This window comes from Pituophis catenifer, unplaced genomic scaffold (assembly GCF_029215685.1).
Source record: "Pituophis catenifer annectens isolate HBS135680 unplaced genomic scaffold, rPitCat1.0.hap2 SCAF_2, whole genome shotgun sequence".
Lineage (NCBI taxonomy): Eukaryota > Metazoa > Chordata > Lepidosauria > Squamata > Colubridae > Pituophis > Pituophis catenifer.
In genome coordinates, this window is record NW_027256882.1 from 65,198,342 (window position 1) to 65,486,699 (window position 288,358).

General features: G+C 39.2%; 1 protein-coding gene across 2 annotated transcripts; it reads right to left on the minus strand.

Annotated features, from left to right (window-relative positions):
- Positions 1 to 11,898: 11,898 nt before the first annotated feature.
- SRGAP3 (SLIT-ROBO Rho GTPase activating protein 3) lies at positions 11,899 to 235,049 on the minus strand. 2 transcript variants are annotated; one of them, XM_070933588.1, is made up of 22 exons: positions 234,983 to 235,049; positions 120,319 to 120,514; positions 103,255 to 103,417; positions 85,722 to 85,784; positions 79,312 to 79,497; positions 71,789 to 71,917; positions 65,291 to 65,512; positions 64,459 to 64,560; positions 62,413 to 62,610; positions 59,890 to 59,974; positions 50,236 to 50,263; positions 44,541 to 44,571; positions 43,901 to 43,961; positions 42,281 to 42,358; positions 40,467 to 40,601; positions 35,952 to 36,057; positions 35,483 to 35,710; positions 30,609 to 30,688; positions 27,416 to 27,596; positions 22,362 to 22,511; positions 20,478 to 20,805; positions 11,899 to 12,346 (listed from the first exon to the last, which is right to left on the minus strand). In XM_070933588.1, exons 1-22 carry the CDS (start codon positions 235,047 to 235,049, stop codon positions 11,930 to 11,932), a joined length of 3,234 nt encoding a protein of 1,077 aa, XP_070789689.1. In that variant the 3' UTR covers positions 11,899 to 11,929. The 2 variants fall into 2 exon arrangements, with proteins under 2 accessions (XP_070789689.1, XP_070789688.1); XM_070933587.1 differs by lacking the exon at positions 44,541 to 44,571 and adding an exon at positions 46,659 to 46,761.
- Positions 235,050 to 288,358: the final 53,309 nt, after the last annotated feature.

Consider the following 288,358-nt stretch of genomic DNA (forward strand, 5'->3'; position numbering starts at 1 on the left):
GCTACCGGCTCTGCCGAACTGGACAGAACCGGGAGGAACCCACCACTGAAGTAACGGCTTTCTTTTGCTAATTGTAAGATTGGACCTTCTTACCATTAATCATTAATCTTCCCTTCTTACCACACCATTATATCAAGCCATTACCTATAATGCTTTGAAAGAACAAGTATGTGCCTATCACTATTTTTTTTCTCTAAAAGTACATTACTGTGCTTATTATACGGATGTGAGTCCCTCCTTGTGAGGTGGGGTCATGGGGTTCAGATGGGCTTGTTGCTTATGTACCTGGCTCCCTGCCGCATGGCAACAGCCCTACCTGAGCTACTCAACGTGATAGCCACGGTGGCAGTAGATACGCCCAGGCTTTTAGTCATGGGTGATTTCAACTTGCCATCTGTTGGTGAAACGTCTGAGGTGGCTCGGGAGTTCATGGCTTCCATGACGGCCATGGACCTGACCCAGTTAGTTCATGGCCCTACTCACAGGGGAGGTCACACTCTGGACCTGATTTTTGTCTCTGGCCAGTGGTTGAGTGGTCTTGTTATTGGGGATATAGACATGGAACCCTTGTCATGGACAGACCACTCACTCCTTCGCCTGGATCTTTGAACCGCTGCCCCCCACCGCAGGGAGGCGGATCCAATTAGATGGATCTGCCCCAGGCGCCTGATGGATCCTGTGAGGTTCCAGATGGAGCTTGGGCCTTTCCTGAGGATCTAGCACATGACTCGGCCGAGGACTTGGTAGCCGCCTGGGATTGGGCGGCTGGTGGGGCCTTGGACTGAGTCGTGCCTTTGCGGCCTCTGACCCGGTGCCGATCCCGAGTGGCTCCTTGGTTCACTGAGGAGCTGAGGGAAATGAAGCGCCGGAAAAGATGCCTGGAGAGTGGTTGGAGGGCCAGTCTCGCTGAATCTGATCGAACACTGGTAAGGTCGCATATTAAGGCCTACCTAGTGGCAATAAAGACGGCAAAGATTAATTACTTTTCCGCCTCTATTGCGTCATCAGGGAATCGTCCGGCCGCCCTGTTTAGGGTGACCCACTCCCTGCTCCATCCGGGAGTGCGGGAGGATCCCTTGGAAGGCAGGGCGGAGGATTTTGGACAATACCTGTATGACAAAATCGCTCAGATCCGGGGGGATTTGGACTCTGACTGGGTAGATCAGGGCAGGGTGACGAGGAATAGTCTTGAGAATGTTATCTGGGAGGAGTTTGACGCTGTGACTCCCAATGATGTGGACAGGATTTTGGGGAGACTTAGTATGGCCACATGTTTACTGGACCCGTGTCCCTCCTGGTTGGTACTGGCTTCCCGGGAGGTTACACGAGGCTGGCTCCAGGGTGTTATCAATGCTTCGCTGAGTGAGGGCCACTTCCCCGCTGCCTTGAAAGAGGCGGTGATGAGGCCTCTCCTCAAGAAGCCGTCCCTGGATCCAGCAATATTGGCCAACTACTGTCCTGTCTCCAACCTTCGCTTCATGGCGAAGGTTGTTGAGAGTGTGGTCGCGTGTGTTGAGAGAATTGTTCCCACAATTCCTGGAGGAAACATCTTATCTAGATCCGTTCCAGTCAGGTTTCAGGTCTGGGCACAGCACGGAAACGGCATTGGTCGCATTGGTAGATGATCTCTGGAGGGCTCGGGACAGGAGTTGCTCCTCTGTTCTGGTCCTGTTAGATCTCTCAGTGGCTTTTGATACCATCGACCATGGTATCATGCTGCACCGGCTGGAAGAGTTGGGGGTGGGAGGCACCGGGTTGTGGTGGTTTTCCTTCTTTCTCTCCGACCGGTCACAGTTTGTGTTGGCAGGGGGAAAGAGGTCGACCTCGAGGCCTCTCATCTGTGGAGTGCCGCAGGGATCAGTCCTCTCACCCCTTCTGTTCAACATTTATGTGAAGCCGCTGGGCGAGATCATCCGTGGCTTCGGGGTGAGATACCACCAATACGCTGATGACACCCAGCTGTACATCTCCACCCCAGGCCACCCCAATGATGCCCTTGAAGTGATGATCCAGTGCCTGGAGGCTGTACAGATCTGGATGGGGAGGAACAAGCTCAAGCTCAACCCTTCCAAGACTGAGTGGCTGTGGCTCCCGGCATCCCGATATAGTAAGTTGACTCCATCACTGACTATTGGGGGCGAGACTTTGGCCCCCACAGAAAGGGCTCGCAATTTGGGAGTCCTCCTGGATATGCAGCTGTCCTTGGAGGAACATCTGACAGCTGTAACCAGGGGGACCTTTTGTCAGGTTCGCCTGATTCGCCAGTTGCGGCCCTTTCTTGATCGGGATTCCCTGTGCACAGTCACTCATGCCTTTGTCACCTCTTGCCTTGACTACTGCAACGCTCTCTACATGGGGCTCCCCTTGAAGAGCACCCGGAGGCTCCAAGTGGTCCAGAATGCAGCAGCGCGGGTAGTGACGGGAGCAGCATGGCGCTCCCATGTAACACCGCTCCTGCCCGAGCTGCACTGGCTTCCGGTGGTCTTCCGGGTGCACTTCAAGGTGTTGGTTATCACCTTTAAAGCGCTCCATGGCATCGGGCCTAGCTATCTTCGAGACCGCCTGCTGCTACTGACGACCTCCCATCGTCCCGTGCGCTCCCACAGAAAGGGCCTCCTCAGGGTGCCATCAGCCAATCAATGTAGGCTGGTGACCCCCAGGGGGAGGGCCTTCTCTGTGAGGGCACCTACCCTCTGGAATCAGTTGCCCCCAGAGATAAGGAGAATCCAAGACCTTAGTGCCTTCCGCCGTGCCCTTAAAACCCACTTTTTCCAGCAAGCCGGGCTGGCTTAAGAGGAAATTTTAAATGTTTTAATTGGTTTGTATTTTTAATTTTGGGCCTAATTTATATATATTTTAATTGTTTTTTTAATATTTATTTCATGTTTTTTAATTCTGGCTGTACACCGCCCTGAGTCCTCAGGGAGAAGGGCGGTATATAAATTTAAAAATAAAATAAAATAAATAAATAAAATAAATACTACTGTTTACATTCCATATGACACCAATATTGATTTTTTATAATGCAGAAAGCAGCTTTGTATTTATGCAATTGTAAAGCAGCCTATCTCTTTTTAGTTTTCAAATGGGGGGAAAATGGTATTCAATAGATTATAATTGCAGATACAAAACATCAAGGAGAAGCTAAGCTCATATATGTTAAATAAATTTAAAATGCCTGCTGCAAACTAGATATCATCAAATTCAATAGGAGTAACTCATTTCATGATTTATGATTAAAATTACACATCTGTGATTACTTATCTGGGAGTAAGTGTTGTTAAATTGAGTCAGTTTTCTGAGAAAGCATCTAAGACTGGATAACCTTATAATGCATAGATGTTCTCCCAAGCATTCAAATAAATTGATATATTTGCCATACTTATATGATTCTCAGTCCATTATTCTGAAATGTTCTGAAATCCAACAGGATGAAATATGTCCTAATTATTTTAAATAATGATCAAGTGCGGCAGCCAATTTCAATTTTCATTTATTCATTTAATACACTACTAAATGAATGAAATGTATTTAAAATGACTATAGGGGGTGGTTGTTTTGTGATTGACTTCTTTTAGACACTTCGTGTTTCAGTAAATATCATTTATAGTTCTTTCAGGCTTTGGTGCTCCATTGTTCAGATAACATTGCTGTGACACAATTTTGTTCAGATCTGAGGGGGGGAAATAGCTAGATTGACATCTCTAATTCAAGTACCGTATTTTTCGAAGTGTAAGATGCACCGGAGTATAAGACGCACCTTAGTTTTTGGGGTGGAAAATAAGAAAAAAGCTGATTGGCAGGTGGATCAGCCTCCCGGAATACTCCCAATCAGCTGTCTCCAGAGGTGAATTTTAGCAATAGGTTCCTTGGTTGTGAGTTCTGTGCCTTGCTTTTTTTTTTTTTTTTTTTGCTTTTTTTTTTCTGCCTCTGAAACTTCTGAAATTCCGTTTCAGAAAAAAACTTTTTTTCCTGCCTCTGAAAGCCTCCGAAACAGAGCTTCAGAAAAAAAGCCTCTGAAGCTCTATTTGGGGGCTTCTTTTCTGAAGCTTCATTTCTGATGCTTTTTTCAGCCTCTGAAACCTCCGTTTGAGAAGCTGGGCGAGGTTACATTTGGAGTGTAAGACGCACCCAGATTTTCACCCTCTTTTTTTGGGGAAAAAGGTGCGTCTTATACTCCGAAAAATACGGTACGTTGTTAAATGTGAAAAACTGAAATAGGCAATATATATATATATATATATATATATGTTTTTCTTCTAGCCAGGTTTTCCCTACGTAACCAAGGTTTATATATATGTTCACACACACACACACACACACACACACACACACACACACACACACACACACATATATATATATATATATATATATATATATATATATATATATATATATATATATATATATAATGTATGATGTTTGGTTACGAAGGGCTGCTGCATAAGCCCATGAAAAGTTGCAGCTATTTTAAAGATTTGCAACAGTTGTTACGTTTTGGCCCTGTATACTCTTCAGTACATTTTAAAATTAACTGAAATACTGCTAGCAATGTGAAAGCATTACTGACATCCTATAATAACAGTACATTATTCAGACATTTCATAACTAATCCATGGGATTACCACAGCAGGGATGAACTGTTGGATCCTGTCCCATAGATCTCCACATTTTATTTATTTATTTATTTATTTGTTGGGACTTGTATGCCGCCCTATCTCCACAGGACTCAGGGCGGCTCACAACAATTAAAACAGAACAGACAAACCATTAAAACAGAAGTCCAAGTTAAAATTTAGAAATTCAATAAAACCCAGATTAAAACCCCCATCAGTCCAAGGCGGCCAGGTGAAATAGCCAAGTTTTTAGCCCACGGCGGCGAAGGTCTTACTGAAATAGTTTCCCTTGGGACTGAGAACTGTAGTCTTCCAAAAGCCAAACTATGTAGGAAACCTCCATGATTCGTGCATGTTTCGAACACTAAACCTCCTGTGAAATCCTTGGTACTTTTTGAATTTATTTTCTTGCAGATGTTTCATTACCTAACTAGGTAACGTCACCAGTGTTTGTAAATATGAGATTTCCCCCCTCCCCATTTATATACAGTACTAAATATACAGGGGGTATATTTTTTTTCTTTGGTAGTTTCTTGATTAGAATATTGTTTTCTGCTTGTTTGTCTGGTATTAATCCTTGCTTATCTGGGTGTTGGCTGCTAAAGAAAATGCATCCTGATTTTTATTCGTTCTTTTTTTTACTGCCTCTTTTGAATGGTGTTTAAATACTGTTTACCCTTGTGTGTTTATTGATTTGTCTGAATGCCAAGTTTCCAGGAATTCCCTAAGCTTTTCCAGGAATTTAGTATAGGATGCTCAGTTTTCCAGTTGAAATTATAATTGAATCTGTACATGTGTTGTGAGTTTAAGGAATTTTAATTGTGTCTTCTGTCCGCTACTTGGAATTCGTGGATGCACACTGCTAGTCTTTTGCCTGTCTGTCCTACATAATGGCTGTTAAGAATACAACATTCAGTACAACATAAGGTACAACACACAGTACAACATACAGTATAAGAACTGTTCATCCCTGAGCTGCATATATTCTCTTCTATTTAAACCTCCTGTTTCAGAAAGTACTAAGAATGAGATAAGGCCAATGAAGCCTTCTGCGCTCTCCCTTCACACGACAGTAATCATACAACATGAAGGTGGAAAATACTTACTCAAAAACATTCAGAAGTGATGCAAACCAAACATTTAAAAATAAACAACCATATCCTGAGCACTGTGCTCTGTCCATACAATAAGCACTGCAGTGTTTTCCTCAAATATACAGTAGACCGAGACTTTTCACCAGAATTGAGTCTAGAATTGCAGCCATAAGTCTTTGCAGTTGTAAATTAAGGCACCACATGACTGGATTCTATTTTGCAACTATTTTTGCAATGTTTATAGAGCAAGTCACTGAGAACCACGTGGTCATTGAGCAAATCCAACATAGCCAATGGGTGTTTTTGGCCAGAAAACAGTAAAAAAAAAAAAGGTGAAAATCATGGTCAAGACTGTGTGATACTGCAATCAGTCATAAATGTGAGCCAGTTGCCAAGCACCAGAAATGCAATCATGTGACCATAGGGGTGTGTCTGCGTGTACGTGTGTGCGTGCACCGCGAAGCAGTTGTACTTTGAAGGATGTGTCGAAAATAACTTTTTTGAATTCCGCTGTAACTTTGAAGGTTTGATAAGCAAACAGTTGTAAATCCAGGATTACCCATAGTACTGCTGATGGCTACAATTTTTATGAGCAGTTCATTTTTAAAAGGGACCATATTACAAATGGGTCTATGGAGATTTTCAGTAATTGAGGTCATGGTTGTCCCAAATGTGCTTTTTCAGGAGGCAACTGGACTTTGCTTTTTCTTTTGAAGACGTTTCGCTTCTCATCCAAGAAGCTTCTTCAGTTCTGAAGCTGAAGAAACTTCTTGGGTGAGAAGTGAAACGTCTTCAAAAGAAAAAAACAAAGTCCAGTTGCCTCCTGAAAAAAGCACCTTTGGGACAACCATATTACATGTTTATCCAAGCCATGAGTGAAGCATCAAAATGAATGAACAATATTCTGCTGTATAGGTCTTCTACGCAACCCAAGTTAAGGAAAAAAAACTTTCTTAAAATTTCTAAAATGATATTCTATCTGAGGCTTATTTTAAGGCCATTTAAGAGGGAAAAAAGGCAGGGATTGAACAACATTTGCTGAAATAAGGGTCTTGAATTCAAAACCCTGCTGGATGGATTGATCAACATGAGTTTCAAACATGTAACTTCTACAGTCAAATGCACGGCAGTAGGTCACATAAAAGCTAGGCTAGGCAATAATAGCCTTACTTTTATGGCACTTTAGAAGTTGAGGCTCCAGAATATAACAGAATTTGACAAACTCAACAGCTTTGAAGATGACACTTAGTGGAAAAGTCATCATCCTATTTCTAAATAGATTTCTGTTAAAAGTTTGTTTTAAAACTAGTTATAGAGAAATAAAATATTGAGGTGGCTAGCTACTCCTCAGAATTCATGCCTCATCCATTTTCCCATTTGCCTTACTTTTTCCAATATCATTACAGTATTACTTTTCATGTTATTCATCAAAGCTTCCATTCCTTCTCAGCTATAAATATTGATTCTGGGATTTATTTCTGGAAGAATATGAGAAATAGGCATAACCACTGCTTCAATTATTTAAGTTATTAAAAATGTAGATTCTTGGGTGTTCCTGAAGTTGGATGTCAATTTTATTCATTTTTATCTGCTTTACATCTACCCAAGTATTTGCATTTTGAAAAATAAATACATGTGCTACAGAATGAACTATTGATTATTAAATCATGACCGGAATAATATTTTGAGAAAAGGTAAACTGTTTATTCAACAGGATGAGTCTGTACCCAACCAGTGTTTTGATCTACATGGCATTATAGCATACATAACATAGGATCCAATCAGATACTCTAACTGAATGGACTTTTTTTTTAAATCATACATTACAGAGACAATATTCATAAGAGGGACAACAATCATTATATAGGGCAGCCAACCAGCAGTTTCCTAGAGTTTTCTGGCAACAACAAGAAGCAGCCACTCAGAAGCAAACTGGATTCAGGAGGCCTATCGCCATACTATGAAAAATGCAGCACTGATAATATAGTCCAAAATATCAGATTTTCCAAAAAAAATGGGGAATTGTTTAGTCTAAAAAAAGAAAAGTGCACAGTCCTTATATTATTAAAGAATCTTTAACATTTACATAGTTTGCTTATGACAGTTTCTGTACATCAATAATATAAGGGCAGATGGAATTGCTTCTAAGTCAGCACCATAACATATTTCACTTGGCTGAACAAAAAAGAGTGACTTCACAAGTTATAAGATAAAAGAACAGGCTAGGAGAAGAAATAAGTCATTTCCCTCATTGTAAGCTAAAGTAACTCCAATTAAGCATGACATACATTTATGGGAAGAGTCAGTTACTTTGCCTTGGCGGACAGAATCAAGTCCATCACTCCTAGTTCTTACTTAAAAATGTGTGGTCTTACATTTTCTTCATACAATTTCTATAAATTATACAAATCCCATCTTCTCTTCCTCAGAATGGGACAACTCACCACACAGCCAACTCACCATGGCCAACTCGCTGTGGGACAATTTAACAATTCAAATTATTTAAAATAATTTTTAAAATGTTTTTTAACTTTTTTAAAATTAACATTTCATTTTGTCCCTCTTTTTGCATCCTTTCTTTAATGATTTTATTCCATCATTTCTTTGATATTAGTGTAACTCTTGTCGCATGGTAAGTTGTCCCTGATAAGTTGGCCATGGGAAGTTGGCCGTGGTGAGTTGGCCATGGTGAGTTGGTTGTGGTGAATTGTCATAGACCCTCTTTTCCTAGCTTCCTATATAATGTCCGGGTTTGGTTAAATGTCAGCCAACAGGAATATTCTCATTATTTATCATTAAGTACAGAGATAGTGTCATTATTTAGCTACAGGGATATTCTCAACAGAAGTAGCATCTTTATTTAGCATTTTCATTAAATAGCATTGGGGAGGACTAAATAATTGGTCAATAAAAGAAACGTTATTTTTCCCCTTTAAAAGTGAGTTAACATGTGTTCCCCCTCCCCTTTCTCTTACACACTTACACACCAACACATTTCCTTCCCATTTGTACTTGTATGCATTTTACATTCTCCCTTAAAATCTTTGCTGGGTTGGGTCAAGCCATGCCCAAATGTGTCTGAAAACATAGAGATGAATCTATCAAGAATTTCCCTTGTGCATGACAATCAGGAAACAGCACTTCTACACAACAAAATATGTTTAAAAGAGAAATTGCTGCCAGCTGAAGCCTATGCAACAGGGACACAAGAATTTCCTATCAGGAAGTGTGATTACTTCATCAGCTTCATTCCAAGTCTTGTTGTTTAAAACTACAAAGAGTTGGACAAAGGACGCTTTCACAATTCCTAATAGTCAACACCAATTTGACAAGACAGAATAGTTTTTTTTCTTAAAAATTAAAGACAATCCTTGTTCTTATAAAAAAACGGAAGAAACTGTACAAGAGATATTTTGATATGTCCATCTCCCAAGCACATTTAATCCAAAGATTTGTTCTGGTGCTCAAAAGGCACTTAAAGATTTTTTTAAAAAAACAACTACTAACAACCAATATAAAATAGAAACAAAAATAATTTAATAAAAGGTATAACGTATCTTATCTTTAAGGAAAAAAGTAAACCTTCAGATAATTCTTCGGCTCTCATCATTTTCAAAAATATGTGTAACATGCACAAATGTAATCAAAGCATCTCTTCTCCATAAAGCAAAGTAAGAAAAAAATATTACTGGCAATGAAAATAGAACAGTTTGCCAAATGGCTCTCTCTTCCCTACCTGTCCCACTTTGCAATATCCAACCTATGCAAAAACTACATTTGTTGGTTCATTACTACCACAAATGGAATATTTGTTGTCATAATAAACTAGGGCAGAGGCCCCCAACCTTTTGGGCACCAGGGATCGGTTCCGTGGAAACAGGTTTTTCTGTGGACCGGACAAGGCATGGTTTTGTGTGCTGCCTGCATCCCGCAGATGGGGCTTCATTTGTTTGTGTGGCCCATTTTCTGGCAGGCCACGGACCAGTGCCAATCCACAGACTGGGGTTGGGGACCCCTGAACTAGAGGGTGTTCATATGCTAAGGAAGGTTCAGGGACATGTAGGTGATTTGGGAGGGGAGATTAAAAGAATGTCATAAATGAAAAACTAGCACGGTTAACTAATCATGGCATTAAAAATGCCTACTACGTTAGCAGACATATAGATAAACACCATTTATCATTATATTATTATATTGAGGAACAATATTAGAATAACTACATACATTCCTTTCACACTATATATGAGAAGGTCAAAATTCCTTCAGGACTGGAGGTTGTTCTCATTTTTACTGATGCATTTCTAATATACTGAATTATCTATTAAGTGCAAGGATCTGGAGTCACAGGGCCGCAATTAAAATTTAGCATGAAGAAGAAACATTACAGCTCAGCGGATATTTTTCATACTGGAAGCAAGTACAGCAATATATAAACAGGCTAGAACAGGCAAGGTTTCATGAAATGAAGCATGTTCACAGATGAGATACAGAAAATGAGACTCACACAATGTCATGTATGTTCACATCATGGATGAAAAGGTTATTTCATAGAATATGTCCCTCTTCTATGCAATTTCTGAAAACAGATGGTATTAGGAATCAGAGGATAAATACAAATATATTTTCCTCCTTTGGCAACACAGATTGCAATGCTTACAAATTAAATTTTGGCTGAAAGCGTACTATGAGTTAAAAGTACAGCAAGGCAAATTTAAGGTCACTAATTACCCAGAAGTCACTAAAATTGACCTCTAATGAGAAATGGAAAACATTTACTTTCGTTTCAAAAGGTGGCCATTGCAAAATAAATTCAAAAGATATCAAGCAGTGGAACATGCAGATTTAACCGAATGTGCAGTTTCAGTAAGATTTATCCATGTTAAAAATATAAGTGTACTGATTGAAAGTAAACAAAATTATCCTCGTTGAAGGGCTGGTATTAGAGACATCTGATCATAAATGCTGATTTTAAAAAAGTTCAGTGAAAAGAAAAGAAAAAAAGGCAAGCATGCAAATTGCTGGAATTCTTGGTGGTGGTGGTTTTGTTTTGCTTTTTTTCTTTTTGTCTATATTAAAGTATAGAGACCAATTTTATTTCTGTAAGCCCCAAATCACTGTATATTGTTACATAGTACAGTAGAGAAAGTGCAAATTGTCATCTTATCAGTTCAGATATATGCCCAGCTCAATCAAGTATGGATCATGCTGTTCATGCATGGGGATACGGTCCAGAAACCCCCTTATATACTGCTAAGGAAGTTTAAAGAAATATAATTTTATTAAAACCCTCCTTTCCTTGCCTGTTTTAATCCAGATTAAAACAGATTTTTTTCCCCAGAGGAATCATTAGCAAAGGGAGATGAGAGAATAAAATATTTCAACCACTATATAAGGTAGCCTATTTATTTATTGTTATCAACCAAAGGTTACTTCAAAGTTCTCTTCTGTTTTGAAAACAGTGGGAGTTGAGTTTCTTTTGTACACATGTAATAATACTGTGCTACAACATGAAGTACATACAAAACATCCTAGATTTCCCTTTTATATAAGGGGAAATTGTACCACTTTTTACTGTTTGCATCCACATCTGGCGTACTTCTTCAACCAGAAAATGACAAGTTTCCATATTCCAATGAAGCAGTCTTTAAGAGATGAATTTGAAGACAAAAATCCACCCATCTATGAGAACCGAATTGATCATCATCACCAAACAAATTCAGTATTTCCAGGACAACTAGTGTTCCTTTTCATTTGTAACTCTAAAGCCAAACCGCACCGATACGAAAATTCAGTTCACAAACTGATCAATAGTCTATTGCTTGATGTATAGTTGCCGTGTAATTTACACACACAGGCAAAAACACACTCTAGCAGATATCTAAGGGTGAGGTAAGTCTATTAAATTGTTACTGGGCTACATAAAGTTTCATATATATTTCTAGACAGACTTGAATATTCCAGTGGTAATTACATAAGATGACAATGGGTAGTACCAAATATTTTCAGCAATGTTGTTATATATGTAAATCCTTAAACCACTTCTACAATCCCAAATATCGTCTTTTTTTTTTTTTTTTTTTTTACAAGAGTCACATTTTCCCTGTCTTTTCTTCTAAGGATATCATTTGTACAATCATACTGCTTCCTTCTCAAAAGAAATGAAGATCAGAATGATCCATCATTTTCCCAAAGAATTCTCCTTGGTGAGAGCGATAGCTACATTGTGCCAGATTTATCTGAAGAACTGTTAGGGAAGAGCTTCTCTGTGGGTGTCACCGCAGGACTCCCCATTCCTGAGCTGCTACTGCTACTTGATCGATGTTGGACAACAGGTCTGATGGGACGCATTGGTGGGGGCCTCAGCTGAGCTCCTGCAAGTCGGGCTGAGAGAGCAGGTTTAAATGTCGTCATCATTTCAGTGGTTGAGCTGCTGCTCCGCCTCATAGCTGCATCAGGGTCTCTGATCATGATGGTATGAAGGGGACTGGCAGGTTCAGAATTGACCGAACCAATTTGTGGGTTCTTCATTGGTTCAAGAGTGTCCAGGACAACATCGGGGGCTTGTTTCACAGTATTTTGCCTTTCGAGCTCACGCAGTTCATTCAGGGCTGTGCTCATGGTCTTTTCAATGTCCTGTAAACACAGAAATACAAACAGAATGTGACCATTCCTTGAATTAGATGATGATCTGGTTTCTTTTCTTATTTACTTGAGGCAGAAGGTTTGATACAGCTAACCTTGAGTGGAACAACGACTCATGAAATAATTTGCATGAAATTGAGGACAGTAATCAAGTTTCTGCTTGCCCGTAAACTACAGCATATACATTTCATACTCATACAATGAGTGTGCAACCCTCCTCCAGGCTGGTTCTCCAGCTATGAATTGTAAGAGCTGAAGCCCAAGAAACTTGAAGGGCAAAGGCTGGAAAGAGTTCACTACACTGAGACACATTGAGAATGTGAAAATATATTTTTGGATCCCATTCTGTAGATAACTCTCAAAATTTCTAAATAAAAATATATACTGCTCAAAAAAATAAAGGGAAGACATCCCTTTACATACAGTAGTTTATACATTGCTCAAATAACTAAAGGGAACACAAAACTACTGTATGTAACAAACAAAGTATTTAATAAAGCTATTTCATTCATTCAGATCTCGGATGTCTTCTGCTTGTGTTCCCTTTATTTTTTTGAGCAGTGTATTTTAGATATAATCCAATTAAAAACATTTTAAAAAAAGATCACAGTAGAATTGATAAACAAGTAGATGCAATATCAAGGGAACATGGTTAGTATACCTGGAGGCTGCATTTCTGATTTCAAATGGATATGAGCTGTTTCAACTATAACTTAATTTCCACAATGCAATTCCACTTCTTTCAGTTTTGGTATGGCAGAATATCAGATCAGCTATTCTGTTTAAAACTGAGATGGAAGCACCACCTTTCTTATCTAATTAATATTTTTATCTCCTGGTGTATCCTCTTTGGATGGAAGGGGTTTAGCTTGCTGTGTATTTGCATCTTACATGAATCTCTTCTATTTAATTATTTATTATTTTATCAAATTTATATAGCCACTCATGTCACACAAGGTGATTTTCTGGGTGACAAACAATAAAACCAACAATTAAAGCAGAATATAAAAATGAATTAAAACAATTAAATAATTAACATAAAGGTCTGGTTTGGCTCTGCAACCAAACAAGACAAACACAGACTTCAACGGATAATTAGAACTGCAGAAAGAACAATGGCTACCACCTGCCTTCCATTGAGGATCTGTATACTGCACAAGTCAAAAAGAGGGCTGTGAAGTTATCTACAGACCCCTCACATCCTGGATATAAATTGTTTCACCTTCTACCCTCAAAACGATGCTATATAGCACTGCTCTATACCAGAACAACTAGACACAAGGACAGTTTTTTCCCGAATGCCATCACTCTGCTTAACAACTAATTCCCACAATACTGTCAAATAATTTACTAAGACTGTATTACTATTATTCTTCTCTTCCTTACTAGTATCTATCTCTTCCCACTTATTACTATAACCATGTTGCTTGTATCTTTCAATTTATATTGTTTTTATTTGTTTCCTAGTATGATTTGATAGCTTATTAGTAACCTTGATTATCACCTCCTCTCCTTTCGCCGCAAACTGAAGACGTGGCTCTTCTGTCAAATAACTTGATCTGCTAGAGGTTGCACAAACTGTAATAATTTTAAATATGGTTTTTAAGGGGTTTTTAACTTATCACTAGGTGTTGTATCTTTTTATTCTTGATGAATGTATTTTATTCTCCTTATGTACATTGAGAGCATATATACCAAAGACAAATTCCTTGCGTGTCCAATCACATTTGGCCAATAAAAATTCTATTCCTCTGGAATGATTTGCCCACCGAGCTCAGGATAGCCCCGGACCTCCTCTCCTTTCGCCGCGAACTGAAGACGTGGCTCTTCCGTCAAATAATTTGATCTGCTAGGGATTGCACAAACTGTAATAATTTTAAATATGGTTTTTAAGGGGTTTTCAACTTATTTTGTTATTTTGTGATTTGTATTATTGATTGTTGTTGTAAGCTGCCCTGAGTCCTTCGGGATAATGGTGGCATATAAATCACAATAATAAATAAATAAATATTCTATTCTATTCTAAAAAAATAAAAACAAGGTTGTAAGATGCCATACAGCATCAGTCCATCTGCCACCAGGAAATCCCCTGGCTACTCATTCTGAGGGTTTTCCAGAAGACATACTGGTTGGGCTGACCTCATCTTGGGGAGTGGGAGGATGGATGTTCTAGAGGGCAGAAAAGGCTTGTCTCCTGGATCCTGTCATGTGGAACTTCTCAGCAGACAAGGCCTGCAACATGCCTCTCCTGGTAGAAGTACCAGGTAGAAGAAATTGGGGAGAGGTGTTCCCTACCATTGGAGCCTAATAACTGCCACTAAGAGGAGAAGAGGACAGGGGAGTGAAACATTGACAAAAGAAATGAGAGTGAAGAAGACATAAATAAATGAACAAGATAAAAACATGATAAATCTTTGCTAGGGTACCTTTCTGAAGCATGTGGATATGGCTACAGCAATCTATGCATTAATCATGTCCTATTTCAATGCCTACAAAGTACCCTAATTGGTTGCTGCCCTTGAAGAATAATAGGGGCTGCCCTTGTAGAGTGTCCAAAAACCACAGCTGGTCCAAATTATTGGGAGCCAGATTGCTTTCTTGTGTACATTTTATGAGCTACAGTATACCAATTTTAAATCAACTGCCCTGGCTGCTAATTAGTTTCATTTATGAGTGATTTCCCCCTCCCGGTTCCTGCTGTGCTGCTTCATCATGGGAGGGGGCAGCTGTTCCTGGGAGGGATGAATGAAGAATGCAGAGAGTGAATGCCAAGAGTGCATATTCCCAGCAGGGTTGTCCATGGCACAAAGGTCACCCCAGCTGCCCAGCTAAAGCAAGCAGGAACCTCTATTGGGTAGCTGCAATATAGAAAGATGTCAAGAGGCAGATTATCACTTCAGTGACAATGGCAAAGGCATCAATTCCCACTGCGCAGGAGAAGATAATGGGAAACCACTCCTGTAGTTTTACCAAGAAAACCACATGGATAGAAAATGTAAAATTACTGACAATATACTGCCAGATGATGCTACTGAGGAAAAAGATCTTTCAGAGTACTAATGGTGTTTAGGACATGGCAATGGCAAATTGTTCTAAAAAAGCTTGGGAAGAAAATTGCAGGGTTTTCTATCCAGGCAGTCCCCAGGAGTCAAAACTGACTTGAAGGCACAACAACAACAACAAATATTAATGTAGAAATAGGGATGAGTAGATTAGCATGGTCTGTGTTCCTGATAGGGTGATTTGTCAGACAACAGGAATACTGCAATCTACATCCTACTCTAGAAATGAATGAAATACCCTTGAATGCACATTCCAAAGAATACCAGAATTTCATGCAAATGAATCAATGGATGTTTTTCTGGCAACTAGGAAAAATATTACTTTGTCATGCCTGCAATATCCTTAGCACTCAGCTAGCACACAGCTTCTGAGCCATTTTGTAGACCACAAATCGAATAATAGATGATGGATGGATAGATGGATGGATGGATGATGGATGGATGGATGGGTAGATATACGATAGATAGATAGATAGACAGACAGACAGACAGACAGACAGACATATAATATATATTTATATTTAAAGAAAGTTTGTGTGTTTGTTTTCCAAGCTTTTGAAAAACAATATATTTAACAATATACAGTATATATCTTGTTAAAAAGACAGGCTTAGCTTTGACAGATGAACTTTGACAGCAGCTGATGAATAATGGATTGCATCACATTCAGCAGATAAAACACACTTATAGTGCCTCTTAAAAGAACTCAGACCTGAATTGTGAATAACACTGTTTACTAAGAAAACTCCACTGTGCTTAGATATATTGATGGCAATAGCTTTTTGTTATGTGATTCTTTCGTCTGTCCTCATTCTTGCCATATTTCGTTTCAGTACATGATCCCTAAATTCTAACATTGTGGATTTGTCCGACCCCATATTTGATTTTGTACACTCTGATTCCTCTTATCTATCTTCAATTTATTCTAAAGAGACCCAAACATTTTACTTTGCTTGTAAGAGACTTTTTTTTAACCCTACTAATTGTTCTGGCTAGACTTTATAATTAAACTACTGAAGTGATAGATTGCTTCTACCTTTTACGATCAATAATAAAGGAACAAGCAGTCAAGAAATATGGCATAGACTAACACTTGGTAGAGCAACAATGAAGAGCTTGGAATAGACATTACAATGCCACGATGGATTTATAACTATGAAAACTGGGATAGTGCAAGCCACTGTATTCCCTGTGACACTCTAGGCCATGATGGTGAATCTATGGCACGCCTGTCTGTCTTCTGGGTTTCTGGTGTGCATGCATGCACGACAATCACCTGTCCTTCATATGCGCGGCAGTGTTGAAAACCGGTGTGCGCATGCGCGCCAGCCAGCTGATTGTTGTGTGTGCATGCGGGCCAGAACCTGGAAGTTTGCACACACAGTAGTGCCTAAAACTGGCCTTGCGCATGCATGCTGGACAGCTGATCGTTGGGGCACATATGCGCTAGAACCCGGAAGTTCGGCTTTTCCGGAGCACAGCCCTACGAGCATGCGTGCGATGTTTCCACATGACTTTTTTGGCACTCGGTGATGAAAAATTTCACCATCACTGCTCCAGGAAAATGAAAAGTGGACTTTGAAAAAGCAGGATAAGGCGAATATTGATGCTTTTGAACCTCACTGTTGAAAAAGACTCCAAAGGGTATTATGGACAGCCAAGGAAACAAACAAATGCATTGAACAATTCCTCTTGAGGCAAAAATGGCCAGGCTCAAATTACCATACTTTGGACACATTATGCAAAGACCTATGTAGCTCTCTGAAGATAATGAAAGGAAAGAGAAGCGGATAACGACAAGCAGCAAGATAGAGAGATGCAGTTATAGCAGAAAAGAATGCACTGTTGGATCAAGTTAGGAGCAGGTAGCCATGGAGGAAATGTATCTCTCTACGAGGTCGCTTAAAGAGTCAACACCAACTAGTTAGCACACAATCAATCAATCAGTCTGGTCATTCTTTTCTACAATTTTCCAGTTCTATAGTTCACTTCTTGAAACCAAAATGGAACTCCAAATGCAATGTATCATACCTTTCTATAATGACATTACAGATTGGCAGTTTTATTTTTAGTCCCCTTTTGAACTGTTCCTGCCATGGAACTGGTATTTTTGCCCTGTGCTTTTTTCGTTTAACAGCAGTTGCATACTAGGCTGACATTTACACCTACCTCAAATATCCCTTTCCTGAATAGTCTTTACTAAACCAGAACCCACAAATACATGTGATATTTAACTTTGTGTATGTCACCATGAATCACTATTCTTCTTTCTGTAATATTCATTAGAACAAAATACTCAGATACATTTTGTATAAGTTTGGGAAAGGTCATTGATGGGAATGACATTTTAGAACAGTTTTATGACTCCATCTCTATGTATGCTTGCGGAGAATGAAATGCTATCAACCTTAGCAGAATTTGTTTTCAAGACTATGCATGATTCTGCACTCTAGAATAGTTGAATTCAGTGAAATACTATATGAGATTTAGAATATCAGGTTGTGCTCCAACATTTAATATCAGTGAGAAATGATTAAATTTAACCAGGCTAGTCTAATTCCAATCGTCCTTAGCCTTTTGGCCTCCAAAGAATTGTGAATCAAAAGATAACAGGTTGGGGTTCATTAGGATGATCTGAAATTTGACTGTTCTCCAGGAATTGTTATGCATTTATACAGAAATGCATATGGTAGTTCTTTTTTCATATTTCTTTTCAATTATATTTTTGTTTGTTTTTCCTCTATTGTTCACAATTTTTTACTAATTGTGAAGAATTGTTACTCTGCTCCTTTTCTTTAACGTTATACTGCTTGTCCTCTCCAATGTATATTTTTAGTACTTTTTTCCCCTGCTAATTAATAAGAAGCTCTTTATGTCACGTTTTATAACAAAGACAAGAAGTTAGAAGAATCATCCCTTTCACTACCTGCTACAGAATTTTGAAACATTCGATTTTTAATTGCTTCTCAGCTTGCTTCCCTGCCAACTTTAGAAGAAGCAGCCTACACAAACAGTTACCAATTTTTGTACAGAGCTTTGGACAGAGTCCTAGTCATAGGCATGAAATGCTTACTGCTGTGTAAATTAAATGAGGGGGGAGGGGAAGCTCCCTTTCCTCTATAAAAAGAAAATGGCAGTACTAAAACTAAATCCAGTGATCTACAAATCACCAGTGGCTTTATTTAAAAATGGAACACCGCTATCCATTAGGTTTTCTGTAATGGGAAGTGTCATAGTACTAAGCAAAAAAGCTAGGAAGTGACAGGATAATCACTCAATCAACAACCTACACAGAAAAAGTCGAAAGATGTCAGCCTGAAAATCAACAGGTCCGCTAACCTTTGAGCAACCCATGCAGCTAAAAGAAAAGAGATGCTCAGCTGAACCTGCACATATACAGCCATTTATTTTATGTTCAGCCCATAAATTCTATCTACTAAAAGGCTTACTTGCCATTTCAGTTTTTTAAAAACCCTCAGCAAAGATTATTTCTCTCTGCCATTTTTTCCACCCTTGATATAAATCAACAATCTTCTGATATACCGTATGAGGAAAAATATTTGAGCTGGAAAACCTTTTCACCATGACAGATCTGCACAGCCTGTTGCTTGAGTCTTTTTCACATATGTGATGAATAAATAGAGAATGTCCTTTGTATTTAGCTCAGTTCCAGGTGGCTTTGTAGAGATATTATACTTCGTTCAGAGAGGTTTTTTTTTCAACTTCTTAGTCTAACCCAGGGGTGTTAAACTCAAGGCCCGTGGGCTGGATTCGGCCCGTGCGGTGCTTAGATCTTGTCCTTGGGGACACCCTGGAAACAGCAAAGGACCGACTCACGATGCCTCTGCCAGCAAAATTGGAGCTCAGGAGGGCTGCATGCATGTCACCCCCCACCTCGAGCTCTGTTTGTCAGGGTGCTAATTAATCCCATTCTGCTTTTGGGTAATCGTACCTTGATTTAGAGACATGGATCGAGACTTTTCCCTTGAAGCATACTTAAGAAAATAAACCCGAAGATATATTTTTGTAAGAAAAACTAATTTATTTGTTATAAAGAAAATAAAACATCTCACTAATCTAAATAGTTACATTTTGGCAACATTCCTGCCGGCCACCTCTCTGCAGCCGGACCTCTTGGCAGGAGAACAAAGAAAGTGAAGGAATGTGGACATGCGCAGTTAGCTTAAAGATAAGAAACTTGGCAAGCTACGGTAAGTCTGAATGTCCAAAAATATGAGCTCATCTGGTAAATACAAAAACGCAGTGACACTGTTTTCACTGGCAGAGGGCTTCAGGAGGCTGTTGCAGACAAAAACAGAGCCCGGGAGAACTGCACACGCATGGACTGCAGGACATCAAGCTGGCCATGCCCAACCTGGCCACATCCACTCAGCCCCCCTGGTCAAACACAACCCTGATGCAGCCCTCAATGAAATCGAGTTGGACACCCCTGGTCTAACCTATAGAAGTGGCATTTTGTGATCCAAATGAGGGATCAAATCAGTCCATCCAAATATTAACCAGGTCCAATCCTGTTTGATCCAGCAAGCTTCAGTTGGATGCTACGACATAATCTTCACACACATACATACACATGGACTAACCCAAGGGCTCACAGTTGTACCACAAAATCGATTTTCATCAGGACTGCAAAAACAAAGTTTGAGCATATATTCTGTTCTTTAAAACTCTCCCTATCCCTCTAAAAAAGATCTGTTGATTAGCAGTGTTCTGGGGATGCAGAAAAACAGTGAGAGCATGTATTAGAGAGATTACTCTTAACCAGGAGTATATTCTTAACTTCCTCTGAAGGCAGCAATTTCACTACGCATATGAAAATAGTAATTTTTTTTAATGGTTCTATTATGAAAGACAGGAATGTACCATAAGTAAAAAAACTATTGATGTTGGAAAATTCTTGATGCACATTATTTGAGTTCAGAAACTACTAACCCTTAAACCAAGCCATTTATAGATTTATTTTTTAAAAATACATTGCTAAATACCTGATGTATTTAACATTTCTATAATATGTAATTTCTACATAGCTCTCCTCTTACCTCTGCCAGTGCTTCAGCTTCTAGTGATTTCTGATCGCCAAGACTACTATGCCGAGTTGAGCTACAAGTAGACCTCAGTTGATGGCTATCACTCAATGTCTTTCTGTCTGGATAATTGATACTGCCAGCACTTCCAAACGTTGCCATCCTACGTTTTTCTGGGCTTTCGATCCTACCTCTGTTCAATGGCAGCAAGTGAGGACTGCTAGGACAAGCTGCTGCTCGAGGAGGAGTATCTATTCCTGGACCAAAACCTCTTGGGGGGCTATGGGTGTCACCACCACTTCGACGGCGAGGGATTGCTGCTCCATCAGATCTTAACCGCACCCTGGAAAATAAGACCAACATGCTTGCGAAATCATTGCTTCATATTTCCAAATTCAGCTGGACTGATAACTAAATGTTCATAGAGCTGTTTTAAAGAGGGGAATGTAGTGACTGCCTTAAAATGTCAAGTTGAAGAATCAAATCTCTTAACCTTTCCTATATGGGCTAGCGCAGGGCTCTCCCTTATGTTGTTTAACATCTGGATATTTGAAACTGCTGGGCTATCTTCTATTAGTTTAAGGTAATGGATCATCAATAAATAAGTAATGCATATTTCTTATTCTGACCTGTGATGGATTTTTTTTACTCACTATCTAGGCTGTTAGGGAACGGATGGAATGAAAGAAGTTTAGACTGATTTCCATGAAAACAAGACTGTTTGACCAGAAATCATCTGGCTCATTATCAGCTGCATGTTAGTTCCAGAGGAAGTCACATATCTTCTGAAGGAACAAACCTGTGATCTGGGAATTCTGTCTTCATGGCTGCTGCTTGTTCCTACAGATAAAGTGCATGATCAGAGATGCCTTCACTCCACTCTGTCTGGAGTGACGGTACTACTATTTTTTGGAACAGAGATCCCTGGTAACTTAAGTCTTGCCCTTGTTACTTCCAGGCTGGATTCCTGCAATAATCTCTAAGGGTGGTTGCCTCTGAAGATAACTCGGAATTTCAGCTAGTATAAATAATAGGATAGCTAATGACTGCAAGAGGTGGGAGCTATTTTAACAGAATTACACCAGTATTGTGGACACTGCATTGGTAGCCTATTTTTTTTCCAGGTTTATTTCAAAGCCCTGGTTACGACCTACAAATGCCTGCAGAGATTGGTAAAAACTACCTTTGAGACAGGCAGTTCTGAGAAGAATCCATGCTTTTATGACCTTCCATGATCAAATCAGGATGACATGCTTCACATTCCTGCCCCTGAAGAAGTTACAATTATGAGGGTGAAGAAGAAGCAAGTCTTTTCAATGGCTGCTATAGTGATATACAATGGCTCGAACCAGTGGTGGTATTCAGCTGGTTCTATCTGGTTCAGGCGAATCAGTAGCAGCGGCTGTGGGAGGCTCCACCCACCCGCCCGGACATCATCACGTCCCGTTTTTGACGCTCTGCGTATGGGTAGAGGTAGCACATGAGCTCACATTTGCAAACCAGTAGCGAAGGTAAGTGAATACCACCTCTGGCTTGAACCCTGTGGCTCACTTCTAGCCTTTACAAAACAATGGATACTATCATTCTTCACTACATTTTTTGAGTTTAATATTTTTGCGGATACGAATAATTTTAACAATTTCCCCTTATCGTAATTTTAAAAATTATTTTTGTTGCTTACACTATAATAAGCAACCTAAAGTCTACTGGTTTATAGTGGACACAGTGAAATAAATCAATATGCATACTTCTTCCAGTTTAAACTTGGCATTAATTGTACAAGTCAGCTCACAACTTTTCTACAATCTACGTATTCAGATTGTTTTGCCTGTAGCCAGAAGAGAATGGGGAAGAGATAATTGCATCCAAAGGAGAATAAAATATTGGGGTTTTTTTTACCGTCCCATTACTCCTCCAAATCCATAGTCTGGAATATGATCTGTTGGAGACTGTATGTCATTCTTTGATGAGGCTTTATCATCCAGCAGAGGTCCACTGCTTGCTTCACTATCTGCCTTCTGACTAAGGCTGTCGGAAAAGGCATCATCCCTGTGAATGACAAAAAACTCTGTTAGGCTGAGCTTAATGCTTCATACTTAGGAGGGAAAAACTTGTTCATTAATTTGAGCCAGCGGGTGGGTAAAATAGCAATGGATTTGCTGGGGTTAACCTGTACGATAAACAGTTAGAGGAACTAGGTATGTGTAGCCTAACAAAGAGGAGGTGTCCTGAGTCAGTAAAACACACGAGTGCTCCCAAAAACCTGTTTTATTGCAACAGCTGTGAATTCTGTTTATTCACAAATGAGTCCCAAATAGTTGTAAAGAGTCCTTCGGGATAAGGCTGATAATCACCCACCTTTATCTACCTTGACATGCTGCCAAAGACCTAATTGGCAAAGCCACACCGAGTCCAGAATCAAAGAGAGCTTCAGACTTTAAACTGCACAGAATTAACAACGTTGCTTCCTGCAAAGGCCCACATGCCTTTGCTCTTCTTTTAAGACTTATGAGAGGGGCCAATCATCTCCAAGCCCTACTCCCAAGTCGTCCCTTTTGTTTTAACTGTTCTTGCCTCTTGGCAGCTCTGCGCATGCGCGCACTGGGAACAGGCACCCCCTGTTCCTCTGCCTCACTGAGGTCTGACTCTGGAGGCTCCGGAGGCAGCACGTACCTCCCAGATGGCCCTTTCTCTGCCTCTGACACAGAGCCCTTGTCCGAGTCTTCCCCAGATTCCAGGACTGGCCCATGTTCCTCCCCAGCCTCCTCACTGTCCAACTCTGCTGCCAGCTCCGCAGGCTGCTGGTAGACCACAACAGAAGGAGTAGGAGTGAAGGGCTGTCACAGAGAAGACAGGATCAACTTATTCTCCAAAGCCCCAGAAGGCAGGACAAAAAGGAATGGGTGGAACTCATTAAAAGAGAGATCCAACCTGGAAGGAAGAAGAAATTTCCTAACAGTGAAAACAATTTATAAATGGACAGCTTGCGTCCCAGAGTTGTGGGTGCTCCATCACGGGAGGTTTTGAAGAATAAAATGTAGAGCCATTGTACAGGAAGGTATAAGGGCTCCTGCCTTGAGTAGGGGGTTGGACTAGAAGACTTCCAAGATCCCTTCCAGTCCTATGATTCTAGTTGATTATTTAGGGGCATTGTATATCAGGATATCAGAAAAGCTTGGGTTTCTACCCTGTTGGTTGCTCATCTTTGAAAACTTTACATAAATCCCCTGTACACAATATACAGGCCTAAACATACTTTCTTTTTTCATCTCATGCATAAGTCTTCTCTTTTCTTATGGCTGGATGCCAATAAAGTTTACACACTGTGTCCTGTAGGATCGGAGCATACCAACGCAGAGCTACCTGACCTACTCTAATTTTACATCTGCTCATTACAAAGGAAGTTTGATGTAGCAGTTGAAGTATCAGACTAAAAACCAGGAGACAGTGAGTTCTAGTCCTGCCTTAGACAGAAAGCCAGCTGGGGGTCCTTGGATCATTCACTTTTTCTCAGCCCTAGAAAGGAGGCAGTGGGAAGCCACTTCTGAAAAACTCTGCCAAAAAAACAAGTACTTGTCCAGACAATCTTGATAACTGAAGATGTTTGAACAAAAAAAAGGAGGAGGAGGAGGAGGAGGAGGAGGAGGAGGAGGAGGAGGAGGAGGAGGAGGAGGAGGAGAGGAAGAGGAAGAGGAAGAGGAAGAGGAAGAAGAAGAAGAAGAAGAAGAAGAAGAAGAAGAAGAAGAAGGAGAAGGAGAAGGAGAAGGAGAAGGAGAAGGAGAAGGAGAAGGAGAAGGAGAAGGAGAAGGAGAAGGAGAAGGAGAAGGAGAAGAAGAAGAAGAAGAAGAAGAAGAAGAAGAAGAAGAAGAAGAAGAAGAAGAAGAAGAAGAAGAAGAAGAAGAAGAAGAAGAAGAAGAAGAAGAAGAAGAAGAAGAAGAAGAAGAAGAAGAAGAAGAAGATGATGATCTTTGGTATAGCTATTTTTTTTCTCACTGGGTAACAATCAATATTTAGCACACATCCCTAACTTATTGAGAAGAATATGTCAAAAAGATAGGTGAACAGTAGCAGCCACTACCAGAATCTAATGAATTGGATTTAGAAAAAGAAAAGTCTTGGACAGTCTGAATTTTTAAGGAAAAATCTTCCTTAGCTCTTTCAAAGAAAAGGCTTCCACCGCTGTCATCACACATATATTTTTCATATTTCAGTGAATGTTTTTTCTTTTTTTAAAAAAGGATTCAATTGACTGCATCACACTGACAACACTGTTTCAAATGTCAACATGGTTAGCTGTCAACAATGGAATTAGTCATCACCAATGTGTCCACAGAGATCATCTATATCACAACCATTTGGTGAGGGGAGGTCTAATGGGAATCAAGGGATGAAATGCATGATGAAATGATGTTGCAATGACGCATGTAAAAAATGCTGGGGGTTGTGTTCTGACATCCTAAGACACAGTTTGTCATTTCTCATCTTCACAATTAGCAGTAGATGCCTAGGATCTGTACAAAAATGGGGTGAGGGGGGAGAAAATAACACAGAGCCTTCATGCTTCATTGAATTTCAACTCCCTTGAGACCCCAGCCAACCTAGCTTCCAAAACGGGAGATTTGTTTTAGAACTTCTTGTTACATAATTAGAATTCTTGCCTGTAAAATTAGAAGAAATTCTGAAGAGCAGAGATTATATTTTGTCCTGAAGACAAGTTATGTTTTACAGATAGAACAGAAATTTCTATTCCTAAACCTCATTTCATTACCACTTGAGTATATAGTCCTCTCTGGTTATTCTAGGTATCAGAATATATCATATTTGATGTCACTGGACCACAGTAATAATATAGAAAAATCTAGAAAAGACCTGGGCTTTACATTAAGTTCTAATTCTATCACCTGGGCATAACAATGTCCATGAAGATTTTGGAAACTAAAACCACCCATTCTGATGCAAATAAAAAACTTTAAAAGGTGGTCTAGAATTCTTTTCAGTTCTACATTGAGTAAGACAATCTAACTCCAAGATTGGTTTTAATTTTGAGAACCCCTTCCACGGTTATTATATTACATTTACATTATAAATCACTATGTACTACAGATATCTGCATTCTTGATTATACCCCTAGTGCCTAGATTCAATTAAGACTTCAAGAATTGTGGACTTCTTCTGCATATGCATTATCACATAATGTATTATCACATAAAACTGGAGCATTCTTGCAGGAATGGATTATAAATATATGTTATTTTTCAACTGTTAGTTTCCGGTGGTTGAGGGGATTACATGAGGGCAAGAAAAAGACTTAAAGCAATATGGTCATTTTTTTCCGCACTCTTCCGTTGTAGTATAATTCTCAGTGCTTTTTTTCCCCTTTGTTTTTATTATGATTATGGTGACCTTACAATTATACTATTAATAGTGTTGATAATACATACATATTTATTCTACTGATTAGCTGGATGCATTAATATAATGCAGTAAGAGTTGTTCTCCAGTGAGAACATTATCTTTACCTCTAATTAATCTTTCTTTCTTTCTTTCTTTTTTTCATTCTTTCTTTCTTTCTTTCTCTCTTTTCATTCATTCATTCATTCATTCATTCATTCATTCATTCATTCATTCATTCTTGATGAATGCTAAGGGCAAGAGGGATGCCTCCAGGTCTGCACTAGCTTAAGGCAGCTCTTTTTCTCTTAAAAAAAAAAAATTATAATACATTTCCTCAAATCTTGGCTTTACCCACTCCAATTAGTCCCTTTTTCCTCCTTCTGTCTGTTAGAAAAAGCAGAAATAACAATATTTTCCTTTATTACTAGAGACAGTAACAACAGTAAAAAAAAATACACATTAAATTAAAACATTAAAGGGAAACTATTAATTTATTAATCAATATAGCTGCTCAGTCTCACTTGTTGAGATGGGCAGTTATACAAAATGAATAAATACATGAAAATTGGCTACATCCATTTACCTTTGGAATGCTGCTGAAAGAAATCACGGTACAGCCTTCAGGTTGAATAAATTCTCTAATTTTACTTCCCATATCATTTTTTTTACAGACAAAGGTACAGGAAAGTAACCGTCGTTAAGATAATGCAGGCCTTGCTACTTCAAGGGAGGGTACTAGCTATTCAGAGTAGATGGCATTTAAATGGAAAGCATCTAAAAATTAATTCTATAATTTTTAAAAGTATTGTAGCTACAAAACAGATGCGGAAGTATACTGTAGGGTAATTGTTTTCTCTAAGACTTTTTAAATTCTATTTTCTGAGTTGGTTGATTTGTACTATAAACCACTTGAAGTACATTGATGCTGACACTAATTACTTTTATAACTTGCATGTATATTTGTCCCACTGTGTTTGTTTTTTTCAGATAAACCATCAAATCATTTTAAATACCCTTTTAACAAAACACAACGTAGTGTATACTTTTGTTGCTTCTGCTGCTAGTCCTGATCTTTTATATTTGCATATCTATACTGCATACTGCTAAAATTCTCAGGTCTGTTTGATTGAAACCTTCAATTGAGTGAAACTGGAAAGTATATAAGGCAACAGTTATTGAACCAAGGTAACTCAATGGGCTAATTTACAGACTCCTGTCGGAATGAAATTTGGGAAAGTTGTGGCCGCTTCAGCATACCATGCCTTCCCGGAAACCTGGAGGTTGTATGGCGTAAGGGGAGATGGGACAGCCAAATACCCAGTCTCTTTGCCACCTCCATCTGGCATCTGCACTCAGTTGAGTGGCGGTTGGCTGCTTTAGAACTGAAGCCATAAATGATATACCAATTTCCCATTTTCCTTAGAAGACCAAAACTGTACTTCATATAGCTAAATGTCTATTTAGCCTCTTGAAAAAGCACCTTTGTACTTCGTATAGTCTTATCTTTTTTACTGAATACAAATACAAACTACTATATTATTTTTAAAAAAATTACTTACATGTCTTGAACCACAATATATTGATGTGGTATGAGGCCATCTACTCCATTATGGCGTCCTTCCCACCAGTCTTCAGATGCCCGATGGTACAAGAGAAGGGAAGCTCCTTTTTTGAAGGATAATTCACGTGGGGATCGTCCAGTATAGTCAAACTTGGCAATAGCTTCAATCTGTTCCACTTCTATAAAGTTGGGCAAACAGCAGTAGAAGAAAGATCAAATTACAGAGAGTTGATTAAAATTCACTATAGTTTGTTTAATGCAGTAATGTATTCCTGGAACAGCATGAATGTTTCTTATCTAAAGATATTTCTTTGAAGGCTATTTTTCCTACTTTCCCTAGGAAACAGAATATTGTCACCTTAATGTTAAGGTACTACATTGTAATTTAAGTGCAAGTGGGAAAGAAGGGAGGGGGTAGTAGCTGACAGCTGGGATAAGATTCCCTACATTTTGCTAAATTGAGGGGGGGAATCTTAGAGTCCCAGGAAATATGAAGTTAGCTTAAATCCCTCAGGAGACAAAGTGGTGAGTTGACCTCAACTTGGTGGCACACAATCAAATCAATCATCACTTCTGATGAAATTCTAATAAAACCTGTTTATCTGAGGCAAAAATGGGAGAAGCATACATATCCTGAGGAAGATTTGTCTTTCAAACTATCTCTTTTTAAAAGCTATAATTTATTTCCAGCCAAAAGTAGCTTAAAAATAAAAATACCCAGGTTTATGAGTTTAACTCTATTGATCCCATTAGACCTAGCCTCCAAAATGTATTTCTATAGTCTGAAGAAATTTATACAGGACTATCTAACACTAGCAATAAACAGTTCTGCATACTATCAAGCATCATCTTTTTAATAAACTCCTGGCTGTCTACCACTCAAACCAGAATGTGGAATAATATGAACCTTAATCAGATCCAGCAGAACAATTTTAATGTTCTTGACTGCTTAAAGGCAGAAAGCAACAGACATCTTATGAAACAGATTTCATATGTTATCATCTTGGTACAGCAATACTGTGAAACAGCCCTCAGTCTAAATTAGCTGGGGCTCTACATTTTCTGCTAAAATGCTCCTTAACATCAGCTCGACATTATATGGGAATTGTAACCCTGAATGTATGAAGAGCAACATTTGGGGTATCTTACACCATCTGCCTTTGTATGGTTCGAATGAAGCAACTTTTAGTAGCAATATATAGTCTCAAGATGACTTCCAAAAATAGCCATACAATCTAGATAAAATATCTAACTCCCCACCAGTACACAGGACCAGATATGTGGAATTAGACTCCAAGAGGTTATATAAATTCTTAAAATAAAACAGCTCTTCCTCTCCATGCTTGGGTTATGGTTAATCACCCAGAAACTCCAATCAAAACTATTAACATAACCATTCAGGCATAAAATTGCCTAAATGGAAGCTTGCTTGCTTCAACTTTTTCAGTCAAGAAAGGCTGTTTGTCACCCACACTGAAAAATGAAGGTTGACATCACCCTGCTCCTTTCAAACATTCATCTTCAATTAGCTGATTTATCCTTTACTCCTCTTATGCCCTTAGTTCCAATAAACAATTATGTCAATTTTCCCATAACCTGTACTGGTAAGGTACTGGATTTGGATATTTGCATCACTAAAGAGAAAGAATTAATGGAACTAAAAGCCGTAAAAACAAATGAAACAGAGGCATGCTAAGTTCAAGTAAAATACAGGGTTCTATAACAAGGTTTCCTAAATGGTAAAATAAGCCAACGTTTGTTTCTAGGCATATTACTTTATACTGATGTCCAAATCAACTTGGGGGGGGGGGGAATGTGATCAAATAGCTATATTATGTGTGCAGATACAGAAAAAAATGTGTTCTGAAACTTAGCATTCAAAAGTAAATGGACATTTAGATATAAATATAACATGGAATGAAGGAATAGAATAGAATTCCTCAGGTTTTTGTCATTTAATCCTGTATAAATTTTTCAATTTAAAATAATTTTTGTGAGACAGGGAAAGATGTGTCAATTTTTTTTAAAAAAAAATCCTGTGCTGTCTCAAAGTCTGCCAAATCTCATAAAATTCCCCAAGACCATAAGTCTGGGGAATGTCACCACGTTAGTATTATGCACACAACTCTTATGATAATAATCTCCAATACCTTTATACAATAGTTCAAATAAATCCAGGAAACAAAGAAATAGACTGTACAGTTAAGGTATGTTTGACTGAGAAATCTTATAGTTTTCACTTGACAACAAAGCCAAGTGGAAAATCTGACAAGGGTCATCAGTTTCAAAACGCTGTCAGTTATATCTTTCCCCACACTTAAAAATTGCTTTTTATTTTTTTTCTTCCCGGGAAACATATTGTAAACTGGAAATCTAAGAACAGGTAGATTTCAACTTACAACCACAATTAAGCTCAAAGTTTATGTTGCTAAGTGAGAAATTTTTTACATGAATTTTGCCCCCTTTTACAACTTCTCTTGTCACATTTGTTAAGTGAATTACTGCAGTTGTTAAATTAGTAACACGGTTGTTGAGTGAATCTGGTTTCCCCACTGACTTTGCTTGTCAGAAAGTTGCAAAAGGTGAACACACGACCTCAGTACACTGCAACCATCATAAATGTGAGTCAGTTGTGTCAAATATCTGAACGAAAATCATGTGACCATGGGGATGCTGCAATGGTCGTGAGTGTGAAAAATGGTCATAAGTCACTTTTTTCAGTGCTGCTGTAACTTCAAACGGTCACTAAATGAACTATTGCAAATCGAGGACTTACAAACATCGATGTCCTTGATGCACAAGACTTTTTTTCAAAGAACATTTTTCCATTTCTTTTTCTTACCATAAAAATGGAGCTACGTAAAATAACCATCAAATTGGAGGCATCACTTTCACATCAAATAGAATTTTAACGTATTAAACAGGCTGTCAGAATAACTTCCATATTGCCTTGGAATTCAATCGTGACAACAGTGGGAAAATCCCATCCTTACTTCAATTACACATATTTCAAGGAATTTTATTAGTACCTATTGGCAGTGTCAAACATAAAGAGACATCCTCTCCTGCAAACAGCCATATGTTAATCTAGGGAAACTTGGTTAGTTATTAAATGCACATTAGCATTTCACAATGTAAACGCTGGTAGATTTTTGTAGACACAATTGTCCATGGCTTGTTTCTACCCTCACCGTCATCACTGGTGTGTGGCTCTGTGCCATTGTCATGATCTCCTTCATCAATAGTGCCCGGTTCACTGTGTGGGCTGTCACTGAAATCAAAAGTGGAATAAATAAATGCACTGAGGTTTTTAAAATGGGGATAAAAGGAAAAAGATATGTGGACTCCTTACTAACAAGTAAAGGCAGGAAACTTCAATTTGCTCTCAACAATTTCAGAATTGCAAAACTGGAACATCTCAGATTTAATTTAAAAAAAAAAAACTGTAGTACAGGTCTGCATACCCATGAGAATGTTTTCATTTTAAATATATATACTCAAAAGAATATCTTGGATGAACATGAATCCTGCTAGAATTAGTTTGCAATACCATTTTACCTTCAACAAATCTACTACTGCATTTCTGCTTCCACTGTATCTGCATTGTTGAATATCTTGCTGTTAACTGCTCCTCCTATCATTCTTTCTCCACATAGTAAGAGAAGCCCAATTAAGCTTCTTAATTGTTACAATTCATTGTAACAACATAGCAACAACTTTGGTGGCCAAATATAATGCCATCTTGCCCATTATGCTTCACTCGAGAAATGACCCAAACATTGGCATAGTTGGGCGAGTTCTGAAAATGCCAAACAGTCCTAAGCCACTGTTTAAGCCAGAGGTCTTCAAACTTGGCAGCTTTAAGACTTAAGTCTTAAAGCTGCCAAGTTTGAGGACCCCTGGTTTAAGCTGTCATGACTTAACTGCCATGGAGGAAAAATATTTTCACTTTTTTCCCCCCAACTGTGGCGAGCTGAATGCCTTGTTGGAAAAATATACAGTTCTTTCTCAGAAATAAGCACAGGCATGAGAGTTGAGTGATGTCTGACAGTAGTGGCACCTGACGGCAGCATCTATACAATGAGAGTTTTGATCATGAAGAAAAGGGCTGTTGCAACGTACTCCAGTGCAAAGTGATTGGTAAGAGCCCTTCATTAAACAGTTGTGGATAGTAAAGGACAGGCATCTGTTTACTTGTTCTGCTCCAAGTGAATTAAAGAGCTTCCCTCATCTTGCGGTAGGAACTGGGCCTGGTTCCTATGAAATGGAATAACTCGCCATGGCCATCTCCCCACAGCTATTTTACCAACCCACCATGGCCATCTTGCCAAGGGAAAATTCTGTGCAGGATAACTCAACACAATAAATGTTATCTGCCACTGTTTCCTCAACATTATTTCCAAATGGAAATAATATCAAAGAAACAGTGGTGGACAGTATTTATTGTTTTGAGTTATCCCGCATGGAATTGTCCAGGGCAAGTTGTCTCATGGCAAGTTGGCCAGTGGCAAGATGACTATGGCGAGATGGCCATGGCAGGTTGACCATGGTGAAATGACCATGGCAAGTTGGCCGTTGCAAGTTGTCCTAGACCCTGGTTTCTATTGTCTTGTATTTTATGCAGTGATTAAAAAGAGTTCTTTAAAGGTATCAAAGCTAATTCAAACAAAAGTCTAAAATAATTTTGGTGGAACTTGTTTATTCTTTATTTACATATTTCTGTCTCATGGCAATATGCCTAATATATTTGTTCAAGGAATGAAAATTAGGATTGAAGGCCTAATCCTACATCCCTTCCATTATCCAGAACTGAAGTGCCAACTATGTAGCAGAAGACTGGTTATCGATTAATGGGCCCATGCCAAGAAACTGACATAGCTATTGCCTGCTAGCCACATTCCCACCTTAGCAGGATGGGAACATCTGTTTTGTGTTTGAGAAGAAATTTTAAGATGACATAATAGGAAACAGAGTCTTTGTAGACTTGTCCCATTTTATATAACAGATCTAATGGAAACAGACATTCATTGATCTGTTCCTTAGATTTTAGTCTGTAACAAAAGCCCATTAAGAATGCACTGGTGCCTGGAAAGTAGGAGCTAGACAGCATGAGATAAACTGTCATTGCTATCATCACCATCTGCTCCTGCTGTTATTTGTTCCCATTCCTGCTAACAATTGTTTTAAGAAAAGGCTACTTTGTTCTTTTTCACACAAAGTTTTACTGCCATCCTAAGTGGCTTCTGTCACCAGTCAGGATTGTCCTTCTTTTCAAGAGCAGCCATCTTAAGTTATCTGTTGCTGTAGAAACCAGAAGGGAGGAGTCCAGGGTGGAAGTCAACTTCTGGAGCAAAGTGTCCTAGATAGTTGCCCCAGATAATGGGGCAAAGGCCATGTAGATCAAGGGGTGTCAAATTTAATTTCATTGAGGGCCGCATCAGGGTTATGTTTAACCTTGGGGGGAGGGGGGAGGGGCATGGCCAGCTCGACGTCACTCTTGTCGGGGGCACCTGTGGTGGCCCGAGCGCTCTGCCAGCAAAAATGGGCTCCCAAGCTCCATTTTTGGCTGACGGCCTCCTGCAACCCTCTGCCAGTAAAAACGGAACTCAGGAGGGCCACATGAAGCCCTCTCAAGCTCCATTTTCGCTACCAAAGGCACCACAGGCCAGTCCTTCACTGTTTCCAGGGTGGCCCCGCAGGCCAGAACTAAGCACCCCATGGACTGGATCCGGCCCCCGGGCCTTGAGTTTGACATCCCTGATGTAGATGATTACATGAAAAACTGCTGGAAACCTATTGAATCTGAAACAGTTGGCAGCTACATGTAAAGTTTCCTTCAAGTCATAGTCAACTCCTTATGCTTTCATGGACACATTTACATGAATTTTATTATCAACCATATGGAAATGGTGAGGATTTTTCAGAATGGATGGCCATGATTTAGTTTTCTGGTGTCCTGATTAATTAGGATACCAAAAAACTAGAGTACAGTGATTCAGCCAAAAGTCTCATCACTGCTTGATTGACGTGAGTTATGAAAACCTATACTAGAATATGAGCATGGTTTACCATTTCCTCCTTTCAGGATGTTTTATTAAGTTTCTGAGATTTCTCTACAGTTATACAGAGCTATGTAGGGAAGTAAAATAAGTAATAAAAGGTAAAGGTAAAGGAACATTTGTTAAAAAGAGGATATATTTATATGTTGTATGGGATGTGTTTGTCATAATGTGTAGTAATAAAACAATAAAACTTTTTTTTAAGGTAAAGGTAAAGGAGTCCCTGTGGATTTTTACTTTGCTAGTCTTTGCCGACTATAGGGGGAGATGCTCATCTCTGTTTCAAGGCCACTGAGCCAGCACTGTCAGAAGACATTTCCAGAATCATGTGCCCAGTATGATGTCATAGAGCATTGTTACCTTCCCATGATGTGGTACCTTTTTATCTACTTGCATTTGTGTGCTTTCAAACTGCTAATTTGGCAGGAGCTTGGACAAGGACAGGAACACACCCCGTTGCATGGAGCTTGGATTTTAAACCTGAGCTACTGGCTTTCTAGCTGACAAGCCCAGCATCTTAATCACTGAGCCACCGTGCCACTCAAAATAAGGAAAAATGGGATTTAGGCTAGGAGTGTTGGTCTTAGCTGAATTATCGTTTGAAACATTTTCAGTTATTTTTCAGGTTTACCCCACCCCCCACCCCCAAGATTGCTTCATTCATATAGACTTACCTGGGAGCAAGTCCCACTGAACTCAACTGGGCTTATTTCTGAGTAGACATGTATAGGATTTAATTGTTAGCTTTTGGGAATAATTATCAGTTTAGTGTAATTGCTAAGCCCATCAAGACAATGAACTGTTAAACAAGAGTAAACTGTAAAATAAACAAAAATGCTTTTAAGAACCTTCACTGTTTGCTCTAATGCGAGCAATGACTTCATGATAAACCCAATAATTAAAATCTAACCCATCCCTTGGCAACCTGGTGTATTCTATAAGTTTTGGACTTCAACTCCCATAAACTGCAACCAGTAAGAGTTGTGGCAGCTATAATCAACAGAGACTAAAGAAAAACCTAATCTCACCTAAGGGCAAAGTATCATATAGTCAGGAAACAATATTTAAATAGTAACTTTTGTTCAAAATAATGTAAAGTTGATGGAAAAGATGACTTCAGCTACTGGATATAAGAGGATTACATTTATTCTATCTAAACTAGAGTTAGGAAACACATGGCTGACCTATTACTCCCAGCAACCATGTCCAAGCCTCACCAGAGTGTGGAGACAAGAAGAAAATGTGGTTTTTAGCCTGAAAAGTCTTGTCATTTGTATCGAAACAAATCTTACTAATGCATCAAAATATGCCCCAAATGAGTAAAATGTGTGCTAAAAGTAACAACTCTTGATAGATATTTCGATTTATATATTTCGATCTCTGTATTTCTTCATGGAATCAGTACTACATGTACTAAAAAGCAAAATCATTGAAACAAAAAAAGTGGCAAGAGATTGGTAGTTTCTTCAAAAAAATAAGATAGAACTCCACATTTGGAGAACATAAACTAATATCAATTGATTGAGAACAAGGGCAGTAGGAGGTAATAGACCCAACCCATGCCCTGATTATGGGCCATTAAAAAGAATTTGGGTTTTCCCTATGGAAAGAAGAATGTTGGATTGAGTGAAATTGGTTCCAAACCATCTCTATTTATATTCTGAAAAGACCTGAAAATGAATTAGGCTCCAACTTCCATTGGGTTCCTACATTCCATTAGCACAACATTATTTGAAATCTTCCTGGGTAACTCAGAGATTTAGAAACAAAAATAATTATTTTTGTTTATAATTATAGTTATACTATAATAATTATACTATAACTATAATAATTATAGTTCATACATGCACAACAATCCATTCCAGTCTGGGCAGAGAAATAACCCTGTAACAATCTTACTATTTAAATTAAAAACACCTGAAATAAGCACCCCACAATTTAACAAGAAGAAATTCCTAATCTTTTTAAGATGCTAAAGGCACATATTTCATTTCTAAGTTTCTTACCAGTACTCTTCCCCACCAGTCATGCATTTTTCATAAACAGGTCCTTCCAGTTCCCTGAGGGTAGGGAAGATGGCCTCATGATTGATTATGATGGTTTTGATGACCTCATTGACATGAGCCTGGCAGGACACTGGATCCTGTCCATCTGGGATATGCATCAAAGTTGGTCCAAAGCAGATGGCTAGATTGTAGGGATCCATCATGTTCTCATCACTGTATTGTGACAAGCTGAAAATACAAGTAACCCACAGCTACATCATGCTTCAAGTAATACACACATAGTGCTCTACAGTCATTTCCTCTAGCTGGGCAAAAAGCAACAATTACAAGTAATGATGGTCAAGGGACACGCCTCCCTTTTGCCCAGTGCTAGGTTTGAGGAAAAAAGAGAACGCTGAAAGGGAAGAGTATTGACCAGGGAAGGCTATTACAGCTCCATTCAAAGTAAATAGTTAAAGAAAATACTCACTGGTTAAGGAAAGCAAAGAGGTATCTCATTACAATGATGACAGCTCGTGGCAAGGTGATAATGATTTGCTGGATCTGGTGCACTCTTTCGACAGGGTTTTCAATTTCTGTAACATAAAAATGAAACGTGTGTTCAGATTCAACCTCTCATTTATTTATTTATAAGCACATGCATCCCAACATTTGTCTACTTATTGCACCCTGGACTTGAAGCAGTTCACAGTAACAAAAATGGTAACAGAACAAGTCAAACAGTTGACTGGGTTTCTTATAGACATAGTCAAAGACAAACAACTTGGAAGTCAACCTCCCAAAACAATCTGCTATTCTGCAGGACAGGCACTTCCTTCCCTTTGCACACATCAAGTTGCCCTTTCTCAAACAAGTAGGAAATATTTGAAAACTGTCAAATAAGACATAGTAATCCAAGAGCAGAACTGAGAAGAGATGTTGTGTACATTCACTACATTATTAGGTGGCAAAATTAGCATTAGAACTGACCAAAGGAAGTTTGGATCCAAGACCAACAATTCCTCCTCAAAGCAAACAAACTGATTGGACAGACTGTGGGGGTGGTGGTACTTCTTCTGTTGGTCACTACAGGTAGTCCTTGACTTACAACTGATTGCTTAGTGACCAAGCTATGACAGACCTTCCCTATAACACTACATATATCCTGGATTTGAAGTCACAATGCTCCCCCTTAGGTCACATAATTGTAGAGGCTCTGCTTGATTTTATGGCCATATGCAGCATCCCAAGTCATATGTTTGTGATTTATAACTTTTTTTGGTCAGAAATTGCCATTTACTTCCTGTTTCTGGCAAAAAATACCCATTGTGGACAATGGATATACTTAATGGCTGTGATGTTTACTTAACCACTGCTGCAAAAAAACCTCATAAAATCAGATGCAGCCACACGGTGACCTGCTTAACAGCCAACATGACTTATGACGATAATTCTGAGCTCAATTATGGTCGTAAGTCAAAACTACTAGAGACTAGATATAATTTACAAACTAATGTTGCTTCAGAGGTTATTTAAGATTTGTGGTGCCGCAGTGATTAGAATGAAGTATTGCAGGCTAATTCTGCTGACTGCCAGCAGTTCAGTAGTTCAGTAGTCTCACCGGCTCAAGGTTGATTCAGCCTTCCATCCTTCCAAGGTTGGTAAAATGAGGACCCAGATTGTTGGGGGCAATATATTGATTCTGTAAACCGCTTAGAGATGGCTGTAAAGCACTGTGAAGCAGTATATAAGCCTAAGTGCTATTGCTATGTATATGTTATGACAAAAATTGGCTTAAAAGCACCTGTTCTGAGGGAATTGCACCTGCCAGATACAAAATAAATTGGTTCAACAATTGTTGTTTACAACCAGCTTTTAGATCTTGAGGTTTTGGTTTATTTTAAAGCAGTGTTTCCCAACACTCTGCAACTATAAGATGTATGGACTTCAATCTCAGAATTCCTCAGTCAGACTTTTAAAAAAAAACAATGCATTTATTCCTCTCTCTCTTAATTTATTTACTTGTTTGTAAACAAGGGTTTGGGAATAGTATACCATTTCTTCAAGATTTGTGTATAAATTCTCCTAATAGGATTTAGCAAGACAGGATGCAAGGCCTAGATAGCTCTGTCACCTATACACAGAAATTTTAGTAGTGTGGTATGGAATTTTTAGAAGCAGGACCGGAGCTTTTTTAAAAATTTTATTTAATCAGCAGAACTACAAAAATGGCACACAGCATAGAAATAAATCAAAGCATCTGCATAATTTCAAGATGTATTTTTGTGGAATTAGAACATGAGGTGATTTGGTTTTCCTTCCCATCCCAATTTTTGGAATATTTCTTTTTTCCCCCCTTTGTAATATGCATGAATAAATCATAAGTATCTCCAGAGGAACTTGCAAAAATCCAGAACATATGACAAGAATTGTAATGAATAAAAGCCATCCAGTCATTTAATCACAGCAGGTAGGTTTTCACTGCTGGAAGTGATTGGTGAAATGACTTATGAGATTGCCTCGTGAGACAATGAATATATACTGAAGTTTCAGTAGCCTTATTGTTAGCTTCTGCAGAGTATATCTAAAACTGAACTCAATAATAGCTGTCATGTCTTTATATACTGCTTACGTTCAGTGAAGCAGAATGCCACAAATAATTGCTAGCTGCAGTAGGATAACAGTTGATCAGTCATCTCTATTTAAATTGTGTGCTTATAAATTTCTTTTGTCTCTCTAATAATTCTGCAGAAATTGCCTGTTGCATCTTGCCAGAAGGCTAATATTCTCCAGATTTATTTTATAGTATTGCCCTTGTGATTACTGTATTTTTAAATATAATATTGCTTTCAGATTCTTTAATTCTGCACTGGATGGAATGCCCAGTTGATTCGACACAACCATGGACATCTTAACCATAGAAAGGAGACCATTACTTCAATGCTGCATCACACGGCCATCCACAACCAAAGGCATCTATTAGGTCACCAAGGAACATTGTTGACAAAGTAAATGATCTAGCACAGGGGTGTCAAACTGGCTGCCCGTGGGCCAGATGTGTCATGCACAGGCCATGCCCATCCCAGCTCCACAAAGGGGGGAAACCAGGGGTGAAAAGCTCCCAGATTGGGCCGGATCGCCCAGTCCACTAGCGATCTTGGCCAGTGGTTCAGTGATCCAGTAGCGATGGTGGAGCAAAGCTCCGCCCACCCACCCAGTTTTAACCAGGAAGTAATGTGCTTTTTACCTTCTGCGCATGTGGAGAAGATTTTGCGCATGCGCACATCTGGGCATGCATATGACGTGCATGCCGCATGTGCTTCCGAACCGGTAAGGAAGGTAAGCAGATTTCACCCCTGGGGAAACGTCACAAAACATCACGTGAAGGCAACATGATGCGGTGAGTTTGACACCCGTGATCTAGCAGATCAAAAAAATTCAACACCTGTTTGATGATCTTCTAAGTAATGAGTGCACTATACAGTGTACAACTGAAGAAAGGATTAAGAAGAGTATTTATTTATTTATTTATTTATTTTATTGAATTTCTATACCGCCCTACTCCCGAAGGACTCAGGGCGGTGCACAGCCATGAAATAAAACACATAGATATACAAAATTTAAAATCGAATAAAATGAATTAAATAAATTTGGCTGAATTAATACCCATAATGCAAAAATAATGAGCATTATCATTAAAAAAAATAATACTAGATAAAAACAGTGCAGGATTAAGATTCAGAAAGTGAGCAAGGTAAGAGAAATGTTCCTCTTTAATAAGGATGGATTCCCCAAACTACAAACAATGGAGTGTACAAAATAAATTGCAAGTAGGAGGACAGTTAAATGAGATTATAGATTAGTTCAAGTATGCTTTTTCCTAGAGATCTTACTGTTCAAAAATCATATTTTTTTCTGTATTAATAAAAAGTTTAAACAAAAGAAAAAATAAATTTAATATGAAAAAGGTCAAGTTCCATTTTATTTGTAAGTTTGTTTCCACAATATATATGAACAGAACAATCAGCAAGGTGTTCAGTAATATAAACAAGATGTTACAGGTATTACTTAAAAGCAATATGGAACACTACCATGCAATTAAATTGGTCCTTGAATATTTATTCATATTGCTGATATTGCTTACAAGAATGCAGTTTTTATAAAATTCCCACAATTTTTTTTTCTACTGAAAGGATATTTTAGCTTCTTGCTTATAATAAAGAAAAAAGGAAGGGGAGCTGCATTCTCAACCACACAATACATTATAAATTACATGGCAATACAGATATGCAAATACCCTGCAATATACATAACACAATATTCTGCCCAGTCGTTAGCTTACATTGGTAATAAAATTGGTTTTTTGTCATACCGCACATTACTCTTAGCCAAGTTTATAACCACTTTTTATGCAATAAACTATGGAAGCTTGGTTGGCAATAATGCAAAGCTATAAATCAGGGGTGTCAAACTCAAGGCCCAGGGGCTGGATCTGGCCCATGGGGTGCTTAGATTTGACCCACAGGGCCACTCTGGAAACAACAAAGGATTGGCCCGCGGTGCCTCTGCCAATGAAAACGGAGCTTGGGAGGGCCGCGGTGACCTTCCTGAGCTCCATTTTCGCTGGCAGAGAGTTGCAAGAGGCTGTCACAGTTAAAAAAGAGAGCTTGCAAGGGCCACAGGCGGCCCTCCTGAGCTCCATTTTTGCTGGCAGAGGTTGCAGGAGGCCGTCGCAGTCAAAAACGGAGCTCGAGAACCCATTTTTGCTGGCAAGCGCTCAGGCCACCACAGACGTCCCAGACACAAGTGACATCGAGCTGACCATACCCACCCTGGCCACGCCCACCCCAGCCCCCAAGGTCAAACACAAACCTGATGCAGCCCTCAATGAAATCGAGTTTGACACCCCTGCTATAAATCATGGTTTACTTCACATAAGCACCTTTACCACCACATGACAATAATATGCAAAAATCAAGAAACTGACTTATTATAAATTACTTACTTATAGTAGATATCAAATCCTGAAACCTTTCCTTAGGAAAGAGTGGATTTTCCAGTCCCCGGAAATACAATTTTAAGACCCCAGCAACAGAATTAATATCACGTTCATTTTGATCATCAGCAAGGGGATCTTCACCTGAGATAAAAGGTTTATTTATAACATTAGATTCCAATTCTAGATTATACAGAAAACACAACACACCATAGTAATAAAAAGTTGGTACAAAAATTAGGAATTTTTTCCTAATTCCCTGAATAACTCTTCCCTGTTGTTGTTCTTGTCAACATATTAGCATTGTAATCCTGCCGAACTCTAATGCTATAATATAGTATAATAATATGTACGTGCAAACATGTCACTTTATAGTCTTTCAGGATAAACAACATTATAGAAAGCATACACGAAAAAAGAAATCAGTATAAATAAGAAATGGAAAAAATTCCCACAAGCACCATTTATTATACTTTTCTTCTCCAACCTTGCAAATCATCTGTTTCTTCTGCATCCAGATACCAATGTCTTTTATCCTTTAAACCTCTCACCTTTTTCTTTTTGAGAACTCATCAACTATGCTCAATCATGATTTTCTCAATCTTCCTCATGTTTATTCATGTGTTTGCTGTGCAATTCCACTTTCATTCTTTTTCTTTATATGACTTACTTGATCTGTTGTGTGGATGTTTGGGTGGTGGTGGGGTGGGGAATTTGTGGTGGTGGGGGTGTGTGTTTGGGGATTGTTGTGTGTGTTGGACCTGGTCTTTGGGTGTTAAGTGAATTTTGTTGTATGGGTATACTGTGTATACACGTACAATGACAATAAAGTTATTATTATTAATCCCTTCAGTGTGTTTCTCTCATACTGGTCACTCACTCATCTTTTGTGTTGACTCCACATTCATTCAGCACCCATTCATTCTTGACCTTATGCTTTCTCGTTTCATTATGCACATAAGTATGCCATTCCACATTCAATTTAACCATATCTTATTTCTGTGTGATAAAAGAATCATGCCTTTCCAACCAAAATTTCTCCCTTGTCATAGACTTCATTGCCTCCAACAGACCCCTAACTTTTCTATCAACATTTGTATGTCTTAATGTTTCTCCAAAGATTTTTCCATCTTTAATTCAACTTTCTATCAAGGTACACAAAGTCATTTATTTTTCTAATGTTTCTACTTTGATTTTTCTATATTAAACTTCAGACTCATACTCTTATGACTCATACAAAAAAAATCTAATATTAATTGCAAAATATTTGGATTTTTAGCCAATGAGGTTGCATCATCTGCATGCAAAAATTCACAGACATTTGTATCTCCTAATATGATTTGTGATGTAATTCTGTGTTTAATAAAGAATGAGTAAAAATCATAACATTCTTTAGTTTTATGAAGCAGTATAGCAAAATCTTGCAACACATCCCAAATGTTTATATGTAACAATGCTATGTCCCAAGGTGCTTTTTCAAAAGACAGCTGGACTTTGTTTTTGCTTGAAGACTTTTCACTTCTCATCCAAGAAGCTTCTTCAGAACTGAAAAAGCTTCTCGCATGAGAAGCGAAATCTCTTCAAGCAAAAACAAAGCCTAGCTGCCCTTTGAAAAATCACCTTTTGGGGGCAATCATGACCTGGATGACTGATCTCCATAGACAACTATGGGATGGAGGAATCTCAAAAGAAATGGCTTATGTCTCTGATCACATATGGAGAAGAGAGAGACAGAATTCAGAATGTATATGTATTCTAATAAGTACATGTAAAATAAAACAGCAGCAAATCACTCTAACAAGAATGATCAACTAATTACATACCTCTTTCAAATGAGTTTTTGATATCATTGACTTCAACCTGAGATCCAGGAACTCTAAAAATACCCTGTTGTTGTAAACCTGAAGTGAAAAAATATATATTTTCAAAAGAAAGCTTAGTAAACTCTTTGGAATCATTCCCCATCATTTTAGTTACCTTCATATTTAGGTCTTCCAAATACATATTTTACTTATAGGATACCAATAACAGTCAGAGGTGGGGGTGGGGAAGCCTTTTTACTACACAAATAAGTTCATTGACCCAAATCTACTTATAGATCACCCTTTACCATTTTTATATGTAATCTTATTGCTAATATACTGTATCTATAAATAAATCATTGAATTCCCTGTAATCCTATGTATGCAATTTGTTTTGATATGTTCAAGCAGATAAGATAAACTCAGATGGTGGAGAAGGCTTAGGTGGTCAAACCTGATTTAGAATTATCTTGCCTTGACAGAAAGGAAACCAGAATGATTCTGCAAACTCTTGCATGGAAACAATTGACTATAACCCTGCCCATTCTACTACAGCTTCAGTACAACCTTTTGCTGATTTAGTCCTTGTTCATGGGGCGAAGGCAAAGAGGATTTATGGTGACAGACAAGAATTTAAGTAAGCCAAATATGGCCTAAAACAGTGGTGGTGAACCTATGACATGAGTGTCACAAGTGACATGCCATATCATTTTTGGTGACATGCCTAGAGGCTGCATGAAAATTTTGTGTACGCTTGTGTAGCCTCCAGACCACCTAGAAGTTGTGCAAGAGGACTTTGCTCTCATGCAGCCTTTGGAGCCTCTGAAAATTGTGCAAGAATGTTCTTGCATGATTTTTTGGGAAGCTCCAGAGGAAGCTGCACCATGTTCTCATGCAGCCTCTCAAAAGAGCAGAAAATTCTCATGGATTTTTGGAGGTTCCAGAGGCCATAACAAGAATGTGATGTGTTCTCACACAGCCTCTGGATCCTCCAAAGAGCAAAAGAATGGGGCATGCTTTCCTGTTCTTATGTGGCCGGCAAGGCCACATAAGAGTACTGTCTAAAGTTTCCAGATCTCTGAAGCTGCCTCAGATAAGACAAACTGTAACATATTTACAATTATGTAAGTATTTATTTATTAAATTTATATGCCACCCATATCACTATCCAAAGTGACTCTTTGTTATGAATTGTTTCTGGTTTTTTTGAGGGGGGAGGTGACATGTCAGCAGAGTGAAATTAGGCATTTTCTGAATTTTTGACACACAGAGTCTAAACGATTCATCATTACTGACCTAAAGCATGCTACTGCCTAGCTCATACTAGAACAAAATGAAAAAATGTCAGTCATCAGCAGTGGAGGGAGAAGGAATAGTTCACTAGATTTCAGTCAAAAGTGTCCAGGCAAATAATTTGGTCAATGAGCACAATTCCATATCCAACTATTTGTCATTCAGAAAGTATTTTGTTTTCTGGTTAAGACAAGCATTTATTAATTAAATATAACAATGGCTGAGTCCCATGTAATTAGTCAAATAAGCTGACATATCATTTTTGCATTTTAGTAGAGACACATTCTTGTGCTGGAAATCTTAAAAAAAAATCTTGAGGCCAATGTGGAGGGGAGCACTTCAACTTACCATATAAATTAATATAACGAATGCAACTTTCAACCACAAGTGGAATTGCCTGTCCCGAATCCTTGGGAAAGAAATAGCATTTTTTTAAAAAAACGAATATATCGATTTGAGTGTATTGATCTGATGAGAACAGTGGTTTCATGAAGCACACTCAAGCAAAATTGCAGGTTGAAAAATTAGCTCTGTTAGTTCAGTCACTGGGTTAGCAAGAAATTAAAATATGTAAGCTTTCAAACAGTAATCTGCACATCCTTTAAACTGTCCACTGTAAGAAAGTTAATTTGGCAATATTCCCAAGAAGCCGAAATCTTGATTATCAAATTGAGGCATCTGGATCAAAGTTATGAGCCAAACCAGACCTTGGCTAAGCTACACTAATGCTTTCCGTTTAGCATACTAAATCTTCCAACAATTTTTTGTCTTTCCACAAAACCAGTTTTAAAGAGCTCTGCAGATCCTTGTATATTTATTTGTATTAATGTGTTTGGGAAAGTTATCCTCTCTTGAACTTTGGCTTTTGTATCCATTCTTTTTTTTTCCTTCAAAGAAGGGATCTCTTAAATAGGTCCCTTGAACCACAGCAACTTCTTACAATAAATAACACATGTATTTTTCTAGATAGGGGGCCTCTAGTCAGTACCTGATTTCTTGTTCGAGCATTCCTTCTTCCTCTGATAAGCAAATAAAGCAGCAAAGTAGGGGAGAAAAGAATAGGTTAAGCAAGAATAAGAACAGTTAGGGTAAGCATATTTTCCAGAGGCTATGAAAGCTCAAATGCAATGGCAGCTTAGAAGGAACTACAGTAGTTCAGGCTCTGTCCAACACCCATAAAACTGCTTGGTATGCAATTACTCTGCTTAGGCAATGGACTCTCAGGCTCTTCTTGCTATTTTCCCTTTTCCCACATGGAGTTCTTCCTACACTTCCATCACCCAGTTCATTTTATTTACATAACTCTCTTGGCCAAACTTGAAATTCTTGTCTTTTGCATGCAGGGAAATACTCAGTTCAATGGCCATAGTTTGTTGCTTTAGTATTCTGTATTTCTTAAAATGCTTTTTTCCCCTTTTTCTGAGCTGTCTTGACTTCCTTGCATGTGAAAATGTTTTTACTTTTTGGTTTTGGTGTTAATTTCAATATTAAAAATGTTTAATGCTGTAGTTTTACCTCTTTTATTGTATGGGCTGCAGATTATCCAATTTTTTTAAAAGAAAAAGCTAGAGGTTATCCAAATTATTTTGAGTACTGGAGTACTCTGGAACGAGCTCCCCCCGGAGATACGGAGGATCCCGGATCTGCGCACTTTCCGCCGTGCTTTGAAGACACTCCTATTCCAGCAGGCCGGCCTGGCCTAATTTTTTCCCCTTCTTTTAAATTTTTAAACTCAAATTTTAATTCGTTTTAAATTATTGGGAGTTTTAAATTGTCTCGGGCAAAAATTATTTAATTGGGTTTTAATCATGTTTTAACTTTTGTATTTATGTGTTTTATTTCGTGCCTGTTCACCGCCCTGAGTCCTTCGGGAGTAGGGTGGTATACAAATTTAATAAAATGAAAATGAAATGAAATGAAAAAATGAGTACTATTTGCAGCTCCAAGATGTATTCCGAATGTGGCACTTTTGTTGGAAGCAGACCAGGCTGTGCCACTGTGGCAAGACTGAATTATAGTATTTAACCATCTGCTTTTTTTGACCAGAAAATCGATTCCCCTTCATTTTGTTTGATTCTTTCTGTTCAATTTAGTGGCTACTGGTTATAAGTAAATGGGTAAGATTGGGCCTCTTCCTGAATTGTGCAGTATTCCTAAATTTTAGCAAATCTAAGGAGACAATAAAGCAATTGAGACCAATAGGCTCAGTTATTGTGCTTTGTGAATTTAGATCCCTATCAGGTTCCCTCTCATCTCTAATCTCTGAAGTATTGGAAATTAAAAGCATTCTCAGTAGCATTATACTTCACTATATTTTTCTAAGCTTGCTAAATGAGATAAAAATTAGACGAAGGACCATTTCAGCAAAGGTTCCTGTGGCACCACTTTCCCAGCGCCAGATGAAGACTTACTTGTTAATGTAGATCTTTAAAAGAGTTTATATTTTATGATCTAATACTCTTGTTTTATAGGGAAGTTTTATTTATCACGTCATTTCTTAATCCATTACTGTTGTGGTTTAAATTTTACCTTTGCTCAAAGAGTTGCCTAGATAAGCTAATGAAGAGCAGATATACAAATTTGGTAAATACTGAATAAAATCCAGGAATTCATAAAAACGCCGCTTTTTATTTTAACTTTGATTTGCAGGAAATATTTTTCTAAGAGAGGAAATCACGCTACCATTTAAATTTCAGGATGTCTGTATAAACCCCAAGCTTCAAAGAAGCAGGGTAGTTCGGCATGTAGTAACAAGATGTGATAGGCTACAAATTAGCCTGCTGGCAGGAACAAAGGATGCTACTCTAACATTTTGTTCCAGAAAAATCTTTCTTATTACCTCATCCCTTCCCTTTGCATAAACAAAAGCACAGAACCCCAAGAGAAAAGTGTGCTCCTTGCTAGTTTGAGCGTGGCACCAGCAGACTTTGTTCCTGAGAGAAAGAGTGAGAGAGAGAGATAGCATACCAACCATTTTCATGGTGTGATGTGCAGTGCATGGGAAAGGCCAGGTCCAAGGAAAGGAAACAGGTCAGTGGTTAGAAAAGGAAAATGCTACCATTACATCCACAGTGTTCACAGACTCTTACTGTTAAACAGCCAATACCTTAATGAATGTTTCCATATTGCCGTTAAAGAGTTTATGATTATAGACTGAGAGAGGCCTAGGTCTCCTCATTTTCTGTGGTTTAGGGGGAAGACAGGGGGGCCTGGGAAAATGGAACAAAAGAAATCATAAAACATCAGTGTGAATACAATGGCAGGGAACGAGCTCCAAGACTGCAAACAGAGACCCACAGAAGCCTCTGTGAAGGTGAGTCCATTGCTTCCATGAACCTTGATATCCTTTTCAAAAGTACGTCATTTAAACACCGAAGACAGGAAGAGCTCCTCTGAATCTTAAGGATACAACGCCCAGCTTCCTTACTTTGGAGGAAGAGGTCTGGCAAATTGCTTACCTATTAGCAATAGTACTTACACTTATATAGTGCTTTTTCAGCCTTCTCTAAGCTGTTTACAGAGACAGCATATTGCCCCCAACAATCTGGGTCCTCATTTTACCCACCTTGGAAGGATGGAAGGCTGAGTCAACCTTGAGCCTGGTGAGATTCGATCTGCCAAACTGCTGGCAACCAGTGATCAGCAGAAGTAGCCTGCAATACTGCACTCTAACCACTGTGCCACTGTGGCTCTTTCCTAATATTGCTATTAGGAAACTACTATTTACAATGTAGTTCGCTTTAAGCGGGACAAAACAATATTTAAAATAAGATGGGAGATAAAGGCAAATCTTCTCTTCCCTGAAAAGATTCTAAAGTCTTATGCCACCAGGATCCTAGCTTTTTAAATTTTTACACAAACTTCATCCTTTCTCAATCCACTATTATCCTTCGCTACAAAGGACCGACCTAGTGCATTCTGACAAATTAAAAAGGTTTCTTAGAATTGCCTGTCCAAATTTTTTTTAAAAAAAAATCCATGTGCATACGATTAAAATGACTCTTTTTCTACAATTTGAACTGACCAACCACTTCATAATTCTGAATTCTCATACATTTAGTTAGAAAAAGAATTCCACATTTGAAGAAAGCTGGTTTCTAAAAGCTGTCTATTCTGCCATTATTAAAACAGTTCCAACTTTCTTTGCTAATCCTCCATAGTGCCTTAAACAATGAAGCTTTACTGTTTTTTTTTTAATCTTTCTAGTTCTTTTGCTGCATTGGGTGTCAGACTTCACAATCTATTGTTCTTTCTTTTTTCTTTATGACTGCAAACTGAGCTAAAAAGAACTGCATTTATATGGAGTTCTCGAGCCATTTGCTTGTATCTTCTTGCTTGGCAGAAAGCAGACACATCTTTGAATGAGTCTACAGGCTGGGCCAGAATGACCAGCTTTGAACAGCCCTTCAAGGCATGTGCTGTGCATATTAAGAGAAGGGGAAGCATGACAAACAGCAACAGACAAAATGATCTTACTATTCTCAAATCTTGGAGCAGGAGTGAACTTTTATAGCTTAAAAATTTGTTCCAAAGGAAACTAAGAAAGTACGCAAGATTTTAAAGCTAGCATATTCTTTTCTTATAGCATTTTTTCATATAAGAGAGTACTAGGGAGCCTTAGAGCATACTCAATTTCTTTGGGAAGAAATCATGCTGCATTTAAATTCCAGTGTGTTCAGATAAATCTCTCTTTGGATCCCATCTGTGGGTCAGAAATTATTATTCCTTCTCTATATTGATTTTATACCTCCTTTAAAGAATATAGTACTCAAGGCTCCCAAGTAAACACCAAATAAATGCTGGGTTGGTTTTTATTTGTTGATCTATTTCTCAGTATCTTCATGTAGCTGGTTGGCTCTGTGTGCTGGTGCTCTGTATTTTGCTTAGGGATTAGAGGCAGGTACCTTGACTCAACGTTTTGATTTTCTTAGTATAAAAGCACATTAAGAAATGTGCACACCACAGTCCCTGGGTCCATTTATATCAAGACATTAACTACCAGCATTTTTAGTGTCTGATAGAATATATTCTCCATGAATATTTGGAGTTTCAGTAGAAATGGTTCTGGTGAAGGGAAGCATAGGGAAGCAGTGCCTATGAGAAACTGAAACAAACTGAGATAACTGGGGTTTCCTCCCCTCCCCTCTATTATATTCAAATTATTTCACTTGATCCATTTGGTCTTCTCAACATCACCAGAAGAAACTAGCTGGAATTGTTTGGCCTTTTTAGACAACAGAGTTCTAGTTTAGGCAAAAACAAGATAGGTAAATTTGAATTCCCCTACATTTCAATCAAAATAACTGAGCTACTAGGAGGGTCTTTTGTATGTTTTCTGCCTACAGGAAATTAAATATCTTGAATTCATTATAAACTTAAAGAGTCTGTACATATTTCCTTGCACCTTCTTCTACTGTATATTTGTTACTATTATCCTCTCTCTCTCTTTTCTATTTTTCAGTGAGAAAATTTAAAATTAGTCCACCTGCTAGGTGTTTTTCTGTAGTTGAATGATTACTTCTTTATGCCCAAGTATTATGTAGATCAAAGAAATTTGGAAATCTTTCCTTTAGCTGAAAATATAAATGATCATTTCAGCTAATGATTCCCTATTATTGGTGTATTTGCATGAGGATGTGAGCTAATCAATCCCTAATTTAGCAGTAGCTATTACTATACAGCTACGAACGCATAAATCAGCTGTGGGTAGCTTACCTTCTATGAAACCCATTCAATTCTTCCATAACTGCTTTTTTATCACTCCAGCCAACTGCTTCTAAATTACCTTTCACTACTTAACTGAATCATAATTTGCTCTCCTACCAATTTCTGAGAGCAGCTCACTTTTGTCAATGTCTTTTGTCAATGGTGCTTTTTTTCCCTAAATTTCTCCCCCCCCCCATCCTTGCTCTCCTTTCTTATAGGAATTCAAAATTTATTCTTATTCCTAATGCCTATTTTTCACTCTCTTTATTAGAGAAAAGAATGATTCAGAAACCATCATATATCATGATCTGGAAATTAATCCCACATCTGGGGATTTAAATTTATTTTTAAATTTTATTTATTAAATGTAATTTACATGGCCTCCCATCTCACTCACTGTGACTGCAGGCAGCTTTAGGAATTTGTCCCAGACAAAGCATATATTAACTAGCAAAGGAAAGAGTCCCAGTTTGGCTAAATATGCTGGTCACTATTACAAGTAGATGAATAAACGCTGATACATCCAAGAAGCCTCTGCAGTACTCTCTGCTGACAGAGCCTTACCTGATTTCAGAGCCAGTCAGCTGAAAATTGCCACTGCAGCAAATACAAGAGGCTTTTTCATTGTCCTTCTAATTAATCTATTTGAGTAATGCAGCCAGAAGTAAGCCACTCACGCAGGGAGAGTGTTGCTATTTTCTCCCCCCTATAGCTCATGCCTGGAAGATTTTATAAATTTGAAGCAGATGGATTTAAAATAGTTCAGTCCTCCTTATAGAACAGGGGTGTCAAACTCGTGTCGTCATGGCAGCATCACATGATGTATCGCAACTTTTTTTTCTCTTTGCTAAACCGGGCATGGGCGTGGCCAGAGCATGACGCATCCGGCCCACAGGCCATGAGTTTGACAGCCCTGTTATAGAAGGAGTAGCAACCAATCACCAGAATAAAATAGAAAAACAAAGAGTTCCACTTACCTAGTTGTTCCACATTCAGCTCTTTCACCTGTGGAAGGGAGGAAACAAACTGAATGTTAATGGCAGCCTTACTATTTATTTATATATAGGAATACCTTGTTGGGGGGAGGGGAGGGAAATCAGTATAATCCTATAGCCCAGTGTTTTTGAAACTTGGCAAGTTTAAGGTGTGTGGACTTCAATTCCCAGAATTCACCAACCAGCATAGGAAGGCCACACATTTTAAAGTTGCCAAGTTTGGGGAAAACAAAAACAAACAAACAAAAAACCTGCAGGAGCCCATAGAATCCTAAAAGATAGTTCAACTAGGATTTTGCAGGATAAAAACTATGCCTAGATCAGCTTTTTGAAGGTCTTTTATAAAAAATCAATGGAATTTTAATTTTTGTATTTTCATTGCCTTATTTTAATAGTTAATGGCCTATTAACCTATTTTTTTATTCTTCTTATATACTATTGTAATGTCTTTCAGAAGGAAGAGTGCTCCCATCCTTACCATCCATATACATTCCAAAGAGTTTGAAATTTAAGAGCTTTCTAAGTTCCCCTCCCAACAGTTGATGTGGTGTTATGTGTAATTTTTTTCCCAGATTTCTTTTCAGGGTCAGCTTTTGTGCTATGCTAACTATATGGCAAACTGTTTTACCTTCTCTTTATTTATTTATTTTTAATAATGTCTAAGCAACAGGTGAGGGGTTTTTTGAGGAATTGCAGTGCATGGCAAGAGACATTTACCCTTTAAATGTCACATAGGCCTCCATGGCTACCAACCAAAGAAAAGTGTTTCTAATAGAAACATTTGTCTGTTGCTTCAAACTGTGCAAAGGAGTTATTTTTCAGAAAGCTGGAATTGGGGACCGGGGACCTCCCTTCCCTGTGCACTGTAATTGTCTTCCCAATGCCTCCAGCAGAAACAAATTAGAAGGCAAACTTGTATTGTGCTGCATGTTTACTATAATATGTAATTTGGCCACGAAATAGCATTTTCCTAAGAACAGATTGGGATGTTTCCTTCAGAATACAAGCCTATTTGGTTTAGTAGCGTATCCTCTAATGACACCAGCAATTCTAGAAAGATTAAGTGTAGATGCCAGAGACCTAATCTGGACTCTTTAAAGGCAGTCCTTGAGTTATGACAGTAATTGTGACCAGAATTTCCATCACTAAGCCATGCCACATGACATCATTGTTTAGTAACAGGAATCCCAGCAGTCCCAGTTGTGATTGGTAACCAAATTCCATTGGCCACTAGGTCAGGACCCACCCTGATCCAAGCCATTACCAGCTTGGTCCCTTCCAGCCCTAAGCTTTGGTAAAATAAAGACTACTTCCTTTGCTTCCTCTTCAATTTCCCCTGCTGCACCTGTCTCCTCTTTTCTCTCTCCCCCCCCCACTCCTCTGCCCTATTGGCTGCCCTGTCTCAGCTAGCTGCTCTCGCATCCAGGCGTCTGCTGCTGAGTAGTACAACCACAACCCTAACATCGCAGTCAGCCATTCTAAGATCCTTGTGCAAAGCCCTAGCTGGTGCTCCTGCCCTACGCTCTGCAGGCCTTTGCCTTTTCATCTGCTAGCCACACCAGGTCTCCTTACCGAGGCCAATGCATGTTTCTCCAAAGCACATACTGCCTCCTTGCAATGCTTAGGAAAGCTTTTACGGCCTTCCAAAGCCTCGTGAGAACAGCACTCACTATTTGGAGAATGGCACAAGCAGCCTCAAGAAGAAGGCCTGGCACAACCAGCAGCTGACTCGCATAGGGTCAAGCCAAGTACTAAACAACTGGAGGAAGACGACCATAAAGGTTAGCAGAACCTGTGAAACACAGGGTGGCAGTGGCTTTGCGCTATGGTATTTGGGTGGCTGGCCAAGACGCATGGCTTGTGGGGCCCTCCCTGCAGCATTGGGGGCTGGCTGACACTGCTAATGACCCCAGACCTCTACTTCAGCCCCAGTGCTCCTGCTGCTGTGCAAGGCAGTCCAAAGGGTAGAAGGGAGGGGGTGGAGATGCTGTAGGCAGGGGGGGGGTATTAAGTTGTGGGCTGCGGTAGGCAAGAACAGACAGCATAGATACAACAGCATTTAGTGATTCAACTGCTGAACTGCTGAACAACAGGCAAATTCCTGTAATTTATACTCTGGGCCCACAGGGCCTCAACCAATCATAATACTTGAAAAAGCCCGCCCAAATATGAATGTTCTCCCTCCAAAACAGTTCAAGTTAGGGTCATCTAAAGGTTAGTTTCATTTTAGCAGGGTTTAACACAACTATATGTATTCAGGGGGATTCCCAACAAAATAATTATTCAAAATAAATCTTTCCAGATCACAACCGTTTCAAGTGTTACAGGATCCAATCTGGGTCGGTCACTGGGATCAGAGGTTTTGTCTTGTGAGCTTTCAGACTCATCCTGGAGTCTATCTTCGGGGAACTTCTCTCTAGGCTAAAGAGAGAAGATGGGCTCCAGGAGTACGAGTCCAAAAGTTCAAAAGGCAAAAGCTCTCAGTGATCGACCCAGAATGGATCCTGCAACATTATCCTGAGACACGTATGTTCGCCTTCATTTGTGAGTTTGAAGTGTGTTTGTTCCATTCACATCTCTGCTTTTTTCCCCCCAAGAAACTCAGCAAGGCATATATCCTTATACCACTAAGATAGGCTATACTGAAAGCAAGTGAATTGGTTCAAAATGACCCAATGATCATCAGGGCACTTTGAAGCTTCTCTTTTTGGTTCCACTGAAGGTATAAGCAACTTTCACTGGATGGAGAGCCACAACTTGCTTCCCAAGTAGTTTTCAGATTCCAGCCTTGTTTGGTGAGACTTGTTTGGTTGTTGTTAATTTGGAGAAACGTATGTGTAAAAATGGGAGATGTCCACTACTTCAAACCTCCTGCTCCCATTCTCACCTTTAAAATCCCCACAAGCAGTCTGAGAAATGGTCCAAAATACAGCCAGCTTGTTATTAAATATTGAGACACTTTTTAACTATTTTCAGTGTTAGGATTAAAAGAAAGTTTGATTATCTGAAGAGGCTTCTTGTTCTCTTTTCCACCCTTAATTTTTTGGGGAAAATACTATAACATTAAGTTTCAATTATTCTGAGTAAAATATCACAAAATGACCTTAATTGGTGATGGACTGTATATGGGTGCTATAGACTTCTTGTTGTTTCATGGGCTGCTACTTCTAGTCTTAATCACTACATTGTACCATACTTAATCTTAACTACAGTACACTTAAACACAGTACACTGCACTACACTTCATCATTATATCTTAATCATTTACAAGGTAACGTTCCATCCAGCATTATGTAAAAGAATGTGATCTGACCTTAGGAAGGAAACAATGAAGCGTTAAGGGAGGAGCAAAGAGTTCTGATAAAGTGGAAAGTGTGAGAAAGAAACTGAGAATAACCCTGCCTTGATTTTATTTGGTATAACATTCTGATAAGCTTTCATCATTCCAACTGAAGAAGCTATCTCTAGCTCAGGGCTGGATTGTGGAGTTATAGGTACTTAGAAAACGCCAAGAACTCCATACTTCAAGATTCTGTTACTTAACCTTGCCTATCTTGAACAGAGCTGACATACTAAATATTACAGGACACATACTCTGGTTGTGTTTATTTTCTGGATGCTGTCTCTTTAATTTGTATGCTTATATTATATAAAATTTACACTTACACTGGAAGAGCAAAGACATTTTGATTAAATGATAGCCCAGGTGAAATGAGTAGGATTTACTTTAATGAGAAACTTTGTTCTGCAGAGACAACATAGTTCTTGTCAAGGCAAAATAGCACCATGAATTGCTTTAACAAGGTGCTTTGTCACTTTATAACCTCAACTGGCATTTCCAATAGCTGGAATGAGTACTGTATTTTTGCAGCAGCCTCTGCTTCTGGAAATTCTGGGCAAGGCTGCAAGATAACATAAAGCAAAGCTATCTCTGCTTTGATATGGTCTTTCAGGTAAAAAATTTCACCAAATTAAATTATCCAATCAAAGCTTTCCACAGCCTTATTAAATGAAAATAAAAATAAATAAATAAAGCAGATGAAGCATATGAATTCAGAAACTAGAAGGAAATATTTTAAAATGTATTAACTTAATTACAAAGAAGAAGAATTACTATTATAGAAATACCTTATTATTTAGACATTCATTTATTCATTATTTATGACTGTTAAAACTCAGGATATCTGTGTAATATAATAAGTAAAACCAGTTGTTAAAGGAAATCCAAACTTGTCAAGAATGTCATCGAACTACTGTAGAACATAAATAAGGGTCTATTGAAATATAATGAATACTACAATCTAATTCCTATTTACAACTTCACTCAATAATAGATTTTTTTATCTTATCTCCATCTTTCCATTAATGCAAACTTCTCAAGAGAGCAATGGCCTGAAATACCCATCAAGTGAGTCATTTCAGAAAAAAGTCAAATCCAGAATTACATCAAAGAACTTCATAAAGAAAAAGGCAGGGGGTTTAGAAATAGATAGCAAGCTTTCATGGCCATGCAGAACACATGCTAAAGGCTGGAACTGAAAATCAAAGCTTACAGTCAGCATAAAGAGAAATGGGCAAAACCTTGGATGCTTTTTAGTAAAGGAATAAACTTCCAGGAATGTAAATGTGTATTTTTAGAAATACATTAAACTGTTCATGATGAGGAAAGAAAATAAAGAGAAACTAATTCAAGAATGAATAGTCCACAATCAATTAAATATTGGATTAGTATGCAGAACTTGACTCATAAGGATGTGAAAAGACAAGTGCTTGCAGTTTTAATTGACACATCATGCTCTTAAGAACTGCTGTATCCTGCATTATCTAGTATTGTAATCTTAGCAGGTTATCAGTCTTGTCTAAATTATGGGAGAAACCCACATAGATCAAGATAAAACTAACTGTAGTCCTGCTTCTCATTTGTCAAATGCCTGACTTTAGAGAAGAACTCTCTCCAATTCCAAAGCAATGTACCATGTTTAATTACATCTAATGAAATCCTCACCATTGCTGCTATGAAATACAGGCTTAATCGCATGAAGCTAGACATGCAAGTAGCAATCCTTGATCTCTTAAGGCTGTACCTTTCTGGAAGATTACCAATTCAATGGCAAAGAATGAAATTTCAAAGATAGAACTGAAAGCATTAATAAACTGCTATTGTTGCCCATATTTGACTCTTTGAGATGGAGTTCAGCTTAAGGGAAAAAATCCAAGTAACAACAATCAAGCTCTAATTATGAGTTGAGACATAGAATTATATTAATATTGAAAGAGTCAAATATCTGTTAGGTTAAAACTAGCAATGCTTAATTAAAATTGTTTACACTAATAACATGTTAGAACAAAGACAGTTTTAAAACTAGAACAAGAGCAACTGTTCTAAATTTGAGGAATACTTTTTTTTGTAACAGCAAAATATGGCTGTAAATCATAATAATCATGTTGAGAATTTCTAAAATAAGAAATAGTCCCTAACAGTGATTTTTTAAAATATCTGATGAATCCCATTTTAGTTGTCCAATTTTTATTTACTTCGTACAAGACATAAATCATGCCCTGTCCTAAAAGCAACCATTTTCACAGAAATATTTTGAAGAGATCTTCAGCCAATATTAGATGTATCTGTGCAGGAGAAGAGTAGGCTGAGCAGGAAGGTGGAGTTAAACAAGTCATCAGTTTGGAATCATTTTGTTGCCACAAGAAACCAAAGTCCAACCCCTGATGAATTCCACTGACTCTTATCTAGCGCTAATATAGCTTTGACTGTTAGTTGACTAGATTCTTGTGTACAGGTAGCAATAACAAAGTCTTCTGTGCTTTCAACTCAATGAAAGCTCCTGGTTTTTTGTGTCTGACAATCCATGTGCTTTAAGAAATAATTACCTAATATTGAATAAGACATGAGTGGAAGCTTATGTGCTCTTACCAAAAGATAATGTAAGAACAACTTGAAAACTAAAAATGATTATAAATAGATTCCATATCTTTAACACGAGGCTGGATTAACTTAGTACAAGAATTAATACTCATTCTTTGAGGTTTAAAAACAAGATCCAGAGTCTATTTAGGCAACAGAATGCAACTTCCTGCTGAATTCAGGAATCCACAATACAGCATCACCAGCAGGTAGGCGTCCAGCCTTTGCTTTCACCTCTTTATAGGAAAGTGGTCCCTCTGGCAAACTGCTTTTCTCATTAGAAGTTTTTTCTTATCTGGAACTTGCCATCATATAATCAGACCAAAGGAAATATCAACTAGTACACAGTATATTTAAAACTGATTTAATAAATAGTAGTTTTGCTTTATGTGGTTCAAGAATACTGTAGATATACAGTAGATTGTGGGCTTGAGAAGTAAAAATATAATTAATTCTACAGAGAAATAGGTAATTAATTCTATACAGAGTTAATTCTATACAGAAGGACAATGACATATTTTGATCATGATGAGTAAGGCCATTTCAAAACAAAGGCCTTTGTTTTGTAACAACAAAGATCGTAACAGTTAAAGCAATTATGATCAGCAGTTCAAAATGCACATATTTAGGGAATGTAAATGTATTAAGAAAAATTGTTATGCATGGCAAGATTGAAAAAAAAAAACAGAAAAGAGGGAAGACAACAGATAATGTGGACAAATGGGATCAAATACATTAGTTTGAAAAAGTTATTACTGGGCTGGATTAAGATAGTGACCATTTGTTCATTGTGCCATCAGGACCTGTAGTCACCAGTACCTAACTATTCTTATGTCCTACATTCTGGGATGATATAATGGAGAACAAGTCATGATGCTGCTTCCAGAATAGGTAGTCAACGTACGACCACAATTAAGCCCTGTTTTTGTTATTGCAAACCAATTTGAACCTTATAATCAGGCTACACAGTATAAGATTATACCTGGAATATTAAGATAATTAAAATATTGTTATTAAGTTGATATTGGAGATGATGATGATGACGAGCACATAGTTGGTGCTCAATTTATGATTGTTCATTTAACAAAGGTTCAAAGTTACAATATATTCGGAAAACACAACTTGACCCTTCCTCAAAGTAATGACCCTCACACTTCCCCCAAGCTTCTGTGATCACAATTTGAGAGCTAGGCAACTACCTCGCATTTATGACACTTACAGCATCTTAAGCAGTGGTGGGATTCAGCCAGTTCGCACCACTTTGGGAGAACCGATTGTTAACTTTCTGAGCAGTTTGGCAAAGTGATTGTTGGAAGAAATCATTAGGGAAGAGAATCAGTTGTTAAATTACTTGAATCCCACCACTGATCTTAAGGTTATAAGATCATGATTTATAACCTTCCTAGTTGATTTCAGACAAGCAAAGTCAATGAGGAAAGCATGATTCATTAATGTAAACAAATGGTTGTAAAATTGGACTTGGTCACCTGATAACTCACTTAGCAACCAAAATTCCAGTCCCAATCAGTGAAACAACTTGCCTCCAAAAATTGTAAATGCTCCAACACTGGAAGTTTTGAAGAAGAGATTGGACAAACATTTGTCTAAAATGGTATAGTTTCCTGCCTAAGCAGAGGATTGGACTAGAAGACCTCCAAGATCCCTTCCAACTGTTGTTCTGTTATTAACACTACTAAGTGTCTGGTATTTAATAACGCTTAATATCAATCAGCCTTTATTTGTTTAAAGATCCCTTCCAACTCTGTCATTCTGTACCGCTTATAATTTAGGCAAGTTTATAAAGAAGCAGCTTTATAAACTGGGGGAAGGTAGGATTAGAACAATAAGGAATTAAAGATTGAAGGAAAAGAAATGGGGAAACAGCTGAAGGGATCACTTACAAACACATATGCCATATAACATTAAATCTAATTAATCCTTATTATTTGAATGAAGAAAACCAAAGCTACTAAATCCCCTCTCCTGATGATGAACCATTGATTTTTCTGGACAAATATATGCCTTCAATTTCTCCTATAATCAAATATTCCCTCAAAAGCCAACTCCTGTGGGAAAAAAGTGTAACTAGAGTGAAGCAAATTAGTTTTTCTGGAATATATGCAGAGATCAAAAAGGTCATTGTAGTTTCATAGTCAGTTTCACCAACTTGTCTAAAGATTTCCCCTTAAGCATAAATCTTCAGCGATGAAAGGGCCTCTGCATTAATTTTTCAACTCTCCTTGACAGCTTTCAAGCAGAGTGACAGAAGTAACCCACTTGCAAATAATACACCATTTTCAGTGCCAATGTACATATAACACTATTAAAACACTGAAACAGCTCAAAATTCTATACTTAGAACCATCCATTTTTACTGCCCTTCATTTTTACTGTTTGACTCCGGAAAATAACTACTGCTTTAGACTACTCTCCCCATGCATCAGTATATTATCCCTCCTGGTGCTGCTGTTGACTATTATTTTCAAAACTTTAAAACCTCCTTCAGTCTATTACTTTCAAAACTTTAAATATCCTTCAAAAAACATTGATACACTTTTTAAGCTCAGTGTTTGTATTTGACAAACTTTAGTTCCAGATAAAATGACTAATTGTTAAGAATATAGTGAATGTGTTTTAAGAGAATATATTACAAGACTTGGGTTTTTCCATCAGGCAAAAAATAAATAAATAACTTTTATCAATTTGCTAGGCAAAATCATGAATTACAGGGTCCGTTTCTACTCAGGGAAGGGTTGGACCATTAGAGCCTATCAATCAAAAGCAACTCATGGATATAATGGGGGGAGGAGGGATAACATGCTTTGACCTATAACAGCGATCCCCAACCTTTTCGGCTTGGCGGTTTGGCGAGGGTGGGGGGAAAGAATGGTTCCATGAGGGTGGCAGATGTGAGTGTAAATGTGCACAGCTCTATTTGCGCAAGTGGTGTGTGTGTGGCCCAGTTCTAAATGGGCGGTGGCCCGGTAGTGGGCCACAGCCTGGGGATTGGGGACCCCTGTTCTATAAGATTACTTATAGTTATTTGATAATACCCAGTTATCTAAACTAGGTAACAACCAGTATCAACATTCATTCATGAATATAGCCTATATTTTAAATATGCCGAAGTACTGGTACCAGCACAGACATGTTTGGTGGGCACATTTAGTCATGCATTTATATTATTAATAAGATTTTTATGTTACTCCATTCTGGACTAGTATCATCCCAATCCCTGGCCCTATATTTAACTACCAAAACAGTCTTGAGGTACAAACAAAACAGACGCAAGCTAGTTTTGTGTTGTGGAGGAGACAGGAGGGAGTCCCAGACTGTTCCCCTCCCTTCTTTCAATTCCCATTGCTTTCCCCCAATTATTGTGTGCTTGGCTGGTCTTATTTTCACCCTGCCCTTACCTGGTGCTCTCTTTCCCCAAATCCAGACCAACCATTCTGGGATACCCACCCTGGCAGGAATCAAGGGAAGAGGCATCATAGGATACTGGAATTGCTTTTAGTACCACATATTGACCCCTGGAATTGGAAAAGTCTGGGGAATAGTACAGTATGAGGAACAAAGAAAGAAAACGGGCTGTTTTGCATTTAACAAAAACCAGATAATACTTCTGGTTACAACAGCAGATGCAAGAGAAAGAACCAAAGCAGATGACCTTTAAGAAACCTATGATCTAGTAGTTAAACATGCCTGTAACTTACCTTCTCCTAGAGTCTGCTTCAGTAAGTCATGTTTAGCTTGCAGCTTAGTAATAAGGTTACTGCCATTCAAATACTCTTTAAATTTCTGAAGAAGAGAAGAAACAAATCCATACAACTATAAGCAAGATGGACAAAGAATTCTGATAGGAGATACTCTGAGCTAAAGATAGTCCTCAATTAACAACAGCAATTGAGACCAGAGTTGCCATCATTAAGCAACATGGTTGTGAATCATGACATCACATAATCATGCCTTAGCATAGGCAATTCCAGTTGTCCCATTTGCCACCGTTAAGCAAATCATCACAGTTCATTAAACAAGGATTTCAATATGGTTGCCATTTGCAACCTCCTTCAGGCTTCCCAATTGACTTTATTTGTCGGAAGCCAGCAATAAAGGTTGAAAATGAAAAACAAGTAACCAGAGAGTGATGCTGAGACAGCCAGAACTCCAAGGAGTCTGGTCATAAATACCACTCATTCAGCACATCACAAGTATGAATGGTCAGTGAAAGAATGGTTGTTAAACAAGGACTCTCTCTCTCTCTCCATACATGCATACATAATCATTTTCTTCTTGGTATTCTCAGTATTCTAATTAGGAAAGAAAAAGCACATTTCTAAGTCATAAGGAATCAGATTTTGGTTGCCCATAGGATTTTTTTAACGAAGCTTTCTAGCTCTCCCTCTCTGTAAAATGTAGGTAACAGGTAACACTCCTGTTTATATTCTAAAGTCAAAAACCTTTGTATTTACCCATGTAATTCTACAGGTGCTAGGAACAGAGGGAAAGCACGGGGTGTGGGAAGGAGAAAAGTTGTATTAGTTGAAGGAACAGAAATAAGGCGATTCAAAGAGCCTTGGTAGTACAGTGGTCTAAGGCACCCTGTTATTAAGCTGGTTATTAAGACCAGCTGCCTGCAATTACTGCAGGTTCGAATCTCGCCAAGGCTCAAGGTTGACTCAGCCTTCCATCCTTTCTAAGGTAGGTAAATTGAGGACCCAGTTGTGGGGGCAATAAGCTGACTTTGTATAAATAAACAAAAGGATGAAGGCTATTGCTGAGCACATTGTAAGCCGCCCTGAGTCTCCGGAGAAGGGCGGCATATAAATCAAAATTTTTTAAAAAATGAATACACACAGCACTAACTATACAATGCAAATTCCAGTAACCCCTTTAAATTAAGGAAATGATATTTGTTATGATGATATATTATGTATTAGTGAAAAGAATTCCATGGGTTGAATCTCACATTCTAATTAATAGATGGCAGATAAATTTAAGTGATCTCATTTCTAAGCTTTTTGCTGTGATATGTGGTAAACTACAAAATCCCAAATTACAAAGTTTGGCAAGAATTTTAGGTGAATAGCTCACGTCTGCTAAATATTATAGATTGTACTGTGTATATGTAGTATCATCAGATACAACTAATGTAAGGACTAAAATAAACTCTGCTTGGATGTTATTAAAGTTAAACTGCTGTCTCCACATTGCTCAAATGATAACAATTTCTTGCAGATAGTTGTACAATCTGTATGATTATACATAAAAGCATTACTGCATACAGCTCTATTGTATACTCATTGTCTTCTTTTAAGTCAAGGCTTTCCATTCTTAGAATGATAAGGCAGAAGGAAACCAACAAAACTATATGGGCTTCTAACTGACAGATAGTTGCCTTAGAGCAAGAATGTCTGCAGAAGAATGAAGTTACTTGAGTAATATTGATGGAGGAGGATCTTAACAGGTTTCAACCTGAGTTGTCACATTGTGCTATGAGGCTAGGGGAAAAGTTATCTGTGCTACTTAGCTGCCATAATCTATAGATATCTCCTGCTTTGCCTTCATAACCAGAGTAACAAGAATCAATCTTACACAGTTCTTCTTTATTTTAAAAAGATTTCCACCAGTGAAAATCAACAATTGTTATGAAAGGTTTCTAAAAAGATGTGAATCTTAGAACTTCCAATCCTAACTAGGGAAATTCTAGTACTATGGGGCCAGCAGAATTTACAAAGTTCTTCTCAGCTGACTTGAACAATGGAAGAAAGGTACTTTCACGAACGTGGTAGAATATATGAATAGCATCTAATTTAAAGGGATATGTTTAAGCAAAATTTGGACATTTGGAATTAAAGGTCCCAGGAGATAACTGTGGCAAACCACTTCCATACTGTGAAGAAAACAACATGGATATGTCCTGTAACTCACTGGAAATCAACCTTTACTGTATATGTTTTAAAAATCCTTTATTTTTAGGTAGGGACATATATATTACATCTTTACTTCAAAGCCTTGAGGACTATTGTTAAAAATCCTCCTTCAAACAAGGCACATGTAATTCTCAGAACTATTGTACATTAAAAGAATATTCATGCATACTTGAGAAGAGAAGGGTAATTTGATGTGCAAATGCCATAAAAATATAATATGGGCGTTCCAATCTTAATATGCAACTATAACTTTATGGGATGGATATTTCACTAATGTATTTTTAAAAGACAGAAATTGTTCCTCACAGTAAAGTAGAACATTTCAGTTTCTTGTTGGTTGGCTCTTCTCTTGGCAATGTTTATTTTACTCATGTAAGTCTCTGAAGCAGCTGATTTGATGGATTCAGTTGAGCGACTGTGCTGGAAAGCATCTGAGACATCAAAATCTTCCACGGTCAGCATGTCTTGCAGTGTCTGCATTGTGGCATCCAACGTTTTTCGCACCTGTGGAAAATGGATGTATAGAAAAGCAGAGTGAAAGATACAGTTCGGCACTATAAATGTATAACTTTTGTTACACTGACATTGTCTTTTTTAACAAATGCTTTCCAGAATTAGGCTCTTAGTTTAACAGGATGTTTTCGCTTACAAATGAAAAATATCTATGCATGACTCAGAGATAAGTACGTTACTGCATCTTAAGGTTTATGAGAAAAAGTATTATCTCTGCATGCCATTCAAAAAAGTCACAGCATCACGCAACCAGGAAGAAAAATCAAACAGAACTCTTAAGAAATTCTTTCAATCATAAAGATTTAAAAGTGAACTAGAAAGATGCCGTGTTTAACTTTGTGCCATGCAGAGGTTGTGTCATCTTCTCTACCCTTACAGAGTCACCGAAACATAAAATTTAATCAGAAGTGCCTGATCTTTTGCATATAATTGTATACCACTGGATTTATAACCCTAGAGACAGCCAGTCATAAAGAACTCCTTCATTAATGTTCACATTACATCAATGGAAAAGTTTCGTATCCATAAATTATTTCCTACATTACTTTTTGTTCTTGAAAATTCTCATCTGCTTCTTTTTTAGGATCAAATAAATTTCATTCAGTCATAATTCTCTCTGTCTTCTCCTTCTAGACTCATTTATATATTTGTTTTGCAATACAATCTTCATTAATTCTCTTGAAAAACACCTCAATATATAGTACATATTTCTTACTGGTGACTTTATTCTCGCAAATGTCCCTTGTCTTTCATCAATAGATTTGCAGGGGCGCTTCACAAGTCTATTTGAATGTTTCTAAATGTTTTGCATAGTCCTAATACCTATGACTAATTAAATTTGTAAAGCCTCTGAATTCACAAGGAGAAATTTCTTGAGTAACTACAGCCTCAAAGTAATCCACAATTATTTCTAGTTCAAACAATTAATAAAAAGCAACATGTGTAGCAATACGATTACCAGACCCTCTCGAAAACCATAGTAGATGAGTATTACTAGAATCATAGTAACGGAAATGGACATAACTCTAATGGCATACAAAATTTCGCAATGCTCAGCCACAGAACCCAATATTACCCTGACAAATATTGCATGGACAATGTTGCACGGAATCCCTGTTCCCAATCTTCCTAAGGTCAAGAGGGTATGAAAATGGTTTTACAAATATGAGTTAAATACTAAGTCATGTAATTCAATGGTTCAATTATTACTCTTTGGATCTGATAAGTAAGATACAGTTTTGCCTCCTGGGATTTTAATTCAATTTTTTTAAATCCAAGTAGGTGCAGACTTGGATATTCCTTTGCCTTGCACCATTTATATCTCTTATTGTAAACTGAGGGTCTCACATCTATTGTGAAGACATATCACCTTAACCATACAAGATTATCAGAGAAGGGGATAAGGCTTTGGCAGAGGGAGATAGCAATTCTTTTTAAAAACAGAAAAGAAAAATTAGTTTAATGAAACATAGCTTAAATCTAATATTAAAATATATTAATGAAAAATAGATCAAAAGCAGTTCATGAGAGAGTCAGGTCTAAACAAACAAATAACCATTTGTGCAGATATTCCAAAGTAGGAATAATGTGACAGTTATGCCTTGCGTGCTCATCAGCAGATTAATTGATGTATTTTTTACAAGTTCTTGACATTCTTGAAAGAAAGCACCCTATGATACATATTACAATAGTCACAGATTCTGGATCGAAAACTATATCTTAATCAAGAAGGTATTAACTATCCAAATGATTTTCAAAATCACTTCAAACAGAAGCATTAGCATAACTTGAGTGAATGGTGCTTGTTTACTTACAGTTAAAAACAATTACAGCTCTCACCTCTTCATTCTCTATTTTGAGCGTGGTTAGTCTAGACTGTAGCTGATGATATCGCATGAGCAACTCCGTCTGAACTGGCTGCTGGGCGCTTACTTGACATACCTGTAGAAAGAAAACATAAGCCTCTGCAAACTCAAGCTAAAGGAAAATATTTGCAGAAAAAAAATATCTTCAGTTAAAATGTTTTTTTTAACTAACAGAATAATTTCTTTTAGACTCACACAATGTAACTGAATCACGTATAAAATAATGACAGTAATGACCATTTATGCCAAATCCACTCTAATATTTCCAAATATTTAAGGATGTTGACTCGTTTTAGCGGAGATTACATAACTAGCATTCCAAAAGCAGGATCTGAATTAATCACCTATAAAAGGTCTAAATATTAACTGCTTTCTTACGCCTAAGATATAGCAAAAACCATCAGTTTTTCAATTTATTTCAATGGTGAAAAGAATTCTCAATGCACAGTGAACGATGAAAGTTCTAGTGTAATGTGTATCTAAAAAGTTCTAAGTGAAATGGAAAATAGCACTGATCTAAGCATACTGCGGAAATGTGGTCTTTGTTCTAAAACAGCTAGGGAATGATGGCCCATTGCTGGCTCAGGAATTCTGGGAGTTGAAGTCCACAAGTCATAAAAGGGCTATCATTCCCCACCCGTCCTTAAAAAAAAAAAGAATTCCATTAACTATAACACCATTTCAAAGCTAACAAATGAAACACAAATGCCATTGAAGCTAAGTTTATTCATTCTAATACACAAGAAGCATTACATCTGAAGGAAAGTTGCATTATGAAGCAACATGAACCATTTCTAATTACATACCTCATCCCCCATGTGAGGCTGGTAGTCAAACTTCAGTGGAGGACAGAAGACCTGGTTGCACATGTCCATAACTGTATGTTTGTCACTTCGTGCATCCAGGTTGTCTACAGCATTTTCAATTATGTCCAACCCCTCATGGCGTGAGGTTTCTAGATTGTATTCAGCAGAAAGATATGTTCTGAATGTCCGTGCTAGACTAGCATGGAATCCCAAGTCACAGCACTAAGGAAGAAAAAAACAACAAGCTTAAACAACAGCACGTACAAATTATTTCTAAGTAGAAATAAAAGTTTCTTCACTTGAAGAAATACTAAGTAGCTATGTGTTATTTATTTGTTTGTTTAAAAGAATATCCAATCTTTTGATTTAGGAGCTCAAAGCTCAACAAACTAGTGAGACAGGTTGGGCTGAAAGTGAGCAACTGGCCAAAAATCACCGAATGGGCTACTATGGCTAGGAGTCGAACTTTCATAGAACTTAGATTGACCTGAACACTACACTACAATGGCTTTTCACTCTACACTTCAATATATATTTATTGTATATTATATATATGGTTCTATGCTGGAAGAAAGGACAACAGCACTGGCTTCAGACTTATGATATAAATAGGATTAAAGATAAAAACTAACAAATGAATGGTAAGACATCTAAAGGTATCAGATCAACAATGCAATGTAAGTACTTTTGTAGACTAGAAATGGACAGGACTAATGTCCATTTTCTCATCTGACTGAATCTTCAATAAAATTCCAAAATTACTGCAGTAGAAATGAGAATTGATTTATCTGATCTTATGCTTCATTGCAACTCAAAAGTGCAAGAATTGGCATTTGATTAAGTATTTCTATCAACCAGAATGATCTATTGCAATTCTTCCGTAGCCAGCAACATCCAGAGTTCCAGAGACTATGATGGGAACTATGGTGGCCTTTGTAAAACACACAGTCAGCCATAACATTATTATAACTATATTTATTTATTCTTTCATTCATCCATCCATCCATCCATTCATTTTGCCCATAAGATAAGCAGCAGGAAACATGACAGTGTAACAAGAACTTCATTGCTATAATGTAAAATGTTTCCTAGGCATCACATGACCGGGTCTTCTGATATTTTACTCTGGGAAATAGAACAATTTTACAAACAAACAACAGGTAGTTTTATTAGAGAAATAAGGTTAGAAAAAATATATCCAGGTTTTTACAAACTTCTCCTGAGTTTAATAGATCTCTGGGCTTCAAAGGACTTTTCATTTGCATTCATGGATTAGTCTTCTCTCCCTCTTGTATGTTTGTAGAGGCCCCAACCCTTCATTTCCACCAAATTTAGCCTGCATTACCACAGTTGAAAATAGCGATAGCACCACTAACCACATACTTCCGATCTGAGAAGGCCTCAAGACCTGCAGTACCTAATTTAAAAGGTATCACTTTATAGCCAAGACCAAAGCAGACTAAATTTGCCACATCAAAAGACTCTTTCAGCCACACAAATGTCTGCCTTGAGTAATTTTCAAAGCCACAATCTAAATGCCAAATTTTTCCAATGAACGTGGGAGGCAGAAATGTAGCTGTTTATAAAGTGAAGAAAATAAGATGGTCATTTAGCTAGCAGTTGTCTTCTGAACCTTTAAATATTAAACTTGGGCACAAAAAGCTGATACACACCCCATGTTTTGAGTTTAATTAACCTTGTCACAATTTTTATTATATACCAACACAGGACCCATTTTGATAGTTTGAATTCATTGTTACTTTTATTTCAATTTTGGGTAACACAGGTAGTCCTCGACTTACAACAGTTTGTTTAGTGACCGTCCAAAGTTAAAATAGTGACTTATGACCATTTTTCACGCTTATGAAGCAGGGGTGGGTTCTAAAAATTTTTGCTACCGGTTCTGTGGGCGTGGCTTATTTTGTGGGCATGGCTTTAGAATATAAACAGGAGTGTGACAGTTATTTAGGATTTAGCAGAGGTACTGGTCTACCAGGTTTTTAACTGCTTGCAGAGCTGTACCGATCTACCCATTTATTTTTGCAGGCACTGATCTACTCATGTATTTTTGCAGGCACCGGTCTACTTATTTGTTTTCTTTTAACACTGATCAGCTGTAGGGCAGCCCTTTGAAGCCCCACGGCAAGAGTTTAAACAGTTTTTTTCCCTCTAGCCATCAGCTGGGACTCAGGAGGCAGCAATAGATTGGGGGTGGGGCCAAATAAAAGGTAAGAATAACGCGGGGAGTGGGGGGGCGGGAGGGGGCAGAACTGGTTCGGTGACATCATATTGTCACCGCTACCGGCTCGGTGGAACGGGGCGAAACCGGGAGGAACCCACCACTGTTATGAAGTATCCCCATGGTCACGTGATCAAAATTCGGATGCTTGGCAACTGACACATATTTATGACGGTTGCGCTGTCCCGGAGTCATGTGATCAACTTTTGCAACCTTCTGACAAGCAAAGTCCATGGGGAAGCCAGATTCACTTAACAACCGTGTTACTAATTTAACAACTGCAGTGATTCACTTAACAAATGGGACAAGGAAAGACATAAAATGGGCCAAAACTCACTTAACAAATTTCTCATTAGCAACATAAATTTTGGGCTCAATTGTGGTTGTAAGTTGAGGACTATCTGTAAGGACAGGGTGGGTTTCATGTTGTTTTCCCCACTGGTCTAAAACAGAGCTGAATATTACAATGCTCAAAAAACACTCAAAAAACATGTTGTTTTTTGAGACCTGCAACATTCAATCAATAGAAAAAAAAGAATAGCTCTGGACAACAATTTCCCCTAGGAAGGATTTTTCCTCTTGGCTTCATGCACATGTACAATTCTTTTCATCCGAAGTTCTGAGATGCACTGACTCTACAGAAAGAAAATAATTTCCCATGAACTTAGCTATTTATTTATCCATCCAACCTTTACCAATCTAATCTGCCAGGCTTTGACTTTATCTAAAGAACCCTGAAAGTAAAGGTGTCTTAAATAAACAATGTACAATGAAATACATTCTGTTGATGCACTGTTTCCATCTAGCGCACAGGATTAGGAAAGACTTCTCTGTAGGCTATTGTCAGAGTAGGTATGTGCAGGCTGATTCACCATTTCAATGGTGTACTGCTGGTTGTACCCAAAAAGTAATAGCAGGACCGGGAATAAATTAAAATCTAAGTGCCTTTTGTATCAAGCTTTGGATTCAGAGGCAAAAAAAAGGGTACTTTGCAGTGTGTCCAATCTCATAGCTCACTTCGATTATGGGTAGCACAAACTATAATTAAGCATGATGTCTGAATTGAGCTGATAAGTCACCTATCTCAGTGTGTGTGTGTGTGTGTGTGTGTGTGTGTGTGTGTGTGTGTGTGATTTGTATTGCTCACCAGTCTTCCAAGCTCTGCTTTTAAAGCCTGTTGTAATGTTAATAGGGGATATATCATACTGGCTATGGATTATGGGAATTAAAACCCAAGACATTACGGCAGCAGCGGGTAGGGGAAAAGCTAATCTACACCCTTCATTTGTAATTCAAAATATACATGATATGAAATTACAAGTAACTCCTTGCCTTTTAGGTGGGAGGGTGGGGGGCAAGGAGAAACTGAGTACTGAAAGTTTACGGAGATTTTCCCTTATTCCCTTATATATTCATTGTGACTTCTGGATGCATAGAGCATCTCTATTTTACACCCATTTTGTTTGTTTTTCTTATGATTCATGCAGATCTTTTTAGCTGAACCAGGTACTTTTGCTCATCATAGCCACTAAGACTATATTTATGTCTAATTTTACAAATGGAAAACAAACAATGGTAGGTGGGTCCTTTCTGTTTGCCTGACTAAGCAGCATGTTTATGTAGTGTGGAGAGGAACTCGTGAAAAATCGTTTTCCTTATAAATGTAAGAAAAGCTGACTTCTAAGCCTCTATTCTGATAGCAGCTTCAACCGTTCACAGTAGAAATGGGGCATAGTGATAGGTTCAAATGGATTATTATAACCCCATTGGTTTGTTAAAGTTCTGCATTTTAGAAGCAATATATTATTAATTCTTAATTTTTGTAAAGTAATGTTCATGTGGGTAATATTAAAAGATGACCCTCGCCTGCTGTGTAAGACATAACTCTCAATTGCTGTCTGAAGTAATCAGGCAACTCATTCTACTACAATATGCAGAGTCAAAAATGCTGAGATACGTAAGTTGATAATATAAGTAGTAGAAGTCCTTATTGACTACCTAAGGAAAGGGTCCCCAACCCCCGGTCTGTGGACGGACCCCAATCAGCGGGATGCTAGAAACCAGGCCGCACAAACCAGTGAAGCCCTATCTGTGGGATGCAGGCAGCACATGAAACTACACCCCTTCCGGTCCGCAGAAAAACCTCTCTCCACGGAACCAATCCCTGGTGCCGCTGACCTATGGTATGAAATATTTCTAATATTAACATATTGTATTATGTGTATAATGTAACTGTTGAACAACATTATGCACATTAAACATTATGTATAATGTTGTTCTGACACACATTTTTCATATGTGAGAAACAGGCTGAAGTCCCTTTTCTTCAGGAAAACTAAAATTAACGGCAATAGCACTTCAGAATTATATACCACTTCACAGTGCTTTTACAGCCCTCTCTAAGCAGTTTACAGAGTCAGCATATTGCCCCAACAATCTGGGCCCTCATTTTACCAACCTTGGAAGGATGGAAGGCTGATTAAGATGTATGCAAGATACACAAACTTAATACAGTAGAACCTCTGGTCACAAACACTTCTGACCATGACCAAATTCGATTCCAACTAAAAAAATCACAAAATTTTTGAATCTGGTCACAAACACATACTCGGGTGGTGATCAAACATGATCGCAGACCATTTCCCCTTCTGCGCCATTTTTTTTTTGTATGCACCAAACAAGAGTGATCTTGTGTGGCCACTGCATTAATTTTGGTTAGGTTCTGGTCACGACCAAATCGGGTTGTCACCAAAGTTATGGAACGAATTATAGTCGTGACCAGAGGTTCTACTATAACATTGTTTATGCAAGCAAACCACATATAATTATGTGGTTTGCTTAAACCACATTTATATAAGTATAAATTTACTTATAGTGAATCAAATATGTCTTGGGTTAGGCCCCTAAAGGACATTTCCACAGATAAGTACAGATAAGAAAAGACTTCTGCTGACTTCTGGACCCAGAATGTGAAGACCCAGCTCCTTTGAGAAATCCATAATATAAGGGAGGGAGGGAGGGAGGGAGGGAGGGAAGGAAGGAAGGAAGGAAACAGCAGTTGACCAGCAGTGAGGTGGACAGAGTCAATTAAAATGACAATTGGTATACTGCTAAGAAACTAAAGGGCTAGGGTGGGAACAGATCATCTTGGAGGATGTCAACGTATGTGGCTGATAAGAGTCATAAAAGACTTGATGATGCATAACATTCAATGTTACAATTAATATGATTTAGAGGAATAATTAAAGGAAATTAATTTTCAGCCATTTAAAACACTGCAAAGATTTGAGATTAAAGATCATTGTTTTATTACTTTTTAATGGCTTGTGTTTATCTAGAGTCCAATTTGTATTTCACCAGCAAGATGATAACCCTTGTTGCGAACTATAATTGGATTCAGTGCATGTTTAAAGTTGGCAGAAATCTTATTTGAAATGCCTGATCAAACCGAAGCATGAACGTGTATAGGGCTCTAATTCTGAGCTATCTGCAGACTTTCAATGAGCTACAAAATAAAGGGTTTTAGAGGCACAAAATCCAGAGGTCCCTACTCTCCAACAATCAATGAAAACAACTCGTATCTTATTTTTCACTGTGGATTTTAAGAATGTTTTGGTAGTTTTGTGGGCAGTTCACAAACTAAAGTTTGATCTACAAAGTTGAGAAATAGTACCTGGCATTAGGAGTAAATAGTTATCTTTCTTATCTGCTGTAAGTGTCTATCTTATCAGCCCTACTTTAAAACTTCTACTCTTTTATCTTTCTTCCAATACAAAACAATTATCACCACCAGTTTTGTTAGGACATTATTATCACTTCTCTCTGTCCTTGCCTGACAGCATTTATATGTGCTGAACTCAATCTTCATCTGCCTTGGCTTATATTGCTCTCTCCCTTCACTGTAATCAGTTGGGGGAAAAAAGTCATAATCAGTATAAAATATTTTAATAAATAAAATGTATAAATGAATGTAGAACAGTACAGCTCCAAGCTATATATGACCCCCTTTAAATTCATCAGTAGCTGAAAAACCCTGCATGTCTGAATATCTTTCTACTTCCATTGCTTTTAAGAAACCACTGGAAGGGGGAAAGCATCAAGATATGAATCCATAGACAAACAGATTCTGTATGCTGAATACATTAGCAATTGGTAATAAATTAAGACCGTATCACTGCATGTCCACAGTCTAGAATGCAACCATTTTCATTGGAAAGGTGAATGACATTGCTGTAAAAGAGAATCAATTTGGTACTCACATCAATTAGATCGGAAACATCATGGATGTAGTATTTACTGACTGCTGCATTTGTGGCTGCTAGGTTCAGCAGATAATCATTCCTAGCTTTAGTGCACTTGAGCTTGTTTTCAGAATATTTTGCTTGCCTCTGAAAAATGGAACATAAGATTCATATAAAATGTATTCAGTTTCCCAGTCCTCATATTTCTCTCCCGCCCCAAAAAAATTTTCAGGCTCTTAGAACATAAAAATATCCCATTAGATCAGACTGCAGCATATCTAGTCCAGCATTCTGTGGCCAACCACAGGTCAGAGGGAAGCCGCCAATCAAGGCGTGGGAATAACAACTCCTTTCTGCTGTGGTTTCTTGATGCCATGCCATCCCCAATCTTGAGGTTATATATAGCCATAATGACTGGTAGCCATTGATGGCTTTATGCTCTATGAATTTTTAAAGAGAAGCACTCTGTACTGATGTGTTAGTTACAATTTAAAGGGGGGGAAAACAACACAGGATAATTTACAACTGCTATTTCTTCTGAATATTTCCAGTAGAATTAACCACCTGACAGGCAGGTTTCAATTTTTGTACAATGTATATAATGTACAGCTTGAACATTTCTCACCACATCAAGAAATGTTTGGTAGTCCCGTCCCCCCATCAAGTAATATGAGGGTTCAAGCTGTTTTAGAATTCAAATATAGCCAAGACTTCTTTTCTGCAGCGTTCAGATACAGCATCCAGCATAGTACACCACTGCGTATATCATCTTCTTCTTTCTGAAGCCATATTCAAACATTCAATGAATAATCACCCATGTATGTGAATTGAAATTTATGTTAAATAGCCATATGGCAATGTAGGTTTTCTGCTTCAGATCTCCGGACCATAGTTCATAGCAAACATGGTACATGAAAACCAATCAGAGTAACTGAAAAACAGTCTTAGCGTAGAGCATGGCAGAGTCATCAAACAACAGCTTTGCTAACAACCAAATGCTAACTTTGTTTAATTCGTGTTGCTGAAAGTTGAGAAAGAAATATTTGTTAATTAAATCTGCAATGAGCAGCAAGTTTAAGATTAACAATGTCTCAGAATTCAGAAGCAGACAGGTAGACACAAAGATAAAAATTCCTTACCCAAATGGGTAATAAGATATTATAAATATCCTATACATTTAGTGCCACCCAATAGTATGTCTGAGTTCACACCTCATACCATATTATTGTTTGTTTTTAGGTAGTAAACCACTCATTTTGAAACCATGATTTGCTACCGCTCCTCCTAACTGCAACTAAGGCTTAGCATGATGTAGGCATTAAAGTGAAAAGACAACCACCAAAATATAAAGAAAAATAAAAAAAATAAACCATTATTAAGAATAAAATGAACAGGAATTAAACAATTAATGCAGATTGGAAGTGAACATATAGATAAAGAAAGAGAATGTTTAACCAGGAACGAATAAAAAAAGTAATAGCAACATGTTTCAGCAGCTATTCTCCTTTTGGCTGAGACAGTAAGTTGTAAAAATGTGAATTGCGGCATGCTAATTCTGCTAAGAAATCAGATTTATCCCCCAGTAAAAGCCACGTGATATCAATCGATTGAGCGTTTAAATCTCAACTCCTCAGATCCAGTTGGTCAGGATATGATTTTATTTCTGTAGCTGTGACACTTACATCCAAGAGATAGTAATTCCCATAATTAAAAAGTTGTACAACTATATTAATTTTAAATCATTACAGCACATTATTTCCGAAATGAGTTCATACTGTAGATCAATGATGGTTTTATATCCAGGAGGTTTGCAATCACTGATGTGAATGATGTTTTATATGATTTACTACTTACGTTCTGTCTCAAAAAATAAATTCTCCCAACCACTGCCTTATGAAGGCCTCACAGGCCTTCTAGAAACAGATAAAAATTCAGTTGTTTGAAAAGGGTTTTAGACCCAATATCCCCTTTATTGTAAGTGTTAGTTTACTTAAGTTAATATAAATACATTCGATTCTCATTGTTAAGCAATACACAATGCTTTTCCTAATGTGGTAAACAAAGCAGAAGTTCCAGTTTAGGTAACTGTCAATATACATATGTCTTTAAAGAATGTTCTAGCATCTTTTTTATTTTTTGTCATTGTAAAATGACATCCAAAAATGCTTTGGGAACTATTATAGTGCTATTAAATGTAAAGTTGATACCTGGATGAAAGAAGTTGCTGCAATCTATGTAAGTCCAAACATCAGATACCATCTATGTGACGCCACTAAATAAGTGGTTTATCAGTGGCTCTTCTAAAATAAATACATTCTACTCTTCTCATAAATTAGTTAGCACATAATGATACCATAATACTGTTCATTAAATCAAAATTTATTGCCAGCAAGGATAACTTCAATTAAGGGAATGAAAGTCCTAGGCGGGGTGGGGGGTGGGGGAAGAGAGTTTAGAATAGTGGTTATATCGTCAGGCTAGAAATTGGAAGACTGAGTTCTATTCCCACTTTAGGCACAAAGCCTTGGATCAGTCACTCTCTCTCTTCCCTAGGAAGAAGGCAAATCACTTTCAAAAAAAATTGACAAGAAAACTGCAGTACTAGACAGGCAACCTATTACTAGACCTTCTATCACTGAATAATTAACTAGTTTAATTCTCATTTGGGATATTTGAATAAATGATATAAACTGTAATATAAGAAGGATACTATTTCGTTCAAAATGATACTGACTATATAGACATTGTAATTGAGTGTATATATGTATATACGTATGTGTGTGGTGTATATATATACACACACACATATATATACACACCAAGACAAATTCCTTGTATGTCCAATCACACTTGGCCAATAAAGAATTCTATTCTATTCTATTCTATTCTATTCTATTCTATTCTATTCTATTCTATTCTATTCTATTCTATTCCATTCCATTCCATTCCATTCCATTCCATTCCATTCCATTCCATTCCATTCCATTCCAATCTATCTATCTATCTATCTATCTATCTATCTATCTATCTATCTATCTATCTATATTGTGTGTGTGTGTATTGTGTGTGTGTGTGTATATATATATAGTGTGTATATATATATGTAGTGTATGTATGTATGTATGTGTGTGTATCTATGTATATGCTCCGACTCAACCCTTCCAAGACCGAGTGGCTGTGGCTTCCGGCGTCCCAATATAGCCAGCTGGCACCATCGCTGGTTATTGGGGGCGAGTCATTGGCCCCCACGGAGAGGGCTCGCAACTTGGGCGTCCTCCTGGATGCACAGCTGTCTTTAGAAGAGCATATGACGGCCGTGGCCAGAGAGGCTTTTTATCAGGTTCGCCTGATACACCAGTTGCGTCCCTTTCTGGATCAGGATTCTCTACGCACAGTCACTCAGGCACTCGTCACTTCCCGCCTGGACTACTGCAATGCTCTCTACATGGGGCTCCCCTTGGGGTGCACCCGGAGGCTCGAACTGGTCCAGAATGCGGCCACGCGGGGGATTATGGGAGCGACGGGGCGCTCCCATGTGACACCTTTCCTGCACGAGCTGCACTGTGGTCTTCCGGGTGCGCTTCAAGGTGTTGGTGACCACCTTTAAAGCACTCCATGGCTTAGGGCCAGGGTATCTACGAGACCGCCTTCTGCCGCCAATAGCCTCCCACCGGCCAGTACGCTCGCACCGAGAGGGCCTCCTCAGGGTGCCGTCGGCCAGACAATGTCAGCTGGCAACCCCCAGGGGGAGAGCCTTCTCTGTGGCGGCACCTGCCCTCTGGAACGACCTACCTCCAGAGATACGCACGATACCAGACCTCCGGACTTTTCGTCGGGCCCTTAAAACTCACTTATTTCATCTAGCCGGGCTGGCTTGATCCCATCCTTTCGGTTTTAATTTGTAATTGATTTTAATTGGACTATTTTAAATTGTGGGCCGAAATCATTTAATATCTTTTTAACTGTTTTTAAATTTTGTATGCTATGTTTTACCTTGGCTGTTCACCGCCCTGAGTCCTGCTGGAGAAGGGCGGTATAAAAATCAAATAAATAAATAAAATAAATAAATAAAGTATATATGACTTCATTTGATTTTACTTGATCACACACTATATTGTGTGTGTGTGTGTGACTTTATTTGATTTTACTTGATTTTAAGAATACTTGATTTTAAGAAGAAATACAAATATTTTGAATATCCAGCTTCAATATTTCTGTCCAGAATGACATTCATAGAGATAAAAGGATCTATTGGAAAGTTAATTAGCAGGGCACATGATCTACCATTTCAGATAGAATCCTGAGGGGACATTATCATTTCAGATCATTTCAGGGAGAAATGATTCAGAGTGGGAGTGGGAGTGGGAGTGGGAGTGGGAGTGGGAGTGGAGTGGAGTGGAGTGGAGTGGAGTGGAGTGGAGTGGAATGGAATGGAATGGAATGGAATGGAATGGAATGGAATGGAATGGAATAGAATAGAATAGAATAGAATAGAATAGAATAGAATAGAATAGAATAGAATAGAATAGAATAGAATAGAATAGAATAGAATAAGGAGAATGTTATTTCTGTAATCCAATCTTCTTCTTGAATGGTAGGTTTATGTTTTGGGAGGTACTTGCAGGAAATTTTAAGATAGGAAAACATTTACAAACATTATTCTCATTCAGGAATATGCAAAGCTATCTGACCAAAATTTCCCTAATCTCTTTATGGAAGACTAGGCAGACAGCTGTGGGGAAAAAAATGATCCCTTGCTCTGCGTATAAACATAACCTTTTCACTGTGATTAGCCATTAGCAAGATGGCACCCCAGAGCAGCTCATCCCAGAGCTGCTTCTTCTAATTTGATGTTTTCCAGAGAAATTTGAATTGAATTCCAAATATCACAAGGCACTGAGGAGTTCCAACCCATTTTGTAGGCATCAAAATGAGGAAGACTGTTACAGAGCAACATCCAGCTCATGATACAAAACAAACTTAATTCAGAACCCCTGCTTAGACTCTCACACACTGGCCCAAAGGCAGTTTTCTCCAACTAGTTGACTTCTGATCATGGTAGAAAAATTACTGGTTCAGATAGCACGTTTACTGTAAGCAACTTTCCTGCTTTCATTATCAATCCACCTTGAAAGAGGTGTGTTATGAGTCTGCTCTCTCTTGCAGTAAGGTGTTTGTTTAATGACATTTTAATTATGATATCAATGTAGGTAGTTATTTTTGTTATTAATGTAATTGTTATTGTGTTGCTTTAACTTTAATTACAGATATTGGGTGTACAAGTTGCTCAGAGTCAATATCAGTTCCAGCAGCACATAAGCCCAGTAAAGTAAATATCAACATTAAAAAGAAGGAAACAAGCTACATAATTATTTATATGTAGTGCCCTTGCATTTAAAATGCCCTTTAAATGCAAGGGCATTTTAAAATCCTGTTTTATTTTTCATTGTGAAGACAACTGTAATCCTTTAAAATAGTTTTTTGTAACACTAAGATTTTCCAAGGATATTTCTTCTTTATTGCTAATATACTGGATTCAAAGGGAAAACATTGTGAATTATAACTGATTAAACACAGTAGCAGATTATTATCAGCCTTAGATCTTTATTTTGTCTACAATGTTATTTCCACAAAGACATGTTTTTTTTTCTTTTTACGATCTTGTAATCTCTTAATTTGGGGTAGAGTCAGGACAACTGAATGGAGTGTTTACTGGCCAGATACCCTTCCTGATGCCTATGTGGAATTTGCAGCAGATATTTTCTCTTTGCACTCTGAGAGAGAAACATCTGCCGCTATTAGGATTGAACACTTAACCTTCTGACTGGGAGGCTAGCGTCTTCATCACTAGGCCACCACGCTGTTCTCAGAAAGACATCTGATAAACTTTAAAAATGTCCCAAATTTATCTTTATGAAGACTGACTAAAATGTCCAACCACTTCTTTTATTGTCACAATAAAGAAGTAGCTCAACCATGAAATTTCAACCTCCTTGATACTTTCAACAGCATTTACATTAGGACAGTTCTGGAGACCTGTCTCTAATCTTAATTTCAAGTAATTATAATATTGAACAGAATATTGTATTGACTATCCCACTTCTCCTACCATCTGTAGGGCTGAAGCTTTTACTGTATGTGGAGAGCAGGGAGAACCTTCATTAGAGATGGAAGATCCAAGGAGAATCCAGTCTTAGCTGAAAATCCATAAGTCTTGAGAAAATATCCTAATCCATACGTAGAATACAGCATATGGCCTTGCATGCTCCACAACCCAGCTCTTCTTTTGCTCTTCAGTCTTGAAAGACAATCAGTGGCTCTCTCAAGGTTAAATGTTGTTGGCAACATGGGAGGGAAAGCGCACATTAACATATGGCGTTTCCTATTCCTTTGGTTGGAGAGGCAAGGATGTAATAGTTAGGTGATAGCTGAAATATTTCTCACATCTAGCTAATAGGGAAAAAAGAGTTCCCAAACTGAGAATGCCCCTCAAGTCCAAGGCTCATGATTTTTTTTAAAAATGGTCAACTGCACATCTGTTACTCTGACTAAATCTGGATTGTTGGAATGTTGCCTGCCTGCCTGAATTCTTCCGTGCATTTTCACTTAAGATCTTGAGACTGCTATATATTAGCTGCTCTCTTTACTGCCTGTTAGCTGTGGAAAAGTGCCAGAAAGACAGCACGTAGCTGGAGCATTGAGTCAGGCAGGCATCATTCAATAGGAAGGAGAGCCTGGGGGCAAATTGTGGAGCATTTCCACAGAGAAGGGTACATTACCTCATCAAGGCCTGATGTGCTGAACCGTTAAGGAGAGTTGAAAAGAACAACCTGTCAGGGAGAAAACCTTCAGAGAGAGAGATATAAAAGAAAAAAAAAATCCAACAGAAGCAAAGCAGCTTTTAAGGTTTTTCTTAGATCAAGGTCCCTAGAACCAATAATCATTTGTTATTATTATTTGTTAGATTTATATACAAGCTTTCCTTGAAAAGCACAAAATGACCCACGCAACTACCTCTAATTTTATCTCCCCAAACCCTATGAGATTAGTTAGGCTGACAGAGGGGGAGGAAAATAGTGCAAAGCCACACAATAAATGTTCATGAAAGGGAGACCTGAATTTGTCTTCCTGAAATAGCAAGCTAACATCGTAACCACTGTGTTGCCTGTGGTCAATTACATGCAGTTTATGATAATCCGATTACGTTTGTTTGTGTTTGTTTGTTTGTTTTTCAAACAACTTCTTAATCATCCATCTTTCTCAGGGCAGTGTACAAATTAAGGATTTATACAGAATATAACATCTACTGTATTGTAGAACACTCTATTATATATTCACATGTTTCTCCAACCACTGCAATATAGTCCATAATGCACTGGACACCACACTTTATTAGTCTCCTTTAATTTATGTGTCTAAAGGAGATCATCATGGATGAGATCAGAACTACAAATATTTGATACTCAGCCACATCCCAACAATATATTCCTCTGTTCATTTGCCAGTACCCAGCCACATGGTAAGCATGTCATCCTATTCACCTTTTCCTTCATCTTCTCAATCTTCTTAACAGAGCTGCGGCGCTGAGGCCTATCTTCATGCCGCAGCAGGTTCACACTGATGTCCCCTGCTTTGTTGAACTGCTTCTCTTCCTGCTTCTCCGCTTCCTTCAGCTTGCTTTCAGCACTGATGCTCTCAGCATGATACATGTGATAGGTCTTCATCACCTAAGATGAGGAAAGAACAACCATTGGCACATGGAATGAGTCTTTCATTCAAAAGTTAATGGAGGTGTATTAATTCAGAATCTGTGGTGATACAAGAAATAAGAGACCCCAGAACTTTTTTTTAATCCTATGATTAGAGTTTAATAAATGCATTATGACCCTTAAAGGGACCCTATTTTTCCATATAGATTATGTAGATGTTTTTCAGGTGTATATATTTAAAGAGAGAGTGGGGAAGAACTTTTTTTAAAAATTACATATATGTTTTTAACTTCAGATGCGTATCAGATAAATATGGTCAAAGATTTCAATCAAATTCTAAATCCCTCATTAGTCTGGAAATCTGTTCAACCTGAACCTAACTCTCATACATGAAAAATACTGCAAATTTTTACACTGCGTTTTAATTTGGTGGATGTGGTGAATTTTAAATCTTTCACAACAGAAACATGTCTTTTCTTCACTTCCACATCAAAGTAGTTCTTGACTGGATGTTTTTTCTGCTATCTTGAGTATTACTTGGAAGAACTAATAAATATAATATAGGCATTACTCATCATTAACATATGTACTGTACAGTGGTGTGTGTGTGTGTGTGTGTGTGTGTGTGTGTGTGTGTGTGTGTGTATGCTCCCTCCCAGATGCTGGGATAGACCAGGTGTCTCGATAGAAAAACACTTAATCTCTCCCCTGGCTCAAGCTGATGAAGGGAGGAGAACTTGTGGGTCAGAGGTTAATACAACTGCCTAACATGCAGGCAGCCCAAGTTCAAATCCAAGTAAGGGTATGGCTAGCTGATGAGAGCTAAATAGCTTGAAATAGATCTATACTAGTCTCCCTTTATTTCTTTATCAGCGAAATATAAATTTGATGTGTGTGTGTGTGTGTGTGTGTGTTCGGGTCTTTTCCTGTGTAAGATTGAGAGTATCTTGGCGACATTTCGACGAGGTCCCACTCGTCATCTTCAGGCTGGTGTCTTCGGCATGTGTGAGCAAAGCGTGATCGGAGATGCCGTCTCTCTATAAATACTGGTGGGGAGGCGGGGAGTGCTGGCTTTGTTGTTGTAACAGCCAACCAACCCACTTACAACAACAAAGCCAGCATTCCACACCTCCCCACCAGTATTTATAGAGAGACTGCATCTCTGATCATGCTTTGCTCGCACATGCACGAAACTGAAGACACCAGCCTGAAGATAACAAGTGGGATCTGGTTGAAACGTCACCAAGATACTCTCAATCTTACATGGGAAAAGACCCGAATACACCAAGACTTGCATATATATATATATATTTTATAAGGTATTTAAATATATTATTCATAAAGCATCTTTTTCTAAAATAGATAAACTGGAAGACCATTTTTCCCTTATAAATAGACATTCTGTGAATTGTTTACTTGTTTGAATATACACCACTAACTGCTTATGTTCAAGGGAAGTAAATTCAGAAAATTAAACAAGAAATGTGGGCAAAATGTTAAGAAAATGTTGAGTATACATGCAAGGCAAAGTACATCAAAATTATATGCTTTTATGAATATTAAACAGGAACTTAATTCTCTTTTATACTTGAAACAGAATAGCCATATAAAACAAAGATTTAGCAAGTGAGATCAAAGACATGGTAAATTACTAACCATTATCTCTACTATTAAAGACATCAAGGATAAAGTATTTAAGTATTCTGACTCAATAAATCAGCTTTTAAAAAAATACCCTTGAATTTATAATACTGAGTTCAATATAATCGAGTAAAATTAATCATTTTTATAGAAAACAGCACTTCCTAAGATTTCACATGAACAAGTAGCTAAAAAACATATAGATGCTGTTAAATCTATAAAAACAAGAAAAGTTCTGATCCAGATTGTATCCCATTTAGTAGCATAATAATGTTTCTTTGCCCGACTGTTATTAAAGGTTTGGTATTATAATTTTTTTAAATAAAGTTTTTCAGCCTTCTTCAGTGAAGCTTCCATAACGGTGATTTTTTAAAGACAAATAAGGATCCAGCTGTCTGTGCAATCTATCTTCCAATTTTTTTTGTTAAATGCTAATGTGCAAATATTGATTGCAACCCTGCAGAGATTATTATCTTCAGTCATTTAGTCCTTGCAAAATCTGGTTTTATCAAAGGTCATCACCAAGTATACTGACCCTTATTCACATGATAAACTTACATTCTCTGACAAGCCTGGTTTGAAACTGCAGAAGAATAATTTAGTAAGGTAGGTCGTGGGCAAGGAGCAATATTAATACTTTAAATCAGTTTAGTACCTATCATCATTAACCTTTTTCTAAACTGTTTTTATATAAACAATTAAAAAGTATCATTAATGTGCCTTGTCACAGGTTCCATCTGAATTGTTCTCGCCCAAGCAGGACAGATGAATAGGTACAGGTTTCATCTTTTTAAAAATGCCATTTATTGCTCCACAGATGAACAGGCAGTGTTTAAATTTCACAAACATAAAAACTTATATCCTATTTTTATAACTAATTTAATCTACACACCAAGTATCTCCCTATAAGCCTGCTACCTTATTTACAGAGTTTTCAATGTTTCCCTTAACTTGATGAACTGAGTTCAAATATTATGCAACCTCTGCTTTTATTTCTGACTCTGCTGCTTTAATTCTGAGAAAAGTCTTTTTAATCTTTTCTCTCATTTTCATGGTACTCTTTACATAGTCTTAGCCTATCCATTCATGCCACAGAAGACCAATTTCTCCTGAACATTATATATGGGTGAGTCACTTGGAAGTATAGTTCACCTCAATTTATCTCAGATTGTAGACTGATTCTCCTTTCTTTGCACATAGCTCTCGGCTGACTCTGCCTATTTGTGTCAGTCCCATAATAATTCAGCTCTTGTCCTTGCTGTCCAATGTTATTTTCTTCTTGGACAAGTCTTCTTTAGACAAACTGATACACTTTATCTCCTTCTCTAACACGCTCCACTCCCCACCAGTGTCAGCAAGTCAGCAGTACTCCAGCCTTCCTTGCATCTGACTTAACAACTATCGTGTTTCCCCGAAAATAAGACCCTGTCTTATATTTTTTGAACCCTGAAATAAGCCTTATTGCCATGCACTCAAAAGCCCAACTAGGCTTATTATCAGGTGATGTCTTATTTTGGGGAAAACAGGGTAAATGGAGAATATACAGAGCTGTTTTTGTCTAAATAGCTGTAAATGTATTGTCTAGGAAGAACCTATATCTTCTCAAGCTTTGGTACCTTTCAAATACATAACACAAATACAAAGGTTGCACTTTTTCAATCTATTATAGCTCCCCTCTGTACACATATGGGAAGAAGAAGTTCACCATCTTCTATGTGGACTTTGTTCCACATGGATATCTGCTATTTGTAAGAACTCCGGAATAAAAAGTCATTAACAAACCAGTGGCTCACGGACTTAAGGAATATTATATTTATTTATTTTACATGTTTTGTGTGCCACACCAGTCATGGTTGTCAGTGTATGAGAGTTCATGAATTGGAATAGACATGGTAACAGGTCAGCCAATGGGGACTGTTTGGTGACTCAGAAAGTTCAGAGCCTGGGCGTGGCTTAGCTTGACTGTTATGTATAAAAGAGTTGGTTTGTCCTTTCATTATTGCTTCTGTGATTATATAGATTCTATGCTTCTGGATTCTGAGTTCTGGTTCTGGCTTCTGCTGCATGGGTATTATATACATGCATCATGCTTTATATTACTGTATATAAAGAAGTTTCTTTTATACATGAATCCTGCTGAATTATTTACTTGTGTGCTGGTTCGATTGCTGCAAACTCTAATATCAGTGATGCACAATAAGTACAAATGAGAAAAGTAGATGTAAGACTAGTCTAGACATTCAGACTCTAGTAACTTTCGCATTAGTCAACTGTGATACACTTTATGTGAAATTGCCTTGGTCAACCAGAAACTTCCCTTTAAAAAAATGGCATTCATCAAGTTATTAATTAAGGCTGTACGGGCTACGTAATTTCAGTATTATAGGGAATATGGCATCATCTTCCCTGGCTGCTATCCAAAGTTGGTTGAAAGTAATAGATTTAATCTTTAAAGCCTCAGAAGAGCATTAAGTTATCCATGGTCCTCAGAATACATATGATTCTTGAATCCATTATTTTGGGGTAAACATAGGGAGTCAGTCAATCTTCCCAAAATGTTTTTTTCTCAAATTGAATTAGAAACTACATAATTTCATTATGTAGAGGCATAATTTCCTACTATTTTTTCAGCAAAGTTTGTAAGGCTCATTAGCCTTTTTAAATACTTAACAAGCTTTATTTTCAAAACAACAGCAGCGGTAGCAAGATGTCCTATTAATGTATTCCACACAGCAGACAAGACAATTGGGAATACAATAAAATTAAAGAAAGAATACAAATGGTGACCATTTTTAAATAACTGCACACAAATTTTGTAAGTTTTATGCTGCTGCAGTAGCTTTTGGCAGAATCCTTCACAAAAAACCAAAAAACCAAAAAACAGGACATCTTTGGCTTAGAGCATCTCATGTTATGTAACTATCTACTCACTTGTCAACCAGAATTCAATCCATGTTCTAAAAGGCTTGGCTGGATGTGCCTTAGCTGACATTTGGATTCTGCTCCGGGGTCTTTTCAGTTTAGATTAGACCACTGTTTCTGAATCTTGTCAACTTGAAAATGTATGGGCTTTGACTCATGGAACTCTCCAGCCAGAGAGAGATGGCTGGCAAATTCTGGAAGTTGAAGTCCACACATTTTCAAGTTGACAAGAAACACTGGATTAGAAAGTTGATTTGAATTATAATCTATTACATTATTGCAGTGTCTTAGAAAGTATGCACATACAGTTGTGTTCTCCAATCCACACAATTATTATTTTCCTGCAAGAGCTATAAGTGCAGTTTTAATACTCATTATCTATTTTTATTGAGGGATGTGGTGGCTCAGTGGCTAAAACGCTGAGCTTGTTGAGTGAAAGTTCAGCAGTTCAGCGGTACAAATCCCTAGTGCTGCATAACGGGGTGAGCTCCCCGTTACTTGTCCCAGTTTTTGCCAACCTAGCAGTTCGAAAGCTGAAAGTAGAAAACTGGGACCACCTTTGGTGGGAAGGTAACAGCGTTCCATGCACCTTTGGCATTTAGTCATGCTGGCCACATGACCACAGAGACGTCTAAAGCCGATACAGATTGCAGGAACACAAATAGTTGTGAGTGTACCTGGGTATACCCATATTACACTACTTCTGCATGAGCCAATTTGGTTATCAGTGGGCTTCAATTCTAGGTGCAGTTCTAGGTGCTGGTGGTCACCCATAAATCACTTCATGGTATTGGACCTTTGTGGGACTATTTGTCTCCAGTTCCCCTGCCCAACATATAAGATTTGAAAGGCTTGGTTCCATGCACCTTTGGCATTTAGTCATGCCAGCCACATGACCACGGAGACATCTTTGGACAGTGCTGGCTCTTCAGCTTTGTAATGGAGATGAGCTCCGTCCCCTAGAGTCAGGAACTACTAGCACATATGTGCAAGGGGAACGTTTACCTTTACCTTTATCTATTTTTAAGAAGAGCCTGAGTAAAGAATATTGCTTTTTGTTTCATTTGGTGTGCAAATTTTGGGCTCAATTATGGTTGTAAATTGAGATCACCCTGAGAAACCTAGCTTTGAATTGCAACATACCAGTGCTGACAATAAATAAGTAACAAATATGGTTTGAATAGAAAGAAGGATTTTTAAAACTATTTAAAATCAAGGACAGACAATGGTAGACCAAATTATAAACATGTCAAAAGAGCTATTTTTTAAAAAAAGAAAAATATTACTGTATTGTTACTAAGTGCTAGAACATCAGAAAAGCTACAATGGAAAAAGAATTGTCCCAATGAGAAAAACCTTCTGGAATAATAAAGCCAAAAAATAAGATAAAATAACCACTCCCATCTTTTACTGTAATAGATGACGCAATTTCACACTGTTCCACAAATCATATTTAAGAAAATCTGTTTTAAGGATTGAAATTCAATTCTGGTATAAATACCATCCTTTTCCCTGATGAATCCTAATTACTTGAAATACATCTGGAAATTTTCAAAAATGATCATACTAACTCTGCATTAGTAGCTCACACACACAAGCACACATATATAAACACACATGTCATCATGTATATTTATTCCTAAATATTATGACACAAGTCCCAAGGTAAAATTACTCACAGTGTAGAGTTCATTCGTAACCTTCAAGAGTTCTTCATGCATCTGAAGACCAATTTCCTTACTCTGCAACACAAAATGAAAACAGAAAGCTGAATATATGGTAAGTTCCCAAGATCTGCTGCAAAGAATAAACATGCACTTTCAACATTCTTGAAGCTGCAGATAAATATGGATTAGCTTTGATCCTATAAAACAGTGATCCTCGACCAGCCATGTAAATGTCCACAGGTTATAGCAGCGATGGGCAATTAATTTTCCCAAGGAGTCATATGAGAAACTGGATTTGTTGTGGAGGGATGCCACACCACCCCCACTGATACCCCACTGATGGCACCCCACAACATCAATGCCCCAGCCAGCCACCAATGCCGCTAATGCTGCCAACGCTGCAAGCATGACAGGGACAGCTGAAGAGCCCAATGTGCCCTATGTGTCATAAAATGCCCAAGACTGTAGTCTAAGCAGGACATTGGAGAAATCATTAAACTTTAAGCATTCAAATCTTTCCATCAATGATAAAAATAACAGAATGCCTGAAATATATAAATGTTCTTGGAAAAAAGTAGACATTTTGTGGGATCCATGTTTTTTGTCAAAATTATCAGTGGTACTTGGATGTATAAAACAATTTTCTAGTTAAAAAGTAGTGCAGCTTCACTATATGGCACTACAGGTTAAGTCTGATCATTGTAAAAGTTACCTTAAAAGACTTGTTTATGTACTTCACACTGCCTAAGAACATTCTTGCCATAATAAGTTAAGTATAACTATAATGATTAGGATGAGCAGAAATAAAACACCAGAAAGAAGAGGTGAAGGCAAAGGAAGAATATAGATGAGCAAAAGATACCGGTCTGGCATAAATACATCGATACATACATATATACAGAATAAAATACATCAAAAATCATGTATTTTAGAACACATGTATAAATTTTTCACGCCTTGATGTTAGCTAGTTTGGTAATACCAACTTCAGAAAACAACAAGAACCCAAAAGTTTTATTGTACTATTGGGGGATGGTGACAAAAGGCAAGTACATCATTTGTGCAATAGATGACTTTGGGTAAGTGGAAACTTTTCTCAGTAGATCAATTGATAGCAAAAGACAAGATTCATAGCTCCTTTCTCACCAGTCTTAAAGGAGTGTCATGTTATAACCCAAACCACATGATAAAATCACGTGTGTGTGTGTTTCACTGCATTTTACTGTGTATATCAATGCATATTCCTGATGCTGATACTGATACTGACACACAATAAAGCAACATTTCTGTTTTGACCAATCAAGATCATAACTTCATTCAAGAAGCCAAAAAAATTATAATTGTAATTATAATACACACACCCAATTTCTACTTTGACCAACCAAAATTCTAACTTCATTCAAGAAGTCAAAAATGTTCTACTTCCACCAAAATATAGATTTATAAAATACTTATTGCCATTGTTTGGATTTAAACTTGTTTCATTTTTGTCATACAACCCATACTTGCTTATACTGATTCTCATCTAAATGCTTCATCCATATTTGAAAAATACTATCCTCGCATGAGAACTTAATAAAGACAAATCTGATTTCTAGACTTACACCAAGTAAATGAATGAATTGCCCAGAGTTATTGACTTGGATGGCACATAAGTATGTTGGCAAATAAAATAAATATATAACAAGACTCGCTAAAATTCAAATCCCTATACATGCCGTATTTTTCGGACTATAAGATGCACCAGTGTATAAGACGCACCAAGATCTTGAAGAAGTAAGTAAGAAAAAAAAAGTTTTTGCCTTCCCCGGCTCCCAGGAGCAGTCTGCAGGCCTCCGAAACCCTCTGCATACCCCACTTTTTCACAAAGATGGCCCCGTTTTTCCCCCATTTTTGCAAAAAATGGGTTGTGCAGAGGGTTTGGGAGGCCTGCAGAGTGCTCCTGGGGGCTGGGGGAGGGCAAAAATGCTCCTGTTTTTGCGAAAAATGGGCCTGTTTTTCGCAAAAACGGGACAAGCGGGTCGGGGCTTCAGGAGGCCAAAAATGGCTGTATTTGGTGTATAAGACGCATCAACATTTCCATTGTCTTTGGGGGGGGAGTGCATCTTATACTCCAAAAAATACGGTATATGCCTTTTTTTTTTTTTGGACAGATTGACCAGAACAAGCAAAAACATTGATATTTCATTCCACACTGAAAAATGTGTTGTTTACATAAATCCATTAATTTGTATTCTGAATTAGAGGTTATTTTACCTTTGCTAGTCCCTTAACTGGCACTAGCAAAGATAACATAATCCCCAGTCATGCTAATGGAGAATGAAGGGAATTCATACATATAGAGGATGAAGCTTGCAATTCCATTATGTATCCCTACCTAAAAGAAAAAAGGAGAACATTTGCATGAGCTTTTAAATTGCAAGCAGATGGAAAAAGGCCTCCTCCTGTTATCTCTGTTCAAACACTTAGTTTGCAACTGCTGTTCAGTGACCAAGGAAATAGACACCACACAGATATCATACCCAAAATCTCAATATTTATAATGGATGGTGTTTCAACTCCCTCCCCCATGTTAAACTGTTTAACAATTACAAATGCTCTTTTCCCCACTTTTTGTGAGTGCTGTTGTTAACCCATGCCATGAGCACATTGCTCACGTGTACATCTACGTACGTGACTTTTGATGAAGAAAAGTGGGAAGCCAACATTAAAAAAACAAAAACCCTGTCCTTTCTCTTTCCCACTCACAATTAAGTCCTTTGTTGTTGATAGCTTTTACATGAAGAAGCCACAGGAAAAACAGGGGAATCTAGTTTCGGCCCTGAAATTCTCAATGATTGGCTAGGACATGAGGAAGGAAATAAAAATGGAAGTTGGAAATAAAAGAAGAAGATTAAAGACGAGTAGAAACAATGTTAAAATAGAGATGTAAACAATATGATAATTGTTATTATTATGACTATTAGGATTATTATGCTTAATATTATTATTATATTCTTATTAGAAGATATGTTAAGAGGGAAAAATGAGTAAGTTTACTCTGTTCAATTTCCCAATATACTACAATTGTAACAGTACTGGGTTTCAATTTAGTTTGCTACCGGTTCACTTGTGCGCGTGGTCATGCGCACTCACAATGCTTCTGTGCATGCGCATAAGCGTCTGGGTGGGTGGGCGGAGCCTCCTGCTGCCACCACTACCAATTCACCCAATCCGGGGCGAACCGGTAGCAACCCACCACTGAACTGTAAAATCAGAGAATTAATATCAATGTAATGAATGCTGTTGTAAATTTTGATGGTTATTGCACAGAGATTATTTGTACCCAGATGACACATTGTTTAAGGGAAGATTGAATGTTTATATTTTAAAAAAAAAACAATAAAAACTTGTTTTTTTAAAAAAAAGAAAGAAAAAGAAAGGGAAGGGAAGGGAAGGGAAGGGTCATGGAGCAAAAAAGGCTCAACCAGTTCTTTTGTACTTTCCACCAAGCAGTTCAGCTTGTTAATTGCCACATGTTAACTCATATGAAACAGTTGTTTGGGGGGAGGTTTAAATAATTTAATGTCTAGTCTCTTTTCATATTTTACACAGGAAACTGCAAATCTTTTCTTGGCTGAAAGCAAAATAGAACAAACTTGTATGATAATTCAAGATTCCAACAGTGGGATACTGCTTCATAGGTGAAAGCACCATCTTTCCTAAAGATTACCTTTAGAACTATTCAGGATCATCCTTTTCTGGTAATTCATTATAGATTTTCTAACAATTGTAAATACCGCACAAGTACTATAAGCTGCAGCGTGTATATATGCATATGTGTATATATGCCAAGAGGCCCCTTTCTGTCAAAAAAGACCTGAATCTAAAATCCATTACATAAATATGGCTTACCATCACTACTCCAGAGATAAGATATTACCAAGTCACTACTCCAAAACAATGTGAGCATTACAATCAATGGAATAAGGATGCTGTGGATGAAAACTATCAACATTTGCATGGTCACACATATCTATCCCTGTTACAGAATACATACTATGGAGAAAAAAGGTCCCTCAATTTACATGAAAAGAATCAATCCTTAGTCAAAATGAATGATTTAATCAAGCCAGTCACATTTTTTTTCATTTATCATCATTCATTGAGTTATTGAAAATAAATAGAATGCTCCTCACATTTCAGCAATCAAGCTAGGGCAACTTAAAATTGGGAGAAGCACACAATATATTTCTCCATAAATATGTTGTCTTGTAGGCTCCATTAGATCTGGAAAAATTCTGTTGTTGACTCTCAGAAGGATTGCATTTCCCCATTTGAGACATGTCACAATCTGGGGGTCCTTTTAGACTCTCAATTCCTGCTCATAAAGCAGGTGGAAGCAGAGTGTTTTGCACAAGGGCATCTGGTGTTCCAATTGTGGGGTTCCTGCACTGGGAGGACCTTCAGAAATTCATTCATACCCTGTTTCCCTCACATTTGGACTACTGTAATGCACTCCTCATGAGGCTGCTTTGAAGACCATCTAGAAGTTACAGCTAATCCAGAACCCAGCAGAACAGCAATGAGGGATGCACTGTATTAGACACATATAAACCTGCTGCTTTTTCACTGGTTGACAATTAATTTCAGTGTGCCATGCACCTTTAAAGCCCTTCATGGGGCAGGCTATTGGAAGGGCCACTTATCTCCAGTGGTCTCTGCCCATCCAGTTTGGTCCAGCAGACTGGATGTACTACCATTGATTTTAAAAATGTCATCTTTCAGGATGCAGAAAGTATGCCTTCTCTGTTGCAATTCCCACCCTCTGGAATTTATGTGGCTCCCAACCTTAAGTCATTTCGGAAATTATAAAAAAACTCGTTATTCTTCTTGAGGACTTAGAGATAGGGTTATTGTGGCACACACAAACCCCCACCCTTTCCCCTCCTTTGTTTTGTTTTATTTGGAGACAATCTGTTTTGATTTGGAGATGATCTGTTTTGGTTTTGGTTTTGGTATTTTTGCTATTTTACTGGCTTCAATTTTTATCTATTTTTTTTTTAAGTAAGCCACCCAGAGTAATTGAGGAGTTGAGCATCCTGTAATCTAAATAAACCAATACATAAATAAAATATGAAAACACCATCAGTCGAAGGACACCTTGTTTGACCATGAGCACGACACTTTCTTTGCAAATAATTTCAGGGCCTTTTTTTTTCTCTCTATAAAAGGATAATGTTAGGCAGAGAAAGGCTGTAATTGTGGTACAGAAATGTTTTCATTGCAAAAATCCAAGATTTTTCCTAGTTTGTAGCTTCAGTGTTTAGTTCTCAAATGTACTCTGCCATAAACCTTTCCTAAGAAAATTTACTACTGCGCTAGGGAGGACTTGAGTTTTATGTAGCAGCAAACCACAACCACTAGAGGACAAGTGCCCTTTGTCATGATAGTTTTACATGACCATTACAACAAGGAAATCAGTGTCGCTTCTAAACAATATAAAGAAGTTGAGAGACAGGTTTATACCTCCCTGAGCCACACCATCAACAGAAAAGAAAATGCTGTTAAGTATACCAGCTCAGGGTAACTAATGAAAAGCCCTAGGCTGAAAATAAATCATGTCTTTCAGGCAAAGGTTTTTATAACAAATGCCCCAGCTTTTGAAAGATGAGGCCTTCTGACCCATCAACAACCCAATCCTGAGAGCCAAATAATAATAACAATAATAAAACCCCAGACCTGAATCATAAATCCAAAGTCAGCCAGTAGAACTTCCTAACTACTACGGCATGCAGTTCTGGTTTGACCCGTACGTTACACAGGATGTTATTCCACTCAGAACAGTAACATAATGCAATCACTGTACTATTAGAGACGGGTAGCTATAGCAAAAACAGTGTTATGATATCATAAAACAGGTTGTGCTTTATGGTTGCTGAAGGAAAGCAAGCCAGGAAATTTTACCAATAACAGAACGCCCATTGTGAAGGAGGGGGAAAAAATATTTTTGTTAGGTAACAAGAGTTGAAGTATGGTCAATTATGGAATTATCCAAGGAATAGCTGATTGTTTTTTTCCCCTATTATTTCTGCTCAATTTACCAGATCTTGCAGAAAGGTCATGCTCCAGGGCCCCTTTATTCAACAATATCACCTTGTGTTCTGCCTCAGCTACGGACCCCAAAGAACGCAGCACACACAAAGTCTGTACAAACCTTAGTTTACTAAATTAAATCAGTCTTTTTCAAATAAAGGCTGTTAATTAACTTTCTTAACAGCCAACAAGAATCCAAAGAATAAATAATCGTAATCTTACTATGGTTGGTAGAAAGCCCAGAAGCAATTTGCAGGAAACTGATAAGAGAACTAAGATCAGGATGCGAAGGAGAGTGAATGAAGTTGTTCCCTGCAAATTGCCTCAGTCGTCCTTCCTTAAATAGTCTAAGGGAGTGGCCAATTAACCCCAAGCCTTACTCTTGAGGAAACCTCCTGAGGAACCACTCCTGTCTTTTGGCAGCTCTGTGCGCCCGTGCATTGAGAAGAGGCTCCTCCTCTTCTTCCTCTTCACTTATGGGAGCTTCTGGAGGTTCTGAAGGCCCTGGCTGAGTCCCTGCCTCTGGCACCACATCTTCTCCAGCCTCCTCATTGTCTGATTCGAATGCCAGCTGCACAAGCTGCTGGTGCAGCACCACACCAGCCTCCTCGCTGTCGGAATCAGCTACTAGCTGCACAGGCCGCTGATGGGCCACAACACCTGTTGGACCCAGAGACATACCTTATCTGTGGCAGTGCCTGCCTCATGGAACAGAATTCTCCTATAAAGATCCAGATCGCCCTGATCCTGATAGCCTTTCATAAGACACTGAAGACCACGCAGAGTCACTAGGAGTCAAGCAGCATATAAATTTTATATACATTTAGATGATGACGATGGTGGTGGTGGTGGTGATGATAATGACAAAATGACCTGGCTGTTCCTCAGGACTTTAAGCAAATTCTGTCGTTGATGTTATTTTATGATTGGAAGTTATCATTTACCTTACGCTTAATAGGTTATTGTTTTTAATTTTTAGGGTTTTAATACACCCTTGAGAGTTACTAGTGTGGGATGGGCGGCCATATAAATTATTTAAGTAAATAAAAAAATAAATTATTAATTGGACTATTTTCAGAAACAGACAAAAGATGTCTGTTTAAATAATAGAAATAATGCATTATATGAATTAAAACAGATATGGTTCTCGACTCAGTTTCCCACGAGCAACTCAACTACATTTACCAAATTTCCTGTCCCCACCTTACTTTTTATATTTCCTTTGAGTGTGCATGTGCATGTATGCAAAAAAGTATTCAAGCTTTCTTAATTCCAAGAATGTCTTTGGCTCTATATGATCCTATTTTTGCAAAAGCATATAATCTCCCCTCAAAATTCCAAACATCAGTCCAGTTCAGGGTTAGGGATCTCTGAAATAAAATATGGATTCTCAAGGTCAGGAACAACTGAAATTGAATTGAAAGAGCCTTGGTGGCGCAGCAGACTAAAGTGCTGTTAAGTAGCACCAGCTGCCTGCAATTACTGCAAATTCAAATCTCACCAGGCTCAAGGTTGACTCAGCCGTCCATCCTTTCGAGGTAGGTAAAATGAGGACCCGGATTGTGGGGGCAATAAGGTGACTTTGTATAAAAAAACCCACCGCTTAGTGGGGTCCAAAAGCCCTACTAAGCAGGTATATACAAAAATATGAAGGCTATTGCTTAACACATTGTAAGCCGCCCTGAGTCTCCGAAGAAGGGCGGCATATAAATCGAACCAATAAATAAATAAATAAACTACCTAAATTAAAGATAAAATCATCATCATCATCATCTTAGTCATTGTCTATCCACTGCAGGATGAAGGCCTCTTTTGCAGGTTTCCAACATATACTGTCCTGAGTTTTCTTTTGCCAATTGGGCCTGCAATACTTGCTGATGTCATCAATCCATCTGGTTTTAGATCTCTTTTGTGGATGCTTTTTATCACGTGGGATGCATTCTATAACTGCCTTGGTCCACCTGCCATCAGTTCTTCTTGTCATGTGTCCAGCCCATTTCCATTTCAATTCTAATACAGATCAATATTTCACAGCTCTTTATCAGAACTAAATGAACCATTTTTTCCCTTCGAGTCATCAATATTTTACTTGAATAAATCTTTTGAAGACTTTTGCTAGAAATATTTTGTAATGGAAACATTAATGGAAAATTTACAGCTCATTTTACCCTACTGAAAGTATGAATCCCTACAAGATCACACTTCATTAGATTGAACTCAAGCATTTAATCTCTGGAAGTATGGATTGAAAGTTCAATCTACTTATATTCTATAAACCAGGGATGTCAAACTCACGTCATCACGGCAGCATCACGTGAAGTATTGGGATTTCCCCCCCCTTCACTAAACTGGGTGTGGGCGTAGCCGGCACATGACACATCCAGCCCATGGGCCAGGAGTTTGACAGCCCTGGTATAAACCATGCTTATATGTTACATCCTTCCTCTTTTGTAAAATTATAGGAATCAGGAAATGATTGTTCTATATTGTTATACCAGTGCTAATGAGAAGAGCTAGGGGCTATCAATTAACCAGCTGCCATGATAAGGACAAGACAAGAATTATCACATATTCCCAGGCCCTTATCACAAGATTCGTAACTTTGAATGACTGGATTCCTTCTCCATATGTAACAGACCAGCAATGGAAGAGACAAGCAGTAACCATTATCTAAAGGCTGACAAAAGGAATTTTATGTCCTTACTTACTCAATATATTCAATTTATACTTGATTTATTTTTAAACAAGAGGGGGGGGAAATCACCTTAAAGGCTTATTTCATTGTACTTCTGCCATATGCCATACAGCTATTAAAATTAGGCTGGAATTGACGTCTCCCAAGTAATTTCAGACTTCTGCCATTAAGCTTTGGTTCGCAACAAAGCCTCATATAATACCATGATCTTGCTGTTAGTATTTAGGTCATTCTGCACTCAGTTTCTAGATCTTTTTAGTTTAACAATAGTATGAAAGATGCTTTTTTTTCTAGTCTAGTCATTCATGTCACATCTCAATTAAAGTATAGGTAGTCATTTGCTTACAATAGCAATAGCAATAGCAATAGCAATAGCACTTAGACTTATATACTGCTTTACGGTACTTTACAGCCCTCTCTAAGCAGTTTACAGAGTCAGTATATTGCTATTGTGACCCCGACTCCCGAGCCTGTCCTAACAGAGGAAGAGGACTCAGAAGGTGATAGGGAGGAACTGACAAGGCCTCCCTCTCCAGGACCCTCCTTTTTGGCAATGCCTCAGGTTCCATCCGAAGGCCAGGAGGAACAGCCTGGGATGTGCCAGGAGGAAGGCATATCGGAGCACCAATTGATAGGGAGCGAGGATGGTAAATCCTGGCTTGATCCCAGGCAGCATTGGAGGGAGAAGCATGTGTAGCAACGGAAGAGGCATGGGAGGGCCAGAGATTGAGCTGAGTCACGGAGCCATGCCCCACCAGGAATAAAAGTGGGTGGGATTGCTCTTCAGGCTTTGTGACGGACAAAGTTAAACTCTGAAGTCACATCGTGATCTCTGAAATTCGGCTTGGATATATTTTGGACTGAACATTGACTAAACTCTTGTCTCATGGATAATTTGTTGCTCCTGGAACGGACTGAAGATAAATCCTCTTCTGCTTTATGGGAGTGAAAACGGTCTTGGCAGGCATTCGACAGTTTGCTGCCAAAACCTTGGTCTGCCAAGAATTCTAATCTGTTTACCTAATAAAATATTGGCAGGCGTGCTTGGTAATACATTTGCCTGTGTGAGGAAGGGGGACAGAACAATTGCCCCCAACAATCTGAGTCCTCATTTTACCCACCTCGGAAGGATGGAAGGCTGAGTCAACCTTGAGCCTGGTGAGATCCGAATTGCCAAATTGCAGTCAGCCAGCAGTCAGCAGAAGTAGCCAGAAGTACTGCACTCTAACCACTGCACCACCATGGCACCATTCATTTGGTGACTGTTTGAATGACTTATGACTGGTTTTCAGACTTATGACAATTGCAGCAACCCCATGATCATGTGATCAAACTTTGGATGCTTGGCAACTAGCTCATATTTCATTGCTAAGTAAGACCATTCTTAATTGAGTTTTGCCCCATTTTATGACTTTTCTTGCCATAGTTGTTAAATGAATTACTGCAGTTCTTAAGTTAGTAACCTACTTGTTAAGTGAATCTGGCTTCCCCAATAACTTTGCTTGTCAAGAGTTCGCAAAAGGTGATCACATAACCCCAGGACATTGTTACCCTCATAAATATAAGTCAGTTGCCAGGTATCTAAATTTTGATCACATGAATATGGGGATGGTGCAACAGTCTAAGGGTGAAAAATGATCACTTTGTTCAGTGCCATTATAGCTTCTAATAGTCACTAAATGAATGGTTGTAAGTCGAGGACTATCTGTGCTCTTCCTATTCTCTTTTGCATAAGAAAAGTATATTGAATCTGTTCTCATAATTTAAGTATATGTTCCCTACTTTAAAAAAATCTTACATAATTCATTCACATTTATATTCCCAAGAATAAAAGCAGATGATGGCTCTTCCAACCATCACAAAATTAGAAGTAATTCTTATATGAATCAGTTAGGGACATGTTTATATCTTTCACTGTTTATGGTAACTGTTTTTATTTACACAGTGAAAATACCCATTTGCGATGGAAAAATTCAGCATCTATTACCATTTCTGCCTCCCAAGATGTCACAACCTGTTAATAACTCAAAGGAGGAAATTAAAAGTGACATTTTTGAAACCAAATGTTACTCCAATTTACAATCAGGGAAAATTTCAACAGCTGCAAAACAATTAGGACTGTTCCTAATCTTTAAGGAGCCAACCATTTCATAGCACATATTATTAAAACGGATTTGAGCGCAACCTCTGCAAATTGGATAAAATCCTGGAAAATGTATTTCAAGAAATAATCTTCCATTAACTGAAGCAGGGACAGAGAGGCCTCATTCAGGTAATCATTTTGAAGTGTCAGGTGATTTCCATCCCCTACAATTTTCACATGATATACTAATCCTGTTTGTGTGCTGTATTCTTATTAAGCTAGTTCGGGTTAATCGTCCTGGTTTAAAATACAGTGGACAGAACATTACAACTACATGGGGTATAATTTCAAATTAAAAAAGGCTAATTGTTCCCAGAATGTAGTAACTGATAAAAATCATCCCTTTTTACAAAATCAAGACTTTTTTGTCATAGGTATCTACTTTGGAAGCTTATGGTTTGAAAGATGGTAAATCCTGCCCTCATTCACCAGCATTCGGACCTGCCGATATTTTAATGTCAAGCAGTAATGCCATGATTATCAGGTACATGCTTTCTTTTCTTGAATGCTACCCAAATATAACAAAAACAGGCAATCCTTGTCTAACAGTTAGTGTGCATTTGTAGTTTTGATGGTGATGAAAAAATAACTCTGCAAACAATCTTGGAATTTAAACCCTTTGTTTAAAGGGTGTCTATAAAGCAAAGGAAGGCTGAAGTAAGATCATAAGCACAGCCATGATTTCACTTACCAACCGCTTCACTTAACAACTGATTTGCTAGTCCCAATTGTTAAACTAGGACACGGGTGTCAAACTTGCCGTGTCACATTGCCATCACGTGACGTTTCATATTTTTCCCATTTGCAGAGCTGGGGTAGCCGTGGCCTACATGTGACGCATCTGGCCCACAGGCCGTCAGTTTGACACCCCTGAACTAGGAGTATCTGTAATATGAATAGGAAAGCAAAGACTTAGAGTAATGCAAACTTGATTAAGGGAAAGAAAGGCTAAGTTTGTCAGTATAAGGTACTGTTTATACCTGGGTAAATTTCTCCAATAAGAGCTTATTCCAACAACAACCAAGCCTTCAATGGTGGATTTCTAGTGGTTCGCCCTGGTTCAGGATAGCGGCAGTGGCAGGAGGCTCCGCCCACCCACCCGGATATCATTATGGATGCTCTGCGCATGCGCAGAAACGCCACGAGTGAGTGAAGCGAGCGCGCACACGCACGCTCATAGTTCCGAACCGGTAGCTAAGGTAAGTAAAAACCACTACTGCTTCAGTTGTGCCTTTAACTCATTATTTCCAGAGACATGTGAACTCTACTGATATCTCAAGAGAGATATTGTGAACATAATCTCAGATGCAGATGCAAAAGTGAATAATGTGGCTTCAGCCTGATTAAAAGCAGGTGTTACACACAGTAGGCTGCAGATGGAGTCAGGCCCTACTGTTACTTGCTTTCTAGTGTATTTAGTGGAGGAAATATTGTTAATACAGATCTAATCAACAAACCAGAAAACTTGCAATTTCAAACTACTTTCCCAAGAATTACTATTGAAATTATGCCTATACATTTAATCAAATAAATATGCCGCTAAATAAATGCACTTTAAATATAAAGTGCATTTTAAATATGCACTTTAAATGCACTTTATATGCACTTTATATTTAAAAGCCATGCATTTTAATATAAACACAGCATGTATTTTTAGCAGCTTTAAAACTGTTTTAAAATGATTGAGACATCTCACAGCTACTTGACAACATAAAACAAGACCTTTCCAATCCCATTGCCTGAGGGAAAAGCCAAGTCTTCATGGACTTTCTGAGACCTATGAGATTTGGGGCCATCTAATCTCATATGGGAGGTTGTTCCATAAGGTGGCCACCATGAATGAGAAGGTACACCTCCTGGGTCCCATTAAATGACATTGTTTCACAGAAGCCAAATCAGATGAAAAGGCAGCAACCATCAGAGATATACTGTATGGTCTCACAAGTAACCTCTTCCTATTCCATGCAGGGCTTTAAAGGTGACAGCTAACATATTGAAGTACAACTGGAAGCCTATGGGGAACTAATGCAGCACTCATGGCAGTGGGATTATGGAGGAGTGCTGTGATGTACTCAAAATGGCAACCCTGCTCTATTCCTGACAAGCTGCAGTTTCTGAATGTTTCTCAAGGGCACCCCCAAGAAGTCTGTGTTGTAATAACCCAATTGGGAAGTGACTAAGGCATGAGTGATCCTGAATAAACCTACCTAATCTAAGAACAGGTATAATTGATACAGTTCAAAATGAAGACACTTCTTGGATGAGAAGTGAAACATTTTTCAAAGACAAACCAAGAAAGTTCAAGTGCTTTTTGGAAAAGCACTTTTGGGGCAACCCTGTCTGGGGAAATGCTGCCTCATCCAGCGTTAACAATGCAAAATGTCCAGATCTAAGAGTCTCCAAAACCCACAGCTATTCAAGTCTTATTGGGGGTAGAGCTGAATTCTGTTGTTCCCTATCTTAGAACCTCAATGCTTTCAGGTATTGAGAAAGAACCTTGACAGCATTGCTTGGATGACTTGGAGAGAGGTATACAACTGAATATCATCATTATATTGATGATACTTCACCTGTACTGATGACTTCACCCAATCAGTGGTGGTATTCAGCCAGTTCTATCCGGTTCAGTTGAACTGGTAGCGGCGGCTGCAGGAAGCTCCACCCACCCACCCGGACGTCATCACATCCTGTTTTTGACGGTCTGTGCATGCATGCACACTCACATTTGCGAACCGGTAGCGAAGGTAAGTGAGTACAATCCCTGCACCGAATGTTAAAAATAGGAATGGGGAGAGACTCAAGTCATTGAGGCACCCTGTAAAACACAGACCTAAGCCTAGATCTTTTACCAACAACAACTGGAACCAACCTCAGAAGAGGTCTTCATAAAACTGTGCTCCTCATGCCAATCCTCCTATACTAATCTGGGCTACCATAATTGATCAGCTGCCAAAAGTTAAAGGAATTCCAAGATGGAGCTACCATCTCCATCACAAGCCTCCAGAGATTATCTACAAGGAAGATCAATGCCATCTCAGGAGTATAATTGGACCTGGAAAATGTTTAATAATCCATTTCCTCCTGGGCCCGTTTTGAAATCCTCCAGGGCAGTTAAGATCCAGTGATTGCATTTTAACAGCAGACAAACCAATCACTGCTTCCCGTAAAGGAGTCAGAACTGTTTCTTCCCGCAAGGAAATATTTCCCACCAAGAAAATCCCCAGATAGGGGAGACCTGGATCTAAAACATGGTCTTTAGATTAATAGGTTAAAACTCTGTCCAGGTTTGGGGCACAACTAGGGTGGATAAAAATCAATGATTTTTTTAAAAAAATAAAAAAAAATCAGTTTTTTTTTTTAATTTAAATCGGATTTTTTTGATTTAAATCAGATTTTTTTGATTTTTATTGAATTTATTTTAATAAAAAACTTTTGGGGTAAAAATCTATTGTAAGGTAGTTTTCTATTTAAGATACATAAATAACTTAGTTTATTCAGCATGAAATGGAGCTTAGTTATGTAGCATGAGGCTGTATATTCTGCAACACTGGGACTATCGGTGAGTCAACAGTGGGTCAAAGGAGTAGCAGAGATGACAGTTGCTCTTTAAAAATTATGATTTAAATCGAGTTGATTTAAATCAAGCCTTTTTACTAGTGATTTAAATCATGATTTAAATTGTGATTTAAATCAACTCGATTTAAATCAAATCCACTCTGGGCACAACAGCTTCTCATTCAGTTCCATAACTCCAAGCAAATCCAAATGTCTTTATCCAACAGATACAGAACCTAGTAAAGTCCCCATAGAGAACCTGCAGTGGTCCCCATGGTCTCTACCTACCCTGGAGTTACCTGTAATACACTCCCAACAATAAGAGCAGAGAAATAAGGTCCCTAAGATAAACGCATTGAATAAATCCTTTCTCCATGAAATGGGGTGAGGGGGAGCTACAGAAAACTCCAAGACAAACTGGCTACAGTTGAACTCAACATTTCTGTTTCTAAGTTGTTGAAGTGAATCCATTTTACCATCTTTCTTGCCACCGTTGTTAAGTGAATCACTGCAGTTGACTTTGCTCATCAGAAGTCACATGAACCCCAGGACATTGCGGTCATCATAAATACATGCCAGTTGCCAAGCCTTTAAATTCTGATCATGTGACCATGGGGATGCTGCAATGGTCGTAAGTGTGAAAAACAAGTCATAGGTCACTTTTTTCAGTGCCGTTATAACTTCAAACGGTCACTAAATGAATTTAGTTGCGAACTACCTGTAATGATGTTATCTCCTAACACCCAATCATATTCCTACTGCCTCAAGACAAAAAAGGAAATCTAGCATGTCACACACACACACACACACACACACACATGCGCATACACTGTGTATCAAATAATTGGTATTTTGACTCAGGTCTGTGGAGGCCATCAACTCCTAAGCTGCCTCTAATTCCCATTCCAGAGGAAGCGGGTTAAAGCCTCCCAAACTGTTAGGCATAAATTCAGCCACAACACCGAGCAGCTTACGTAGGAAAGAACCCGAGCGGCTTCAGTTTCATTTCTCCAGACCGACCTAATAAAAGTCAGCTATTTAATATAACACTGCATTATGTTCCTCTCAGGATTGCCATAAGTTTGTCTGCCTCCTAACAAACCGAAGTAAATGGAACAGGTATTAGCCAGCCTAAAGCATGACATTTTGCACATGTTATGCCCATCCAGAACAGGATCTCTTGCATTCACCCTCCTAATTTCTTTGTGTCGGAATGGTCAAACAATTGGCAACTCCAAATCTCAACCAACAAATGCTCTGACTTACACATTGGCAAAAAGAATCAGAACACAAAATACAAGCTGAATGGACATTACCTTGTAGATGACCCTCATTCTGTCAAGGACCTTGGAATACCCATATCTAATGATCTAAGTGCCAAAGCCCACTGTAACAATATCGCCAAAAAGGCATTAAGAACTGTAAACCTAATCTTGCGTAGCTTCTTCTCCGGCAATATCACACTACTAGCGCATACAAAACATTTGCTAGACCAATTCTCGAATACAGCTCATCTGTCTAGAACTTGCACTGCATATCGGACATTAATACAATTGAACATGTCCAATTGTAATATCCGGTAATATCACACTACTAGCGCATACAAAACATTTGCTAGACCAATTCTCAAATACAGCTCATCTGTCTGGAACCCGCACTGCATATCGGACATTAATACAATCGAACGTGTCCAGAAATATTTCACAAGAAGAGTCCTCCACTCTTCTGCTCGCAACAAAATACCTTATGCCAGCAGACTTGAAATTCTGGGCCTAGAAAACTTAGAACTCCGCCGTCTTCGGTATGACCTAAGCATAGCTCATAAAATTATCTGCTACAATATTCTTACCTGTCAATGACTACTTCAGCTTCAACCACAACAATACACAAGCACACAATAGATACAAACTTAAAGTGAACCGCTCCAAACTCGATTGCAGAAAATATGACTTCAGCAACAGAGTGGTCAATGCCTGGAATGCACTACCAGACTCTGTGGTTTCATCCCAAAACCCCCAAAATTTTAACCTAAGACTGTCTACTGTTGACCTCACCCCATTCCTAAGAGGTCTGTAAGGGGCATGCATAAGAGCACCAGCGTGCCTACTGCCCTGTCCTAATGTTTCCTCTATTTGTATCTTTTTTATGTATTCAATTCATGCTTATACTTATATACATTACCTAATATATTCTTGAGAAATAAATAAAATAAAATAAATAAATAAATGCAGGCAACTCTGATGCTCTGGCAAAAGTAACTGATGCTATTACAATTTGTTGCTGTTTTAACCATTCAGTCATGTCGACTCTTGGTGATGTTATAGTCAAGTGTTCTCCAGGCTACTCTGTCAAGGACAGCTTCTTTCAGTTGTTGGATTTTCATCTTTGTATCAATTTTAATGTTACCAAACCAGCGTGTTCTTTGCTTGCCCTTCTTCTCATTCCACTAACCATTTCTAGCATCAATGACTTCTCCAATGAATTTACACGCACGGCAGGGCCAAAGTAAATCAGACATAGTCTTGTGATTTTGGCTTCTAATGATGTGTCTGATTTTATACGATTCAGCATCTCTCTGTTGGTTGCTCTGTCTGTCCATGGTAATTCTACTATTACAATAGAATACAGATTATTACAAAACAGAGGAGGAGAAATCAGTGATAGCTTATTATAATTTTAGCTGTCACCTATTTTTTCCCATGTTAAAATAGGTATGTCAACACTAGCAAATCCTTGTCTACCTGCAAACAGGTGAATGCTAGGGAAATGTTATACATTTTAGGAGTCCAGAATAGTCCACTGCAGAGAAACAGAATCCTTTTAATAGAACAAGACATGCCCAGGCAGATTTCCTTATTAGTAGGCAAAGAGTAGACAATGCAGCTTTCAAAGCTTATTTCTTCTCTCCCCAGCATCATTTTGTTCAATTTAGTCCCTCTATTCTTCAGAAAAAAGGTCCCATCAGCATCCATTCTTATTCTTCCATACTGTATATATGATATGCAAACAGAAAATTGAATTGGCTTTAGGTATGATCCTTCTTTTGCCAGAGAAGATATCGTAAACAACACATTTACCTTTTTAAACAGCCGAATAACATCCTCACTTATCTGGGAAAGTCTGACAATGACATTATTCATGAAGATATCGTTCAGCGTGGCATGGTCTCTGCTCTCTCTTCGGGTCTGTGTCAACACTAGATACCAGCAGTTCACAGGAGAAAGGAGGTGTTGATCCTTCCTATAAGCAGAGAGGAAGGAAAAGTGAAAAAAAGATTTTTTTAAAAAAACTCAGTCCATACATGAGGGCATTTTTTAAAATCTCAATAGTTTGGATGTTTGGTGAATATATTTTGCTTTCACAAAGTTTGCCAAAAGAGCCTTAATTCACCCTTTCGGTGAATTGTGCTTTTTTTCTGGATGGCTGCCTCAGCCTATTACAGATCATTAGCCAATACAATGTTACAATTCATAATTGAAAAAGAAAGTACAGAATAATAATATCAAGTTGGTATTTAGGACTGGACAATAATTGTGCTTTTTGGCAGTAGCAATCCAATCTTTTTTTTTTTTTTTTTTTTTTATTGAAAAAGTTTTCAAATACAAATTTTTCCCCCTTTTTCCCCCCCCTCCCCCCCCTCCCTAACCCCCCCTCCCCACCCTTCCCCCCCTGTGACTTCTTCGTAACAAAAAAAAAAAACCCTAATTCATAACAGATTACTTACTCCCTCCTCAAAATACTGACCTTTACTTACTAAAAGTATTATAAATCCCCCTTTATCCATACATTTCAGAAAAGAAGAAGAGAAAAAAACAAAACAAAAAACAAACACATTATACTATAACTATTATAAAATAACTTCTAATTTAGCATAATAGTGTTTTATATCTATACATTATTGCAACAATTCAAAACCACCTTCCACTTTAAAACTATACGATAAGTCCTACTTTAATAACATTTCAAAGCGGGCTCCCCATAAAATCTAATTTAACATTTATTCCACTCTATCCATTTCCTCCACTCCCCTAAATGTATCACTTAAAAATCCCTTTTCTTAAACTAATCAATCTGTAGCTAGCTTATTCACCCACTGTCTTACAAATTTACCATACACAACAATTCTTGATATCTTTAATTCACTGCCCACACTACTTAAAAATATATATATATATATATTCCATTATATCTAAATAAAAAAAGAAAAGACAATAACTTTAAATTTATAGTCCATATAATATCTTCTTGAAGTCTTTCCACTGGATTGTTAGAACCAACATCCATAATAGGGTAACACAGCTTGCTGATGCAACAGTTTATTCAAGGTCTCCAATCATATCTGCCCCCATCAGTAATAAACATCTTCTTATATATATAAAAGTAAAAACAACCACCCGAGTGACATTATAATTATATTCCATATAATAATAATTGTGGGTTTCATCAGGATTATTAATTTCCATCATCATATTGGGTAACAACCCGATCTTCTGCATGTCCCAATGTGATTCTCTTGCCTTATAATTCAAAATAATTATAATATATTTATCAACACAAAAAGAAGTTTCAAAGTAGATAATTCAAAACCATCAATTTGAGGCTCTTTCCATGTCCCAAAATTACGGCAATGCAGAGATCTGCCACTATCCTCAGGATGATATTGACCAATGTGTCGCCTCCTCTATGTTTTCACATAATCATTCATATTTTAAAATCACTGGCTTCACTGTTGCTTGGGTTAGAAATTTCTATTTTTGTACAACCTATTTCTTTTTTGTTTTCTTTTTGTGGGTTTGACTTCCATCCTAATTTTTTGTGTCTCGCGTTTCTTTTTTATCCCTTGTATATCCTCTAATTGGTTTCCATGCTTGTCCTTGCCTTGATAAGTCATCACATTAAAATCAGATGGCACTTCTCTCGAATTTGTAGATAATCCAGCTGGGGTATCCGATAAATCCAAAGGCAATTTATCTGGTACAGTCTCTGTCTTTAGTTCCAGCTCCTTCTGCTTATCCTGTATTATATCTGAAGACGTTAAATTCATTTTCAACCTATTTTGATAAAATTCTTCCGCTCTTTCAACAGTATTTAACTGGTATCTTTCTCCTTGATATCTCAATATAATACCAACTGGGACGTCCCACCGGAATTGAATATTTCTCCTTTTTAACTCAGACACCAGAAAGCCAAATTTCTTCCTTTCCATTAATATCTTAGGTGGGAGTTCCTTGTAAATCCAAATCTTTCTTCCATACAATTGCAAATTAGAATTGAAGGAATTTTGCACAATTTTATTCCTAATTTCTTTATCTGAAAAATAGATTACCACATCTCTAGGCAATTGCCTTTGCTTGGCAGTCCAGGAGTTTATTCGATAAGCTCTGTCAATCCTACAAAACACTTCCTCAGGTTGAATCTTTAAAATCCCAGCTAGAAATTCAGAAGATATTTTCCTTAAGTCATCTCTGTTATTTTCCTGCAAACCTCTAAGTCTTATTGCATATTCTGTAAAATTATATTGTATCTTTAGAACCTCTTTTTCAATCCTCTGTTGCAGAGTTTCTACATTACCAGACTTTTGATCAGCATCCATTTTAAATTTTTCTTCTGAACTATAATCCTGAATATTTAACAAATCATTTTCAATTTTTTGAATTCTATTGTCCAATTTGTCTTGAATTTCATCCATTTTTGACTCTAGTAAATTAGCATTTGTTTCCAACCGAATCATGAATTCTGACATTTTTAAAAATTTTTGCTGCAAAAAGTCAAACTTGGATTTCACCAATTCCTTAGTTTCCTGCTTAAATTTTTCAAGTTGCTGATTCACAATCTCATCCCTTCTTTCAATCTCCTCCAAGAGAAATTCTATTATATTAAAATCAGGTTTCTGGGACTGAAGAGTTAAAACTTGTTCCTTTAAATTCTTAGTGGGGGAATCCCCCCCACCTATTTTTTTGTCTGACTTCACAAGCCTCAGTGCCATGTTTCCGCCTAAGCAGGCTTTGTTAGAAGAAAAAAAAAACAAGACAAAAGACTTCCAGCCAGCAACAATCAGGCCTCCAGGGGAAAAAGAGAAAAACAAAAACAGGAGCGGAGTTTTGTCTACAAATGTAGCCAGTGGTATTTATTCCGCTACATTGTAATAATAAAAAACGGAAGAACTTTCCCTCTCAAACTCTTCTCCAGCCGCGGCAGACGCCATTTTAAAAAAAACCTTTTTTCCTCTTTCTCTTCCTCTATTCTCTTAAGTAATTTTTAAAAGATAAGTAAAATACTTGCGCTTCAGTATTACAGGTCCAGCTCACATTTTCTTTGAGTAATCTGTCAAATTCGCAGGCTTGCTTTTGACGCCTAGCTCTGCATTAGCAGAGGTCTCCCAAAGCCCGGAGCAGCGGCTGGGGATATGGGGCATCTCATCCGCTCCATCCCAAAAGTAAAAGAAAAACTTTTGGGACTCTGCAGAGAGTTCTACCCACCCCTGCCGGCTCTATCTCCGTTTCCTCATGGGAACGGAGTTTTTTCGAGCCGCCGTTCCGTTGTGAAGGCGGCTCTGACAGGCTATGGAAGCTGACGATCCCAAAGGAACGTCTGGCGGCGGCCAGCAGCAAACAGGAAGTCCAGCAATCCAATCTTATAGCCACTTATTTGAGAGCAACTCCCGTATTTTTTTCCAAGCACAATTCATTTCCTACATGCATACAAAGTTCTAATGACTGAGGAATTCATATTATTGTAGTCTAAGTGATCCTTGACTTGCAACCCACAACTGAGCTCAGAATGTTCATCCTAGGTCATTGCTATCATTAAGTGGGTAACCAGGAGGCCTGATTCAATTTTGCAACCATTTTTACAACGGTTGTTAAGCAAATCACATGGTTGTTAAGCAAACTAATCCAGTATATCCAAAGGCGATATCTGGCAAAAAAAAAAAAAAAAAAAAAAAAAGTCATAAATTACAGTCATGTAACCAACCAGTGATAAATGCAAGCCAGTTGCCAAGTGCCTGGAATGCATCATGTGACCACAGGGGTGGGAGTGGCTGTCATAACTTCAAGGATGGGTTGTAAGTAACTTTTTTTAAAAGTCCATTGTAACTTCTAACCATCATCAAGCGACCAGTCATTAAGTGAGGATTGCCTCTTAACTAGAAGGGTCAGAAAAAAATTCTGCTACAAGATTGAATTATGTAACGTGTACATTTCAAAAACCTCATTTCAGACATAAAGTACCCTTTACGTGGAAAAGGAATATGCCACATCATAAATCTCTACATTTCATCACACAGTAAAATATAATAGTAATAATGTTTTCAAAATGTAAGACAACTAATTTACCATGATACAGCCTGTTGAGTAATGAGTTTTTTCTTGTTTTTGTGGACCACGTATGTACCCCAGTAGCAATGCATCAACACAATTATCAACACAGTTCCTTTTTGTGGAAGTCACACTGAGAAACAATGACTGCCACAAATCCTTGAAAATTAACAGCAGGGCATTTTTATTTAATGAGGGAAAGAGAATAAAGTCACAAACAGCATTCTTATACTTTCTTCCCCTAAATATTGAAGAAGACACTTTGAAACTTGCTACAAATCTCTCTCCATTAACACTGCTTTTATTGACAAAATACCCTTAAAATTTGAACACTGGAATCCAAATGTGATACTATGTTCTAAAGTACTGTGGATCATTTGTGTTTTATAGAATTGCTTACAAATAAGGGATGGGTTATAGAAAGAGGAGATATTGCAACGAACAATTCTAACCGCATTGCATGAGGGCCATCCAGGAATAGTGAGAGTGAAAGGGTTGGCCCGTAGCTACATTTGGTGGCCCAATTTAGACCTCGCTGTCACTAACTGGGTGTCCAAATGCCAGTTGTGTCAGGAATCGAGGCCAGCTCCGCCTAGGGGCTGTGACCTCAGAGGAGTCACAAGGGGAACCAAACTTTTATTTACTTGAGGGTGAAGGTTCGTTCTCCGAGCTTATGGGTTGGTTTTCGAACATTTCGTTACCAGGATAAGTAACATCTTCGGCAGAGTTTAGGGGATGAACATTATAAACAAATGTTCTTTGTTTATAAGAGCTTCAGGTATGGGTGTGTCAAGTGAGGGTCTTGTGATGGGTCAGGTGTGAGTCATCCGTGAGAGTCTTGTGATAGGTCTTGTGATGGGGAGGTTACATCAGGTGAAGGTCATTGGGAGGTGAACTGCTGGTTGGGGGACATTGCATTGGTTGGTTGAGGGTCAGTGCTGTCTCTGGTTGGCTGTGCAGTTGATTTGGATTCTGAGGGGTTCATAGGCTTGTTGTAGGTCAATGTGTCTATTGATGGAATTGCTTTGGAGTGCCAGGCTTCAATGAATTCATGAACGAGTGGTACCGTGGCAGGCTATTTTTGTGTTGCTCCAATCAAACTGGTGCTGTTTGGTGTGGGTGTGGAGTAGAGATTAAGCATGGTGATATTTGACTGCCAGCTGGTGGATCATGGCATTTGACTGCCAGCCAGTGTTCATGGAACCTGGTTTTTAATTGATGTGAAGTTTGTCCCATGTAGAATTGGTTGCAATGGTTATAGTTGATTTTGTAGATTACATTGTTGTTTTCATCCTTCTGTATCTTGTCTTTGGCTCTGGATATTCGCCACCATTGTTTATATTTGTTGTGAAAGAAGACTGGAAGTTAGTTCTTCATATGCTTCTTTTTATTTATTTCACCCTTTCCTTTTTTTCCTTTTTCTTTCTTTGCACTCATTACTCTTATTTTACTTTCTTTTCTCTTTCCATGTTCAGTTCTCATTAGTTTTTATTACAATAATTAAAATCATATGTAATATCTTTAGTCTCCCTCTTTTTTTTAAATAAATTTTATTCATAAACACTTTTTTGAAAAACAGTGCATTGTCAGAGTATACCATTTACAAATAAAAAAGACCAAAAAAAGAAGAGTGATGTTAAACATTGACATACAAACTAGTAACAATAATAATGATATAGTAACAATAGTAATAATATAACCAAAAAGCTTTTAGCTATGTTTCTTCTTACATTAAAATAGTGTGATTATTTACCTTCTTGTTTTCTTATTTTCAGTACTAACATTTATGATCTTACTTTTCGCTAATTCCTATCTCTTGTTTCTATCCATTCATAGAATTTATTCCAAATCATATAATATTCTGTATCTTCTTGATCTTTAATTTTAAAGGTTAATCTAACCATTTCTGCACAGTCAACAAAATTTCAAATTACAGCCTCCTCTGGTGGGGTATCACATTTTCCCAATATTTAGCATATACTGTATGATCCTTGCTGCTGTCAGTATGTGTAAAACTAAATATGTGGTCCTTTTATCATAGCACTCTGATAATATACCTAGGAGACATGTTTCTGGTTTCAACTCAATATTCTTGAGCCTTGGTAGTACAGTGGTTTAAAGACCATGTTATTAACACAGCTGCCTGCAATTACTGCAGGTTCGAATCTTACCAGGCTCAAGGTTGACTCAGCCTTCCATCCTTTCTAAGGTAGGTTAAATGAGGACCCAGTTTGTGGGGGCAATAAGCTGACTTTGTATAAATATACAAAAGTATGAAGGCTATTGCTTAACGCATTGTAAGCCGCCCTGAGTCTCCAGAGAAGGGCGGCATATAAATCAAATTTAAAAAAAAAAATTCTGTTTATTATTTCCAGCCAGTTTTGTATTTTCTCCCAATATTCTCTTGCTTTACTACACGTCCACCACATGTGGTAGTAGGTACCTGGGGTCTGACTGCACTTCCAAAACTTAACGGACAGGTTACTGAACATTTTCGCCAGTCTTGCAGGTGGCAGATGCCACCTGTAAAACATTTTACATTTACATTTAGGCTCACTCTTATTCTTGCCATCTTTTACCATAATTTTTTTTTGTTTTTTCCTAAAGCATCCATGCAATAACTGGCTATATAATTGTCACTGGCCTCACAGCATGGAGAGAGAATGTTTTCAAGTAATCAGTATAGTACAACTCCCTGAAATCAATCAACCAAACTGCAAGGAGAAGGCGCCCTCAGTTAAACTGTACATTTATACAGGCATTTGTCTGCCACACAAGTATAGGTAGGCCTCAGACCACAACTGAGCTCAAAATTTTTGTTGCTAAGTGAATGGTAACTAAATCAGTAAAAAGTGTTTCGTTTAGTGATCATTCAAAGTTACAACAGCACTGAAAAAAGTGTCTTATGACAGTTTTTGACTGACAACCGTTGCAGCATCCCCATCATCGCATGATAAAAATTCAGACACTTGGCCAATGACTCATATTTATGACAGTTGCAGTGTCACCTTTTGGGACTTTCTGATAAGCAAAGTCAATGAGGAAGCCAGATTCACTTAACAGCAAGTGATTCAGTAAATATTGTGACAAAAATGTCATAAAATGGGTCAAAACTCAATAAATGTCTCACTTAACAGAAATGTTGGGCTCAATTATGGTTGTAATTTGAGGATAACCTGTATATATTTATGCTGTACTTTTCCTGGAATCATAGTTTTTAATGCTGCTTTTTAGAACTTGACCTCTGGTACTCAGGCCACATTTCTTTACCCTACTCATTATTTCTTACCCAGATAGAATTTGGCACCTCTGGGAAGCCTATTGACATATTTGTAGCCAGCATCCCAAACCTATTTCAAACTGGATCCAACTGCTACCCATAAGCATTCATAGTTTCTGCATGTATAATATTTGGGTCACTGGTGATTGAAGGCCTCTCAGAATGCTAAGAAATAATTTCTTGATGGGTTCCCCTTATTTTCAAATAAGATAAACAAGCATATTGTGTCTTATTATAGGAATACCAAGAATCCTCACATAATATGTGAGGAGCCTTGGTAGTACAGTGGTTTAAAAGCACCCTGTTATTAACACAGCTGCCTGCAATTACTGCAGGTTCGAATCTTACCAGGCTCAAGGTTGACTCAGCCTTCCATCCTTTCTAAGGTAGGTTAAATGAGGACCCAGTTTGTGAGGGCAATAAGCTGACTTTGTATAAATATACAAAAGTATGAAGGCTATTGCTTAACGCATTGTAAGCCGCCCTGAGTCTCCGGAGAAGGGCGGCATATAAATCAATTTTTTTTAAAAAAAATATGCTTTGTGTCGATTCTGTTAGCATACCTCATTTTTGCTGAACTACAGTACACATGTTTTGTCCATAGTATCCCATTGCAAAGACACCTGAACTTCCAGTTTTCAGAGCACACAGATCTATCTGCATACACTGCGTAATATCAGATATTTACCCACATGGTATAAGTCAATGAAATACAGCGAAATATATTAGAAATTGCCGTAATCATTTAAATAATATTCCCAAATCTTGACCAATTTACTTTAAAATGGGCCATGTTAAAGTTTTGACAATCCAGCTATTTTGAGTGTTCAATCAGCTGAGGGACCTTGAAAGAACATCTGAGAATAACTGAATTATTGAAAAGGTTTTGTGGTGAAAATAAATTAACTCAGAGACCAGATTTTCAGAAGCTAGCTTTATTTATCCCAGTTGGCCAGATTTGTGCTATAAAAATATAGATATCAGCTAGATAGAACTTAGGAGATAATAAAAACATTAACTCTTTGTTGCTATCTACTGGCTGTCCAGATGACTTCAACCCAGATCTGATAGTCATAATCTACAGACATGTAGGTCAGGATTGGCCTTCAAAGTTTATGCAAGGTGACCAATGCTGGAGTAAGTCTGGTGAATTCAAACTTAATCACCAGGGAAAGGAAAGATACAAATGATCAGGGTGCTGAGAAATATTATTAATGTGTAAAGCAAATAAATGATTCAGCTTTGTTAAGCTCATATTCCGTTTTCCCTTTGAAACCATTATGTTCAATAATATATTACTTCTATTTAAAATTGATGAACCACTTTAGAAGCTTCAGCAGCAGCAGCACAATTTCTCCCATTCATTCTACTCTTTTGAGGCCTCTGAAAACAGGGAAGGTCTCATAAATTCACTACTACATCAGGATTTTATCATAGAGAAGACACTCTTAGATAGCAAAATGAAGGAACAACTCTACCTTTGACCTCAGTAGCATGCTACAAAAATCAAAATAGTTTAGGAAACAAACTACTGTATATTCAATAAACTAGGGAAATTTAGCCCTAATCTGCTTAATCCACAAGATGTGCAACAGGCAAAGCAAGTATGAATGAATTCCTCTTGAGGCCATGGTGTATAGTATCAAAGTTACATAAAAATACAACAAAATGAATTTTAGATTTAAGCAGTAAGCTAAAGGCTTCTTGAAGGTTGTTAATCTATTCCATACATAAGAATATAGTGCTGACTATAGGCAGAGCACATTCCTGTGGATTATGCACAAGAGCATCCATTGTTGATTAGTTGGTTTGCTGTAATAGTTGCAATTGTAATGCTTAATTGTAATGCTAAGCAACTGTCAGCTATCCTTATGCATATAATTAAAGTACATGAAGCTGATGTTTTCTTTCCTCACTGGGAGATGACAAACTAATATTTTTCTATGTCTATTTCAGCAGGCTAAGAAGTAGGTAAAAGGCTATGCATACAGGATATATATGTGTTTAGTATTTTCTAGATCACTCTCTTCACCAGATTGATTCAGAGTCTTGGGAACTTGGCTCTAGAGCATGGGTGTCCAACTCGATCATGTCACATGACGTATCACAATGTTTTTTGTCTTCGCTGAGCCGGGGTGGGCGTGGCCTGCACGTGATGCATCCGGCCCCCAAGCCACCAGTTTGACACCCCTTCTCTAGAGGACACTAGACTGAGTTAAAATATTCTAGATTAGTCATTATTCCCATCTATTAGCTGTAGTAAGAAAGTACAAAGCAGAGAGGGGCACAGCAGCATTTGGGAAGTTTTTTCTTCCAAGTACCTTTCCCATGTACTCAAGGTAGCAGGAATTCAGTACTAGATTGTACTCAAAATACATCATTTCACTGAAATAACATTCTCAAAGCTAGCAAGCCTCATACAATATTCCTGCTTAACTACTCCTACTACTTTCATCAAACATATTTCTTTTAAAATATCAGTCACAATCTTCAAGTGACCACTTCATTTTTTAAGATATTTTAAACTAACCTGGGAATATTTTAGAACCAGGCAACAGAACAGTAATTGTTGGAATAAACATAATAAACTTATTTGCAGCAGCAATGCAGAAGCTTCTATTAACCAGACTTCCTTTTAGCTCCTCCACTTTGAGTGTCACAAGGGAGGAAAGCACTTAGGCCTGCATACAAAGCCTAGATCATTAGCACAGCAGAGATGGATGGGGGAAGAAACAGCCAATGGCAAGAGCATCCACATGAATTGTTCTGCTCTGTCATTGCTTTTCCTTTCTCTTCAGTAACAATATATTTGAGATAATATGATCCCAAGCAAAATGATGAAACTGATTTCTCATGTTCAAACACTTAGCCCCTTTAAGGACAATATACAGAAAAAAACCCCAGCAGGACTGTCTTCTATTATGCTTTTAAAATACTGATTGATTCTCTTGTCCTCTCTTCCTTAAAGCAACAGATCTTTGTCCAGCCCCTTAGAACTATTGCTGTTGGAAGATTGTCTCTGAATCCAAAATATTTCCTTTCACAAGCAATAAAGGTGGTGGTTAGATAAACATATCAATACACAAATTTAGATTTAACCAATTCAGGTTAAACCAGCTTCAGAACAGGCCTGTGATTTAAACAGCACCAATAATTAACAATCAGAAAGAAGGAATAAAAACACTATTAACAGCGTGTTTATATTTACATTTCTTTTTAAAACAGCAAAATAAAATTCAAGATGCAAACAATAGTTCAATGCCTTTTCCCTGCCCTTCAAACACATTAGTCTAGAAGAGCCAACACCCTCCAGCTGCTTTTGTTTGGGGACTTAGAAATAATTAGTTCAACATTTGCAGTATGTTCCAGGGGGCTTGCTCAATCCATTCACCAGATGTTGCTCTCAGCTCCATCTGGCTGCCAAAATGAATGGAAGAGCCACAATGAGCTGGCTTTGCTTTTTAACTGCAACAACAGCCACCAACTTCATGGGTCTCATAAGGATTTCAAGCCCATTAAGTTTTGGACCCTTTTTTCTTTTCATCTTAGCCTCTCCTAACCTCATTATTAATGCCCTTAGAAAAGATATATATACACAAATATGTTTTTTCTTTCTCAAGCAAGAAAAATATGCAATGTGCAAATAGGAAAAAAAGAAGCAAGAGGAGTTCTGAGGTTAGGCAACTAGCGGGCACAATATAAATTGTAATCCTTTAAAATAATTATTGTTTTAAGCACCTGGATATTCCTGTCTTGTCAGATTTGACGGCTTTTCCAACTATAAATTCCAACAGTCATTAATCCTTTAATAAGTTAGTATAGACATTGCTCAGTTAGATAGTCTGTCTTTTGCAAAAGGCAGCTTTGTGTATATTTTTATTTTAAAATACTGAATTGTTTAGGATTTTGTCTTGAATTTCTCATCACCCATAAAGTCCAATCAAAACCAACATCCCCCCCAACATCATTTAGATAAGCACAAAAAACAGGTCTTTATGTTATTTCTGGGAATTTTACCAGATTTTATCTATATTTCGATTATAGTATTAGTAGTAATAATAAAAAAAGCAGCAGCTCATCAGAAAAGGCTTATAGCTCATGTGGTTAAAAGCACTGAAATTTACATTATGTTATTATTTTAAGAGTTTTTATAAAATGATGTACTGTTGTTACATGGTTACAGACAAATCTTCTAGAACATATAAAGGTGCTTATGATTTATGTTGAAAATATGGACAGCATGAATGATCATTTTGTCATGCTTGGTGGACTTGTAAAAATGCTAGAAAGGATTCAAGTACTTAGAACAATATAAAGAATTTTAAAGATAAACATTCAATGGAAACCAAAACTTTTCTTGCTCGAATTAATGGACAGTCAATTTGAAAAAAGCCAAGGAACATTATTTTTATATATGATTACTGTTGCAAGTTGTGGGGTGGGGGGAAGGGCAGTGGCTCAGCAGTTAATATTCCAGGCTACTTGCTGGAAAGCTGGCAGTCCAGGTTCGACTCCCAAGCTCCATGTGATGGAGTGAGCTCCTGTCCTCACCCTGGCTTCTGCCAACCTAGCAGAGTTTGAAAGCATGCAAATGCAAGTAGATAAATAGGTACCACTATGGTGGCAAGGTAACAGCACTCTGTGATGTCATGCTGGCTATATGACCATGGAAATGACTTCGTACAGCGCTGGCTCAATGACCTTGCATCAGAGATCAGCACTGCTCCTTATGGTCGGCAATGACTACCGGAATAAAATCTGCAGGGACTCTTTTATCTTTACTGCTGCAAGAGTAATATATGCACAGAAATGGAAAAATAATGAAATACCTGCAATGAAGGAATAGTTGGTAAAAACAACTAAACCAGCATAGATGACAAAATTAACTTGTTTGATTAGATAAAGATGAATGCCTACATTTATCAGTGACTGGAAACCTTTAGGGACATTTTTTTTCTGGGGGGAAAAAAAGAAAAATAAACTTGTGATTTAAGATTGAAGATTAGAAAGGGTAGTTTGGGGGGGGGAAGAAATTATAATGTAATCTTGGAGAAAGAGGGTAAAATATAAATGTATTTATAACAATTCACAAAATGATCAAAAGATACTTCTTCATAATCTTTCCCCCCTTATTTTTTCACTTACTGTTTTTCTTATTTTCTTTGTTTCTTTTCTAAGAAGAAAAGAAACAATATATCTATTTGTATAGATATACTGTATACAATATAGTGATTGTGTATAGATTCTGAATATTACCAAGTTAGAATGTTGCCTTTAAAAGTAAGGTATTTGCTAAGTGCCAGTTTGGAGTTCTGGAGAAGGTGCTGGCTAGAAACCAGGAGACTTGTGAGTTTTAGTCCACCTTGGGCATAAAAACTGACTGGGTAAACTTTGGACCTCTCAGCACAACTCACTTCACAGGGTTATTGTTATAGAGAATATAGGAGGCAGATATTGTCACCATGTTGAATTGATAGTTAAATAAAAAGACAGGATAAAAATTTAATAATATGCCCTTCTTAAGTTATTTCTAAGTCTTCATTTTGACCAGAAAAGTAAATTAAGGATAACTCAGATGAAGAAGTTGCCAATCATTATCTTTTTTTGATTAAGTAGAGAATAACCCCTCCCCTATTAATTTCAATAATGAATTGAGCTAGGGAAATCAAATCCATCTCCAGATTAATTCCACTCACATTCTTTTCTGTCAGTGTTCCATTCTGCAGTCATCTTCATTGTTTTATTCTTGGCATAACTATGGTTCCAAATTGACAGTTTTCCTCTAAGAATCTGCATTGCACTAAAATACTGTAAAGAGCCCGATTGGACACAATTGCTCCTTGATGCCTTCTGTAGACAATACGGTCTGTTTGGAGTGATCTTGTCATGCTTATCCCAGGAATAGATAAACATCTAGGTTTTTCAAACTTGGATCCCTTATTCAGCGTCTTCATGATTGAAGACTCACAGACTCGCTTAGTTGATGATGTTTACCTAGTCAGGTAATCAAATGTCTACAAGCAAACAACCAAGCTTGGAGAGCACCAAGGACCTCACAGTTCAACCCTGAATTACAGACATTCTCTTTTATTAACATGTTTATTATATTATCAGCAGATGTCATTTCGTGGAAGAAAAACATGCATCTCCAAGTTTTTTGTCTTTCTGGGTTTCTTCTTCTTGATCTTTTGGCTTAGTCAAACAACAGTTTCATCTGTTTATAATGCCCCAAATCAGACACCATCTCTCTTGCATCATACTACCATTATTTGGCAATTTGTAGCCAGATTTCAAGAACATGACCTTGGAAGACTCCAGGAGGCACAGAAAAAGAGTGGGTGGAGGCCATATCCAACCAAGCACCACATTAGTTCCATTACACTGTTATTGTTCTTCAGTTTTCAGCAGTGTCATCTTGCTAGGCTTCAGAGTGTGCAAAGAAGAACTCAGGAGCAGGGAAAATGCATAATGGAAACTGCCGTTTCTTAACTTATATTTTCCAGTATCCAGTTTCCTCATAACACTCAAACAACAATTGCCCGGAAATCAACAAACATTATTCTCATTAGTCAACAAACAAGCAAGGCATAAAAATGCTTTATTCTGTGCTCTTTCTGAAAGCTTGTATCTGTTGCTACCCTACTGGAAATGGAAAATATGTCTGCTTAGAGAAAAGGCAAATTTTCAATCATTTGAATATCTCTTCTGCAGTATGGCAGTATTTTTTATCCTTTGCAACTTGAAAATATGTGTCAGCAGGGACACAGCCAGCTGGGGAATTCTGGGAGTTGAAACCTACACATCATCAAGTCCCTGAGGTTCAGAAACGTATTTTTTTTAATAAAATGCATTATTATTATTTCCATCCAGACTATATTAGTTTTCACATTCAGGTATACCAATCTCAACACAACTGTAATTGTTATCATTTTATAGAGCACTGAATGAATTATAAAATTGCAACCATCCTTGGCATCACAGCTATATAGTCTTTCCTTACATAAGAAGCTAATATTTGGCATAAGTAAAAACTACAGTGCAGCTAGTCCTCAACTTGCAACTGTTTGTTCAATGACCATTTGAGCTTACAATGGCATTGAACGAAGGAACTTATCCCTGTCCGAAGTTATGGCCATTGCAGTACCCCCACGATCACATGAACAAAATTTAGGTGCTTGGCAATCCACCTACTCTTACAACTGACTTCAGGAATGCTGTAGCATCCCACCTACCTATCACCTTCCCATGAGTCTCTGCAGACCTTAGGTCTGCTTCCCACCCGCTGGCTCCCACATCCTCCTCCCCATCCCTGTCTCAGCTCGGTAAATCAGTAAATCTCCTTCAGGAAGCAGCCAGTACACCTCTCAACTTGCCTATAAAGTGGAGGCTATGTGGTGCCATCCCGGAAGCAAGCACCATTTTGGAACAGCCACAATTCAATGTGGTTGCTCCCAAAATGGCAGCTGCTTTTGGTATGGTGCCATGCAGCCTCCATTGTGTAGAAGGCTGTACTTACCAAAAACATAAGTGACTTTAGCTAAGAAGTATACATTTCATAAATAATGACATGCTGATTTCCCTTATGTATTTTATCATTGCACTGCAGTTTCAAAAGAGACTTGGAAGCAATTAAATTTGGAATAACCAGGGTTGTGTCACCAACTAACCCACGGGTCTGCAACCTTAAACATTCAAAGAGCCATTTGGACCCGTTTCCCACAGAAAAGAAAACACCAGGAGCCACAAGACCCTCCCCGTGCCTGAGTATTTCTTGAGTGGCCACAAAACTAGCATATGTAGTTGAATTAAACGTTCTGTTTTCTTCTGAAACTTTTCTTTTCTTGGATTTATCCATGGTTGGCCTACTGGGGGTTGAAAAGCTCAATAAATCACATGCCGACAGGTGTCACACATTGGCGGTTGGGACGCATATTTTGAGTGACAGGGAGCCGCAGCAGAGGGGTGAAAGAGCCACATGCGGCTCCAGAGCCACAGGTTTCTGACCCCTGAACTAACAAATGCAAAACGGTATCTTTTCAGTAGGGAGCAGGGAGCTAGACTAGAAGATCTCTAATGTCCCTTCCAATTCTGTTATTCTGTTATCAGAGTAGCAATAATATGTACCAATGAAATTAACAATAGAGAATGAATGAGATTTCAATAAAAATGTAACACAAACACATTCAGAGCAAAGTTGAATAAAATAGAGTTAAGGACTATTTCCCGAACATCACATAGTTGAAGGTTTGAAATTTGGGATGGGTGTCATTGAAGTACAAGATGGTTTGGACCAGCAAACAACCAATAATTGCATTTTAGGAAGACTGATGGAAAGGAAACATAAAACTTCAACTAGTGAGCTGCAAAAGAATCCACAGTACGAATTTATTTTTTCTTATAACATGTAGAGTTCATTTGGAGTTCAGAATCTTAAAGATAATATCAGAAAATGATACACACTAAAATCAGTCACACTTTCCCAAAGCAGACACCAGATTAAAACTGGAAATCAAAGGGAATACCTAATAAAAGAATCCTGAAATACTAATGAAAAGGAAGAGAAAAGTGTCTTATCTATTTACATTCCTGGACATTACTGTCTAGATTCTGTAAGACAAAACAACTTTGGAAAATAAAGACATCTGCAATAAATATTATGCCAGTTAATATAAACATATTGTATTTTTCAGAGTATAAAACACACTTCCCCCCACCAAAAAAAAGAGGGTGGAAATGTTGGTGTGTCTTATACACCGAATACAGCCACCCTTGCTCGTCCCATTTTTGTGAAAAATGGGGCCGTTTTTGCAAAAAACAGGATGTGCAGAGGGTTTGGGAGGCCTGCAGAGTGCTCCTGGGGGCTGGGGAAGGCAAAAACACTCCAGTTTTTGTGAAAAACAGGCCCATTTTTTGGCAAAATGGGGGCATTTTTGCCCTCCCCCAGCCCCACTCTGCAGGCCTCCCAAACCCTCAGCGCGCCCCGTTTTTCGCAAAAACAGGCAAAAAACGGGCGTGCAGAGGGTTTGGGAGGCCTGTAGAGTGCTCCTGGGAGCTGGGGAGGGCAAAAACCTTTTTTTCTTACTTACCTCTTCAAAATCTTGGTGCGTCTTATACACCGGTGCGTCTTATAGTCCGAAAAGTATGGTACATTCAGAACTTCCACACAGAAATTTCAATGAAGGAATTATATTAATATAAATAATTATGTAAGTTCAATTTGTGCAAACCTTATCCCGATAAAGTATCTAACACATCCTTCATCAAATGCAACCATGTTTCTTTACTTTGTCCTGTTGAAGACATCACAAAACAACAATACCAATGACTAGATCTTAACCTTTATTTCTTTTACTCAGCTATACAGACATTCCAATATTCTGATTTATTCTGATTTATTGAACAAAATAGTCTTTTGTTCAATCTCCCATTTCTATCTCCAGGAATATTATAAAAGAGTCTGTCATGTTGAGATAACAACCAAGGGCACATTCTTTAGCGATCCTCTGGAATGGCCAAAATCAGTAGATACACTACACACTTACTTGAATTGATGGTGTTCTCTGGAGCCACGAATCTTGGAAGAAAATCTTTCTGCTAATTTTTCCAGATTCCTGGAATATTCCAGTTCAATCTCAGCCTTTCTGCGGAAAAACTCCTGAAGATCTTGCAAAAGTTGTAATCGGGATTCAGACTGTTGTTCTAGGCATTTGAACTGCTCCACCAGCTGGATACGAATTTCTGCAGGCATCAGAGAACAAAAAGAATGTATGAATACCCAGGAACAGCAACAACATTGTATTCAATTTAGCTCACTTTATGCCAAAAACAGAGCAAAACAATCAAGTCTGCAGTGTAGGAGTCATAGAAATACAGGTAGCCCTCAACTTATGACCAGAATTGAGCCCAAAATTTTCATTGCTAAAGAAGACAGTTGTTAAGTGAGTTTTAACCCATTTTATGACTTTTCTTGTCACAGTTGTTAAGTAAATCACTGCAGATGATAAGTTAGTAACACTGTTGTTAAGTGAATCTGGCTTCCCCATAGACTTTGCTTCTCAGAAGGTCCCACAAGGTGATCACATGGCTGTGAGACATTGCAACCATAAACATATGCCAGTTGCCAAGCACCTGAATTTTGATTACGTGCCCATGGGGATATAATGTTTGTAAGTGTGAAAAATGGTCATAAGTCACTTTTTTCAGTGACTTTGTAATTTGAACAGTCACTAAATGAATGATTTTAAGTCGAAGGCTACCTATATTGAGCATTCTCTGTACAAGAGCAATGATCTGTGATTATTCGTTCTGTAAAAATGGGTGTTTTTGCTCAAACATTATGGAGTCTATAAAGAAGAAACAATTGAGTTATATGGAACAAAATATAAAGTGACAGCAAAATGTCTTATAAACCTAAATAAACTGATTCTTACTATTTTACAAATCTCTTGTTCTTATATCATAATAGCTCAGGTAGCTAGACCAGGGGTCTCCAACCTTGGCAGCTTTAAGCCTGGAGGACTTCAACTTCAAAGTCCACCAGGCTTAAAGTTACCAAGGTTGGAGACCCCTGAGCTAGACCAAAGAAAACAATCTTGCTCTACAATTGTCCCATGGTTTCAAATTAAGTCTTCTCTCTTGTCTCTCTGAGACGAGACCCTTTGTAGTCCTCTGGCTTACCTCCTCCTAGAGTCTTCTCAAAGTAATCTCCTCTCTGAATGCATAATCTTCATTACATGTTCATGCAGGACCTGTTACTTCTGACTGGTCCTTTTGCTTATCTACAGACTAGTCATCACAAGTGCAGGACCCTGATGTCTGTTTCAACAGGCTTTGCATAACATTTCTGTGAAACATGTCTTTTTCTTCTGAGAATGTTCCCTTTGTCACTGTTTTGACATTCATTTCCCATAATGTGAAACGGGGCCTTGTTAACACTCCCTCCTATCGCTTTCCCAGCTTTCTTGATATTCCTTGCCTGGCCTTGTTGATCGTCTTGCCGTAACCATATCTCATCCCTGGCTTCAGCCTTGCTCTTGTTATTCGCTTCTGTCATTTCTGTGTGCTCTGTAGGATTTTCCCAGCCTCGTTTCAACCCCTTTAAAAATTTATTCTCCACTCACACATTAAAATGGCTATGTTCAAATCAATGCTTTTCATTATAGCCAGTTGTGATATGTGTAATAAAATACAAATGATAACATAAAATGTAATAGACTTATACCAAAACATGTTTCCCCATATCTGCACAAAAGCTGACCTCACACTTTCTCTTATATTATGCGTGCCCAGATGAGCATGAATGAGCAGGATATATGATTAAACAAACTGACTTCACATAAGTATATAAATACACAATTGGATTAAAATATTCACACTGAATAATAGAGGGACAATCTTCCCTTCCTGCTCTGATAGGAAAAGAACAATTGGGCTAAGATTGAAGGATGTATAGTGGAATTAGATGGAGAAAGCATTTTCATTGCCCTGAAAAGCAGAATGAAGCGATGGAAAATCTCTCCCAAATGTGTGGTATATTAAAACAACCTACCCCTAATCTCTTTTGATATAGAGGGTTACAAAATTAATAAAAGCCATGCAATCAAGCCATCTGTGTTTACAGGGCTTCCAATATTTTTCTACAATGCTATAAAATAATTCACAATCATTATCATGTCGAAAAAGAAAACAATGGAAAAACACTCTTCCAGAGGAAGAAATGGCAGAGTGAAAACAGCTCCACAAAAAAGAAGGGTCAACAATAAAGAGCCACAAGTTACTCCTTGCAAGGAGACCAATAAAACTGTGATCTCCAGCAGATTTTGAGCACTGGAGATGAGGAACAGCCTCATCATTTGCTAAACTGGAGTTGGCCCCTTTAAAAGGATACTGAGTTCACATACTTTCTTTTCTAAACACATTTGGAAAATGTTTATTAGCTATAAGCGCATATAAGCATAAGTGCACCAGCGTGCCTACCGTCCCTGTCCTAATGTTTTCTTTCTTCGTATCCTTTTCATGTATTTATAATGTTTACACTTGTATCTGTCATAAAATACATGCTTGACGAAATAAATAAAATAAAAATAAATAAATAAATATTTTTCAGTTATTAGAACCTTTGGATCAACAAATTTGAAAACACTGGGTAAATCTGCCTTCAATCTTTAATGAAAGAAAAATGTAATTACGAGCTGAAGTACGTAAAAAAAATGAAATAGAAAAAAAAACTAATGGAAACTTTTTTTAATTATAAAAAGCTATAAACAGGTTGGCAGTTCAGATAAATTAAGTTTCTCTGTGAGGGAGGTGGGCACTTTGTAAGAGAGAGAGGGGGGGGAGAGAGAGAAAGAATTTGAAAGAAGCTTTTGGAATTGGTCATAAAGACTCTTTCTATGGGAAAGTTGACTTGCTTTGCCTTTTTTCCTAAGACATAAAAGAGATAAACAAGTTTAAAAATTGGTCACTAGAGGGAACTACAGATTTGATCAATTTCTGTAACTACCCAGCCCAGGCTAATTTATTTTTAACTAAAGGAAAAGAATACATAAATCTGATTAACAGCTAGAGAATTACACAAAATACCACATCATTGGAAATATTGAAGTATACCTTTGAAAAATAGAATCAGAAATTATTATCAACTATGTCAATAGCAATATTAGCTTCTCTGGATATACTGTATTCAAATGATGTTTTAGAAGAAATGGTAGAAGAGGAATAAGTGTTAACCAGGAAGACAGAGGAGCTGTGACTGAAAGTGGATGACAGGCTACAAGAAGGACATGAAAAAAGTTGTTTTATTAGATATATAAAAGAAATTGGTTGATACTTTAAAAATCAAAAGGAATTACAAATAATAAACCAAGAGATGGATCTGAATAATTGTTTACATTAAATTTACACTAGACATTGGTAAAGTTTGGTAAATCTTATGAGAAGAGATTAAAAAAAGAAATGAAAAGAAATCAAGTTCCAGGACATTACTTGAATAGACAAAAGATCAAGGCTGTTAGAAGTAAAAGGAAGGAATATAAAGTTGGTTTGTTTGGTTAAGATTAAAATAGATATTTGCCATTTCTGACAATCCTTAACGGACTTTTGCTTACACTAAGACTAAAATGACAGTACTTTGGGGATATGTTTATACATAACTGATTATACATAGCTTGAAGAAATCATTGGTTGTTAATTAAGAGGAGGTGAAAAGTTACTAAAATTGTTTATAATTGTGATGAAAGTTGGAAGTAACTTGTTGGTATTTCTTTTCTTTTTCTTTAATATAGTAGTACTATTCTCTCAATTCTTTGTATTCGCTACATGTTTTCCTTAGCATTTTTTACTATCTATCTATCTATCTATGTATCTATCTATCTATCTAGTTTCTTTCTTTCCTTCCTTTTTCTTTTTTTCTTTCTTTCCTCCAAAGTTATGGAGGGATTATTTTTTTAGTCTGTATTAGTTTTTATTATTGCAATTATTTATTTATATATCAATCAAATTTATATAGCTGCTCATCTCACTATAGTCAACTCTGGCTGGTGAAAAAGAAGCAATATGAACAATAATTAAAACAAAAAATTTACAATATATGGAACTTTATTAATAAATACCATAAAAGTGAAAATATAAACCCTAGGACAGTGATGGCTAACCTTTTCGCCATCGCATGCCAGGAGGGCGGGGGGCGGGGGAGGTTCACGCATGCACATGCCCACACCCATAATTCTATGCGCCCTGTCCTATGCGTGCGCGTGCAATCCCCCCTCCCCCCACGTTCCTGGCATGCGATGGTCCGGTAGGCCTGTTTTTCTTTCTCACCTGGCTCCAGATCCTCTCTATGCATCTGGGAAGGGCGAAAACAGCCTTTCCCACTCTCTCGGAGGCCCTCAGGATCCTGAAACGGCCCATTTCCCAACTCCCGGTGGGACAGGAAGTGAGGTTTTTTGCTGTCCCCAGCCTCCAGAGCCTCTCTAGGAATCTCTGGAGGCTGGGGACAGCAAAAAACCTCACTTCCTGTCCCACTGAGAGTTGGGAAATGGGCCGTTTCAGGCCTCCTGAGGCCCTCCGAGGGAGTGGGAAAGGCTGTTTTCGCCCTTCCCGGATGCATAGAGAGGATCTGGAGTCAGGTGAGAAAGAAAAATGGGCTTTCCCCACCCCATCTCCAGGCCCTCCAGAGGCAGGAAACAGCCTGTTTCCTTACTTCTGGTGGGCCCAGAAGACCTGAAAATCAGCTGGCTGGCACGCACATGCGCACCAGAGCTGAGCTGGCATGCCCACTGATATGGCTACGCGTGCCACCTGTGGCACACGTGCCATAGGTTCACCATCATGGCCCTAGGAGGAGGAGGATAAAAATGGTCACCTCAACAATGGTGCCATCTGAGCTGGTCCCTGTCATCTGGGAACCTCAGGCTTGACAACTTAGACAAGACCTGAGGGCTTTTCAGAATACCAAAAGGGATGGAGATAGTCTAATTTTGGAGGGAAGAATGTTCCATAAAGACACGCAAAGAAGGTATATCTCTTGGGACCCATCAAATGAAGTTTCTTGGTCAATGATGCCTACTCTGCAGGATTAGTTGGTTTCATGCCATGAAAGGCTTTAAAGATTAAAATCAGCGCTTTCAACTCAACCTGGAAGCAAACGGGCAACAAATGTGATTCATGGAGCAGAGGTATGACATGCACGACTCTAGGAGTTCACACAGCTGCCTGCACTACTGCATTCTGCTTCCAGATACTATATAATTTATAAATTAAATTATAATCTTAAAAAAAAAAATTTAAAGGGGGAAAAAACTTTAAATAAGGCATATTTATAAAGAGCCTTTATTCTGCTTCCCAGCAGAGTGTGGTTAGCCAACGTCTCTTAGCGCTGGCTACCACTCTAGATAAAAGCTCTTTAATGCTGCTATGCAGAAGAGCCTTCAGCCTCTGTGAAATGGCTACTGAGTGGCTTTTCATCTCTGCATTTATTGCATTCATGGATAGCAGATGTGGAAGAGATAAATTATGTAATTTGCAGGCATTGTATGGAAAGCAATTTTCTATGTTTCCACTTAGATCAGGGTGCTGGAGGGGAAGAACACACTTACAGGTCCCAAGTGCTGAAAGTTTCAAGACCCCTGCTTCAATTTTGCTTCATCAAATAGCAGCTTCCCATACAGAGGTGCTAACGTCTTGCAACTTGTGTTAACAGCAACTAAACCTTTATATCAATATTACTGTTCATATTTTCCAGATCTCTATACTTTGACTCGAGTTTAAAAGTTAACCTGAAATAGTCAGCAGGTCGAATCTCAAGCTTAGGTTCCTGTTCCTGTTGGAGGCACATTTTAAGGCATTTTCAGGTTGAACGGATTAGCCGGTGATGTTGCCGTTTCCCGGGGGACACCCAGGGGGGCTCATTAATGTCCCCGTCAAGGATCTGGAGAGTCACAAACACGGGCTTGTGTCCTAACCACATGAACCACCATGCTCCTTCAAGCTTAGGTGAACTGGGAATACCTCCTTTCCTCCTTTCTCTCATCTCATTTCTGCTCTATTCCCTCCCATATATTTAGAACCAAATATTTCAGGATACAAATAGTAACATGCAACCAAGGCAGTTTTTCATAGGACATAGTGAGATAATGTTCTTTCACAGGCTGATGTGCATCAGGAACTAGCTGAATCCAATAATACAGTATTTGTCACTGTGGTACACCCTCTTTAGCAAATCAAGTCATCTTACGTGATATATCATCTTGTGCATCAAGAGGAAAGAACTGCTTCCTTTGAAATTTTTCTGTGGTTGCTTTGACACACCCGCAACTTCCCCTTTCTCAATCCCCCTTCTAATCCTCTTACATGATGAGAAGAAGCTGCAAAACTCTTAACATGGGATTGATACCTGGAAGCCAAGCAATCAAAGCCACAAAAGGGGAAAATAATCTTAGTTTCTACAAATAATTGGCCTCTAACTACTACAGGAGCACTATATTACTTACCAATGAGCAAAAACCTGCTCACATATTTAAGATCACAGATTTGCAATGTTTAGATATTAATTCGTCACTTTATAAATGAAGAGCAGGAAAGAGATTGTTCTGGCTTTTAGAAAGCTCCTAGTGGAAAAGTTAGCCACTAAGTACACAAATGAAGAGATCAAGGTAGTAAAAAAAGAACAAACATAAATCCAAAGCAAAACAAAAACAAAAACACTTACTGATAGGGTGGATGCCCACTAGGGTTATTGCAGTTTGAAAAAATATCACTGTGTTTGCTTCATGGTGGATCTGTCTTTTGCTTACAACAAACTTTCTCTGTTTCTTATATCAACCTACTCTCTCTGTTTATGTCCTCCAAATTTGTTTTGTTGTTATTAGTTGTGAAGTCGTGTCTGACCCATTGCGACCCCATGGAGAAGTTTCCTCCAGGCCTTCCTGTCCTCTACCATCCTCTGACCATTTAAGCTCACACCTACTGCTTCAGTGACTCCATCCAGCCACCTCGTTCTCTGTCGTCCCCTTCTTCTTTTGCCCTCAATCTTTCCCAGCATTAGGCTCTTCTCCAGTGAGTCCTTCCTTCTCATTAGGTGGCCAAAGTATTTGAATTTCATCTTCAGGACCTGGCCTTCTGAAGAGCAGTCAGGGTTGATCTCCTCTAGGACTGACTAGTTTGATCACCTTGAAGTCCAAGGGACTCGCAGGAGTCTCCAAATATGGACTTTAATTTCCTGCCTGAGCTAGAAATTCTTAGAAGTACCATCCAACATCATAATAGGTTGGAGAAGACCATCTTATACCAGCATATGAAGTTACTTCATCTAGAGCAAGGCTGTCAAATTCCTGGCCCGCGGGCCAGATGTGTCATGTGCTGGCCATATCCACACCCAGTTTAGCAAAGGGGGGGAAAGTACCAATACATCACATGACAACGCCATGACACTGTGAGTTTGACACCCCTGATCTAGAGTTATAGTGTAATAAATGTCAGGCAAACATTTCACAGCTTAGAGATCTTTCTTCATATTTGGCCCCATACATGACACATCAATCTGCCCAAAATTTCAGATCTCCTTCTGAAATTAAGTAGGGACTAGGCAAGGATACTCAGTAGTGGCAACTTACACAAGAAATATGTCTGAATCAACTCCCATTTGGATTATTGCAATAATCTATATGGAGCTGCCCTTCAAGAGCACCAGGAAGCTACAGCTGGTCCAAAATTCAGTCCTGCAGGGACTTTTTGCATTTCTGTTTATGCCAATATAATGCTACTATTCAGCAAGATGCACTGGCTCCAAGTAGGCTCCCAGTTGTGATTCAAAGTGCTGGTCGTGAGCTATAAAGTCCTAAACCTAGGTGGCACAGTGATTAGAATGCAGTATTGCAGGCTAATTCTGTCAAATGCCAGCAGTTCGATCCTGACCAACTTAAGGTTCACTCAGTCTTCTGTCCTTCCAAGGTTGGTAAAATGAGGATTCAAATATTTGGGGAGCAATATGCTGACTCTGTAAACTGCTTAGAGAGTGCTGTAAAGTACTATGAAGCGATATATAAGTCTAAGTGCTATTGCTATTGCTATATTAACATTCCGCCCTTTGCCCCTCAATACTGCAGATCAGTGGTGTCTGCCAGCTGTGTGTCAATTATAAATTAAAAGGAACAAATAAAAATATGATTTAACCAAATCTCATAAAACTGATCTTATAATTCGAGGATAAATGTTTTTACTAAATTGCCCCATTAATAAATGTTTTTATTTAATTAGTTTCACTAATTCAATCATTTCATTTCATTATACATCATCAATGCATACAATACAATCCCATAAACTCGGCGAGGTTTATTTATGATAATTTACTTATTTACTTTATTTCTACTTTGCTACAATCCAGACTTTGAGTAGCTTATATAGGTTATAAAAACCAAGTGAAACATCTATTGCACAACCCCATAAAAAGAAGTAGTGAAATATTAGCCAAATGTCAACCACAATGAAAATAGAAAATAAAAATGGCATGATAAAATCAGAAAAAGGCTCTTTGGAGCAATTCTATCTTTAAAAGCTTCTGAAACATGAACACAGAAGGGGCGAACCTGATCTCTACCAGGAAACCATTCCACAGTGTTCACCCTGTCACAGAAAAGCAGTGACTTCTCATTTCAACACCCCTGCACCTCCTATAATGTGGGATTAGAAACTATTTCCCTCTGTTGATCTAGTTGGTCAGGTCAGCACTTGTTGAAGTTGGCAATCCTAGTGGCAAACGATAAAGAGCTTTAGAGATTAAAATTAGAATCTTAAATTGTACCAAGAAACCAACTGGCAACCAATGAAATACTGGGTCCTAAGCAACTTGAGATCATCAGATCAACTTTGTCTTTATTCCTTGTTCTTATTGTGATCATCAGGAAGGGCTACATGCACCAAGAACTGCTGAATGTATTTAGGAACTGTTCACAGGCAGGCCTTCTGTTGAGAGTAAGGGGGATGACCTTGACAGAGATACGCAAACTCATTGCCAAGGCAATAAGGCAGGGGTGGGCTTCAAAATTTTTAGCAAAGGGTTCTCTACCCGGTTGCTGGGTGGGCGTGGGCGTGGTGGGCATGGCCTAGTCAGCCTCCTGCACCACGGCGGGGGGGGCTTTTTGCCCTCCCCGGGCTCCAGAGGCTTTCTTCGACCCTCCAGGAAGGTGAAAACAGCCTCCCCAGGCTCCAGAGGCTTCCCGAGCTTCCGGTAGGCCCATTTTTCACCCTTCCCAAGCCTCCACACATGCCCTGCCCTTACCTGCATCCAAAATGGGCTGTGTGGGGACTCCTGGGAGGGCTGGAGTTGGGTGGGTGGGGCCAGCCAGGAGTGGGATTTGGGGGTTCTCTGAACTGCACAGAATCTTAGTTAGAGGTTCTCCTGAATCCCTGAGAATCCCCAGCAGCCCACCCCTGCAACAAGGGATAAAACATTTTTGTTAAGTCCACAATGTCCAGACAACATTTGGAAGTGGCTAATGCAGACCCCCTCCCTAATTCACTGAGGAGAAGATACAGGTAGTCCTTGACTTACAACAATGTGTGACCGTTTGAAGTTACAACAGCACTGAAAAAAGGGACTTATGACCATTTTTCTCACTTAAGACTGTTGCAGCATCCCCATGGTTACGTGATTTACATTTGGATGCTGGAACAACTGATTCACCTTTATGATGGTTGCACTGTCCTGGGGTCACATGATCTCTTTTTGCGACCTTTTGAATAGAAAAGTCAATGGGGAAACCAGATTCAGTTAACAACCGTGTTACTAATTTAACAACAGCAGTGATTCACTTTAACAAATGTGGCCAGAAAAATCGTAAAATGGGGCAAAACTCACTTAACAAATTTCTCACTTAACAACATACATTTTGGGCTCAATTGCAGTCATTAAGTTGAAGACTACCTATATAACATAGACTTGCAAGCTTTTATGGCCAACCTCAATAATAATAATAATAATTAATAATAATAATAATAATAATAATAATTATTATTATTATTATTATTATTATTATTATTATTATTATTATTATTATTATTATTTTATTTCTATACCGCCCTTCTCCCGAAGGACTCAGGGCGGTGTACAGCCTATTTAAAAACACAAGACAAAACAACAATTAAAATTTAAAATAATTAAATAAATTTTATTTAAAATTTATTTAAATAAACAACAAAAGTCATTTTAACATTTCTATGAAGTTCATTTCTTGGGCTGATTTAATGGGGCTGATACTTCCTCTGTGGGGACACCTGCAGTCCAGAACACTCTTTCCTTGAAATTCAGAAGGCACTTTTTGAACATTCATCTCTTCACCCATCCTCCCCAGAAGGAGTATTGGAAGAATGCTTTTTTTTCCCTTTCCCTTACTTTGTAATGAATCTGGTTTACTGATTTTGTGTATGTGTACTATAACTACATATCGAAAAGACTACAGGAAAAGTATCTCATTATAGTATTTCTTAGTGTAAATGCTGCTGAATAGATCCAAAACCAGATATTCACTTGTCAGGTCAAAACTTCAGTATGAAAATTGGCACTAGTCATATAGGGTCCCCTCAATTGTATGAAGATCTTTTTTGTTGAGTGTGCTAAGACACCCCACTCCTCTCCCTCCCATTCTGGACCTCATGACTTTGTAAAGCTATCACTTTTCTGGCACACCATAGTGGAGAACTACTATTGAGTGTTGTGAGCCACTAGAGCTGTGATGGCGAACCTATGGCACGCGAGCCCGAAGTGGCATGCCATGTCACCTGACATGTGTGGCGTCGGGACGTTCCTCTTCCAGGTTTCTGGTGCGCATGCACACATAATAATCAGCTGGTCTTTTTGCATGTGGCAGTGCCGGAAACTAGAAGATCTTCTAGCTGGTCTTCTGTTTTCTTGCGTGAGCATGCGCGCCAGAAACCCATAAGAGCAGCTGGCTGAAACCGGAAATTCAGTAGTTGAAACCGGAAGTTCATTTTCGGGGGCGCGCATGCGCCTAGGGCAGCTCTTCTTCTGGGTTGCAACCCAGACGTGTGTGCACACACTCCCTTTTTGGCACTTAGTGCCAAAGAGGTTCCCCATCACTATACTAGAGAAAAAGAGATGGCTTGAGGAACATGACAGGGCATAGAGACAGCTAAATATTCTAGATCCCACAGAAAGAGAAAGGTGGAGGCAGCAAAGGATGCTAGTTAATGACTACACCTCTTGTAAATTGATAAAACTAAAGAGGTGCCCTTGGAGAAACTATATGATGGTAGTTAGCAAAACATGATATAAACCCAGAACAGAAAGACTATATTAGAAAGAAACTCAGATCAGCTCTAACTTAACTGTCTTGAATATAAGAAGGAAGGAAGGAAAACACATTCAAGCTTCTGAGATTCTGTTATCCAGCTGGTCTCAGTCATATAAGAGTTCCAGTATTTATGTATTTTTTAATCTGATCCCGGATCTGGTCTGTCTCAAAGGGCTGACATAGGATAACATCCAGAAGTAGGCTGACTACCTGACTAAGCTTCCCACAAGAACCTGCAAAACTCCATAGATATAAATACATAATGAGTAGCTGTTGTGTGAATTTGAAGTGGGAAAAACTACTTTTTCCTGTGGTGGCACAATGGTTAGAATGCAGTACTGCAGGCTATTTCTGCTGACTGCCGGCTGCCTGCAATTTGGCCAGGCTCAAGGTTGACTCAGCCTTCCATCCTTCCAAGGTCAGTAAAATGAGGACCCAAATTGATGGGGGGCAATATGCTGATGCTGTAAACTGCTTAGAGAAAATTATAAAGCACTGTGAAGCAGTATATAAGTCTAAGTGCTATTGATATTTTAATCTAAAACTCCAGTTGAAGGTAAGAGAAGGCTGGTTAAAATCTGGAGGGAGATCTAGATAAAGATAGCATCTTACGATCAAATGGAAACCCCGGAGTTCATGGGGCATTTTGAAACTATTTTAAATTGCAAGTAAGAGTAGGGTTTCACTTAGCTAAAATACCACCTGAGGATGAAAAATTTGCAGATTTTTTTTAATGATGGAGGAAAAACTTTAAAGAGAGGAACCAAAAGTAGCTGGATGCAGGAAATCAAACACAGCTGAATGCAGTGATCGTGGAATGTCAATAGGCCATTAGGGAGGGTACATACCTAAACAGCAGCATTATACATGGCAACCATTTAATGCAAACCCCACTCCCTTTTTCTTAACTTGCAAACTTCCACATATAGTTATATGTATTTGGCAGACTGTGATTCATCTGACAATCATTCCTTGTGTTCCTGCCAGCAGCCAAATGAAAAATGATAGGGGAAGTTACCATATTTCCCCTCCAAAAATCCAGTGGGATCCAATTTGTTGAAAAAGCTTTGAAAAATAATATCCACTTCCAAGCATGCCTACAGTATCCCCATACATAGCAGCTCTTTTGAAAGATCTGGCTTTAACCAACAAGAGTAAAAAATTGAGGATTGCTAACAGCCCTTTTCCTCTAACTTTCCAATTCAGCTTTTATCTCCAAAGCTCCCTAATGTATTTGGGCATTTGACATGATTTCCAAGAGATTTCCACTTGAAAATATCCAGTGTGTAATAACCATCATCGATGCAGTGATGCATCTACTACTTTATATAAAACTAGGCCAATGAAAAGTTAAAACAAGAACGGGTTGCAGAGTAGGTCATCCAAGGGATATAAAAACAACAATATAATATATTTTTCTTCAAGGGCTCAGTATTCAAGTCCCTTTCTTCGCAGCAATTTCTAAACTGCAAGTGAGAAAAGATCAGCGTTTTGAAGAATGTAGCCATTAAAAGGCAATGAAGGGAGGCAGAATTGGCAGTTTCCATCCAAGCTTCTCTGGAAACAATCAAAGAATTTCTGCTGAGCCCAGCTTATGGGTTCATTTCCAGATATATTACACAGACAATGTTAAAACAAAGGAAGCCGTTTTCTTCCAAATGAGGGGCCAAAAGTTAACTTAGGAAAAGCCCACAGTATGTGAGTCATAATGTACCAAGCAACAAGGAATGATAGATCAGTGGACATGATTAGTTGCAGTCAGAAAATATAACTTAGAGGAAAGATAACACTATCATTGGCTACTAGTTATAATAGATGTGAATGTAATCTTCACAACCAGAGGGAGTTAGTGGGTTAACAGCAAAGCTAGCCCGGCCTTTGGCATGAAAGCTGGCTGGGTGACCTTGGACCAGTCACTCTCTCTCAGCCCAACTCATCTCACAAGGGTGGTGTTGTGGGGAAATAGGAGAAGAAAGGAATATGATGTTTGTTTATTGCCCTGAGTTACTTATAAACTAATAAAGGTGGGATAAAAATCTAATACATAAATAAATAGGGCCTGGTGGCTCAGCAGACTGATAGCATTGTGATTAACACCAGCTGTCTGCAATTACTGTAAGTTCGAATCTCACCAGGCTCAAGGTTGACTCAGCCTTCCATCCTTTCTAAGGTAGGTAAAATGAGGACCCAGATTGTGGGGGCAATAAGCTGACTTTGTATAAATATACAAAAGTATGAAGGCTATTGCTTAATGCATTGTAAGGCGCCCTGAGTCTCCGGAGAAGGGCAGCATATAAATCAAATTAATAATAATAATAATAATAATAATAATAATAATAATAATAATAATAATAATCTGCTGCAGAGAACAATAGGCAGGAGCAATAGCATTCTGTCTGAAGGGGCTTCCCGAGAAGCATTTGACGGCCAAAGTGGACTGAAATAAACAGACTTCTGGTATAATCCAGCACACCAATTACTACATTCTCATCTTTTTTTAAAAAACAACTACTACAACACAGCCCTTTCAACAGTTCCAAGAAGGCTCCACACCAATTTGAACCACTCAAGCGACCCTGATGACACAGATAAACCCTCCAGGTGACCTTAATGACCCACTAAAATAATGCAAATGACCAGCTGTCAGCAAGGAGTATAAATCCTTCCATTCCCCATCATCTGGTCAGAGCTGAAGAAGCTTCTTGAATGAGAAGTGAAACATCTTCAAAGGAAAACCAGAAAGCCCAGTTGCCAGGGGTGAAATCCAGTAGGTTCTGACAGGTTCTGGAGAACCGGTAGCTGAAATTTTGAGTAGTTTGGAGAACCGGCAAATACCACCTCTGGCTGGCCCCAGAGTGCGGTGGGAATGGAGATTTTGCAATATCCTTCCCCCGGAATGGGGAGGGATTGGGGATTTTGCAGTATCCTTCCCCTGCCATGCCCACCAAGCCACACCCACAGAACTGGTAGTTTAAAAAAATTGGATTTCACCACTGCCAGTTGCCCCTTGAAAAAAAGCACCTTTGGGACAATCATGACCTGGATGACTGAGAATCTCCACAGACAAAACAACAACAATGCAGAGAACTCTTTCTTCCAGAGCAAAATCATTCTCTGGCTGGAGTAGCAGCTTATTTCCTCTTTTTCCTCCAGACTGGCTTGCAAGTCTCTAGGCAATTGCACACAAAAGCAGATCCTCTCTGTGTAAAGCGCACACACTTTTACTGTTGAAACATCAAGCAATGTTTCAGTCCCCTAACACGATGTAGGGCTCTGCGGCAAGGAGGTGCCAGTTCGGAATCCAAAAAGAACTCAGCTGTGAGCACACATAAATGCAGGGAGACAATGAGGAAGCCAATAGAGTCACAGGGCTAGTCACAAAGAAGAAGAAGAAGAAAAGAGGAAACCAAGCCAGGATGGAACATAAAAGATTCAAACTGCCCTACAAAACTATTTAGCAGCCTTGTGGGAAGATACTTCTGATTTAAACATTATATATTTTTAAACCAGTAAAAAAAAAAAGGCAGCAAAAGCAACAATATCCAACTATTTCAAATGGACATTTGAGCCATGAAAATCTTTGTGTGATTTGAGCCAACTTCTCTCAATTTAACTCACTCCACAAAGTTGTGAGAGTTAAAAAGTGGAAAAGAGAGTACTGGTAGTCCTCGACGTACAATCACAATTGAGCCCAAAATTTCTGTTGTTAAGTGAGACATTTGTTAATTGAGACATTTTGCCCCATTTTATGACCTTTCCTGCCACAAGTGTTAAGTGAATCACTGCAGCTGCTGTTAAATTAGTAACACAGTTGTTAAGTGAATCTGACTGCCCCACTGACTTTGCTTGTCAAAAGATCGTAAAATGTGATCACATGACCTTGGGACACAGCAATGGTCATAAGTATGAACCAGTTGCCAAGCATTTGAATTTTGATCACATGATCATGGGGATGCTCTAAAGGTTGTAACTGTGAAAAACGGTCATAAATCACTTTTTTCAGTGCTGTTTGTAACTTTGAATGGTCACTAAACAATGTGTTGTAAGTCGAGGACTACCTGTATTCAGTGCATTACTATGAACTCTGGAGGAAAACTGGTATTTAAATGTAACCAATAAAACTGTGAAAAACTGTGGACTGTAATTTTAAATGCTAACTTTACTGAGAATAATTTACACCTCATAATTTTGAATCCGTTTTTTTAGAAATCTAAGCCCCATTAAATATTTTATAGTACAATTTCTTTTCTGGCAATGCAAATTCTGAGAAAAAGTTGTAGTTCCAAATATGTACGTGTTGCAGGATACCACATTAAGAAAAGATTTATCTCCAACTACACTTTCAACCAACATTAGCTTCTGCTGGTGCAGTTAGTTGATTTACAATTTTTCAGCACTCCAAAGATGTTAGTTCCTAGAGAAATAATAGTCATTTTTAAACCAATTCAGATTTGTACATTTTTATATAAAAGTCATTGGTTTTTAATTTATGCGTGTGTCACCTTCATGTAAATAAGCATCTTCCTTACTCTATAGTCACTTCCAAGAGAAAGAAAATGTGACAAAGGATTGTCCCATATTTAGCACCAAATTCAAAAATGGGGGGGAAATGTTTGCACAAAGCAAAAGTCACCTAAATTAATAAAAATGTTGAGATTCAGTGTGAAATTTAAACACTCCATAATTATAAACATATATTGTAACCTAAGACTCTGTGAGATATATGTGGAACTAAGATTCATGATTAACTACCCTTCACCTGTATTGATAAAAAAAAAAATCTATCTGAAGTAAGCTTCTGTTTGTTTTTTGTTTGCTTGTTCAGAAGTTAAAACAATAGAGTAATATTTCTCTACTTTGGCAATTCTAAGGTGCCTGGACTTCAACTCCAGCTGGCTGGGGAATTCTGGGAGTTGAAGTCTAAGCTTCTTGAAGTTGACAAAGTATAGAAACACTGCACTGGATGTTCAGAGAATAACATGAACATATTGATGAAACATATGGAATTCTTATTTGCAATTTAGAAATCAAACCACAGAGAATCTCCCCCCCCCCCCACACACATATTGTTAATGTCTAATTTAGGAAATCATCAGTTCTCATCATAGACATTAAATTGGAGGTGACAGAAACAGTCTTCACCAAACAACATTTATTAATATGTTTTATGGAGCATGTTCATTCAAAGGCTGTATACACTACTTTTGACAGAAATTAACCACCTTGGATATCCCTGGAACAGCAGTCACAATACTAATACTGAATTATCACAAATAATTATTTTTTTAAAATCACTATAATCTACATTATTCAAGCAACTAATGGAATAGATATGTGTGCTACTGTCTGAATCCTCTACTTAAATATTTAACATAGAACTGTGGATCAAAAGGATCAATTAGTCCACTCCTCAAGAAAAAAACATCAAACCATAATTGAGATATGGCTGCCCAACCTTTTTTTCAGAAAACTCCAAAGATGGGGAACCCAACCCCCATTTCCACTTTTATGTCTATTTAGCCTAGTTAAAAAAAGAAATGCTTCCATTATTCACTATATGAAAGTTGCACAAAGAAAATAAGTTTATAAAGTTCCTAAGTAAGCATGTATATTCAAGTACTGTGTGGGTCCTCTTTTTAGAAAGAGAACAGAAAACTCAGCAGATGTTCCTAGGAATTATCCAGTTGTCCAAGAATTAGAAAAATGGACAGAGGGGGAGCTCCCTGTTCACTAAATGCTTTAAGAATGTAACCCAAAACAAATATATAACAATGTTTTTAGAAAGATAAATGCTGACTAGGCTATGCTCTAAAACAGGGGTGTCAAACTTGCATCATCACAGCATCGTCACATGACATATCGCGAATTTCCCCTTCGCTAAACCAGGCATGGGCGTGGCCAGCGAGTGACGCATCCGGCCCACAGGCCGTGAGTTTGACAGCCCTGCTCCAAAAGGTATTTGATTGGTCACTTGTCCTAAAACAAGCCTTCCTTAATATAAAGAATTTCAAGCTTGCCCTTCCGTATCTGGTGATTTCAGAATGGGGAAGGTATCAAGCAAATATTTTCTTGCTTACAAGTTTGAGGATAAAATAAAGGAATTGTAAAACAGAATTCCAATTGCTCATGTCAAGAGAGAAATGAACATATGGATCAAAAATGCCTTTAAAAATGCAAAATCTATTTGCCCAACAAGGTTTACTCTCTGTTACTATATTCTCACGAATAGTTTTAAGGCTTTCCAGGGAGAAAAGGGGCCTGCCACTGAATCTCCATATCCATGAAAGTCTCTCAAATACCCAGGTAATAAATTATTTTAGATTGTTGTTTCAACTTATTTCATGTTCAATTAATTCAGCTTGCTCTACGCCCTCCTGAGAAGATCTGTGTTGTGAAAAGGGCAGCTGTTCTTGGCATAGGCAGACAAAAGAAGGGGGTTTCTCTAGCAACCAGGATCAGATGAAAGCTTTCTGAATATCCTCCCTTCTCTGATTTCTTTTCAGTGTACTGGTATCCATACAACTCCCACAGAGGCTTCGTCTCAAATACTCAAGAATCTGTGGGTTTTTCAGAAGAGGGCTAGGCAGACAGAGGATGAATCAATTAAATGTGTATTGAGCTTCTCCAGTTTCCTGATCTTTTCAGTAGCTTTAGAAGCAGATGGCCCAGAAACTGACAATTATTCACATATTGTAACTTCCCTACCAAAAGCAGAAGCAAAAAAAAAAAAAAATCTATCCTGGGAAGTTCAAGTAAAAAACCAGACTGTTTTCCACTACTTCTCTCTTTCATTCAATGACCGCAGGATATTCAAAATGCAGTATTTTTAAGACTTTTCAGCTTTGGCGCATTTGTTATTTCTCAGCTCAGCCTATCTCTCAATTTGTGGTTGGGATGATATCATGAAGGAGACAAACACACACACACAGGGCTATCACTTTTAGCACCCTCGAGCAGCACTAGAGCATTGTTGCAAGAGTAAATTAACTACTTCAGGCCCTTCCTATAAAACTACACACTATCGAATTAACATCTTTATCAATTATGTTTGAATTTAAAATTTACTTCATCTCTTCATTACAAAGCTTTCCCATTCAGCTTCTATTAGCCATATTTCTTCATGCCATCCTTGTTGTTTACAATGCAATGATTTTAATAACAGTAGCACTTAGACTTATATATTGCTTCATAGTGCTTTACAGCCCTCTCTAAGCGTTTTACAGAGTCAGCATATTGCTCCCAAAAATCTGGGTCCAGTGGTGGGTTGGACCCGGTTTTGACCAGTTCTATAGAACCGGTAGTAAAACTGGTAGGAGGCTCCGCCCACTGACCCGGATGTCATCATAAGTGATCTATGCATGCGCAGAAGCATGCACGTGTGAGCAAAGCGAGCGTGTGGGCACGATGCAAATTAGTAGTAAAGGTAAGTAGAACCCATCCCTGTGGGTCCTCATTTTACCGACCTCGGAAGGATGGAAGGCTGAGTCAACATTGAGCCTGGTGAGATTCAATCTGCCAAACTGCTGGCAGCCGATGATCAGCAGAAGGTAGCCTCCAGTACTGCACTCTAACCACTCCGCTACCGCGGCTCTTATCTTTAGTATACCTTGGACGCATTCCATGATAAAACCCCAGTTTAGCAATATCAGTTAGCTACTATAGTTAGAACCTATTGTTTTCAGTGATTCAATTCATATGGGACATGTCAGGGATTCCCAATCCCCGAGCCATGGACCTTTGAGCCTGTTGGGAACCGGGCCATACAAACGGCAGGCAAGTGCACAAGGCTTCATTTGTGCATGCACAGGAGCTAGGCTGCACGTATGAAATCATCTCCCACCCACCCACCACCACTGGTCCATGAAGCAAGAAAGGTTGGAGACTGCCATACTATAGTTTGTCCATACTATAGTTTGAAAAATATATTCAAATTATATCCTACCTTAGGCATGAAAACCAGCTAGGTGACTTTGAGCCAGTCACTCTGCCTTGTTGTTGCAGGAAAAATTGGAGGAGGGGGTATTAAGAGGGAGTATTCACCGCTTTGAGTTACTTATGAAGTAATAAAGGTGGGATAAAAATTTGAAATAAATAATAATATTAGTGGTACTTCGCTTCTGAAACTGAGTACCCCAGATCAGCCAAAAAAACATGTGCTGAATTCTATGTTCATCCTGGCAAATTTCCTGAAACCACTGACACCCAAAAATATCTGGCAATGTCAGACACAATGACAGTAAAGCAGGAACCACTGCAGTCTTTCACTGTTCTTTTATTGCTTTTCAACTAATTCATCTGCTGGACAGAAGTTTACTGAATTCTACAACTCGCTTTGGCAGCAATTCAACTGTAATGGCTCTGTAACTACCAACATTTCTCTTGCACACAAAGTAACTTTTGCTTTAATTTCATACACATGTTTTATTTGGGGTTTTTTTGTTTTTGTTTTGCCTCATATAAATGGAACACAAAGTCTGTAGCTGCATTTCAAAACACTGCCAATGCAGACTGTCTGTGAACAAGATGGAATGTATTGCATTTGAAATGTGGCCTACATGGGCTGGCCTGACAGGATCCTTTAGCATAGTGTATTAATCAAGGCCCACACAGAAACATATTTAAATAGACCTAATTTCCCCCCCCCCTTCTCTCCTACACTTCCACACATAATGAATCATTTATCAACGTCCTTTACAAAAAATATATGCCTGTAAATTCCATGCATTGGATACAGGTGGCACATAATCTTGAGTCATAATCCCCTGGTTCCTGTCACGTACTAGCTGTATATTGTGAAATTATCCAGACTGAACCAATATCAATCCCTAATTCTTCTCAGCTAGAGTGTAATCATTCATCAAAGTATATATTTTCAAAAATAAGGACTAAAACGTACAATTTTCGAGGAATGCTGTTAATGTAAATAAGAATTGTAAAATATTTTCTCCAGCAAATATAGTATAAAACCGTTGCAGTTAACTACAGAATTCTGTGTTTATATTATTTAAAATATGTACTTTCCAAATTGAGTTAGGTACTTATACTTTATCCAGAGAAATACTGGCTGGATTTATTCTTATCCTTTTTAAACCAAGGATATGCAGAGATCAACAAATAAAGCTGTTTGGGTCAGAGATCACTCAACTCATACTACAATTCACTCTAGAGGCATATTCTATATTTGTTTTTATTCACAGAATTGTCCCACTTTCTTTTCAATTGTTTGGTAAATAACTTCACAGCTGGAGAAACAGAAAAAGAATTTTACACACCCTTTCCCATTACTAGATTATGATCTCTAGCTTTATCCTTTGGAAGCAAAAATCCCTCAATTATAGTAAACATTTTCAGATAAATCCACTCCTTCCCAATCACTTGTTATCCAAGGCCAAGTAACGTAACTATCTCTTTCTCCTCTACAATTTTGGTGGGACTCACATCACAGGCATCAAAAATATGCCAAAAAATCAATCACTCAACTAGAGCCTTGGTAGCACAGTGGACTAAAGCACTGTTATTAACATCTGCTGCTTGCAATTACTGCAAGTTCAAATCTCACCAGGCTCAAGGTTGACTCAGCCTTCCATCCTTTCAAAGGTAGGTAAAATGAGAACCCAGATTGTGGGGGCAATAAACTGACTTTGTATAAATATACAAAAGTATGAAGGGTATTGCTTAACGCATTGTAAGCCGCCCTGAGTCTCTGGAGAAGGGTGGCATATAAATTAAAGCAAAAATAAATAAATAAATCATTAAATAACATCCAACCCATGTGTTTGACAGAGAAAGATGTGTCTAGGAGTTCCCATTTTATGGCAGACTTCTCCAATCTACTGCTATCCAGATGTTGCACTCTCAATTCATCTGGAGGTACTTTGTAGAAAGTTTTATATGCACTAGCTCTCCTTATGGATCCCATCTAATTAAAAATAAAAACCTATGGCTCTGAGTACCAACTCATCATTAAGCAGCATCTTTATATTTAATCACTTACAGCAGGCCTATGAAACTGTAGGCCTGCGGGCCGAATACAGCCCGCCTGGGCCATGCCCACCCCAGCTCCGCAAAATCAAAAAACATCCCGATACATCGCAATATGGCCCAATATGTCACAATACGGCCCACGATGAAATCTGGTTTGACATCCCTGACTTACAGTAATAGATCTAGGCTACTTTTCAATGTGATGGCTCAGTGGTTAAAGACACCAAGCTTGTCAGCTGGAAAGCTAACAGCCTGGGTTCAAGACCCAAGCACCGCATAATGGGATGAGTTCCTGTTCCTGCCCCAGCAACTGCCCACCTACCAGTTCAACATCAAGCAAATGCAAGTAGACTAATAGATACCACTTTGGTTGGAAAGTAACAGCATTTTGTGTGCTGGCCACATGACTATGGAAAATATCTTTGGACAATGCTGGCTCCCTCAGCCAAGAAACAGAGATGAGTAACGCACTCTAGAGTGGACACAAATGGATAGGGAAACCTTTACCTTTACTTTTACTTCCACCAAAACTAAGGTTCCCAGAAACTAAGGGTTCACACTTTCCCGAGAAGTTCATAGTTCCCCTTTTTCTATTTTTTCCTATTTCAATTTAAATTCATCTGAAAGCTAATTATTGAGTTTCTTGTTGTAGATTTTTAAACTTTCTTATCTGGAGCATATACAAAAGCAATTAGCAAGATCCACCAGTCATTGAATTGTAAAGTTTTATTTTAAAAGAAGCAGAGCAATGAACTAGGAAAAGTCAAAACACAAATGGTGTTCTTCGATGCAAAACTGTGTGATACTTTTCTAATTGAGAGTAGAAGATCCATGACTTTGCAGCAAAGCTGAAATACATTCCATTTTTAATTGCTAATATAATTAATTACATAATGTGTTTGTATCAAAAATTTTTGAGGAATACTTCACCGAAGATACCATGAAGATGTTTTAAAGAATTCCAAGGCTATGTTCAGACCTGATTTATATGTTCCATAAGCCATGCCTTATTTAATTCTGGTTGATTGAATTAAACAAAATTGGCTCCAGCTGAATGACACACTAACTTTGATTAAGAAATAATATTATGACTTAACACAAAATATGAGGAGCCAGCCATATAGATCAGCTTTCCACAGGACTAGTTCACTGAAGCAAAATGAAAACAGAAGGTAGAGAGAGATACCATGCTGCACAAGAGTAAGTGCTAGTAATGCTAGGCCAACAGTTGCTAGGGCAGCCCTTCCTTTGCTATTGGCAAATCACAACTCCTACTTGTCAACTGAACAATATAACTAAGTACATATCTCTTTCTTTATCTGTGTTTCTTTCTTTATTCTTTTAAATCTCCTTCTGCTTGGAAGTCCAGAACAGAAAGAACACAGAACTGTAAAGCAGCTGCCTAAATTAGCAAAAACCAAGTTTCAGACCTCATTAGAGTTGGAAAGATTGTCCTTTTTCTTTACATACAATGAGGAGAGAATGCGGTGAAGACTCAAGAAGAAACGTTTTGGGAATTTTCCAAATCCAGGAGAAAATCCTGTGGAAAAGGATGGTGGATGGTGTGTTCAATAATTTTCCCACAAATTTAAAATCTAAATTACTTAAAGCCAATCACACATTTTGTCATGAACACAATGATAAAATAAAAGCTCAATTGTATTTGGGTGTTGCACCTCATATAAAAAAATAAACTGAATTTTCAGGCTGGAATGGTTGAGGGAGAAAATGTGGATATGGAATTAAAATATGTTCACAACCTGCCTTCTTTGCTTTTTTCTTTTAAACTAGTTTTTATGCCTATCTGCACAAAACATTCCCGATAAGATGCTGTAGCTTTTAAGATTTCAGAGGGATTTTCTTCTGTTTCACGTCTGATCCAAAAAGGTCCCGAATCACATCATAGTTATTATCTTTGGCTACCAGACATCATGTATACAGTTAAATGAATCTGATGTAACAACAGCTGCACCTGCATATATCAGCTTTCTTTTTCACTCTGCCATCTATATTTTGTTAATTATTCATGGAGTAATAGAATTCCAAATTCAGGAATAAGGACAGATTAGATTTCCAGTTACTCCCCCATGACTGAGTTTGCTATCTTATTCTGCTAATAGAGAAGATCTTCCATTTCTTTCCATTAATAATATCCACTGAAGACCATTTCAGTACATTATGCAATTAGAAATCCCACCTACCTAGTTCCCAATGATGCAAAGATCAATCAGTGGACTCAGGTGAATATAATTACCACTTCTCTTCAGACTTTACTCATCTATCACAAAGACTTAATGGATAATGTCCAAAATATATGCCCCCTTCCCCCGTCACCTATTCCATGGTAATCCTTTAATGTTGTACATATCTTTTATATTGTATATGTCCACATTGATATGTGTGTGTGTGTGTGTACTAGTAGTAGTTTTGTGATGCTGACTTTTTTCAAAGAAAGCCACAAAAATGCACTTCAATGCAAGGAACACATAATGCTTACTTCAGGTCTTACAGCAGCCAATAATTCCTCCAGGCTCCTAAAATCCAAAGGAGTTTTATAATTATACAACCTCCTATAATGGGGGTGGGTGGGAATTCGAAGCCAGAGGAACCATCATGCAGCAGAGGAAGAATTACTTCGGGTTACCTTGTGTTGCAAGATGCTATTCTCCAGGCAAAAAGAAGCAGCACAGAAGTCTACAACTTTTATTTTTTTATAGAAATTTGAAAAATAAATAAATAAAAAAATAAAAAGAAGCAGCACAGAAGTCTACAACTTTTATCTGGAGCCTGACCTGGAAGGCTATCCTATCTTATAATTGAAATTATAATTCTTCTCTAAGGAGAAAAGAGGGAAAGGGATAATAAAACTTTGCAAGATGCATTGGTTTGCTTCTGGGTGCAATTCAGGGTGTTGGTTTTATAGAGCCCAACATGGCATAGTGGCTCATTACTTGAGGTTTGCCTTGTCTGCCAGAGTTTCTGCCCAGCCTATTTGATGTTGCTGGATTGGCACACCCTGGGTTCCTTCGATTAAACAATTAAACTATTGATTAAACTATTGGGACCCAAAAGCATGCCTTCTCTGTAGCAATGCCTGTCCTCTGGAATGAGCCCACCCCCCCAAGATCCAGATGGCCTGCACTCCATTTTTTAAAATTTTTAAATGTTTAATTGGTTTGTGGTTTTTAAATTTTGGGCCAAATTTATATAGATTTTAATTGTTTTTAATATTTGTATTTCATGTTTTTAATTCTGGCTGTGCACCGCCCTGAGTCCTCAGGGAGAAGGGCGGTATATAAATTGAAAAATAAAATAAAAATAAAAAATAAATTGCTTAGGAGAGCTGTGAAGACTTGAGGGAGAACAATTCTATCTTTAATGCTTTATTGTAATTTCTTCATTTAATTGTTGCAACCCACCCAGAGTTATTAGGAACCGGGTGGCATACTAATAAATTATTTAATAAATAAATAATTTAATGAATGAAATTTAATAAATTAAATGAGTTATTATTAATACAATATAACTTGTATATTTGCACCAAAATACTGATGCTTGGCCTGCCTATTTCCATATAGCACTTTAAAGTGCCATGCAACATGAAAAGGTGTGTACTAAACCACTTTTGCAATAAAATAGCTCAGCCGAATAACTAGTTTTTTGTCCATCAGAGGAAAACAACACCATACACATGGGCATCATATATGTAGGAGATAATCAGGCTAAACCCGAGGGAGGGGTCAAATGCGTCATCAGTATTGAGTCACTTCATGCCCACAAGAGTTCTAAGTCCAGCCCACCTTGAATTCTATTGACTCTTATCTACCACCAATTTGCTCTGACTGTTAGTAGTTCAGATTATTCTAAAGAGCTTAACCTTGCAGTAAAACCTTCTGTCCATTTGAACTGCCTGGATTTCCTGATGTCCAGTGCTTGACGATATACCTTCCATAAGTTTCTAGGTGCACACCAGGATATGACCCTGTCAATTTTTAATTGATTGTGGGGGTTTTTTGGGGAAAAAAATGTTAGGAAGCTAGCAACTACAAGATAAAGCACTAAACTCTAACATATTTACAGAAAAGTCTTTGATTCCTATAAAAATCCTACCGCATAGCTAAACCACATCTTGGGGACGGGGGACTAACTCCCTTTCCATAATTAAGTGATTGTTCCTAGACTTGTTAACAATGCCAGCCACTCTGTGAGTAGGCTTCCCACAGACACTGTTTTATATATATGTTCTCCATATCCCCTTAAAATTTCAATCATATTCTTGGCACAAAATGGACGTTGTCTTACCTGAACGTCCCTTTTCTGGGCGCTGCGTACACTATCCATGCATGGGTTAATCCTTCAGTGCTTGGCAAACAACTGAGTGAAAACAAAAGACTTTTCCTCCCCTTTCCGGCTCCCAAGCCACGCCTCTGGTCCCATGATCCCCCAGTCTGAACGAAGGCGCAGCAGACAAGAATCCACACTATGAGTAACTTATAAACTCAACTTTATTAACTCAAATTAACGTAATGGAAAAAGAAACTAGTCTCAGTCATAAACAGGGGGCAGGCAGCCCTGACGGGCGGGATATGGATAGTGTACGCAGCGCCCAGAAAAGGGACGTTCAGGTAAGACAACGTCCATTTTCCTGTGCGCTGCTCCCACTATCCATGCATGGGATATACCCAAGCTTAAACTCCCTGGGTGGGAAGCTGACTGCCTCCAGAGTCCTCCTCCGTCAACACTTTCTGCAGTACTCTGCGGCCAAACGATGCCTCAGCCGAGTTGAACGCATTGATCTTGTAGTGGCGGATGAACGGTGTGAGGGACGACCACGTCGCAGCTCTGCAGATGTCCACGACCGAGGCTTGGGTGGCCCAGGCCGTCGTGGTGGCCGCGCTGCGAGTCGAGTGCGGTAGAATCCTGCCGGGGCCCGGTTTGGAGTTCAGGTCATATGCCAGGGCGATGCAGGCCTTGATCCATCTGCTGACCGTAGCTGCTGATATCTTCTGACCCATGGACTTCGGGTTGAAGGAGACCAGGAGACCCTCAGTACGGCGGAAGGGAGCGGTCCGTTGGATGTAAGTGCGGATGGCGCGTCGAACGTCTAGGGTGTGCCACCTCTTCTCTGGGGTCACGAGGTGAGGGGCAGAAATCTGGCAGAATGAGCTCCTGGGCTCGGTGGAACCACGAGTTGACCTTCGGGATAAAGGCAGGATCCAGGTGTAGCGTCACGGTGGAGTCGTGGAAAATACACAAATCTTTGCGGACTGAAAGGGCCGCTAGCTCTGAGACTCTCCTCGCCGAGGTGATCGCCAGCAGGAAGGTCACCTTAAATGATAGGTACTTAAGAGAGCTTGAGTTTAGGGGCTCGAATGGGGGCCTGGTCAGCGCCCGTAAAACAAGAGATAGATCCCATGAAGGGTAACGGTGTACTGTGGGGGGTCGCAGGTTGGTGGCCCCATGCAGAAACTCCTTGATGCGCGGGTGGTGCGCGAGGGATTGGTACGGAGCGCATACGATGACTGTTGACAACGCCGCTGTCTGTCTTCGTAGGGTTGCCAGGGCCAGGCCTTTGTCTAGGCCAGCTTGTAGGAACCGCAGAATGTCCCGAATAGTAGCTGACGTGGGGTCGATATGCTGGTGGGCGCTCCAGCGACAGAACGCCTGCCATGATGACTCGTAGATGCGGGTCGTAGACGGCCGCCTGGCCGCCTGGATAGTGGCAACTACCTCGTCTGGCAGGTTATCCTTCTTCAGGATGACCCGTTCAAATGCCAAACGGCTAATTGCAGCCACTGGGGCTCTGGATGCGTGACTGCTCCTTGGCACAGAACGAGCTGCTGTGGTGGGATCACCCATGGCTGTTCCACAGACAGTGCCACCAGGTCAGCGAAACATGGTCTCCGGGGCCAGTTCGGGGCTACCAGGAGTAGGTCTGCTTTTTCTGCCAGTAGCTTTCGGATGAGACACGGGAGCAGCGGGACTGGCGGGAATGCATACAGGAGACCCTCGGGCCACCTGCAGCGCAGCGCATCGTGGTCCTCCGCTTGCGGTGTCGGGTAGCGAGATATGAAGCGGGGGAGTTGAGCGTTGGCCGGGGTTGCGAAGAGGTCTACCACCGGGTTTCCGAAGCGCGAAGCAAGTTCTCAAAACAGCTGAGGGTGGAGCTGCCATTCCGCTTGATCTATTGTTTCGCGGCTGAGCCAGTCCACCCTCACATTGGTTGCCCCCGAAATGTGGTCTGCTCTGATAGAGAAGTGTCTCTCTGCCCAGCTGAACAGCTCCGCGGCCTCCCGCATCAGGGTACGGGACCTTGTGCCCCCCTCCCTGTTGACGTGCGCCTTGGCCGAGATGTTGTCGGTCAGGATTAAGATGTGATGCCCCTGCACCGTCGGCTGGAAGTTGCGCAGTGCCAGTCTGATCGCCCGAAGCTCTAGGAGATTGATGCTGCATTGCCGTTCTTGAAGCGACCACTGTCCTTGCATGACTAGGTTGTGGAGATGGGCTCCCCACCCCCGAAGGCTGGCGTCGGTGGTGAGTATCAAACGGTCCGGCTCTAGGAAGCTGGACCCCTTGAGGAGCGCTGGCGATGTCCACCACCTGAGGGACCGGAGGACCTGGAGAGTGAGGCGAACTTCCTTTTGGGAGTTGGCCCTTCCCGTTCGCTGGAAGGGAAGGAGGAACCACTGCAGGGGTCTCGAATGTCTGCGTGCCCACGATACGATGCCGAAGCAGGATACCATCTTCCCGAGGAGGCTTGAGAGGTGGATCAGGGCAACTCTCCTCCTCGTCAGGATCTGCAGGATCAGAGTTCGGATGCTCTGGACTCTGTCCGGTGATAAGAATACTTGGCCGCTGGACGAATCTATCACCGCCCCTAGGTGAAGAAGCCTGGTGGTGGGCTGAAGTTGACTCTTTGCAAGGTTTATGGTGAAACCGTGATCCTGGAAGATCTTCATCACCATCTTCATGTCTCTAGAGGCCTGGTCGGGCGTGGACGACAGGACCAGAATGTCGTCCAGGTAACAGAGCACCCGGATCGGGACGGCTCGGAGCCTGGCCGCCACCACCGCTACCAGCTTGGTAAAGGTGCGGGGGGCCGACGAGAGTCCAAATGGCATCGCGCGGTATTGGTAATGCCGGCCCGCATACTCGAACCTCAGGTACCGACGGTGATGCGGGTGAATGGGCACGTGCAGATAAGCCTCCCAGAGGTCGACCGACTGAAGGAAGTCGCCCTGTCTCACCCCCGCTAAGATGGACTTGAGGGAGTGCATTTTGAACCTGCGGTATTGAACGGACAGGTTCAGACGCTTTAGATTGAGTATAGCCCTCCAGCCCCCGGAGTTCTTGGGTACCAAGAAGAGGGTTGAGTAGAAACCTGAGCCCCGCTGGCTGTGCGGGACCGGCTCTATGGCTTCAACCTCCAGGAGGTGGGCAATCTCCTGTGACATTAGGTCCTGAAGCTCCGAGGATCGAGGGGTTGGGCAACGGACGAACCGGTGGGGCGGCTGACCGGAAAATTCGATGGATAATCCTGAAGAGACCGTACGCCTTACCCAAGAGTCCGAAGTCGAGCTGGCCCATTGTAGATGGAAGAGGGTGAGCCTTCCCCCTATGGGTCCCGTGGGCCTGGAGTCATTTTCCCCTTCTGGCGGGCTTAGGGCCGGCTCCACGGAAGTTGCGCTTAGGCTGCTGTTGTCGTCCTCGGTCTCGGAACTGCTGCCTGTCGTGAAATCTGTCTCCTCCCTGGTATTGGGAGCAATGAGAGGAGGACCCCCTGGGTCCGGCGCCGGCACGAAAGGGCTGCTGGAGCGGGTAAGGTGTGTATCTGCGTTCCTGGCACCGATACGTTGAGGGGAGGATCTTCCTCTTGTCCTTCCCCTCGATCAGCATGGGCTCCAGCGCGGCTCCGAACAGCTCTGGTGCCTTGTATGGCGCGGCTGCCAACTTCCACTTGGCTTTGAAGTCGGCCTTCCAGGGCCGGAGCCAGAAGAGCCTCCTAGCTGTCAGGGTTGAAGCCAGAGCTCTTGAGGCAAATTTGGCTGCGTTCAAAGAACCATCGGCTGTGTATTCTGTAGCAGCTATTATCTTATTTAGATCTTGATGCAGTCTGGTGTCCTCAGGGGAAAGCCTGTCCTGTAGATGCCGGAGCCAAATGAGTGACGCTCTGTTGAAGAAGGAAGTTGCCGTTGCCGATCTGATCGCCCAGCCTGCAGCCTGATGTGCTTTGCGGAAGGCCCACTCCATTCTCTTCTCCTCTGCCTTAAGCGTGTCCAGAGGGTCAGTGGAGATCAGCGAGCTGGAGGCTAATGCTGCCACGGGCTGGTCTACTAAAGGGAGCGCCAGAAGGTCCTCTAACTCTGGGGCCGAGCAGTAGAGTTTTTTATCTAGGTTGCTAGGTGTTGCCAGCGAGGCCGGCTGGCCCCAGGGATTCTGGATCACATCCGCAAACAGCTGAGGGCAAGGAATGTAGTCCTTTTGCGGTTTTGAGGATTTGAAGAGCGCGTCGTGAGGGCCCACCGTTGAGGGGGGTAGCGGCTGTGACGTCCCCTGGCACTCCCAGGTTGGTTGTAAGTCTAGCCTTGTGGAGTAGGGACTTGAATAGGGCCGGGCGAAAGAGGCCTGTGAATGCCGGTGTGTCCGGTGCTAGGCCCTCATCCTCTGATAACTCCATCTCCTCAGGGGCCTCCTCCACTTGGTCTGATTCCTCAGACGAGGATTCTTGGCCCTGTACTGGGAGAGGATGGGACTGGAGCTGGTGTTGCCGTGCCTGGGCAGGTGCGGCCTGTCCAGGTGTCTGAGTTGCCTGCTGCAGGGTTGCAGAGAAGAATGACGATAGTGCAGCCGAGAACATGGCCTGAAAGTCCATTGGGGCTGCTATTCCTGCCCCCCCCGAAGCTGAGGGTCTGCCCTTGATGGCGTTGAACTTGCTTCAATGGCCCGATGATGATGAGCTGGTGAGGGGCCCCTTGGAGTCTCTGGTCCGGCCCCTGAGCCTGCCTCGAAGCGGGGTGTGATAAGGCCCTCCCTGGGGAAATCAGGAGTTCTTGGGGTCACTGCAATGTCTGACACACTTGTAACTCCTGGCTCTGCCTCTCTCGGAGGGGCGTGTGTGGCCTCCAAAGGCGCAGGCTCTCTGGATGAGGACTCTGAGGCTGCCTTGTGCGCCTTCTCCCACTGTCGTTCCAGAGCATTGTGTCTCCTTAGGGCGTCTCTATTCTGGAACGGTAGGGAGCCCTCTGAAGCCGCCCTGCTGGCAGAGCTCTCATGCCTCTTCTTTGATTTCTTTTTCCCCCCTTTTGACTCCTTGCACGGGGGGGTGAGCTCTAGCTCCATATCTGAGGATGGAGGGGAGCGAGATATAACTGCAGCCGCTAGGTTCTTCGGGCAGGCCCCTTGCCCTGTAGCTCCACAAGCCGAGGGGTAATGTCTTCAAAAAGAGCCTCGAGCTAGGCCAGAACCACTCCTCAGAAGGTGGGGGTGAGGTGGATTGATTGCCCCCTGCGGGCGTGGGGCGGAGTCTGCGGCCGCCCCCTGATGGCCGATGGGGGCGTAGGCTGATGAGTCTGGCCAATCTGGCGGCCCGAAGGTCCCCCAATATGGCGCTGGCACGTGAGGAGGCCTGTGCCCGACTCAGGCAACGGACTTACAATGGCGGCCCGAGGGTCCGACCAAACGCCGCGCGACTGCCTTGGTGGGAGCTCGTTCCTGGAATTTGCCCTTCCTAGCGCAGGGGGGGCTGCCGAGCTCTCTGGCGCTCCGCTGCGCCTCGCGCTGATGCCCCAAAGCCGGTGCGGCGAAATCACTCCTGGGTGGGGGGGGGCGTTGTTTAGGCGAGCTGAGCAGTTTGAAATAGGCAGGTTGCTCAAAGCGCGCCGGCCAGCTGGAGGGGCGCAGCTCGATCGCTGCAGCAGCGCCGCAGGAAGATATGCCGGTTTAAAATTCAGGAGGTGGCCAAGCGAGCGGCGTGGGCGCGATGCTCTGCTCCCCCCCCTTCCAGCTGGTGATTGCTATTCACTCCGAGAGCAAAGTAAACTGCAAAAGGGAATCTATTCAAAATTAACAAAAAAGCCTAATCGCCCTAAGGAAAGGGAAGAAAGAAATTGGAAGAGTAATAAAGAAAAAAAGGAGGAAAACCCCACAGACTACTGTACCTTTAAGAAACCTGTGGAGCTCCAAAAATCACTACAGTGTTTGCCAGCAACTGAGTGAAGACTGGGGGATCATGGGACCAGAGGCGTGGCTTGGGAGCCGGAAAGGGGAGGAAAAGTCTTTTGTTTTCACTCAGTTGTTTGCCAAGCACTGAAGGATTAACCCATGCATGGATAGTGGGAGCAGCGCACAGGAAAAAAGGTTGTCTATCTTGCTATCCATAGTTCTTCCTACTCTTTTTGGCTTAGCTGCATAGAGAAAAGTAAGCTAAAAGATAGCTAATGTTTAAGAATGATTACAGCTTAAAATTTCTCCACTTTAATCACTAAATTATTGGTTTGAAATGAGTTTTATGAAAGAATGACCAATTAATTCTTGTGGAATTCTACCAGCTCAATTTATTTAATCTGACATTAATAGATTTCAAAATATTTATGTAAGTTCTACTATTCACGTTGAAATGTAATTATACTATTAGGTATTATTTCTGGTAACAACACTATCTGAAATGAGGAAGTTGGGCCATTCTTTTTTCCCCCAGAATGTTTGTAAATAGCAATAGCAATAGCACTTAGACTTATATACCGCTTCATAGTGCTTTTACAGCCCTCTCTAAGTGATTTACAGAGTCAGCATATTGCCCCCAACAATCTGGGTCCTCATTTTACCCTCCTCGGAAGGATGGAAGGCTGAGTCAACCTTGAGCCAGTGAGATTTGAATTGCCGAACTGCAGCTAGCAGTCAGCTGAAGTAGTCTGCACTACTGCACTCTAACCATTGTGCCACCTCGGCTCATACAAGAAGATTCCATTGAGAGACTGGAAAGGGTGCAGAGAAGAGCAACAAAGAGGATTAGGGAGCTGGAGGCGAAAACATATGAAGAACGGTGCAGGTATATGGATTTGGGTATTTCCAGTCTAGTGAAAAGAAGGACTAGGGCTGATGTGATAGCAATGTTCCAATATTTGAGGGGCTGCCACAAGGAAGAAGGTAGAATAGGCAGATATTAATAAATGTTAATAAATGCTTTCAATATGTTTTTGTTCACCTGCCATTAAATGCCTGTTTACTTACTAGTCTCAAAAAAAAGAAGAAGAAGAAGATTCCAGGCATTTGGTGAAACATACAGTATATTAACTGCAAGTGAAACAAATCATATAAGGGAATTTTAGCTTTACAGATCTAATCCTCAAAATTTAAGGAAGGAAAACATAGCAGAAAATGCATAAAAAATTACAAGCGTGATATTAAGACAAGCTGTAAAAATGAACATAATTGTATAAGTGGAATATTAAAATAAATCATGATTTTAATAAACAAAGGGGGGCGGGACAGAAGATTTGCCTTTTTGAATGAGACACTATTTTGATTTGAAAAAAAGGAACAGTTATGGGTGCTGGAAATATGAACTTTAATTGGATAAGATGGAACTGAACTCTACAGCTGTAAGCACCTCCTTACAAGTGCATATGAACCAGACTGAGAATGAGTATAACTCACTCTCTCTCTAACTCCGTGATGGCGAACCTATGGCACGTGTGCCACATATTGGTGGACATGTGAGCTCAGCTCTGGCATGCGCAGCTGATTTTCGGGCCTTATGGGCCCACTAGAAGTAGGGAAACAGGCTGTTTCCTGCCTCCAGAGGGCCTCTGGGGGTGGTGGGGAAGGCCTGTTTTTTGCTGTCCCCAGGCTCCAGAGCCTTTCTAGGAGTCTGGGGAGGGCGAAAATGGCCTTTCCCCCCCCGAGGCCCTCTGGAGGTCGGAAACGGCCTGTTTGCCAACTTCCAGTGGGACCAGAAGGCCCGTTTTTTGCTATCCCCAGGCTCCAGAGCCTTTCTAGGAGTCTGGGGAGGACAAAAATTGCCTTCCCCACCCCCACCCCACCCCAGAGGCCCTTCGGAGGCCAAAAATGGCCCATTTGCCAACTTCCAGTCCCAGCAATAAAATTGGATGCAGTATTCCAACCCTAACCCTAATCCTTACCAAGGCATTATAAAGTGGTATTAAGTTACATGAATGTATGGGACAATTGTTGGTTCCCAGGTTGAAGAGAGAGCAGCAAAGTCCTAGATAAGGAAAAATCTTCACCCAAGGCCCAGAAAGGTGGGAGATGGAGTGAAGGGAAGGAAATTAGGTTTTTAGGAGGAACATTAGAAGGAGATGGCTTCTGGGAGAAAAATTAAAAAGAGATCTGTCACCTGGTAGAAGCCAGGATCTTCTTGTAAAATATCTACTGTAAATATCCTCCTATTTGCTATGTATAATAAAGAAGAAAGTCTCCACTGTCTTGGTTTCTCTTTGTCAACTGCTATCCTTGTAACCCTAAATACACACCCAGTTTTAAAAGAACCCAGTCACGCCATGAACAAATGTACAAATACTCAAATATGTTCTTACAAATCCATAATTCAAATAGACAAAAACAATCACTCAGAATAGTATGTTCTGCACTTTTCTTGTGTCTTACAGAGTCTGTCATGAACAAGAATTTGGCTGCACTTCTAAGACAGAAAACCAGTGTTTTAACATCCTGGAAAATAATTATTATTTTCCTTTTCAAATGTTCTGAAGAATATCACATCTGTCCTCTAAGTAAGCTCCGCATCTCGGTTTGGAACTGAATTCCAAACTGATTAGATTCAAAATTACAAGGGGAAATTTTAGGTTGTAAAGGGATAGGTCTCTGCATGATTTTACTTGTCATATTAAATCACAAGGGGAAAAAGATATAATCGGGCTACAGGAAACATGTAGGAATAAAGGAATAGGTTGAACTATAGTACCCTGGCTCTTCTCCAGCACAGTGAAAAGACTATGTATAGGCAGAACATACTTATAACTGTGATCATCTTCACACATACAGCAAGATTATACAAATTACTTAGAGGACAGGTCCAAAATTAGAATTCTTGAAGACCGAACCTAAGCCTGAAACCAACAGCATGTATGCAAGTAACATTTGCAATTATCGCAGTGCAGGGGATAAAACCCACAGCATTTTAGAGAGGAAACTTTAACTTTTTCCTTCTGCTATAACCCATAAAATATTCATCATTTGAAAATTCATTGCTTCAGGGCACCACTTGTTTTAAGTATGTTTGGAAAAGAGTAGATCAATCACGCAATGGTTGCACATCTAAATGTCTGCTAAACTTATTTTGCTTGAAGTGGTACTGATCAAAGGGTAGAAATGTGTGGAAGAAAGCATGGGAGGGAGAAATAGCCTTCTTCCTTGCCTACCATAGGTCCAATCCTATACTTTCCTCCTACCCCACTTCTAGCAGCACTGTAGATTTTAAATATATACTTTAAGGATTCCCATATGAATGTGCTATACTAGGGATTCGAACCGCTGAACTGCCAACCTTTCTGACTGACAAGCTCAGCGTCTTAGCAACTGAGCCACCCTGCCAGGCTAACCCTGGGAAACACAAAGGATTCATGAAGCTAAAATACTTAGTTAAAAACTTCTCTCTATCAAGTAATATTCCCCACTTTATAGATCATTGTGTCCCCAGAGGTGAGGTGGATCCCACTCTTTTGACCTTCCATAAGAGCATCAAGACCTGACTCTGCCAACTGGCATGGGTGTGGCACCAACTGGGTGCCCAAGACTGGCATGCGACTCTGAGAGTGGCTGGTAGTTTGAGGGTACACCCTCTGCCCTTTTTCACTGCTTAAACTTTCTTTTCATCCTGTTATCTAACCTTTTTTTGAAGTCTCTTTTTATATGACTATATGGTTTTTATTTATAATCACCCAAGAGTCATATGCTCCTCAATTGAATCCAAAATTTCTGTTTTCTAAGTGAGACAATTGTTAAGTGAATTTTGCCTCATTTTATGACCTTTCTCACCATGGTTGTTAAGTGAACCGTGGAAGTTAAGTAAGCAACACAGGTGTTAAGTGAATCTGACTTCCCCATTGACTTTGCTTGTCAGAAGGTCACAAAAGGGGATCACATGATCCAGGACACAAGAATCGTCATAAATATAAGTCAGTTGCCAAGAATCTGCATTTTGATCATGTTACCTTGGGGATGCTGCAATGGTAGTAAGTGTGACAAACGATCATAAATCACTGTTTTCAGTGCCGTCGTAACTTTGAATGATCACTAAACAAACTGTTATAAGACGAGGACTACTTGTATAGAAATTTGACAGATAAATGGTTTGTAACCTTGAAGCCTGTCTTTGTACAGGGAAGAAAGTAAATTGCCGTTGATTCATTTCTATTCTGTAGAAAATACAATTAAGTTTATTTAAACTAATCATAAAATTATTCTAAATTTGGATACAATATGCTGGAAATTTTAAAAAGCACAAAAACAAGGAGGCCGTCCTTTTAATTCATTTTTCAGTGCATTTGTATCTGTTCCATAAGATATGCTTCTCATCCATCTTGTGTCCAAGGTTCTGGGTGCATTAATAATCATCAATCATTTCGTGCAAAAACTTAGGCATCTGCCTCTATAGAGCCGATAGTGAATGATTTCAGATAACAGGAAAGAAACAGCCAAATCAATAGACAGAAAAATAGAAATAGATAAAGAGAATCATTCCTCATCAGCCAGCAGTATTGACAAAAACTATTTCCACATAGCTGCCAATAAGTCTCTCACACGGAGTCCTAAATGTCAACTAATCCATAATGAAATGCAAAACTTTGATGCAAAACTGTTCCCCCATAAATCTGACAACAGAACCAGCATCAGCAATGGAAGTAATGTTTTCCTAGTCAGGTTGTGAAATTATTCTTTGTATATTAAATGACTGCATTATATTCATAAACAGCAGCAGGGGAGGGGTGCAGGGCTAAGTGGTTGGCTTTGAATGATGGGCGAGACTCCAGCAAGACATTTCTCAAGGCTGCAGATTTTAGAAAAACATGACAGAAGTGGTCCAATTATCCCAGAGCCAAAATATAGCCTTGAGGCTGAGTTCTTACAGCTTCCTTGTTTCTTGCCAGAAAAGATTTCCTCTTAAAAGGCACTGATTAAAAGAAATCACCTCCACAGTAAATAGCTTAGCTCCTGGTGATTCTGTATAATCTATGGAGCATCTATATAATTTTTTGGGTAAGAATATGAAAATGGTTTGGAATGGTCTTGTCCAGGTTTCTACTTCACAGGCTACCCTACAGCACTGAGGTGTCTACATTTCCAGACAGAAGTGTGATCACCGTTGGCTTCCCAAGCCAGACAATAAGAGTCAGATGCCACCACTTACGGCAGTTTCCCATCTCAGCAACTTTAAGATGGGTGGACTTCAACTCCCCAGGCTGGCTGAGGAAAAATGGAAGTTGAAGTCCACACGTTTTAAAGTTGCTGAGATTGAGAAACACTGACCTAACTTTAGGGTAACCATGGCATGAATTATAATTCTGCTGAAGTTGATTGGGGAAGGCAGTTTTGAGAGCTATTTGCATTGTTTTTGCCACTAGTACGTTATTTATTCTGTTTTGCAAATATATTGAGAGGATTAAATTTAAATTACAATGACACTCCTCCAAAATTTGAAAGAAAGATCAGCTTTGGTTGGTTTCTATGACCTAAATGAATACATTTTCTCCCCTGGCATTCATTAATTTTCAATTCTGGAACTATCACAACCTGAATACAAATGGAGAAATAAGATGCTTATATGTTATAACTTCTAGAAACAGTGATAAAATAGATCAGACATTTTAAATAAAAATACTATTTAGTTTCAGTTCTGAGATCCAAATCTCCATTATACTGAGCTCATCTTTAGGCACTGAAAAAATTATGCTCCTGGACAACAATCCCTCCTCTTGCTTCCAATGTCACTATGGTAACTGTAAAGGCATCCAAAGTTCAAAGAAACCAGGAAAACTCCAAATAGAAGCAACTATGAATCAGTGGATCAACTTGACCATCAAAACTATTCTGGAGCTGTGCAAAAATTTAATTTGAAGACAATTCTTTTTTAAAAAAAATGCAAACTGATTTTTCCACTTCAATTCATTCACTGAATTAATTTCTTTTGATTCCAATAATGCAATGGCCTTTGATGCATGTGTAGGGAGACTGTTTTCCAAATCAAATCAACTTTCGGAAATCAGATTGACTCAATTCAACGATCCAGGTCAAGATCTAACCTGAAGTGATGAGTGAATGATTCAAATCAGATACAGCACAAATCACAGCAAAAATGCCTCAGGAAGAACACCCAGCAATGATTGTCTGGCTATTTTAATTGAGGGGGAGGGGTAAAAACTATTTTAGCTGCGGTTTCCTAGCACCCAGGAAAAGTATTTGCCTTTCCTTTGCTTAAAATTCAAACACTGTGCTTTCAAAGATCTCTATATAATTGCTGACCGTGTTACCAACAATAAAATAATAGCCTTGTCTTCAGAAATCCTCACGAAAAGCAAGACAAAGTGCAGGCAATTTGGTAGGCAGAGGTTAAGAACTGCCTCTTTTGCTATCTAAGATAGAGGTGAGTTAGTCCTCATTTAGAAACCTCAATTGGGCCCACCCACTTGGTTGTTAAACAAAGTGGTTGCTTAATGAAAGCATGACTGCGTTTATGATCTTTCATCAGCCTTCCTTTGCTTTACAGACCTGAGAAAGTCATAAAGACAAGGATTGGTCAAAAAGTTATTTTTTTCATCACCTTAGTAACTGTCACAGAATAACAGAATTGGAAGGGATCTTGCAGGTTTTCTAGGCCAACCCTCTGCCCAGGCAAGAAATCCTATACCATTTCAGACAAATGGTTATCCAATCTCTTCTTAAAACCTTCCAATGTTGGAGCATTCACAATTTCTGGAGGCAAGTTGTTCCACTGATTAATTGTTCTAATTGTCAGGAAATTTCTCCTTAGTTCTAGGTTGCTTCTCTCCTTGATTAGTTTCCATTCATTGCTTCTTGTCCTGCCCTCAGATGCTCTGGAGAATAGCTTGACTTCTTCTTCTTTGTGGCAACCGCTTAGACATTGGAACACTGCTATCATGTAACACATAGTCCTTTTCATTAAATGGTGAATGGTTGCTGTACGAGGCAGTCACTAAACAAGGACTACCGGCAGTACATGCCACTTGTAATAAGGAGACTGCGATTCCAAGGAATGGTAATATAATGTAACAATTTTCATATTACTGTACCATAGCTAATCATTCCTGGTTGATTAAGCAAGACTACTTTTATAATAACCCAAAATCTGCCAGAGAGATTTTTACCAGATGGTATCTGCTTTTCAGATCATGCAATAAACAAAGTTGGGCATCAAAAACAGAAGAGGCAGGGAAGTGACAGGCACAACATTTTATAAATGCTCATCACCCAAGGAAAAGACTGAATGCAAAATAAAACTAAATTCCATATTCAAAACATGAGGAACTTTTTTTTTATTCCTTTCTTTTTTTATGTGCTGGCAGAGGGGGAAAAACACACTCTCTTATTGCTTGCACAATCTTTGGTCATAATATTTGAAGTGTTTCCTAAACAACATGTCACAGAAAGTAGCTGCATGTTGCGTTCATTTTAGCAGTATTATCTGTTGCTTGTTTCATGGAACTTGTTTATGCTACTCTCTATTATACCTTGTTCAGCGATTGGAATTCATTTAAACGATAAACAATCTAGAGATGTATTAAAATAAGTGTTTGTTTTCTCCAGTCAGCACTACTGCTTTTTTCTCTCCTGAATCATATTCATTAAGAATGTTCTATTATTTTTCCCAAAACTCACATCTGGTCTTTTAATTATCACATTACTGGAAATCAGAATGAAAATACTACCAAACTATAGATTCTTACTTTCAGATAAATCCACAACCCAATTATACATTTACTGTTATGTTATTTAAAAGATCAGAAAGAATCCCCAAACAAGGGCCTTCAAACTTCCCCTAACTAATATACTTTTCCCCACCCTCCTTTGGCACTCTTTTCTCTGATTTAGATTTTCTTTTGGAGGGAAAGGGAGGCAACATGATAGTTTTAAGAAAGAGTCAGAATGGGGATAGAAAAGCTGGAACAAGTAGTCCTCGATTTACAGCCATTCATTTAGTGATTGTTCAAAGTTACAATGGCACTGAAAAATGTGACTTATGACTGTTTTTCTCACAACCGTTGCAGCATCTCTATGGTCATGTGATCAAAATCCAGATGCTTGGCAACTGGCATGTATTTATGACGGTTGCAGTGTCCCAGTGGCTTGGGATCACCTTTTGCAATCTTCTGACAAGGAAAGTCAAGGGGGATGCCAGATTCACTCAACAACTATGACACTAACTTAGCAACTGCAGTGATTCACTTAACAACTGGGTCAAGAAAGGTCATAAAATGGGGAAAAACTCACATAACAACCGTCTTGCTTAGCTATGGAAATTTTGGGCTCAATTGTGGTCAAGAGTTGAGAACTATCTGTAGGTACCAATAAGTGAGCAAAATTCTTGTCCTTTGCTTTCATTGGCTTAAATTCAGCTCCTGAGCTGACTTCACTCATGCAATGCAGTTTCAATTCTTTTCTCCTTCCTGTGTATGACCCCACTTGTCTGAAAGTCCTCCCCTATTTTCTGAAGCAGTTCAGAAGTAGTAAAGGGTTCAGGAAATCTACTGTAATATTTTTTTTTAAATAATAATAATAAGAAATAGACATATTCTATTGCCTATTACAACACTTCCTTCATGACACCGTTATCATTTTAGAAAAGTCTTTCTACTGTTTCATGGTTCCTACAGCAATTTGAAAAATTCCACCCAAGAAACAAAGGCCAGATACCCAATGTGAAACACAGATTGGTTAAGTAATTAAAAAGAAGAAAATGCAGGAACACAAAAGCCTGGAAATACTGAACGGTTACAATTAACCCAATTGATTCCAATGAAATCAACAGCACTTCCATGAAAGCCATTTATTTCATCTAATTATTCATCAATTAAATTAAAAAACCCAACCATAGCTAAATGTAAATGGCATCCGGCATATCACATACATCCACCCCCTACATATCAGTTCAGCTGCAACTCTTTAATCATCATCCCGTCCTTTGCACACGCATTTCCCCCTGGGAAGTGAATCAAACATTCCTATTAGATAATTACTATGCATACGGTATAATTCAGCAGAACCTATACTTCAAACAAGCCCAAATTACACAAGAGAAAAAAATACACCTTAGGCCAAATCATTCAACTTTACCAACCTGCCTTTCATCATTGCTCAACATGCTTGGCGATTCTCTCTGCCATGGCTAAAGATAAAGCTCAAATTTATATCAGAGCAGCCAAGAATCCTCCAGTAATTTCCCATCACTGTTTTTGTTAAAAAAAAAAAGTTGTCTGCAACTCAATTTTAAAGGATCTACAAAAGGAATACGGAGCTAGGCATCAATTTAATGTGATGATAAGGGATATCCATCAAACTTAAGTTAACTTAAGTAGCCATCAAGTTTAATACTTGAAAGAGTTTGCACTTTCGGGAGCAACATATTGAGGCCTTTTCATTTTGCATGCACACAATCTTCATAAGCACCCATTTGATATAACTGGAGTCCCAAAGGTGCTTTTTCAACAGGCAACTGGACTCTCTGGTTTTTCTTTGAAGATGTTTCTTGGAGCTGGGGAAACTTCTTGGATGAGAACTGAAATGTCTTCAAAGAAGAACAAGAAAGTCCAGTTGCCTCTTGAAAAAGCACCTTTGGGACAACCATGACCTGGATGACTGAGAATCTCTATAGATATAATTGGGGTATTGTCAATGGTCAGCTTTCTGGAAAGGATAGCGGTCCCAATATACTGTAAAATGTAGAAAAATCACCAAAATATGATCAGTGGTAATTTTAACAAAATGTAATTTAATAAATTATTTTTATTATTATTCCCATATTTACCAACATTTCAACAACACTAGCATTCACTAAGTATTCACTATTCATTATGTTATCATCCAGAAAACATTGAAAAGACTGGATTAATATACAGCCCTGGTGATGCAGTGCTTAGAATGCTGTATTTGCAAGCTAATTGTACCGACTGCCAGCAGTTCGTTCCTGACCAGCTGAAAGTTAACTCAGTCTTCCCTCCTTCCCAACTTAGTAAAATAAGGACCCAGATTGTTGGGGGCAATATGCTGACTCTGCAAAGGGTTGTAAAGAACTATGAAGCGGTATATAAGTCTAAGTGCTATTGCTATTGCTACAGGACAGTTTATGCATTAGGAATCAAATTCATAATCTACCCAAAAGAAGAGGAGATGTCCTCTTTATGAACTAGTATGGCTATAAGGACCTGAAAAACCATCCTGGAAAAAAACCAGTGAAAATCTTCTAACATGCTGCCCAAAACTCCACACAGATGGTGTCACCAGGAATCAGGTTCACTCTTAGCACATACATGTACCCATCCTGCTATTTTCTTTCAGGGAAATAGTTTATCAAAAAAAAGCAGAAGTAGCCAAAGAAATCTGGCCAAATATAGTTTACCCCAATACTAAAAAACCTTCCTTTTTATGATCCTCTAATCCCTTAATTCGGGGTAGAGTCAGGGTGACTGAATGGAGCTGGGCGTTTACTGGCCGGATTCCCTTCCTGAAGCCGCACAGAGTTCACAGCAGATATTATCTGTTTGCACCCTGATAAACATCTGCCACTGCCTAGAGGTGAACTCTCAACCTTCCGAGTGGGAGGCGAGAATCTTCACCTCTAGATTTATGCTTAAACAGATTTATGCTTAAACAACTTATTCTAAACATGTATCATGTTTTTCTAAACAGTCACGAATCATCAATCTAATTCACTTTGATCTCTTGAATCTCTTGCCTTATTCCCATTATTTGTGTCACCTAACCTCCCCAAACACACAATGGATCACACATTATTTTAAAATGTGCTATTTTCCCCCAAATTCACATCTGGTTGTTCAAGTATCACTATCAGAGTTTAATCACAAACCCATGGATTCCCACTTTTATATGCAGCCATTGCCTATTTTTATATGCACTTTCTAACACATATTTTAACCCCTTTTCTGATAACTAAACCTACCTTCTTCTTCACTTCCCTGAATATATTTATCAACACCATTCCCCAAGATCAGACCATATTCATTCTTCAATAAGTGGAACTGTCCAATTCATTGGCTGATTTGAGAATCTTCCAACCTGCTGTGAATTCTCAGTTCTATGGACTTGCCAGCAAAACTACCTTTAACGCAAACATCAGCATATATTAAGAAAAATCAAAATGCAATGAATCAAGTCAAAAGAAAAATAATTGGTCTATGGCATTTCTGCTTTGATAAGAAGCCATGCATAAAAAATAACATGCTGTTATAAAAAGGGTTGGCATAGATGCTTATATCAAGCATAGCACATCCAAAACAATTCTTGTTCCACTCAAGTAACTTTCCTCTTCTATTCCATCTTCAGGATAATTAATACTGCAATTTTTCCCATTACAGTCAGAGCCTGTCTAGGTATATTGGAAAACAATAAAAAAGACAATATAAGTTATAGGGAATGCAGCACCTAACACCTGACTAAGGACTGTAAACAGTATATTAATGAATAAATCCAACACTACAAAAGAGACAACACAGAAATAAAATACCATCAATCCATCTGTAATTGACTTTCCCTCAGCCGTTGTTGTCATCACAAAAGCAGTTAAGGGAATTGTAGATAGCCTTTGAACATAACCGCCTTTCTCACGTAATAATTCCTAGACAAGACAATTTTGAGAATGACTGAAATAAAACACAGCCATTAACCCTACATCCTACAATTACTCCATCAGCTGGAAAACATGTATAATCCCTATTGTTGCAAGAGAATAAAATTTGCTCTGAGGTTGTCTCAGTTTGAGCTCACTTTGGTTTCTAGCTTTGAGAATGGCAGAGAAAAAGAAAACCGTTTTTTTTTTTTTTTTTATTTGATTTATATGCCGCCCTTCTCCGGAGACTCAGGGCGGCTTACAATGTGTTAAGCAATAGCCTTCATTCTTTTGTATATTTTTTTATACAAAGTCAGCTTATTGCCCCCACAAACTGGGTCCTCATTTCACCTACCTTAGAAAGGATGGAAGGCTGAGTCAACCTTGAGCCTTGGAGAGATTCGAACCAGCAGAAATTGCAGGCAGCTGTGTTAATAACAGGGTGCATTAACCACTGTACCATCAAGGCTCTTGGCTTGAAAACCGTTGCTTGGCTGAGAAGGTGTTACTGTGGGAGAGCATTTGAGTTTCCTTTTTTTCTGATAACTAAGACGGTGTCTCTTACGATGAGTAAAATCTGTATTGAATTAGTCACATAACAAGAATGGCTGAGCTATTCAAAGCAAACTATCCAGGCACCCTTGCTTAACTTATGCAACATGGGCACATAATTTACTCTGACCAAATAAAATGTTTTTTTTAAAACCCACATGCACACATTTGCATCTACCACCACTGTTGCCTATTCTTGAGGTTTCATGCTGCAAGGGCCAAAATAAAGCAGTCCAAATAACAAACCTTGCAAGATGCCAGTGATTATGCACAAGAATGCCAAACCCATCATACACAGTCATATTAATTTTAATTTTAATGACCATCTTCTGTTGCTACAACTAGTTCTGTTTGACAGCTGATCCAGAGCAGCTTTGAAGTTGTCTCTAATCAATTAAAATCTTATTTCTGTCAAGAACTAGCATAAAATTGCAAAATAAAAAAACAGGATACAAGGACCATAGCCACTTCAGCAGTAAATGAAACTTAAAGTTACATACGTTGCTGTAAAATATTAAGCCCCATATCCTACGAGTAAAAATACAGAACAAAACTTGTTAAAACTCTACGGCTAAAAGCTAAAAACTATATATTTAATTTATAGTTAATATAAATAGTTATATAAATGTAACTATATTATAGTTAATATAGTCCCAGGATGGCGAACCTATGGCACGCGTGCCCGAAGTCACACATGGAGCCATGTCTTCTGGGTTTCTGGCGTACATGCGCACATGACAATCACAATGGCCTTTGTGTGTGCGGCATTGCCGGAAACCAGAAGAGCTGGTCTTCCATTTTCCGGCATGAGCATGTGTGCCAGCCAGCTGATCGGTGCATGTGCATGTGCGGCAGTAATCGGAAGACTTGCTTGCCGGTGCGTATGCGCGCGCCAGAAACCAAACAACTTATCCAGTGCGCACATGCCATCTGAACATCTCCTCTTCCTGGTCGCGGCCCTGATGAATTGTGAAGTGCTCCATCACTGATATAGTCTAATCAGAAATTCTGTCTCTCTTTAATTCCAATGCATAAGAATTTTTTTTTCTAGGATTATTCAGACAAAATGCTTGATGATTCTAAGCAATAAGATAAAAATAGAGAATCTGTGAGATGTAAATGCCTTATTCCCTATTGTGTAAATAATGTATATATGGGACATCGGGGGTTAACTTATTCTTTGGTTCCTAATGTATTCATAATTCACCACTCCCATCTTTGACTCCACCCCTTGTGTATATAAGGAGCCACCTTCACCATTTTCCTTGCTTCTATCTGTGAATATTCAGTGAATATAGAATGCCTGTTATAATTAAAGAGAAATATATTTAAGCCTCTAACTCTTATTATCATTATTGAGTCTGATCCTGAAAATATTGCAACAAGCTGGTAGCAGAGGATGGTTAATTGACTCAATAAATACTTAAAAATGTCTAAGAAAGATAGGCCCAACACCAGGGCCTACAGCAAAGAAATAGAAACTGAACAAGAAATAATCAACGAATCCACAAACGCGATTTCGAGAGAATCCGAAGAATACACCACTGAAGAAGAAGAACTAATAAATGAAAATAATGACCAGGAGGAAATCGAAATAGAAAATAACGAACTCAGGTCAGAGATATTAAAACTATTAAAAAGCCAGAAGAATGATGAAAGCCTCATCGCGAATCTCCAAGAAATGCTGAAAAACAGCGGAGCAGCGAGAGAGAGAAACATCGCTAAAGAGAAACCCAAAGACCAAAAAACTGTGAGTGATATGACTACAGAGAAAGTCGTTATGAAAAAGAAAAGATGTGATCCCGCGCGAAATTTTGAATGGCAGCCATCTTGGTTTCAACAAACCTCCAAAGTGAGCGAAGCAGAGCCAATCAAAATGCTCAGTTCAAAATTTCTGGCGCGAAAAACGTTATCAGACAACGAAAGTGAAAAGGAAGATTCAAACTCTTCAGAAGAACCAGAATCAGAAAGCGAAGACGACTTGACGAAATCCCAAGTAAAGTCAGCAATGAAGACGCTTCTTGCTGCATTTGGGCCAAAATTAAAAATTTCCAAAGCGACAACGAAGAAGCTAGAGAACAAGCCGATACCTCAAGACCTGCACGCTCCCATCCTGACTTCGAGAGCGACGACGCCCGAGCCCAGAGAGCCATGTCGATTCCGCCCTACACCGCAGACCGGATCAAGTACCAACGCACACAAAAGAAAGAGAAGAGCAGTCGCCGCCATCAAGACTCCTAAAACCGAACCAGAAACCGACTCGTCTGAAGAGGAGCGGAGCGAGCGAGCTGCAATGGAGAGAACCTTCCACGACGACGCCAAAGAAGAAATGAGCAACGCGCATGTGCGAAACTACGTAGACGGTCCGGAAAGACTTGAACTGGCCAGAGAACCGCGCAGACTCGTTGCGAGCATCCCCATGCTGTTTTGCAATTTCCTGCACTTGCGAGACCACGGACTTCCTCAGGTTGTAAGTAATGGACAAAATAATGTGGGAAACTTACCCAGTGACTTCCCAAAACTTAGAGTTGATGGCATTAATTTGCAAGAATGGTATCAACAGCTCCAGGTTGTCTTTATGAAAGAAAATTTACTATTCTTTATCACTAGTCCTCCAAGAAGACCTTGGACTTTAAAAATAGATTGTTTACATCATAGAGCATTTTTCTTAATAATATCTAGCGTGTCTCCTGCAATGTATCATAGCATCAAACCAAACCTAACTGTGTCAGAAATAATTCAATGCATGTTTAATCTGTTTCACAGCGATAGTGTAGCTACCACTACAAGAATGTCTAAGGATTTCTTTTCTTCCAGAGTAAAACCAGGGGTTTCCATAAGTGAGCATTTGATATCTCTAAACAAAATAAGAGCTGAGCTGCATTTGAGGGGGGAAGTGATTTCAGATCAAACAATGAAAAGTGTTATTATCAATTCACTTGATTCATCATGGGATAGTTTTATGTCACACTTAGACACCATCAATCTAGGATATTTATCCATAGAAAGTCTATCTAACAAATTGATAGCAGAAGACAATTCAAGAAAAAATCGTTCCAGCAATCACACAGAACACAAATCTTTTAGGAAGGTAGCCTTCCAAGAAAAATACAATGAAGCTTTTAAATGCCATAATTGTGGGTCCAGGGAACACAATAGAAGAGACTGTCCCAAAATCTCAAAGGAGAGACATAGGTCAGAGTATAGGAGCAAATACAATTATAGACAGTCTTCCACAGATAGACATAAATATAGAAGCCCACCAAATTACAGAGAAAGTAGAGGGGGTAGAGAAAATTCAAAAGAGAGAAAATCTGGTTCACTGAATGGACTAAATAAACAAGACAGCACTAAAACACAACAAAATGAGAACAATAATTGGCTTATTGATTCTGGGGCAACCAACCACACCACTAATAACAAAAATATATTGTCTTCATTTACAGAAGATAAATTTGTAATAAAGGTAGCTAATCAAGAAAAGGTTCAAGTATTAGGCAGAGGAAATGTGACCTTGCCTGGCCTAGGAAAAATAGAGGGGGTATTATTAATTCCAGAAATACCTCATAACATACTAAGTGCTATAAAACTAAGCAGAGATTCTGACATCAATATAGTTTTCTCAAAGGGGAAAGCAACTTTAGAGAAGGACAAAACAAATGTAGGCACTGTGATGATTAAAGGAGGCCTACCCTATCTAATAACAAAAGAAAGATGGTTACATAACATTGATTCAAATATGGAAGATTGTAGTGAGGCAGATGATGAAAATGTTAGTAACAGTGACAATGATGAATGTAAAATATCTCATGATCACGCAAATACACACAATGAGAAGAAACCAAGAATAGGTAAACCAATTCATGATGAGTGTGCTCACATCTTGCATAGGAAGTTAGGACATGCAAGTTTTCCTGTAGTACAAAAAATGACTGAACACGCAGAAGGTGTCAAAATAAAAAATTGTGAAAATTATTTGGAATGCTCAGTATGTAAATCCACTAAACTAAAAACTAGTCCCAGACCAAAAAAATCCAACAGATCAACTAACAAAATTTTTGACTTAGTACATATGGACTTAGTTGGTCCATTAACTCCATCAATCACTTATAGAAAACGTTACTTCCTAACAATAGTAGACGATTACAGTCGCTATGGTTTTGTTTACACATTGAAACACAAGGATGAAACCTTTCAGAAATTTAAGGAATTCTACAAACGCATAGAAACACAACATAATATCAGAATAAAACAAATTATGACAGATAGGGGATGTGAATTCATGTCTAAAGAATTCTCCCAATGGTTAAAAGATAGAGGAATGCTACATTTCACATCTAGTCCATTTTCTGCGTTCCAAAACGGGATTGCAGAGAGAAAGAATTCCACACTACAAACCATGATTAGGTGCACATTAGAGGATGCTGGTTTAGGCAAACAATTTTGGTCAGAAGCCTTACATTATTCAAATTACACTCAAAACAGAACCTGGTCCAGTATTGTGAATAAAACACCATATGAGGTGATGTATAATAGGAAACCTAAATTAGCACACATGCACATATTTGGAGTCACTGCAGACGTACACATACCTAAGCAGTTGAGGAGAAAGGGAGAAAACGTATCCAGAAGATTAAGATTTATGGGATATGAAACTGGCACCAAAGGGTACAGATTCATTGATAATAATAACAAATTTATAGTTTCCAGAACAGCTGTGTTCCATGAACAGGCCAATTGGTCTAAATTACATCTTAATGAAATATTTCCAAATAAATGCAAAGATACAAAATCTTGTGAGGAAGGGACAATAGAAAATCAAAATATCAACAAAAATAAAAACAAAACCAAAACTTGGACAAATAGTCAGCACAAAATAAAGACAGACACATTAACCAAAAAAGAAGCAAGATATTTGCATGATTACCATAGCAAACCTGAAAGAGCTATTAGAAACAATAGAAATCAAATACCAAATAAATACAGAGATTACATAATGCATATGGATGGTGAACAAATGACACCTAATACATATGAGGAAGTATTAAAACTCCCTCGTGAAGAAAAGGAAAAGTGGGAACTAGCTATGAAAAAAGAGATGGAAAGTTTGCAAGGATTAAATGTGTTTACACCTGCGATTGCACCTAAAGATAAAACAATTATAGGTACCAGGTGGATTTATAAAATTAAGAATCTAGAAGGAGGCAATACTCTATACAAGGCTAGATTGGTTGCACAAGGTTATGCACAAAAATATCCGGAGGACTATACTGACACGTACTCCCCCACAGTAAGAACAGAGAGTGTTAAAACAGCTCTAGTAGTGGCATCTGCACTCAACCTTGATGTATTTCAATATGACATACAGACTGCGTATTTACACGCAAAGCTAGATAAGGAAATATATGTAAGAGCACCACACAGTCAATACACTAATAAGAATGAAATTTGGCTATTGAACAAGAGTCTATACGGATTAAAGCAATCTGGCAAAAGATGGTACGATTGCTTGGTAAAAGTGCTTAAGACCATGGATTTCAACGCTACCACTGCTGATAACTGTTTCTTTGTAAAAAAGAGTGATGATCACATTGAATTTGTATTAATTTATGTAGATGATATTTTATATATAGGAAAACACAAGGAGAGAAGAGAAACCTTTGTAAACAAGCTAAACGAACATTTCTCATTGAAATCTCTAGGTAAAGTAAACAAATACCTTGGTGTACAAATTAACAAAACTAGAAGGGGATTCAAACTTACTCAGAAAGATAAAATCATTGAACTTCTGAACAAATGCAATTTAAACAATGCCAAACCCTGTGACACTCCTATGCAAACTGATTTCCTTAAAAACACTGATGAATCTTCCCCTGAATTCAAGGATAATACATTTTATAGATCAGTCATAGGTTCACTTCTTTATATATCTAATTGGACCAGACCAGATATTGCATTACCACTCAACTTATTGTCAAGATATGTTAGCAAACCTACATTGTATCATTGGGAAGCAGTCAAAAGAATTCTAAGATATCTGAAAAGTACATTAGACTTTTGCTTAGTATTAGAACCTAGTAATAATAAAGAACCAAAACTTACATGTTACGCTGATGCGGATTGGGCTGGAGATATATCATGCAGAAAAAGCACTTCTGGTTATATTTTTCTATTAAATGACTGTCCAGTTTACTGGTACACTGGTAAACAAGAACTGGTAGCCACTTCGACCACAGAAGCGGAATATGTTTGTTTGTCCAAAGCTGCAAATAACCTTGTATGGTTTAATGACTTGATTTCAGATGTTTGGAAAAAACCTGCTTTGCCTTTTGTTATGCATGAAGATAATAAAGCAGCCATTGAAATATCCAGATCCGATGCCATTGGACAAAGGTCCAGGCATATAGATATAAAATTTAAGCATGTGAGACAATTGTCTCAAGATGGATTTATCAAAGCAGTGCATTGTGATACCTCTGAACAATTAGCTGACATATTAACGAAGCCTTTACCTTCAAAACAGCACAAATATTTAACATCAAAATTATATGTCTTATATTGTCCTGAATCTGAATGTAATTGGTGTTGTATAGCGAACCGGCATTTAGAGGGGGATTTGTGAGATGTAAATGCCTTATTCCCTATTGTGTAAATAATGTATATATGGGACATCGGGGGTTAACTTATTCTTTGGTTCCTAATGTATTCATAATTCACCACTCCCATCTTTGACTCCACCCCTTGTGTATATAAGGAGCCACCTTCACCATTTTCCTTGCTTCTATCTGTGAATATTCAGTGAATATAGAATGCCTGTTATAATTAAAGAGAAATATATTTAAGCCTCTAACTCTTATTATCATTATTGAGTCTGATCCTGAAAATATTGCAACAGAATCACTTATTAAAGGATGCATCCACATAATCTAGCTGTACATATCCACACCTATACAAACTTGCGATCTAAAATTCCAAAATAACCTGTTAGCAGTCCACAAAGGTGGCTTAGATGTTATTTCTTCTTGTCCTATAATGCAGCATGAGTAATAAAGTTGTGTGTCATAAAAATAATTTTGCCTGAAAGTAGCAGACACATAGAACTACTCTTATCAGCCTGCATGATGGAACAAGAAAATCATGATATTCTTGCTCCATTAATATCCGCAAATTACACAATGGAGTAAAACATGGGCAGTGATTTCAATCATTTCTGTTTCACAAGGCCAGGTACTCTAGACCCTAGACCAGTGATGGCTAACCTTTTTGCTGTTATGTGCCAAAAGCGTGAAGAGAGTGGGGGGGTTCATGCGCGTGCGTGCCCACACCCATAATTCAATGTCCCTCCCCGCACATGCATGTGCAACCCCCCCGTGCTCCCCCTACTTTTGGCACGTGACGGCAAAAAGGTTACCGGGAGCCCAGTAGGCCCGTTTTTTGCCCTCCCCAGGCTTCGGAGGCTTTCTTGGAGCCTGGGGAGGGTGAAAATGGCCTCCCACACCCCCTGGAGGCAGGAAATGGCACATTTCCCGACTTCCGGTGGGCCCGGAAGGGCCAAAAATCAGCTTGCCGCCACGTGCATGCATGCTGGACCTGAGCTAGGGCAATGCTCGCATGCCGACAGATATGGCTCTGTGTGCCACATGTGGCATGTGTGCGATTGGTTCACCATCACGGCCCTAGACCAAAAAGGTAGAGAAGTTACTCCGGGCATTTTTTCTTGCTACAGCAAATTGTATTCCTTAAAAAAAATAATTATACTAGAATATTCTCATCAACACATAGAAGGTTGCCTTTCCCAAAGAATATAAAAGATTACTTGAAGTCAGGCAACATCTCTGTTATAATCACAGAGACCATTCTCCAACCAACTTCAGTGTGCTGATCCAACCTTTTATCTTGAGTTTTGGAGATGTGGGTTTAAGGGATAAAAAGATGCCTTAAATCCCTTTATTTTCCCCATTTAAAATCCCACTCTCTGCAAATTCTAACTCTTAGCCCCATTGACATTTGGAGTGAGATCCTCAGCATGGCAAGCCTAGTGCAGTTTATTAACCTAGTGCAGTTTATTAACGGTTTATTTATAAATATTGCAAACTTTGGCTCTAAATCAGGCAACAGCATCAACAACTAAATATATAAACTTGGGCTAAATCAATCTAGAATGACTGCTTATCACAAAGCTCTCCCACAATTAAGAATTCTATTATTTAACAGACAAAAATTCCACCCAAAATGGATCTGTAAGTTCTATCACACCAGTAAAACAACCATTTGAAATACTTTGTTTAGGAGTCAGTGCCTAAAATCACATTGACTTTTACCATAGAGGCAAATATATTGCATCATTTCTAAAAACATATCAAAACAGACACTTTTCAGATAGCTTTCAATTCCCTTGCAGTATTAGCCATTTTTTTTAAATGACTAAAAAAAAGGAAATACAAACAAAATGGCTTGAAATTCAGCATGCTTCCACTCAAACAAGCTTCAAAGACCTCTGTTGCTGAGCCTCAAATAAAGATGAATAGAGGAAAAATGAAAAGCAATTAAAGCAGAAGCTCATTGTGTTCGTCAAAAGATGCACAAAGGCTCAAATGAAACATACTGTAGCTGCATTACATCTTTTCAATCCATAAACGGATGTTAAACTAACAGACCACAAGTAAAAAGATCAAAGTTGGAACACTGCAGAGACCATCACAAGGATGCAAGAGCAGGAGTGTGAAAATAAAGATAAAGGCCAATCTGCGCACTGCCCATTGACAGAATGGGACGACGTGTCGCAGTCGATTAGCTATGGCCAACTCGCCAAGGACAACTCACTGCGGGACAATTCAACAATTCAATTTAATTATTTAAAATAATTTTTAAAATATCTAAATTTTTATCATTCACATTTTATTTTGTCCCTCCTTTAGCATATTTTCTTTAATGATTCCATTGGATTATTTCTTTGATATTAGTATAATTCTTGTCCAGTGGTGAACTGTCCTGTGGAGACTTGGTCATGGCAAGTTATCTCATGGTAAGTTGGCCGTGGCGAATTACCCACGGTTGAGCTGCCTGCAGCGAGTTGTCGTAGACCTGTCCACTGAAACCACAGGATTCATTATTCACTGTACAACAGAACTGTTTCAGGGACAGAATACAATCTTCCTGGTTATGGCTCCAACAAAATGTTTTTCTATAATTTGGGACTGAATGCATCAATTTCCAAATCTGCATGTGTACAGTAAATTGCTTGCAGATCTTTCCAGAAAAATGTATGTTGCACGCAATTTTGTTATTTATAAATATCCTGCTGTGGGAATTCTATGGAAAATAAAAATCTTGCACCAAGAATGGCCCTATCAAGGTTTTACAGAGCTTTTCATACCATTATTTACAAGTTGTATGTACTTTGCCCATGATTCAGTGCTACGTGTGATGGTTGCAGTTTTTAAAAGAATGGAAATCATGGACATTAGTTCCAACAGCACAAAAGTCCATAAAAAACAGTGCATTTTCTTATTGTTTAAATATGTTTTAATTGTTACATAATAAAGAAGTCATATAAATATCAAACTGGAACTTTTCCAAATGAACATTGATTTAAAATGCTTAAAGAAAACCTGAATGGTTTTTAAAAAGAAAAAGAAGTGTTAATTTATTGATCAACATGTCCAGTCTATCTTTTTGATTGTTTTTGTTATGGCAAAACATTCTCATTCTGTTATGTCAGGCATTCTCTATGTCTGTATCAAATCTAATGAGTCCTGTCATACATTTTTTTCTTTTTCAAGTGAGAAGACATTCTACTGGGATTTTTCAGCAAATTACAAACATAACAAATAGAGGCTTTTCTCTGAAATTGTTGTACTGAAAGTTCAGCAGAAGACACTCACTGAACTTCTGAATTGAATGCATACCTCTCTATATAAAATGAGCCATCCAAATTATATAAACCGATAAGCCATGACATAATTAAGATATAAAAAGGAAGAAATTGCTTCCATCAGGAGGAGAAGAGAAATGTAGGCAAAACTTTTATCTACTTAAGCATAAAATGACAAAGCAAACTTATGAATATCGCAGTAATAATGCTTAGTTCCAATCACTTGTGCGTAGAATTGCATCCTAATACATGGATGGGTAGTTTTCTTAATTTTACTTATGTTGGACTACACTGAAATCTAATGTGCTTTCCATCAGATTAGAATTAAGACCGTGCATAATTTTACCACAAATTTTTGTAAGTATTTATTTCTGAAATATATTAGCTTTGCTTGCTTTTTTTTTTTTTACTATAATGCATATTTTTATATACATCCTACAATTAGACGACTATGCTCTAAAATTCAGAGAAAGGCAAGTTATTTCTACTTTATTTCTATTTGTCAGCAGACTGTGATCCCGACATACACAGAGAGAGAGAGAAGGGTGGGGATGCATGCACATATTGATATGATAATTCCATCCTGTCCCTGCTTCTTCAGTCTTTCTTCTTCTCCCACATTCCTACACTTCAAATGCTGCTGAGACACTTATAATTTGTTTAAAGTTGTTCTTGAATGTTTGAATTTATAATTGTGGCCCTCCCAATACTGGCACAAGCCAGATGGATAAGAAACAACATCAGCAGACAGAAACATTGTATACATTGGCTTGAACAACTGCATGATAATTAAAACCGAAGGAAGTATAAGGAAGTGACCGCTCTAACAATGTTTCCAACCTCAGTGCAGAAATAAATGTTATACAAGGAGCTCAGAATGGATACCACCCTCCAAAACAACATATTATGAAAAGTGGGAATTCTAAATCAAGTAAATCTACATAGGATTCCCAAATAAACAATAGTACAATTAGCCATTTTTTCAGTAAGTCTTCTAATAACAACTTACAATTGACCCATAAAATGAAAAGAATGAAATAGTGGGGAAACTTATATGTGCATCTTTTCTTGTCTTTCCCCAACATCACCATGTCAAGGAACTGTCTCATACTCAAAAATTCCCCAGATGTATGAATATTACCTAAGACAATGGGTGAGTTGACATACCATGATATGGTATATACCATGATATAACTTGATGGATGTTAGGTTATTGAACCAAAGCAAAGCATATTATAGGAATTGAACCATATAGTGGAAGAGAAGACTATAGAATCTGTGGTGCTATCTGATCTGTTTTATTATTACCCAACTTGGTGATGTTACCTACTGGGGTAATGGAATATCTGCAAGCAAACCACCAAACTCAGAGAGCAGAGAACTGTGGAGCACTCCACAGTTCAACCCTGAGCTACAAATATTCTCTTCTTCTGGAATAAAAGAGCCCAGAGTATGGTTGCCCAATGCAATAAAAAGGCAAAAGATAAGCTCCTCTGGAAAGCACACCCATGGTTCCTGTTCCTTCCACTGAAAATTATGCTACTCACAATCTGGACTCTCTTTTGTAGCTACCCTCAAAAATGTTTCTGCTCATTCCTTCCAGCCCGAGAAAAGGAAAGGCTTTCTACTCAACTCTATTGTGGTCTCTTACTATTTGGTGCAAGGGGCTTTTCATTAAAGCCTAGTGAACATTCTTGGGTGACAAAGCAGGAATGTATTCTAACTGTGAGAAAGAAGAGGGGGAGGGAAGCAGCCAGATGCTTAGAAAGCAAATCATGCCATTCTTCAGACCAAGCATAAGAATTCATTAAGCACTTGCTGAAGAATAAAATACATTCTTTAGCACAATAGGGAGCCTTTATAATCTTTGATAGAAACTAGCAGAGTTTTCAATGAAAACTGAAAATGTAAAGATGCCATCAGATATTTGAGCAGCTTTCCTGCCATTTCCAAAACTACAGTATATTGAAAGGAAAAAATAAAGATTGTAAGGTGTATGGAAACTGCACACATCTTGCAAATTTGTTAATGGTTCTATATCTGGATGTATTTATTTAAAAAATAGGTATTCTGTTTTTCAAACCTTTTTCCAGAATGGCTAAATTGAACAGACTTTTTGAGGCTGTACTCCGTTGTATTGGTATGTGAGATAAAAATATATCTATAGTGCAAACTCCATTTTCAGAACCACGGTTTACTTAATCTTTTTGTATTTCTTTCTATATTTCAGGCAACCTCAAGAGATTAGTCAAGAAAACTCTCTGTAAGTAGCTCAATTTGTTGTAAGTATAGTGGGGAGTTTTTAAAGAAAAACTCAAAACAAAATCCCTAAGCAAACATATATATTACTTATATACCCCATAACTTCTGTTTGAGCTGACATTGTTTTTTTTTTTTTTAATCTTAAAAATTTCAGACTCAGATTCATAAAAAAGGTAGAAAAGTAAACTGGATTTCTGAAGATTTGTACTTCCTTAAAAGCTACAGAAAATGGCTACACATATCCAAGCACCACGTTTTCCTTTTCCCTTTGCTGTTGCTGCAAAAAAGCAATGCAGAAGGGTTCTTTTTAATGTCAGTAAAAAAAAAATCAGTGGCAGTAGGAAATAACAATAATCCAACAAGCTGCTGTTAAGACACAGAGTAAAAAAAATGAAGGTACAGGAACAGTCGGTCATTTCACAAATAGCAATAGCACTTAGACTTATATACTGCTTCATATTGCTTTACAGCCCTCTATAAGCGGTTTACAGAGTCAGCCTATTGCCCCCAACAATTTGGGTCCAAGTCCGGAAGAAGGCTGAGTCAACCTTGAGCCTGGTGAGATTTGAACTGTCAAATTGCAGTCAGCCGGCAGTCAGCAGAAGTAGCCTGCAGTACTGCACTCTAACCACTGTGCCACCGTGGCTCATAGAATACATTAATATTCCAATTTACCCAGGCTTGAATATAAGGAATGATTCTAATGATGTATTGGGCATATGTTGGGCATCTTAAATCAGGAATTCCAAAATCCAATGAAATAAAAAAAACAGCAAATCAATAAAGTTTACACAAAGAAAGGCACCAGAACTACAGAAAATTGTCAAGATACTATAAATTTATATTCTTTGTTTTATTTGCTTGCTATCCAATTTTCCCAACATCACAGCAGCTCATATACTGGTATGCAAGGTCATGCATGATACAACAAATATGTAAATTTTAGGAACAGCATTTAACTTTAAGACTAGTATCTCTTAAAAATATTGTCTCTAGAATTTTTCAAAATATTTTTAAAAGCATTGTCTCTAGAATGTTTCCCTTTCTTGTAGATTTTGGGATAACTTTTCCTTATCCTGTCTAAAAACTGCAAAGTAACTATTTTTAAAAAATATCTCATTATTGTCATGAAATCTCTGAGAGAGGTGGCGGGCACTATACATTTCAAATCCTGTTCTTTTAACTGAAAGAGAATTCAGTATATCTACAGTATAAAAATCCATACTTGCAGCTAAAACACCTTAGTGAATTATGAAGATGAATAATCTGTGTGTCTTCAGAGAGTTAAAACAAAGCACTTGACTTCACTTGACTGAAGAAAAAGAGGGTAGAAGAAAGCAATTACAACCCCAAGAGAAAATGAAAGAGATGGTGCTGAGTGAGCCTCTTAAGAAAATTATACGCTTAAAGAGGAAATAGCTTGTTCTGTCCCAGGACCTTACTGGATATTCATCTGAAGCTTATGTTGATAGCTGAAAATGCACTCTTTTCTAACCTGAGGATATCTGTAGGAGATGATGAGACTGAGGCTGAGGGAGGGGTCAAATACATCATTAGTCTTGAGTCCCTTCATGCCCATGAGAGATCTAAGTCCATCCCATCTTGAATTTTGTTGGCTCTTATCTACCACCAATTTGCTTTGATCGTTAGTAGTTCAGATTCTTGTAGAGAGCATTCGCATACAATAAGCCTATATTCATTTGTACTGCTTGGACTCCTGATTTCTTGTGCTTGGCAGTATCCCTCATATTGGTGAGGACAGAGGGGAATCAATATATTGCCCTATCCAGCAAGGGCTTGTTTTCTGCAGGCAAAAATTTTCATGTGAATGATAGAAGAAAGCCACATAGCTATTATACACAAAGTAAGTGAGGTTACAAACTAGGAGTGTTTTATTTAGTCAGCTTGAATCCTGTTTTTCTTTTAGATCAAATACTCAAGGGGGTTCTGTTCTGTTCTGTTCTGTTCTGTTCTGTTCTGTTCTGTTCTGTAAACCAATCAAGGACCCCAATGGACGAACAATTTTACCTGCTCATAGACAAATCCAGGTTTCTAGCTCAGCTTTTGTTTCTAATAAATCTCTACTACTCTCATACGAAAATGAAGAAAACCAGAAAGAAGGGTTGGCTTTTGCTGCTGCGTGCACTGAAGTATGCTTCACATGAAGTGTGTGTATGTATGTATGAGAGAGAGGGGGGGAGGGAGGGAGAGAGGGAGGGAGAGGGAGAGAGAGAAGTCAATCTGGACTCCATTCATTCGTTTGTTTGTTTGTTTGTTTGTTTAATGTATTGTATTTATATGGTTGCCCATCTCACAAAAATGTGACTCTGGGTGATGAATAACATGAAGGATAAGCTTTGTGCTGGGTTTTGCCTTAAAAAGCTTTAAGGCCACTGGAATAAAATAGACATCTTTAAAAATTCAGGAATATGACCTTGATCTTGATGGCAATATGGAGGAACCATTGCCTAGGCAAAAGTATTTTTAAGCAGGAACAGGAGCATTTTTAAGCAGAAGCTGAAGCAGTTTTGAACAAAAAGCAGCTCAGACTGATGCCTCCCAAATACATTAAACTTTAAAAAGGAGAATAAGGTACAACGCAATCCGATTTGCAAGATTCTGTCATTATGGTCAATTTCCTCCTGTGGTATTGATCTCCTAGTCTGGTCCACCTCATAGGGCTGACAGCATCTCAGGAGTGAAAGAACCTTGGCATTTCCACCATAAAGAAATAGGCACTTAATATGCTCCATGCAAATCCCAGAAGTAATGGAAAGTAATGCCCAGATATTTAAGTTTTAAAGCTACTAAATCTCAACTTATTTAATGGAGTTGCCATTTTTAATTATCTTTTTTTTCACATACAACTATTTTTGTTTTCTGGGATGTATTCTTATTGCCTCTTGGAGGGTAGTTTTAATATCAGAAGTTGGGACAGTGAAGAAGGAAGAATGAGTTATTACATGGGCTCTTCTAACTCTAAAAAGAACCAAGGGTAATTGGAGCATCTAATAACTATCTCTTTTTCTACTTGTACTGAATTAATCCCAGCCAGCATTTGGAAATGTTAAAACAGACAAGTCACGTACATGATCCACATTTATACACAAATATGCATTGATAGCTCCAAGAATCCAACATTTAATCATCTTAGAAATCATGCAGAAACATTGTAGCTTTAACAGCCTTGCTTAAATGCAGAGAAGGGGCCAAAGGAAAAGTTTGCTAGATAGTTTCCACCCCTATTCCAGGAAAGGTCGGCTAGATAGTTCCCACCCCTTGGGGAAAAAATTCCCATCGGTCCATCTCTGGACGTTGACCCAATAAGCACAATCAGTTTTGGCAAGACAGTATATGACTCGTCCCCATTCCCATCTGAGTAACGCAGTAGAGGATTAACATCAAACATTTAGAATCATACCTCACATATAAAGCAAGCATTTCTTGTAGAGCTTTCCAACTTTTAAATTTAAATTTACACTTGAATATTTTGAATCCCTGCCCAGTTTTGCTGAAGGCTTATTTTTTTTTCTTTATTGTTCTTCAGCCTGATTTCTTAAGTAGAAAAAAATAACAGCCCTGCTAGCTCCAAGTGCTGAATTCTAATATGTATTAATTCCATGCCAGTGATGACAATGTTGTAGTAATAAAATATATTTAAACAAAGAAAAATTCTTAAATTAGTTTAACCAGTAAAACTGAGCAACCATTAAAAACATCCCAACACATATTTTCCTTCAGAAGAGGAGTGGCTAATCCATGGGCCCTTTTGCAGACTTCAGAGAACCAAAGTTTTGGTTAGTTTTTTTAAAAAAATAATTTGAACTATAAACTGTATGTTGAGTCTCATACCATGGCTTATTTTTTTTCTCTTCTTGGCTCTACTAATACTTGAAATCTAAGAATGTTGACTCTACCCATTCCAAAGATGTCACAATTACCACACCTCCTCTGTCCCCCAGAGGCCAATTCATACTTGGTATTATGTCCTCCCACTTTGCATGTTTTACTATTCTTTTCTGCCTTGAGTAGGAGTAAGGGCAGGGCCCTTCAGGCAGATTCTTCACCACACTCCGGTCTTCACAATTCTTGTTGCAAGTGCCTCAGAGTAAATGGAAAATAGAAGCATTTCCCTCAACCCGGCTGTCCTCATTATTGCCTTTCCCTTATTGCTTCTCCACTTCCTAGGCAGGAAGTGTGGAACAAGATGTTGAGGTCTAATTAGTGGTGGGTTGCCCCCAGTTCGGACCAGTTCCATAGAACTGGTAGTAAAACTGGAGGGAGGCTCTGCCCACCGACCCCGATGTCATCAGAACGCTTCTGCGCATGCACAGAAGAGTGCGCGTGCATGAGCAAAGCAAGCACACACGCACAGCCCCGTTGTGAACCGGTAGTAAAGGTAAGTAGAACCCACCCCTGGGTCTAATGCACTAAACCATGCCAAAGTCGTCTGCTTGCAGAAGACAAGATGCCACCCCTTCCCAATTCTGACCATAGCTTCATCAATTAACGTTTCTATCCAGCGGTGGGTTTCCAATATTCTTGGAATATTGGTTCGCCCCCCGTGCATGCACCTGGCCTTCTGTGCATGCATTTTGCTTGCTCACGCGCCTTCCGCACATGCGCCTGGCCTCAAAAACGTGCCTAAATAGGATGGCATAGAGCTGATCTCTGGTACCGGTTCGCCTGAACTGGTATGAACCGGTTGAATACTACCTCTGCCTCTATCGGCTTAAGACATTCTGAACCTGGCAACTAAAATAGAGGATGATATATAGGTGGTTAAAAACAATAAAGAAGAGTATAAATGCGAGACAACTTTAAGAAAATTTACTGCTTGATGTAATATGTTTTAATTTTAATTTGCAAACAAATGCTAGATTGATTATGCTTGATTAAGTTTTTATTGAACAAACTATAAGATACACAGATTTTAGCAACAAATTGTGATTTAATTTAATATATGCTGGAAATGATGATTATTATGAAATATATTGAGAATTAATTTGAAAGAGCATGCTGGGAAACTGACATAAAATAGATAATTATATTGCAAGGGAAAGTTAAAATAAGAGGGATGGATACCAACTAGATAAGAGTTTGAGACTCGGAGGAAATACTTTGGAAACTAGTTAAAATGCTGGAAATCAGCCAAACAATTACAGGAGAGTTGGAGGAGACTATGCTGGAAATCAGCCAAACATAATATGCTGGAAATCAGCCAATAAAATGCTGGAAATCAGCCAAGCAAATAGGAGGAGAGTTGGAGGAGATTATGCTGGAAATCAGCCAAACAATGGAGGGAGTTTAGGAGGAGATTATGCTGGAAGTCAGCCAAACATAATATGCTGGAAATCAGCCAATAATGGAGGTAGGCTCGGAGAAGACTATATTGGAAATTAGCCAAAAATAGTTAGTGCTCTGGAGGAGACTATGCTGGGAATCAGCCAAACATAATATGCTGGAAAACAGCCAAACAATAGAGGGAGGTATGGAAGAAAATATGTTGGAAATTAGTTTAAATAAAACATGTTTTTGTGATAAACCTGTATAACATGATAAGTGTAATAGATGATAAGTGGGATAAAATCAAAGATAAATTGATAAGGTTTAAGATATTAAGAATCGAGGAAAAGGGTCAAGAGATTAAGAATTAGATAGAACTTTGTTTTATAAAGTGTAATAAAAACAGAGTTGTATTGAATTTAAAATTAAGATTTGTGGTGATAAAATTGTAAGGTAAATAATTAGAATAAGAGGTTAGAATATTGTTAAAAATTATTTTGACACTGATGGTAAAAGATACAAGGTGAAGAAGAAGAAGATATAATCAGGACTGATATATAGATATAAAAATGAGTGAAAATTAATTTGAAATTAAAATTGTATTGATATAATGGATTTGTTTAGATGAAGATGCTAGAATTTGTTAATTTTTTTTAATTTGATTTATATGACGCCCTTCTCCAGAGACTCAGGGCGACTTACAATGCGCTAAGCAATAGCCTTCATTCTTTCGTATATTTATACAAAGTCAGCTTATTGCCCCCACAACTGGGTCCTCAATTTACCTACCTTAGAAAGGATGGAAGGCTGAGTCAACCTTGAGCCTTGGTGAGATTCGAACCTGTAGTAATTGCAGGCAGCTGTTCTTAATAACAGGGTGCTTTAGACCACTGTACTACCAAGGCTCTTATTATGTTCTTTTATGTTTTGAATTTTTATTTGTAAAAGATGTAATGGGAAATTGTGAATGGAGCTTGTTAAAGGAATGTAAGTGTGGTAACCATTGATGACCGGATCGAGACTCTGTTCTTGAAAGTTATATTTTATGTTTATGTTTGAAGAAAAAAAAATTACAAAAAAAAAGAAGAAGAAAGAAATAGAAAGGAATACAGTGGAACTTTTATAAAAAAAAAAAAAAAAGACATTCTGAACCTATAAATCCCCGAGTAAGAAATCCTATTTCCCATACAATATTTCTCTATTGCATTTTATTCTCTAGTATTTTTTTTTCCTGCTGCATTTGTTACCCAATAGAGAACTAAAACGAAAGCTTGGTGGCATGCTTTTAAAAAGCATAAATGGATTTGCAGAATATACAGAACACCACCTTTTCTGTCTGGTTAAATCATGTTTCCGATGTCAGCATACAGTTGGAACTCTGCCTTCATCCACAGAGCACACTTCATTGTTAAAGACCATGTGCCAGATAATGGGAAGGTGAACCAATATGCAATACAAGCCACTGATTCATAAGCACTTCTTTAAAAGCAGAAAGTAATACAAAGTATTGTAGAAAAATGAATTATAGATCCTTTTCCACAGATTATTCAACAAGTCCATTCCTTCCATAATATTATTGTCGAACTCTTTCTTTCTACATTTCTCCTTTATTGAAGGGTCATAGCATCATCCTAGGACATTACTGCTATCTTCAGTCAAGAGCTATCTGTGCAGCAATGCTTCTCCCCAAATTTACAACTTCGGCTGTCACTTCAAAGGCAGATTCTCCAACAAAATTGGCAACATTCCTCTCCTTTTCTCTCTGCTTTTGCAGTTGTAAGTGGCAGCATGTCTCCCAGCAATTGCAAGGGTTTGTTTCAGTGGTGAAATGTAAAATTTGTTACTACCGGTTCTGTGGGCGTGGCTTGGGGGGGGGTAATGTGACTGGGTGGGCGTGGTCAACTTTTTTTTTTTTACTTTTAAAAGCATTTTTTCTACAACCTCTTTGGCCGAAGAGGTTGCAGGAAAAAATGCTTATAAAAGCCTCTGACGATCCCAGCTGAGCTACACGATCATCAGAGGCTTTTTTTTTTTACTTTTAAAAGCATTTTTTGGCCGAAGAAGTTGTAGAAAAACTGCTTTTAACAGTAAAAAAATAAGCTTCTGATGATCGTGCGGCTCAGCTGGGCATAGGCGGGGGAGGGGGGCACAGGGATTTTTGCTACTGGTTCTTCAAATCACCCACCACCATTGCTATCAGATTGGGCGATCCGGTCCGAACCGAGAGCATTTCACCCCTGGTTTGTTTCCCCCAAGTTTTAGTCCCCAAAACTTACTTATATCAGTAGTATAAATCAGGCTTTCCAATGAGAACACTGTCCCCATACCCCTACAGTATCCCAGTTAGCAACTAGGACAACTTATATAGCACAACTCATCTATCCTTGAGACAGCAAGGCTACACACTCCAAGGCCATACCATTTCTCCTGATTTCTTTTCTTTTTTTTTTTTTTATCTTTCTCTCTGCTGATTCAGCAACAGCAAGCCTGGACACAAAACCCATATGACACAGCCGCTTATAGCTTTGTCCTAAAGTTTGATTTTCACGTATGAGACAAACATGACTCTACAAGTTTGATGTCATTTCCATTTTTGAGAAATACTGTCAATGTACTGAAAGCTACAATACAAGCTCTTGCAATCTTCATTCTTGGTTTGGTGCTGAAGCATGCATAACATGTTTTCAGCTGCAAGTATTTTGGGATAAGGCAGGCTATCTAGACTGAGTTCAGGCCTAATTAAGGGAAAGCATTTTTATATCAGTGTGGTTCAGATAATGGCAGATAATGATAATCAACCTCTGGTCGTTCTTTTGGATTATTTAGAAACCTTCGGGATTGCAAATCATGGTCTTTTTCTCAATGATTCTGTTTGCACAACATGCTTAACTGGGTCATGTAGGCAGTAAACATGTCTGAACTCCCTATCCTGTACTTAATTAATCCAGAAACATTAGATTGAATCAAAGCAGACTTGGTTTTCTGTTTGCCATTAAACCATCTTCCCAATTAAATATACCCCTCCCATGTTATGTAAGCCACTTATAGTAAGGTTAGTTGACTATCCTCACAGGACTCAAGAAACTCCTATTTCCATCACTTCAATAATTTTCAAAACCATTTGTGTGTGTTTTATTCAATTTATATGGCCAACCATCTCACTATGGTTGCTCTCCATAGCTCTCCTGGTTGCTAAAAGCAGCTAAAAATATGCAGCAAAAAACCAGCAAAAAATAAAATGTGTAATTGATGAGCAAGACTAATCAAGCCACAATTAACATAACCATCACATGGACTCTAAATGACCTCTAAGCCCCCAAATGCAATATATTGGGGGGGGGGGGGCAAATATAATCTGATCTCCAGGTAACTGGTGTTTTCCCTCATCTGAATAAGGGGAAAAAAAGACAGTAATTGACAAAGCAAATGGAAGGGATGGGGGAAATTGTCATTAGACAGTTTCCTACAATATTTTTATTTGTGCTTAGTAGTTATTTGTCTTTGTTTTAGTCTACTGCCACTAATGTAGACATTTCCTTTGTATTCACAATTCTAATAATATATATATTAAAAAGAAAGAAATGCCTCTTTTGTGCCATTTCAGAAGATAAAAATCTACTGCATGACAGTGTTTAAAATAAATCTATTATTTAAACCAAAAAAATTTCAAGACATAATTCTGCTGTTCTAGCCTTACTTTATGCTTTTCTGAGCCTCATCTTCTTTCTTCTGTTCTTTTCCTGTCCACTTCTGCTATCTCTCTAGATCTGATCAACATTCATGAACAGCAGGAAGTCTTCCATCAACTTCAGGCATGTGAAATTGAGGGAAGCTCAACAAGTTGACCCATATCCTCTATACATTATCACCAAGTTCAAGGTTAGGTATAATTGTACCAATTTTCTTCAGGAAACTGCTTATCTTCCACAACTGGTTTGGCAATGCTGCTGGGATACAGCATCCCTCCCTCACAATTAGCATTATTAACAGCAGACCTCACCCATATCATAATTGTTCTGCTACCTTCTAATCATATTTTTTTTCAAATCTTACTTAATGTTCCTTAATTTACATTGCACGTAACTAACACATAATTCACTTCATAGATTATTCCACCAACTGCTCCTATTTAAGATTCTTTTACTGGCCTAGAATGAAGATTGGAAAAGGTATCTTTTCAAGGCCAGATGGAGCTTCTATATATTCTTCCAGATACCAATCACTAACATTTTATGTAATAAAATGCTAACATTTCAACTCCTGACCAGCATATGTAATTACAATGCCACAGTGACCGGCCGAAGGAAACATTATTTGCAGACAAAGCAGACAGTAGGTTCAATATTACCAAATTCTTCAACCATCTGTATGCCAGTCAATTTTATTTATTTTTTTGAAGCCTAAGAGATGAAACTCCACTATCATTCAAACTCCCCACATGAACTGAACAGAACCTACACTATTAGGCTTACCTAACCATTAAGACTAGCATGTAAAGAGTGCAATTGTTTTGTTTTTTAAAAAAATCCAACATAAAGCAAAAGAAACAACATTTCTTTCTGGCCACTAAAATCTTCCCTGTTCAGGCAGTGGACCTGGGAACTGGCTATTCAAAATAGGACTACATTCTCTAGGAAAGAGCGTATATCATTTGAGGTGCTCATAAAAGTAAATATTGTAACAAAAGATCCAAGTAAATTCAATAATTGAGAGTTTCTAATACCAGTTTCAGCTTAATGTCTATGGAGGTTCTCAATCATCCAGGTCATGGTTGTCCCAAAGGTGCTTTTTCAAGAGGCAACTGGACTTTCTGGGTTTTCTTTGGGTTTTTTTTCTCTGAGCTCTGAGCTGAAGAAGCTTCTTGGATGAGAAGTGAAACATCTTCAAAGAAAAACCAGAAACTCCAGTTGCCTCTTGAAAAAGAACCTTTGGGACAGGTGTCAGCTGGTTTATCTATTGTGTCCTTTTCTGGACTAGTTATGGTAATTCATGCTCTAGTAATTTGACTCCTAGAGTGTGCCGTATGAAGTCTGCTCTAGTGCTTTATCTAGAAGCTTCAGGATTTCCAGGTCATTCTAGAAGCTAGGTTGCTAAAAGGCACACCTGATCATGCATGTTACACTGTACAATAGCTGAAACAAATGCACTGGTTACAAATTAGCTATCAATCCAGGTCAAATATTTGCTCTGGACCAATAAAGTCCATCATTATCTGATAGATTGCTATCACTGTTACAGACCAATTTGGGAAGGCTCTGCTGCACATTCTGAGAGTCACAGAAAACCTCCTTATGGTTACTCACAGGTGCACCACCTTCATTCTCAAAAGTTCTCCGTCCTAAGATTAGAGACTTGCCAATGATTAAATCATTTAGGCTCCTCTTAAAACTCCACACACACCTTCCCTGTATAAATGCTACATGGATGGTCTTGGTTTTTTTCCACTTCTTTTTTTCTTACAAGTTTTTAACTCAAGTATATCATTTCAGAGTATTTTAAATCATTTTAATATATAATTTATATTTTGCATCTCAATTCATTACAAACCAATCAAGATTTATAATTATTGAAAACAGTAAGCCACCTAGGGTTACATTTAGGCGAGATGGGCGGCATATAAGTTTAAGAAATAACTTCATATACTGTACAATGACATTAAATACATAACTATTTGCCTGCATAGACATTGTAAAAACAGTAGCAGCTCTGACAAAATAAAAAGAATCATAAAATTAACACTTGACCAAAGCAATAAGGAAATAAACCCATTATCTTCAGTCTCACTATTACAGTTAAAACATATGCAACAATGTAATAAACAGCAACATTCTAGTATGTCTAATATCACAAAACAAATTGTGAACATAGCTGATCCAATTACTTTCCATGTCATCCCACACTAAAGCAAAAAAATATCTACTTGTCTTTAAGGATAAAGTTCAATTTATCTTTAACTGGGAATCTTTTTTTCTTTTTTGAAATCTCATCAATTCCAACAGAATTAATTGGAAAAACTGGTTGTGTTACAATCCTGGGGCATTTATATAAGGAAAGAACCTTTATGGGTTTTTTTTCCAAAAAGTGATAATTAACTTATGTATTAGTCAATATTCGACCTGATCTAACCCCAGTAAACATCTTTCAGAAGGTACTTTTTTACTCTGTTTAAAAATTCAAGGCCCATCTTGGAGAATAAATCAAGTCAAGCTTTTCACTTCTTAAATGCGCTTAAAGTTATGTAAGTACTACTTTGTAGGAATGTACTTTGTAAGTACATACTTTGTAATAGCTCTTCATTTTGGATGTAATTACCACCATTTATTGGTCTAAAACTTTATTGCCTACACTGTCCTTTCTGACTTAATCAAAATTCTGCTCAGTTGGATATTTGCCCTTTTCCTAAAGCTATTCATCCAGCATTTATGTTTGGAGGTTTTGTTACTTCCATCTCGTTCCATTTAATTTTTTTGGCAATAATCTTTGCTGAGCTCAACTTTGGGACAGAAATCTTCATTTAAGAAGTGCAACAACAAAAAAGGCACAATTCTCTTGCTTGCAACCATTCACTCCACTGCAGAATTTGAATGTTCCTCTGTACATGCAGGGGTTGAGAATCACCTATTCTACTTATTCCATAAAGAGGACCCAGAAAATTAACCCTTTCTGCAAATTGCATCTTTTCTATCAGTCTTTCCTTGCCTAAGAGATTCTAGATATTTTGGGAATGCAAAACTGCCTGGAAAGCTAAGAGCTGTAATCTCTCAAGCAGATTGAAAAAGACTGCTTGGAAGTTAAGCATGTGCTTCTGTATTTTACTCAGATTCAATGGGAGCTCCAACCTTTATGGTTATTAAAATTCGTCAAAGAAATAGAGCCGAGAATTGTCCCCTGAATTGACTTTCCAGGGAACAATCCTCTCCTCAGCTCTTCTTTCGTTGTCAACAACTTGTCCAAGTAATTCAAGGCAATCTTAAGGAGACAGCTATATCTCAGGAACCTTTACAGAGATGGTAGAATGGTGACTTCCAAATATAGCTGCTTTGTACGTGATTCAGTAATTGTAAATATTCTGATAAATTACATTTAGCTGAGAATTCAATGCTGCAAAACACACACAAGTGAATCAGGCCTGACAATGTAATAGTGACAAATAGATCTTGGGGCCCAGTCCTTAACAGGGTCTAACTATTATCCTTCTTTAATTATTAAGTGACATATTTGACCACAGTCTAAATAGAAAAATATTGTAGGCCTGACCTTTTCACCTCTAGTGCTCTTTCTGCTTAACAATTAGAATGGGAGTGAAGTTACTGATGAAAATTGGCAGGTTTAACAGCAGAAAAGGTTGCCGTACTGACACATAATGCCATGGAGCTAACCTTTTCTGACAATGCATCTCATTGATCAGAAAATAATATATGGACAGCACAGTTATAACAATGGAAAGGCAATGCCAGACTTAGTTTTAATATGTCCCCACCCAATATATATATAAAATTTCTAAACAGATTCTTGTATTTAGCACAAATTAGTACTGAACACAAGACCAAGTATTAGATTAAAATAGTATTTTGTGTTCTTACTGCTATGCTCTGGAGTATTAAAAAATGAAAAGCAAGAGAGAATTATGCAGGAGAGTGCTTTTTTTAAAAAAAAACAGTATTTTGACTGTCATCAATTCATTCTGTCTGTCTTCATAGTCACTCAGGGAAGACAACATTCCTCCTCATTATTCCAAAAGATATGTAACTGTAATGAAATAGCACGACTCGGTTTTGAGATGAAACCCACGTGATTCATGGTTTAGATATCATCCCCATCAGATGGAGTTCAAATAATTACAACCCAAAAGAGAAAACTACCAGTTATTTGACATGGTCTGCTACATTAAAGTGCATCCCATTTCTTATGTGATGGGTCTTTATTCACTTTGATATATGATCACTGCTTGCACTCCTTGATTGCTTTTCAAAAGCAATCTAAATTAATGTGGATTGGTAAAGGGTAATTATCGCTATGAATAATTAGTGCATGCTAATAAATGCAAATAGGACAAAGCTTACTAGTTCTAACACAGCCTGTCCTTTTGGCTGAGAGTGTTTGGGTAGCACGAAAGGAAGCTATGTCTACAGTTATAGGGAGCATTTGGAGGGCAAGAAGCAATTTAAGCAAGGAATGGGATTTAAACATTTGGACTGAAAATTAAAAGCATAGTAGAGTAGTTCTAGTAAAATAAATAACCTGAATACGTTTCTTATGAAGCACACTGTATGGCAGATAAGCTACAAAAAAACATCAGAGATTCCAAATTTAGATGGATCTTAATCATACCCTGAAAAATGTATCATGGGTAAAAGGGAAACAGCTTCACAACATTTTCCGGGCTGTGGATCACCCTAATGTATGCAACAGTAACCTTGTGTGGTACTCCAAAGCAAATTTATAGATTGGGGTACATATTCTATTATAAATACGGCTTGCTTCAAGTGGCTTAAACCTCCTAAGCATATATTTGCAGAGGTCTTATTTTACCATCAGAATAAAAGGATTAACTAAGCAGTCAAGAGTCACGTCTGCATTAAACTGTGAGTGTCCCATTTGGGAAGCGTCTGCTAATTAGAGAGAACAATCCTGAACAAGAGGGATCAATCAGCCAATTTGTATGGATAAAGAAAACTGGTTTATGCCAGGAACATATTATGCAAACTTTAAAAAACCGCAGAAAATGGAATAGTTTATGTTATGAATACACAATGTTTTGCACCAAAGATTGCAGAGGTCCTTTGAATGGCATGACGGGAGCTGTGCTCCAAACAAAGGAATGGAGAAAGCCAACAAAGAAATTGGTTATGAAAGAGATACTAGAGAAACTCATTCCCCTCAAGGGTTATTGGAGAAAATGTTTCTCTCCATGTTTCCAAGACACCCAATGGATAGCACAGAACCTCTCTTGAGGATAGTAGGTATCTGAGAGACTGGCAAAAATGAATTTGGTCTAGAAGACAAACAGTTTGGATAAATCAACTGGTATTTGTAAGTACCCTGAACAAATAAATAACCTGAATCTGGCTCAGCAGCTGTTTTTTTCAAAGACCAGATTACACCTGCTGTCCTAGTCTATTAGCCAATCAACAAAGCTGCAATCTCAATTTTTAACCTGGAAGATTATCATGGCAATCGTTAACACCAACACGGCCAGAGAAGCTGCTTTATTCCTCTCTGCCAAATAATTCTTTTTATTTGACAGTTCCTAAAAAGTGAAAGGGCAGTATACACCAGTCTCACATGCTAGTGAAAAGTCCAAAGGACAGCAGCTGCTATTCAGACAAAGCTGAATGTGTGCTCCCCTCTCCCCTTTCTTTTCCTTCCACTTCCCTTTCTTTGCCCATCTTTTAAATTGGTAGGACACACTTTCAGTTATAATCACCTGGAAAACAGGATAAAGTACGTAATACAGTACAGTATGTACATATTCAGGTGTATAGGTCCTGATACATAAACCTGTTAATCTAAGGGATCTGGGTCATCAGCAATCTGCAACACAAGGTTTGTAAATATGTCAAAAGGGTATCCCTCTTGCAATCTGTTTGTATCTTACTGCTTTTATTCTCCCATATATTTCTATGATCATTGTTCATATAATATAATCTACACGTGTTGGATTTTAGAAAAAGGTAAGTATAAACTTGTTTCTCCAAAGAAACCCAGAAGTTTTCTACAAGATTTTGACATTTACAAAGCAAATGTGAAAAAAACCACTTTGTTGCCTTCAATTTGACTATTGGCTTTTCCTTTGCACAAAATCTCATGAATGTCGCAATATTTCAGATTTTAGTTTCATAATTTTGTTTTTTTATTATTTATATGTTGTTTTAATATGTCAAAAAAACCTGCCAAAATAAAAACACTAAAACAAAAGTTAAATAAAAAGGGAAAAGAAAAGGAACATTTCATTTAGGTAGGTAGATATGTTACATAGTAAAATGCATAAATGACAAAATAACACAGCTTTTAAACAGTAGATTTTAACATCCACACAGAATAGTATTAGTCAGTCTTTCTAAAGCACTGACAGTAGGCCAATTCATACAGAGCCAGTTTGGTGTCGTGGTTAAGGCATCAGGCTAGAAAGCTGGGAACCATGAGTTCTAGCCCTGTCTTGGACTGCTGGCTCATTTTGGACCAGTCATTCTCTCTCAGTCCTAGAAAGAAGGCAATGGCAAACTACTTCTGAAATTTTGCCAAGAAAACTGCAGGGACCTGTCTACTCCGTCTCTAGGAGATGAACTCAAAGACACACAAAACAAAGCCTGCTCTGGTGAAGAAGCTTCTTGGATGAGAAGTGAAACCTCTTCAAAGTCCAGTTGCCTCTTGAAAAAGTACCTTTGGGACATGTTTTCTACTAACATTGCCTCCTTTTTTTGGAGACGGGGATAAACAGGTGATCATATTTCCAAATGCTTTCATCTGGGGTTTCTTTATTTTCTAAAAATATCAATGGGGCTCAAAACATTCTGCTAGCTCTGCTAGCTTAAACACTCAGCTAGCTCCATTCAGTTGCCCAGACTCCACCCTGCAAGGGTTTATGGGATCATTAAAAGATGATGATGATGATGATGATGATGATCCATGGGGCTCAAAAGAATTCTGCAAAATAAGTATAAACTTATAAACTTTTCTTTGCAACATGATAGTTTCCAATTCAATTTGCTTTTCTCAAAATTAAAACCACGTTTCTTTTTTAGGAATCTTGAGGACAGCTAAGCACAGAGCCACCCTATAAGCATACTAGGGGTTTTAACAGTAGACACATAGCGCCCTATGGACCTTTCAGTACATGCACTTCCTTGCTAGTCTATCAGATTCTCAGACTGTGCTACAGTAAAAGACAAAATCTGAACAATCCCCATTCTAGTGGGAAGCTCTACTTGTATTTAAGCAATATGAGTGACCTGCCTCTTCACAGTCTAACACTCTCTGTGACAAGCTCAAAGGCATCAGAGTTGGTCTATCTCATACCCACTCTAAGTCCTTACTAGACTAAGTTCTCAAAACAGCTAATGTGTATGTAAATAATTAAAGCTCCTCTGAGCCTAGAATAAGACAAACAGGGTTGTACAAAGGATATAAATGCATTTTACCTCGACTTACTGCCACAACTGAGCCCAAAATTTCCATTGGTAAGCTAGGCAATTGAGTTGCATCCCATTTTATAATCTTTTTTGCCACAGCTGTTAAGTGAATCACTGCAATTTTAAACAGAATAACAGAGTTGAAAAAGACCTTGGGGGGTCTTCTTGAACGAATCCCTGCTCAAGCAGGAAACTATGTACCATTTCAGACAAATAGTTATCCAATCTCTTCTTAAAAACCTCCAGTGTTGGAGAACCCACAATTTCTGGAGGCAAATTTTTTCACTGATTAATTTTTCTGTCAGAAAATGTCTTAGTTCTAGCTTGGTTCTCTCCTTGACTCGTTTTCATATATTGCTTCTTGTCCTGCCTTAAGATGGTTTTGGACAGGTTCAACCCTCTTCTTTGTGGCAATCCCTTAGATATTGGAATACTATTATCATGTCATGTCTAGTCCTTCTTTTCATTAAACTAGACATACCCAATTCCCACAACTGTTCTTTGTATGTTTTAGCCTCCAGTCCCCTAATCATCTTTATTGCTCTTCTCTGCATCCTTTCCAGAGTCCCAACATTTTTTTTACATCATGGCAACCAAAACTGGATGCAATATATATCAAATGTGGTCTTACCAAGACATTGTAAAGTAGTACTAACATTTCACTTGATCTTGATTTTATCCCTCTGTTAATGCAGTCTAGGACTGTGTTCTGGCAGGTGCAGCACACTGTTAATGCAACCTAGGCCTAACTGTTCTGGCAGCTGCAGCACACTGCTGGCCAATGGTGAAATGTAAAATTTGTTACTAACGGTTCTGTGGGTGTGGCTTGGTGGGGGGTGTAATATGACTGAGTGGGCGTGGCCAATTTTTTTTTTAACTTTTAAAAGCATTTTTTCTACAACCTCTTTAGCTAAAGAGGTTGTAAAAAAAAATGCTTTTAAAAGCCTCTGATGATCCCAGCTGACTTGCCTGATCGGCAGAGGCTTTTTTTCCTTTTAAAAACATTTTTTCTATAACCTCTTCGGCTAAAGAGGTTGTAAAAAAAATGCTTTTAAAAGCCTCTGATGATCCCAGCTGAGCCACGTGATCATCAGAGGCTTTTTTTTTTTACTTTTAAAAGCATTTTTTCAGCCAAAGAGGTTATAGAAAAAATGCTTTTAAAAATTAAAAAAAAAGGCCTCTGAAGATTGCGTGGCTCAGCTAGGCAATGGGGGGGCAGGAATTTTTGCTACCGGTTCTCCAAACCACCCGCCTCCATCGCTATTGGATTGGGCGATCCGGTCCGAAGCGGGAGCATTTGACCCCTGCTGCTGGCTCATATTGAAGTGACTGTCCACTAGGATTCCAAGATGCTGTTCACAATTACTACTGTTAAGTAAATCATAGAGCGAATCTGGATTCCCCCATTGGCTTTCTGAGAAGCTGGCTGGCTAAGGTTACAAATGGTGATCACATCACCCCAGAATAGTGAAACTGTCATGAATACATGCCAGTTGCCATAGCCCAAATTTTGATCATGTGACCACTGGATGCTGCAATGTTTGTAAGTGTGAAAAACATTCATTTTTTTCAATGCAGTTGTAACACTAAATGAACTGCTGTAATTCGAGGACTACCTCCTCAAAGCACCGAGGTAGCTGGGATGGCTGAAGGATTTTCTAAGATATTCCATTTGTGTGAATAGACATGTTGATAGATGTCCCTATTAAAGTATAGCCAAAGCAGGTATTCATACAGATAGCCAGACTGCGAGAGCCCTTGAAACAGCTACACAAGAGCCTTTCAGAGGAAGCAATGCCTCTATACTTCAAGGAAATGTGCTTTATACTAAAACTAAAGTGCTTTGAGAAGCATCTATTCAAATGTTTTGCCCGGCAACAACATCCATTGTAATTTTACCTGCAAGAGACCTTTTTTAAACAAGCAAACAAACTTTTATTTTACAAGTAACTGAAAGCCCACAAAACATTTTAATTCTAAAGATTCTCTGAATACAATTCACAGCTCTTGAGGGACAAAAGAAACCCTTCAATTTTGGAATCCATTTACTTGAAGAAAAAAATGATGAAATGTTTCATTATTATCTAAGCCAGTGTTTTTCAGCCTTAGCAACTTCAAGAAGTGTGGCAATTGAAGTCCCTACCTCTTAAAAGTTCCCAAAGTTGAGAAAAAAACTGATCTAAGGAATTGGAACTCAGCAAAGAGTTTCAATTCAAAATCTACAGGTAGCTTCCTGCCATGAATGAAGGCAAATATACATGGCCCAGGATGTTGCAGGATCCAATCTGGGTCAGTCGCCAGGACCAGAGTTTTATCTTCCGAGCTTTCGGACTTGTGCTAAAGCCCATCCTCAGGGAACTTCTGTGTGTGCTTTAGGCTGCTCTGTGCACGGTATTTATATGGTGTCTGTTGTGTGTTGATTTTTAAATGTAGATAGGGGTGTTGATGGCTGGTTATTAAATCCCTGCCACGCCTAATTCCTAATATGATCTTATTTTAACAGCATGATCAATTTTCTGATTTAGTTATGTTGTGTCATTTCATGTCAAAGATACCAAAGGCTGTGATCTACATATCATCTGCATTTGTAGATCATCTGTATACCACTATTTGCTTCATATACACATCTTATACATGTAGAGCATCTGCATATAGCTATTTGCTTTTTGGGTTGGATGGTAGAAGTCATAGGTTTTTAAGCAAGAGATGCAGCCTCCTTGTAAGGACTACACAAATCCAGATGAGTATTAGATGACAGTAAAGAATTGGCTAGTCTGTACCTTTTACAGTGGTGGGCTGCTGACAGTTCTGGCGAACTGGTAGTTCCAATGATCAGCTGGCCCCGCCCACCCAGCCTGACCCTATCCAGTCCTATATTTCCTTCTTTCTGGCTCAGCTGATTCACGTGGCACAGGTGATTTCCGTACCTCCGCTGTTCTACTTACCGGGGCTGCCTTAGAAGGTAAGCAGCTGAGCTTCAAATTGCTGTATTTTGAATGCTGCACAAAGCACGCATTCATCAAACCGGTTGTTAAACCGGTTGCAGCCCACCACTGACCTTTTAAACCTCTATAGTCAGCCAGGTTTCCATAGCCCAGATATGGTCCTCTACAGAGGGTTACAAAGTCAATCACTGCTAAGTTGCAGAGCAAAGACACTGCAATTGACTGGCTGCAGGCTTCCCTGTTCCATGATAAACTAAGGTGATTTATACAGCTTTATCATGCAGAAAATCAAAGCATGATTTTATTTTAATAAATTGTTTATGAGCGGTAATGCAGTATGCTGCTTACCTACTATTTTACAAAACAGTCTGGAGAGATTATTATTATATACAAGATACAAAAGACAATATTCAGAAAAATGGTTTCTTGTTTTTTTTCCTTGAAAATGTTTTGATTCTCATCCAAGAAGTTTCTTCAATTCTGAGCTTCGCTTTCTTCTTCCTCCCACCTCTGATGAGGCATATCCAGCCAAAGCAGCTCTTACCCCTTCTCTGTAACCAAGCACACCTAGTCAGCTGCAGGAAGATGAGGCTCAAGGTCAGCTGGGGGTGGCACAGGGCAGCAGGGAAGTGAAGGGAGATCAGAAGATGGCCGTGTGAAGAGAGTTGATGCAGAGGCAAGTGTAGCAGAAGAAGTGGTGTGAGGACCTTGTCTAACAACCACAGCCAACAGTATCAGAACTGCAGTCACTAACCAGTGCAGTCATGTGGTGTTTCATCTAATTTCAACTTCATTTAGCAATGGACATTCAGTCCAATTAGGGTCATTAAGCAAGGATGATCTGAATGTGGAAAGGGAGCCCCACAGCGAGATAGGTGACAAATAAATTTAACAAATAAATAAATAAATACATACCTAGTACATAATACTATGACTGCTATAGAGTTGTCTTGATCTTATTATATTCATTTATTTATGGCATTTATTTGCCACTCATCTGGTATCTAATGATTCTGAGAGGCTACAGCATAAAGACGTTAAACCTTCTATGTGGCATTTCATTTGATCTTTTTCTATATAGGCCCTTTTGGTGGAAGGTCGTTGGATTCTGAAATTTCCTTTCCCAATTAAATTGCCAAGACATTTTCATTGTCTGAAATCATTCAGCTACTCTGGAACTGAAGTGTCTGCTGTTTTTCCCCTTAATTACGATTCAACCTAATAACAAGAAATCGGCTTCTGGTTATTGTAGTGCTCTTCCTTCCCCCTTTTTTCCTCCTTGATTTCCATCCTGCCAGGTTAGTCCAGGGAAGAAATAAAGGCATAAACTCCAGTGATAATCTGGGCAGAAGGAGAAAATTACAATACTGAAAGTTTATGCTAATAAAAAGGACTGTACCAGCATCGGAAAAAGGGGAGGGAAACAGCTCCGGAATGATGTCAAAGGCCCACATGGAAGAATCCAAGCCATAGTATTTAAGCTTCTCTGAAGCAAAACATGATGCTCATTCACAATGGATCAATTCTGGATATAAGATTTGTTTGTTTATTATTACAATTTATTTGGCCACCCATCTCAACATCATGACTCTGGGTGGCAAACAACAGTTAAAAACACAAAATAATACTAACTCCACAATAAATATGTAATCATGGCAGCCAAGGTAAAAACTATCACTACCGCCATCTCACAACCTCAGCCACATGTTCCAATCCATGCTCAGTTGCACAACTTCTTCCATCTCATTTGAAGTTGAGAAGATTCACAGCCAGTAAACAGCTAAAAGCAAAGTCAGCTATAAAACCCTATCATCACTTACTAATATGAGGCATTTTTATCCTCTTATGTTAGGAATTAGATTTATATAACTTGGAAATAAAGAGCTACTGCAATAACTATAAAGGTAGGAAGTTCTTTTTCAAAAAAATTAATTTAATATAGCATGGTAAGACATACATATAGGCATGTATGAATTTATTACCTCAATTTATATGGCTGCCTATCTCAAATTTATAAATCTGAGTGACTAGTAAGAATTAAGATAGATTTAAAAAAACAAAAAAACAACAACACACATATGATCTGCGTCCAGAGCAGTGGTCGGATTCAAATAATTTAACAACCCAGTTCTCTGCTCCAATGATTTCTTCCAACAATCAGTTCACCAAACTGCTCAGAAAGTTAACTGGTTCTCCCGAAGTGGTGCGAACTGGCTGAATCCCACCAAAGGTCCAGAGTAAAAACAACCTCTCAGTAATAACGAATCAACAAGAAAAATATCCTCCTGTAGCTCACAGCACTATGTTATTGTCAGGAAGTTAAGCTGGGATTCCTGACAGTAACACAAATGCAACTGTGACTTCTATAAATATGTTCCAAGAGGCTCAAGGGAACATTTTGCCTTCTCAGCAAAAAACAGAGTCATATCAAATTCGCTAGGGCGTGGGCCTGCATGCTTGAGAATATCCTATGCCAACTGAAGAATTATATCAGATGGAAGTATATGTCATCCATAGGAAATAATCTCTGAAGGATGGGAAATATAATTGGAGCTCAAATTATACTGCTTCCGTTATGTGTGAGAATGTGGCAAAGAGCTGTCATCATCAACACCGTTTTTTAAAAATCAACCAAGCATTGAGCTGACATTCTCCACAAGTTTGATGGATACATTACTGGCCAATCCAATTTCTTATATTATCTTAGCAGATATATATTTGACAACAACTAGCATCAAAACAAGATATTGGACCACATTGAGTCAATTCAAAGAAAGAATATTGACCTGAAACGGTACATATCCAATTTATACTGTTTACCTTTCCCCATCATTTTCGTCACAGCCTTAAGCATACAAAGCCCTTTGCTTTATGGCATGGCTAGCTCTAGGTAATAACATGAATCTATGAATATCGAATGAATGAATAATATAAGTAGACCTACCATCTATTGGAGTTTTTCTCAACTTTAGCAACTTTAAGATATGCTGGCTGGGGAATTCTGGGAGTTGAGGTTCACATATCATATTTATATGGGATTTGAGATTTATATTAAATCAGTAGGGATTGATTTATAAATGGGTTTAAACTCATATCTGCAAAGGAAGCAAGTTTATATCTCATGTATAAATGGTCTCAAGTTAATATTGTCAAGTGCCTTGCTCTTAAGTGGGTGTCTAATGGATACAACGGTAGTACTAAAAATAATTGAAATATTAACCACAGACTACAACCAATTATTTTTGGTATGTACTTGGGGGGGGGGAGAAATCTCATATTTCTACTGCCCCAGAAGCCACTCAAAATATACTCCAAGCTACTTTCCTAAAATAAAATACTTTAGTTATTTAAATTACAATCACAAAATTCTAAAATTTATCATTACTGACTATTTAGCATAACATCTGAATGATCCAATGTTCTTCTTAAGGAAATGTATTATTAATTACTTAAAATGCTATCAGGGCATATGCCTTTTTTTTTAAATTATAAAAATAATATAATTTATTCTTTATTAATTCTTTATAATTTTTTATAATTTATAATTTTATAATTTATATATTTATTCTTTATAATTTATAATTTATTAATATAATTATAAATTGGGCTTTGCCTTACCTGAAAGCCCTTTCTGATTGCAGTGGGTCCGGTGGTCCTCTTCCATGGGAGATGCTCATCCGATGACGTCGGATCGGGTCTGCTAGCTGAGAAGCTCCTCCCTTCCTGTAGCCTCCCAGCTTTCTGATGAGATTCGATTTGTAGCAGACCTACACGGTGAGCTGCAAGAAAGGAAACAGGACACCAGAACCCTGCCGAATCGGCCCTGGGCATAACAGGGCGGGGCGGACCACCGGACCCACCGCAATCAGAAAGGGCTTTCAGGTAAGGCAAAGCCCATTCTCATTGAACGTGGGTCCGGTGGTCCTCTTCCATGGGACATACCAAAGCGTGAAACTACAGGAAGGGAGTTGCCCTGGCCGATGAGGAAGTCCGCTGGAGGACCTGTTGGAGTACCCTACGCCCAAATGCTGCATCCGCAGATGCAAACTGGTCTAGTCGATAATGCCTAATGAACGGGGTAGGGGACGACCAGGCCGCAGCCCGGCAGATTTCCTCCAAGGAGGCTTGGGTGGCCCAGGCGGCCGAAGTGGCCGCACTGCGGGTGGAATGGGCCGTGATCCTGGGTGGAACTGGCAAGGCCTGGGACCCATAAGCCGTGGCTATGGTGGCCCTAATCCAACGCCCCACTGTAATGGATGAGACTTTTTGGCCCATACTAGATGGCTGGAAGGAGACTAGAAGGGATTCTGATCTCCGAAAGTCAGATGTCTGATGGATGTAGATCCGAAGGGCTCTCCTCACGTCCAGGGAGTGCCAGGCTCGTTCTAAGGGCAGGCTAGGATGTGGACAAAAATTTGGAAGGACTAGTTCCTGTGCCCTGTGGTAAGGGGAATTCACCTTAGGGAGGAACGTGGGGTCCAACCTAAGTACCACCCGGTCAGGATGAAAAACGCAGAGATCAGCCCTGATGGAGAGGGCTGCCAACTCTGAAATCCGCCTGGCCGAGGTTATGGCCAGTAGGAAGGCGACCTTATAAGACAGGAAATGTAGGCCCACTGACCTTAGGGGCTCGAAGGGAGCCTTCGTGAGGGCGTCTAGCACTAAGGGCAAATCCCAGGAGGGATATCTGTGGATAGACCCCGGGCGAAGGTTGGAAGCCCCCCTGAGGAAGAGGCGGATGAGGGAACGACTCGAGAGGGAATGTCTAGAACCGCAACACAAAATAGTGGATAGGGCGGAGACCTGCCGACGGAGCATGTTAGGGGCCAGGCCTGCCTCAAAGCCGTCCTGCAAAAACACCAGTACCTGCACCGTGGAGGCCGACGTAGGGACGATGGAGCGACGGTTGCACCATGACACAAAGGAGCGCCAGGTGGAGTCGTAAATCTGTGTTGTTGACGGGCATCGAGCCGCTTGGATAGTGTTGGCGACCCGAGAAGGAATCTTGGACTTCTTCAGCAAGCTCCGCTCAACCGCCAGGCGGTTAGCTGAAGCCACGCCGGATCCGGGTGCAGTAACGGCCCTTGACGAAGAGTCACTTTGTCTCGAGGAAGACGCCAGGGATGACGGACGGACAGGGCTTGGAGGTCCGCGAACCATGGCCGACGGGGCCAGAACGGGGCAATCAACAGGAGCTCCGCCCGGAGGAACAGCATCTTTCTGATGACTTTGGGAATGAGAGGCAGAGGCGGAAAGGCATAGAGGAGGCCGGCCGGCCAGCTGCTGTGTATTGCGTCCACTGCCTCCGCCCCCGGTTCCGGGTAGCGAGAGAAGAATCTCTCTGTCTGGCGATTGGCCCGAGTGGCGAACAGATCCACCACCGGGAATCCCAGGCGGTCGGTGATCATCCGAAACAGGCCCGGGTCGAGGACCCACTCCCCTTGGTCCACTGACTCCCGGCTGAGCCAGTCCGCCTGGGTGTTCGTCACGCCCGATATGTGAGATGCCCGGAGGGACCTCAGGTGAGACTCCGCCCAGGCTCCCAGACTCTCGGCCTCCTGCATGAGGTGGCGAGACCGGGTCCCCCCCAGGCGGTTTACATGAGCCTTGGCGGCTACGTTGTCCGTCCGTACCAATACGTGTTTGTCTGACACCTGATCCTGGAAGATCCGAAGGGCCAGGTGGATGGCCCGAAGTTCCAACCAGTTTATATTGTGTGTCAGATCTGACTGGGACCAGCGCCCCTGGGCCATGGACGAGGACAGGTGGGCCCCCCAGCCCAGGAGACTGGCATCTGTAGTCAGAATAAGGAATTGGGACACCCTGAACTCCCTCCCCTTGAGGACTGCTGCTGAAGACCACCACTGGAGGGAGAGGAGAACTTTGTGGGGAAGGAGGACCTTGCGGTCGGAAGTCCCTAGATGACGTTTTTGGAACGGGATCAGAAACCACTGCAGATCCCTGCAGTGGAGACGCGCCCAAGGGATGATCCCGATGCAGGAGACCATCTTTCCCAGGAGCTTGGACAGGGCTGCCAGGGAGACTGGTCTCCCTGATGACACTGACCTGACCAGTGACCGCAGGCTGGACAGGCGGTCCTGGGAAAGATAAACCTTGCCTTCCACCGAATCTATGATGGCTCCCAGGTGCTGTATGCGAGTCGTGGGTATCAAATGGCTCTTGGCCATGTTGACGGAAAACCCGTGGCTCTCCAGGACCTGGAGGGTGGTGTCCAAGTCCTGGCGCGCTAGATCCTCCGAAGTCGACTGGACGAGGAGATCGTCCAGATAGGCCTGGATCCTTACTGGAAGAGTCCGGAGGTAGCCCACTAGCGCGGCCATGATTTTTGTAAAAACTCGGGGAGCCGAGGATAGGCCGAATGGAAGGGCTCGATATTGATAATGACGACCCGCATAACAGAAGCGGAGGAACTGCCTGAAGGCCGTGTGGACTGGAACGTGGAGGTAAGCCTCCGTCAGATCTATTGAGGACAGAAGGTCCCCGGGCCTGATACCCTCCAAGATGGAGCTGAGGGACTGCATTTTGAACCGACGGTATCGGATCCGTCGGTTCAGGGATTTGAGGTCTAGAATTGCCCTCCAACCCCCCGACGACTTCTGGATGATGAACAGGCGGGAGTAAAAGCCTTGTCCGCGCAGCTCCTGAGGTACCGGTTCGATGGCCTGAATCTCGAGAAGATGTTGAATGGCCGATACCATCAGGAGCCGACGAGCCCGATCCCGAGAGAAAGGGCATTTGAGAAATTGGGTCGGGGGTGTGGAGAGAAATTCGAGGGAGAGGCCCACCCTGACAGTCTCCCTGACCCAGGCGTCCGAGGATGTGGCCTCCCATTGGCCGGCAAACAGGGCCAGGCGGCCTCCGATGGGAAGGCTGGACGAACCGTCAGCGGGATCTGCGGGCGGAGCGCCCACGATCCCCACGGAAGGGGCGTCTAGATTGGCCCCGCTGAGAATGGAACCCCTGACGCTCGGAGGGGCGGAATTGTCTGGATGGAAAGGACCTCTGACCTTGTCGAGGAAAGGAGAATCCTTCTGGCCCTCGAAAGGGACGAAAGGAGGAGGAGGAGGAAGAGGGGAGGAATCTTTGTCCCGACCTACGAGACATGGAAGGTAAGTATTTACGCTTGTCCCTAGATTCTGCTAGGAGAGGTTCCAATGGAGCCCCGAATAGGAAGGGGCCTTCAAACGGGGATGTCGCCAGACGCCATTTAGATTTGGCGTCTGCCTGCCATTGTCTGAGCCAGGAAAGTCTACAGGCCGTGATAGTTGCCCCAATGGCCTTGGCCATGAACCTGGATGAATTCAAGGTGGCGTCGGCCGAAAACTCTAAAGCTGCCAGTACCTTAGTAATGTCCTGCTGAGAGCGTAAGTCAGACACTGGAAGACGTTCCTGCAGTTGCTTGAGCCAAAGAATGGATGCTCGGTTAAAGAAGGAAGCAGCCATTGAGGATCTGACAGCCCATGCAGAAGCCTGGTGAGACTTGACCAACACGTGCTCCAGACGGCGTTCCTCCGGCCGGAGGTTCTCCTCTGGAGGGCCCGCAGTATACGAAGAGGTCGAAAGGGCGACAACCGGAGCATCCACCGAGGGCACCTGCAGAAGGGAGGAAAACTCCGGGGCCATATTATAAATGCGCTTGTCCAACGCATTGGGTCTAGGCCCCAAAGCAGGGGCAAGTCATTGCTTAGTGAGGACATCCCGGAACAATTTGGGGCCTGGGATCTCTTCGGTTTCAATGAGAGGTTCCTCAAACAGAGGCACTGAAGAAGTTCCCTCCCCAGCCGGATTAGGGCGGGGTGTTCCTAAACCAGTCGTTAACTTAGCTTTGTGCAATAAGGACCTGAACAATTGAGGTTTGAATAGGCCTATGAAAGAAGGTTAGTCTGGGGATAAGTCTTCATCATCAGACAACTCAGTGTCCTTAACCTCCTCACCGGTGAGAGAACCTTGGACAGAAGAAGCTGATGAATGAGCTCTGGCAGGGGGTTGAACCCTATCTGACATAAGACATGAACGTTCCACATCTATGTGAGAGGGTGAATCAGAAACCCATGAGGCTGTTCTGCGCTGTCTGTCGGCCTGAATGCCTTGCTGAATGGCCTGATGGATATAAGCCACCAAATCTGGGGAAATTACAGGCCCCTGCCCTTGGTTATCAGAACTCTGCAGGACTGGGGAAGGAGAAACCCTGCCCCCCCCCGGGGATTGAGCCCTGGAGGGCTCTTCTTCTTGATTCCCAAAGAGAGATTCATTAACTTGTTGCTGTGGCTGAACAGAAGCCCCATCCCCATCCGGGGATAAGGCTGGAGGCAAGGCCTGGGCAATGGGTTCAGGTCTCACAGGAGAGGAGGCCCGAGCAGGGATAGAGGCTGAGGCATCAGCTTCCTTAATAGAGGCCTCCTTGAGGGCCTTTTGTATTGAACGTTCAATTGCCTGGTGCAGCCTCATCTCCTCCCTTGATCTAGATTCAGAAGATTTGGAGGAGGATTTTTTAGTCTTTTTTGTAGGGACCTCAGCTGAAGTTCCAGGTTGGTCCAAAGAAGGGTCCTGTCTCTTAGTCTTAGACTGTCTGGTGGAAGCCATTGTAGAAAGAGGCCCAGACCTCGCAGAAATGCAAAATGGCGGAGGGAGCAGAAAGGCCAAAATGGCGGCTGCCACGAGGTGAGCAGGGATCCCTGGAGAGGCCTAGGAAGGCTGCAAGCCGTCTGCCGAAGAAAGGGCAAATAGAACAATTAATCCAGGAGGGGAGGATGATCCTTAGTTAATCCCCCCCCGCAGGGAGAAACTTACTTTGGCAGCAATGAGTTCCAATTAGACTGTGCTGTCTCCTTTGCAATTCCCTCCAGGCGCGTGAGCGAAAGCCCAGGAGGCGCCAAATCGCTGCTGGACAGGCAGGAAAAATCGCCCTGCCTGCGGTCCTGCCGGAGCTGAAAGGAGAGCCGGAGGAGGATGGGGCGATTAGGCCCGAGGGAAAGGCTCCCAGCTCCTGCGCCTTCTGGCGCAATGCAGCCCAACGGAGCAGTGGAGGCTCCGCCTTCCCCGCCCCTTCTGAAGCCGGTGCGGCGGCAGGGAAGCAACCACCTAATCCCTGCCTGAGGGCTGCTGCAGCGGCATAGGGAGTTTAACCCCTCTCGCTGCCAGAGAAATCTCCACCTCGAGGGAGCTTAACTCACCTCGATCAGTCCTCAGCGGCCTCGGGACGAAACCTTGCTCGCTGGGAAATATTCCCCCCCCCCGGGGGAATCAGGCAGGCAACAATTTAGAAAGTCCAATTAGCTGGAAGGCAGGGATCAATTTAGAATATCCAATTAAAGTTATAATACTTCCAAAGTTATGGAGCAGCTCAAACCGTGACTTGATCCAAATCGGATCGAGTCTGAAAGCTGGGAGGCTACAGGAAGGGAGGAGCTTCTCAGCTAGCAGACCCGATCCGACGTCATCGGAAGAGCACTCCCCATGGAAGAGGACCACCGGACCCACGTTCAATGAGAATATTCTCCTTAATTACAATTAAATAATTATTATATAGTTTGACAATCAATATCCTTGGACATCCTTTCATCTGAATAACTTCATCAACTGATGCCCTACAGATGTGCTGGAATACTATTCCCTTGTGGACTTGAGAGGATGAGCACGATGGTCTTTAGTGATTTCCACTAATACATGATGGGGCAGCAAGTTAGCTACACTCAGATCTTGAAATCTATTTGTTTGATGAGTTTGGATGCACTTCCAATTTAGCTGTCAGGGCTCATCTTGGTTATGATTGGCAGCATCCCAATGTCTTGGAGAATCTTAAAAGCAAAACTTTTCTTCAGCAAATATTTGGCTCCAAGATGAAAAATCTGTATTTAAACATTGAGTTGCAGTATAAAAGTATCAGTTTAAACTGTACCTTGTTAGTGCCATTAGTTGAATCATTTCTCCAGAGTCTTTTACTGGAAATAGACATTTTTCCTGTTTATGTATGTAAATGCCCCACTTTTAATTTTCCAGTTTTTTAATCAACGCCTTAAGGAGTGGTTTACATGCCTGGGGATGCCTAAATCTCTGAATATTGCTATCAGATCATACTAGAAATCAGGCAGAGATGAGGTAGGCACGTATACATTACTATGTATGCTAGTGAAATAATATACTTTAAAATTCTTATACTCATCTCCAAATAAACATGGAAAGAGTATTTCTTCACTCCCAAGGAGCAGATTCTATTATCAAGTAATTTCTCTGTCTTCCAATAAGAGGAATCCATTGTTTCTTTCCCCAACTTCGGTGCCAAATGTGAACAGTGATTTTTCTTTTCTGTAAATAGCTCTCTTTTATCCTCAGCAGGTTGTCTTTTGTTAAACAAATCTGAAAGCAAGGAAGCCAGATAGAAACTCTGATAAATGTTTCTCTCTCTCTTCCTCTCTTAGGAAGCATCTACTGGCCTGTTTGCACAACACACTTAATTAGATCATGGGGTTTGAATGTTAGCAAATAGTACACCAGGAAAACTGGGTCACTGACCCAGCCAATTAATCTTAAGGAATTTACACTGGGTCCCCAATCTGCTCCTCACCAGACATATCAATTTTGAAGTTTTTTCTTATTTTCACACTCACTTACCCCTGCATCCCACACAGGAGGCAGAAAGGGGAAGAAAGGGAAATTAATACGCTTTTCCAGACCTGCCTTGATGCTTGCATCCTGATTTTTATTTAAGTATGCCTTCACCCATTTAGGGAAAAATGGAAGAGCAGGAAGTTGAAAGGAGTCTAGCCTGTTTCTCCTTCTTACAGCTGAAAGTGACTTGCCCAACATTACATCACCCAGCTGGCTTTGTGCCTAAGGCAGGACCAGAACTCACAGTCTTCTAATATCTAGTCTGATGCCTTCACCACTAGACTAAATGGCTCTCAGTATTATAGTAAAAGACAAAAATATTCTTATAAAATATCATCCAATCTATGCCAAAGTGGTATATATTCTTTCATCCCTTGATTAGTATATTACTTTTCCAAGGCAGATAAGCTATTTATTTGAATAAGTTATTTCTTAACATGTGGAATACCACTTTTGCAATCTCTCAATGTATTTTTAGCCAACACTTATGCATAATACAGCTATCATTCCTGATAAACAATCAGATTCCAAAGTCTTTGGAATATAATGCAGCATCGCATAAACATTGAAAGATTTTCCCATAAATCTACCAATATTTAGAATCACACTTTCCAAAATGAAAAATATTAACAGAAGCATGACTATGTAGCTCAGATATAACAAGTGAGAAATAAGAATAGATATTACTTTGCAAGATCGATCCTTATTGTAAAAGTCTTCAAAATAAATAAAAGTTAATTAGGACATGGGCAGATTATAGAATACAATAGAATAACAGAGTTGGAAGGGACCTTGGAGGTCTTCTAGTCCAACCCCCTGCTTAGGCAGGAAACCCTACACCACTTCAGACAAATGGTTATCTAATCTCTTCTTAAAAACTTCCAGTGTTGGAGCATTCACAACTTCTACAGGCAAGTTGTTCTACTTATTAATTGTTCTAACTGTCAGGAAATTTCTCCTTAGTTCTAAATTGCTTCTCTCCTTGATTAGTTTCCACCCATTGCTTCTTGTTCTACCCTCAGGTGCTTATGCCCATTCAAATTTATTCTTGAATCAAAAGAGATTTCAAGCAAGATTTCTACTTCATCTTTTTAAAAGTATTGAATTTATTTTGCTCTGTATTTGTTCCCACCCCGATTAGCCACAAATTAAAGATGTTAGATATACAGTAGGTTCCTTTCAGAATTTCAGTGTCTAAGCATTATGGAAGAGAAAGGATTAAAATAGCCTCCATCACAAAGACTCAGCAGCCGAATGAATAAGACTGAGTAAAGAAAAATTGGGAGTAGATTTGCCATCCCTGTCCCTCAAAAACTAGTAAAACCTGATGAAAAGCAGCCAAGTAAAGACACTTGAAATTAGTTCAGTTTCAATCGTTTTACAGGATTTAGCTCTTTCCAGGATAGCTATTTGGATTGCTTTGGTAAAAATGTTTCTGATCATGACATGCACCCCTTCCAGCCATAATTCACTCTTGACCAATGCACAGCCAGAAAGAGAAAGAAAAGCTTCCCAAAGGTATGAAACGATTCTGTGACCATAGCAACAGTCAGTGTCTTCCTTTTATGCAAACACTGCCAAGTCAACTGAATGATGCAGCAGGGATTGGGTATAATATTAAACGAAGCATGTTAAAAAGCATGGACTTAACAAAATCAGTATAATTTACTGAAAACACCTTCAGGGAGAATGTATGTTTCTGTTACCAGATGAGAAAGAGAAATTATCTATGTTCCTTTTGGTTTAATGTTTTTATCTATTTTTAATGGGGGGCGGGGAGTGTCCTACATTCCCAATGGTAAATTCCCCAAATTCAAATGGAACAAGCAGGCACACAAAGCTATGATCCAGCATCCTACATCCACAGCACGTTTTTCTGTTCTTTCTCCTCCCCAACAGTAGTGTCAAGCAACCATATTCATTGCTCCAGGTTTGGAACAAACTGATTGTGCCATGGAGGCAATCATCATCAGACATAAGGAATCAAATGTGTAACTAATCCCACACAAAACCCTGGATGCGCTTTAAGGGAAATCTGAAATATTGGCCAACATCCGTCCATCTGATTATCATCTGCTACATTATCCCGTGGACCTTTCCAATTGAGACACGACGGTTGTTATACAATGACTTGCTTTCCCTTATAATGCACTAAGGCACAAATGAGATATAAGTCAAATGGCTGCTTGACAGGAAGAGGAGTCGCCCATCTGTTACTGCAACTCCAGGACAAAACTGAATCAAATGCACTGCAGATATTCTTGGCATCTGCACTGATGTCGCATTCACTCTTTATCAATATTATTTTACAAGCTCTCCCTTATCTCAAGTCAAACCGTCCTGAGTTTTAGAGTGGTTTGCAGATAAGATAGTGTAGCAGATTTTTCTAAGATGAAAACAAATGTTTTTAACTCTCTTGATAAAATAAGAGCAGGAAGCTCAGCAAGCAAAGGGAGACATTGCTCACCGAATGTCAGCTCTGACATCCGAAATTGGAGAATGATTAGGCAAATTGAAGCAAGAGGCTTTTTTTAAAAAAAACACACACAAAAAAAAACCCTTAAGAGCTGCTGCCTTTTAAGGTTAAGTCTAACCTGGTGCATTGAATCAGTTGAATTGCAATTCAGCTAGACAGTGCATAATTGGCAAGGCCACAAATTTACAGAACATAGAACACTTCATTTTAGATTATATCAGCTGTTTCAAATAAGACTGTAAATGAATAATCTGTTGTACACTGTGGGGTATCTTATTGTGTGTACATTATATGTACATGGATCAATGCATGCACTGACTACCCCATCTGGAAACTTCAACAAGAACCAAATGAGAAAAATAACTCTTAAAACTGACATCAATGCATATAAATGGCCAAGCACAAAACTGGAAAATGCCATTATCTTGCTTCTCATTTGCTCTGTTTGTATCTCTTTCTTTCCCAGGGTATCAATTCAACAAAAAAACAATGAACAGTACAACCCTAGATGAGACAGCCTAGTTGGCATAGTGGTAAAGGCATCAGGCTAGAAACAGGGACGCTGTGTATTCTAGATGCACCATGGGCACAAAGCCAGCTCGGTCAATTTGGACCAGTTGCTTTTTCTCTAGAAAAGAGGCAAGGGCAAACCACTTCAAGAAAATCTTGACTGGGAAAACTGCAGGGACTTGTCAACAGGACTCAAACCAGAGATGGGTTGCAGCAGGTTCTGACCAGTTCCGTAGAACTGGTAGCGGAAATTTTGAGTAGTTCAGAGAACCGGTAGTAAAAATTCTGACTGGCCCCGCCCCCGTCTATTTTCTGCCTCCCAAGTCCCAGCTGATCGGGAGGAAATGGGGATTTTGCAGTAACCTTCCCCTGAAGTGGGGTGGGAAAGGAGATTTTACAGCATCCTTCCACTGCCACACCCACAAAGCCATGCCCACAAAGCCATGTCACGCCCACCAAGCTACACCCACAGAACCGGTAGTAAAAAAATTTGAAATCCACCACTGACTCAAACGCATATAGGCACATGCACAAAGGACCAAATTTTACACTGTATATATATAGTGAATTTCAGGGAGTTTTACAGGCAGATAAGTAGACATAACATTGTAGCTTCACTTAAGAAACTGTGATAAGACCCATTGCCAATTAAGGGTGCACAGAAGCAAAGCTTCATCTCTTCTCATCTCCACCCATCCCCATTTCCTTTTATTGCCTGCAAAAACACTGAAAGAAGCCATTTGATAAAGGAATATCAGTTCAAAGTGTTCTTCAGTAACTGGGAAACTAATGTGCATCTTTTTTCCTTGCTGCAATTTTGAATGGCACAATGGACAATAGGAGACCCTTCTGGCATTACCAGTATCTGGGCCAGCAAAGAACAACAAATAAAGAATGATGGAATACATGTATCAGATTAAGCCAGAACTAAATAAATCATATTGTGGTTCAGGATGGCTGTGCAAATTAGATCAGTGTGATAACCTTGGTTTCAATTCCTAATGCACACAGCCATGGTGTCATAGAAAGAATAAATCAGAAAGACTGCAGAGGCCACCAGACTGAATATTAATCATGGGTGGAGGCAGTAAGGCTAACCAGCACTCTTAACACTGATCAGTTGAGATAAAGCAGCTGAGATTAGATGGGGGGGGCTTGGTGCTCTCTGAGCTTGGTTGTTTTCTAGCAAACATCTCTGCAAGGAAACAGCCAAGCTCAGAGAGCACCAAGGACCCCACAGTTCAACCCTTAGCTACATACATTCTCTTCTATGAGATAGTTTAGAGGAAACAAACATGTGATTCTTTTGTGATTCCACTCACAGGAAGACCCTGTTCTAAGATAAACATCACTAAAACAATTACTAATGAAGTTTAGTTTAGTATATGTGCATACACAAACACTGTGCTGTTCTCTTTCAGAATGAGCAACATTATGCAATGTGCAGAAAAGAGAAAGAACAAATATATAATTAAATCTAGTTTGTCATCACAATATGATGCCATATCTTTCCATCCTCGCAAAATATCCTTGCTTCCCAATAATCCATATTTATTTATTTATTTATTATTTTATTTTGTATTTTTCATCAAGCATGTATTTTATGATAGATACAAGTGTAAACATAATTATAAATACATGAAATGGATACAAATGAAAGAAAACATTAGGACAGGGACGGTAGGCACGCTGGTGCACTTATGCACACCCCTTAAAGACCTCTTAGGAATGGGGTGAGGTCTACAGTAGACAGTCTAAGGTTAAAGTTTTGGGGGTTTGGGGAAGAAACCACAGAGTCAGGTAGTGCATTCTAGGCGTTGACAACTCTGTTACTGATGTCGTATTTTCTGCAGTCTAGTTTGGATCCGTTTACCATGAGTTTGTATCTATTGTGTGCTCTTGTATTGTTTTGGTTGAAGCTGAAGTATTCATTGGCTGGTAGGACATTGTAGCAGATTATTCTATGTACTATGATTAGGTCAGACTGAAGACGGCAAAGTTCTAAATTGTCTAAGCCCAAAATTTCAAGTCTGGTAGCATAAGGTATTTTCTTGCGAGCAGGAGTGGAGGACTCTTCTTGTGAAATATCTCTGGACTCTCTCAATTATATTAATGTCCGATATGCAATGCGGGTTCCAGACAGATGAGCTGTATTCAAGAATTGGTCTGGCAAAAGTTTTGTATGCCCTAGTTTGCAGTTCAATATTACAGGGGAAGAAGATATGCAAGATTAGGTTAACAATTCTTAACGTTTTTTAAGCAATGCTGTTACAGTGAGCTCTGGCACTTAGATCATTTGAGACGAGTATTCCAAGGTCTTTGACAGAGTGAGGGTCACCTGTTAGGTCATATCCGCCCAGCTTGTATTTTGTGTTCTGATATTTTTTGCCAATGTGTAAGACAGAGCATTTGTGGGTTGAGATTTGGAGATGCCAATTGTTTGACCATTCTGACAGATAGTCAAGGTCTTTTTGTAGAGTAGCAACATTGTCAGTGGTGTTGAATAGTTTTACATCATCAGCAAAGAGAACGCTGTTGCTTACAGTATAATATGATCACAAAGGTCATTTATATAAAGTATAAAGAGATATATATACTATCTTCTGTATTGCCTTTTGTTTTTTCTAAATATGTCTTCTCTCTTTTCATCATCCAACCATGACTTCTGCTTCTCCTTCCTCTCAACCCATTCACTCTTCTTTCATCTTCTGGTTTTTGCAATTCAATCATCATTCATTGTCTTTATATGTTTAAACCACCTCAGCCCTTTTACTTCATTCACTCACTTTTGTATTAAATCTACATTGATTTAGTACTACTTAGTATTGCGGGTATGGTTTTCTCTTTGGTAGTTTTTACATTTCTCCAGACATACCTAATCCTCTCTTCCATAAAATGAAGTAGGCAGAAGGCTGTTCATATACAGAGACATTTTTGCTCTTTTTCCCAAGCATTCATTCCTTGCAACAGACCACACATGCAATAGACTTTACCTTTGTAACAATACTTGTACATCTTAGAATTGCTCCAATTATTTTCTCATGTTTATTAATTACTCTACCAAATACACAAATTTATCCCCTTCCTCTATAGTTTTTTTCAATTTATGCATAATTTACAATTATTCGCTCTATTTTTCTTGTTCGGCACGACTGCCTTGACCTTTAATTTATTAATTTTCAAATCAATACTCCTTGTTCCATCATACAATATATCTTACATGCTGTAAATCATTTGGGCCCTCAGCTGACTATGAAAATTAGATTTCACGCTATCAAAAGTAAACAATTTGATTCTGCATCTGGTCATTAGTAAAGCAGCAGAAAGAAACTGTATCTCCTGCTCAAGGGAGAAATATTTTTAGCTCTTTACATAGCCTTCCTTTCAATGTCCCTGTTTGACATATCACTGTTATTCTCACACATTTCGCTAAATATTCCTTCCAACATTGCCTCACTTCAGTTTTAACAATCACTTCATCACTTTCTAGCTCCATTTCCTCTTCTGCAGGTTTCTTGTGTAGTCCTTTTAATATACTTCCACAATTTTTAGTTCCAAAAACTGAATGAGGCCTTTTGCCTCAATTAAACATTCCTTGTCTGCAATATCTTGTTCTCTCTATAAATAAATAACTCATTTTCTGGAGCAATCATATTCTGTTATATATGGTCCCTCACCCACAGTCTCTTTCACATCATTGTTCCAGCAAGCATCCCTTTTCATACTTCCAAAAAGCATGGTTCTATGGTTTTTCTGTGACACTCTTAATTCATAATTATTTCACTTATTTCAAGCAGATTTGATATCCTCTTTTCTTAAGCTCATTTTCCACTGATTGTGTTAGAAAATTAATTTAAGCTTCTGTGGTAATTCTGCTCTCACTTTTGTTTTTCACTTTTATATTTCTTCAATGTTTATTTAGTTCAAAAATCCATTCCACTAATGGATTCCACTAATCATGTATCCCAATTCAGAACCTCTCATTTATCTTTCATGTCCTATCTTTCAGTCAACGATGTAATCAATCATGCTTCTTTATTCATTCCTGTTCCATAATATGCATGAATAACTATTCACAGCTGTTGGTGAGTGGCAACCTTAAACACTAAACATTGGATAAATGAATAAAATATTCTCAATTTATATTTCATAAGCAACCTTTCTATTCATAACTAAACCCATAACTTCATTTTCCTGCATGGATTCATTAAATGTATCAGATCAAATCTCTTTCATTCAGAACTACTTCCTCTTTCCCTGTTCTTTTTGTTATCACTCATTTTATATGTTAACTCGTAATCTTATATTGTCTACCGGTGTACATTCCCTAGTCACAATCTTCTTTAAACCATGATTTTCATTAAATGAGCCCACAGAATTGATCTCCCCTGCCAATCATGGATTAATGCCCCATGTCAAACAAAGCAGTTACTTAAAGCTTTTTACTAATATAAAGTTTGTATAGACTAATTATCACCTTAAGATGTACTTATGCCCATATTCAATATTCCCTAATTGTGATGACAGTGCTAGTTAGTTTGGTACAGTTTGTCCAAGATGTTCAAAAACATCCTAGATCTAGTTTAACCCTGTGCATATTTATGCTTTTCTATGGAAGCTAGAATGTTTCTCTAGAGGCCACCTGACAATCCCAAGTACTGTTCCTACCTCCTTCCAACTAGGAAGTAGTTGAAATATACTGACATATACTCATGGAGAAAATTACTTTAAAGTTGTATGCAAATATTCCTCTAATCCTTAATTTCAAGCATCTCTGATTGTCTTTCCCTAGAGACCAGATAAATTTCCAGGATTCTACAAGGGTACCATAGACAATTCTCACTCACTCTTTCCAAGCAGTAACATAATAATAGCGCTATGTGCTCTTTAATAAAGAAGTACTTTATAGGGTTTAAGTTGGCATATTCAAGGCCAGGTTCGCATAATCAGAACCAACATATGTGGGTATAATGGTGGCTATTATTTTCATTGGCGACCCATTTTTTTCATGAAATAGGACACAAATAAAATATGAACTATTATGGTTGCCTTTACATTCCATACTAAAATACATAGGCACTGCCCAATCACAGTTTCATTAAAATTCAGAAATGTGCCGTTATTGTTGAGCAGTGATTATAGATAATAAAAAGCATTACATACAGTATGTTATTTTTACGATACTGAATAGCAACAGTTTTCTGATTGGATTAGAGTTGTTTAAAAGTGCAATAATAAAATACACTACTAAAGAACATAAAAAGAAAACTTGAATCTTAAAACTGGACATCATTATTCCGTTTAAATATAGGGACTTAAATATAATCCAGAAAATTGCTCAAAACAAATCAGAAACTCTCTTTGCCGAGAAACGGCCGCCCTTCATGGATGTCTACGATTACGATTGCTGCCAAAAATGTCAGCAGAGCTGAAATCTCATTGAATGGCTAAGCAAAGAGAAAAAATGCAACAAACTTTTTCTTCACAAAACAAGTACCCAAAATAGTTTCTAAAACACTGTCCCTATTTAAACCTGTTATACCACTGTTATGAAATGGTGAGAGATTTGTTTTTAACAGGAAAACAGGAAAAGTAATCTACTTGGTGACCTCACCAAGTTAGAAAATACAGTCCTCTTGGTCTACAGGAAGTCATCACAGGTGCAGTATCTAGCTGCATACCCTTGGTTGGTACTTGAACAGGCACCAACAGTAAATTCCTGAGCTGTCCATCACACAGAAGAGTTGAAAAGAAACAAAGTGACTTTTTGTACTTTTTCTTTAAAAAAATGTTCATAAAGTCAACAACCGGGGTGTAGACCAGGGGTGTGTCAAACTCAATTTCATTGAGAGCCGCATCAGGGTTGTGTTTGACCTCGGGGGCTGGGGTGGATGTGGCCAGGGTAGGTGTGCCCAGCTAAATGTCACTCATGTCAGAGGTGCCTGTGGTGGTCCAAGAGCTCTGCCAGCGAAAACAGGCTCCCAAGCTCTGTTTTCAGCTGCCACAGCCTCCAGCAACCCTCTGCCAGCATGCGGCCCTCCCAAGCTCTGTTTTCGCTGGCAGAGGGTTGCAGGAGATTGTGGCAGCCGAAAACGAAGCTCGGAAGCCTGTTTTCACTGGCGGAAACACTGCAGGCTGGTCCTTTGCTGTTTCCAGGGCAGCCCCGCAGGCCAGATCTAAGTACCCCCGCGGGCCGGATCCAGCCCCTGGGCCTTGACTTTGACACCCCTGATCTAGATACTCCAGTATCACCAACCAGAATGTGAACAAGTTCAGCTTCCATTTATGGTCAGCTGTTTGACAAACAAAATTTAAAACAAAAGAGTTTCCCAGTCTTGAAGAGTTTAAGGATGGTCTTAATATTTCTGTCCTATACTGTATTCTGAGATGAAATGTCTTATAAATTAAAGAATGCTGAACATAGCTTTAACATCATTCCAAGAGGCATCATTTCTTGAAATCTCTCGATGGGAGAGAAATTTTCCAAGTCAAGCAATATTTAGCTATTTCTTCAGCATACATGTCTTATATTCAACTTATTTCCAGAGACTCTGAGTGATATATAAGAAAGTAAGTTAAAAAAAAAACAAGAAACTAAATATTGTAACTTTAACAGTGACAACGTTGATGTGTTGTTATTTGAAGTGAGCTATATCCTTGAGTACCTTTCTGAAAACCCCTGTTTTCACAAGTCAAAAACATAATAAGAAGAGTGAAGAATGTGTTTTGGTTATTTGGAAGCAGACTGGGGGCAGGAGGTGGGATGGGGAGGGGACTTGACTGAGAGGATGCATTCTGGTATTCTCTTTGATGAGAGAGCAAGTCCTCTCTACCAGATTTCACTGGATGGATAAATTTAACTTGTAGAAAGCGATCTCAGATACCTCCAGGCCTTAGACCAGCTAGGGCTTTAAAAGTGTTAAACAGTAGTCAGAATTGCACCTGGAGGCTAACTGACAATCAATGCAGCTCCAGCCAACTGAAGGGGAAAAACTAACTTGAAAAAAGATGTCTAAATTGTTTTCAGCTCAGAAGAGCTCTTTCAAATATTCTGATCTTGAAGCAAAATGTTCCAGTAATTTGTTCTGAGGTCGGAAACAAACACGCTGTTTTGTTCCAGCCCTGGAACCAAGCATGGACATTTTTATAATCCCAGTCATATAAAGCAAATTTGAAACAAAGTTTCAATCTCAAAACAGGCCATTTTTTCTGACCTGGAAACAAAATGAAACAGAGGTCTTCAAATACACAAAAAAGTCAGAATAAAACAAGTTTTGTTACAGCAGAACACAGCAAATAAAAATGTTCTCACAGGTTGCTCTGTTCCAAGTTGAAAAATGAAGAATGACTCCCATTTCATGCATACCTCTAGAAAATCAGAGTTGAGCAGCTATAATAAATGTAAATAATAAATAAGAGTTATTTTAGTTATCTGAGCTGTTCACCCTTATTATGCCATTTGTGACCTATATGAACCAGGGGTGGGTTCTACTTACCTTTATTACCGGTTCTCAACAGGATCGTGCGTGCATGCGCAGATCGCTTCTGATGACATCAGGGTCAGTGGGCGGAGCCTCCTGCCGGTTTTACTACCAGTTCTATAGAACCGGTCTGAACTGGGAGCAACCCACCACTGATATGAACTAGATACAATATGCATCATACTTTCTAATGATAGAAGATCTGGGTTTTGTTTCTGTCTGCAACACCGTTCATGAATGACTTCTCTACAAAAAAGTAGCCACCATTTTTCAAAAAAACACTATGTATATTATTCCTATGAAGAATGCCAACATGATTTATTTTATTTCATTGACCAGCTAACCATCTCCCAAATTTACAATGCCAATCTCACATCTATTTATTATGTGCACAACCATACCATAAGATAGAGGTTCTTCACTGTAATTCTATATTATATTTAAAGCAGCTGCTTTAAAGACAAGATCAAAGTTGTCAGTACTTAATCCTTCACAATTTGGATATTCTTCAAAGCAACAGACACTATTTCAACTTGACTTGCAAAGCATTTTAATCATAGGAGCCAGCAAAATACTTTGTATAGTGCACTAAGCTTCAATTTTCAAGTTCTGTTCATTAGTTTTTTCCTGGATATAACAAAAGCAGTAGGATTTTAAAATTCTTTGATTGAAACTTTATTTACAAGGTTTAAAAAAAGATTATTTAGCATATAAGCAAAGCAAAAAGGTAATTACTCAATACATTTTGATAACAGGGAAATACCTAAATCAAGTTCTTTGCTCTTACTGTGTGGTGCAATGATCCCTTAAAGCAGTGATTCTCAACCTTTTCTTTACCACAGACCCTCTTTAAATACCTTTTGTGGCGACGGACCCCCAAGACTTAACTCAAAATTTAAATCATAACATTTCTTCAAGGCTTTGCAGACCTCCTGTGACAACATCACAGCTCTCCAGGGATCCACGGACTACAAGTTGAGAACCACTGCCTTAAAAGATTGTTGCAATTTAATTATTACTAATTTTATACCTGAAAGATTTCTACTGTGATTTTCTCAGGCTCTATATCCTCCAAATATGCACATATATACAAGGCATTAACAGGATTTGTATCTTTCCCTGTAAGTGCTTCTAATTCTAAGCTATCTAAAGACTAATCCTTCATTACAGGAAGGTTTGACTTAAATAAACCATGGACACAATCAAAAAAACCAAAGGAAAAAATACTAGCAGTTTGAACTAACCTCTCTTTATTTTAGGTATCAAAATCAGAGATCTTTTTTTTAAACCTCATTCTTAAATAAATTTGCAACGAACAAGTTCAGTTAAGAAAACATTTAGCAAGACATGTGAATAATTGTTCCACTATTTTTAAGAATGCAAACACTTTTTTTTAGAAGTAGGCCTCTTCTAGAACAGAGGTGCCATATTTCACTACCAACATTTCTCTACTGAAAATTGTTATATTTCAGATTCAGGTAATCAAATTTACCATCCAACTCTGTAACCAATACATACTATGTAACTGTTCTTTCTTTCCCCCGTCTTCAAAGTCTCTAAAAACAGGCAATCATAGAACTCCATCAAATTTTCAGGACATATACAGTGGCTTCATCCCATGTGTTTACCCATCATTCCTTACTCATCTTCTCAGCAGAAAATTCTCTACCAGAATGAGAGTTTCTACCCTTGCAATCAAGAGTTCATCTGTGTAGCATATGTAAATAAAAAATCACAACTATTCACCTTCTCTTTGGCCTTTTGCTTCTCTTAAACCAGGAGTGTCAAACTTGCGGCTGGCAGGCCAGATGCGTCACACACTGGCCACGCCCGCCCTCATTTTAGCGAAGGAGAAAAAAGTACGATACATTACATGATGACAATGTGACGCCGCGAGTTTGACATCCCTGTCTTAAACCATGCACATGTAATGGGTAGAATCCACTCACTAGATCACTAAAGTCCCATTCGCACAAAATCTTTCTTCAATGATATTCAGTTCAGAACATATTTATCACACACACACACACACACACACACACACACACACCCCTCAAGCCTTCTTAGAAAAAAGATCTAATCGTTGAAGAAGCTAAGAAATAAACCCAAAGTAACAATGTTATTGTTGTAACATTGTATTGTAATAACAATGTTATTGGTAATCATGTTATTAATACTAGGCTGCAGGACAGACCTGGGCATTTTATGGCCTGTGGGCCATATTTGGCAGGGCAACAACAGCGGCCCTCGACAACAGTCCCAGATCCTCATGTGGTCCCTTGGAAAAATTCACAGCCCAACCCTGCTGTAGAACAAGAAATACAGGAGGCTGGGATCAAAAGGGAATCTAGTTCTGTTTGGATTGTGAGATAAACAATACCCCAATGAAACAGGAGCAGGATGAACAACTGGTTTTCTAGATGAAAGTAAACAAAGTATTTTTGTTTTTGACCATTTTGCAGTATGTGACCACATCCTTCCACTAAGGAACAACAACTAAGAACAGAGTAAAATCCAGAATTGTTTTATTTTATTTTTTTTAAGTAATGCACTAAAGTTTAAATAGCATGCTGAAAAGCAGCAATTATATCTGTACTCAGGAAAGGAGGGAAGTGGTTTAGGAAAAAGTTGGCCTTACTCAAAACAGAGAACACATTTTGTCCCCTTACAATTAAAGGTACAGGAAAAGATAGGGAAACATCTTTCATATTGAGAAGATACCAATGCTCCTCTTCCCAGAAGTCCACCTCCTTCTCAACAGAAAAAGCAAGGAGAAGTCTTAGAAAGAGATCAGGTTGAAAAATCTTCAGATCTTTTTATCTTCAAGTGAATGCAACAAATCATAAAGACTGATTTCCAAACCACAATAGCTAAGTTCATGCAACACATTTATCTAAAACCAAATGAAGCACATCTGTTACCATATTGTAAGACTCCTTATTTTGACACTTTTGGCACCTAACACAGAAAGGTATATGGAATGGAATGGAATGGTATATGGCCATGATGGCGAACCTATGGCATGCGTGCCACAGGTGGTACGCGGAGCCATATCGGTGGGCACACGAGCTTTGCCCTAGTTTAACTCTGGCGCACATGCGTGCACCAGCCAGCTGATTTTCGGGCTTTCCAGGTCCACCGGAAATCAGCAAATGGAATGTTTCCAGCCTCCAGAGGCCCTCCGGGAGGGTGGGGAAGGCCCGCCTGTCACTCTCCCCTGGCTCCAGAGCCTTTCTAGGAGCCTGGGGGAGCAAAAAATGGGCCTACCAGACCCACCGTGCCATCATGTGCCAAAAGTGGGGGAAATGCAGGGGGGTCATGTGCACATTGAATTATGGGTGTGGGCACGCATGCATGCGACTCCCCCCCCCACGCTCCCCACGCTTTTGGCACGCAACGGGAAATTTGCCATCACTGGCATATGGAATGGGTCATTTGCAGCAATGAAAAATCTGAAATCCTTTAACTTCATCCACTTAATATGTTTGCCACCAAAGCCTTCAGCCTCTTCAGAATGGTGTGCAAGCCCTAGCTACAGAGTGCCCATCCCTTTTTTAATCCATAACATAGTTCTTCCACCCTAATAATGTTCTTGAGCTTAGATAAATTACTTTATTGTTGAATTGTTAAATGAATAAACATGCACTAATGCCATACAGTTTGCTCCTAGAGTTCAGTCTTGCATATAAACAAACACATTTTCAGTTGGTTTTCTGCAGTGCCAGCTGTGATAGCCAATGCCTTCCAACTGCTGAGTGAAAAAAAAAAGCCAATTTCTAGACCATTTTAATTTCTATCTAGTCATCCGCTAACCCAAAGATTGATACAAAGGGAGCATTTCCAAAAACCTGCTGACTTAGTTGAACTCCCCTGACACACAAAAGTTGTTGTGTATGTTAGTTTAAGAGGAAACACCTATGATAGATTTGTTTCCATTAGAGGAAGCAATTAATCTTTATTACAGATGGTAAAAAATTGCACCCTGGCTCACAGCCTCCTAGATGGTGCTGCTTATTTGTTTTTAATACCAAGCTTCCTTCATTTATTTGTCATATGTTCTTATATAGGCTATATTGTGTTTAAATCAAAATCCTGAAAACCTAGGTATGGATGACACACATATCAACAGAGGGAAAACTGTCATTTAATAATAGCACTTTTAGCAAATGTACCTCAAGATTCAGGATTATAGCTTCCTGCTCATATGTAAATTATAGAAAAGGACAAAGACTGTGCTATTCAGCTCCAGTGCCAGCTGCTACTTTTATTACTTAAACTATAGGTGTAGACCTATGTAAATAGAATATTAGCCAATCATGATGTCACAGATGTCTGGAAAGCTTCACTATGATAAAAAGTCTATAATAAAAGAACAATTAAACCACAAACATAAAGAAAAAACCACACACAAACTGCAGTATCTTTTTAAAACTATGTGTATTCTTTAAAGGCAATGTAATTAACCCTTCCTCTCAAATAATTTTGAAGACAAAATAATTTCATAAAGCAGCATAAGATTTCCTACAGGCATGTGAGATACAATCTAACAAGCAAAACAAAATATTCCGTCAGGAAGTCACCCTTTAGAAGAAGATCCTACATTTTTTAAATTGGATTTTATTATGCTTAATTAAAAAAATGTTTAATGCCAACGAAGCCTTAAAACTGATAAGCATAGCCATAAAAAGGAAAAAGAACGAACAGACCTCCTAGAAATAATGTTATAAACAAACTTTGATCATGTTGTTGCTCCTCTTCTTCTTCCTTGTCCCTTTGCTGGAAAAAAGACTAATTCAAATATTGACAAACAAAACATATAAAGAGTTCATTGTAAATGAGGTGCTTTCTCCTTAGAAGGTTATATAATGATTCTTTCAATCGACTCCCCTACTCAAAGAATCTGCAATTCTTGATACATAGAATCAGATAAAATATCCTGAGCTTAAACAGTCTCTAGAGAAAGGGGAGCAAATCCTGACCAAGAAAAGAACATCTGAGAATTGACCCATACATAAAATACACTTGTCTTATTTCTTATATCACTCCATTCCTTCACCCTTTATTCAGCCAGGGCTTGCTTCCCACAACTCAATAGTTTCTTCTCTTTCTTGATTTCTATTACAGTTGGTGAATCCATGCAGAATTACCAAAAAGGAGAGAACTGAATAAGCTGAACAATAGGGAAAAAACCAAAGAAAAGAGATTTCCCCTCCCTACCCACCCCCACAGACAGTCTCTCTTCCCTGTCCCATAATCATTGATCGGTCAACTGTTGAGATCTGGGAAAAATTAACCTGTAGGTATCAGGATTGGTGAAGTGGAGTGGGGCACAGAAAGATGTAGCATCTCTACTCCTACTCTTAAAGATGAAGCCCTGGCCTTAAATTGGAAAATGCTTAACATTTACTTATGTATCATGTGAGTAGCTATGTATTTATTGAGTAATGAATGGTACTCAGAAAGTAATTGGCAACCAATAATATGCAGTGCCCTGCACAAGGATGATTCATGCATGGCAAATTGAAATGTTTTGTCTGGTCTTTCTGACAATTAGGCAATCCCATTAGAATGCATCAAGGCTACCTGTAATTTGCTTGTAGCTAAATGGGTAGACAGGATTGCACCTTAAACAAAAGTTGAGTGGAATAATAGTCCATTCTTGTTTGTTGAAGAAAGAAGAAAAGGTGTGGGGAGAGGAGAAGGCAACTATAGTCTTGATCCAAGGAAGAATTAAATCTCTCAGGCAGACCAGCACTTTCATTCTTTCATGACTAGATAGATTAATCCTCCTCCAGCCCATTACCCATGTCACCTGCAAGACTCGCAGAGCAAGACACTCCACATACTGTAATGACTGATGAGTTGCATGTGAAGATTGATGTTCAAGGCTAATAACTACATGCTATTGGAAAGAGCCTTACTGTTTCTTCGCTCAAAATGCATGGGATTACTTAGACACAAACCAGCCCTCTTCTCTAACCGTCTGCCTTCCAAATTTCTTGGTTTATTATTGCAAAACATTCCAAATACATTCCAAATACACAGGTCATTGTGGCCCTGATACATCTGAAAAGCAGCAGATGGGAAAGATTGCACAAATCGGTGCTCCTGCCCTCCATTCAACAGCAGTTCCTGGACTACAATATCCTGATTATGACAAAAGCAGGAAAATCTGATTCTGAATTGTTCTGAATTATTACCATCCTGAATTTATTCTCAGTGCATATTCTGGGAAAGACTCAACCCATCCATCAATTTGCTTTAACGTTTCTTCATCACCGATACACTAGCTGAGTTACCATACAGAGTTTATAGATCAACTATCTGAAAAGAGATTCCAGCTCTCGGTTTTATTGGCTCAGATTTTATCAGCTTTATACCAATATCCCACTTCTTTTTCAAATGTTTCATAACATGATTCTGTCTCAGTTACTCTCCTGCCATTTCAGTTTGGTACATATGAAGTACGTCTATGCCTTTTAAACTCTTAAAATGAGCTGACTATTTCTTCCCTATAGTTACCAGTTGTACTAAAGCAACTTTCTTCAGCCTAATGCCCTGCAGATGTGCTACGCTACATTATGGGGTGCGGATTCTTTATGTCTAAGGGGACCAGGTTAGGGAAAGGCCATGAAATTCAATGGCTGATTTGGGCCTGGTCCCTCTCAGATGTAGCTTAACTCACAGACCAGTTGTTCTAAAGCTAAAATGGGGAGCGAAACATTTCTGAACAAGCTATGTAGAAAAAAGAAAGAAAAAAAAAGGAATAACTAAATATGTTTAGGCACTTTAACATTAACAGTATTGGCTCATATAATATAAACATACTTTCACTTGTACCCTTGCAACAGAATCAAATGCACTTCTTCACAGTCCAGCATTTATATTATTATTTACATCACATTTCAAGGTATCAGTACAAAACTACTGAACAGCTACTGGATTATTATTTTTAAAATACAAACTCCTGCCAACCCACAATTGTTTGAACTGTAGATTATTAGGTTATATCCCGCTTATTATTTATATAATTTTTTTAAGGTTAAACAACCCTTTTGCTTATCAAAAACTGTTAACTTCCTCTTAAACGGATGGGTAAAAGAATATCCCCACACCATTCTAAAGGCGTTAAATTAACAATTTAAAACTTATAAATCAGAGCAATGCAATACAAAAAGATTAACTTGCTCCCAATCACATTGTTCCCCATCCCATCTATTAATACTGAGCCAGCTTGCAGCAGCAACTCAGTTCTGCAACCCATGACAAGATTTGCTCATTAAAAAAATACGCTGCGATTCATGCCCCAGACACTCAGAAAATCTCATGCTAGTATAATCCTCTGCCCAAGATCCTGGAAAGCCAGGACTCAGATATACAGTACAAGGGTGAGATAAATGGATTACTGATGTGTTTAGGAGTACAGCATAGGCGGTTTGCCGTAACCACAATTTCTAAGTGATGATAAGCAAGCATGTCTTATCTAGGTGCCAGACATGGCTTCTGCTTCATTCAACGATCATCTCAAAGATTTTGGAAATGAAAGTCATTTGCAAATGCAGCTACAAAGCACGAGCTATGTTCAAACAATAAGATATGTGCCGTGTTGAGCCCTAGTTCAATATTTAAGACAGCTGAGTGGGTTCACAGTGGCATATTAAAACTATAACCTTAATTTACAAATTACAATGCCTGGGTTAGATATTAAGCTAAAATCAAGCAAATCACCCTATGTGTTAGCAACCATGGCAAATCAGACTTTCAAATGGATCAGAAGTATTTGATTTTTCTCTACTGAAAGCTGATTTTTAATTTTGCTAAACAAATGCAGTCAAAGTACAATACATGCTGATTTTGTTTTGTCAATCAAGCTGTCATCAGCCTTAATGATGCAAAGAGTATATTTTAATACCTTTCGCTTTATCTTCTATGTACATCATGTAATTACCTGGAAGTATTAGAATTAGAATTGCACATGGGAAGGAACATATAATTTTTGGAAATCAAGTTACACTTCTAGAGACCAGAGCCAACCAAGCGAATTACGATAATAATGGACTAGTTAGGTAGCAAACTCATTTCTCCAATTCACCTCCTGCTCCCTCACTCATTTTCATATGTACCTAGGCCCGTGATGGTGAACCTATGGCATATATGCCAGAACTGGCACGCAGAGCCCTGTCTATGGGCATGCACGCTATCGCCAGCTGCTCTTCCGGGTTCTGTCATGCACATGCGTGCCGGACAGGTGGTCCGGCGCACATGTGTGAGGCAGACAGCTACTCTCTTCTGGGTTTCCAGTGTGCATATGCATGCCAGCCAGCTGGTCTTCGCACAAAGACCAGGTGGCTGGTGCACATGCATGCACTGGAACCCAGAAGAGAGCAGCTGTCCAGTGCGCATGCGTGCAATGGAACCCAAAAGTGCAGCTGGCCACACCGTGCATGTACACCAGCCAGGTGCTCTCTTCCAGGTTCCGGCACTCTGGCACACACGTGCTCCAGTTTCAGCAATCAGTGCCGAAAAGGTTAACCATTACTGACCTAGGGTGTGCAATGAACCAGATTTTAAAAGGAAACAGTGATATATATATATATATATATATATATAACCTATTGCCACATCCTTAAACCAATGCTTCTTTTCTTGGGATCATGCAGCAACAGCAGCCAAAATAAAATATTGGAATCCTTATTATATAAATATACAAAATTCACTGCTTATCCTCTTAAATGGACATGTAAAATCAAAATTATCCCTACAATAAAAGGGTTAGATTAACAATTTCTCTAAGACTCATAAACCAGAGCAATGAATTATGCAGTACAAAAAGACTGATTTGCTCTCAATTACATTGTTCCCATCTCATCTATTAATATTGAGACAACTTGCAGCCACTCAGTTGCACAACCTATGACTAAATCTCAAGTCAGTTCAGGCCTCATATAAATTAAAAATTAGCTTATCCAGTTCACGTTCAGTACTATACTTTTGGTTTATCAATGTTTTATTTATGTTGGAAAAAGACTTCCCTAAAATCCCTCCGAAAGGATGTTCCACACCTGTTCCTTTTTGCATTTAGGATCTCATCTGGGCCTCTTTATGCTTGGGATCTAATTCTGCATAGCAGTATTTTTCAGGACAGGCAGTCCTTGACTTATAGCCATTCATTCAGTGACCATTCAAAGTTATGACAACGGTGAACGAAGAGATTTATGATCAATGCCAGAAGTTAAGGCCATTGCAGCATTCCTGTGGTCATGTGATCAAAACTCGGATGATAGGTAGTACTTATGATTGCAGAGGCCCTGAAATTCCCTCCGCCCACTCATCTCTACCCGCATCTATGACCTTTTGGTCCCTGCCGGCCTGCACTCAACCACATCAGCTCGCCTTTGCAATTTCTTGCCGTCCACTGCTGAGGAGGCATGCCCGGCCATAATGAGCTGACTTCACACAGAAAAAAACAAAAACAAAATGGGTGGGGGGAGCCCAAAGCAGTTTGAAGAGGACAGAGTACACCAAATCACCTCTTTCTGCCATGGGTTAAATTTTAACTGATTTTAAATTGGGTTTGTTTTAAATATATTTATATTTATATTTAATTATTTTAAACTGTTTTTAAATTTTGTATGTTTTGTTTTTATTCTGGCTGTTCACCGCCCTGAGTCCTATTGGAGAAGGGCGGTATACAAATTGAAAAAATAAAAATAAAAAATAAATGTTTCTGGACTTTATGGGTCTGGCTTTGCACTGCAAAAAAGGGGAGGTAGCCTAAAGCAACCCTTCTTTCCCTTTCTTAGACCACAAAACCAGCCCCAGCTCTACCAAAGAACTCTTTGTAAAGCAGTGTTTTGTTGCTTAGCAACCAAAATTCCGGTCCCAATTGTGGTTGTAAGTTGAGGATTATCTGTATAGCAACTAATGGTTATTATACACCATTATTTAGCTTCACGTATGTTTCCAGCACAAACAGGTCAGAAAGCTGATGATTATCATCATATTTGTCACAGTCTTGTTAAATGTCTCCAAGACCATAAACTAGACTGCTGTGTTGGCTCTTATCCATTCTACAGGGCATGTTCTAAAGCCCTCTGATTTTGACTGTGAGATCATAAAATACCTCTGTTTCATGGCAATAGAAACAATATGCGTAGTGGTGCTTAAAAGTTTGTGAACCCTTTTGAATTTTCACTATTTCTGCATAAATTTGACCTGAAGCTGTCTATCTGGATCCGCTCCAGTCCGGGTTCAGACCTGGGTACAGCACGGAAACGGCATTGGTCGCATTGGTGGATGATCTCTGGAGGGCCCGGGATAGGGGTTATTCCTCTATCCTGGTCCTATTAGACCTCTCAGCAGCTTTTGATACCATCGACCATGGTATCATGTTGCGCCGGCTGGAGGGACTGGGAGTGGGGGGGCACCGTTTTGCGGTGGTTCTCCTCCTATCTCTCCGACCGGTCGCAATCCATGTTGACAGGGAGGCAGCGGTCGACCCCAAGGCGCCTTGTTTGTGGGGTGCCTCAAGGGTCGGTCCTCTCGCCCCTCCTGTTCAACATTTATGTGAAGCCGCTGGGTGAGATCATCCGTGGTTTTGGGGTGGAGTTCCATCAGTACGCTGATGATACTCAGCTGTACATTTCCACCCCAGACCATCCCAATGATGCCTTGGAAGTGATGTCCCAGTGCCTGGAGGCCGTGCGGGTCTAGATGGGGAGAAACAGGCTTCGACTCAACCCTTCCAAGACCGAGTGGCTGTGGCTGCCGGCGTCCCGGTATAGCCAGCTGACGCCATCGCTGGTTATTGGGGGTGAATCATTGGCCCCCACGGAGAGGGCCCGCAACTTGGGTGTCCTCCTGGATGCACGGCTGTCTTCAGAAGGGCATATGACGGCCGTGGCCAGGGGGGGTTTTGTCAGGTTCGCCTGATACGCCAGTTGCGTCCCTTTCTGGACCGGGACTCCCTACACACGGTCACTCAAGCACTCGTCACCTCTCGTCTGGACTATTGTAACGCTCTCTACATGGGGCTCCCCTTGGGGTACACCCGGAGGCTCCAACTGGTGCAGAATGCGGCCGCGCGGGGGATTATGGGAGCGACGGGGCGCTCCCATGTGACTCCTCTCCTGCGCGAGCTGCATTGGCTTCCAGTGGACTTCCGGGTGTGCTTCAAGGTGTTGGTGATCACCTTTAAAGCACTCCATTGCTTAGGGCCAGGGTACTTACAGGACCGCCTTCTGCCACCAATAGCCTCCCACCGGCCGGTCTGCTCCCACAGAGTGGGCCTCCTCAGAGTGCCGTCGGCCAGACAATGCCGGCTGGCGACCCCCAGGAGGAGAGCCTTCTCTGTGGTGGCACCTACCCTATGGAACAATCTACCCCCAGAGATACGAGTGATCTCTGACCTCCGGACTTTTCGTCGGGCCCTAAAAACTTATTTTTTTCAGTTAGCCGGTCTGTCTTGATTTTAGGATTAGTTTTAAAATTTTAATATTGATTTTAAATTGACAAGTTTTAAATTACGGGCCAAATTTATAAATTATTTTAACTCTATTTTTAACTGTAATGTTATGTATAGATGTTTTTATTTTGGCTGTTCACCGTCCTGAGTCTGAAAGGAGAAGGGCGGTATAAAATTTGAATAATAAATAAATAAATAAATAAATAAATAAATAAATAAATAAAGCAGGTTAAACCAAAACACTAAATGGGAACAAATGAATCATTTAACCTACCACAAAGTCTGGACCAATTGTAATTTCCATTCAGCATATACAGGAATTTGAAACCGATTATTAGTTTTGATTTCAATTTCCATCCCACCTGAAGCAAGGTATAAGAAGGAATGCCTATTCTATGCATTTGTGAAAGCCACAGAATGTATGACTCTCACTTCTTCCTTTGGGTTTATAATCTTCAATTTTCCTTTGCTTTACAGACTTCAAAAGGTCAGGAATGCAAGGATTGGTCATAAAATCAGTTTTTCATCACTATTGTAACTGCAAATTTTGCTAAATAAGGCAATCCCTAAACTATCAGTATTTGTTATGTAATGTTATTATACATCACAATAAGACTTAATATCTTAGGTATTATGTGAGTACACCCACGATTAAAACAAATCACTTAGTAGCACAAATATGAACCCGGCGTAAGAGAAGGGCAGGCAGAGCTGGGTCAGTGTGGAGTTAAGTGCATCATCAGCTTAGTGTCACTATGTTGCCACAAGCAATCCAAGTCCAGCCCACCAGTAGTGGGTTTCACTTACCTTCACTACCAGTTCGCTATTGGGAGCACGCACATGTGCAGTGTCCATGATGACATCTGAGCGGTGGGCAGAGCCTCCCGCCACCACCGCTACCAGTTCAACTGAACCAGGGCGAACCGGTAGCAACCCACCACTGCAGCCCACCCTCCCTGAATTCTGTTGATTCTTATCTAACGTCAATCTAGTGCTGACTGTTAGTTGAGTAAAGTCTTGTGTATAGGCTTGGGTAGTAAATCTTCTCAACTTAATGTATAATCCTGATCCTTTGGGTCTGACACCCAGAAACTCTGGATGCCATTTTGGCGCCAAATAGAACTGATCTTCCTGGTTTTAGAAGGTTGACTGTATTCTCACATGATTTGAACCCTGTTGACTTCAGCTTCCAATCCCTACCTCCAATTTGAACTAAACAATCTTCTGAAAAGAACTATAATTGATTGTACAAATTTATTTGTATTAGATTATCACTTGTTTATAAGTTTGGGTGAATCCACACTAAAACATCTGATTATGTGTATGCCAGGAGATAAATGAATAAGAGCAAAATATGCCCTTTCAAGAAAACAATTAAAGCTTCCCTGCACAAATGTTCCTGTATTTTACACTGGAATTATCAGCTACACTGTAATTTGGGGGCAAAGGTTTGTAACTCCACAGGCTAGAAACATTACGTAACTATTACTTTAATTGTTCCCACTCCTGATATTTAGTTTCACCTTTTAAAGAAAAAAAAAGTATGAGCTTGTGAGCACTAAAAACTAATTAAATTTTTGACTATCTCAAAGTCATAGGAAAGCATTTGGTCATCTCATTTAATCTATTGTGTAGCAAGGTGGGACTCTTCCTACGTTCTTTTCTCTGATGATCAAGCCACGGGGGACTCCAGCCTATATTGGCTGATTCCTAAACAGCATCTCTTTCCCTTGTCCCCCAAGGTCACCCAAGCATTCCATCACAAATATTTGTTTTTATATTAAGCATGAACTAAGCCTTGTCTTAATTACAGAGTTCTCTCTGCCATTATTTTTATTATAATTGATATTATTATAGAGCCACTTGATTGTAGGATGGGTGGATATATAAATATGTAGGAATGAGTAAGTATTATCTTTCACAACAATGCAAAGACCCAGCTGCCCATTCTTTAGCTCAGAGTTCCCAAAGGTTTCTGGCTTTGTAGAGGGGTGGGGTGGAGAAGAGGGAGGAGAAGAGGGAATGGTTTCACGTGAGTGGCCGGCAAGCACAGGTTGGGGACCCCTGCTTTAGCTGATGTTGATTTTCATATGCATCAAGTTCATCCATTGGACACCATTTGTCTGAAATGGTATAGGATCTCCTGCTTAAGCAGGGCTTTGGACTAGAAGACCTCCAAGCTACCTTTCAGCCTTGTTATTCTGTATCCCTAGAATGTCATAATGTATGCTGTAGTATGTGTGTAGATCCAAACAATGTGGCCTTTTGCAACTGACATGTAAATTTTCTCAATGCGCAGATTAATAGTGCTGTCCAATATTTTTTGATATGGGACCCGGTGTCCCAATAACTACTGAGACCATCACAGCCGGTTTGTTTATTTAATTTCTATAGCCACCTAACTCAACCTGGCCATTTTTACAATCCACAGTGGATCTAGACCTCTTAACCCTTATTAGAGGGAATGATTGTATTACATCATTCTAAAAACTTACTATCCAAATTGCCATTTTCCATGGCATAAAGAAAGTTTCTAGGTTCTTCCTTCTGAAATCTGTAAGTAGAGTTGGTGGGGAGAAGGCAAAAGTATTCACAGATTTCCTGTTAATCAGATGTAGTCACTTTTTTGGAGTATCAGCATCTTAACTCTTGATCATCTAGTGTATTATTGGGTTAAGGACCTTTATATGCTTTTATAGTTCTCTTCCCTGTTGTAAATAGCAAGAGGAAAGTTGCTGGAGAGAAGTTACATGTTGAGTGGTCAATATGAATGAATGTTACACAACAGTCTAGATATTATATTGAAGTTGTAAATCATGTATCTTAACTGCCCACAACTTGTTGCATAATTTAAGGTCTTCACATTTTTAATGAGTTGTAAATAGCAATAGCACTTAGACTTATATACCACTTCACAGTGCTTTACAACTCTAAGTGGTTTACAGAGTCAGCAATATTGCCCCCCAACAATCTGGGTCCTCATTTTACTAACCTCAGAAGGATAGAAGACTAAGTCAACCTTCAACTAATGAACTTTGTTTTTACAGTTTCAATAAAACTGTATAGTCTACCACAAAACTGTAATAAATAAGCTGGTCAAAAATAAATAACCAGGTATAATTTTAAAAAAACTATGGGTAGGTCAAGCAGTTGGAAGTCCTGACTAGGATTTAGTCTTTACTCTTTACACATACAACATTTCTTGGACATAAAACTGGTTTCTTTGCAATGAAATGGTGAACAAAAACTCACTGAGTGGGGTTCACACATCTCTCTAATGCTGTTTGTTTAGCTTGGTTTGGAACTACATAAGAGCCAAGCTATTGTGTGAAAACACTGTTACAGTTCTGAAATGATAAGTGCTTAATGCAAATTAAGGCCCTTATCTGGAGACAGCCAAGGATAGCTACAAGCCAATTTGTTTCTCATTCTTTCTTGTCAACTGAGAAAGCAACACAAATACAATGAACCAACAGCTGCTGTCTATCCATTTGTCTGGAGAACAAATGGAGAGAAGTTACATGTTGAGTGGTCAATATGAATGAAGGATATTTACACATACACAACAGTCTAGATATTATATTGAAGATGTAAATCATGTATCTTAACTGCCCACAACTTGTTGCATAATTTAAGGTCTTCACATTTTTAATGAGTTTTCCCTTTGGGCTAATGCTAACCCATAATTTACTTATATTGTATACTTTAATTGTATACTATCAATTCTAGATTGATTCAATCAAGATTGAGGGCAAAAGAAGAGGACGACAGAGAACGAGGTGGCTGGATGGAGTCACTGAAACAGTAGGCGTGAGCTTAAATGGGCTCCAGAGGATGGTAGAGGCCTGGAGGAATGTTGTCCAATGGGTCACAATGGGTCAGACATGACTTCACAACTAACAACAACAACCAATTCTATAATGCATCAATAAACAGTAAAAAAAAAATCCACAACAAACATAACTAATAACTTTTAAAATAAGTTCTTGATATATATTCAACATCTATTAGATGTTGAATATATCTTGGTTATATATCTTTGGTTAATCTTCTAGAAATCATGCAGTTTGCTTGACTTTGATTAAATGCAGACTGAAGCCAACTAGTATGGCTTATAAACCATTTACAGCCACTGTATAAATCCCACCTTGCTTTTATCTGCTCTTCCAACAAGATATCACTACTATAGATCACAGACAAGAGGAGGATGAATCAATTTTTGAAAGAAGCATAATTATCTTTCATAATAAGATTGTGGCTCAATTGTCTCAATAACTCCAATTTAAATATTTTTCTTTTTAAATTCAGCTCACATTTCACACATCATGAACAACTATCAACTTCAGTAACAACAATAAAGGAAAATGAGGTCTGCTAAAATTGCTTGGAAAGAAGGGTACGTTCATACCCATATTGTCCTGCTAAAAACATTTTAGGATTATTACTTACTGCAAGAAAAAAAAAGTACTTTTTGGAATTCTTTCCTCTCTGACAAATATCAATAAGGAAAGAGGCTACATTAGGCTGCTCAATCGTAAAGCACTGTGATATAAAAATTGCCCAAATTATGCACAATCAGATGATATGTGATGCGGAACAATCTGTTACGGCATCCATTCACTAAAAATGCAGAACACAAAACAGAGGCTAACAGTCCTTTCCCCCAATCTGGCACTTACTTTACTAATCCAAGTTGTGACCTGATTCATTGAAAGCACCTAAAATATGCTCAGGAAAACTTAATACTGATACCAGCTGAGCCTAAATTCTACAGTTTTATTCAATGGTTGAATAATGTCAGGTGGAATTTCAGGTTGTGTTCTGCTAATACACTATAAATTGGATATATCTCTCTTCTCAGAATTAAATTTACAACTACAAGTAAAATAGACCACAGAGGAGAGGAATATATAAACACATTTGTGGAAAGCACATTGCAAGCCACTGAGTAACTTGCCTGTAAAGCAACCACTAAGACCTGTTTTGGCGAGAGCAGATTAAGAAATTTCCTGAAGGAACTACAGGATATCTAGGAATAATTATGAATGATAGTATGTGGTTATTAGCTTTTGAAAATATAATCAGTCATATCTCACACCTCTGCTTAAATCAAGAGGCACAACAGTAGATCCAGAATTATCTTCTGGTGTTTCAGGGAATTAATGTAGAACTACATTCATTAGAGTCAGAAATCTATATCAAAAACCTAGTTTGTAATCAGAAGAATTGGGATTCTAATTCCAATAATTCCCTATCAATGTGGCTGAATATTTCAGTAATGAATTACTGAATTCATACTCCAGAGCATCCCAGCTTGGAGAAAGATACTCTAGTACAAAGATAAGCATTGCTTCAAAAGAGCTGAAGTTCAGAAGTGACTTAGACCTTGAGATTTAGCATCAAATCTTCCAGGAGGCATGTATAAGGTTCATGTACCATCCTGAGTTTGCCGAGTGAGTGGTGAACTATAAACAGGTAGCTTGCCCAGTAGACTTTATCAGGATCTTACATGCATATCAAGGCCTTAAATCCTGAACGTTTATGAAAATATTCTGATGGAAGTATGCACCCAGTTCTGCAAGTTATAATTTAGCACACTAAGTAATATTCCTACATTAAGCATCAACCACAGGACTCTGAAACAATGTTGAGATCACTTTGCAAACCAACTCACTCCCATCTCCATCTGGAAATCTCTTTTGCATAAGCACTGCTCATTCCAAACAGCCTAATAATTGTGCATGCAAAACTAAACCCTCTCTGTTCTTTCAAAATTACTCCAGCAAAAAAAAAATAATCTGTGAATTAGGAAAGCAGCACTTGTACTGCACTAGTTCTACAGCAAACACTCAAGGGCAAGGTGTAGATTCAGCACCATGCTTACATTTAAGCTACTAATGGGTCTCAACTATGGAGTTGAGGGAGTGAATACTGGAAAAGTATTTTTTTAAATGTTATCTTAAAGCAAAACCAAAAAAAAAAACCAAAGCCAAACCAAGAAAGCAGCTTATCTTGTGGGTTTTCTACTGTGTCAAGAGTATTGCATAACATGGAAAAGGGAAAATGCGGCTACCTATATTATAGACAACCTATTTAAGTCAAGCTTTAGTCCAAGAAGGTATTGGGGTGCTGAAATCAGAATGCCGCCAGATAGACTAGTTTCCCCAACATACAGCCTTCTCTTTATGCCCTGTAGCAGAGAATACTCCCTTCAAAATCTCACACGGGAGCAGTACTTCCATTCCCAGTGTTGTATGACTTTCAGAGCCTGTAGCAAAGATCAAAAATCGGGGAGGGAAAGGCCACAGATTTTGAAGACGGAAATCTTAAAATGCTGACAGTTCCCAGTCTCTCTTCGGCACCCGGGCTTTCATCGCAAGCCACCGCTTTTTCCTGCAAGCAGCCTCCCATAGGGGAAGATACAAGCCTCACACGCCTACGTCTCCGGCAGAGGCTCGATGCAAAGCGAGCCTCCAGGCGTATCTATGGTGTACGCACCACAGATGGCTGCCCCCCCCCTCCCCACCACCACCACCACGCCTGCCCTGAAACGGGGCTTCCATCAAAAGGACGGCACCAGCCTTCTCCCCCCCCCCCCCAAGCCAGGAAAAAGAAGGCGAGAGAGCGCGAGCCTTGGCCGTCGAGAAGAGCTCATGACCCGAGAGCCCCCCCCCTCCCCGAGCCACCATTCACACAACTGCAATGCAGCTTTTACTACCCTGCCCTCCCGCTCCTCACACCTTCCCCGCGACACACCGCCCGACCTCTGGGCTTCGGCAAGTCCCGTTCAGCGGACAACCCCAGCCCCCCCCCCGCCCACTCTCTTCTCCTCCCCTCCCCTCCGTCCCCGGTGCCTTCTCACTGCGAGAACCGAGGCAGAATAAGATACAGGACAATGAAGGGACCAGAGGAGGAGGAGGAAAAGGGGAGAAAGCTTGGGGGGAGGGGGAGGGGGAAAGTCAGACTCACCTTTCACTTGAGTTTCATATTCCGCGATAATCTCTTTGTCTTTCTTGAACTTTGCTTGAGATGACATCTTTGGGGGACAGCGCTGCTCTTGCTCAGTCCGCGCGGGCGAGCCGGGGTTTTCGTTTCCTCCTCCTTCGGCGCCCTCGCCCGCTGCTCTTGCCTCCGATTCCCCCCAAGCGCACTCCCGCCGCTCGCCCTCCTTTTTTTTTTCCCCTCCTCCTCCTTCTTCTCCTCCTCCCTCCCCTCCCCTCCCCGAGCCCGATCTACTCCGGAGGAGCGAGAGAGCGAGCGAGAGAGACGCTCAGCAAAGAGAAGAAGGGCAGCTTCTCCCCTCTCCTTCGGCCAGCCGATTCCCTGGCATTTGCCTTCGGGCCAGCTTGGAGGCAAGGCAGGGAGAACCTGCTGGGAACGCTCGGGAGCCGCCGCCGCCGCCGCCGGCGTTGAGAAGCGGGGTGAATGGAGGGGAGGAGCGAGGAGGGTGTGTCACCTGCACCCAAGTAGGCTTCGACGAGGAAATGGGGGGGAGGGGGGGAAGAGAGGTTCGCCTAGAAGAAAAAAGACGCCGATAAATAAATCGATAAATAAAAGCCGAGCGCCGGAAGCCCCTACGCGAGAAAAAAAAGGCTCGCAAAGGAGAAGTGGAGGAAGCGAAGGGAAAACTCAGGCTCCTCCTCCGTTTAGCATGTAGGTAGTATAACGCCGCGGCTGAGGAGGCGCGGAGGAGAAGCTCAGAGGGAGCCGCGAAGAGCTCGCCTTGCGCCGCCTTCCTCTTCCCGGCGAACTTAAGCCGGGCTGCCGAGAAAGCAGCGGCTGAGGGTTTTTTAAGCTGGGGCTTCTCTCGCGCGGGAGAGCTGCTGCCTTCTTTTGACGGGCAAGGCTTGAATGAAGTTGGCCCCGCGTCACGCACCGAGCCGAAAGGCCCGCCTTCCCCTTCTTTTGCAACAACTGACACATTGTAGGCTTACGGGGGCGCTTGAAGTCGCTGCGAGGGAAGGGCCGGGGCAAGGGTGTTCGGGCCGAGACGGCGTCCGCGCAAAGGCCAGCCGGGGCGGAAGGGAAAGCTCTGCGGAAGCTTCGGCTTCGGGGTGCGCCGGGAGCCGGTTCTCCTCTTTTTGCAAGTCGAGTGACCCGTGAGGGAAAAGGCCAGAATGGGGAGGGGGGTGTCGGGCGGGGTGGGGGGTCTCTTTCTCCTTCAAATCGCCATTCCTCCGGATTTTTCGTCGGGCCCTGAAAACTTATTTATTTCAACTAGCTGGGCTGGCTTGAGCTAAATTTTAAATTGATTTTAAATTGGGTTGTTTTAATTTACGGCCAGAATATCTAATTATTTTAATACTGTTTTTTAAATTTTGTATGCTTTGTTTTTACTTAGGCTGTGCACCGCCCTGAGTCCTATTTGGAGAAGGGCGGTATAGAAATTTAAACAAATAAATAAAATAAATAAATAAATTCCAAGATTGTTCACTCTCCGAACCGTCTTGTAAGCTGGCGACCTCAAGTGAAGTTTTGAGGGGGGCTTAATCAAACTCTCCGCGCTGCACAAGAGACTTCCCTTCTGAGTGTCTTTTTCTCCCCTGTTGTAACCAACTTTTGAGGCTGGTTGCTCCATATGCGGAGCCGCGCTTTCCTATCTCGTAGAGCAGCTGCAGAATCAGTTTCCGCAATCTTTTGGGACGGTAATCGTTCACGGTAAGGCCTCAAAAGGGCACGGCTACTCAGCACTGTTGAAAACAGGGCGATTTACTTCTAGGTAATTATGAACCGAATCGTAGTCTTGGCCTTACTACATCCATCTTGGCTGTCTTGGCAGACTTAAATGAATCGTACTTCGCTCCAGTTTGATGGATTTCCTTAAGATACGGTGCTAACCTATAAACTGATCAAGCAGATCAGGCTTCCAAATCCTATGATGGCTTAGTGCAAACATCCTATTTACCAGAAGCTGAGGTTGAGACATAACTTAGTACTGAAGCAGGGTGGTGCTTTGCCCTGCGGTCTATTAAAGAAACAGTAGGTTTCTCAGATAAGAAAGCATAATATATATCCACCACTAGCTGGGTTCATCAATTGTGCTAAGCCAAAATCCATAAAAGAACATAATGCAGTGCTTGAAATTGGTCAGTGAAGGCTGTGGAGTGAATCCAAGGAAAAAGTGGAATTTTAATCATCTAATAGGGCTGAGTTGGGATATAAGATACTGTTCAATCAGTCAATCAATCAATCTAAACCAGGGGTGTCAAACTCAAGGCCTGTGGGCCAGATCTGGCCCACAGAGCTGCTCTGGAGATAGTGAAGGACCCACCCACCCAGCCAGTAATCTATAACTTGATGGCGGCCATCTGGGCCAGAATGCGGTGTGCCTTCGATCCATGGGGCAACTCTGGAGCTGGCAAGGAGTCACCTCAGCCCCACCCCCTGGGCACTTGCCACCTCCTGTGTGCATGCCCAGTGGGTGCTGCTGGGGTGGCCCCTAGCTGGCTCCATTTAAGGCTCACCATGTTTCAGGCCAGATGGCCACTATCAAGTTATAAATCAGTGCCACGCCCACCACCAGTACCTCCATGGCCTGCTCACCAGCCTGGTCTTGCAGCCCATGCAGCTTCCATTTCACTGGGACCACCCCTATCCCATCCCACGTGGAAAAGCCACAGCTGTGGTGCCAATCTCTACCCCTCTCCTCATCCTTTCCTGAGTGTGGAGGAAGGAACAAGATGGGATTGAGAAGGAGGGAGGGAGGAAGGGAGGAAGGAGATGGGAATGACAAGGACATTTTGACATTTTGTCATTTTAAGAGTTCTTCCATGTAAATTTCATAACCTCAGGTGCCATGAAAGGAAGCGAGAATTGCATGTGTCTCTCACAAACCCCTTCACAAGTTGCCCTCAACCTGGAATTTTTAATGTGACAGAAAAGGGATTATATAGGAGGGAACAGTTAGATTGTAGTTGCATTCAGTGAATGGAGTTCTAACTTTTATGAAATGAAATGTAGTTTCATCGTGCTTGGCCCATTTCTTAAAGGTGCAGCTCTTGCATAGAGGGAAACTACAGATAGTCCTCAAACTGCATTCGTTTAGTGACCATTCAAAATTACAATGCCATAGAAATGACATGACCATTTTTCTAACTTATGACCATTGCAGCATCCCAATGGTCACATGATCAAAATTCAGAACTTGGCAACTGGCATGCATTTATGACTTCTGCAGTGTCCTGGAGTCATGTGATCACCTTTTGCGACCACACCTGGAATACTGCATCCACTTTTGGTCACCTCATTGCAAAAAAGATGTTGAGACTTTGGGGAATATACAAAGAAGAGCAACTAAGATGATTAAAAGCAGTGGTGAAATGTAAAATTTGTTACTACCAGTTCTGTGGGCGTGGCTTGGTGGGGTAATGTGACTGAGTGGGCGTGGCCAATTTTTTTTTTTTTTTTACTTTTAAAAGCATTTTTTCTACAACCTCTTCAGAGGTTGTAGAAAAAATGCTTTTAAAAGGCTCTGATGATCCCAGCTGAGGCACATGGTCATCTGAGCCTTCTTTTTTTTACTTTTAAAAGCATTTTTTCAGCCGAAGGAGTAAAAAAAAAAAAAAAGCCTCTATGATCGTGCGGCTCAGCTGGGCAGAGGGGGGCAGGGATTTTTGCTACCGGTTCTCCAAACCACCCACCGCCATCACTACCAGATCGGGCGATCCGGTCTGAACCGGGAGCATTTCACCCCTGATTAAATCTTGAAAACTAAAACATATGAAGAACTGTTGGATTTAACAACTGCAGTGATTCACTTAACTATAGTGAGAAAGGTCATAAAATGGGGCCAAACTCACTGAACAACTCTCTTGCTTAGCAACAGAAATGTTGGCCTCAATTGTGCTTATAAGGACTACCTTTATAGCCTTTGCCTTAAAATGATATGTACCTCTTGGGTGAGAATTGGCTGAGAACTCTAAATGTTATGGCTTTCTTTCATCCGCTCTTCCTCTGAGCATATGGCCTACTAACCAACTGTAGGCCACTTGGCTTTGTATGAGCTACATAAGATGTGGGAGGAGGAGGAGAAAGGAAAGATGATCTGTAACAGATGCCGAGAACAACAAACAGAAGTGACCAAACAAAGGAGAGTAAGATCCATCCACGCCAGTTAAGTATTATGACTGAAAAATGACAATTTTTTTTTGCAAAGACCTAAACAGTAATGCAGTTCAGCCCTATGCTTACACCAAAATAAAATGATAGAGTTGGTTTAATCCACAGTAAATGCATGTAGAACTTACATTTGACTTACGTTACTTAGGTAAGATTTAAGTTCTTCCAGATATTGCAGAGTAACTTCATTCAGTATTTTAGAAAGTTAATACATTTTTATTGTGTCAGTATGAGGCCAAAATGAGTGCATATTCTCAATACCACCAATAATAATGAAAGATGCATTAACATACAATATTTGAGTATATAGTGAAGTGTGCATGAGCATTTGATGTTTATGGAAACCATGGGCACATTTGAATGTTTTTGGATTGCATCCAATATATGAAACATATTCCAGGAAAGCAGATCTGTGTTATATCCATTTCTAAGACATGCTTTGTTAGTATGCTGGTTTGCTTCGACAGCCATTTTGAGTTATGATACCATCACTGTCTTAGCATTTCCATCCTTGCTGTAATGTTTGCTGAATATTTAATTGCAACAAAGAGCAGGAATATTACATTGCCTTATAAACAGCAAGTCATACATGGAAGATCGTTGCCTTTTGGTAAAATAGCCATATGTTTGCAAATTAAAAATATTTTGCAATCTAGAACAACTTATTTAGTATCTGGCTCTATACATATTGTGTTTGGTTTGTAAAATAAAACAATAATAAATAAAATAAAAATAATAAATAAAATCAAATAAAAGAGCTTTTTTTGTGTGGTGGTGTCATTTCCCCCCCATTATCCACTAGAAATAAAACATTTTACTACTTTAGTCGGAGTTTAGGCAGGTGGTGAGTTTTTGTTTTTTAGCTAATTTTGTGTTTCATAGCTTATGCTGATGATTTTTTTACCCTTCAACTAAGTAGTATGTGATATAGAGGGATATGTTTTTATCAATAATGTATATTTATTTTGTAGCTTTTATTATCGTCACCACTGAATATGCAGTACTTGATATGTAATACAAAATATTTTAAAATAAGTAAATAATTCATGACATTTTTTCTCTGAGCAGTTCAGATTTTTTTTTCCCCTACCCATGCTATCTTTTCTCTCCCTGGCAATTCAACCAAGGTCACCCCTGAGTTTCAAAATAATTTATTCTTGAATTAAAGAAGGTGTTAAGAGAACTGACCCAAATAAAGAACTATTCCCTAAACAAAAGGCTCTTAAGTTGAAGGCTATTAAAGAAATTTGGATTTCTACAAAGGAGCTGGTTTTGTAGGTCAAATAAAGCATTGTTTAACATTAAATATTCCCCATTTCAGTGCTCCAGTTAAAACTTACAAAGATGACTGATACTGTATTAGTTCCATGCTCTCAATCACAAGTTCACTGCAATTGCCTAAAGGGAAAAAAAACATATGCATATAGCTGTATGGGCATGAATCCAGAACTCAAAAATATAAATGCAAAACCATGGACCTGGGGGATTTGGTCTTATGAATGAGGTTGAGTTTAAGGTTGAAGGCAAGTAATGTTACGGTTGTGACGTACGGTGGAGGACAAGGAGAGGTCACTTCAGGGAAGGCAAAATTGTTGTCTTATATCAGAACCAGTGGAGTGGGAAGCATGCCCAAGCCCTGTGGGGCAGGATGGGGGGGACATAGATGAGGAGGGGCCCTTGCCATCCCTGCAATCAGTCATAAGGGGTTATCCCCCCAAATTTTGTACACAGCGCAGGAGTCCTGCAGTAGCTGTAACTTCAAAACCAGGTTGTAAGTAACATGGATGTTTATGGAAACCATGGGCACATTTGAATGTTTTTGGATTGCATCCAATATATGAAACATATTCCAGGAAAGCAGATCTGTGTTATATCCATTTCTAAGACATGCTTTGTTAGTATGCTGGTTTGCTTCGACAGCCATCGAAGAGCCAGGAGATCCTTCATAACCATTGTAAATAAGTCTAGGACTACCTGTATAGCCATCTCAGTAATCTAGTCTCCATGTGGAGTTGATGTTCTGGTACAGTCTACTTACTGGGGCTGACACCATTTGATATCTTACTTGGGCTGATACCAGCTGATATTTTACTGCCATTTCATAGTCAGCTTCTGACAAATAGAGTCAACTGAGAAGCTGACAATAAAATCTTAAATCACAATCATATGAAGTCTTGTTTAATAACTGGGTGATTTGACCATAGCACCAGTGATGCCGTAACCCCATTGTGGTTATTTGATGTCCCGCTTACCGACTGCATTGTTTAGCTATCAAGTTGCCAGTCCCAATTGTGATTGTTAACTAAGGATTACCTGTAACCCCATGTCCTTTCCTAAATATGCTACATTATTAAAGTTTTTCCTTCTTCATCAGCCTAGAATTATCCACTATTCTTATTTCATGAATAAGAGTCTCTCGGGACAAACAATAGGGAAGAAAGTTGCTGATCAAATTTGTGGCTGTGTTACAATAACAAATTATGGTTTGTTTTAGAAATTGGCTAAAAGAATTGTTATATATCACTGAGAGCAGAAATCTATACCAGATGTGCTGCAGTTGATTATGGATATGTGTTTTCTGTCAACATTTTTTTTTCAACAAAGGTAGAAAACTTTCAAACCATCTGAACAACATTTCTAGAGTTCTGCCTATAACATAATTTTCCAAGCCTTTTGCTCTTCCTTTTTTTAATGTAATGATGATATTAATTTTGAAGTTACAGTGTGTCACTAATACTGTTGTATATATTTATGGTTTCTCTCATTTCTTTTAATTAGTTTAATAAATAATTTAAAAGATATTGCATTTCTCCCATTCTGTCAGCATTTAGTAAATCAGTATTATGTTCTCTTTTGCTATTCTTTTAATTATTAAATCAAGCTGGTGCCTATTTTAGGGCTGATACTTAAATGCATGTGTTAATTTAAAGATATCATCTCTCTTAAGTACTTTCTAGATTACAAAGATGGGAGAGCAGTCAAATAAATAAGATGTGGTTGGATATTGGTGATTCAGTATTCCATGCCAATGGAACCTACCCTGTTTTCCCCAAAATAAGACCTCCCCTGATAATAAGCCCAATCAGGCTTTTGAGCCCATGGCAATAAGGCCGAGCGCTTATTTCAGGGTTCAAAAAAAATATAAGTCAGAGTCTTATTTTCGGGGAAACATGGTATATGGCTGTTTATTGTTTGTCTATGCAGCATATACAGTATTGTGCCTGTAACTCAGTCTTGAAGGCAATGATATGGACAACCTTATGGTTTAGTGTGCAGTTTAAACTCAAATAGCTGTGTTAATTCAGTAAACCTTGGCTAAATAACTAGCAGTATATTGTGTGTCCAAGTACTATAAGCAAGGTAAGATCCAGATATTTGTTTTTAATTTGGGATGAAAGTAAACATGGTTTTTGTTAACTATAACAGACTGATTCAATCCTTTTCTAATTCTGCACCCAGGCAACTATTTCAATGGTATTATTCCTTGATTTATATTTTTGCACTCTTTAAGAGGTAAGGCAAGGAGACGATTGTTTTTGCAAAACATATTGATGATAGCAGGAAGGCAGAAAATACATCCGAAGACTAAACTTTGCCAGACTATTTTGCCAAATATGCAACCGAGTCAGATCTGAAAAATGAGGATATAGCTCAGCTATGCTTTGCAGTCAGATGTTTAATTGTCTACGTTTTAGTGAAATGGATCTTAAATTAGACTAACACAGACATTTTTTAAAAAAACAAAAATCTGCAGAGCAGTTGCCAATCCAGATAGATCCAGCTGGATTAAATAACTCATTCCTGAGATTCAATCCAAGGGAGTTTCTGATATCTTCTCCACCTACACAAATGATGCTATTTGAAGAGTCATTTAAGGGTCAAGATTTGCTGAGAGCTTAGGGAGGCCACTGTAACAGTGTAACACTGGCTAAAGCAAATAACCAAAAAATACGGAAAAGTGCTGATTTCATCACATGCATCAGATACTCACAAAAGGCTTATACCTTTTAATTACATTTCTGTGCCAATGGTTCCCAACAGATTCCATGGAATACAGTAGTGCTGAGAGAACATAAAGGCCTAAGATGGGTAGGCAACCTTAAATACTCAAAGAGCCACAAAGGTCATAACCAGGAGCCCTCTGTTCAATTCTGGAGCCGACCAGAAGTTTGCTTCCCCCACCATAGAGTCTCCTCCTAGCGCGGTGTTCAACTGGCAACAGGGAGCCGCAGCAGAGGGATAAAAGAGCCACATGTGGCTCCAGAGCTGCGGGTTGCTGACTCCTGGCCTAAGAGATACATAGGACTCCACTAACGAAAAATGAGAAATGAAGACCACCAAATATGAACTGTAGATACTATTAGAGCCTATCTCATGGTATACTTAATCATTTCTCTGCTCTTATTGTATCCATGGATAGCCATTCAGGGGCCCTATTCTGGGTGACTCAGTCCTTCATCAGAGGCAATAATATTGAGGTTCATCTACAACACGGGTGTCAAACTCGCAGCGTTACATTGCCATCATGTAATGTTTCACGGCATTTTTTCGTGGAGCTGGGGTGGGCGTGACCTGCGCGTGACACAACCAGCCCAGGGGCCGCCAGTTGGACACCCCTGATCTACAAGGTCACTGTGAGGAATCTGATGCATATCTAGCAGATAAAATTGCTTGTATTGGCTCTACATTGGACTCCAGTCTTAGGGCAGAATCTGTGGAAGTTACAGGAGCTAAATCTTGTATGATTATATGGGAAGGAGTTTGAACCTGTTGAACCTGAGGAAGTGGCAGAGCTAGTTCAACCACTTATGTCTTACATCCTTGCCCCTCCCGGCTTCATGGGAGGGGACATGTGATTGGATCTGGACAGTGATTAACCTTCCTCTTTGAGAAAGGAAGTGGTTCCATCAGCATTTAAGGAGGCAGTTGGTGTACCTCCTCAAACAGCTATCACTTAATCCAACTAATTAGGACAGCTTGCACCCAATTTCCAACCTTCCTTTTTTAGGATTGTCTGGAGCCCTTTCAGGCCAGGGTTTGAGACTGAGACAACATTGATAATGCTCATGGTTGACCTCTGGTGGGAGCAGGATTGGGGTAGTGCATCCATCTTGGCTTTTCTTGGCTTCTCAATGGCATTTGATATTATCGATCATGGTATTCTTCTGGGCTTCAGGAGTTGGGGGTGGGCAGCACTGTGTTGCACTGTTTCACCTCCTTCCCCTGGGGTCAGTTCTAGTCCAGTCAGTGTTGATTGGGGGGGCAGGAATATTCAGTTCATGGCCTCTATTTTGTGGGATCTCTCAAGAGTTTGGTTCTTGTCTCCTATGTAACATGAGACTGCGGGATGAGTTGATCTGTCAGTTTGAAGTGAGCTGGCTGGGGAATTCTGGGAGTTGAAGTCCGCCAGGCTTAAAGCTGCCAAGGTTGGAGACCCCTGTCCTAGTAGAGTGAACTACAGCAAATTAAAGGCAAATCTACAAAAAGATAAAGAATGAAGGCAAAGATGATCAAAGCCACCTTCTTGGAAGGATATCCTTTCATGAAACTGGACTTTTTATATTTGTTTTTTCCACAAAGCTATACTCCTGGTGGACATGTATGCCTTATAAAATGAAAAAAGACACCTTTTAATTTTATTTAAATCAATTTTTTTTAAGACAGAACATTCATTAAAATATGTGTTTGAAGACATTGGTTCTGTTTTAATGTTAATAATTAATGTTTACAGAGCAGCCTCATATCCAGTTTCCATTTGATGTAGCAACAGCACATTTCTCTTATTACTCCTAGCATTGTGTTTCAGTTTAAAATTTGCTAAAATGCAAACATCAGCCAATAAACAATCTCCTTCACAGTCTGGCTTTGATTTCCTTTAGCAGATCAGTTTAAAAACAGCACATTGTCCATTCTCATCTAAAGTGGAATAGCCGAAGACTGTTGTCCACTTCAAGTTTCATGATGATCTTACCAGGAAAATAAAATCAATATGAGGGCAGTGAGACTGCTGCTATGTAATCTAGGCAGGATTGGCTGCAATTCAAACAGCACTAAAAATAAAGCCGAGCATCAGTTATCAGACAATTTTTAATGAGAGAGGACTGGAAAAACAGAAGAGCTTTTAGCTGAAGGAGTAAAAACTTTACATCCTTAAGGTATGTGAAAGACAACTGTAACTATAGCAACTGGGTCCCTTCATTAAGATTAATGCAGATTACTTCCAGGGCAATACCCTTGCTTATGGTCAAGAAGCAGCGATAATGTCTTAAATGAAGATGTTCATGCTAGTCCCAAATTAATGAGCAAACCCTCAAGCATTGGATGGCTTGCACTGCTTGTATCTGATTTCTAACTCAAAAGTAATATTGCACGATATGCAAGCTTAACTATTTGAGGAAGACACAAATGCTGATGGAGCTCATGCCTGGAAGACAGTCGGTTCTTTTCTATGTTTAATTCACCCTAAAAAACCTGGATGACTGCCACATCACAGGCATCTAAATATTCAAGTCTGAGAAATCTTAGTGCAAGTTTTGTCAGAATACAACAAGCAGAGGTTACGTGCCTGTTTTCTGACTATGAGCGAAACCTGCAGTAACCATGTCTCATGGGGGCTTCCAGTGATGGAGCATCAATGCTGATTTGTCAACATAGTGGGAATGCACATATCCAAAATACTGTAAGTATTAAGAAAATACTACAGAAAAAGAACTTGCTAATTGCTTTATTTAAATCAAGACTCATAAGGGAAAAGATCAGAGGCAATAGTGAGGCCCCATTTTACCATTCTCGGTGATAAATGAGGGCCAAGATACATATCCTAACCAGAGGTGGTATTCAGCCAGTTCTGGCCAGTTCTGGAGAACCAATAGCGGAAATTTTGAGTAGTTTGGAGAACTGGCAAATACCACCTCTGACTGGCCCCACCCCCATCTATTTGCTGCTTCCCGAGTCCCACTGATCGGCTGGGTCTTCTTTTGTTGCCCTGCACAGGAAGCTGGAAAGCAGGTTAGCGGGATGGGGAGGGAATGAAGATTTTACAGTATCCTTCCCTTCCCCTGGAGTGGGAGGGGTGGAAATGGAGATTTTAGAGTATCCTTCCCCTGGAGTGGGGTGGGAATGGAGATTTTGCAGTATCCTTCCCCTGCCACACCAACAGAACCAATAGTAAAAAAATTTGAATCCCACCACTGATCCTAACCCCTTGCTCTTTGTAATAAACCTGCTGAATGAAAAAATCTATGGGACTCTTGCTTTCTAGAGTTGCCATAAAGAATTGGCAGTCAATCTTTTGAGGTCATTCCCTAACATGTGTATTACTTGATTGCACAAAGCCATTAATTTTGAACTCCCTCTGCTGGTAAGGCATTGTCTGTTGGGGCAATGTGAATGTTTTCCTTTTGACGTATCTATCCACAACATTTCTCCAAGTTCATTAACATGTACGTGTATGTAGCCACTTGCATGATAAGCTTTGCAACAATTATTGTCTCCAAGTGTTCTGGTGAAAAGAGGCACTAAATTGTCCTCCCCCTCACTCACTTTTACTCACAATTATCCTGGCTTCTAACCACAGGTCCTAAAATCACTGCACAGTAAACTACAAATAAGAAACCACTTAATGAAATAATGCTCTGTTTTGTAGAATGCTTCTGTGATTAAAAAGCTTTCCTGCTGAATTGCATCTGCTTAAAATGCTACCCCCTTTGGAGAAGAGACCACAATTTTGACTATTTTCCCATCATGTTTTCCTTCTGCTTCATGCTTAGCATTTCCTCAACCACTCCATCATGCAATTCGTCACTTTACAATCATCCCTCCCTCTCAGAAGAGCCTGTTAATGTTTTGAAATCAGAAGTTACTTAATTGCTTATGAATAGTTGCCAAAGCAAAAGCAATATCTAGGGCAACCTTCTCTAGTGTCTAGTGTCTACTAGTCTACTAGTGTCTTGTGACACTATCTAGCCATACAGAGGCAGCATTTCCAAGCATTCCCCACAGTGAACAATAACTGGCTGGAAACTAAACATTTCAGCCCAAACATCTTGCAGGAAAACAGGTTGGAGCATGTTGACATGTTGGCGTTTATATTTCTTCAGGTAAAAGTCAAAAGTCAAGCGCTGCATGGATCATGCAACACTCCAAAATTCAACCAAGATAAAAACACAAAAGAATTTGGGATTAAAAAAAAAACTTGTTCTGCTATATTGACATTAATAAAGGTAGCTGATAGGATTATTGCCCGCTTATTTAATAACTTCCCACCTGTTCCCTTAAAATTACAAATCCATTGCAACTTTTGCTAGGTGTCTAAACTGTCAGATTTCTCTGGAAGCAACTTGGATTTGAAATGGCTAGTTCAAAGAATTCATGCCTCTCTCTGACTAGCAAGATTTAATAGGAAGATAGTTAAAGTAACAACTGGAGAAATGCTTACTTTCAAACAAGATCATATAGGAATATTAAGGTGACAAATTTCTTATTCTTTTTCTTTCTTCTATGTAAGGAATAGGAGGCTTGTCTCTTTTGTGAAGGAGAGACAATTTGTATCTATTAATGGTTTGAAAATGGCAACCACAATTCTTATCAATGTGAGACACAGTTCCCCCACTAACAGTGAATTTATGGCTTTCAGGAATATGTCCAGCCCTGGGATCATAGGTTAAGGAATAAATGGCCCTTGTCCAGTGGATCCTAATAAATGGCCCCAGTCCAGTGAATCTTTTGCTGTAAATTGGGAAGAATACTATCTTTATACCTGCAATCCATAACATAGTGCCCAATATTGGGAACTAAAAGACCAAAAAAAGTAAAAAAAAAATGTCTGTCTTAAAATGGAACAAAATTCCATTCTAGGGGGCTTCCAGAAGACAGTTATGAAGTACCGTAATTCCCAGTCTCATATATGGAATATTATTGAGTGAGGGTGTTGAGATGGTATTTTCCATGCTGTTTATCATTTTCTTTACCATAAAATATTAAAAAGTGAAATCTGAGTAGCTCTGCAATCTTTTGTCACTAGTAAACAAAGAATCTTCCATCTGGCCCAGCCCTAATACCTCTATCGCTAATCTCCAGCTTTTTATTTGGTTCTGTGAACATTTGAGGTAGGCAATAAACAAATTGGCTGTCTCCAATTGTGACATTTAAAAAATACCGATCACATAGTAACTGAACATCCACTAAAAGTGTGTGTGTGTGTATATGTGTGTGTGTGTATTTTCTCCCAATTCTTTCACTCTTGACTCAATCTTCAGCTACTTCTGTGTGTGCAAGTTTTCACAGTCCTTAAAAGTTTAAATAAAATGTTGGGAATGTAAAGCCTTTTTGCAAATAACAATAAAATATTGGAAGATCCCATTTTTGTTGTTATCGTTGCTAGCTTTAAACTACCATACTGCCTACCTATTACAGATAGTCCCCAGGTTAAGAACTTATGTTCCCTAATTTTGTCTTTTGCCCAAATTTGCATTTAAGTCAAAACTCACACTTACAAACAGATTGCCTATTACTAAAAATGATGGATGACATTGTCCTTTCTCGAGCCCACCAAGCACTGAAGCAACACATTGCTTTCAGGAACTACTGAAAATGATTGAAAACCGGCTGTATATTAAAAACAGGGTCCAAATGTTCCTGAAAACACTGCATGGGTTCAGTGGTTCAACAACTCAAGGAAGGAGAATGGTGTCTGCCATTTTTAGTAATAGGCAGCTTATTCATATCTAGAGGTTATCCTTAAAGTGGACATTCTTAACCTGGGGACAGCAAATATTTGGATTACTGCAACACACTCCATTCAGGGCTACCCTTGAAAAGCATTCAGACACTTCAGCTGGTACAGAATGCAGGAGCATAGATTGTAAATGGTGTTAGCTGTTGGGTATGTGCAACATCATTGTATGGGGGTGCTGCATTGGTTGCCAATGTGTTTCTAGGTGCAATTCAAGGTGCTCGTTGTCACCTTTAAAGCCCTTCATGACTTGGGACCAGGTTACCTGATGTATCATTTTCTCCCTGTTTCTATTTGTCCAATCTGGTCTGGCAGTATGGTCATGATTTGGGTCCCATCAGCCAAGGAATATCAGCTGGTGGAGACCAGGAGATCTTTCTTTTCTGCTATTATGCCCTCAGGGACGTCTTACCTCCTGAGATTAGAATGGTCCCAACCCTGCTGGTCTTTTGAAGGCCTTGAAAACCTGGCTATGTTGCCAGTCTGCAGTCCAAGCTGCATGAGGGGCCGCATTTCGTGGTGATGTTGATACCTACATATTATAATAGACTTGGCTACTATTTGTATTTATTTTTTCTTTTTGATTTATTAATATTATGTTGTAACTGGTTACCTTTGTTATTATTGTTCACCCTCCAGAATCGCTGGTTTGAGATAAGATAGGTATTCAAAATGAATGAATGAATGAATGAATGAATGAATGAATGAATGAATCAATCAATCAATCAATCAATCAATCAATCAATCAATCAATATGAAACAAGGGTAATATTTGATCTGGACTATGATTCCAGAGGACAGTTCCTTTTTTTCATCCATGCTGTTATTTTATTTTTTTAAAAAAGACAATTCCCATTAAAATTGTTATTTCCTTTAAGGGATAATGTTTGCAGGCATTATGTTAGCCACAGGAAGACATGATAAACATGTTAAGAGTTACTCTCTTAACAAGTTCTTGCTAAACTTTAATGGGCAGAAATTTGAGCCCAACATTAGATTTCATAAGAAAATTTGCACTGGCAGATTTGCAAATGAATCACCATGATTATGAGTGAACCAACCTGGAAGTCGGAGACTGAATAATGCCACTAATAATAGAAGCCACTAATAAAAGAAAATAATAATTACTGAAAAGATGTGTCATTTTTTTCCTCACTTTGATTTTGGGTTTCTACTTTAATCTTCTAAGAGATATGCTAAACTTCATATCCCAGCTGAAAATTGTATTTCAGGTCTCCAGGCACACCATTTCATCGCTATCAGATTTTAGGAAGAACAGAAGCTGACAACAGATATAGTCGGTCCTTCATATCTTTGTTGATTTTGTAGGAAGTAGATTTTCAACTGTCTGTAACTCTGCTCCTTTTGAGAAATAAATAATGTGCTACTTCTGAGCAGCATATTTTGTTTAACCAGTCCAATTATTTTAAAATGGAAAAAGTATATTGAAAGTATGTTAAGTATATTAATATTGAAAAAGTGTGTGTCCGTATTTAGCACAGAAAAGCATCTATATCTTGAAATACTATACATGTTAACCATTAACGTACTATAGTTATTAAAATAGGATAAATTAGGTTTTAATAACCGAGATTCAATATTAAGAAGCAGTTTCTGGTTTAACCTTGGCCTGAAGGATCAGATTGAGATACCGTCATTGTGATGTATGTGGTATCTTCGAATCAACATCAGTTGTCAACTAATGTTAAATCGGGTGTGTTATGGGCCAAGATTTCTTCAGTTTGTATTAAGAAACCCCTCAATATTTTAACCTGCTCATTTTCAATTACTTTTCAACTATATGTTCTGTTGGAAGAAATATCCATCTGGTCCAATTCCAAGCCAGGAGAAAGACACTGGAAACATGGAGGCTGATTGGGAAAATGGTTTAATGATGAAGCAGAACCATCAAGCATATGGTCCTGGTGCAGCTGACCACATGGAGTTGATAGTGGGGGGTATTTATACCTTCTCTTGGGCTTTGCAATTGAATGCCTTGTTCCTGTGCAAGAACATATATTCCAGTAGTGGGTTCCACTTACCTTGGCTAGTGGTTCAGAACTGGGGGCGCACGCATGCACACGCTCACTTTGCTCACGTACAGCAATTCTGCGCATGCGCAGAGCATCCGTGATGACGTCTGGGTGGGTGGGCGGAGCCTCCTGCTGCCGCCAGTACCGGTTCGCCTGAACCAGGGTGAATCGGTAGAAACCCATCACTGATGTATTCTATTGGCTGTTGTCAGCCTCCCATGGTGCCATGTACAAATCCTAGGAGTTTGTCTGAGGTAAGCTTGGTTGAAGTTTGGCTGATGCAATGAAGGGGCTTGTTGGGCAATTCCTATTGTGGCTGAATGGTTTTGCCCTGAAGAATAATCCCATCATCTTGGAATTGAAGGTCTTTTGTTTTGTAGATAAGCTGACCCAGTCTTTCCTAACGGGCATAAAACATCTGCTGGGGCTATTAAGTGGGAGTTGCTTTAAAAAAACATGTTTCTCAATTTCTCATCCAGGGAAATATAATATTCTGCCATTTTAATATTTCTCAAAATATTTCATTCTTCTAGGAGAGGGGTGGGTGCTAACTTTCTATATTTCCCACCGATTTTTGGATATTGGCACATGGTGACTTTTTCAGATGTTCCAGTGAATCATCAGTTCATAATGAACTTTCTTATCAACAATGGTTAAATCTGGAGTAGTATTACACCTATTAAATATTTATTGAATTATTTTCTTATAATAAATGTTTGGTGGTTGCTGAACAATCTGAAATTTATGAAGGAGTCAAGGAGCTGAAGAATCTTCAATCTGTCCTCCCAGATTGGAAAAAGGACAGTTTGCAGCCACAAAAATATTAAAACACATCCTTGTGTTATAAACCTGATTATTTCTTTTGCAAGCCTCCATTCTCCAGAATTAGTATTACTGTAAGAACCCCTGGAATATTCACTTCTCCTTTGTAAAGTACCCAATTCCTTACATACACATAAAAATGTTTCTTTTATTCTGGGATTCCCCTTCTACTTTAACTATCAATGGGGGATTAGAGCAGGGGGGAATAATTAGTTATAATACTATGAATTGAATAGGTCAGTCAAGCTCCAGATGGGTTAAATTTAATCCCAAACAGATCCAGTCACGGGCAGGGTTAAACGAACCTCACTTCATTCCATCTTTTGTGAGAATACCTATACAGAGACATCAATTCATTTTGCCTCTTTAATCTTCCCAAAAATAGCTGGGGGGAGATTGCCCAAAAAAGCAAGCCTCTGCAATACATTTCTCATTGTTGCTAAGGCCAGACACCACAGAAACACTTCTCAGTCACCGATTGGCTGCACTGTCAAAACCTGACCACTTTTATCTGCCTGGCCAATGGGAAAGAGTCGAATGAGGAAGCTTTGCCAAGACTTCAGTGATGCATGGATTCATTTGATGCTAGGCAGCTCCTGGATGAAATTTTATTCTATATTCCCAAAATGATTGCTTTTGATTTCATTATGGTGCTTGTATGGTTCTGTTCTCTTTTGCTATCTCCAGGTACCGTGACATTCATTGTCCAGATTTTTTGCCTTTCTTATCAACAGTTGTTAAATCTGGGGTATTATTACAGTGGTCCCTAACCTTTCCAGCATTGCAGCTGGCCCAATCCTGGCGGAGGCGTATGAGTGCCAGGCGCATGCGTATGAGTGCCAGGTGCATGTGTGTACAAGCAGCTCCATTTGTGTGAGTGGCGCATACCATCCACTCGCACGAATGGAGCTTTGTGCGAGAGTGGAGGGTGCTTGTGCTCGCACACGAAGCTCCCCTCGCACGAGCAGTGGATACTTGCGCTCACGTGCAAAGCTCCACTCATGGAGGAGCTTCACTCACATGCTTGCCCATTTCTCCCACAGCCCAGTTTTAAACAGGCTGCGGTCCAATAGTGGGCCACGGTCCGGGGATTGGGAACCACTGTATTATTATATACACAGAAATGTGTAATCATAGCTGCCAGTTCTTTAACTTGTATTGGACTTCATATGCATTGTGTTCTTCCCAAGAATCTAGGACCATGATAGCGAACCTATGGCACGCATGCCAGAGGTGGCACGCAGCACCCTCTCTGTGGGCACGCAAGCCGCCACCCCAGTTCAGCTCCATTGCACATGCATGCATGCCTCCCACCAGCCAGGTGGTCTTTGGGTCTCTGCTGCGCAAGTGCAGGGGGCAGGTCATGTGGGGGGAGTGGGTCGCATGCGTGGGGGCATGTACACATGGGGACGGGCCATGTGGGGGGGCCATGTATGCATGCGCAGAGGGTGGGGTGTGTGGGGGTAGTGGGCACATGCATAGGGGTGGAGTGCATGCACGGGGCCACACACACATTGCATTTGGGGGGGTCGAGCACACACATGCGCATTCGCATATGTTTGCATGCGCTTTGGGCACTCGGTCTGGAAAAGGTTAGCCATTACTGATCTAGGACATTGTAGCTTATTGGCATAGTATAGCAATAGCAATAGCACTTAGACTTATATATACCGCTTTACAGTGCTTTACAGCCCTCTCTAAGCTGTTTACAGAGTTAGCATATTGCCCCCAACAATCTGTGTCCTCATTGGAAGGAGGGAAGGCTGAGTCAACCTTGAGCCTGGTGAGATTTGAACTGCCAAATTGCAGACAGCCGGCAGTCAGCAGAAGTAGCCTGCAGTACTGCACTCTAACCACTGCACCACTATGGCTCAATATGCAGATCCAAGCAGTGTAAATGTTTGTAATCAACAGATAGAAATTTTGTCAATGTCTATGTTTTCTAAGTATCATCCAAGATTTTTTGATATGGCATCAGGTGTGCTGATAACAATTAGGACCACCATGGCCAATTTATGCCATAATATTTCCATTTTGATTTTCAGATACTTTGTGACTGAATTATGCTTATGGGGGCAGGGGAGCAGGGCCACAAAGTTTTTAAAAAGAAAGAAAGAATAGCCAGAAATAAAATGCAAAGCTTTTAAAGAGCAAAATTAGAATTTTGAAATTTTAGTTCAGCCTAAAAAGCAAATCTTAAAGAAAGATGCGCGCAGAAGTATGCCAAACATCAAGTTTACAATGTTTGTGTTCAGGAGAAAGCATCCTGAAGGGGAAGGAGCAGAAAGCAAAAAGAAAATGAAAGCAGAATCACGGCTGCTACTCCAGCTTCTGCTGAAGTTACTTATAATATCTAAGGAAGCAGCAGATGGTGTCCCTTCCAAAAATTTGCATTTCTGCTATGGATTATTTGATTGATAGCCTTTCTTCCTTTTGTGCAAGTGTGTTTAGGTTATAGCATTTATTTATTTAATTTGAAAAAGAAAAACACACAAAAGGAAAGATAGCTACAAAAGGAAGGATAACTACGGAAGACAGAAATGTCTAGATGTCCATTAAGATTGTAATATCTTCCTATGCACATTACACATTGCCTACAGGGTGGGCAACTTCTGAGCAGGTGGAACCATTCACTCAGCTTTCTGGTTCCCTGAAGGATTGCTGAAAATTATTTGGTGATACAGCGATACCAACAAAAATGGCAGAGTTCAAATTATCACTTCATTTTTGGTCTATTTATAAGGATGGGAATCCGAATAAAAAAAGAATAGTCGAAATTAGTCTGTTTTAGGCTTACCTATTTTATATAACTCTATAGTTATCTTATTTAAAGTTGGGAAAAGCCATACTTCAATTTTACAGGATTTTCAAATCAGAACAGAGTTTTAGTAATTTGGGTTTAACATATATTTTATGATTTCACTCAGTGATTTGATATGATAGCAGTGTTCCAATATCTAAAGGGCAGCCCCAAAGAGGGTGGGGGGGTTTCAACCTATTCTCCAAAACACTTGAAGGCAGAAACAATGGATGGAAAATAATCAAGGAGAGATCCAATCTAGAACTAAGGAGAAATTTCCTAATAGAACAATTAATCAGTGGAATAATTTGCTTCCAGAAGTTGTGGGTGCTCCAACACTGGAGGATTTTAAGAAGAGATTGGACAATTATTTATCTAAAATGGTATAGGATTAGATAACCATTTGTCTGAAGTGGTGTAAGGTTTCCTGCCTAAGCAGGGGGTTGGACTGGAAGACCTTCAGGGTCCCTTCCAGCTCTGTTATTCTGTTTTTATCATGGTTACTAATATTATTAATGTTTAATACACTGGTTACATCTTAAGAGTGACTTTAGTCTGTTTAAATGATACAACATTCAGATACTCACAATTAATTAAATATTTATATTACAAAATTTAAACCTCCAGGATTTGTAAATCTCTTGCTTATTCATTTCTAGTTTATTCTTTTATCCCTTTTTTTTCTTCTTTATCTTCTCTACAGATTTTCTTATACTACATCACTAGTGCATTTTTTTATTGTTATAGCTATTTACCATATCTCGCTAATATTTTTTAAAAAATAAAGGGAAAGGAGCAGGAGACTTTTAGGAGGCAAATCATTATTAATTTTATCCTTAAATACACAGAGGAGTGACGGGGGACAGGTAAATCCTGCCTGTACACCCCATAATGTCCTAATTTGGTGGGGAAAGTTTGTAGGGAAAAGGGAAATCAGGGACGAATAATTTTGGAACAGAGCATATGACCACTTCCTTCCATGCATTCTGCTTCAGAAGAACATTTCATTTCTTACTAAATATGTTTAGCTTTGGATTATTTATTGAAATAGGTAAGATCCACTGGCTGGGGTAATGTATTATCCTAAACTTTGGTCTGTTTAGTCATGGTTTATTGACTAAATGAACCCAGGGGTGGTATTCACTTACCTTCCCTACCGGTTCGCAAATGTGAGCATGTGCGTGTCCACGCATGAACCTGGCTTTCCGCGCATGCACTTTGCTGGCATGTGCAACTTCTGCACATGCGCCTGTCCTCAAAATGCCTAAATAGGATGCATAGAGCTGGGGCGGGTGGATGCCGGGGCGGGTGGATGCGCCCACCTACAATTTCCACTACCAATTCAGGCGAACCGGTCTGAACTGGCTAAATACCACCTCTGAATGACCTGCAAGTGGCTGCAGTTGTCCAATATACTATACTATGAATGTTGATAAGATACAATCAGGTCATAGATGATATGCCAAAACCAAACAAACCAAATTATAGCGTCTGTGAACGAATCTTGACTTGTTGGGCTGCATCTCCTGTGTTAGATTCCAAATTTCTTTCACTAAAGATGGTTATACCTTATCAGTTTTCAAGAATGACTGCATTCCCAGCCATCCTACAAATTCTCAGTCAAGGTAAAATCAAACTCTTTGTCTGTCTGCTTGCGGGGAAGTGGGGAGAATTGGAAAATAAAGTTAACTCACAGTTGAATCTTTGAATTTGTGAATAAATGCAAAAGTCATTTTTGTATTTAATGCACTGACTGAACATGTCAGAACTTTGGAAGCTGTCATTGCTAAGTAGTGCCAGCTTTATTGTAGTGCTTGGTTGTATGATTTTTAAAAATCATTTAAATTCTAAACATGCTATGGGGAAAATGGGAAATTTCATAGCCATATTTTGTATGCTGTATCTCCCAAATGTAAAACTCTTTTATGAAACTGTTCTTTTCAGGATATTCTTGGTTGAGAGCAGCAGCCTTCTTAACATCTGCAGGCTGCAGGTGATCAATTGTCCATAAAGAGCCATTCAGAAATGATTAAAATAGCTTGATGTGAAGAGCCTACTTCTATTCTAGTCTAGGATGGGATTTTTTCTCCCTTTCTTTTTTATATATTGTTGCTACAGCAACTGTGCACCAAGGACAAGGATGCCAGAAAGTTATTACATTTTGTAGGAATTTCATTTACTCTGGAAGGGTTTCTTTTGCCTGCTAGAGGTGACTCCTACTCAAATAATAACATTACAGATTTCATGAGGAAACTATAAGACATGACCTCTCCATGTTGTGTTTCCTTTCCTTAGAAATAAGCAGGATCAAACATATCAAACACATTTCTGAATTTTTCCTCATACCTTATTTCAAATATCTTGAGAATTCTAACCCTGATCACATGTTATCGGTACCAAAGTTAGAGCACTCCTAACTTTGTGGGGAGTGGAGAAGCCTCATGCCCCATCAACATTGTTCCAGTCATGGCTACCAGAAAAAGGCCTGCATTATGAAGTAATGGTGCACAAGAAAGCTAATGCTTTACTTGTAAAGGTTTTCTCCTTCTGACATTTGCATTGAATGCATTCATATCTTCAGGAAAAAAGACATATTTTTAGTAACGTCATCAAGTTAAAGGGTTTATCACAGCACTGGCACAATGAATGCTCCAATTTTGAGAAAGCCTGAATAGGGCTTGTTATAAATACTTATGCCTCTACAATCTAATTTTTTAGTCAAGATTTGTATTTAGTGCAAGGAAACAAACTTAGAACAAATTACATTTCCGTGCACTTTAGCTTGTTCTAATGGAACCATAATGCAACAGAGTGACTGCTGTAAAAGACAAATGCATGGACTTATACTATAGGGAAAAGCAAACCACTTCTTGGCATAGCGGGATGTGCAAACCTTGTTCAAATTATCAGGGCTAAGTAGAATTTCAGATTCAAAGGAGAAAAGATGCTTCAAGTATGTATCAGAAACCCTTTAAAGCAGATGTGTCATCTTATTATGAAATTATGTACTTCCTTTCATACCTGGCATTCATACTCAGGAAAAAAATACATTTGGTTTATGGAATGGCTAATAGATGCTACCTGAATGCTACCTAAATGACCAAGCATCTTTTTCCTTTTGAATTTGAAGAGCTAATCAAAAGTACCAATTATAAGCTTAGTTATAAATGCTGCTTCTTGTCTGCAAAATGGGACCAATGAATTATTTGCATTTCAAACTTCTTGTGAAGAAAATTATAAAGTGCATTGAAAATTAAAGGTGTGGTATTCTTATAATCGATACTGTTGAATATTTGTATTTTAGGAAGAAGTTTAAAGTATTATAGAGAGAAAAGCAAAGTGATACTATTTTCAGCTGTAAAGGTCTTAGAAATACTCATAACTTTTGGGACAAATATGGCAAAATGGCAGAAATGTGACAAAATGGAAAACCAGATTACGGTAAATAAGTAAACACCGTACACAAATTTGAATTCATAGCATAAGATGTGATTCAGAGTTTGCTTGAGTATATATAGTTTAAGATGTTCTTGACAAGTGTCAAATGCACACCACAGCATATTCCAAATCACATTTTCCCTTCAAATCCAGATATATGCACTTCTCTAATAAATGCCAAATCTGTCTCTATTGGGTGTTGAAAAAAAATGAAAGTTAAGAATAACCAGATAATAACTAGTGGAAGTGGATAATCAGTATTAATTAGTGGAACAGCTTGCCTCCTTAATCAGTGAAACAACTTGCCTCCAGAAGTGTTGCTCCAATTGGACAACCATTTATCTGAAATGATTTAGGTCAGGGGTCTCCAAGCCCTGGTCCATGGACTGGCATTGAGCCATGGCATGCCAGAAACTGGGCCACACAAACATCCCAAAGCTTGGGATGCAGGCAGCACACGAAATCATTGCCCCTCGGGTCTGTGGAAAACCTTCTCACCAAGGAACCGCTCCTTGGGGCCCAAAAGGTTGGGGGCCATTCAGGTATAGGGCTTCCTACCTGAGGAGGGGGTTGTACTAGAAGACTCCAAGGTCCCTTCCAACTCTGTTATTCTGTTATCTTTATGACCATGTTTCCCCATGGGCTTAGGAACAGGGAAGTAAAATAAAACAGCTAAGAAAAATGTGGAATAACAAAAGTCTTAAGATTCAAGATTACTTTAAAAGATCATTAGCAATTAACAACCTTGCTACACCATAAAAATGTGAAAGTCTAAGGCTGTGAAGCTTTAGCAAGCTATATATTACTATTTCCCCTAATACAACAACATTCTTTGTTAGACTTTTCAGGTGTCAATAGACCTTTTTTCTTTTTTGCTAATGCTAGCAAATCAGGGGTCCTTGATGCTCTCTCAACATTCTTGCTTTCTTGCAGACATTTCATTACCAAACTAGGTAACGACATCACTGATGCTCTGCACAGTGCACTGATGTTACCTACTGTAGTTTGGTAAGGAAACTTCTGCAAGATAACAACCAAGCTCAGAGGGCACCAAAAGCCGCTCATTTCAACCCTGAGCTACAGATATTCTCCTCTATTGGCTAACAATTCAGTTCTTGTCTGGGAACCAGTATACATAAATATAAGTAAAAAAAGTTTACTTAATGGTGGTTTACGTAATGGTCTATACATGTGGTTTTTAAGTTTTTCCTACATTGGTTTTTTTTTTTTTTAATTTATTAAACAATAGCTTTAAATTACTCTTCGCAAGTCAGAAAGAAACTTTATGGGTATTCACACAAGAAGTTAATTTTTGCCACACATCAATTGATTTTGATCTTTAATGAAATCAGTGTTGGGGTTTTTTTTAAGGTCAGAGCTCAAAAGATCTGTGCTTAATGCTTATAGTTCCAAAATCTTGGCACTGCAACTACAGATTCCAATAGCCACATAAATAGCCTTTATTTCCCAAACTGGTTACATAGAAAGTCTGAACACTTCAAGCAATTTTATACCAATTTACCAGGGAATTCACTTGAGCTTTTTTTTTTTTTAATGTATCCGTAGAACTGGAATGTCTGCGTGGATTTAAAGCTCCTCGCTTTGTAAAATTGCCCAGAATTATTCCTCCAGATGTGCACATGCTAACAATGGCCACATGTGTGACTGTAAACTCCACCAAGGGAAGCCTGTCTTTGTTTTCGTGATCAAATTATGTTTGATTAATGGTGAACTATGCCTTCCAAAGACCTGCAACAAAAGCCAGCTGCTTTGGAGAGAGAGTTACATCTGAGACTCTAGGAGGACCTCTCTCTTTTGTCCAGCACTAAGTCCCTCCCGTCCACTCCCTCATTGCCTTCATTATTAGGCATCCGGGGGGCAAAAGAGAGAGTGGGAAGGCAGCAGCCTGGGAAACTGTGACTTCACTGTTTTTCTTGTACAAAGCTCCATTGTTAGGGGCTTCGGTCATTTATTTTAGTAGGCCACGGTGTACCCTTTGCTCGTTGCTGCCAATCGGCTGCATACAAATCAAAAGGAAGCCATAGGCAGGGTCTTCTGTTACAGTGACAGCAATTGAAAGTGGAAAAGGGGGCCGAACGGGGGACACGCTTTTCAAAGGGAATTGAGCCCTCTCGTTAGGTCTGAATCAAACTGGCAAACCGCCACCTTCCCTTAACAAAACTTTTCATGCTGCTACCGGGTCCTTCCCGACTTCATTGTAAACCCAGGCATGGCATGTCATTTCCTGAAGCGCAAGCGGGCAAATTTTGATTGTCCCTTGGCAAAACAGACTTGTTTAGGAACAGGGAAGAGGAATAGGTATGGTTTTGACACTTTATAGCTAGGACATCTATATTTTGCTTCAACTGGAAGGAAGCTTTTGCCAAAAATAAAAAAAATCCAAGGACATCTGCTTAGAAATTTTTGAGAAATCCAAGTCATTTTATTCCTTGCCACTTTGACAATTATAATTTGTCAGCCCAAAGTAGTTTGCCTGCCTGCCAACCTTTCTTCTTATGCTCTCAAATCCCCAAATATAACTCAGTCAACCATTTTAGGCTGAGAACTTAGTAGTAGTTGTGGGGAGGGGGGGACATAGCTTTACATATATACTAGTCCTCCATGAGAAGGGGAATTTACTAGCTCCTATGTGGATTTTCACACATGTAAACACACCCAGCCATTCTCACTGAGGCAATACACAAGAATGCTGGGAAGAGTGGTTGGGCATTATGGCAACATGCCAACCATTAGCAGCTGGCACAAATCCATTCAGTGTTTGAAGATTGCTCACTGAATACTCCTACCTAGCAAGTAGGGGAGGAGCAAAAGCAGTCATCAGGACTGTTGATGGAGTGTGGTCAGAAAAAAGTCAAGATGGTGGCCACAATGGTGCAATTGAAGCATCACTTGTTTTTATGTGCATCACAAAAAAAAAAAAAGGGAGAGCTTTGATCGTACTATTGATTTGGAAGGAGTTTCTCCATGCCAATTCTGGTTATCATAACCCAAAAAATTGAAACCCACAATTATTTCACAAGAGGTCATATGAATTAATGTATGTTTTGAGTTTGAAAATCCTGTTTGAAAACCTTGGGATTAAAAGTAAATATTGCTTGAACTCAGCTACCTCTAAATCAGTGGTTCTCAACCTTCCATTAATACAGTTCCTCATGTTGTGGTGACCCCCAACCAGGGGTGGGTTCTACATTTTTTTACTATCGGTTCTGTGGGCGTGACTTATTTTTTGGGCGTGGCTTGGAGGTCATGTGACTTGGTGGGCATGGCTAGCTGATCATGTGACGGGTGGCCATGGCTATGTGTATAGGACTACTCAGAGGGCTGAAAAAAGTCATTTCTGACAGATCCTCGCATTTTTGACTGGTCCTCACACTTATGATCATCCTCACATTTATGCCCGTGCAGCATTCCTAACAACCATGTCACTCATTTTACAACTGCTTCTCTTCACCATGGTGATAAGATAGGGCAAAAAATGTAAAATGTGAGGACAGTCGTAAATTCGAGGACTGGTCAAAAGTGCGAGGACCAGTCAAAAATAACTTTTTCAGCCCACTAAGTAGTCCATGTGCACAAAAGGACTACCCAGAAGACTGAAAAAAGTGATTTCTGACAGGTTCTCGCACTTTTGACCGGTCTTTGCACTTATGACTGGTCATCATGCCCAGTGTAGCATTTTTAACAACTGTGTCACTCATTTCACAACTGCTTCTCTTCACCATGGTGACAAGATAGGGCAAAAACATAAACTGTGAGGACAGTCGTAAGTTCGAGGACTGGTCAAAAGTGCGAGGACAAGTCAAAAATAACTTTTTCAGCCTTCTGAGTAGTCCATATGCATAAAAGGATACAGCAATAGAGAGGGATGAAGGAAGGGAAGGGAAATTAGAGTAGGAGTGAGGGTAAGAGAGGAAGGAAGACAGGAGAAGGAGAAAGGAAGAGGAAGTAGGAAGGAGAAGAAGGGGGATTGGAAAGAGAAAGTAAGAAGGAAAGAAAAGAGAGAAGTGGTAGGTTTGAGGAGAAAAATTGCTGTACAATAAAAAAGATGAAAAGGAAGAAAACCAACCCCAAACAAATATAAAGATATTAAGATAAAGAATGAATTGTTAAACTTTAAAGAATAAAAGAGAACAAATATGAATAAATAGCAATAATTAGAAACACACATACAAACATACAATGTATTTTCTTTGAACAGAATATTTGGCTGGTTCACAAATTTAAACAGCGTTTAGTCATTTCAATTAAATTTACAATTTCTATATTTCCTTTTTGCCATATTTATTCCTCATCTATTTTTTAAAAAAACCAATATTACCCTTCATCCTCATCTCTAATCTTAATCAAATTCAATTTTTCCCTTCTATTCTATATTATACCCCTTCCCATTGTCATCTATTTTTATATCCATCCTCACATTGGTTAATTATGTAATTATGTAATACAGTTGTTTAATACAAATTCAACATTTTAATATAAATCAATTAGTTATATAACTATCTTTTTGGTATATCAATCAATATGAACATGAATATTCCAATTATTTCCATGCAATCCAATTTCTTACAAATCAATTAATTATATTTACCAATAATAATAAACCAAATAATTTCCCCCATATATTCCTCCAAACCACAACTTAACCATTTCTGCTTTCAACACAATATACAATTAATAGTATCTCAATTATTACAATTCCCTAGTTAAATAGAGCTTTTTTTCTTTTGTGTTTTAAAATCTTGAACCTCCTCTTTTGCCCTAAATTTCCCATTGTTTGCAGTTTTGCACCTACCTTTTTTGGTGAGGAAAAAGAAAAAGAAAAAGAAATCTCTCTCTGCCTCATTTTGTCACGTTGCAGCAAAGACCCTACTTTACTTTCAGTTTCATTTTTCAGCATAGCTAGGGGGAAAAAATCTGCTCCTCTCTTTGCAGCTAGCCACAGAGCCCTCCGCAAAACAGCTGAGAGCAAATCAGCTGAGAGTCCAGAGGCTGATCAAATCAACTTATGGTAATTAACCTATGCTGAAGCTGAAAGGGGCTGTTTTTTTCTATTTTTGCAGGCACCGGTCTTCTCATTTGTTTTCTTTTAACATTGATCAGCTGTAGGGTGGCCCTTTGAAGCCCCGCGGCAAGAATTTAAATGGTTTGTTTCCCTCTAGCCATCAGCTGGGACTCAGGAGGCAGCAATAGATTGGGAGTGGGCAGGGTAAGCGACTGGCGATCCAACAGAGGCAGAGGGTGAGGGTGAGTGAAGACGTGGGGGGGGCAAGAGAGGGCTTTGACGACCCCTGTGAAATGGCCGTTCGACCCCCAAAGGCGTTGCGACCCCCAGGTTGAGAACCGCTGCTCTAAATTATTCAGTAAATCATGGATAAGCTAATGGTGGCTTGGTTTAGTAGCTCTTTTCGACAGAACTTCCACCAGTATCAACTTTCATCTTCCAGCGGAGGAAAAAGGAGATTTTGTGGGAAACACTTTTACTCTCTTACCCCAAAAGTGCTCCCAGGGTCCAGGATCCTTTGTTGTACTTCCTCAAATATTATAAATAAAAAATACATTTGGAGAAGAGGGAAGAAAGAGAAATACATGAGGAGCAGTCCACATGATCAATAGCTACTTTCGATAAGGGAGAAGGGGAAATCCTCTAGAACAAAACTCGTGGCATCACAGCGCAACTTTTTTTCTCCTTCGCATGGCCATGGCCAGCGTGTGACACATCCAGCCTGCGGGCCATGAGTTTGACAGCACTGCTCTAGAAAGTCTTATTTTTCTTGTATATGTTCATGTACAGATAGTCCTCGACTTACAACCACAACTGGGACTAGAATGTATTGCTAAACAAGATGGTTGTTTTGTGCCCTTTTTTGCCATAGTTGGCAAAAAATCACTGCAAGTGTTAGGTGAATCATGCAATTGTTAAGCAAATCCGGCTTTCCCCCATTGACTTTGCTTGTCAGAAGCCACCTGGGAAGGTCACAAATGGTGACCACATGACTTTGGGATGTTGTAACCATTGTAAATGTGTGCTGATTGCCATGTCCTTGAATTTTGATCGTGTGGCTGTTGGGAATGCTTCAACGGTTATATGTGTGAGGATCCATTGCAAGTCATTTTTTCATTGCCATTGTAATTTTGAATAGTCACTAAACCAATGGTTGTAAATCTGGAACTACCTGTACACATTTCAGAAAGAGCACATCTTATTTATTTATTTATTTATTTATTTATTTATTTATTTATTTGATTTGATTTGATTTGATTTGATTTGATTTGATTTGATTTGTATACCGCCCTCCTCCAGCAGGACTCAGGGCGGTGAACAGCTGAGATAAAACAGAGCATACAAAATTTAAAAAACAGTTTAAAAGGTAATTAAATAATTTCGGCCCACAATTTAAAACAACCCAATTAAAACCAATTTCAAATGGGCTTCCGGTTTGGCTTCTGTCACCGCCAGACGGTCTTTTGGGACCGCCAGCCTCGTCGCCCGTAAGAGCGTCTCTACAGCTGAGAGACGGCTCAAAAAACTCCGTCTCCTTGAGGAGACGTGAGAGAGAGCTGGCGAGAACAGGTAGAGCCCTCTGCGAACTCCCCAGAGTTTTTTTTACTCTTGGGGAGGAAGCAGAATGTGGCTCCCTATCCAGCTCAACGCTGCTCCGGGCTTCGGGGGAACTCTGCGTTTCGCAGAGCCAGGTGATGGGACCAACCCAATCAATGAAAACTAACAGATTGTCTGATGAAACCCAGATCTGGGACTCTAAATTGCAAGTATTTCTAACAACCCTATGAGTGATTTTAAAAGCAAAGAAAGAAAGTTTAAAATGGCGACTGGCTGAGGCTTGAGAAGAAAGCTGAAAGCGAAAGTCCTTCCGTTTGAATAGTTTAATACGTTACAAAGTATCTGAAACAATAGCGCTGGCTAGAACTGAAGAGAAAAATTCCTATTTCATGCTTCCTCCTTCTTAGAGACTTGATATTGATATTGTTTGGAGAGAAGTCTTTTTGTTTAAAAAGAGTTTGTTTGTGTGGCAGGATGGCGTTAAAACTGACAAAGCCAGACAACCAAGCTGTGGGGGGGGGGTCCCCCATTTACAAATCACATGAACAAGTTTTGAGCTTGCAGATGCAGAAGAATGGCTTTAAAGACCTAAAGGAATTTGTTTTGGAGGAGATGGCAAGACATGATGAGATTGTGAACCAGAATCTTGAAAAATTCAGACAGGAAATTAAAGAGTTGGTACAACAAAAGTATGATAACCTGAAACGATATATTGTAACAGCTTTGAAAAGCTTTTCAGAAATAATTATAAAGATGGATAAAGATATCAATTTAGAAATAGAGTCTAAAATGAAGGAAGCTGATTATAAGATTCATAATCTGGATAATAAAATACAAAGAATTGAAAATGATTTGATAAATATTCAAGAAAATAGCTCAGAAGTAAAGTCTAAAATAAAGGAAGCTGATCACAAGACTTACAATGCAGATAATATAAAACAAAGGATTGAAAATGAAGTCACAATGATGCAATACAGATCCATGGAATTTGCGGTCAGAATGAGGGGAATACAGGAAAATAACAGACATGACTTGAGAAAGATGTCTGCTGAAGTTCTGGCTGTGATTTTAAAGGTTAGCCCTGAAGAGGTATCCTGTAAGATTGATAAGGCCTACAGAGTAAATTCTTGGGTGGCAAAGCAAAGGCAGTTGCCTAGAGATGTGGTGATTTACTTTACTGATAAAGGAATAAGAAATGATATTGTGCAAAAGTCTTTTAACTCCACTCTAGAAGTGAATGGAAGGAAGATTTGGATATATAAAGAGCTGCCGTCCAAGATGTTAAAAGATAGAAAGGACTTTGGATTTTTGGTGACTGAGCTAAAGAAACAAAACATCCCATTTAGGTGGGATACTCCAGTTGGTATAATATTGAGATATCAAGGAGAAAGATATCAACCAAATACTGTTGAAAAAGCGGAAGAATTTTACTACAAGGTTTTTAAAATGAATCCAACATCTCCACGTATGCCATCAGTGTTAGGAACACAGGAGAGGGATAAAGAAAAGCAAAATGAACAAGAGATTGAAACTCAGGCTAAGCAGATGGAGATGGAGGTAATGGAAAAACAAGTTACAGAGGCCCTTTTGGACGAGCCGCTTTTGGATTCTCCTTCAGAGGCTATAGCTGGATCACCTATAAATATAAGAGAGGCGGCTTTGGATTTCGATTTGATGTCTTATCAAGTTACAGACCAGCATGGAATTCAATCAGCTGATATACAAGTCCTAGAAAGGCAACCAGGATGGAGATCTAAACCACAACAAGTTAAGAAAAGAAGAAGCAGGTTCTACAAAACTAAAAAATTTTAAACGAAACAAAAAATTTTCTTTTTCTTTTTTTTTTAGCCAACAGACTAATGCCAGTTACTTAAGAGACGATTAAATATAATAAGCAGGATTTATAGAAGGCTGATACATGAAAATATAACTGAGGCAAATTACTGACTTATACTATTTTGAGAAGAATAACAGATCTCTGCAGTGCTGGTGTTTTTGGGATGTGGAAGATGGCCTCTGATTGAGCGGATTGGAACTTCCTATTTTGGACTCTTTGAAAAATGGATTATGTATATGTTGAGTTATAAGGCAAGAGAACTACAGGATTGGGGCATGCAGAAGATCTGGTTGTTACCCTAACGTGGTGGTTGGAATTAATAATCTAGATAAAAGACACTACAGAAGATACTACATGGAATATAAATATAAAGTCACTCGGGTGGTTTTTTATATACGAAAACACTTATTATTGATGGGGGCAGATGGTAATTGAAGATACTGAATATACTGTTGGAAGCAGAACTTGATGTTACCCTAACATGGGCGATGGAATTAATAATCCAGTTGAAAGACATTACAGAAGATACTATATGGATTACAAATTTAAAGTCATTTGAGGATTTTATTTATATATGGAAATATCTTTTAGTGGTGTGGTGTGGGCAGAAGAACAAAAATATTAAAAATATTATGTATGGTAGACCTGTAGGAAAATGGGTGGAGATAGGTTAGGTTACTGATTGTTTAGTTTAGGAAAAGGGATGTTATGTTCAGATATTAATATACGTAAAAGATTTGAATTAAGAGATATATGTATGGGGGTGGAGGAAATGGGTAGATTATGAGTTGAATAAATGCCAAATTAGGATTTATTATATAATTTTATAGCTGAAGGTTGCTTTGAAATGTATAGTATAGGGGGGATATAATAATAATGTTAGAAAGAAATGGTTAGCATATGGGGGGTGGTGTAAAAGGATGATAAAGTATTATATAATCTGATATCAATTTGGATTTTATTTTGGAGAAGCCATGGGGGGAGGGGAGGGGGGTTAGGGAGGAGGGGGGGAAATCTGTATTTGAAAAACTTTTTCAATAAAAAAAAAAACCAATTTCAAATTAAAACCGAAATGGATGGTCACCAACACCTTGAAGCGCACCCGGAAGACCACCGGGAGCCAGTGCAGCTCGCGCAAGAGAGGTGTCACATGGGAGTGCCCCGTCATTCCCATAATCCCCCGCACGGCCGCATTCTGGACCAGCTGGAGCCTCTGGGTGCACCCCAAGGGGAGCCCCATGTAGAAAGCATTGCAGTAGTCCAGGAGGGAAGTGATAAGTGCCTGAGTGACCGTGCATAGGGAGTCCTGATCCAGAAAGGGACGCAACTGGCGTATCAGGCAGACCTGATAAAAAGCCCCCCTGGCCACAGCCGTCATATGCTCTTCTAAAGACAGCCGTGCATCCAGGAGGACGCCCAAGTTGTGAGCCCTCTCCGTGGGGGCCAGTGATTCGCCCCCAATAACCAGCGATGGCGCCAGCTGGCTATATCGCCACTCGGTTTTGAAAGGGTTGAGTCGGAGTCTGTTTCTCCCCATCCAGGCCCGCACGGCCTCCAGGCACCGGGACATCACTTCAAAGGCATCGTTGGGGTGGCCTGGGGTGGAGATGTACAGCTGGGTGTCATCAGCGTACTGATGGAACTCCACCCGAAAGCCACGGATGATCTCACCCAGCGGCTTTACATAAATGTTGAACAGAAGGGGCGAGAGGACAGACCCTTGCGGTACCCCACAAACAAGGCGCCTCGGGGTCGACCGCTGCCCCCCTGTCAACACAGATTGCGACCAGTCAGAGAGGTAGGAGGAGAACCACCGGAAAATGGTGCCCCCCACCCCCAACCCCTCCAATCGGCGCAACATGATACCATGATTATTAAGAGTCAGATGCTGATCCACCTGTCGGACTGAAAGCAGTCATGGTTTAGGCCCAGAGAGGAATTAGTCAGGGGAGAAGAGAAGAAAAGAAATGCTAAATGGGGAAGAAGGAAGAAAAGGATGTGCTGCAGATGAGGAGGAGCAAGGGAGACGCAGGCCTTGACCTCGGTAAGATGCCTTTGGCCTGTAGGAAATCTGTTTGCTGAACCATCAAGGTGTAGTGCAAGTGTTGCTAACCAGTTCCCACAAAGATTTGCATTTAATAAAAAAGCTCACACTGTCATAGAAAAAACAGGAAGGTGCTTTAGTCTCAGTGAGATCATGGTGTCTGTGCCTCCCTCCCCATCACTTTCCTTAATGAAGAAAAGCCGTTTTAGTTTTGGAAACTTACTACATTACTAGCATCGTTATTACATCAGGAGCTTCTGCTGCCTTTCTACAGCTCACGGAGGTGGTCTGTTTTCCATCTGAGAGATTTCTCACCATGCCTAACTCCTAGATTCAGTTCAGCCATGTAATTTCTGCCTGAAACCAGGACAGATGCGGCAGCTGCAATTCATCTCTTTCCCTCCCCCTTTCCATCTAAAAATTTATTGTCTTGTTCATGAAGCTGCCATATCCTGAAGATCCTATGCAGTTCTATAGCTGATCTCCCTTTATTTTCTCTTGCAGGGATGTGTCACTATGTCCTTATTTAAAAAGAAAAAAATGGAAGTGTACTGCAGCCATGTAACTTAGCAGCATTTCTATAAGGCAGTGCTTCTCAACTTCAGAAACTTTAAGAGGGCATAGACTTCAATTCCCAGAATTCTCCATAATGGCTGGAGAATTCTAGGAGTTGAAGTCCATTTCTCTTAAAACTGTTGAAGTTGAAAAGCATTGCAGTAGACACTTGGGATTTCCGCTTGTAAGTTTATTTTCCCATCGCTCCATCAACAGATTCCCAAAACAAATTTATGAAGAAATGCTACCAAGTTATTTTTTGGGTAGCAAATGAAGTGATGTGTTTGTTGTGGTAGGGGCTGTTCTTGAAGTTCAAGAGTAGAACATTTGGATGTTGGCTAATTGGGAGAGAGGAAGAGTAAGTACTAAATTAGTTGATGTTCTCTGCAAGCTGTAGCTGTAAAATCGAGACATATCCACAATTATAGCTTGAATCTTGATATTGTTCTGCCCCAGCTCCGGATTTCTGAGAATATTGACACACACCAACAGTCCTTATCAAATTTATTAAGTAGCAAGAATAAACCAAAGTCCAGCAAAGGTTGGCAACCAGCCCAGAAAACAAAATACGATAAGACTTTTCCAAAAATGCTCTGATGATAATTACAAGTTGTTTCCAGCAAGAAACTTACTAACCACATGTGACTTAAATAGGCTAAGGGAGTGGCCAATTATCCTCAAGCCTTACTCTCGAGGAGACCTCCTCCTCCTGAGTAGCCACTCCTGCCTTTTGGCAGCCCTGCGTGCTCGAGCATTGAGAAGAGGCTCCTCCACTTCGCTCTCTCCACTTGAAGGAGCCTCTGGAGGTTCTGAAGGCCCTGGCTGAGTCTCTGCCTCTGGCACCACATCCTCTTCAGCCTCCTCGCTGTCCAACGCGAGCGCCGGCTGTGCAGGCTGCTGGCGCGACACCACATCAGCCTCCTCCTTGTCGGGATCAGCCATGATCCGCGCAGGCCGCTGGCGGGCCACAACAGATATCGATATAAAAATAGTAAAGGCAGCTTGGAAATATTCTTTTTCCATTGAAAGAGAGATTGTGAACAAAACGGTTAGAAACCCCAAAACTTTTGAGCAGAACTGTTTCTAAGGAAGCATGTAGAGATTGCATTCTACATCTTGGAATGCTCCGTGATGAATGGAACTATGTTTTCAACCCCTCTCAACAGCCCATCCAAGTAGTATTTTCAGCTCTGTGGAGAAATATATATTTTAGTGATACATAAAACAAAGCAAATGCTGGAAGTGGAGAAAAGAAAAGTCAATTATTGTATCTATATCATGATTCTGGAAGAAAATGCCACCATATTTTGGAATTTTAAAAGAGAGTGATTCCCATCAGACCTAGAGATATTGCTGTTAAATTATTTAAAGAGATGTGCATGCAAACAATGCAGCAAGAAATCTGGTATGTATGTTTAATGGGCTAAAAGATTGTCAATAGCATCAAAATGAAAGATAATGAACCAGCTGCAACTTACGATGGTTTAAAAAAAAAAGACCTGGCAGATCATGTTGTAGAAATGGTAAAGTAATTATGTTAGAATAAGAAATGACAGGAATATAAATTTCCTTAAATTGGATAATGCCTACTTAGTACTAAGATAATAGAATGATTTGTATAAATTTTCTTTTTTTTTTTTTAATAGCATCATATGATTTCTGATGGGGCATTGTAACAATGTTCAAACATGTATTTCTTAATGTTGCATTTTTTTTATTATTAAAAATGCTCTTATTCCCTAATGAAAATAATGGAGAACAGTTTTAGTTAGGCCAGAAATTCACACACACACACACATCTCAAGATTTGTACCATTCTCCCTTTATGGTCTAGTTAACACAGATGGTTATTTTGTTATTTGTTATTTGAAAGACATCCCATTAGATGTCCAAACCTTTGGTCTTTTCTGTTTTGGTATATGGTTACTCAGGATATGATAAGGTAGCTAGAGACTTTTAAATCAAATAAATGCATAATTAGTCAAATCCAATTAATTTACCCTCAAAATTTCCATTTAATTCCCAAACCTTGCCTGCAAATTTTCAGCATTGTCCTTAGTGTTTTTCTTCATAATCTTCTTCTGCATATGTGCCCATTCATACCCCATATAAGCACAATAAGCAAGAAAATAAAATGGGCAGAAAGAGTAAGAAAAAGGAAATGAAATAGAAGAAAACAATCCTCCTCAAAATCAGATGACTCTCTATGATATACTAATATAGTAAACTACTGCTCAATTTGCCCAGTAAGCATAGCAAGCAAGTTGTATGCTAAGCAAATGCATAGGAAATTAGTTCACTGGATGGTATAGTACAGTATTCTGATCAAGAAACAACCCAGATTTGTTTGTTTGGTATCAGTACCTGCAGGGTATTTAGCAGGTTCTGACAGGTTCTGGAGAACCGGTAGCGGAAATTTTGAGTTGTTCAGAGAACTGGCAAATACCACCCCTGGCTGGCCATAGAGTGGGGTGGGAATGGAGCTTCTGCAATATTTTTCCCCCAGGAGTGGGGACGGAATGGGGATTTTGCAGTATCCTTCCCCTGCCACACCCACCAAACCACGCCCACCAAGCGACACTACATCCACCAAGCCACGCGCACAGAACCGGTAGTAAAAAAAATTGGATTTCACCACTGAGTACCTGCTACAATCCTAACAGTCTCTGGGCAGAAATGATAGAATACCACCAATGGTATTTAGAAAGAAAGAAAAATTAAACATTTAAAACAATTAAACTAATTGTCTATGGAGACTCTCAGCCAAGGTTGTCCCAAAGGTGCTTTTCAAGAAGGCAGCTGGGCTTTCTTTGTTTTTGCTTGAAGATGTTTCACTTCTCATCCAAGAAGCTTCTTCAGTTCTGAACTGAACTTCAGAACTGAAGAAGTTTCTTGGATGAGAAGTGAAATATCCAGTTGCATTCTGAATAAGCACCTCTGGGACAATTAAAATAACCCTAGACATCAGGACTGAAAGTACCGTATGGTAGAACCATCCAGATTTAACCTGTTTGCAAATGCAGGTAGGGTTGGTGCCATTCATACCTCTGGAGAAAGGGCTTCTACCAAATTGAAGGCACATCATCGTTCAGAAAGGCTAGTCAACACTGAGCAAGTGATTTGTCTTGCTTCTTTCAGTGGAAAAATGTATTAAGCTGCTTTGAGGGTCTCTCTATGTTGTCTTCATTATTCAAAGACAACATTTAATTTCATTCCCAGACACAGGTTCTACGTGAGATTTGCTATTTCCTATATTTGAACAGAATCTTCTTTTCGTGATAATGAGATTATGTGAGACTCCTTAATGCAGATCTTTTATGATGTTACTGTTTCCTTTTGCCTCCAATTCCCATTGAAAAAAGGGTGAAAAAAGGGGATGCATTTCAGATCCCGCCTTTTTAATTTCTGCCCTGACAAAATCTGGGCTTCACTCTTCCAAAGTTAGCCAACAGACCTGTTTCAGATCCTTTTAGGCAGGCATCCTATCAACACTCGAGGGGATGAAGAGGTCCCTGAGCCCTGGACCACAAGAATAAAGAGACAAGATGGATAATCAGCTACGATTCAACAGAAATGATTTTTCCCACCAAAGGTCTATTATCCACTGCCACTCTGGGAAAACTAATGGCTTCTTTATTGAACAAATGAAGGTTTTAAAACCCTAAGTCTTTCAATCTTCAGCAATCTGGAAAGAAGAAATAAAGGCCATTTCAGCCAGGCCCACAGACTTTCAAATGTCATTTTGCATTATACAACAGTAATGCTAGTAATTATGCAGCAACCACGATTTAAAAAAAAAGTCTTCAAAGCATGCACATTTGTAATCAGTGTGAGTCAAGTCTTCTAGAAGTATCCCAGTGCAAATTTGTAAGGATCTTGTTGAGAGTCCCCAGGTGTTTTTCTAACTTTTTATTATATCTGGTGACTGGACTAATTACAAATGGAGGCTTGTTTGCCACCTCCAATTCTGACTTAAATTAATGTTTACTCATAACTCTTTAGCTTTCCTGATCTTACAGGATAATTATATATTCATATGTACAGAGACATAGTTTTGGAACTAATGTTTTAGGGCAGTGTTTCTCAATCTCAGCGAGTTTAAGACCTGTGGACTTCAACTCCCAGAATTCCCCAGCCAGCTAAGCTAAGCTAAGCTGGCTGGGGAATTCTGGGAGTTGAAGTCCACAGGTCTTAAACTCGCTGAGATTGAGAAACACTGTTTTAGGGTATATCTTTTTAATGTTTGACCTCTCTCAACCTTAGGAGGGACTCACTGGGGCTGCAATATGGTCTCCATGATATATTTCTTTCTATAGAATGGGCCTGACTGGAAGACAGCAGTTTCCTATGCTAATTATTTAATTGACTCAAGAAGAGCTATGGATTCAAAGGTTTGCCCTGAAAGGAAAATTCTGTAAGGCTTCTGTACAGAAATCTTTAGGCTCTTGCCCAAAAATAGTGACCATTTCACATGTTTTTGAGTTGCTCTTTTCATTCATTCATTCATTCATTCATTCATTCATTCATTCATTCATTCGTTCATTCAATGTTATAGTGTCCCAGGGTCATGTGATCATTTTTTGCAACCTTCTGACAAGCAAAGTCAATGGGGAAGCCAGATTCACTTATCAACCATGTTGCTACCTTAACAACTGCACTGATTCACTTAGCAAGAAAGGCCATAAAATGGCGCAAACTCACCTAACCACTGTCTCGCTTAGCAACAAAAATGTTCGGCTCAAGTGTGATTGTAAGTCCAGACTACCTGTACTTCCTTCCTAGGACTGAGAGAGAGTGACTGGCTGAATGTCAACCAATTGGCTTTGTGCCCAAGGCAGGATTAGAATTCACTCCAAACCGAGATGGTAGGTAGGTAGGTAGCTGGGTGGATGGATGGATGGATGGATGGATAGATGGATGGATGGATGGATGGATGGATGGATGGATGGATAGAGTCAGTCAGACAGACAGACAGACTTACATTCAATTTTTTATTGTTATGTATATGTGTAAGTGTTCTTGGCCTTTCCTGCAAATAAAAATAATGATTCAATGAAACATGATTGCTGTTGAATAGAAATGGGTCAGCCTGTGTGTTATCCACAGTATCTGCCTAATTTGTAACTCAAGGGTTACTGAAGGAAGAATAGAATTATTATCTTGAAAATCTATTGAAAGCCAATTAAGGTTACTAAATGAAATGTAGTGACAGCAATACAAATTCAATAGATGCCCATAAGAGAATAACAGCAATAAAACATTACACAGATTCTAGGTAGATTTGTAAAAGCATTATTTATGCCAAAGTAATTAAGTATACAAAAGGAAAAGCCTTTCTGAATATAAGTCAATATGGTTCCTTCTGAAATTGGAAGTCTTGCCTCACAAACCTTTTAGAATTATTTGAGAGTACAGTATTATTTAAGCATAGCAGTGATTTGATAGACATAGATTACTTAGGCTTTTTAAAGGCTTTGGGTTCCACATGAAAACATCTGAAGAAACCCAACAGCCATAAGATAAAAGGGATGACAGAAGCTCAGGGTTGGAAGAGGCTGATTAACTCATCAAGGCCAATCCTTACTCTGCAGGAATCCAAATTAAAGCATTCCTAACAGATGGGCAGTTAACCTCTTCTTGAACGTGACCAGTGAAAGACGGCCTACCCCATCTCTGGGTAATTGGTTCCAGTGTCAGATTGTTCCCACTGTTAGAAACCTTTTGTCTGATTTCCTAAAGACACTCATTAAGGACAGAAAATGAAGTCCCACCGTGATGGGATAGGACTATGGACCCACAATGATCTTGGTTGGCTGTGCCAAACATTGCCCCTTTATTGCTACCATTATTCTCAGCTATGGTTGGTCACTCTCAAGGTAAGTTGGGTTAGAAGGAAATGAGGGGACGGGGTCTAGAACACGACAATATTATCAGTTTGTTAAATTGTGGGTGTAACTAGACATGACAACCATGACAGACATTTTGTAAACAAGTAATCGCCTTCCTCATGGTACCTATTTTGGGAGAGCATCCAGCAAAATTCACAATGTGTCCAGAAGCCTCAGAATATTACCTAAACATTTCTTACAGCAACATCCCAAATAATAGCTGTGCTAGCTTTCCACACGGGGACAGCTTCAACAGCCTCTGATGAACTATGACAGAAGAACAAGTACAAATTGTTCAAGAATTGCTTGTAGCAAGCAAGTCAGTGAAAGAGTGTAAGAAGTCTGAAATCAGCTGGTTTGGGTAACCAACACAAAATGTGTGGCAATGAAAAATCAGGTTAATACATCATATTTCCACCACTAGAAACTAAAGCAATAATCATCTGTGATTGAATTAGATATGGCAATATTACAGACCTTCTGAGCTTCACAGCTAGGGGTCAGCTAGGAAAACTGAAGTAGTCAAATTGTTCATTAACATTTGTGCTGTAGATTGGAATGTGGTTAGATTTTTTTTCTCCAAACAAAACACTCTGCCAGTAGTACTGAGGTGCACTCAGGGATTCTTGATTTCAGCACTCAATTTACTAGATATCGCTCCATTGCATCCCTCCTCCTAACTCAGTCAAATGTGAAATAGAATTGTGATTATGGCATTCTATCTGGAGCCATCGAGAGTCTCTTGCAAATTAATAATGCAAGACTAGCTATGGATTAGTCATCAAACAGCCAAATGAAAACAAGTCTTGCTGTGGGGTCAAATATGCTTACTTTCTCCAAGCACCTTAGCCCTTCTTAGAAACATCATTTTGAAAATAATGGATAGGGGGAAAATGTAGGAACTATTTTCTTTTTGTAATTGTATTCATATCTATTATGACAGATGTCATTCATTTGGTTATTGTATTCATGTTACATTAGTTTTCTTTAAGATTTAAATAATTATATATTCAGCTTCCTACCCCTAGGAGCTCCGAGTGATGCCAGCAGAGCTTATTTTAGGGAACTCTTTTATTTTCTTCCAGGGACCTATAATATTCTAGAAAAAAGGGTGTCAATAGAATGTCAAGTATAAGAAATCAGGAGCCAAGAATGGTTCAAATGAATACAGGTTTATTGCATACTCTCTACAATAACCTGAACTACTACTAATCATCATCATCATCATCATCATCATCATCTTCTAACAAACCCATAATCCCTTGCAGGGTGGAGTCTGGGCAACTTAATGGAGCTAGCAGAGTGTTTAATGGCCGGATGCCCTTCCTGTCACCAATGCGGAGTTTTGTTCAGGAGATATATACTCATTGTGCCCAGAAAGAGAAATACCTGCCTCTACCTAGGATCAAACTCACAGCCTCCTGATTGTGAGGCGAGAGCTTCACCTCTAGGCCACCATACCACTCCAATAATTTGAACTATTAATGATCAAGGCAAATTGGCTGTAGATAAGAGTCAATGAAATTCAAAGTGGTCTGGACTTAGATCTCTTGTGGACGTGAAGGGACTCAAGATTGATTATGCACTTGACCCCTCCTTCAGGTTCAGCCTTGTCATTTCCTACATCAAGGCTGCCATTGGGAAAAACTAAGTTTCTCACTGCCAACAAAGTGATGTGAAAAAAGGAAACCAAGCCATTCATGTTTCACTGCTCCATTTTTGAAAAGTGTCTCTGCTGTTCCACTTTGTTTTTTCACCCACACAGGTGCTGGGAAACAAAGGGGATGGAGTGAATTGGCCTTCACTCACCCCACATGCAATAGCTCCAATTCCACTGTGGTCACAATGAGCTTTTTTGTTGTTCCCTAAAACAAAGAAAGTAGTAAAACAAGAAATGCAGGCTAGAACAAAAGCTGCTATAATATTTGATCCCTGCAACAGAAGTTCTGCATCTCTAACTAAATTACTATGGTGATTTTGTTTGTTTGCATTTCTGTTTAAATTCTAATGAGATGCATTGTATTTTGTTTCAAAGACAGTGTCTAGGCCAAGGCTTTGAATCTTACTCCCATTGGAATCATAATTTCCTCCTCTTCTGTGGACTTTTGCCAAGTAGTTTGTTTATGTATCATTTATTAGATAAAGATAGGATTACAGTCAACATATGATAGGCAATGTACAGGTTTAAAAACAATGGATTATAAATATAAATATATATGAAATATAATAATACTTTTGCATCAGCAGCAACTTCAAACATACCAAAACAACCAAAAACAATCAAGCTGGACATTATATTTCTCAATCTGGGAGAAAAACCAGACCCTTAAAAGCCTTCTGAAAGGCAGGCAAGGTCAGGGCCATCATACTGCTCTGTGGTGCCATAACCATTGAACAGTAAACAGAAACAAGCCACAAAAACAGCTGACACTACCAAGTACACTTCTGTTGCTGCCAAAGAGGCATTCAGTGCTGCCACAACCAGTACCAAGAAGCCTATTACCTAATGGCTGATCAAGAGTGCCTCCATGATCTCGTGAAGTGTTAATACCACTTTATAATGCCTTGGTAAGGCCACACTTGGAATACTGCACCCAGTTTTGGTCGCCACAATGTAACAAAGATGTTGTGACTCTAGAAAGAGTGCAAAAAAGAGCAACAAAGATCATTAGGGGACTGGAGACTAAAACATATAAAGAATGGTTGCTGGAATTGGGTATGTCTAGTTTAATGAAAAGAAGGACTAGGGAAGACATGATAGCAGTGTTCCAATATCTCAGGGGCTGCCACAAAGAAGAGGGAGTCAAGCTATTCTCCAAAGCACCTGAGGGGTAGAACAAAAAGCAATGGGTAGAAACTAATCAAGGAGAGAAGCAACTTAGAATTAAGGAGAAATTTCCTGACAATTAGAACAATTGATTAGTGGAACAACTTGCCTCCAGATGTTGTGAATGCTCCGACACTGGAAGTTTTTAAGAAGAGATTGAATAACCATTTGTCTCAAATGGTATAGGGTTTCTTGCCTAAGCAGGGGGTTGGACTAGAAGACCTTCAAGGTCCCTTCAAACTCTGTTATTCTATTCTATTCTATTCTATTCTATTCTATTCTATTCTATTCTATCCTATCCTATCCTATCCTATCCTATCCTATCCTATCCTATCCTATCAAAGGTTGCAAGCAAGCAAGCACTACCACACACCATCTTAGGATGTTACTGCAGCTGCTCCCCCTACACTCAGGGCCTGTCCAAAAATTCCATCTCCAGCATCTTCTCAAGCCCCTGGATAATTTCTGATGCTCTCAACAAACATTCAGGAACCTACTAACTTCAGGGCCATACAATGCTAAATGCTTTATTTAGTCACCATTGTTACCACCGCTAAGGTTCATAAACTCTGCCAACAGTTTCACCAGCATTAAAGACCTTTCAAAATGTCCACAATTTTAACCTTTGCCCTTCAGCCCACACTAAAGCTCTCAAACTCTAAAGCCCATCGTAAAACCAGAAGGTTTCTTAAAGTGTTTCTTAAAAGCTGGGAATGAGAGAATGATATGTGCTATACTGGCAGTACGAAGAAATTCTACAAAATCTCTACTAAGTTATTATGATTTGCTTTTGTTCATATCAAAATTGCTAAAATATTGCAAAACCTTAATTTTATGATAGATTATTCCTAAATAGTTTGATTAATGTATTTATATATATATATATAATATATATATATAAAATTTAAAGAAGTCCTTCAGAGCAGTGCTCCCAGAATTTCCCTATGAAATAAATGCAAAGCAACAGCCCAATTACAATGCATCTATCATTAAAACCTCACAGAGTAGACTCAGTCACATATTAAAACTGATAAAGTGCTGAACTAAGCAATGATGTTCCCAGGCTATGTCCCTTGAGAAGTAATTTCACAGCCATCAGAAAGGCCCTATCCTACATTTCCATCAATCTAATTAATCATGATAATTTAGTAAGTCCTTCAGATGAGAAGATAAATGTGGACTTCCAAAGCAAAAATCCAAATAAAAGGCAAACCAGGAGTTTTATGTATCTCCTTGCTGCCACCTTGTGGCCATCCAGATCTTTACAGCCCAGATTTACTAGTTCTACAGTATATGAGCAATGGGTTCACAAAGAAAAATACAGTCTAAAACTATTTTTAAAAGCATTCAAAATATTTCAGGCTTGAAAAGTCAAAGCATGTTATTTTCGCTGTACAAAAACGGACCATACAGATGGATTTGGGGCAGTCACTAACATCTTTTGGGTGGTTTTAATATCTGCCAGTGCCGTTAATTCCTATTGGCTATAGAAATTAGAGTCTTAGAATACAAATTTATAAATGAGAAATGAATACCTCATTTTGCATTGGAAACCACAGAAATATTCTAGGTATAAATGAATTCATTTTCCTCCCAGATTTTTAGAATTTATTTCTAATTTCTAAAAAGAAATATAATCCAATGAATGCTCCTTTTCCTAAAGGCATATCATTCTGAAGGTTCATTCAACATCTATAATAATGTAACATGCAAAAAACAAAGTATATTAGTGCTGTTCAGTTGAGACATAGCTAGTCCATCATATTTATAATATCCATTAAAATCTAAAGGTTCCAGGCAAGGAACCGAAGATTTGAAAGAAGACCCAAAGATGAGTTTTCAAGAGGTAACTGGTTTTTCTCTTTGAACACATTTCGCTTCTCATCCAAGAAGCTTCTTCAACTCAGAGCTGAAGTTCTATAGAATACATAAAATACAAATTAGATGGACATGACCTCGTAGACTACCCTCACTCTGTCAAGGACCTTGGAGTACTCATTTCTAAAGATCTAAATGCCAAAGCCCACTGTAACAACACTGCCAAAAAGGCATTAAGAGTTGTTAATCTAATCTTGTGAAGCTTCTTCTCTAGTAATATAGTACTACTAACTAGAGCATACAAAACATTTGCTAGACCAATTCTTGAATACAGCTCATCTATCTGGAACCCGCACTGCATATCGGACATAAATACAATTGAGATTCCAGAGATATTTTATGAGAAGAGTCCTCCATTCCTCTACCCGCAATAAAATACCTTATGCCACCAGACTTCACATTTTGGGCTTAGACAACATAGAACTACGCCGACTTCAGTCTGACCTAAGTGTAGTACATAAAATTATCTGCCACAATGTCCTTCCTGTCAATAACTACTTCAGCTTCAACCATAACAATACACGAGCAAATAATAGATACAAACTCAAGGTAAATCGTTCCAAACTCAATTGCAGAAAATATGACTTCAGTAACAGAGTGGTCAATGCCTGGAATGCACTACCTGACTCTGTGGTTTCTTCCCCAAACCCTTAACCTTAGACTGTCTATTGGTGACCTCACCCCATTCCTAAGAGATCTGTAAGGGGCGTGCATAAGTGCCTTACCGTCCCTGTCCTAATATTCCTTTTTACTCTTACTCTTTTCATGTATTCAAATTATGTTTATACTTTTATCTTATATATGCTTGACAACAATAAAATAAATAAATAAACTTTAAAAAGTATTTTAAAATAGCTTTGGCAGAGGTATTAAATGTATTAATTAAACTCAATATACTGTAGACTAATTAAACTTCAATAATTTCTTATGTAAGTAAAAAATGTGAATCAATTACAGATTTACAGCAGAATTAATGTTTGTTTGGAAATTTTCCAGAGCACCACACTCAAAAGTCTCTTGGTGTTGCACAGCATGATTCAACATCATAAAACATGCATGGCGGAAACAATTTTTTTAAAAAATCCACAGCAAAAGGGGCATCTACGTCGCTGTTCTTCCCTTGCATAGTTCCTTCTTCTCTATTTCTTTCCTCTCCTGGTAAAGGTTGTAGCCTTTTATTCTTTGTGATTTTACTTGTATTAATTTCATCACTTTGTCTTGGGGCACTATTTAATTTAAACTGAGGGATTTGTGAAAAGAAGTAAATGCTCTTAGGTATTGTCAATGTTAATCGTAATTATTTTTAAACTGATCACAAGCATTGCTCTAGTGCAGGGATGTTAAACTGGCAGCCCACAGGCCGGATGCATCACACACAAGCCACACCCACCCTGGCTCCGCGAAGGTCAAAAACGTCATGATACGTCGCAATACATCACGTGACATGATCGAGTTTGACACCTGTGTTCTAGCACAATAGCGAACAACTACAGCTATGTCCTGCTCAGTTCTATGGATAGACTGCTGCTAGTCGTATAGGTTAGCATTTGAGCCTTAGACAGTTTATTTTCCCTAGTTAGGACCCTGACTGAAACAGTCCCTGCAGTAGTCACTGTCCATAACTTTTCTCTGTGAATATTTGTGATAAGGAATACATCCTCCTCTATAAGGATTTCCTTCTGCTAGAATAGTCCACTGTTGCTTGGAGTACCTTTCCCATTTTGATAGGGGAAAATTATGCACAATCATCAGAGTTATTTAAATATTTTGACGCAAAATCAGGCCACGTAAGATATCAATGGAGGATCATTTTGTGCTCATGATCTCTGCTTATTAATTTCTATTAGAAACTGTCCCAGTTTATCTCACATCTTCACCCCAGACCATAAGGTATGAGCAACAATCACAGATGGTTCACACAGATTTGTGTGGTATTGCTTTGGCAACATCTCATTTTTAGAAATGCCTGAACCATGTAGAAGAGGTGGCAGAATCAATATTCTTTTACAATTAATTCAAATTTGTCACAAGTTTTGTATATTTATATACTTATATGCGTGACTTTTCCCATTCGCTTATTTGAACACTATTTGGAAATGAAGAATTTCTAATGTCAGCCATATTAGCTGATTCGTTCTGCTCTGCTCCTCTAAATTGTATCACCAATATTTGTGCAATCCTAATACTATAATATCTATGCCACATGCTCCCCTTAAAATGGGTGTGTGCAAGTGCATGTGCAAGTGTGCAGGTGTGCAGGTATGCATGCATACTTATTGTATACAGGTTGTCAACTCAGAAGCAAACCTGGCTGAAGCTATCTTGTGCTGCCTTTTGCAATTGACTAATGGTGAATTTGTCAATGCCAATGATGTTCACAAATCATTGTTTTCGGATTGCCTCCAAGGTGCCTATTACTATTGGTACTATCTTTTGCCATAGTCTACCTATTTTTATTTGTAGGTCTTTGTATTTTGTGATCTTCTCCAATTCTTTCTCTTCTCTTCTGCTGTCTCCAGGTACAGCCATGTCCACTATCCAGACTTTTTTCTCTTTCTTACCAACAATTTTATTCCATATTTATTTTTTGTTGACGTCAAGATAAGTCATACTTACCTAATGTTCTCATTCTTATTTTCCCCACAATAACTCTGTGAACTGGGTTGGGCTAAGGAGAGAGTCATCTGATGTAAAAGGCTGTGAGAATAACATGACAGACAAGAGGAAGAGCTGCAATCTGAACAATGCAGGGGTGAAATACTACCAGTTCTCTCTGGTTCGGGCAAACCGGTAGTGATAAAATCTACCGGTTCAGGTGAACCAGTAGTAAAAAAAAGCTACCAGTTTGGGTGAACCAATAGTTTAAAAAAGCTACAATCCAATGATCAGCTGTGCCATGCAGTTTAGCTTTGCTAGAAAGCAGGATTTCCTGCTTTCTCGCGAACATAAACCACGCGGCACAGCTGATCTCCCCCTCGCTGTTCTACTTATCTTCCCAAGCCTCCTTTTGGCGCGTGCTGTGCATAGCACGTGCCAAAAGGAGGCTTGGGAAGGTAAGTAGAACAGTGAGGGGAGGATCAGCTGTGCCGCGCAGTTTAGCTTTGCGAGAAAACAGGAAATCCTTTTTTCCAGCAAAGCTAAACTGCACGGCACAGCTGATCATCTTTTTTAAATTACTAGTTTGCCCGAACCGGTAGCTAACTACCAGTTCGCCTGAACTTTACAAAATGCATGCGTTTGGTGAGCAATGTGCATGTGCATGCAGTGCGCATTTGGTATGCATGTGCACGCAGTGTGTGTTTGGTGAGCATGCATGTACATAGCACGTGCTTGGTGAACAGCACACATGCGCAGCTAGCAAACTGGTAGCAAACCAGTTCAGATTTCACCACCGGAACAATGGTCTGATAAACAAAATCAGAGTCTGAAGCGGAAAGGTATTTGAGTAGGTATTTCAAAATTGACTCATCCTAGTTTTCTGGAACATAAAGGCAGGTAGGAAAGGGGTGCATTTGCAGGATTTTGTTATTGTAATTTTACAACAGAGGTAAATATTACTATTCTTGGCTTTTTTCCCTGAACTGGATTACCTTGATGTGCTGATTTCCAGGGCCTAGGAATGGAGTAGAAGTCACCAGTATGTTAGCCACTACACTAAACCAGCTCTCTAGGTTAGGAAAAATAACTAGATTCTAAAATAAAATGTGACAACAGCCTGAGTTAAGTTGCCTAGGACTTTCCTTACTGACTGCAAACCTTGGATGCCAGGGCATGTAAGTAATTTTAAAGAGAAAGCATTTGGGAACTTGCAATATATTGAATTATTGTTGTTAGTAATTTAAATTTGTTATAGCTGCTCACTCCAGTAGACTCTGGTGGCTTACAAATACAAAAGCAAACATTTAAAGATATAAAGCAACATGGGCAATCCAGCATAAAATAATCATAACAATAACAAAACACAATACCCCCGACACCTCAACCCCAGGCCTAAGATCAAAACCAGGTCTTAAAGGCAGGGGTGGGATTCTACCAGTTCAGACTAGTTCGGGCGAACTAGTAGCTTTGACAATCAGCTGGGAGCGAACCAGTTCGCTCCGACGATCATCCGGGCCCGCCCGCTCACCCCTGCACTTTACTTACCTTTATCTTTACAGTTGATTAGCACGGCATAGCAGATTGCCGCACCTCAGCTGTTTTAATTCCCTAGCACTAACATGGAAGGTGATTTTTTGTTCAACTGCTCACGTGCAGCATGCGTCTAGTGCGGGCACGTGTGAAGCACACGATCACTGAACCGGTTGTTAAACTAGAAGAATCCCATCACCGCTTAAAGGTCTTCTGCAACCCCAGGAGAAAAGGCACCATCATATTTTAGAGAGAGGAGTGGGAATGCTGTTTCAGAGGCTGGGGGCATAACAGAGAAGGCCCACTCCACAGTCCTTGCAGGATGACCTCAGACATTACTACTCTACCAGAAACTACCGTACTTGGTGGCATGAGTTGTTAGAGTGTTGTTTTATCTAGGTCAAGAATTATCTGTACAAGCTAGTAGCAGTTTTCTTAGGGTTCAGATGGATGACCTTGACATTATTGGGAGTTTTCAAGGTAACCCTTTTTTGAAAAGGTCTGCTGTTGACAAACTCAATTATGTGAAATTGCAATAAGTGTTGTGGTTCGCCAGCAGCCTGCGGAGCTGGCAGTGGAGTCGAACAGCGATGAGGCTGAGGAAGAATATGGGCCAGTCCTGGAGGCTGGGGAAGGCCCAGATGAGGGCTCTGCTTCAGAGGCAGAGATGGGGCCAGGGCCATCGGGGAGTGATGTGTGGACTCTGGAGCCTCCAGAGGCTGAGAGTAGAGAGGTAGAGGAACAGGAGGAGCCTGTTCCTAGTGCACGTATGAGAAGAGCTGCCAAAAGGCAAGAGCAGCTAAAGCAAAGAGGACAACTCGGGAGTAAGGCCAAGAGATGATTGGCCCCTCCCATAAGGCTTAAAAGACCAGCAGCGGCTCTTGGGCTCTTTGTCGGAAAACAACATTGATAGTATTGCTGCACTTATCTCTTGTTGGCATCTTCTGCTTTTGAACTTTTGCCAAGAGAAGCCTTTGGCAGTTTGGTGATTTTAAATAATTTTAATTAATTTTAATTAATTTTAAATTGATTTTAATGTTTATGTAATTTTTTGTTCGTTCTTGTAAGCCGCCCTGAATCCTTCGGGAGAAGGGCGGCATATAAATTACATACATACGTACATACATACATACATACATACATACATACATACATACATACATAAATATACCAAGGTTGGTGATTAGACTGAAGAATTTGTGTTATGAAGAGTTTGTTTTAATTTAGTTTGGACTATGCTGAGAATGAGTTAATTCTCAGATGTTCTAATAAAGTCCGTTTGTTTTGGAACTGTTTGCGTCGATTATTACCTATTTGGGCCTGGGTCACAACAATAAGTTAATATCTGCTAGTGTACCGTTGATGTGGTTAGTGACATATTTAACCTAAATATGGGGAATCTGTAGTTTACCTGATGCAGCTGATCTAAAATTCTCATCATCTATTTCCATGATTCATATTGCCTGAGGCTGCTGAGAGATGTAACACAGCAACATCTAGAAGATCAGATTTTTCTCCCATTCATCTAAGGCCAACAAAAACCTCATTTCGTATTCTGTCTTCTTCAGAGATCCTTCTGGTTTTCCAAAGGCAGAGCATTCTCAGCTGACATCCAAGGATTTGAAGGATCTCTGCACAGGATGTTCTTTTAACATCTACTTGGACAATACTTTAGAACAGGGGTCTCCAACCTTGGCAACTTTAAGACTTGTGGACTTCAATTCTGGGAGTTGAAGTCCACAGTTCTTAAAGTTGCTAAGGTTGAAGACCCCTGCTTTAGAAAAACTAAGATATTCAGGTTATAATATATTCTAGTTTTTTTATATGTTCTTGTAGCGAAGGATTTCATTGTGTGTGTTATTTCTTTATTTAATTTAGATACTTTTCAATTGTAGTTAAGTATTTTTTTAAAATCTCCTTAATATCAGCATGTGAAAGGCACTAGATTGATAAGCTTGCAAATAATTTATCTTAAATTAAAGCTGATAGTTCTTTTTTTCATCCTTCACAGCTCCCTCACAAAAGAGGGTTCCAAAGGGCACATAACTGTGTTTTGGCACCATCTGGTTTCTATGAGGTTACTTTGTACATCTGCTTGAGCATAAAACCTGCAGTAAATTATCCAGATGTTACACACACTTATACGTCTTCTTGGCCATTATCGCGATGAAAAATTGCAACTGCTTTGTAAGAGAATTGCTGCAATTGGGAAATTAAAATTACGGTATAAATACTAGTGTTGCCATGATCAGAATCGTATGTGCTAAAAAACAATAGCGTCCTTTAAAGTATACAATTCTGCAAAATGAAGACAAATATTTTTCTCAGGAAAATTTCTCAGGCTCAGAAAAAAGCAAAACAAAAGATCTTGTATACAAAGAGAAAGGTTTACTAGTCATACAATCTTACTAGCAACTATAAATAGAAGAGTTTTTTACCAAAAGAAAGCATGCAAAAACCCCCACCCCCCCGAGAATGAAATGTTAAAAGAAGCAGAATATTATATGTCCCCAAAGGAGAGATAGAGAAACATGTTCTTAAAGGCAGAAAGTAGCCCCAGTCTCCCTGCCATAGGAAAAGAATCTCTAGGAGAAGCTTGATGAAGCTGGTCTTTTGGAATGGAGTTTTTGTATTCATTCAGAAAGACTGGGCCAATCTACAAATAAGCAACACAATTAGGCAACCTGACAAGATTAGCTCAGACAAACACCTAGGATTTGCATTTCCCCTTTTGCCTGAAGAAGCAGTCAGGACCTCTACATGACCCCATAGGAATCTGGCAACAGCCATTAAAATAGTAAAGGACACATTCTTACACAGGAACAGGCATCTCAAGCCCCAAAGAATGTATAAAAGCCCACCTATCCCAACCCCATTTTGTCAGACACCCCAGAAACATGCTGCTGTCACTGAAGTTTCTGGAAAACCAAATAAACAGAGACCTTCTTTCCTTGCAGCTAGCCTCCATTTTATTTCCAGCATCTTTCTCCCGGCTTGGAATTGGACCAGATTTTTTATTTATTTTATTTATTTAGTTTGTCAAACATGTATAAGACAACAGATGTAAGTATAAACATGATTATGAATACAGGAAATGGATATGAATAAATGGGTACATTAGGACAGGGATGGTAGGCACGTTGGTGCACTTATGCACGCCCCTTACAGACCTCTTAGGAATGGGGTGAGGTCAACAGTAGACAGTCTAAGGTTAAAGTTATGGGGGTTTGAGGAGGTAACCACAGAGTCAGGTAATACATTCCAGGCATTGACCACTCTGTTGCTGAAGTCATATTTTCTGCAATCAAGTTTTGAGCAGTTTACCTTGAGTTTGTATCTATTGTGTGCTTGTGTATTATTGCGGTTGAGGTGGTGTAGTTTGTTGTTTGTTGTTTCTTCCAACAAAAGCAAGAAAATGAAAGCAAATAATTTCCTTAACAGTTCAGAAAGGTTTCCAGCAAGGCATTTTAGGGATCTTCCATTTGCTCCAAAAGTTTTGGTGATAAATTTGGTGAAAGATAAGGAGAAGGGATAACTTTGTTATAAGGGAAAACAGCAGGGGTGAAATCCAGCAGGTTCTGACAGACACCAGAACTGACACCAGTTCTGGAGAACTGGTAGCGGAAATTTTGAGTAGTTTGGAGAACTGGCAAATACCACCTCTGGCTGGCTCCAGAGTGGGGTGGGAATGGGGATTTTGCAATATCCTTCCCCTGCCATGCCCACCAAGCCACACCACACCCACCAAGCCACACCCACAGAACCAGTAGTTTAAAAAATTAGATTTCACCACTGGCAAAGAGGTATGTGTTCTCAGCTACAGTGTTTGACTCCAAATCTTATTTCTCATCTCAGATGCCTCTATAAAGCAGGCTATAGGAATGTTGTACCTCTTTTTGAAATGTTGAGAGAGCCACAACATTTTCATCTGTCAATTACAAAAGGGCCATATTGCTTGGATCTATACATATACTATGCCAATACATTACATCATACTAGATTCTTGGGAAGAACTCAATGATTATGATGGCCAATGCCAGCCAAAGAACTGTGACTTCACATTGTTGTGAACAGATAATTATAATATATTGTTTACCAACTGTGTGTGTATATGTGTGCTATATAGAGAGATAGAGATAGAGATAGAGATAGAGATAGAGATAGAGATAGAGATAGAGATAGAGATAGAGATAGAGATAGAGAGGGCAACAGGCTAGAGCAGGGGTGTCAAACTGGTGGCCCACAGGCTGAATGCGTCACACACTGGCCATGCTCACCCCAGCTCCGCAAAGGGAAAAAATGTCACCATACGTCCCGTGATGGCAACGTGACACCGCGAGTTTGACACCGTGGGCTAGAAGATATGTCTTAGAAGTGTATATAATGGAAACGTATTACCTTAATTTAAAAACTAAAGACAATTTTGGTAGGGAGATAAAAGTTACAACTCCTGTAATTAAGCTATCACATATAGCCTATGTTCCATTTTAAATACCATGCAAGTGCTTGTCTCCTCTGATAGAAGGTGAGTTTTGAGTTTAGGATTTAAGGATTTAGCTTTCAAGAGGATTTGATCCCCACTAAAATTTGTAAAACTGCATAAAATGTATAAATACTATCCATGCAAACTATTTTAAGTATTGTTTGTCTGTCTCAAAGGTGCT

Bases quoted from the DNA above. Each gene is read 5' to 3' on its own strand.
- SRGAP3 (XM_070933587.1), bottom strand. From the start codon at position 235,049: ATGTCATCTCAAGCAAAGTTCAAGAAAGACAAAGAGATTATCGCGGAA. The intron at 43,962-46,658 runs GTATTGGCTGTT...TTCTTTCCCAAG, and splicing joins ATATGGAAACATTCATTAAG to GATTCGGGACAGGCAATTCC. The intron at 20,806-22,361 runs GTAAAAAAAACC...CTTATTTTCCAG, and splicing joins TTTGGAGGAGTAATGGGACG to GGTGCGGTTAAGATCTGATG.